The sequence below is a fragment of the Balearica regulorum genome, chromosome 5, assembly GCF_011004875.1.
Source record: "Balearica regulorum gibbericeps isolate bBalReg1 chromosome 5, bBalReg1.pri, whole genome shotgun sequence".
NCBI lineage: Eukaryota > Metazoa > Chordata > Aves > Gruiformes > Gruidae > Balearica > Balearica regulorum.
Window position 1 is genome coordinate 7,418,660 of NC_046188.1, and position 287,660 is coordinate 7,706,319.

Sequence of the window (287,660 nt, forward strand, 5' to 3'; positions counted from 1 at the left end):
AAAGCCTAAATGCAGCAAGCTTATTAGTGCTCAGCTGGGCTGGAAGATGCACATGAGGTCACTCAGGGAGTTTGCCTTAGTCCTCCACCCACTTGTGTCCTCAGGCTGGGGCCATAGTGAGCAGTTCCTAGGGGAGTGGAGCCTGCCTGATGTGCAGGACCTTGCAGCTAGGCATGGTGACCGCAGGAAAAGGCACCCTGTACAGCTGGTTGCTGGAATCAGGAAACTTCTTTTAGACAATATCTAAATGAGCATCCTCTCTGAGAATCGGCATTTGAAGCCTAAGCTGTTGTTTGTGCCAAGACCTTCCCTTGTTCCTTGTGCCCAGCCTTTCCCACTGGGCACTGCTGCCCACAAGCTGGTTGTTTACAGGGCAATGACCACAGGCAGCAAGAGCCCCGAGCTGATTTAGGGTCATCAGGCAAAGGTCACACAGGCAACACCTACGTTTCCAAGTCTTGGTGTCCACATTGAAGCAGGATTCTGCAGCTTATTTTTGTTACCATCATGAAATGAATCCGGCAGCTCTCTGAGATAGGGTGCGAGATAAGCCTACAACAAACTCGAGTAGACAAGTAATTTTCTTTTAATTGCTGTTGTAGGGCAGTAGAAATTAAAAACCATGTGTCCAAGGGTATACACGCCCTCATCCCCTGATTAGATACATATAATGAGATGGAAAGCTAATCTATCATATTTAGAATCAGTCAATTAGAGGGTTAGGGCTATAGATGCATTTAGCTTTAGCATTAGGGAGATATTTAAACCACATGCTGTACTTAGTCATTACCATGCTAAGTGATAGTAGATGCAGGTCATCCTATATATGGGCCATAGTAATCAGCTTGAAGTATTACTAATTAAGCCTTTTCACCTCTGGGCTCCCTTCCATGCCACCACACATAAAATGGGCCATCAAGGTCATGGTGAGATGCTCTTTAAAACCCAACACCCACTGCTTATTGTGGAATGGAGAGTGATTTGGCTTTCTAGTTCAGCCTCTGCTGTGTGGAGAGAGTTGTAAACAGCTCGCTCTATTTATTAGATATTTTACGTCTTAGTCGCCAGAAAAAATAAATGGTGGCAGATGCCAGCTGGCCACTGCTAGCCCTTTGCTGGGCCAGCTGCCTGCCTAATGTTATTTGAAGCCCCAACACTTGGGGGTGTTGGTTGACAAGAAGCTCAACATGAGCTGGCCATGTGCACTTGCAGCCCAGAAAGCCAACCGTATCCTGGGCTGCATCAAAAGAAGTGTGACCAACAGGTCCAGGGAGGTGATTCTGCCCCTCTGCTTTGCACTGGTGAGACCTCACCTGGAGTACTGCATCCAGCTCTGGAGTCCCCAGCACCTGAAGGACATGGACCTGTTGGAGCGAGTCCAGAGGAGGCCACAAAGATGATCCGAGGGCTGGAGCACCTCTCCTATGAAGACAGGCTGAGAGAGTTGGGCTTGATCAGCCTGGAGAAGAGAAGGCTCTAGGGAGACCTTAGAGCACCTTCCAGTACCTGAAGGGGCCTACAGGAAAGCTGGAGAGGGACTGTTTACACGGGCATGGAGTGATAGGACAAGGAGTAATGGGTTTAAAATAAAAGAGGGTAGATTTAGATTAGATAGAAGGAAGAAATTCTTTACTGTGAGGATGGTGAGGCACTGGAACAGGTTGCCCAGAGAGGTTGTGGAGGCCCCATCCCTGGAAGTGTTCAAGGCCAGGTTGGATGAGCCTTTGGGCAACCTGGTCTAGTGGAGGGTGTCCCTGCCCATGGCAGGGGGGCTGGAACTAGATAGGCTTTAAGGTCCCTTCCATCCCCAACCATTCTATGAGTCTATGACCATCCAGATGAATAAACCATGTTAAAGCGAGTGCGGCTCAGGCATCTCCCTCCTGGCAATCCTCGCTCTCATTTTTGGAGGAAGTCAATGAAAGCTGCAAATGCTGTAGTCTGGAAAGCAGCTTATGCGATTAGGCAGAAGGTCAAAAATAGAAAAGCCCACAAAGAAGGCCTAAAAGATTGTGGGTGTGATACAGTGATGCCCAGCGATAGCTTCGCTACCTCCCTACGCACCCCCTGAGATGCAGCTGGGCACCCCAAGGTCCTCAGCTGGCTCTGGTACCAGCCCATTCACCACAGGAGTTCATGGACTCCCTCAGGCCAAAAGCTCTTGATGGCTTTATTTTTATATGAATGGGGTTTGCATCTGCTTTTAAAGCTCTGCTGTGTCAGGCTGGTGGCAGAGCCACAGGCCACCCCGCTGCAGGTGGCCAGGAGAACGGAGAGCTTTGCAATGCCTCCCAGCCAGGAGAAAGGCAGCACGTGGCCATGGAGAAGGAGGTGCAGCATCTCTTGGTGCTCTCCAGCCCAAGGGGAGCTACTTTTTTGGACCAGTTTCACTCTCACAGTATTACTGAGGCATTCCCAGCATCACCCGGGCCTCACTTTGCTGAGAGACAACCGCCTTACCTCCACCTCTCCATCCTTTCCTCAGAGGTTAATTGCTCGATTTCTACCTTCATTTCTGGTCTCTCAGGAATCTGAGTAAAATCATCTCACTTGCAATGGGTAAAGCTGAATACATGCCCATAAAAACCCTTTCCAGGCACTTGAAAACCCATCAACCCCGTCCCTCTGTGGCAAGTCTTTGCAAGCAGGCAGGAGCTGGCATGGAGGTCTTGGAGGTGGGTGCTCCCTCTCTGTCTCAGGAGAACTCCAGGAACTGGTGCTGCTCACCAGGAACTGGGAAAGGTATCAGCTTTGGCATGGACTGAGACCAGGAAACGATTCAGAATGTCGGGTATTTTCCAGGACACAGGGCAAGCAAGCTCCTCGGCCGGCTGTGGCCAGCTGGCGAAGATCCCTCAGGGGAAGCTGCCAGGTTTGGGGCTGATGGAGACCTGCCCCAGGGAGGTGGAGCAAGGATGATGCAATGGGCCATGGTTCTTGCACCGCCAAGGAGCCCGGGCAGCCGATTGGGGCCGGGGTACGAGCAGGGAAAGTGGCCGTGGTGGCCGGAGCAGGTGCTGGGCAGTCTCAGGGCAGTGCAGCATGGCAGCAGCTCTTCACTGGGCTCCGGGGGGGGCTGCCAGAGCTATTGGCTTTCTTGGCAGATCCCCGGTGCTTTGCTATCTGTTTTATCTTTGCTATCTGTTTTTATCCCATGGGCAAGGGACTCTAGATGGAGCACAAAATCTCGATGTAGAGTCAATTTAGCAGCAAGCGCCTGTGGCAAGAAGCCTGTCACAAACATTTTGTGTTTTCCCCACATGCAGACCACTGCATTGGTAACACGTTCCCGTGCTCACACCATGTCCCACTTACTGCTCTCCCTCTTCCCTGGCAAAGCCCCTGAAGGCGGCTGGGGAGGTACGGTGGGGTGGGAAGCATGGGGTTGGAGCAGCAGTGATGAAACCAGCCACAAAGCAGCACTGTGCATTGCCAGCTGCAGGATCTGCAGTCGATGGTGGCTACCATAACCCCAATGATATTTGACTTATGCTGACAGGGAAACTCAAGCAGTCAGGCAACAGCAGGGCTGTGCATTCTTGTCCCATGAAATGTGCTCTCCAGGGGGGTAAAATTGTCTTCTTGATTTTTTTCCCTACTTCTTAGCCAATGACCACAGGTCTTGGAGGGACTTTCCATCTCTCACCAGTCTGGTTAGCAGGTCATGTTCAGCTGCACCTCGGGACTTGCAGGTTGGTCAATCACTGGACAAGTCTTTGCAAATCCACGTTAAGTCATGCCAGCCTACAGACATGCCTCGCTCAGTACCTACATGATCTTTGTATTGTCTCATTTACCCTCCTCCCTCTCCTTTTGTGTTTTTGCCCATCTGTGATCCTCCAGTGGCATTTCAGTTCCCCGTTTGGGGAGGAGCGGCATTGTACCAAGGAGAAACTATAAATGTGATCTCTGAAAAGTTGATTTTATCACTATTTGTGACTGTGTTTTGTTTTGAGGGAGTTGTTTGTTGTTCATTTACCCAGCTTGCCAAGCTGCTCCTGTGCTCAGTCAGCGCTGGAAGCCGGCATAAATAAGCACAGCTCTGCCCGGGTGGGTAGGGATGTGTCTGCTGTGGGTCTGCGTCGTGTGAGCAGAGCGTTGCCATGGTCTTGACGTGCCAGCTTTGGTGATGGCACAGCCGGGAGCTCCCTACGCTGCACCATGGTGAGGCTGGAACCGCTCACCTTTTCCCATGAAGGGAGACGGGTCCCCTCAGCACAGGGAGTTAGTTATTCCCGCTCATCGCCATGTTGCTCCGGCAGAGCAGCTTTCAGCCCCGCTGCACCACAGCCCAGCAGTGCCGCAGCACCTCTCCGCTGGGCCGTCCCAGCCGCCCGCGCTGGCACAGCGGGTGGGAAGGGCGCAGGGAGCATGGAAAGACCTGTGCAATCAAGGAACCTCCTCGATCTCCACCATATTGTGGTGTGAGGGATCCATATGATCCACCACCGTTTCTTTGTTGCCGTTTTGGCTGTTTTGCCCTCTGAACTTTGCTGGTTTTCCGTAGGCACCAGAAGTGTCCCACCAGCCTTCCTCTGAGCCCCATGGCCCATCTGCGAAAGCCAAGAGCAAAGGGCTGAAGGTGTGGGGGTCCTGCACATCGGGGACCCTCAGCTGGTGTCTCTGCTAGGAAAGATGAAGATTTCTTTGCCAGCTGGGTACTGTAAAAGGACGGCCATGCTGTGAACGAGAGGGTGGAGCCAACAGGAAGCGCATGTGTGTTTTATATGTGGGGTGAGAGCCTGGATTTGCAGAAGTGAACTTTGGGTTATGGTTTTGGGACATGCTGGGGTTGGGTGGGATTTTTTTCCTGTTTGCTAGCTCTAGGTCTCATTCAAGAGGTCTGAATTTCTGAAGGGAGCTGCTTAGCCTGGGCTCCAAGCCTGTATTCTTGGTGATGGCGATGGAAAGCCCACCCGTGACCTGAGGCACCGTCGGCTTTTCAAAGCCTGAGCCCAGCAAAGCCCTCTGTGAAGCATTACGTGACACCTCCTGGTGCTTCCCCAGGGAAAAGAGCAAGAGAGCCCTCTCCTATCTACCTGCTGTGGGGATTTTGGGGGAAATAAAAGGCAATACCTGTGCTGGGCACCCAGCTGCTGAGGTGGTGTGAGCATTGTGGGGACCGCACCCCGGCACTGTGAAACGAGGGCTAAAAGCAGACCTGCCCTGTCTGAGCAAATAACGCAGGCTGTCGGGACATTTAGTTGCTGCTTGGCTGTTTGCCCCTGTTACAAGGCTTGGCTAGGAGGGGATTGCATTTCTTGCAACATCCCCTGGTGAAGTAACGTGGGTTGCCAGAAGTATTTGTCTACTGGGACACGCAGCAAACAACCCGGCTGTTTGTCCTGGCCTCCTGCCTGGTGGCTGGTGCCAAATGCTGCTGCCGTCCCTGTGGGATGGAGACCTGTGCTTGCCGCAGGAGGAGGCATCTTTTCAGCTGAAGGAAGCCCAGAGGCCAGTTTTCTGGGGTTCCCGCTACGGGACCTGAGCAGGTGCCACAGTGATATGGGGAAGCCAACTCCTTGCTGCATTTGCTGCTTGGCTTCAGCTGAGGTTGATGCATCGTCACAGCCAGCAAGTCAAACATTGCAGGCAGTGTACTTTACTGCTTCCTTGATCACCTCCAGCTGAATCACTCGATATTTGTTCTGATTACAAGGCCTTTCTTATCAGAGCTTTTTACTACTTCGCCCCTCCATTTTCCCCCTTCCTGGCACACCATGGGTCATCTCCTGACCTGCTGTGCTGTATTTGCAAACTGCCGGGGTTTCCATCCCAGCCCAGTTAGCCGGGCAGGCTTGGCATCCCCACCCTGTTCCCAAGGCACGTGTCAGGACTCACTACGGGCTCTGCCTCGCCATCCCAGGGGGATTTAGCTGCAGCACTCGGCATGTTTTTGGCTCCTTCCCACCCACCCTTTGTGCTTGCATTGCTGCTCCCATGGTGCTCTGCTCCTTCTCACCCCTGGTTTGCAGATCCAGGTTATTAGTGCAAAACGCCACCGATCCCAGTGGCATCACCTTGCCAACTGGGAGGCCAGCAGCCGAGCGGCAGCTGCCCACCATGGAGCTGGTACCTTCGGTGTCGTGGCAGGCAGGCGGTGAGGCAGCAAGGGCTCAGGCGAAATCCACCCTTCGGCATGAGTCACGGCCCTCTGCACCCGCTGAGTCAGCCAGCCTGGCAAATCAACACCCTCTCAGCTCGGAGTGGCAAATCAATCCCTGCCGCTTTGGAACAGGAATAGGGCAAATCAGGCAACTAGAGTTGCCCAAGAAGCCAAGGATGGGTGCTGATGGGAGACTGCAGAATGAAATGTCTTCCCCAGTTAAATCTCCTCTGGGACATCTCTGCAGCATCCTGGATTGCCCCAGCGTGCTCTGCTAGCAAGATGTGTCTGGGCTTGAGGTGAGAGTATCCCAAAAGCTCAACCTGCTCTGAAGTGGGCCCAAACACCATGTGTGTGGACATGCCCCGTGTCTCACTCTTCTCCCCTCCGCAGGGTCAGAGGGATGGGGTCCTCAGGAGCACGATTCACGGCTGCCCTCCTCAGAATGGAGAGCCTCAGCTGGTTCATGGCCCATCCCAGCAGGAGTGTGCCCCAATTCCAGATGTGGCCCCAACCCAGGCAAAACCACACGGGAAGTTTCCAGCCGCCCTTGGGGACAGCGGGTGGGTGCCGCCATTGCCGTACGCTGGTGAGGCTGGTGTGCGGAGCAGACATTTCGAGAGCTGTGGTCGCACCCCTGCAGCGTCCAAGAGCTGCCCTCAGGGCCTGGGTCTGACCGGGGGGGGGGTTGCAACTCTTCCCCCCCTGCCCCACACGGTCCCTTTCCCACCCCCCACCATCAGGGATCCTGAGCAAGGTGAGGCTGCCTCCCGGCCGGCATCACTTTACTGCGCCATGTATTTCTGCTGCAGCTGATTAAAGCTCCGAGCGAGGCAATTACGGGGTGCGGGGTGTATAAATAGGAGGTGCTGGGGTATCGCAGGGTGGGGAGAGGAGCTGCTCGACCATGTCAGAGAGTATCTGGGGGTGTATTCGGGGCTTGCTTCTACCTTTCTCACACCACCTCGTACCCAGCCTGAGCCGCTGGGTCACCTTCGTGGGATGGTGGTTTCCAGTAGTGGTTTGTGGTGGCTGGCACTGGACTCGAGGGATTTTTTTTTTTTTTTTGTGTCTTTGACTTAGCGATGTCTTCCCTCCCTGGCAAGAACGCTTGAAGCCGCCGGGGAGCCTGGCCCTCCTCATGTAGGCGTCCAGGCAAAAGCAGACCCTGGAAACCCATGGCCAAGTGGGCTTTGCCCTTAGCGTTTAAGAGTTCGCTCCAACTTTATTTTCAAGGACTTTTTCTCAAATTGCAATAGTGAACTAATAAAAGATAATCTCAAAGAAGGAAAGCTGAACCCAGCCCGGCACCAGGGCATTGAGCATCCCTCTCACATCTCAGGGCTTTTTTTCTTTTGGCTATTGGCTTTATTTGGATTTTTCTTTCTTTTCTCCTCAGAAGTCAGCTGTCTGTGTGCCGTGCTGGCTTCCATCTGGATGAATCCAGCTTTTCTTACTGCTGCTCCACCTTCCTATCTCCTGGAGCTAGAAAGTGGTTGAGACATGGTACTCATGTGCATATACATGTTGTATACGGAGAGATTCGCTATTAATCTTAAACACGCTTTGATCAGAAAAGTAATAACTTGCTGGCATGAATTACTTTACAAATTTTGCTTTTGTGGAGAGAAGGTCCTTGGCTTGAGCTTTTCCTTCCTAACAGAAACAAGTTATATCTGACAAACTAACCTTGCTGCTTTCGCTCACAAAGCAGTAATTTACTCTTCAAGCGGCGGCATCGCAACTTATCATCCCTGCAGCACCATTTACTCAGCAGCGCAGTCAGCATGGGGTGCAAGCGATGGGGTTACTATCTGCTCTGCACCGTCTGGCATGACTTTCCCCTTCTCGGGATATTTTAGGACACATAAACTAGAGAGGAAATGTTTTTCTTCATGCGAGGAAATTCAAGTCACCACAGGACCAAATTTATCCCACAGAGTAGCAGCTACAGCTCCCAGTAGATCCAGTGGAAAATAGCTGTAGCCCAGCAAATTCCACTTTAGCCCATACAGCTGCAGAGCCGTAAAACGCTTGGATGTTTCCCTGCACAAAGCTCCTGTAAATGCTTCCTGCAGCCTTGACTCCTGACCAGCCCAGCCTCCAGGGCCGCCTGAGCTGAGCCAGGACTTTCCAAAGAAAATTCCGTCAAACCCTTCCCAATTTCTCTGGTTTGTGTTTTGTGCAGCACTCTGATGTGAAAATATTGATTCTGGACTTTAAAGGAGCTGCTTTGTATATTTGACCAATTCAATGGTACCAAAGTTTGGCCTGAACTGTCCTTATCTGGCTCCTTTTTTATCTTTTTAATGCAGCCTTAAAAGCGCAGTAGGTATTGACATTAGGAAGAGCCAAATATAACAATGATGCAGCATAAATCCTATAGCTGGCCAATATTGTCCATCTCAACTACATGCAGTTTTCTCTTTTTTTCGTTCTTTTAGCCTCCAGATTGTATTTTAAATGGAAAATTGTAAAGGCCATTTCAGGAGAATTTTAAGCATTTATGCATAAACAGGGAAAAGTCAGGCTGAGCTGTTTGCCGATTGAAAAAAATACAAAAAACCCAAGGAGCGTGTGCAGTACCGTGGTGTTTCTATAGGCCGGCTGGGAGGTGCTGAGCTCTGCTCAAACCAGAGCTGCTTGCTCTCCCAGACGCTGAAGGAGCTTTTCCCCAGGCCAGCACCCTGCTTCACCCTCGGTGCCGATCCACTGCTGCTACGTCTGCCGCCAACACCGAGGGATTTGGTACAGAGGCTTCAAATACATGGGTCCAAATTCCCATTAGTGTGAATTAACACTCTGTGAGCATCATCCCCTCTCCAGCAAGGCGTAACTCATCCCGTGGCAGGGGCTGCAGCTCCAGCGCCAGCTCCAGCCATTGCTTTGTTTTCATCCAGGATCATTGCAAAGGGCACATATTGGTCTCGGTGATCTCGTAGGGCTTGACGCTGCCCAGCGCAGCCAGGCGGTGGTTTTCAGTCTGTCCCCAGAGGTCTTGGAGGCCTGGGGTATAACAGGCCAGCCAGGAGGTTGGGGAACTACAACCTGCTTTGCATCTCTGACAACAACCTTCAGCTGTTTAATTGTAGTGTCTACTCCTCCTTCCCCACCTTGCAATCAGCAAATGAAGGCGAGTGAAAGGCATAATCAGCTGCGTGTGGCTTTATAGTCTTCTGCTCTGCCTTTTGGGCTGGTTGCAGCTTGGCAGCCATATGTGGGGAGACGGGAGCCTGTTCCTGCACCCTCTGCCTTTCTCAGGGTCTGATCCAGCCAGGGCATGGTTTCACTCCCAAATTCCCCCACAGGACTGAGGTATTTTTAATAGTCTCATTATATCTACTAACAACTTGAAGAAATGAGACTCAAAGCACTCTAGTCATGGATGGACCTGCCCGTGAATTTCTGTGTCTTGGCTTTTTCAGCAATTTCTGCGAGAGCAAACCTTTCCATGGGGTTGAAGGTGAAATGGGTTGTTACAAGGAGCTTGCCATTCACTAGGCCCCAGGCAAAACTCTTTTCTTCTTTTGGCTAACATTGGCTTAGCTTGTGCCTGTGCCCTCTCTGACTGCGATTTTCGTGGGAGCAGTGTTTGGAGGTGGTCTGGCCCCATCCTTTGCACCCCAAACTCCCTGGCCTGGTGCTGCCTCCTGCAAAGTAGCCCCAAAAGGGACTCTGATGATGAACTGTTTTGGTAAAGCTGCAAATGAACCCACCTGCAGCTCCAAAGCCCTGCAGCAAAGAGATCTGTGCACCAAAAAGCACTTTGCCCTCACTCAGTGGTGTCTGAGTGAGGTGCCATGCTGAGCCCAGCTGAAAATTTAACCCTTGGATGAAGGTGCATCAAAACCACATTTCCTTTAACTCAGAAGTGGTTTCTCTCAATTGAAACCTTTCCAGAACTTCATCCCACTTGAAACTGGGCACATCATTGTGTAAATTTTCATAGCAACTGGGTGCCCATGCTGAGCAATGGGCATCTCCCACCACTGCCCTGCACTGGTAGGGAAGACACATGGCAGAAGGGCAGATGAAGAGCCAGTGTGTGCTTTCTCCTCCAGCTCCCCATGTGCCATATCAGCACAAGCCAACCCATCATTTTGCAGCCAGTCTTGAGGACAAGGTGTCCGCAGTGCCTGCCATGGGGGCCGGCTGGGGACTGAAGGTCACCTCTCACTGGAGCAGCACTGCCCATGTCCGTGCGGCGTAGGAAGGCAGCCTGACCTGCCCCCCCGGCTCTGCGCCCGCTGATGCGAGAGGAAAAAAGAATTGTCCCTTGCCACCTGCAGCCTGCTCTTATCTCCTCTTGCCAGCATCCTGTCCCCTTACTTGCTCCAAGTGTTTTTAAAAGGCCAAAAGGCAAAGCAGGAGGCTAAAGGGTGGAGGATTTCCTCCCGGGCATGGCTCGGTGACACCGTGGGTTGAGCGCATGAGTGTGGCTATTTCGGACACAAAGCAGACAGACCGAGCGGTAAAGGGATGGCTCCTTTCATGGCATGGCCACGTGTGCCTGGGCCCTCTAAGGGGGACTGGGGAGGTCTCACTGCGATCGATGGGGTTCATGGGGACACGCTGGAGCTGGGGATGCCATGGGGGCTGTCGTCCGTGTGTGTCCCCCCCATCAATTTTAGATTGGTGAAATCCAAAAACTTTCTGGACTGCACCACGGTGCAGGACCGAGGAGGTACTGGAAGTAGGTCACAGGCTTCCTGCTGAGCCCAGCAACAGCTTTGGGGAGAAGCTGGTGGGTCTCATGAGGCTGCACCCCACCATTGCATTTGGGGCAGAGGGAGGATAAACCATCCAGCTTTCTGTTTCCAGCCTCTTTGGCTTCCTCACAGAGCTGGAAAACAATGAAAAGAAAGTGTGGGGAGAGAGAAGGAAAATCTTGTATAAGTGAGACAGAGTGTGGCCTCCAAAGCTGGGACCTGTTGTCGTGGTCTCGTGGGAAGCTGCTGGCTGCCGCGGGACCTGGTCTGATGCACGCCCGGCAGCATTGCAAAAGTGCTCTCAGGAGCGTCACAAGCCATCTTTACTCTCTCCAGCTCACCTTAAAAGGTGAGGAGCTGAAAGGACCCTGCCTAGCACAGCGTGCATCAGACCTGGTCCCATTGCAACCAGCAGCTTCCCACGAAACAGAGAATCTGCCCTGAACGGCAGCCGTGTGCCGTGGGCAGCCTGGCACGGCTGCGGTTCAGGGCGGATATCGCACTACGTTCAGCTCACACAGGGGCAGGGGGGCAGAGCTGAACTTCACATAACCCTGCTAAGACTAAAGCAAGATCAGCTGAGAAAACTAGCCTGGCTTTCCACTGCTGCCAGTCCCGGCAAAAGCCAGGGACGGAGCAGTCCGGGCTCAGACAAAACAGCTCGCTGGGCTTTGTTGCCGGCCTTTGTCTCCCTGTGGGCAGTTTTCCGCAAGACTGGTTCCCCCTCTCCCTGTAAAGCTGTGCAAAACTTGCATATCGTGGCACAACATGAAGGGATGAGCTAAGAACCAGAGCTCACAGGCCACTTGAACTCAGCTTAAAGCAAAGGTGAGGGTTGTTCCTTTCCCCGCAGGTGAATTTACGCTCCTGGGGCTACATGAAATACTCTAAAGTGATGAGGGGGAAAGAATCTTCAAATTGAAGAGTTTCTGGAGAAATCCCAGAGGCTCCAGGCTACTTGCTTGGGACAGAGGAGCAGGAGTATTTGAAGCTATTCGTGCCCTGAGTTAATGCTGTTGATGGATGTCTTCCTTACTGCATTTGGTGAAAGAAAGTCTGAAGCTTGTTTAGGCTGCCAGTCTATCCCGGCAGTTTATTTTTAGCTGAGATGGCTTTGCGAGAACGCAATGGTGTTGCAACACTATAGTTCTTGTTTGTGGTTCCCCTGTACTTTGGTGTTGGAGTAAGTGAAGGCTCCTGACAGGCTCATTGTGCTAGAAAATGCAGAGATGTTGCAAGAGGCCGTTCCCTCCCAAGGAGGCAGCGTCTAAGAGAAAAGACCTGCAAAAGCAGAAGGGAGTTGGCTTTGTGTGCAGCCTGCTGCAAAGTGATGCTGCCATGGATCTAGGTCCTTGTTCCAGCCCCACAGCCCCACTGTGGCATGAGCCATCTACCCTGACCCCACGTGCCCCAGCATCGCTGCCCAAGCGACCCGTGGACCTTCTCCTTCGAGGGGATGGTGATGAGAGGTCCCTGCCGTGGGTTGCACCTCCTTCCAGCTCTCCTTCGAGCCTTGCCATTTCTTGCAACCTCTAAGGGCTTGCACAACTGCTTAGCTTTCCCCTCCATCCTCTCCATGAGCATGAACCACACCTAAAACCAGTTTTTCTAACTCCAGCAGTGTCGTTGTGACTGTTTGAAGTGACAGCGAGGGGAGCCAACACAGGTCCAAGGAGAAGACAAAGTTGATCTCCGAGGGCTGAAAGGAAATCTCAACCCACAACTCAACGCTGTAACTAAACCTGTCTGCGAAAAGCAGACTGCACAGTCCAGCTTCTTACCTGTGTAAGAGATGAAACATCAAAGGAATAAGGATCTGGCCTCCTTGATTACTCTTCCTTCACTTGCACGTGCTTTATGCCCGTGCAAGTCCATTAACTTCTGCCCAGGGTAACACAAAGCGGAATGAGGTACCTGATCTGCCTCTTTTTAGGCAACACAACCTGAGATTATAGCTGTGCTAGCTTGGTACGCTGCGCTGTAAATCCCTACACGTTGGTTCCCTGTCTCCTCCTCAAGTTTTAAAGGATGCCGACAGCTTTCGGCCTGTTTTATGATTTCATGGCAGTTGCTTGACAGATCAATATGAGAATTAATTAATCTTGGCTACAGGGTAGGCAGCAGCTCAGGCAGCCCAAGAGCAAACAAGGTCAGCATTTCAGCAACAGCCCATTTTGAGAACTTGCTGGGGCTCAAGCAGAGCAGCCTCATCTCTGATTTTTATTTGGATCACTGCTCTCTTGCCTTGTTTGCAAGTTCTGTCCTGTTGGAGAGGCTGATGTAAAGCCAAACCCAGAAGACTACGGCAGATGATTCTGAGCCATCCAGGGAGCGAGGATTAGGGCAGGGGCAATGTTTAGCTCACAAACATACAGTCACTAAAAAACAATTATTGACTTAAAATTCCTTTGCTGATGTCCCAACTTTCATTTGATGATGTTAAAAGGTCAGAAGGAAAATTAGAGCTTTTTTGCCCTAATCCCTTTAAGTGCTAAATTCATGGAAAGCAATTGAACCAACAATTTAGATTAAGGCAATAGCTTCAGATGATGGAGAGACTCTGATCCTCAAAGGATGCCTGAATGAAATGCGGCTTTTCAGAATGAGATTGGAGTTGCCCTTGGCCTCCTGTTACAAAGATCCTCCCCGTTGGTTTGGTAAGTGAATAATCCAAGACTACCATGCTTATTGCAGTGCTCAGCTCTGCAACGTGCCCTTAGATCACAGCGAAAGACTCCGAGCGGTAACAATAAATACAGGGGGAAAGAAAGATCTATGTCAGATTGGCTCCAAATTAATCTCTTTCCCAAACAAATCATTGCTGCTACTAGTGAATAGCATTTATCTCGTTGATGCTGCTCCTTACAGTCTTTGGTAGGGCTGAAATATCCTTTTTTTTTCTTTTTCTCCTCCTTGTCTAGCCTTTTTCCAAGCTTTCTCTGGATCTTTAGGGCACAGAGAGAGGATGCCCTGAAGGACAGGAGGGATGCTCTCCTTCCATGGAAAGGAGCCCAGCGAGTACCAAGCACGGCAAGACGGCAGATCCCAGAAGAGGGCTTGAGGGCAGCGTGGCTCCTTTCTCCCCAGACCCCCGGTCCCAGACCCTGCTCCAGCCGAACGCCCTCGGCACAAGCAGGCAATAATCCAACGGGCTGCGAGATGGGAGATAGGATCTTGTACGGTTCAGCTGGGTTGTAGCCAGCTTGTTTCCTTGGTGCCTCTGTTGATAGAAGGGCTTTTACTGCACATACAAGCCTTAGCAGAGACAAAACTCATGTCTCCTCTTTTAATAGGAGAATTGACAGATATGACGCTGTCAGCAAAATATGTTTTCCATGTATGGCTCTGGGTAGGAAAAGAGCCTGTCCCTGCAGCTATGCTTAGCAAGCAAGGGGAGGTCCTGGGGACAGGAGACCAGGTTTGTGTCCCCTGCAGCAGGGAGCCACCAGCCAGCCTGCACAGGGGCTGGATGTCAAGGGAGGTGCCTGGCTGTACCCTGAAAACTAGAGCACCTGTAAGGGCTAAGCTGGTGACATGTCCCGTTAGCTTTCTGGAGAGGTGCCTGTGCCGCTGGCCCGCTGGCAGAGATGCCTTTGCCCACCCAGCTGGAGCAGAAGGCACTGGGATGGAGATGTGGCTTCTCCTCCAAAGCCCTCCTCAGGACTAGAGAGGAGACCACTCAAGGCGAAGACAATCCTGGACTTTCACACCAAGCCTGAGGGGTGATGGATAGTGGTGTGTGGATTTCCATGGCACAGCCCCTATCAACTGAGTTTTACTGTTATTATTCCCATGTGAGATGGCCCTTGGTAATCTAAAGCACAATAGTTAGCTGTCTTGGTGAAGGAGAAAAACCCTCGTATTAGCAGCAGCAACAGGTTAAATTCCCATGTACCACTCTTGCACAGCAGTTCCAGCTCTAGCCTGAGCCCCTTGGTTTCATTTTTTCTTTTCTTTTTTTTTTTTTTTTTTTAAAGTTTTAGATTTTCCTAGGATATTTCTTGTCCTGAGAACAGTTCTGAGAAACATGTTTTCCATGACTGGTTTCTTCAGAAATGTTATTACTGGCCTGGGATAATTCTTATACAATAAGATTAAGTTTCTCTTGCTGGAAAATTCAGACACTACAAATTTTTAATATCAAAACCCAAACAAGTAATAACAAGTAATTTCCTAAGAACTTACACAATCTGGCATTGGTAGTCTTTCATGGGAAAATGCTTCATTCCAGTGTGTGTGTCTATTTTTAAGGAAAATGGAGTGAAAAGAAAAACACAGAGGATAATTACAAACCTCCACTTATCAACCTGCTTCTAACCATTCTTTGGAGTGGTAGGTAAACATGCAAAACACTGAACCGCTCTGTATTTTTATGCTGCTTTGAAGTGTGAGTTCCAAAGAAATTTTAACTCGTATCACTTCAGCATTTCCATAACTGAGTCGTGCCGGTGTCTTTGGATGGCAGCCACCATTTGGCTTTCCAGAAAGAGGTCCAAAGCAGATGGCCTGGTTGGAGATACCATGTCCTTAGCCAAGAGGAGAGATGGGCAAAGGAGGGAGCTGTCAAAGTCCTTCTCGTGCACTACGTCCCACCACACAGCCCCGGTGCTCCAAGGTGGCATCTTCGAAGCACAAACACGTTTGCAGAAGAGGAAGCGAAGTCCTTGAAGTTTTTCAGAGGTGACTTTTTGGGGATGCTTTAGTTGGGGTACACTCCCTGCTTCAGCCAAGCACGTGCGTGTCATGCTCCCCCTTTTCTTCTGGCTGCAGCACATAATCTTGTCTAAATCTCCGGAGTGGTGTGGCAATGAGAGATGCTGGGTGTCGACACGCGGGAGCCTCTGCCATCAGCAGATGCAGGTGTTGGCAAGTGCAGGCGGGCTTCTAAAAATATCCTGCGTGCTTTATTCTTGTTTCAAAGGCCATTAAGTATTTCTATGAGAGTCTTTTTCATCTTCAGCATGGAGAACTGCCTAATACTCCCACACATCCTTTATAATCCCCTGAATCTCAGGTTCTTCCAAATGGGAATATCTGGGCTGCAGATCTGTGCAAGAAAATCTTTACTGCTGTGCTGCAGCACCAAGTAATATGGGCAACGAACCTGAATTTCTTCTCATTTCAGCTGTCCTTACAACATTGTAATTCTACCAACTGCAGGCCGTGGGTTTACTTCCCATATCTGTAAAGTGCACAATCAAATCCAATTACTCTTCACATGAGCATAATCCACGCATGTGACTTTTTAATGCGGAATATTTAGGTCTGATTCATAAATAGCAATGAAGTGTCGTGAGGAAGTGTCGGCTCAGCCATAGGCACCTTACCAAACCCAACTTAGAACCGTGCAAAGGCAGGAGAGACCAAGGACCAGCCTTAAAAACAAAAGCACATCGCTTTTCTCTTGCTCTGGGTCTGCCGTTGTGTTTCCAGCAGTGTGCTCTGTGATTCCTAGCAGACCGGGTGTTTAGTTATCCTAATGTGTTTGCTTAGGCACCAACATTAGTGTCAAAAGCACTTAATGCAAAGGAAACTTCCCAGGAGTGCACCGGTTGCTGCCAGAGCAATCAGTCTTGTTTTGGGCGCGTATACACTGCGCGGCATTTACTACTGCGGGCTGGATAATGAATTACCCACAAATTCTGAGTGTAGCTCAGAGGTTTGCTTCCCACCAGGCCATCTGTGAAAAAGCTGCTGTGCCCCATATCGGGTGCCCGTGAGTCCTCCCACACTTGCATCAGCCGCTGATGACAACAAATCTGAGCCGAGGATGGAAATACTTATTCTTGGCCGATGCTGCTATCTCGTTTTGAGCTGATGATTCAAACCGGTATCACTGAGGCTGTAATATGGTGACACTCCCTCACTTTGGACACTGTTCGTGAAAAATCATGTTTCCCATCAGGCTAATTAGGGCTGGGTAATTGGCCAGGCTTGGTGGCCTGGGAGCCCCTGGTGAGGTCTCTGACCCCTTTCCCAGCCCCTGGCAAACGCTTTGCCCCGCTGCCTTGGGGCTGGCTGGCGGTTCTCCTCTGCCCCCAGCTCTTTTTCTGTGCAAGCAGCTTGGTTTGGAAGCACAGCTTTAAACCAGGCTCACCTGAGCCTAGCTGCGGGTTTTGGGGCGGAGGATTTAGCCAAGAGCCTTCCCGTGTGACCCCATCTTTTAGTCAGCAACTGCAAGGCTCTGTCTTTGGGCTCTCCTTAGGCAAAGGAAGAGAGACCTTGCTCGCTCGCTGCTTTAGGAAGCCCTTTTTCTTTCATGATTTGTTTGCTGCTTTGATTATTTTTTTTTCCAAGTTTCTGTGTCTTTGATGTAAAGGAAACAGTTATGAGGAATTTGAGCTGAGCTGTGGAGGCAAAGAAGTAATTGGAGAATACATTTAAATCTGCTGCTGGAGTTTTGAAGGCAATTCAGAGTAATTTTTGGTTTCTAATCTCTTCTTTCAGAAAATGAGCTTTTTGGGGATTCCTGGCCATCGCATCTTGCCGGAGATGGGCGAATCCTCCCCGTGCCCATCGGGTACCTATCGGAAGGTGCCTCTTTGCTGTCGTTCACCATCTGCAGCTCAGCCCTGCCTCCAGCACCACAGCCTTCCTACCATGCCTGCTCCCTTCCCCGGGGGGCAAATACTCATGAGCTGTAAAAAGGAAAACACAATAATAATATTAATAATTAAAAAAAAAAAAACAACCCAACATTACTGTAGCTCAAGTGGTTTTATTCTACAGGTTCCAGTGCCAAACCCTTGCGCCTGGAAATATCCAGAGCTAATTCATCTCTACAGATGCCAGAGTCACCTTAATAGCAGCTGAATCAAAAATACGCTTCCCCACCCCTGCGTTGTACCTATATGTGGTGCTTATGGGCCCGCCAGAGCCTGGCAGTGACTGGCAGGGCACAGTCCCAGTTTCCTTGAAGGTGGAGGGTGGAGGATCCCACGCCTGCGCAGGAGCTTTCCGGAGGGAGCGGGGAAGCGGCGAGGCTGGTTTGCTCTTCCCACATGCCAATTTACTGCAACGCAAGGCAAGTCACCTCATACGCTATCATCAAAGTGGTGGTGTTTATTCCAGGGGATTTTTGGGGTGGATTTGCCTAAGGCTTGTGCCTGAGCTGGAGAGGCCATTAATTAGAGCAAACAATATTGACTTTCAGCCTCTTTTGAGAAACTGAGGATCGTTTTAAAGAGACAGATGCCTTGAAGGGCCTCGTGCCAATCTCCTCGCCATGCCAGGAGGGTCCAAGCCAGCCTGGCTCATCCCATCCCAGGCTGCAACCCCTCACTACCGAGGATTTAACATCCCCGCTACAAATCCATAGACTTGGGACTAGGGGAACTGTCTGACTTTCCATATATATATATATCTGAGGAAGACGGAGATCATTATGAACAATGCAACTATGCACAATTACTTGCAATGTGAATATTGCAAATACTATTTAAATCCCAAATCCGAGAATTTCTCATCCCGCGGAGAAGGGGTGCGAGCTCCCCCAGCCAGCTGCCGGGGTTGAAGCCAGCAGTTTAGCGCTGCCAGGGAGCAGAATTTGGAGTATTTGGGTGCAGAGAGGATTTCTGCAGCGGCTGCGTCTCTGTCACCACGTGCTTTGGCAGCTGAAACGCGGAGCTCCTCAAAGGGCACGCCATCAGATTTCCTGGCACGGTGCAATTCCCTGGACCCTTGGAATCTGCAGCCCTTAGAAAAGGTTTCTTGCTCGGGGCTTTGTTATTGTTTGATGTTTTAAAAACACTAAGCAGACACTACTCTCCTAATCCTGCCAGACTTGCAATGAAGCAGATATGTAATCCTTCATGGGTATTAAATTTAATAGGAATAAACTATATTTAAGAATTACACTGTCAAATACTTGCCTAAGCAGAGGAAAATATTCTTAATTTAAGCTTCTTCAGAAATCTATTTCCAGTTGTTATTGCCTGTGAAAGCCTCTGCTGCATGTGAGGGAGTAAAGATGAGAAAAATCAGCAACAGGCTCTTTCCTGGACACTTGTGGGAGAAACATTTCCCGGTAATATATGACTATATTCACATGCGTGCACATCCTTCTATACAACTGCTTTTTTATGTGTAACAGCAGACGTAGATGTATATTCAGGGGCACCCCTGCGCATAAGGAGAAGCCCCAAGCTGCATGGTATATATTCATGGCAGCTGAAGGATTTTGGGGGAGCGGGAGGGAGGTGTGCTGGGGGGCTAGGAGAGGGATGTGGTGGGAGCCCTGCTAGGGGCAGGCTCAGCCAGCTTGGGGAGCCATTCCTGCGGAGGTGTGAGCAACAGATGGGGGGGAATTGAATAAGGACTGGGGGGCACAGCCCTGAGGAGGGGAGCAGCGAGGAAAAGGCTCCAAGCCTCTGATTTTGGATCCATTTCTAACTTGGGTACTGTAGCTTCCTTTGCTGGGGGTTTGGCCCAAACATGGGGGCAAGCAGCTAGGTGTCCCAGCTGAAAAACAGGTTTCTCAGCTCAGTAAACATCTGAGTTAACTACCTAATTTAACAATAATTTTAGCAAGTGATTAAAAGCTTTAATTCAGTCTCTACTATTGGCACGAAAGGGATGAAAGGCTCTTTTCCAAGCCTCGGTCCCCCAGCGCTGTGGCTGGGAGCCCCGGTGCAGGCCGGGTGGTGAGGTGGAGCTGCTGCGGTGGTGGTACCCGAGGCACGGCTCATGCTAAGGGGAGGTCCTAAAAAAAAAAAAAAAGACTTTTGTGAGACTTCAGGTAAAAAAAAAAAAAAAAGAAAACCCCAGCTACTCTGGCCGTCAGCTACGTGGCAGGATGTGGTGGGCAAAACACAGAATGGTTGTTTCAGATGTTGAGTGGCTTTTCTCCGAGAAACAATTCCCATCCTCCTCCCACCAGCCGTGGCACAAGGCACCGGGAGTTGAAAGCGCAGAACCGCTTCAGAGGTGAGACCTGCTGAAATCCAGCTCATCCAGAGCCTGTCGCTTCCTATCAGGACATCGCACAAACAAATCCTACCTGACACGACGGCCCCCTCTCACCTCCGCTCGCCGCCCCCCCCCCCCCAGCCCGCCTGGTAGTCAGGCAAACACACGGGTTTAACTGTGGTTCACATGAAAACATTTTTCCATCTGACAAAACGAACCCCGTGGTATCACCCAGATCCATCTAGCAGTCAGCACAGGAACCGCCTGAGACCACAGGCTAATTAAGGAGCTTTTAAATAGTTTCCGCCAGCGATATGATAAAGTGCTGACTCTCGAGATGAGGAAATCTGCAGAAAGGTGACAGGGTTTTTCATGCCACCACCCTCCCCTTTCCTCTCCTATGACCAGCTATCGGCAGCTGCCTTCCCAGGAAAGCCACTTAACGCCGAGGCGGTGCTGGAAGATGCTCCTTCCCTATCAAATGCACTGATCGCCCCCGCCACGGGCTCTGGATGCTGCAAAGGGACCGTTGGCAGCACAGGGCTGACCTGTTTTGGGGGGGGTGGGTGCTTAGTGCTGCAACCCAGCCCCTTCATCTCAACAGGGTTTATTCGCATCTGATCTGTGCCGGGACAGTGTGGGCATCTCCAGGCTGCTCCCCTCCCTCCCGGCTCCAGCCTGCCGGGTCTCAGCAGGCTCAGCCTGCTCCAACGCGAACACGCTCCGCACCGAGAGCTGGAGTTTGCAGATGTCTGCCCTTAAAAACCCAGCAGAGCGGGGCGGGGGGAATGCCCACCAGCACCCCCAGGCTGAAGTAAGGGGGCCAGGCCCAGCACTGAAATGAGTTTGGGTTAGATCCTGATTAGAAGAGGGCAGGAGGAGTCTAAGCCAACGCGGGCCCCCCCTTGCTCTTAACCTCAGATGACCCCACGTGAAAGGCCGAGCACTAAAGCTCTGCCGGCCGCAGGGACCGGAGGCTGCTGGCAGCGTTCCTTCGTACCCACCCGCATCAAACTCCTCCAGAAAAGTCTGGGGTCCCAGCGAGGAGTTTTCGCAAGGATGGGACACTGGACGTATTAAAAGTAATACGTAATAAAATCATTTGCTGTAAAATGAGACTTTATGGGGACAAATCTTTGCAGGATTTGCAGGTCCCTTATCTTTGTTCAGGCATGTGCTGGAAAACCATCACCTAGATAACAACGGTGGGTCCTTTTTAAAGCAACACAGGTATTGTGTTTCATACATAAAGTACATATCCCTCAGAAAGCATTTAGTCTATACAGTTTGATGTTGGCTAAAACTTATGAGATATTAACATCTTTTGGATGGAGAATTTGAGCTGAATTTCACCACGGAATAAATAGACCGTCATCCCCTAAACTTGTTTTTTACAGAGTTTGAAATGTGTGATAAAAGGCACATATTTCTGTGGCTGAGTCACCCCTTGCAAACAGAGTGTCACATTAATGTTTGCCCAGAAACACCTTCCCTCAGAGCAGCCAGCCTTGACCCTTTCAGACAACATGAAAAATAATAATAATATATATATCATTTTAGTGGCTTTTCATACTGTCTGACCAGCTGCCAGAAGCTGCTTAGGAGCTGCCTTCCTCTTGAGGCAAGGACACAAACAGGAACTTGAATTATGTCCTCACTTTCCTCTTAAAAGGTAAAATTGACTTTTTAACAAATTAGAAAGGTCAGCTGATCACAGACTATTCTGTGATGGATGCTGTGCACCCGTCGACTGACGAAGGCTGTAAATCTGTAGTTCACCCGATGGAGCGATAAAGATTTACATGGGATGAGGACTGAGCCTGTCGGATTTATGTTAGACAGCGTGACTTTTGACTCCCGGTTATGTCCCAGGGAGCGAGGGAAAGGAAAAACTCACCTGAGCAAAGACGGCTGCTTGCCTCTACGTCTGTGGCAGCACAATATTGGCCTTTTAATTTCCTACCGATTAAACTGTAGGAAAACAAAATCTGCTTTGCCTAGAGCAATTTGGCTTCTGTTCAAAAGCTTTCTCATCAAAATGAAATATCATTTGCTGCGAAACCGCTAGCAGGAGGATAAATGTAGTTATAAAAGCAGCTATTTGTAAAACCCAAGTGGGGAGCAGCAAAATGCTGTAATTTAGGGTAAAATCTCTGCAAGAGCTCTGGAGGGCGAAACTTCATATAAAGCCCATGTTTCATCAGGATTGTCTAGTTAGTGGGTTTGTTCAGGTGCCCATCATGCAGATACAGAAGCGTTTTCTTTGCTAACAACTCTCCTGGCTTGTCTAAAGGATGAGCTGGTTGGCGTGGGGTTGGCGGGACCCGCCAGTTTGATATCGGTGTCCCCAAGCCCAGAGATGCGGTTGGTGGCATCTCGGTGGGAAGCACAGGGCAAGAAATGGCGGTGTAGCCTCTCGAACACCCACGTGCTGCCATGAGCAGGGCTTCGGGCTGGATGGCGAAGCGCTGGCGAAAGAAGAAACCTATATCATCTCATATAATGCTGAGTAAATAGCAGGTTGGTTTAGTCCTGGGAAGTAGCCACAAGAGGGAGATGTGATTGGATTTACCAAATCTATGTCTTCAATATGCAGAGATATCGAGGAATTGAATATTAATTCAGAGATCGCTGGAAACCCAGGAAGAAATTTCCCCTCATGAACCTGCAGGCTTGGAGTCACCAAGTACCTGAGTTGAGTTTAGGAAGTACTTTTACAATGGCAAAAATATTCATGGTGATTACCCCTCCCCCAAAATCTCCTTAGTCCTAATGAAAAAATGTATTTTCTTGAATATTGTCTGAATTACATTAATCATTTTGAGTGAAAAGAGGGAAAATGTCAACTTCCCCAAAACCCTAACAAAACGAGGAGTGAAATTTTCATTTCCAGTTGATTTAAAATAAATTTTTGATCAGTGAACCAAAAATTCCCTCATTCAGACAGCACAGCCGTAATTATCTCACCCTTAAGGGCAGACTGACCGTGGGATGTTGAAGCATTTTGGAGCGTGTTAGATGACTTGAACCTGCTTCCTGCAGTCTGTGCTTTAGATTTAAACACAATGTTTCCCGAAAGCTATCAGTCTATCACCTTTCCCCTGTCTGAAGGTCATTTCTGCTAAAAATAAACCTCCTTATTTCTCCTCTCCCTCCTTTTTCCCCTGTCCCCTACAAACCCAGACTCTAGATATATCAAGAGCTCTGTGAGGCTGACCATTTAGGAAGAGGCTTGTCAGCATAGCCAGTGCAGTGGATGATCCCTTGAAAATCTTCTCTACACCCTTTAAATCATCTGATTCAGACTGTCATTGTAACAATGGGGGGAAAAAAAAAACGAGCATTTTTTTCTCCTCTTAGTGATGCTTCTCTTACGTAACTGCTAATACAGTATCTGGCTCATCCAGCCAGCCAGTCCTTGGGGCTTTTAGACCTATTTACACACAAACAGACTAACATCCATCTGAAAGTCATCTCGGGCACAGAGAAGTGATCCTTTTGCCTCCCTAAAATAACAATTCTTTTTTTTTTTGCAGGGTACTGAATAACTGTTTGGCAAAGCAAGTGCCAGGTTGGTGCTTAGATTAATCTGCTTAGATCGACTAACACAGTTGTGCAAGAGTAGAAAATACCCAGTCAAGTAAATTACATCATCCAGGGAAAAGCTATTCTAAAGAAAGCACACCTCATAAGCCTGAGCAAAATCCTGCTCAGTTAAACATTTACATATATTTACAAGCAGGAGCAGAAGCTCATTTCTCTCCATGTGGAAAAAAAAAAAAAACAAAAAGGGATCTTTGAAGTTTTGGCTAACAGAAAAACATCTGACTAAATTAATCACTGGCCGAGATCCAGAATTAATTAAAAACCCATTATAATTTTTCTCATGTTAGTAGTACCAAGTAGGTAAAGCCCCGAGTCTAGAAGAAAGGAGGTCAAGGTGTTGCATAGCATTGTGTATAAGAAAGGGCAAGTCCCTGGCAAAAATTGGGGCTGTCTTTGAAATGCTGTAATTCCTTCTACTGTCAGACCCCCCGTCACTTGCTTCATTAAAATCTGTTGTTCTCTCTGCAGTCTTCAATATGAGAGGAAAAGAATTGAACTTTGAGGGGATGAGGGCATTTAGAAGGCATAACCACATCTGGATTTAAACACTTAACTTCTGCTGACTCGGTTTTTATTGTTCTGCTTAGGAATATTCTTAGCGGAAGATCTGCTGTCGATGGTGAGACCTGAAAAGGGCTGATGGTGCAGCGCCTGGCTGCGAGCAGCTCTTAGGTTCAGTTTTCTAGGTTGGTCACCTAAAAGCGTTCACCAGAGGAAGCGTTCAGGTTTTAGCAAAATGAAAGATGGGATGAGAACGTAAGGTCTTGTCTTGTAATGGGGCCTGGGCTGTTGCAGTCATCGCAGGTTGCAGCACAGAGGTGCAAGCATCCCAGCATCCCACTCAGGCGTGCCCTTGAGAATTACAACCCAGCGGGCAAGCAGCACAACGGTCCCAAAAAAGAGGAGAAACTGCCACCATGAATGTGTAGAAGGGTAGCGGAGGGCACTGGAGACAGATCAGATCTTGTCGTCTCCGTTGCGTTCCCTGGACCAGAGCCTGTTCCAGCCACCTTACACCCCAGCAGAATAAGGCAGCGCGCTGGAGCAAAGCGGTGGTTGTGCAACAACAAATAAATACAACACACAGCCAGGTCCACGGAGGTAAAGCTCCGTGCACAGACCCCTGAACCCAGTCTTGGCGGTCGCATTGTGCCTCTGTTTTGGTTTTGCTTTTGCAGAAAGTACTGCATCATACCAGGAGCTCTGCTTCGGCTTCCTGAGGTTTTCTTGAAAGCTCTTCTCTAGCAAAGCTCCTTGCCGTGGTTTGAGCCTTAGATTACAGTTTGGACCAAAATATGCAAGTGTGTCACATGGGGAATTCCCACAGAATAGAATAAAAGTAAAGTATTTAATGTGGTTGGACTGGGACCATATTTGAACTTGGTGACTTTTTTTAGCCCTGGTTGTACTTCAGCATGACAGAAAATTGTATTTGGGTTCAAATTATTCTTTCGTTCTCTTCTGCATCCCAAATTCATCTGATCAAGCCCCTTTCAGTTTTAAGACCACCTAGATACTCCAGTTATATTCATTGTCTTTTGGAATAACCTTTACTTGCTACCTTTCCCTCCCATTCCTTTTCATCCTCTTTTTCCTGTGGTCTTGATTCACTTCAGCTTAAACTCACATGAAATAAGAACAGCCACATTAGTAACAAAAAAGGATAAAATCTCTGCAAGTGTAATTGAGCCTTCTAGGATTTTATCCGCCTGATCGTGTTAGCAGACAGACTATTAAGCTTATGTGAATTTTAAAACTAGGTATTGCATATTATATATTGGCTTCTACAGTGTGTGCATGTGATCAGGTGGGAGCTGGATGGATGGCTCATCATTACAAGACTTAATATTGCTCAAGAGTTGCACAGGGCAGCATTAATCAGGTCCTTCACACTGATTGCCCTGCCCTGGCCTGCTTCTCTCCAGCTCTCCTCTAGCTCCTCCTTCCCACTTACTCACCGGTTTGATCTCCCAGGTACTCTCCGATTTAACTTCATAGCAGCGCTGCAGATAACCACATCTATCCAACGTGTAAATACAACCGTATACATGTCTTTGCGAGGTGACGGTCATAATATCATGTACATATTATTATGTGTATCACACAGAGTCCTTCTGTTCATAAGAATGAGGAAAGTCCTTAATAAGTGTTATTACTGTTATTGGTATTTAGTGACAGTCTTGTCACTGGCATAAGTGTTCCTATGTAAGTGTATATTAAATGCATATTTAAAATCCTTAGTCTGTTTTTTTTTTCTGTGCTACAAATGAGCTGATAAATGATTGCAGCCTGTTGGGATTATAATATGAATTGACATTCAAAAAAAAAAAGTTCCAACTCCATCTGTTTGGATTACATAACTCGTGATCTCAAGCAATCTCAGAGGCAGGATTTTCTGCATAAATAGTACAATTTCCAGTAAGGAGATTAAGGCTTCTTTGTTGGGAAAGGAAGAAATTACCAGAAAAGCTGTCATTTCAATGAACACAAATAAATCATGTTCCAAAATACACAGGAAGACAAATTTATGTCATTGAGTCCCTCTACCCCAGATGCTCCCTCCCCACTTGTCACAGAGAACAGTATTTTGCCATAAATACCATTCATCTTTTAAACACTTATGAAACGTGGTCAGCTATATTTTCTACATATGTTAACTCTTTTAAAAATCAGTGCTGCTATTAATACTGTACATTTTTATGGTTTTAATCCAAGTGCCTTTTTTTAATATCCGGTGGCTTTCTATAAGTGCCGGACTTCAGTAAATCCATGCATCGGGAAGCATAAAATACATTCCACGAGTATAAGCAGAGGCACTCAGAGCAGCTACGGCAGTAGATCCCACTGTGTGTGATGGAGAGAAAAGCTCTTCCCCAGCAGCTGATGGCACCATGTCTATGCTTTGCGAAAGCATGCGGGTTTTTAAGTAAAAAAAAAAAAAAAATCTTTTTTTTTTTTTTTGTGTGTGAATGAGGAGAAAACTCTGTTTGGCCTATTTCTGCAGACAGACGGGCAAGTGTTTCTGCAGACAGACTGTTACCACACGTCACATCCTCCAGAGGCAAAAGATCCCATTAAAAGGCTGCTTGCAGAAAGCATTTATTAAAGCAACCTGCACCGCTGGCTTTCCTGATGGCAGCACGGCTCCAAAACCAGCAGTGCATAGCGAGCGGCTCTGGATACCTGCCCCAACGCAAATTCTCTTTTCTAGACAGGAAAACCAAGCAGATCCCACCCAGGAAAGCCCCAGGTCGTGCTTCCTGGGGAGTCGATCCACCAGTCCCACACAGAGCCGAAGCTGGGCAGCTGCACTTCCCCGATGCTGCCCAGCCCTCGGGCAGGCTGCGAGCTTTCCCCCGGCTCTCTCCAGCGCTACCCCCGGTTCTACCCCTGGTTTGGTTTTCACTGCCTGCTGCAGCTCTCATGCGCACCCTGACCCTGCTGGGTTGCAATGGGAATTTCTCATCTGTTACATCTAGAGTAACACTTTGGTACGGACCACGCCGTAGCTCCTTGGCAGATCCCTCCATCCTCTCCCTGTTGTATTCTCCTGGGAAAGCCAAGCGAGTCTGGTGTGTGGTTAGCAGGAAATGTTGTGCTGGTAGCTCCTACTTTATTGCTTGTGCATTACCATCCCTCTGCTGCAACCACTTCACGCCTGAGTCATGAACTTACATCCCTGTGCTCTCCGGCCACCTCCATCCTTTCACCCATCCCCTGCGTGGTTTAGAGGTTGAGGACCTCCAAGGACAGCTCAGCAGGATGCCCCAGGAAAAGCCCCCCTCCTCCCAGGCTTCTTTGCTTTTCCACCAAGCCAGTGTGTAAATAAGCGAGGAGGCCCTCACCCTGCTCCCGCACAAGTCTCCAGGACTTTAAAATAACTCTTTATCTCCTTGTTTCGCTACAGGGGAAATGAAGTTGGTCATGCTGATATGCAGAAGAAATGGAGCAGCAAAGGGGGAACGGCTTGTCTGGAAGCTCGTGCACAAAGCAGCATTGGCGAACTGAGTCAAACTCAGCGCGATTTGGAGAAGTGTCCCATTTTGTACCTGGGGAAGAGCTGCCTGCGACCTGCCACAGCAAAACATCACAGAGGTGACTTGGGAGAGCAGAGATTATTTGGGAGGGATTACAGACTCAGCACCTTCTCGCTGCCCGTCCTCCCCTCTTCCATGCGCAACCCCTCGACTCAGCAGCGAGAGAGTCCCCGCTCTGCAGGGGTTATCACACCTGGATCCCTCCCCAGGCACCGCAGACGATGGTTTCCCATCAAACCTCCTTTGCCTCAGCTTCACAAAAACCCCACTCCAAACTGCTGCGCAGCCAGTCAGGTAAATGGAGACACAGGTTCCCGTGGCTGGTCCCTATATTCCTGGAGATAAACTGAATATTGAAGGGGAAAGCCCTGGGCTTCCCTGCCCCGCCGGGCTCTGCGGGCAGCACATCAAGCGTTTGCACGGATGCCGCAGTGAGCGCTAAACGGAGAGTTGCAATATGTCATCGCACGTATGATGACTATGAATGCTTCCCGTCATCTGAAAGGAGAAAGGACAACTTCTGGCCCAGTCAAGCCGAGAAGGAAGCAGTTGCTGGGGCAGGAGCTGCCTAGGAGCCGGGAACAGGCACGGTCACCTGGACTCGGCCCCGTTTAACACCCCACACCCCACAGAGGATGAAGTCACTTTGTAAAGGTCGAAATTGTGTTATAACGGGACATGAACTCTGACGTTGTTTCAGAGTGACTGATCGATATTCCTGGTCATGGGAAAGCGGCCGGCGATGAGGCAGAGTCCCACTGTCATGGCCAGGCTTGGCAGCACCGTGGGGCTTGTGAGCGAGTTTGTAATACGGAGTTGCTAATGCATTTATGCTTTAATTGCTGTTTAGCAATGAGGCGTTTGGGCGGAGTTGCCCAGGCAGAAGAGATTAGAGAGGGCCAACAAGAGATACTAATCGATGAGATGATTGACTTTCTCTGGTCAGATGTGTTAGCTAACTCCAGGAAATTATATTTTCCTCATACCCCTCCTATGAGCCTGCAAGAGCTTGGCCTGATTTCCCTGACACCCAGCACTTCAAAGCTGGCCACATCCAGTCTCAGGAAGCGTACGTGTGTCTGACACAGGCCATAACCCTGTGACCAGCAGCTACCTCTGCTTAGCAGCATTTTTTGGGTGAGCATGCATACACACCAATTAAATACTTGCACTGAGATGTGCAGTTTTATAATTTATTTAAAAAAATAAACTGTTTGTGCTGTCTCAGACATGATAGATGGAATTTTATTACTCTTTCCATGGGGCTGCAGTAGCAATTTCTTTACCATCATAGGCAGCAGAGGCTGCAGGATGATCACACATGCTACAGAAACTCTGAGGTCATGCGGAAACTTTTCAAATTAATGAGGGCTCCTGGACATGAGATAACTATGTTTTGCAAAATAAACATTGCTCCTGGGTAGTTTTCAGCTCGTTTAAGTAATTTTTTTAGCCCATTTTTTAAGACGAGTTTGCTTTGCAGGGAAAAATAATAAAAGTTGTACGATGCAAGCTACTTGTCTTTTCTTGATAGGGTGAAAACATGTGAGGGACTTTTTGTCTGTAAAAAATCCCTGCCAGGAAGACGAGTGGTTACCACACAGATCTGTGAATTTGGAAACTTGGGATGTATCCCTGAGAAGCTGACCGGCTGCCTACGTGATCTTGAAGAAGTCAATGAACTGGCAGGGAGCTGACCTTTGGGTTGAGCCAAGCCTGTGTGTCTGTGTTTTGAGGGAGGAGGGGGTGTTTTCTGTTGGGTTTTATTATTGTGGCTAGGTTTCTACTTTTCCAATATTCCACTGAGAAGTCGGAGCAGCCGGCCTGTCCCTGCCTTTCCTGCAGCCTGATGCACTGGGGGCACCTCGCACGGCTTCTCCTCTGCCCCCTCCTCTGCACGTACCTGTGGGGAAGCAAGATCACACCAAGGTGCAATGTAAGAGGCATTGCTCAGTCCGGGAGGCTGGCTATAGAGGAGCCTGAGATGTCACTGAGGTGTTTCTTTCCCCCTAACTCTGTCACTTGCAGGCCTTCTTCTGCCTGCCGGAGCCTTAGGGGTGCTTGGCAGATGGGTGAGGGTGCGGTGCTCTGGACATGTCAGACTCAGAGTACCAGGTGAGCCGGGCGTGCGTTCCTGCCCAGTAAATCAGTTATAATGATACCTACGCCTCTAACAGCTACTGAGACTCTTCGGCTTGTGAATTCCTGGCCCAGTTCACCTCAGTGATGTCTCCTATGGATCTTGGTGCCTAAGGGGTTGATATTTCTTTCTTTGTTTTCAAGCTTAAATCAATTTAAAACCCTGCAAAAGTGTTCCTGTTACACCAGAACGGATTTCTCCTTCTCCAGAAACTGTGCTCTATTCCACCAATTAGATTTCTTTTACTGCTGCTTTGGGAGGAGATGGTTTAATGTTCAGCTGCTAGTCCTATCAATAATCCACGAACTGCTGTACTCAGGCCTACGCTTCCTTTTACCTAGGGGAGATTGCGGGCAGTACTGTCTTCTCTCAGTTTTGCATAACAGTTCTAGTAATACAAATGAGTAGAAGAGATTCTATTGCTATAGTCCTCTTGCATTATATTTTTTTTAATAAAGGCAGCACCATGAAATGGTGATGAAATTTAACTGGTTTCTGACCTTGCTGTCCAGTTTTTTGGTGAGGTATTTTGTTAATGATGAACTGAGGGCTTCTCAACTGTCTAAAAGTGAAAATGACATCCATGAAGTAACTTTTTTTTCTCATTTCCAAGACAACAGGAGAAAGAAAACTTGATTAGCTTGTGTGTATCTCTCTCTGTTGGGTGCATGAATGTACTAAAGGCTTGCGCTGAGCAAAAGCTGGCAGCATAAAGAAATTTTCATTTGGTTCTGAAAATGGTGAGGTCTGTGGTCATTCTTATCTAGATCCAGTTCCTACGAGATCTTTGCTTCCCACGCTCATGAGTTGCATCTTATTGATAAACAGTTCCATTATTTAACATGTAATCTCAGATAGCAAAGAGAGGTTTGATGCACCAACTTTGTCATTATGGTTCTCAATTTTGCTTACACAGTTCCTTGGCAAACTCCTTCCATCCTATGTTGACATCTTTTGACATCGAACCCAGGGTTTTCCTGGTCTCTGAAATGCATTGCTTATTAGCTCCTACCATAATCTGCCAGGATTGCCGAACTCTTCATTAACAATACAGAAATGCTCCCAGCCCATTCTATGCATCAACTAGTTGGTTGGTTGGTTGGTTTTTTTTAATTTTGCCACCTGCCAAAGTGCCCTGACAAACCAGCACTGGTGGTCCTTGTTTCACTGCCCTGCACTTCACCCTTCCCACACTCCAGTGTCTCCAGCTAAAGTCCTTGGGAATGAAGAGTTTGAACCAAGAAACAGCTGGAAAGGGGACATTGGTCCATTCCTGCTGGCAGAGGTGGGTAGCACTAAGGAGAAGACACCACGCAGGGTGTTCAGATGCTGCTTTGTGGTCAAATACCCTGGAGCTGTTCAGCCGCTGCCTTTCCTCAGCTCTCACTTGGCCTTCATCTTCCGTGACGGGAGTTGTTGCAGTTCTGCTGGAAAGTACCTATTATCCCATTCATAAGTGGAGAACTCAGTTTCCCTTCCCAAGGACCAGATCTATGTATTGAAGTCCAACTGATTTTTATCTCAGTTCCCTGAATATCTTTGCGTATCCTAAGTGTTTTGTCTGTGGTCATGCAGGAACTCTATGGTAAGCAGAGAAATGAAAACACATCTCAAGCTAAAGCTCTAACTACTGTGCCATTCTTCCCTTCATTGGGAGTTTTTTGGGGCAGGAGGAGATCTCAATTTGCTGTGAATAAGAGCAGTATTTCACCTCTGCATTTCGATATTTGGCTTTAAAATAAAACTCCATATCACTGCTGCAAACGATGCCTATTGATTAGCCTCTCATAAATTGGAGAGCTCATTTCAGCTGGCATTGCCATGGCTGAAAGCCAATACTGCAATTGATCATTTAATTAACTGGAAGAAAATTAAAGGAACTGTAATCTGTGTCTCAGCTCTGTTATCAAGCTGGCGAAGTGCTTATTTCAGCCTAGAGCAACGATCAGTTCCTTGACGCTGCAATTTAGAAACATTGATTTAGGCATCCCCCCTCACCTACCCACCTGGCTTTCTGCAAGGCAGGAAACAATGCGACCTGATCCTTCCTTCATCCGCTTGTGGATCCCAGGCTCTGGAGTACCTGACACCTCTCACAGCTGGCTGGAGCAGCTAAACTCACATCTTCTCACCACAGCTGTGAAGGCTGTGGTTCTAGCTTAATAGGAGGGAAGAATGAGTCTGGAAGAGACATGGAGGTACTATAAAAGTCATTTTTTAGAGGTTGAAATGAGAACATGGGAGCTCTTGAGTTTACTTGAATACCAACATTTCCTTAAAGGGATTGTGATATTGATTTTCATTTTGCTACTTCAAATAAGTAAGAGAGAACGGTGTGTTTGAGAGAAACTACTGGTCCTGAAAATACGGTGATCTCTTAAAGCTTTGACTTAAACAAGCAACTTGAGTGGTCTGTAAACACAGAGAGGAAAAAAAAAGATGTAAGAAGCCATTGTTTTAATGATTGTGTTGCCATATCAAGAGAAGACAGCTGCTTCTAACTTGTCTTTGCATGCCTAAGTAATATATTAATTACCTCATTCCCCCATAAATGCCTACAGTCCTCCAAAAGGCATGTTAAAACAGACATAGTCATTAAAGCTTGCACTGCATTTTCTAATGTGTTGTGGGAAAACAAACAAACAAATAAAACCTCAAGCCCTTTGTGTTTTAGCTGGATCCAAGTTGGGGAAACGTTAAGTAGAAACACTTCAGAAACTGTATCATTGGAAAGAAAGTGTGGTTTAATGCCAAAATAGGAAGAAACCAGATTGTGAAACAGTTTTCAATTTTGGATCAGGTAAAATAGGTTGGTCCCCTTTACATTTTAATTACAAGTGAAGCCCATTCAATTTCATCTTTCGATTTATTTCCGAGTCTTTCTTGCTCCGTGTGAGAAACTTGCAGTCCAGGTTGTAAAATAACAAAGGGCTTGGTAGGACTGACGAAAAGGATCAAAAAAAAGGAAAAAGAAACCTCTTTCCCAACATTCTTGCAGATCATAACTAGATGTAGGAGTCAGAAATCGGCATGAAATTGAAACCACGTCTCCTTCTGAGAAACGCATTTTCCCTCTGCTCTAGGTTATAACTTATGCGAAGACTGTCGCACAGTTCATGCTGCATCTGCTGACTGCTCGTCTGGTTTCCCTTACGTGTCCTGGAAGCATTTCACTTGTGTTTATAGTACCTTCAAAAGGGAAGCTGGGCAAAGAAGAAAGTAAAACGAGCCTGGTAGGTATGAGGTGTTATGGGCTGATTGGCATATTGGGAGTGTCTTGCTGGCTCCAGTGATGTAGGTTAAAACAAGCAAAACCAGCCGGTGCCCTGCTTACTGGTGTGACGACAGACCACGCTGCGCTGGTCACCGTGGCCTCGCGAGAAAGTCGTGTGTGGAGTGTGTGAGCAGAGGCAAGGGGGAGAAAAGGAAGTGTTTGTGTCTCCATCTTACACAGCAAGACTGATGGCCATGAAAACAGCGCTTGGTATGCTCAGGAGTACTCAGGACCAAGCTGAGGAGCACCAAACCCGCTGTTTAAGCACCCCTGCACCCTCCAAATGCCACGTGGGCAAACTTGTGCCCAAACCTCTGTTTTGCCTGATTTGGAGTGAGGATTTAAACCCAGCTCCCCCATGTCCTCAAGTGCCTCTCCTTAAACAGCAGTTTAGGGGCTAAAGTGAAACAGCTCCCAGAGGAGAGGAGGAGGGAGGCTTTGCCCGTGAGGGTACCAAACCGCAGAACAAGCATCTCTGACCTCCAAGAGAGTGCTTTACCCCCAGATTTGGCTCCTCTTTCCAAGCCCCATTGCTCTGCCTAGCTGCAGGGCAGAGTTACCAGCTGAGGATCCTGAGCACAGAGAAATATCTTGGAGACCAAAACCTGGACCTGGCCTTAGCAAGGCTGTGGGTCCAGGCAGCACTCCTTTTTTTCAATGTTCCCATTGTGGTTTTCTCAGTCCCTCCCTCCTCAGCTGTTTTCTGAGGCTCCTGCTCAGGTCCCCAGATCTCCCTCCTGGTGCACTGCATGGGGAGCCAGACTCCACACCCGGCACGCAGTGAACTCCGCCACTCGGCACTGTGGCAAAGGATTGCAGCACTGAAATCCGAAAGCCTTTCTCTAAGTGATTTGTGTAATGTCCCACAGGAAGCCTGGAACCAAACCTCAGCTCCCCGAGTCTTCATTCAGGGCTTCGACCACAAACCCATCTTTTCTGTAAGGACAATTTTAAAATTCCATCCTGCTTTTTGCCCACATCAGGAAAATGACCATACAGTTGGGAATATCCTCTCAGGAGTGGCCTGGGTTTTGGCAGGGTGCAGCTGGCTGGTGACACTATATGGTGTAGCCTGCTGAGCGCCTGCTTGCCTTATGCTTTCATCTGGTAAATTCCTTTCATGGGTAGAAAATCCTTCCCTCAAATCTAATTACACTGAATTGGACATAGTGCTTTTATTATACTGCAGAATTTCTTACCCGCATTGGTGTACGTCTCTGTGCAGAAATCACAGTCAAGAGAGTATGTCCAAATACCTAAATGTGCACTGAGTCAAGCAGGCTTTAAGAGGTGGTCATAGCTTAAAAAATGTGGATTGTGCAAATGCAAAAAGAAAAATAAAGAAGATCTTGGCACAAGAAGGAGAGGAGAAGCGCTAAGGTTAGAAAAGACCAGTGGAAATAACAGTTGCCAAAGAACAATTGTGTCTCGCATCACGTACTCTTGTTTCAGACAATATTTGAGAAACAGCAGCATTAGGCTTTCACTACTAATCATTTGGTTTGAATTTGATTCAAATTCCAATTTACTTTTCTATTGTGAAATGAGTTGACTACCAGAGATCTCAGGTTCTTGTGCCGTTAAGCACAGTAAGTCACAGTAACAAGCGTTAGATCGTTGGCAGCCTGTGTGGCGGAGCCAAGGGTCTGCCCAGCCTTAGAGACCTTGTGGCCCTTCTCTTTCAAGTAAACGTTCCCACAGTGGTGCCGGGGGTAACGCGGGTTTTCTAGTCGCTTATCCACAGACTAGCATGTGCCCTTCCTTATAGCACTGTGCCTTTTCACTGAATCAATGAATATTAATCCCCTAAATGTAAGGGGCTGTACAACGAAGCGAATGCCCAGGAAAGCCAGTGCTGCGGGCAGATTGTTACAGGGACGTCCCATGCGATGGGAGTTGCCAACTCAAGGAAGGAGTCCTTACATCTCTTTAACACCCTCCACCTGGTGAGTCCATGTGCAGAAACGGTTAGTGTTCTTCAGAGGCAAGATGCCTGAGAAAATTAAGCCCTTGATGATCTTCCTACTGAAGTCAGCAGAAGTTTTGCCGATCGTTATTGATGGGGATGCATTTGGGTCTGGAGAGTTAATGCATACAGAGCCCATCATGGTGAGATTTGACCCATCAGCAGACAGATGTGAAGCCACAGACAGGAGCGTATCTCACATCTTCACATTGATTTGTTCTGCTGCTGAATCCCTGCCACTGTCCTCACCAAGCCTTTGCTGACTCATCAGCTTGTGCATTTGTCCTAATTAGTCATATGCAAACACTATTTTATTCAGGAAGTTCTCTTAACATAAGTTGGAGTATGAACTTAGCACAGCAATAAAGGTCAAGAAAAGTGACTAAGGCATTATGTACTGTAATAAGTTTCTGTTATCAGCCACTGGCAAAGCGGGAAAGAAAATGTATCTGCAGAATTTCAGTTGAGTGACGCAAAAGTTTAATAAGGGGGAGGATGGGGGCGGTGGGAGAGCGTTTGCTTAACATCTCTCCAGAGCTGCTGTAGTATGAAATGCTTAATTGCAGAACAAGTGTCCAGTAACATCTTCCTGAAACACAGTCGGTTTTTGATGCAGTATTCTTTATTATGAGTTTGGAGTAAGCATGTTCGGCATGAGAGAAATGTGTCTAGTAAGGAGACCACAACACTTACTCACAGTTCCTCAGCCAGTTCATGCTGGGAAGTCTGACATCTTTGAACAATTAACTTGAGCAGTATTAGTAATTTGTATACTGAGATTTTTCTGTGGTGCCTTTTACTCAGGAATTGCTAACATATCTCAAGCCTTTGTGCCTGAATGATTTAAAATTATTAGAACCTAGCAAGAGAACTCTCAATAAGGATCTGTTTTGATGTATTGCACGGTATGTGACTTTGGATAATGGTAATAAAGGTGAACAAGTGGATCCTAAGATGTCAATGCTTATGGGCACCAAAATTGTCATTCAAAGGAGTGACAGCTGTAGGATTGAAAATAAGAGCCTACTGGGTAGGATAAGTCAGGTTCTGTAGCGTTACAGCTAGGCAGTCCCTGGTCTGAACTGCATTGGTGCGTCTCAGTCTTTAAAGGGAGCATGAGCACCGAGATTGCAGTCCAAATGCAAAAGAGGCTTTCACTTGTGAGTGTGGCCAGTTCACCAGGAACTACTTCATCCTCACGCTCAGATTAGAGAAGCTGCAACAGCTGATCCGAGTTCCACCAGCCTCCTTTAAGGCATAGGAAATACCTCTGGTAGCATTGCTTCACTGCTGAAACTACCTTGATGCTTTCCCCGTGGCAGGGGCTCTGATGGGGAAGGTGGTACTGAGCTGGGCATGTCATTTCTGCACCTGCAGGGAGATTCCCCCCATTTCACCAGGGAAATTCCTTAGGGGCTGTTATGATGGCTCTGTGACTGTACTAAAGTAGTGCATGGTTGCCGTGCACGAGTGAATTTGTCCCTATGTTTAAACTGCCCATACCTCATTTTGAAGGATGAAGTTGTCCATGACCTCATGTGGGGCTTCATGGTTCTTATGCAAGAGATCTGAGTTTGAGTCTTGCTTTGATTATTTCTTTTCTCAAGGCTCCAGTGAGGACAGAACAACAGAAATATCAGTAGTCCACAGCCACACTGCCATACACTAACGTGTTGTCACATCTCATAAGCTAAGTAAAGCTGGGCTTTGTCAGCATTCGGATGAGAAACCTTAAAGGAATAAAAGGAGTCTATAGCACCTATGCCTCTTCTGTATATCAGAGTGCTACGGGCAGAAGCAATTAATTTCATATAGCAACTCCTTGTGATTTCTATTAAATGTCATGGTCACTGCTTTTTCTTCAAAAGAAATTAAAAAAACAAACAACAAACCAACTCATGGCTGTATGCAAAAATGACTGCTCATTACCTGGACATTCAGAACCCACCGCAGAAGTGTTAGGAAGGTGCAGTACTGAAATGACATCACTTTGCCCTGCAGGTGTTTCTTGCACCACCACATGTGCACACAGCAGCGCAAGGATGTTGCTTATGCCTGTCAAAGCTGCTTTTTTAAAAAGTATCATTACCTTTGAGCTGCAAGCCGAGTAGTCTCGTAAGGTTTGGCTCCACATGATCACTTAAAGTGCTTGCTGGAGGAAGCCTAAAGGAACCTCTGCGCTCTGTGGAGTCCCGCCACCTGGAGCTGTGCCTTTCCTGCCTCCCCACAGTGTATGGTGTACATAGCGAGGGCCACTGTGGAGCCTTTAATGTTAAATGTGTGGGCTCTGGCCCCAGCTTTCCTCATTCTGCGCTTCCACGGCTGTGGCCTGGCTCCCGATCCGAGGGGCCACTCCTCAGCATCTCCGGGACCGTGTCAATGCTGGGCTTCCCGGCAAGGCCTTAGGCCGGCAAAGGCCCTCTGCCCTGTACGGCCGCTCGTGAAGAGCCTTCAGGGCCGGCCCAGGTTTATAGGCGACCCCAGAGCCCTCGGGTGAGCAGTGCCCAACGCCGGGCTTGCAGGGGGCGCTCGGGGCTGTCGGACGAGGCCCGACCCGGCCCCGCCGCCCTGGGCCGCGCTGTGAGGGGACGGGGCCCGCCCGCCCCGCGGGGAGGCTGCTCTGTGGCGCCCCCTGGCGGCCACGGGTGGCTGCAGGGGCAACTCGGGGCAACGCCGCAGGGGACCGCGCTGGTCCTAGCGCCCGCCCGCCCGCCCGCCGTCGCCGGGGCACGTCAAGGTACCGGGACGCTCTGCCCCGCGCCCCGGCGGAGACTGCGGTGCTGCGGGAGGAGAACCCGGGAGGCCTGAACCGGTGCGCGGTCGGCGGGGTTCGGGCCTGCCTGGGTGGGAGGGAAGGCAGGGGGCGCGGTGCCTCCGCGCAGCCCCCGTCCAGCCTCCTGGCTCTGTCTTTATGTGTTGGGAGTTTTGAAGTTGTAAAACTTGCTCGAAATGTGCTTAATTATCTATGTGTTATCCTTCTGGCCCGCCCGGGGATGCAGTTGTGTATTCCCTTTAATTAATATCAGGTTTCGAACTCTTTAACTGGAAATGTCCTGGTTTTAGGACTATGAAACCTTTGGGAAACGGAGAGGAGTCGAACACTGAAAAAAGTTCCGTGCAAAAAAATAAAATGAAATAATAAAAATACGCGATATGCCCATAAACGTGCAGCCGTGCCGGCGGGGGCTCTCGGGGGCGGCGGTCTCATTTTTGGCGATTTTTTAACGATCCGCACCGGCGGTGCTCGGCGTGAAACCAAGGAACTCGGGCTCAGGCGAGCCCCCCCCCCCGGTGCTGCCCGCACACCGGGGTGCTGGGGGTGCTCGGCCCGGGTGCCGTGCCGTGCCGGGAGCCCGCCGGGGCCGGGTGGCGGCATCCCGCCCCGCACACAGCGCCACACGTGAGGCGCCGGCCCCCTCCCAGCTGAGCGCTCAGCTGACCCCGCCGGCCGAGGGGCCGGGCCGCGCCGCCGCTGCTCACTGGCGCAGCGCGGGGCCCGGGCCGGCCGCGCCCGCCCCCGCCTCCTCCTCCGCGCCCAGCCCCGTGCCGCCCACCGCCGCCGCTGCGCCCTTCGTCGCCCGCACCTCCCCGCAGCCTGCCCCGATGCTGTGAGCCCGCGCGGCCCCAGACCCGGCCCCTTTCTCGGCCGCGCCGCCATCTCCCCGCGCCCCGTGGCGGCCATTGGAGCCGCCCGCCTCGCATCCAGGGAGCCGGCGGGAGGAGAAGCCAGCCCGCCGCCATGGAGAGCCCCGGCGGCGTCACCGACAAGAAGAGGTACTGCCGGCCGACGCCGCGGCCTCCCGAGCCGCCCGCCCGTGGCGCCGGGGCTCGGCCCGCGCCGGCAACGCGCTGCCCGCCCCTCGCTCGCCGCCCGGCCCGGGGGCCGCCTTCCTTCCCCCCCCCCCCCCCCCCCCCCCCCCCCGCCTCCCGATGCTGCCGGCGCCGTCCCCCGGGCACCCCGCCGCCCCCCGCTTTGTTACTGCCGCCCCCTCCCCGTCCTCCGACCCCCTCCCTTCCTCTCCCCGCGCTCCTCCAGCCCGCGGAGCGCTTCGTTCTTTCATTCCTTCTCCTCCCCGCCGTCCACGTCGCCATTTTGTCGGCGGGGGGAGCGGGCCGGGACTCCGTCGCCGGGGGGGCTTCGTGCGGTGCGACGCCTCTCCCGCGGCGGGAGCTGTCCCGCCGGTCCGGCCTGGCGTGACTCCTGGCTCCGCGGGTGGGAGCGCGCAGCGTGTTTTCTCCCCTTGAGTCGTGCGTGGGCCCCGCACCGCTCCCCGTGCCCTCAGCCGTCGCGCCTGGGCGGCCTGCGCGCCGAAAGCGAGACAGCCGGGTCGGGCGAGGGGTGTCCGCGGAGGTCGTGAGGGGAGCCGGGGTGGGGGGGAAGCCCCTGGCTTCGGCCGAGCTCAGCAGTGCCAGGGAGCGACCCGGGGGCTGCCGCCGGTGGTTTTGAAAATGAGTGGGTAGAAATTGATTGTGGTTTATTGCAGGCGGCCACCGAGCCTGTGGTGGTCAGGTTTTGTGCAGAAAAAGAATCTGGAAATATTAAGGTTAAAAAAACCCCCACAACCCAAAACCCACGCGGGGCGGGGGAGGAGGGGGGGGCGGCTGGACAATGTGAGTTGAGGAGTATGAATAATTCACCAAGGATTGTTAGCTCAAATTAGGCGGGGGAAATAAAAGCCTTAAAAGCCTTTGTTACAGGATGAAGTTAGGGAGTTTGAGTATTTGGGTGACCAAATTTCTGCCTTGGCGCTCCACCGGCGCGCTTTGTGGAGCGATTAATTGCTGTAATCGCCATCTGCAGAAGACGCCGTTTGTTTATATTGATACCGATACCTTTTTTTTTTTCCTTCCTCCTTAAGATGGATTTTCTCTGCTCTTGTATCAAAGAGTCATCTGAGTAGGTTAAATGTAGTAAGTGTTAAACGTGTAAGTTGTGTTGGAAAGGAGACTGGCTGGTTTTTAAAATGGATGGTGAGCTTTGTGCTGAGGTGGGAGCGCAGAGTGCTGGGCTTGTGAACAGGGGGAGCTTCACCTCTAGGACAGTATCATCTCGGTGAAGATTTGGAGTTGTTGGGGCCGTGCAGGGCTTGGGGTGAGGGAGAAGCAGCTTTTAGTCTAATGAAATCCGTACAGTGGGGCACCTAGGGGATGGCATTGATTCTGTAACCTTTGTTTTTTCCACTCAAAGTTAATGGTTATGGAGACGTCTGGGAGAAAATGTTGCTACAGAAATGATTATTCTGTGCTTTGCTCTGCTGCCCTAATTTAGTAGCAGGTCTAGCAAGGAGGGTTGAGACTTAAGTTGTTCTCTGTTGCTGGTTTTTGGGGTTTTTTTGTTTGGTTTTTTTTTCCTCTTGAGCATTTGTTATTTTTTACTTACCATTCTTGGGTACTTTTTTTTTTTTTTTTTTGCAATTTCCTTATCCTGGATGTAATCTGCTTTCTTCAGAATATAAGAATCAGTATGCAAAGCTTATCCTTCCTTCCTAAAGGCAGGGCTTAAGAAAGAGAATTTGTTGTTTTCTGTAGACTAAGTTCAAAGTTGGGAATGTTTCTTATAAACCAGTAAGGAATATTCAGATTACTTCTGTTGTAGGGTTTTAATCAAAAACATAAAGCTGTATCTGTGGGCTGTGAATGTGCAGTTGAGCAAAGATGGCTAAGCAAAAAAGGAAGGATATGAGCTCACCAGAGAACATATTGAAAATCTCAAGCATTTCTCAAGAACTGGGTTCTTTTAGAAGGGTTTAGGTTTGATGGTGCCCATATTCAAATACCTTTAAGGGAAAAGACCTTCCAGACCTGTTCTTCGATGGTAAAACTTTGGGTGATTGTGTATATAACGCACCTCAGTTTTGGCATGTTAAGATCCTTTTATTCCTTGTCTCTCCCTGTGCTTGTATTTGGATAATGTTTAGCTCCTGATAGTTCAAGTGAAGCTTATTTGCTTAATTACGTGCTGTGAGATGCAGAAATTATGGAATTTGACCAAGTGTCTCAGCCTTACATAAGAGAAATTTAGTCATAATAGTAACTAGAAGTGTGGATTCATTTACTGGTTTGTTGAATCCATTCTTTGATGTAGTCCTGAGCGTCTCAGGGGTCAAGACTCAGTAAGAAACCAAGTATCAGCAACATGATTAGGTATTGAGTTATTTGGGTTTTAGCTGTTCTTCAGTAGTTGTATCATTTTCACGTGCTCCTGGGTTTTCCTCCATCTGCTACAAGGAGTGAATTTCTCAGTGCATGGAGTGGATAAAACAGCATTGTTGGGAGCTTTGTTGGCTGATTGACTTTGATTTGATTCAAATTTAAGGCTTTTGTTGAGAAGTACGCTGATTTTTCTTAATATTCTTTTAACAAGCTCTAGTGCGCAGAGAGCTGATGCTATGAAAAGTTTTTATCCCCAGGTCTGTGGTGTGACACTTTATACTATTAGCAGAGTAATTCTCGCACCATTTTAAGCAAATGAGCTTTCTAGAGTTGCTGGTTACTATGGTATTGCTGCTGATAGATACACTAGAAAAATGAATCTTGGATTGTTTTAAGTCATTGTAGCATAAAATAAATATTTTTTTAATGGTATGGATGCTAAATTAAATCCTTCCGCTTCTCATTTTTAAGTGATTTCTTGAGTGCTCAGTCTGAGTCTTAAGATGATATAAACCATTGGAATTTACCATCCTGACTTGATCCTGCAGAAAAACTTCAGCTTCTCAGTTTCTCAGAGTTGGGACTTGAAACTTAACTTCTAGCGTCTAAGGGGAGGATTTGAAAGACCAGGGTTTTGCTGCTGGATCTCTGCCACTGAGGTCCAGCTCAAAAATCTGTTCCAGAAGCCCGGGTCCTGTGCTACTGGCTGCGAGGGGCTGTAGCTGCTGCTGGTTTTTCTTAAACCTGTGTGAGGTCTTTAGGATTGTATGTGCCATTGCTTTTTGTCTGTTAATTTCTTTCAATGCTGGTGGAACTGAGCCACCATTACTAGAGTCAAAAGTGAATACAAAAACCTTTTGTATATACTCTAACTGTACTTCTCTACGTATTGTAAGAAGAGGAGAAATCTTTCAGTAAATCTCCTGTAGAGTTTCCCTGCAGGTACAGGGAGGGCAGAGTGATTTCTGGCTTACAGAACAGTGGTTTTACTGCTTTTTGGACTTTTCTGGATTGTTTGCCGTGCCATAGGGCTTACCTGGTGGTAGTGCCTGTGTTGTCTGTTCTTTGCCATTTCCTCAAACATTTAACAATTTTGAATTCCTTCAATAAAAGTGATCAGAAATTAGTTTCCAGTGCCTGTTAAAGATGAAAGCAACAGCACAGTGCTACCACCTTTCGTCCTTGTTATCAAGGTCTGAAAATCAGGGAAGAATACCTGTGGAGGATTGCCTACTGCAGATATTTTCCATAATTTTGCTGTGTTGGTGCTTTGGTTTCCTTTCATCAGTGAAAGTCTGAGTATATGGCAATATGTTGATGGAAGCAGCAGGAGGGTTTTCTGGGTTTTGTTTACAGAGATACTTGCTTTGCCCTTTTAAACCATAGTGTCTCCAGTCCGCAGTCAGGATCTCTGGGTTGGCATGCTTGAAATGCCAATAGTGGAGACATCTAGGGTGGATGTGATTAGATGGTCCACGTTGTCAGGTGGTCTATAGCAGGGTGATGGCATGGTAAGAGGTTTTTATTGCAAGTACTTTCAAGCTTTTTTAGCAACTCTGCCTTCTGTATAAATGCTTTTCCTTTCTGGTGTCTCTGGAGGCACAAGCTGGACCGTTTTTGGGAGGGGAGAACCGATGTAGCTGCATACAGCAGCTTAAGCCTGGCAATTAAGTCAACTACTGGTTTAAAGGTGGAGGTGTGAAGTGGATATTCTTATTGTCTTTTAAGTGCCATTCCCATTTTCTGGTTGGTTTCTCTCTTCTCAGAAACATCCATCAAAGGCTTATTTAGATTAGGCTAAAATCATGCTAAAGTATGTCCTTTGTAAGCCTGGAGAAGCTGAGAAAGCATAATTGTGTGCTGTGTTTTTACTGTCATCAGGAGAGAGGCCAGAGAAGACCATCTTGCTATCACGTGTAAGACTTCAGTCAGCAAGGTAGCAGCATGCACTATAGGTGCTTGCTTCCTCCTCTGTACACTGTGAAAGCAACTGTAGACCTTTGTTCCTCCCTATCCTTGAACTATAATGCATGAAGTTTATAAGGCTGTTTCCAGGACTCTGATTGCTGATGGTGAAGTGGAGAAAAAAAAAAAGACAAGACAATAAATATTAGTAACACTAGCAAATGTCAGCAGTGTTGCGGTGTAAGCCAAAACCCTTCTGAGGTTCTTACTGAAGTGAACGTGTGCACTTCAATGTGCTTCTGACCTGAAAGCCTTGCGGACTCAGAGCCTACGTTACAATGAATTAAATTCTTGAGTGCGTTCATGTAGTTCAGTAGTAATATTGCATGAATTTATGTTAGAAGGCAGGATTTCAGTTAGGCTCCCGTGAGACTTTTGATATTAAAGTGGACATTGAATGACAGAAACTACTGATTTTTGAGTATTCATTTGTTTTGTACTGCAGAAGAGAATTTGGCAGTATTATCTCAATTTATTCTTGAAGACCTTGGTGTTATGATATGCCAACAAAATAATTCTTACATGATTGTAGAATATGCATTGTTAAGTAAACCTGGGGGGGAAGTACTGCATGGTTCAGCGGTGGTATACGAGAGCATCTAGATTTTCCTGATGATACTGCTCTTTCAAGGAGATGCAAATACTGATCTGATTACAATATGTGTTCTTTAAAAAAAACAAAGAGCTTCAAAACAAAAACAAATCTTGCAAGAACCTTGGCAAGAAGCTGCAGTAACCCATTTCTAGCAAGCTGATGTCCAAAAGGAAGGAATGTTCCAGATTACAAGTCATCAGCTCAAATGCTCCTTTTATCTTCACATGCACAGTTACCAAGGCAGGTGTTTACATGCCTCAAAAAAAACCACCTAGGTAATGCATGGAAAGAACTTGGACCTTAATCATCTTTTCATGTTATAACAGCCCCTTTACTTTTGAATTCAAGAAATTTTGAGCGTCTCTTGAGAAACCTCCTTTGTATTAGAGCAGGCAGAAGAGCATGCAGGAGAATCAGTTTTCCACTGAGTACTGCTCTGAAACAGGACATGCTTGGGGGTTTTACGACATTGGGAACTACAAAATTAGCCCAGGAGAGGAGGTGAGGCTTGTTTACTTTAATGACTGAAAATCCAGGAAAGATACAGGGTTCCAGATTACTGTTGGATATGAAGGCTATTAAGGTTTTTCTCTACTGAGATCTCTATCTAGCTTAGAATAAAAGTCCCTGGGAATATTAAGTTCTGAAATTATTAGAAGCATGAAATCAAGCAAATACATGCCAGCATATATATTTTTTTAAATACAGTTTATGTAGGTGACGAACACTTTAGGGTTCTTTGATGTGGAGCCGTAGCCTCAGTTGACGTAAATTAGCACAGGTTCATTGAAGCTACTCCTGTTCATACCAGCTTGGGGGTTTGGTCCAAGATCTCAGAATAAGTGCATTGATAAAGAGGAGTTTCATTGTATGCATAATCTGTCATTTCTTTCTATTAAAGCCTGATAATACTGGGACTTGTACAAAAATGTAGTCCTTTAAAAAGTTGAGATATTTTAGTACCAAGACATTTGAAATGGCTCTGCTGGCACTGAAGAACCGGTGCTTCAGGAAGATCCATCAGTAGTTCCCTAAAGATATCTAGTACATAATGACCTTTGTGTGTGTCAGGAGGGACACTGTGCAGCTTCTGCTCAATTTGGCATGGTGTGAATCGATGCTTGTTAAGCGTTTTGAGGAAAAATGTTACAACCGATCTTGTAACTCATTACATTAAAATAGACCCTGAAGTTCAAGTGAAGAATTGAGGAGACTGCATCAGCAGCACTGAACTGTACTATTACATTTACAACAGTGGAAGGTTTTACCAAGTAACTTATTAAATAACCTTTTCAACTCAATTTGTAATAATCCTGGAAGTGTTACTTGAAAAAGATGACCCATTTAGTTTACCAGAATGAGTCATTTCACTGTCAATACTAAACCAAAACCAGATTGGTGTTACTTTATGAACATTCTTGCATTTCAAGAAGCAAAAGAACTTGAGGCCAGGACTCCTGTTTTTGTGAAGTTATTTTCATGCTGCTCCAAATGAGAATAGCAAATGGACTGTTACGCTAGAAAGAGTTACTAGAGGCTTCCCTCCTTAAGTTTGCCCCCTGCTCACACACATTGGAAGAGATGGGAATATGCTCCAAGAAGCAGAGGACTTGAAGTAATACACATCAAAGATAAAAGCTGCAGCTTCTACTAGCTAACCTGAGGAAATGAGAAGCTCTATGTGATTTAGCTGGTTATGGGAGTCTTCAGTGCTCAGACCTTCAAAGGGCTTTTTCCTTGCACCCTGTTGAATCTACTGGATGTTGAGCTGACATTGCTGCAGGCTTTTTGTCCTAGCTATTGTTGTAAGTGTTTTTCTTGACTGCTTAGTGGATCTGTTTGTTCTTAATTAATACAGAAAAATAAAATTTTATATCTTCTATTTTAGTTTTTTTAGTTCTTAAAACCTTTGATCATGAAATACTCTGTTAACTGAAAGCAGTTGCGGAATGTGGGGTGAAGGGATGAGAACTTGGGTGGAAGCAATGAGGGAAAACGTTCAGCCTCCAGTCTGGAAAACCTGAATGCAGTGACATAAAATAAATGATTGATTTTAAAGCCACAGTATAGACTAAAATTAGTTACTTTATCAGAAGTCTACATCTGTCTGAAGATAGAGCAGTTCATAGCTAAAGCATTGTTAACTGAGAGCTTGACAGATATCTTAGGGATATGTTTTGCATCTTTTTTGCTGAGCCTGGTAGAAGCAAAAGCAGCAGGGCTGAAGGGAGAGGAGCACATAGTGGCTAGTTCTATCAAGCCCATGTCCAGATATCTCTTTTGAATAGCTGTGGGGTTTCTGTAATAAGAAACACAATTTAACTACTGTGTACCCTTCATCCTGAAGGGCAGAGCACAGCTAATTAAAAGAAAAAAAAATAATAATGCTCTATTCTAGGAAAAAGCCAAATAACCTAGTTAAAAAAAAGGGGGGGGGTGTTTCTTACAAATAACCACTGTATGCCATGTTGTTATTTTAAAACAGTAAATTACTATGCAAAGGTAAAATATCGGTGGGTTACATTGCGTAGTAAGACACAGCAGAATCACTTCACCACATTCTGAATTAGAAATACTAATTTTGGAAGCTTTTACCTTCTTATACTTTCTAAGTGGAGAGGTAGTTGGGGTTTCAGGTCAGTTCAAGGCCAAATCCAGGTGACGGATAATCTTGGCAGTGTGGTGCTGTGCTGGCCTCAGGAGTTTCAGGCTCTGCTGCTGGCTCTTATGTGCCATAATTTACCTGTCTGTAAAATGGCTGTTTATATAGACATCATGGCCTTGATAGTAAGGCTTGACTTTGTAAGTTAAGGCGTAGCTCAGTGCAGTCTCTTCTCACTGCCTCTCCCCACAATCATTTTGCAAATGGCACTGGGTTTCAGTCTTCGCTCGGAAGATTTCTGCTGCTGTAGCTAATTCGGGCTGAGCTGCCTGCTTGCTCTATTAATTCTTTTTTTTTTTTTTTTTTCAATTAGGGTTTTTGGATGGTGAAGTTATGGTAAATGCCTATAACTACTCTCATGTAAACAACATGGTTTAAATTGCTATATTAGAAGGTAGTATACAAAGGAATGAATTTTAGTAGTTTACATACATAGGTGTTGTCTCTGGATATTATGCTAGTTTCTGCAATTAAATCTTTTAAAAATCTTTCTTACTATATGTAAGGAATTTCTGATTTCCTGAGTTGGATTACTGGGCTGTAATGTTCATTAATTCATAATGAGCAAGACTTTCTTCTAGAAAATCACATGCTTATGATTACACATGAGATTCGTGTGCGGGGTTTTTTGTTTTGTTTAGTATTTTCCTCACAAGAACTCTCTACAAAGACTATAAAATAAGGAGAATTGGTAAATAAAATTGGCAATAATGGTGAAAGCAATAATACTTAAAATCATGTCTAAGCAAGAAGAGGCAAAGCTGTGATCCAGAGTTCATTGTGAGCAGGTAGCTGAGAGATGGCACTAATTCTGTACCGCAGCTATAGAAGGAAGGCGCAGTTGGGAGAAGGTAAAATTTATGGAGAATTTGCAGATATACTGCAGTTCCTGGAAAGCCTGCCTACTGAACTGAAAATTCAGACTTCACAGTGTTTGAGAACGCAGTATGAGGTTCCTTTTCCCCACCATTGGGAGGGCTGTTTGGATACCAGAACGGAGTAGCCTTGTAGCCGGCATGCACGATGAAGCTGGTCCTTGTCCTCTTTCCTCCCCACACTTTTTCAGTGTTTAAACAGCAAAGATTGGGGGCTCCCTCGCAAGACCGACTGTAGTGGATTCAGTTGACCCTACCCTTAGCTCGCATCCTATTTTATTGTTTGCCTGCTGAGTGATGAACAGTCCGCTGCCGCGGCTGGGAGGTGAGAGAGAATGGGGTTTTCGGGGCTCTCTGCAATGTTTTGTCCGGGTCTGTCTCAGGACTTGATAGTGTTAACACTACGCCTCTGTTGCCCTTGTTTGCAGTTGGTCAACTTAAATTAAAAAGTATTTTTAAGGGAACATAGGGGCTAATTGGCATATTCTCTGTCTATGCCAGGTGGAAGATGAGGGACTTTCGGTTTTGGTTGGTTGGTTTGTTTTTTTTTTAAGAATACTCACATTATTAACTCACTATACGTTTAAATAACTGGATTTGAGTGGTGTTCTCTTACTTTATAAGTCTATTTTTCATATGAAGTTGCCTTTAGTGAAGTTGAATTATACTATTTTAGTTTCTTCTGTGATAAACACTGGGCTTGCCTGGGACTTCTTTCCATGGAAGAATAGTATCGCAGCTAGCAGCTCTGGATAAAGTAAAGATCTAAGAAAGAGTGGAGAAAATCGAATAGGCTGCATGTTCAGCACAGTCAAAAGAGTAGAGCTCTGTTGTAATACGCTCTTTGGCACCTGTATCTTTTAAGTGAGCTTGGATCTAGTTGGTGTTTTGTTGTCCAAGGTGTACTATTGTGCTGTAGGCAAGAGCAGTCGGCATGGCTGTGCCCAGGGTTGAGCTCTTCAGGTGGTCCCCATGAACACAGCCAGCGACAGTGCAGTGACGATACCCGTGTGGGGATCTGCTGGGCTGTGGCTGCAAACCGTAGGAAGGAATTGCGTCTGTCCCACGCAGCTGTGCTGGCAGAAGCAGCTGGCTTAGTTTAGGCTAGGCAGGAAAGGATGACCAAGTTTTGTACCAACTGCAGGAATTAATTCAACCTTAAAAGCTAAATGCCAGGCTGCCTAACTTCTAAGTTTCAATGCCATCATGATGATGTATACTATTAATGTATTATTTTGTTGTAATAGCTGCATCTTGTCTTTTTTTTGTGTAATGAAGAAAAACTGAAGCTGTGTTATAGCAGATATGGTCTTTGTGACTCCATTTTTATGCGAGGTGTTTTCGGTATTTACCAGTTTTACAGTCTCAGGAGAGGTTATATCTTACGTGAAAGTACTGTGTATGAAATCTTTTACTGTCAAATGATGGGAATTAATGTCAGAACTGAAAACTATTTAAAGCTCAATAATGAGATGTTACCAGATTTGAGGCACATTATTCATTTGGTTTATATTGCTTCCACATGGTATACTTCTGTGAGACTGTTTAACAGATACCATGATAAATACAAAGCCACTCAATAGTAGGAAACAATTCTAAAGAGAAAAATATGAGTCACTATCAGAAGATGCTTATAATTCTTTAGAATGTGCTCAAAACCCAGATCAAGAAAGATGAGTCTAATTAATACATGCATAATAGCTATTTTATATGGGAACTGAAAACAGCTATAGGGAAAAATCTACCTGATTAGAAAAACAGTAAGTTAGAATGAAAGAAAGGCTAAAAATAGATAACAGCAGTAAAGCAACATACAGGGAAAATATCCACCCTAATTACTTGTGTTAATGTAATATTGTGTACGCAATGTGAAATTTTCCTTGACGCTGATCTAAGAAAATAGGAGACAAAGTTCATGTGCTATATATTTTAAGATCTGTCTGTGGACCATTTTTAATCTAGTTAGTAGGTTTTTTAATTGAAATTTATCAGTTAATGATGGCATTTTCCAGGGTTCTGTTTGGTCTTAGTTACTGGTGGTAAATAAGCAGCAACAAGTCAGGTTTAAATGTGGCCATTGATTAGTTTTACACTTGAGGAGATGAAAGCTGTGGGCTGTATTTGGAAGATTGGGGAATCACTTGTAGAAATACACAGTGGTGGGTGGAGGGGTCTTTGGGATGGTACAAGGAACAATATATTGTTTGATACAGGCTCCGTCCCAAATGGTTCGTATGACCATAACAACAGGAATCGCACATTCTAGCACCGAGGCTGGGGTAACATCTGTAACTGGAGCACGCAGGACTGCTGCTGGTGTGGTTTGTTCTGAAGGCTGCTGGGCCAATTATTCTTGCTTGCTGTAAAACTTTGTTTATATTCACCTTGCCATATTTTAAAGCCTTTTTGATTTGAGACAGTGGAAGCCTGGATAATATCCTTCAGCCAGGCTCTGGGTTCAGCTGCAGTGAATCGTGGTGGTGAAATACCTTTTGCTCTGGGTCTCTAACTCAGATATCTTTTAGAACTCAGATGTTTATTCAGCTATTGCATGTGAACATCTCTTACATATAAAATGTGCCTAGTATTGAGTTTAAAGCTGTTGGTGAAACACTGCTTTCTGTGAGCTGTATAACTTGCTTTGGATTGCTCTCTGCTTCTGTATTCTGGTGGCAGAAATACAAAATGGAAATGAGTGTCTGGCACTGAAATTGTGCAGGAAACATCATACCTGAAAATGCATGCAATTTCCTGTCTAGCATCGGCATTTCTGATATTTTCATTGCACATATAATCCACTCTTCAGCTGACATTTTCTTCTGAATCTTTTGGTGTTTCATGCAAGACTGGTAGCAGAAGGTTGCAATACAGGTCTGAACTTTGGGGTTTCTTTTAAATGGAGCTCGGGTTCCTGTTGTCTCTATGGAATGATATTTCTGACGTGAAGACCGTGAGTTCTGTACGTGGGCACTTCTGAAAATCTCTCATAGATGTTATTATTTATTTAAGCTGATTTAGCAGCAGTTCACACCTCACTGTTTAAAGTCCTGTTCCTTGAGTTCCCCCCTGCCTTTTTTTTTTTTCCTATTTGAGACCAAGCTCGCTTCAGAAATGTATTTTCTTTACAGGAATTCAACATCCTCTAATTGACTATACAGAAATTTGTAGGCAGGTACACGCAGTGATTGTGTGCTTTTTTTATTTACTTTGTGCAACTGGAAGTAACAAAGCTTAGAGTAGTTGCGACAGTAAAGGATTTATTTTTTGGCTTTTTTTATTATTATTTGGTGTCATCCCATGTTGAGGCAACTCTGACTTCACTTGGTAATTAAACTCATTTATGAAAGACCTTTTCCCTATTAATTTGATCCATTAAAGAAACGCTCTATGAAGCTGGTAGTTAATGTTCTTATTTAAATTGCTGGGTTTTAGTCAGATTGGTTACAGCTTAGTTTTAAACAGCAGCTAAAAATAGCAAATTGTTGTGCTGTACAGTTTAAATATCTATCTATAGTAGTAGCCTTTTTAGAAAGGAAACACCTAGTAAGAAGGAGAGGAGACTGTTGCTCGGACAGCAGTGGTTGGTACCAACATTGCACTTTTCCTTGAGTTTAACCCATCACAAAACCAGGCAGCACTCCTGCAGGCACCACTTGATTCTGTTACTCTGGGATTAATTTTTAACCTAAGTGCTACGAGCTTGATTTGAATGGTGTTCCAGTCAGTAATTAATAATTCAATAGTTGTGAGAAGTTTTGACTGTTCATGTTGAAGTCTGCTGCTAAGTGTGCTAAAACCAGGCAAAATCTAGAAACTAGCTGAAATATTTTCATGAACACTAAGCTTTCAGAAAGAAAATACAAGGGAAAGGCTGAAATTGCAACTTGTGAGGTTAGCGTGTATTTTCATCTCTTGCATTGTCCTTTTCTACATGCCCTTTGTGATTCACAGAAGCCTGACAAATTTTGAGACTTCAAGTGCACAGCGTTATGCATGTGCATGGTTTTTTACTTAAAAGTGTCTGTAGTTGAAAAGGAAGCCATGACAAAACTGCAGATGGAAACCAGTTGCTTCCAGTAATTCTCCCTTGAGTTTCTATTGTAGGACAAACTTTGTGCAGGTGAAGGGATCATGAATGAGTAGCTAACAAAGAAAAATGACAGGTATAAAGGTGAATCTGTCGAAGGCAGCATCATTACTTGTTTTACCTTTGTCAGTGAAATCTGTGGTCCAAGAAAGAGGACAAAATCCAAAATGATTTTTATTTCCACCCTTAGTTTTCCACCACAAGAGAAGATATTTGAGGCCTGTCTTCAGTAAGAAATGTTTAATCAATCAGGTTATAGAGCTAAAATATTTTTTCAGTATTGTTAAAGGTCAAGCTTCTCATAATGGCTGTTCCGGATATACCTGTATGTCAGGAGCCTCAAGCTGCTCAGACTGAGATATCCATGACTAGAGCAGGAACATCTCTTGTCACAGGGAAATTGAATGGGAAGAAATCTGCAAGATGGGAAATATTATCAGATATTTTAAGCTACCATTCCAAGGAACACGAGCTTATATTCACAGAAACCAGAATTATTGTATGTCTTTTTTTACTATTAACCTGTAAGTTAATTTTACAAAGACCTCCATTGTTATTATGTTGATATATTAATGTTTCTTACGACATAGAAATACTATTTCTGTGATCTAGTAGCCTGATTTTTGCCACCAAAGGAGAAAACATAATTCTATTCTTGTATCTTATAAAATTCACGATTCTGAAAATCAAGCTCCTAGTGCCGCCTACTGCTGGCGGTGGCTGGGGTAGGAGAAGAGAATGGCGGGGCTGGGGATGGCTGGGGATGCCATACAGTTTTATGAAGTTGAAAAAAAATGAAGGTAATTGTAGAAGAGATTCTGATGGCTTACTTTGTCTTTATCGGAGCTTATTAAATTTCTTACATGTTTCAAGGTATTCATGCTTCCAATGTCAGTCTTAGTAGTATTGTCACTTGCGTGTTTCTGCAGAAACTAAGCAGGTTTTGGGTTGTTGTGGGTAGCACATCAGGTGAAGGAGTGAAAACGTGTTCCTTTGGGTGTGCATTTGGCTGCTTCCATTGAATCTGGTTCATTATTTCCCAGGCGATATCAGCTCAGGAATCACTTTCCTCTATCATTTGTGGTACCACTCACAAGATGTGTACTAATTAAAAAGTGCTTTTGCACAGATCTGCAGACTTAGCAACGTGAATTTGGCAGTGGTAGTACGTGACTCTTTTGTCTAGTGAAATTTGAAAAAAAAGTAATTCCTAAACTGTTAGTAGTAAATATTATGCAGTGGTCAATTTTCTGTCTTCAACTAGTGATACTTAATCTCTTTATGACGATAATGTTAAAAGGTGCGAGATTTTGAATTATAAAAGCAGTGTTATAGACATATGTTTATCTTACAACTTTCATGAAAGTCAATGGAAAAAAGGGGATCCTACAGATTAATGCAACTGCCTTCTGCATCTCAGGTGTATGCAAAATGAAGATAGGGTGCCTTCAGAAGACATAAATGTATAAAAAGAAGAATGGACAATAATACCGTATGCTTTTATATTGTCAATTAAAAACAAAAGCACTTTTAACTGCAGTGGCATAATTTCCTTGGGGACCACAGCCGCATTGAGTTCTTCTTCAAATGTAAGAAAAATTTGGAGCCCCTGTCTCAAAATGCTAGGCTCAAAACTCATGAGAGATGTGTGAGACAAATGTGAACTGGTGTCGGTACTGGGCAAAGGGAGAGTTATCTGTGTTACTGACTGACAGTCTTGGTTGTTGCGGTGCTTGCTCTTTGTCCTTTATTTCATGCATCCTGGGGGAGGCGAGTCTAACAGAGGCAATGGAAGGAGAATGAGGCAACTTCTTTACAGCTGGCGTTTTGCAGTATAGAGGATGCTATGGAACAGGCTATACTAGAGAGAGAGCTGGGAAAGGGACATTCTGGATCACTTGAAATGCAGGATACCTCGTGATAAATCAATATCCTTGTTTATCTAACCCGTTGGGTGGGCTTTGTAAGGGTGGTAAAAAGGGAAGAACTCGGAGAGTGTACACAATACTACTGGAGCATCAAGCTGGAAATAACTTAGGCTGTAGTATTTTGAAGGGACTTAAGGGGTTAAACAGGATTTGGAGGCTAGAGAGGCAGTCAAGGTATGAGATAAGCACTTTAGGAATGGTTCTGAGTACAGAGCTCTCTGAAGAACTGATTTTGTTGGAAGACTGGGTTTGAATTTAGTTCTGGCAGAGCCCAACTGCAGCAGAACTGTATGTGCAGAATTACGTTTAGACTTTAAAACTGAGGTTTTAAATTAATCAATGTCAATAACTGGTTAATTGGCTGTTGGGCAGCTTAGTTTCAAATTTAACTTGCACAGAGAACTGTTTCCTATATTAACCCCAAAATTTGTTTATATAGGATTAGTTCAGAACGCAGAAAAGAGAAGTCAAGAGATGCAGCCCGGTGCCGGAGGAGCAAGGAATCGGAAGTATTCTACGAGCTTGCTCATCAGCTGCCCCTGCCCCACACTGTGAGCGCACACCTGGACAAGGCATCCATTATGAGACTGACCATCAGCTACTTGCGCATGAGAAAGCTGCTAGATGCCGGTAAGCAAATAAGGTAGCAGAATCTGGAAAAGGGACTGGAGGTATATTGAGGAAGAAGCTATTTCTCAAACCTATCAGCAGTTAAATAAATAAACACAGTAATAGTTGCATCCTTTCTATGGAAAGGTGGGAGACCTTAAAGTAGAGATAGGCTGTTGGTGATGACACAGGAACAGTACGGCTACTGTTCCATGATCTCTGTTTTTCCCCTTTCTGTTCCAATGATTCCAGTTGGCTCGCCACAGTAAGGTGAGTTGCAGTGCCATTTTCAGTCTCAGCTATTTGACCCTTCTCGCAAAGTTAATTTCTTTCACTTAACCCTCTTTTTTCCCCTAGAGTTGGTTGCTCCAACAGTGCTTTCCTAAACTGTAGGTGGTTGATGCAAGGCTGACTTAGCTAACTGTAGCTGTTTCTCCTGAATACAAAGTGCAAGGAATTTTTTTGTAATTTGTACTCCACTGAAGGTGAAGTTAGCTGAGGGATATGTCTCTGCATGTGTAGGCTTAACTACAGGAGTATCTGACTTAGGTTATGAACTAGTATCTTTATAGCATGCCATGGATGCTGTACTGCGTATTTGTACTCCTGCATGCCTATCTATGCTGTATGGAGGAGTAAATCTGGTAGCCATACTCTGAAATATCTCCTAGGAAGATCCTGAGAAAAGTTTGTAATGCCTTTTTGAGCAAAATGGTAGTATTTTTGCCATGTAGACTTTTTCCTTAAGGTGGAAGGTTTATTGGTTTACGCGTAAAAGCACAGAGGTTTAACCTCACTCTGATTTTCTGTGATTTGCGATACCATTACTAGAGCTTGAAGAATTTAATTGATTACTTATTGAAGTGATTTATACTGGTTTTGAATGGTCCTGCAAGACTGACTCCTTGCAGGCCGGTGCCAGAAGTCATTCCTGGTGGTGAGTAAAGAATGGCTGATGTTTCCTTAAAAGTGTGTGGCTGCTTGTAGGTGAGCTGGAGACAGAAGCCAAAATGGAGAAGGAACTGAACTGTTTCTACTTGAAAGCTCTTGATGGATTCGTCATGGTTCTGTCCGAAGATGGGGACATGATTTACATGTCTGAAAACGTGAACAAGTGTATGGGACTCACTCAGGTGAAATACTGACATATCCTAAGACTGTTTCAAATCTGTAAAAGCTGCTACGTTATTGTATATGTAAAGTTAGACACCTGTATACTTCTTACTTTCTGCAGTTTGAGTTGACGGGACACAGTGTATTTGATTTCACTCATCCATGTGACCATGAAGAGCTGAGAGAAATGCTTACGCACAGAAATGGTGAGAAGAAAGAAAAAATGGATTTTATTTACTTATGGATAGCTCTTGTTGGCATTAGTACAGTTGGATGTCTTCCAGAAAAAGGTTTTGAGAGAACAAACTAGTTTGTTTTACTGCTTAGATCTCAAAATAAACCTTGTTCAGAGATACTAACAACAGAAATAACCAGAATGCTTTGGCAATATCCTCATTGTGGGAGAGATGAGACTTCATTAGTATTCTTTAATCTAAAACAAAATTGATGACTAAAACACAGTTATTGAGGGTTGAAAGAATTAGCATGCCTACAGGAATAAAATTAGAGGTAGGCTGAATGAGAATGATCTTAAGTAGTTGCTATAGAAGGATATGGAGAAGTTAAATTGGTGCATTTGTCTTGGTCTGGGCTTGCCTTTCCAGGACAACTTAAAAGCATATGATTTCTTCCAGAAATCTGTGATGATATACTTCAGGCACAACAGAGATACTGTGTTTAGGACACCAAAAAACTTAGCGGAGAATACTTGAACAGGCCCAAAAAGGGCTTTGGGATTGATGCTTCTCTGCACCTTTTAATTGGTGCATGAAATTGGTATCTTTCACAGATTTCTGACTCTTCTTTTCTTCCTCCAAGGGAGTAGAACACCATGTTCACACACTCTCTACGCTTCTGAATTTAACAAATGCCCATGAATTAACTGCTTTTAAGTCTTCTAAAGATTTGCTAATGACTGTAGAGACTTGGCAGCCTGCATGCCTCCAAACAAATCTGCTTTACTCAGTTGTTAGAAGTCTAAAATCCGACCTTTATAATTCCTGTTTCATCAAACAAGGGTTATATGGACTCTGAATCTAGATAGTGATAAATGACCAAACCTGACCTCTGCTTTCGTGTACCACTGTAAATCAGAAATCTTTTATGTTGTCATTCTGTTTAATTCGGTGGAGGAGACCTGATAAGATATCCTAGCATTAAGGGCCCCGACTTTGATTTTGTAAGCATTTTCTAAACTTGTCTGCTCTTAGTATTGAAGCATGTTTCTAAGGCTAGATTAGACTTTTTCCCCCTCCCTTTTGAAATACAGTAATGCATTTGGTGAGGGTGGGGAAACAACTTCGCTAAAGCAGAGTAAAAACACTGGTCTTGTTGCAAAAGCTTATTCTTAAAAATGTCATATTACCGAGTTTCATGCAAGCCAACCCTAGCATGTCTAAATTGACCAGACTGGAATAAGATGTCTGGAAACCATTATTACAAAATCTGTTTTGCAAATGAAGGTGGCAGACAAAAGTCTAAATTACAGTAGTAATAGTACAATTTTATATTTATTAGTATTCCCAGGTTGCATTTTACTGCAGCTCTTACATCAGTGGAATTATTTTGGTTTTGAATTGAGTATTAAATACTCCCCTTTGGGATTGTACAAGTGCAAATGAAAATAAATGTGACTGGCAGAAACTGAACTGCATTCTGATTTTACGAAGTTGCTTTTTAAACTTTCAACGCTGGTGACTTTAAAAATAATGTCCAGTGCTGAATCAGACTTGAGCAAGTTGCTCCATCTCTTACAGTTGCTTCTTAAAGCAGAGCCTTAAGCATCAAGACTTGGTAACAATAGCGTGTGATCTTCAACTAGAATTTCCAGATTGATTTAACTCTTTTAAAAACATACTGAATTAAATGAGTTTTGGCTGCTTCTCTGAACTGTTTTTTTCTTTTTTTTTTTTTTTCTTATCCCCCCCCACCTTGTTGAGGATAGTTTGTGGCATAAAGTAGGCTTTCCCCCGTTAGTCTTTGCCTCTGCTAGAAGCAGTAGACAATGTAGCGTAGGGACGTTAATGTTTTTCTAATGAATTATGTCAAACTAGTAGCTGCAGTGCGAGCCACCATGAAGAGCCACCATAGCTGTTATTGTCTGTGGAGGATGAGAGTAAATTATTGTATAAACTTGTATCAGAAGTAAGCTCACATGTTCTAAACTTCTATCCTCTGCCATGGCTTAGTCCTCACTCCTTAGCATGCCTCAGCAAACTCGCTTTGCCACTCTCCTTGTCCTAGGTGCTTCATTTCCTTCCCACACACCGCGAGCTGCTTGCAGCTCTCCTGATAGGATCAGTTTGCATTTTCTTTGCCCAGAATAGCCTAGCTAGTAATTGACTCTGAAAGGTTCTCCCCTGTGAAGGCAAAAATTTTACTTAGTAAGTAAGGCTAAAAAATTAGTGCTGCTAATATTAATTTGTATTAGGAATTCTTGACTTTTTTTTTCTCCCAAGAATGCTAGTGTGTTTAAAAACTTGGTCCCTGTTTACTCTAAGAGTGTAAATCACTGTGGAAATATTCGCATGCATGTAAACAGTAGAGTTGTTAATTCTGAATTGAAAAACTTTAAATACTGCCATCCTGAAGAGCTACAGGCCCAAAACGTATTTGATTTTAACCTCCCTGCAGTGAGTTACCGATGCATTTCAGTGGAATCCAACTCAACAGTACTTCTCATTTTGTATACGCTTTTCCTGTCCCCTGTTGCAATTTTAAAATATATTAAATTTTTAATCAGGCTTTCTCCCCACCCCTTTTTCCTGAAATCTGGGGGTCTGGAGTTGGCTACAAATACAATACTGATCTTAAAACATTGAAATTTCAGGTTTTTGCCTACCTCCCAGTAAAGCTCATTCTGAAAAGTGTTATCAAAAATGCTTTTAGGTTTATCAATCTTTTAATTTATTTTTGGGCTTCAGTTCTAGAACATGTTTGGGTTTTTTTTTTTTTTTAATGCCTCTGGAAGATGATCCAAGAGCTTAAGAATTGGTTTACTATTTGCTTTTGCTAGGTCCCGTGAAAAAGGGCAAAGAGCAGAACACGGAGCGTAGCTTTTTTCTCAGAATGAAGTGTACACTGACTAGCAGGGGAAGAACAGTGAATATAAAGTCTGCTACATGGAAGGTAACTAATGCAAAGGAATATTTACGTACTCTGGCAGTTTCCTCTTCAGATGTCATAACGCTATATTGCAACATTTTTACTTCATACAACAAGCTTGAGTTCCACTAAGTACTTAACTAATTTAATGATTGTGCTTCAATATGTTGAATTTTAATGCTGAATACATCACGGAGGTAACTGAAACAATGTTTTAAAATTAGTTTTTCAAAAGTCTTGTAATGAATTCTCCATTTTAAATTAGAGGTCATTTACTTACTGAAATTACAATTACTAAATATGTTTGCATAAAGCCTTGGTCTCAGAGGAAAAAAATAATACTCGACACCACTTATGCTGATACCTGATTTCTTTTGATTTGACACTGTAAATGTGACAGTTGAGGTCTCTGAAGGACTTCAATATCATTCTTTATGAAGCTGCTGGCTATCCCTTTTGTAACAGTTGGAACAAAAAGAGCCCAGCCTGATAACTTTCTGCAGTGAATGCATTTTCTCCTCTGGACAAAAAAAGTAACCTTTTGCTGTATTGAGTGGTATTATGGCTCACAGTTCTCTTTTGTACCTTAAATTTAGTTATTCTAGATCAAACAACTTCTTTGCTGCTGTCTGTGAACAATTTCTACTTCAGAATGGTTGAAAAAAAACAACCCACAAAATGCAAAACTTGTTGTCTCTTGAGGAATGTATTTGTTCTCTAAGATCACTTCTGCAGGAGATCTAAAATGGCGGTTGCTACTGTTACCTTAACTTTTGAATTTAAGTAGTAAGATACCTTCTGCTGAAGCAATTGCTTCTCAGTGTGGTCACTGATGTAACTTTCAAAGAAGAACAGTTCACAGAAATGCAGAAATGTCCGTGTCGCTTTAGCCAGTGCCTGGGAGGAAAGAGTTGGCAGCCTGTGTGCGCATCGCAGTCTGCGTAGCGTGAGAACTGCTGCTGTCCTTCAGCCATCTGTCTGAAAGCACTGCTGCCTTCCTGTTGTAGCTATCGCATCAAGGGGTGGGGAGGGGAAGGACTTCGCTCCGGGTGTGCTAATGGAAATACAATTGTGTTGTCTGACAACAAGAGACAAGAACCTAGTCTCTCTTAAAATACAACTTTCCCATAGGTACTCCACTGCACTGGACACATCCGTGTATACGACACGTGCGGTAATCAAACTCACTGTGGTGACAGAAAGCCTCCCATGACATGTCTGGTGTTGATCTGTGAACCTATTCCTCATCCATCAAACATTGAGGTCCCCTTGGACAGTAAAACGTTCCTCAGTCGTCACAGTCTTGATATGAAATTTTCCTATTGTGATGAAAGGTAATATATATTTTGTAGTTTAAAAAAGAATTTATTTGAAGGATTTGCAGGGTTGGTATGTGTTGGCTAATGTTGGCCTACAGATTTATATAGTCTTACTTGTTAACTTGATTCATCTTTGCAGTGGAACCATCAGTGGGATACTTTGACTTTTACTAACTGATCAGGAGATCTTACTTGAAAGACAGATTTTAAATCTAAGGAGGGTGCAGGCTTATTACTTTGGAATAAATCCTTTGCCTGCAGTTAACCACCTGGTCAAGCTGGTGTTTAGTGTACTGGCAGCCATTAAATTGAAATGAGAAGTTTCTTCCAGACACCTCAAAAACAGGAAGGATTTTAGGTTTGCTGAAGATGGTGGTGCATTTTGGTGACTGAAAAGTGTACATGTAATGCTTGTCAGATGCATTTTATTGCTACTGTTCCCCCCCTCTCCTTTCTCAGGAGATCAGCGCCTGCCTGCTTTCTCCAGTCCAAAAAAACCCCAAAAGTTGAGCTGTACTTCTAAAGCACAAATGAGATTTTGTGTTCTGGTACAAATCATGGATGTAGTCAAATACATAAGACTGCTCTTGCTATCCTCTGGAAACCTAACTTGACAAATTTGAAAAACATAAGTGAAGGAAAGCATTGACGTGAGATTTGTGTGGGGTTTTGTTGTTTGTTTTTTTGAAATTGGGTATTATTTGTTACTGCCTACTCAGTTTCCTTTTCTTTATAACAAAAACGAATTTCTAATTACTTGCTGCTGTTTAGATGCAAAGAGATGTTACTGCAGAGGACAGAAAATAACCTGTACTAACTTTACCTTTATGTGACTGATAGTGTCACATAAAAGGTACTTACTTGGTCACATTCTGCATGTAGCGTAGGGCAAAATAAGTGTGTTCCCCTAGTTAGCACTGCCCTCTGGGGGCTAAAGAAAATACTGTTTTCTTTAAAACCTGGCAGTGGTTGACAGTGGGAAGAATAAATCTGATTCCTAATTTCTTTTAGTTGCAGGTTTAAAACCACTGAGGCATGTCATTGTTATTTTACTAAATTCTCATATTTGTGTAAGCTGGATATTCTAGTCCATAGTAGCTGGTCTACCTTTAAGCAAAAAAAAAAAAAAAAAAAGTTTAGAAAGCAGGGGTGTACCTCATCCTGTCCACAGGACGTGATTTATAAATATCCAATGAGAAGTAAAGTCCTATGACAGCTGAAATTTTTCACTTAAAGAAGCATAAAAAATACCAATTTATTTCAAAATGAAAACTCCCAGTAAACCAAAATTTCTGCTAATATGTGTGGAAGTGACTCGTAGGATCTCTCTAGATGTCCAAGCATCCAAATACTCTAGTATTTGTGCTATTCCATGTTGGCTTTTACTTAGCAAGTTTTTTTCCCCATTGTTGTAAAGAATTACAGAGTTGATGGGGTATGAGCCAGAGGAACTCCTGGGCCGCTCAATCTATGAGTACTACCACGCGCTGGATTCTGATCATCTGACCAAAACGCACCACGACAGTAAGTGAAAAGCCCTCCCTCCAACTACAAGAGATGAGATACAGCACTGGGGGAAGGAAGCAGCAGAACGAGGGCTTTCTTTTAATTGCAGATATGAATCTGCAGTGAATACTTATCTTAAAGGGTTTTGAAGTTTTTTTTCTGCCTGTAATTAAAGCTGGTGTCCTTTCTGCTTTTAGTGTTCACAAAAGGGCAGGTGACAACAGGACAGTACAGAATGCTTGCTAAACAAGGTGGCTATGTCTGGGTTGAAACTCAAGCAACTGTTATATACAACACTAAGAATTCTCAGCCACAGTGCATAGTATGTGTAAACTATGTGTTGAGGTAAGTTGAGTGGACATTGCTATTCTTTGCCGTCATCTTTGATGTCATATGAAGTCAGATACTGATGGCACTACATCTTTTGTTCAACTTGCTGAGAATGTGGTCCCCCGCGGAATATGTTATGATGTTACTATTTTTCCTACCGGTGAAATTTGCCAGTCCTAGGATTAGGAATTATATTTGAAAACAAAACCCTTTTTTGATCTGGTGACGTCAGTGGGAAGATCTCTGGCAGGTAAATGAGTATAGGGCCAGCCTCTTCTGGACTGTTGTGATGGAAGCACTTTGGAATTTGTGTGCATTCTAGACAACTCTCTAATCTTTCTCTGCAGCCTGGAGCAGTTAATTTCAGTAATAACTTTTAGTCATGGAGTCAGAGCAGCAGTAATGGTGTTTGTCTTAATCTCATTTCTTCCTTAAAATTCCTTTTTTAATTGAAAGCTTCAACTGAAGGCAGACTTGTTGACTGTTTTTCTGCAATTGTATAATAGTCTTAAATTATGTTTCTCTGAAACTTTAGCAGATGTACCAGTATTGCTCTATCAACATATTTCACATCCATTTAAAACAAAGAAAAGTGTTTTTGGAAATACCTAATGTTTTCCCTTTTTTTTTCTTTTTTTTTTTTCCTTACTTTCTCAATACTTTCAGAAAAGCATGTTTATTTTTGTTACTTTTTTTGATGGCACCACAATCAGTGCTTGCTTTGTCTGTGACATTTGAGGAAAGAATGAGTAAGAAAAAAAGAATTCTTAAAGCTCCTATCCTGGTAATTTTGTGGTGTGGTATGTGTGGTGTTTTGGGGTTTTTTTGGTTCGTTTGGCTTGGTTTTATTTTTTCAACTTGCAAAACTGTTCACCTAAAAGGAATAAATTCAGGCTTTTCTTTAACAGTCATCTTCCTCTCTGTCTGACAGTGGAATTGTTCAGAAGGACTTGATTTTTTCCCTTGGACAAACTGAGTGTATGCTGAAACCAGTAGAGTCTCCTGATATGAAAATGACCAAAATATTCAGCAAAGATGACCTGGATGATACCAAGAGCCTATTTGAAAAACTTAAACAGGAACCAGATGCTTTAACTGTGCTGGCCCCAGCTGCTGGAGACACAATTATCTCTTTAGATTTCAGCAGTAATGGTGGGTGTGCGTTTAAATTGGAGAGCATGCTAATTAGTACAGTTAGTATTTTACAGTCAATTTTGAAAAATAACCTCCTTGCCTAGTGGTATTTTAGCCACTGTTTAAATTTAATGAGGTCCGTAGACACGCTCAGTATTGTTACTTAGGTTGATGGTTTCTTTTAATTTTTATAGAGTCTGATGAGCAACAATGTGATGAAGTTCCTTTGTATAACGATGTAATGCTCCCCTCATCCAGTGAGAAATTGCAGAATATAAATATGGCAATGTCCCCACTACCTGCCTCTGAAACTACAAAGCCACTTCGTAGCAATGCTGATCCTGCACTCAATAGAGAAGTTGTATCAAAGCTGGAGCCAAACACAGAGCCGCTCGAACTTTCTTTCACTATGCCTCAGGTGCAAGAGCAACCGACCAGCCCTTCTGATGCAAGTACCAGCCAAAGTTCACCTGAGGTTAGTTACCTAATTTGGATATGCCTTCATTAAAATGTATGTGCCGGTGGGGGGTTGTGGAGCAAATCTAGTTAAAGATGCAGCCAAGACAGGAATTTAAAATTATTTCTGTTTTGATTTCATTAAGTTCATGCCATGATATGAGGAAAAAGATAAATTTTCGTTCTTTTAATTAAAATGAGTCTTGCAGACACATGCAGTACCACCTGATAGATGTAAGAGCTTGGGGTTGGTCTTTCTATTACAGAGTGGTTCAGAAGCAGCTTCTGTAAACAGCAAATTAGTTGCAATAAATTATTGTAGAGGCTACTTCCAGGTTCCAACTAATTGTGTGCTACCCAAGTGGGGTAAATTTCAATGTATAGTGATCAATGTAAGTGTTTTCCCATTTTAATTTTGTGCAACTATAGCTTGGAGTTAGTTTTTTACATTAGAACATTTTTCAGAGAATCTGTAGATACAATGCAAGATGATGTAATGACACAAACTTAAAAGTGCACTCAAAATGTTTTCACAGCCCAGTAGTCCCAACGACTACTGCTTTGATGTGGATAACGATATGGCTAATGAATTCAAACTGGAATTAGTGGAGAAACTCTTTGCGATAGATACAGAAGCAAAAAATCCGTTCTCTACTCAGGTAATGTACACTAACTTAAAATTCTGCATCATCTGAATACTTATTCTCAATGTACTTCTCTTTCTCTTAGAATGTCTTCAGGAACCTCCTTCCTCTTCTATGTAGTATTTTTATTAAAATAAATTGCTAAAAAAAATTGTAAGTATTTGGTAAAAGGAAGACGCTTAATGAAGCCATGAAGTGATAGCTGAGATGTTTTTACATATTTATAATTTCTACCTCTAATCTTTTCCAGGAAACTGATTTAGACTTGGAGATGTTGGCTCCTTACATCCCAATGGACGATGACTTCCAGTTGCGCTCCTTTGATCAGCTATCTCCGCTGGAAAGCAGTTCTTCCGGCTCTCAAAATGCAGCCACCATTACTATGTTTCAGCAGACTCAGACACCATCAAGTACTGCTGATGAAATAAAACCAGTGACAGAACGTGTAGATGACGTGAAGACGCTAATTGTTCCTTCATCTCCTGTCCACATAATCAGCGAAACGAGTAGTGCCCCAGCATCACCTTATGGTGGGAACAGGAGTCGAACTGCATCTCCGATCAGAGCAGGAAAAGGAACATTGGATCAGACAGAAAAATCTTGTCCGGGAACGCCCAGTTTGCTAACAGTCACTCTGAACAAAAGGTATTTTAAAAGCGAAGCTTAAGCCCTAGTATCTTTTCAAGAAAGTATAGAATACATTTTTAAATACTGCGAACTGTTGTATGTTGTCTTCGGCATTCTACTTCAAAGTAGAAATTGATACACTTAAATTTGGACACTTCAAACAAGTTTGGTTCTCTTTGTATAAAAAGCTTCCCTAAAGTTAATTTCACAGAAGCTTTTCCATAAATGTCTTCTGTAATAGACAGCTACTGTGTGCAAACTGCATTCATAATTTTGTTCTGCTCTCGTATCTGACACGCAGCCTTTTTAAGAGTGCAGTAGGCAATGTACAAGCAGTTATACCCACACAATATTTCTGGTGCTTTTCTTGTCCACTTTGTTATGAGGTAAGAGGCGACTGCAGTCTGTGTGCTACACTTATTGCTTTTAACATGAGTCATATTTCATGATGATGGACTGTGGCATTTATAGCAGATATTTATCATGATAGAAAATCCTACAAAGTCAAACATCAGACCTTTGATATGTGGAAGCTTTATGTGTACATAGAAGTATTCAGAATGGACTTTTCCTCACCCTTCCTTCCCTCCTTTCTGTTGAAAGTGAATTGCTGAACTTTGATGCTTTGGGGTTTTTTTTCTGCAAAGACTTTAAAATTTTTGTTATAACTCATTCCGAGCTTCACAGTGATATTAAAAGCTAACATTTGCTATGCTCATAGACAATTATTGTTGAAATGAATCAATTATGGAAAAAAGTAGTACAGTTCATAAATTCAGTTCTGTGATATTGTATATAAATGTCCACAAAAGAAGAATGGCTCGAGGGTAGTAGAAACGTCTTAACAGCCTGAATCAATTTTTCTTAGATCTACTGCAATGGATGAAGAACTAAATCCAAAGATGCTAGCTTTGCATAATGCTCAGAGAAAACGAAAAATGGAACATGATGGTTCACTTTTTCAGGCAGTTGGAATTGTGAGTTTTGTTTTACCATTTTAAAATATTCACTTTTAACCTTGCAATTTCTGAAATGAGGCATCGGTGCAGACTCCTGAGTTTAGCTGTTGGTATGCAGTGGAATCTTGGGATCAGAGATAATTGTTTGATAGTGAAATTCCCACATACGTGCCGATACTCTGATTTTAGTTCTCTTTTACTGTCAGCCATTTCAAAAGCCCTCCATACTCAAGCACATTTCTTGACTAGGGAGAAGATCCTCTTTTGTGAACATATATGGTCTTCAGTAGAATATGCACAAATATAAGACATCACGTTTAAATTTATAATTGCCATATTTATTTCACTTTTGAATTAAATATCAATTTTTGTATTTGTCAGTACTGGAGATAGCATTCTTATGCTGCTTTCTGTGCTTTTTTTTTCCCATCAAGTCTAAGATTCCTTTATTTGATCAGATAACAAAACCATCTGAACCATAAGGGAATAGAATTCATAAAACCTAGCAAACGTGTATTACTGTCACTCATTTTATGCACACGGTCTCTAGTATTAGTGTGTGAGATTGTGAGTGGTTGCTCATCATCTGTCCTAGCTAAGGTATTCTTAGATTTTTGTCACTTAATTGGGGCTATCCAGCTTACTATTTTCTGCAAGGATATTTCGTCTCCATGATCTTGTCTCTTACTGTCACTTCCTAATATTTTGAAATCTTGAGCTTTGCCATTACATACTGTTATTTCTCTTCTTGCCTTCATTGCAAATTCTTCATTGCAAAATTCAAAAAAATTTTTTTTTTTTTTTGCAGTTAATTCTTAGTTCCTCTACTGCAATGTAGCCTTTGAGATTCTTTGTTTCTCAGCGGCCCATCTCCTAGGTGTAGTCATCCATCACATCTTACAGCACAGGATTATTTTTCTTCTGAACTATGAATTATTCCTGTATTAGCATTCTGGTTTGGGCATGAGACAAATGACTGTATACTGTCTTTGTCATTGCTGCTCTCTAGAAGAGCTGAGAGCTTCTATATGTCCATTTTTTTTCCTGAGGCAAGCAGGCTTTATTAAAAAAAAAAAAAATCATGCCATTGTTTTCCTTTGCTAATGCTTTGCACTTTCATGCTTGTTGTATTGCTTCCAGTAGCCCTGTAAGAATTCACAGCTCTGCAAGAAATTTCATTGTCTTTCATTGCCTCTTTCTCATGCAATGGTGCTATGGCTGTCATATAGTGTTGCTGATTAAACATTCAAAACAGTGTAGGATGTCATTAAATACACAGAATGCAGGCAGTTCTGTATTAACTGCTGTAATAGTGTTCAGGCTTCTATGCTTAGTACCTTTTTAATGTTTATAGGCTCAAACTTCATCCTTTGCTAAACCTTTTTCTATTTTCTCTGACAAAAGTGTTGCAAATATTTTGATGGTTTCTGCACAGTCAGAAGCTGAATTTTCCACATTGTTGGGTCTTACTGATATTATTTTAAGCGAGTGCTTTTGTTGTTTGACTTCTTTCTCCACAATGGATGTCTGAGTGGATGAACTAGGCCTTGCACACGCATGGAAGAAAAATGATCTTAAATCTAGGCTTAGAATAAATGGTATTCTGGGATTGTGCGAAAATTTGCCACAACCTCTTAGCTGCAAGGAAGCAGGACTTAGCTTGCAAAGAGTGAAAATAAGTGAAGACGAAACTAAAATACTAGTTTAGTTTTCTAGAAAACAGGAGAATTAGACAAGGGCAAGGTGTGTTATAGTAAGATTATGAAAAGGTATGAGCTATATCCTTCTTAATATGAAGGACTGTATTGCAGTCACAGTAAAAAACCAAACCAGCAACTATGTCGGTGACTGACCTCACTATGAAACGCAGCTTCTAAGTCTGGGATGTTTGACTATAACTTCTATTACCTACCTGTCCTTTGGGCTTGCATGGATGTACTATAACCTGAAAACGTATGTTCTTTACTATTTTAAGTGATCAGGATAATTGTAGTGTTCCAAAATACCTTTCCTTCTTTTTGCAGCAGTCAGTACTACTAACAAGACAAAACTTTGCAGATGCAACTGTTTTTGCAAACTTGATACTAAGATAGCTTTTTTTCCCTTCCATCCCATCTGTTTCAGTGGCAGCTGCTTCTTTCTTACCCCAATTATATGGACCCCTTAAGCTTTCTAATCTCCCGATCTTCTACGCTGCTGCCCAAACAATATGCTAAGGAGCTGTATTTGCAATACAGTAGCTTAGAACTGCACTCCCCACAAAACTCGGGTCAGGAGGCTTGGTGCCAATAACTGGAGTGCAAACAGAATTTACATCTTGAGTTTAGATAGAATCGACCTACTGAGGTTCCTGAATCTCCTGTTTACACTATTAATTCCAGTGCAGAAAACCATTAGAGACTTAAGTGAGAACCTGGTGCTTACTCACACAAGAGCAGTGGTAATTAAATGGGTGTGTATACGCTAATCTTGAGCATGGTAACTGGTGATCACCAGCATTTAGTAATTGTTTTCTGTAAGGGAAGTAAGGTCTTGAACTCCGCTTCAGTTTTCTTTTAAATGCATTTTCAAGGCCAGTGTACTTAGAAATATCTTTCTCCCCAAGTTGTGAATGAAGCCCACTTTAAATTGTAACAATGCCTACATAAGTGATTAGTGACAGGAACTGTTAGTTTGGAAGAGGGACGTGGAGGGCTAGAAAGGTAGAGTATTCAATAAAGAAGATTTATTTTATTTCTTTCTAGGGGTCTTTATTCCAGCAGACAGGTGACCATGGAGGCAATGCATCACTTGCTTGGAAACGTGTAAAGGGATGCAAAACAAACGGTCATAATGGAGTGGAGCAAAAGACAATCATTCTATTATCAACTGGTTAGTATTGGCTTTTCTTACTATGTAGAGGAGGGTGGATGGGGGCTGTGTGAAAGAACCGAGTGACACCACCATCCAAACTTACTTCCTTTGTGGGCAGTTTTGGACGAAAGGTTGAGCATGGCGAATAAAGCGCACTTTTTTTCCTTCCCCTCCCTCTATAGACATAGCAAGTAAACTTCTAGGGCAGTCGATGGATGAAAGTGGACTACCCCAACTCACAAGTTACGATTGCGAAGTAAATGCTCCCATACAAGGCAACAGAAACCTGCTACAGGGTGAAGAACTGCTCAGAGCTCTGGATCAAGTTAACTGAGCTTTCACAATACTTGTTCCTTTTTTGGACACTGGTGAATCATCACCTAAAGCAGTCTATTTATATTTTCTATATCTGATTTTAGAAGCCTGGCTACAGTACTGCACTAATTCAGTTAGTTCAGTTTTGATCCCCTTTCTACTTATTTTGACAGTCTTTTTAATATGTTCTTTATGTAACAATAATTCAAACTATAGTGCATTTTTATAATTCTTTGGTACATACACTTTTAAGTCCATTACATTTAAAACACACTTGCAATAGCAGCTTTGAAATATGCACCTGATTTTAAAAAAAAATATTTATTTTTTGGCTGGGGAGTTGGTCACCAAAACTTACCATTAGTAAAATGTCAACACAGGAAAAACTGGCAATACTTCCATCCTGCTTTTCCTAGGTAGTTGGAAGACTTGTGCTCTCTTACTCTTTATGTTCAAATAAGTTTTTTATTTTAATAGTTTTTATAAGAAACAACAATGCTTTGCAGCAGTGCATTGTAGCCACAATCGCACAATATATTTTCTTAAAAAATACCAGCAGTTCCTCATGCAATATATTCTGCATTTATAAAAACTAGTTTTTAAGAAGAATCTTCTTTTGTTTGCCTATGAAATCATGTTTAAACCTGGATTATGTCATTATTTTAGTCACGTTGTAATATAAATTGTTCTTAAATGCTGTCTTATGCTTTTGACTTAAATGAGTGTGGTTAGTCAAAGGAAAGGCTTTATCTGGAAAGGGCTAGCAGCATTTTATTTGGATATGTTCTCAATTTAGAGAGAGTTTGATGTTCTTAAAGTAGTCACTTTGCCAGCTTAAAAAAAAATAAATCCCTGCCTGTAGTTGTTGAAGTTAATGCTAATATTGTGTATGATCTTAAATCTAAATGTTCAGCTTACCCTGTGTGGTATAGGTGATATTTCAAGCAGATTGTAAAACATCTTGCATTGTTAGCAAAGTTTTATCTAGTACTTCATTGAGTTGCTCAATATTTTGATGTTTTGGTTTTATGCACCTTGTTGCTATTAACATCCATATGTTTTCATGTAGATTTCAATAACTTGAATATATTTAGAAGCCTTTTTATTTAGAAATATATAGTTGTCACAAACATCTTATTTTCCTATATGTACTGTACAAAACCTTCATTCACGCATTCTTTTGCTCTTTGTGGTTGGATCTAACACTAACTGTATTGTTTTCTTACATCAATAAACTATATGTGGACCAGGCCCCCTTGGGGAGTGTGTTATCTGAGACAAATGAGATAATTTATATTTTTGTTAGTGGTTATTGTTCATCCGTGTTCCCTTTTTAACTTAGAGTTAAAATCACTGCTTCCTTATTTTGATTGTAACATCTCCGCGATAATTATTTGAGCCTATTCAGTACTGAAGTCTCCTAGACAGTGTTGTACTACCGCTCGCCAAAGATGTTAAACTTTTAAATCTGTTATCACACCAGTTAGCAAACTTGAAAGTGAGGAGACAGCATATTTGTGTTACTTTAGGGTAGAAAGATTCTTCTTTATGAACAGCTGAAAGGCTTGTCTCTGGAAGCTTTATCAAGGTAACACTGGAAAGCAGGAAAAAGTAAAATTCACAGGAATGATCAATTAAAGATGGATTTTTATCACAAACTGCAGATTAAAAAATTAAGTTGGTACTTGATGATAAAGCTTGTTCTACATTCTTGTGCTGTTGACTCGGTAACTTTGACTAGGTGACTTTTTCTCATTTTGCTGTCATAAAACAATGCTACTGATACAACCTTGTAATGTGTAAATATGGTCAAGGTATTCTGTGCAGTCTTCACACTATTTAAAAATCTCAATGTAAGAAATCAAATGTGGAGTGTCACAAGAATTACTTTCATTTTATTTTGGAAACTTTGATTTCCTTGGACTCATCTGAGTCTTTTGAAATCAATATAATGGTACATAAGCGTAACCTGTTTTTTAAATTTACTGTTACTGTTTCACTGAAATGAGCACTTTTCAAACTGACATAACTGTATTAAACTAAATGGAGACTATTAGCTACCAACTAAAAAAAGAAAAGGCACTGGTAGCAGAAGGTGGTTGCATAAAGTTTGAGTGGAAGTTGCACAAAGAGAGAAGAAGATATGTAGGTGCATTAAGCTAGAGTTTAAGCTTCGTGCAGAAAACACTTTGAATATATACACCTGCTACTGAGTATTAAAGTTTTTTAATGCAGCCTTTAAGTGTACAAAGCTTATAAAGTTCTCTGGATAAAAGCAGTAGAGCTACTGCCATACCTGCAGTGTGAGGTCTCTTGGATGGCATTCTTTCCATGGCATCTCTCTCAGCAGTTACAAGGTTTAATAGTGAAGTTGCTAAAGGCTTAAGTAAAACACCAGCCATCAGGGACATCCCTGATGCTTGGCTCTGCATGGATTGACATCATGCTTCTGTCAGATAGTGAGGAGAGTCTTGCAGCCATGTGAAGAGTACAACTGGGTTCTGCTCTTACTGCCCCGGCAAGCTTTGGGCTGGCCTGGTGGGTTATCCCTTTTCATCTCCCAAGAGAAACTGCATACTATCTTTGCCTGCTGTTGTTCTGCTACTCTCTTGACCTTATTTTGGAGGAGCCTGACCTGTTTAGATCTGTCGGTTCCTCTTCAGTGTACTTTAAGAGAGCAGTAAATTCTCATAGAGAAAAATCCATGTTAAAAAGAGGAGGAAAACTTCAGTGACCCATGTAATTTATGGTTATGAGCCCACTGGAATCATCCCTGGTCTTAATGACAGCAGCCTTGGATTTAAATGAACCATGGTTCATTTAAATTTAAATCTCAAATTTTTTATTATAAGTAATAAGACATAGCATTTTTTTTACTGTCCTGGTAAAAGTGACTGAAACAAGCAATTAATGGAATGAACTGTAGTAGCTGTATTAGTTTACTGTAGGAAAAAAACTAACAAAAAACAACCCCACCAAACCTAGAGATAGTGAAGAACTCATGGAAAAATAACAGTAATTGCTCTGGCCTTGTAAGAGTTTTGCTAAATGCAGATGCAAGTTCGTAAAGTCTAGAAGTACAGTACACCTTTTAACTGCTCTTATGTTTGGTTTGGTTTTGGTTTTGTTTTTTGGTTTGTTTTTTTTTTTTTTTTTTTGCTTAGACTCTAGGAATACACAGCCTGATTCTAAACCTACTTTGGGAGGACAAGCTTCTAGAATATGTTACTTTTTAAATGTTTTCTTAGTGATTTTGAGTAATTTCTTTTTGTCTTGCTACCTTTTAAAATGTTGAGGCACTACCTTAGAGCATTTATTCTTCACCAGTAGTAAAGAAGAAAGTGTAGGTAGATACAGTGTTTTCTTTTGCAGATGAAACATACTAGATTATGTGGAAATGATAAACTGAGGAGAATAACATAGTTAGCTTCTGGAAGGTTATAAGCCATGCCTTCATGGCATAGCATAATGATATTTTTACATGTGGATTCTATTTGATGATTCTATCAACCACAGTGATGGTTTTGTTAAAAGGTAAAGGAATTTTTAAACTAGTATTTGTGACCTCATTTATTTCTTTACCTGAAAGTAGTTATAATTAACTACAGCTGTAGCTCCCAAGAAGTCACTTGTCTCCTGCCCAGTAACTTGATCTCAGGTGTAATATATGGAGTAAATTAAGGTAGCCTGGAGTCCAAAGCACACCTTTCTAACATACCTTCTTCCCATGTAGTCACATGGCTTGGACTATGTTGATCTTTGAAAGCCTTTAGGTGAAACAAACAATTTACTCTTCAGTTTTCTTCCTTGTGGGTCTATGTACACACATTAAACGCTCCCTAAGTAATTATTGAATTAAAGAATCACAGATTAAGACCAGAAAGAACAATTTAAACTGTGTGACAACTTAAAGATTTCAAAGCTTATTTTGGATTAATTAATCAGCTCAGCTTCCACTGAAATACAACTGTAGGATTAAAAAAAAAAAAAGATGATTACAGGTTAAACTACTGTATATTTAATAGTAATTTTTCATTATTTAAAAACTGTTTGTTTAAACAGCTAAACAATGGTAGCTAAAGGCAGAAGTGTGGGCTGTTTCACCAGTATCTGTTGGCAAGCTTTTTCCCCGTTACACTGCTGAACGAATGTTTCCGTTGATGGACAGTGGTGTGGGAGCTGGGAGTCCTGAGTACCTCACCACTGCCATCTGTTCCTGTCCTGCTGATTAGAACACACATCTCACTCAAATGTCCCCTCACTAACACACATGCTTCAAACTGTAATTGTCCAGCATGAAAATAAAGATTTCACAGGCCAGGAGTACTTTGTAGGAAGACCATTTTCATAGGAATTCACATGAGTTGGGGATCCAGCTTTCATGAAAATTACCATTAGCAACTAGGCACTTGACTCCCTGCAAAGCTCTGTGCTGGACAGCTGTGATTTTTGATCCAAATTCTAGAATTGTCATTTTCCTTCTGCTTCCCTGTTTACCTTGAGCAAGGCTTGCCAAGTTACCAAAAAGTTAAACAGTTTGCTACTGGATTTACACAGTATGGTAGATTTTGTGAATAATAGCAGTATTCTCTCATGAAGAAGTGGTATATTTTAATGGAATTCTTTTTTGGAACCAAGTACAACGTATTGCAATTGATATTTCTCTTGAAAAATTTTGACATACTTGTGACTGTATTTCTTTAATTGTGTAACAGTATAAAATTCAATAAAAGAGAAGGTTTGTTTCTAATTTGTGACCTCTGTGATCTTTCTGTTCTTCCATTACCACTGTTCTAAAAGATGGAGATGGCAAAACCACTTTTTAAAGTGAACTAAATAACTGCTATGCAGCATAACTAAAGCTCCTTGCGTGCTTGAGGTCTGAGTTACTACTGAAGTCAGAAACTTTGAGACTAAGTGTACACGTGGTCTGTTTTCCAAAGGCATTTCTAAATTCTGTCTTGCTCTTAGAGCTGAATCCTGCTCACCTTAGACACAATGGTTATCCCGCCTGAATTAAGTAAACTAGGTGCATGAGCAAAATAGGTTAAGCACACACTTTAACAAGTCAGGCATTAGGGACAGTGTGGGTTTTTCTGTGGGAACCTGGAGAGAGAACAGAGGAACAAATAGGGAGCCAGAGGGACAGAGAATGTTTATGGAACCTCTTGGAGTTATCACATCAAGAATGCACTTATAACAAAACAGAAACTAGTTTGAATCCAAGATCCTGTCTCCAGGTGATTTCAGTTGCTTTCAGTACATGCAGATAGCTTGACAAGAACTCATGACCCTTGCTGTCTTGTTAACTCAATACCACTTCCCATTGCACAGATTAAAAACCATTTGCAATGTTTTTGCTTGGTTGGGAAGTCTGAAAGCAGAAGGCATATGCAAGTGCTGTCACGGTAGAGTATAATCCCGTTATTTGGTATTAGCAATATGTTTGTACATACAGAAGTTTGAATATGTTATTTGATAAAATAATATCCATGATTTATTTTCATGAAAATCCATTAAAACATGATTTATTTTTATGTTTTCAATTTGAAAATGTGTTCTAATACAGTCATGCAAGGTGTTTTGTTTTTGGTTTTTTTTTTTTTTTAAAGGGAGTTTTCTTGTGCTATGTGCAACTGTAGAAGCCCCTCTTATTTATATTTATGCAGGCCAAATGAAGTTTTAGTTTGCAACTTAAAAGCTAGGAATTAATAGGGCAAACAGGACTTCATCCTTCTGTTTAGGAGTTAATAAGAATACAAAGAAGATACAGTAACAAGCACACTTCCTTACATCATCTATTTTTAATTTTTTTTTTTTAGTTTGAAAGGCAGTCTATTAAGAATTAAAAAGTACTAATGAAAAATCTCAAGGAACACTAGATGAAAACAGACGATTAGATCATTAATTAGCCCAAAAGTTGGCACTGTATTTCATTGTATACACCTCGGAAGAGGAATTCTATGAAGAGATACTGTTGCTTTTTTTTATTCCTCCGCATTTTCACTCTTTACACTGTAGCCAAACTTTCTGCAAGGAAGGACTTAGCACACGTTAACATCTGGGCACAACAGCCTCATCTTCATTACATCTTACATCATCTTACACAATGAAAGTGTCATGACATGCAACCCCATCTGCCTTAGAAAAAAAAAAAATTCCATCTAGCATTTTTTGAAATACCATCTCTGAGAAATCACAACACTCACTGCACACTTAAGATACAAAAATCAGAAAACACGCTCAAGCTTTATAAATTCAGCATCATTCAAAAGCCAATCTCCTCTGCTGCTTTTAAATTAAGGGATAACTCCTTAAATTAGGCAGGCTTGGCTTGACCTGTAAGCAACGACAAACTCGCTCCATGATGTGTCAATTATTAACTTGCTTGAGCTTTGAATCCTTAAGTCCATTGCGGGGGGAGTACATTATAACTGGTTTCCCCAACAGCGTTAGCATTCAAAATCAGTACAATCTGTTGAAGATGGGGTCACATACTGGATGGACGGGGTCACTGCCTTATGTCTCTAAACACGAGTCCAAATGATAGATGAAAATATCTTGTCTTTTCGGGGGGGGGAAGCGCCAACCCAAAACCCAGCAGGTGTACCTCTCTCCTTGCAGCTGCTAAAACCTGCCCAGTTCACGTGTAACAGCTCTGCTAATGCTTCTATTCCCATACTCATTGACAATCAGTGGTGCTTAAAGACAATAGCTGTTCAGCTGACGGCCGTTCATTTCCTACTCATCTATACAGGCAACTGGAAGCTGGATTCCAGCAACCTTTTGGGAAATATAATACATATAGAAAGATGCTTTTGTGCCTGAAGCATTGTGGAAGCTACTGTCATTGTAGAAGCTGATAGCCTGAAGCGCCTACCTTTAAAAGGGCGAGCTTTGGAACAATTAGTTGATGCTAATGGTGAGTAGGAGAACATCGCGGTACCACAGCCAGCCGAATTTAAAATTCATTTTGCAGTGCATGATTATTTGAAAAAGCGAAATGTGAATTTTTTAACCTGGTCATAGTGCGAAACTCCTCCAGGTTGAAATACCCTAAAGGCAGCACGCAACGCACCATCCCATACATATTCGGTACCTTTTCTACACGCCCTTTTTCACCCGTTAAGGTTCCCCCAGCGCAGGGGCAGTCTCCCACAAGCCGATTTCGCATCTCCCCTCTCCCCCACGGATGCAGAAGTATTCAGGCGCTCTCCAGAGCAGGTGCTGCTGCTGCCGGGCCCCGCTCCCACAAGACCGCAGGCTGCCCGCAGCCCGTCTCCGGCCAAGCCCCGGCTGCAGAAGCGATTCCGCCCGCGGGCGCCGATCACGGCAACGACTCCCAGAGCCCCGTCCCTAAACCCTGTTGGGAATTGCTGAAGGGCTGCGGGGCTTCCCGGGGAAGACAGCACCAAGACCGACTCCCCCAGAAAACACCTTGCGAACCGCCCCGAGCCGGTGCTCGCTGTTCTCCCGCCTCTCCCGGTACCGCAGGTCCGTACTCACTCGGGGCGCGGGGGGCTCTCCGACGCCAGCGCTCCTCTCCCCAGCCGTCTCGGTAGCTGCTCGCCCCTACGTGCGCGGGGGAGTGCGGGGCAGGACAGACCCCGCCGCCCGGCTCCGCGCCGCCGCCGAGGCCGCGCCCACTCACCCTACGTGCGGCTCGGCAGCCGCGGCCCCCTCCCCGCCCGCCCGGCTCGCCCCGGCCGCCTACGTGTGGCCGTGCATGCGGGGAGCGGGCGCTACGCCGCTCCTGAGCTCAAAGGCGGCGGCCGCCCGATGATCCCCTGCCCGCCGCGCTCGCTCAGGCGGAAACGGGGCTTTCCGGCGGGCTGGCCCTGCTCCCCGCCGCCGGCGAGCAGCGCTGGGAGGGAGGTGAAGCCGCCGAACCGGCCCTCGGCAGCGGGGAGCACCGCGCCGGAGCTGCGGGCAGCGCGGGAAGGCCGGCAGAAGCCCCTCGCGGGGCACATCTGGCCGGGAGCGTGGCGGCGCGTCACGTCCACACGGCCGCGAAGCGCGGGCGCAGCTGCGGCACTGCCGAGCCCCCTTTCCCTCAGAAGACCCCGCCGTTCCTGGGTCTGCCGGGCTGCAGGCCGGCGAGCTCGCTGGGGGCGGCTCCTGCGGCGACAGGGGCGGGTTACGCCGCAGTCCCACCGGCATCCCCAGGCTCCCCGGGACTGTCGCACGGCGGCGGCTACCTGGCCGAACCCGCGACCGCTCCTTCGCCCAAACCCCTGCCTCCCCATGGCTGCTCCCCCACTGCGCCCCGAGGCCGACCGAGGTGTGCGCTGGCCTCTGCGCCTGCGGACCAGGCTCGCCCCCCACAATGGAGGGCAGGAGGGGCAGACGGAGCCGGGTCCGGCCACCCCCGCGGGTGACAGCCGCTCGCCCTGACAGAAAAGCCCAGGTTGCACCGCCCGGCAACGGGGAGTGCGCATGCGTGGGGAAGCCGCGCAGGCGCCCCGAGGGTGTTGTGGGGAGGCTGCGCATGCGCACGGGGCAAGGAGCGGAGCGGCGGCGGGATGAGCTCGGTGCCGGGGCTGCAGGCGGACTGCGAGGAGCTGCTCGGCGCCTTCCAGGAGGCCGACACCGTCCGCTTCGAGCGCTTCGCCGAGCTGTGGCGGGAGCGCCGCTTCCACACCATCTTCTAGTGAGTGAGGAGTCCCGGCCGGCCCACCCGCCGCCGGGCCCGCGCTGCCTCCGGGCCGCCTCCTCAGCGGCCTGCTCGCTGCGAGCCGCCCTTACCGGCACCGGCTCGAAAGGCGCCGGGTCCAGCCGCCCTTTCGCGCCCCTTTGCCCGTGTCCCGCCTCAGGGAGCCCGTCTTCACCCTTCAAAGGTCCCCGCTGCCGAGTTTGCTCCGTGCTAGCACGGGGGAACCTTCACGGGGGTGTTGGTGAGCCGTGTGCCCCTCAGAGCTTTTGGGAGAGGTTTGCCTGGCTGGTGTGTAAGTAAATGGCAGTGAAGCACCGATCCCTGTGTAATGCTGGAAAACAGTTATTAGTTCAGTTTATTTTGTGTATTAGTAATGCATGTGATTTGAACACTGACACTTCAGGCAGCTTGATGTAATCCTCACGAGATTAAAAAATATAATGTAGGACATTGTGTTTTTCACTTTAGATCTAATTTAATACAGAGAATTTCATGCAGTACTGTGTGACAGCTTATGGTCTGGCTGTCTTTGAAGGCTTCCCAGAACTTGGGCCCTATGATAATATGTTTTAAAATACCTAAAGCTTGTTTCTATGTTCTGGATTTTCTAAAGCCTGCATTTTTATATTTACTTTCTTTAATGTGCTTCCTTTTTGTTTACTTTAGTGGTAGAATAAGAGCTTTGGAGAGGAATAAGCTCACTAAGAAGACTTTAGAGCTTGCACAGCAGTACTTCTTGCCTCCATACTCTTTCCAGATTCGAGTTGGTGCTCTGTACCTTTTGTATGGGCTCTATAGTACACAGCTTTGTCAGCCAAAACAAAAGGTAATTGTTCTTGAGGTTTTATTCTCAAGCGATATTAGATGTAAGATATATGGTATACTTCTGTCTACTTTGTCATTATAAATGGGTAGGGCATTTCCTCACAGTTTCTTAGAATAAAAATATTTAGAACCAGAGGGTTCCTTTGGAAAAAGTAGCCTAGGTTTGAGAAATTATGTGCCGGTGACTAAAATGCTGCTTATGCCTCCTAAATTGTAGCTGTGGTCTCAGAAATATTGTTTGCCAGATAGAAAGCTCTTCTCTCTTCAAAACTGAAGACTACCTTTAAATAGGAACAGAGAATATGCTGATCAGCTGTGGGGAGATATCCATTACAGCCCCAGTTATTCCTTAGAATTTCAACACAATGAAGATTGGCTGAATTATTTCCAGTTCATGTTAACCAGAAGTGGAAGTGGAATTTGTAAATTGAAAGGGTGAATGCCTGAATTACATGTCTCCTTGCTGCTTCTAGGACAGGATACCAGTGTATAAAGGAGTTGGAAACTCAGTGCAAGAAGTGGTTTACTTGAAAACTGTATGATGTATATTGTGTGCACATGCACAATTGAATCCAAATTCTTTAAATAAGAAACTGAAGTTTAAGTATTCTGCAGTGATACTATTGCATCTCATATCTTAACTTCAAGGAAGTCAATACCTTTTTGGAGATGGATTTAGGGAATTTTAAAACCACTGCTATACAGCAATTGTTAGAGAGTCCAGGAATTTTCAAAGAAGCTAACTTAGGTAGGGAGAAGAGGAAGTGGACAGAGTACATGGGAGAGGAAGGACAGCAAGAAGATACAGATACTTTTACGAGCGTTTCAGTGGCAGCAAATCATGGTACGAGTATTGAGTCTTAATCATCTAGTGAATGCGAGTCTCCTAGGTGTGTTGTTTCAGGCATCTCGGAATGTGAAGAGTTAATTTTTTCAACTGTCAAAGAGGGCTCATGTTCCATGTCGCTGTGAAAGAAAGTAACTGCAGTAAGAATATTTAACACAACAGTATAATAAGCCTATCTGCGTAAAATTTTCATAGTAGTAACAAATGTTATAGTAGGATCCTTTCTGTAGTTCTGTGATTGTGTGACGTGTTACACCCTAGACGTCCAAGTATTGTGAATAGTATAACATGGTCACAGTAGTCAGCTGAATCAATTTTTTATTTGTTGAAATATGCAGGTCGGTATGACCTGCATATATACATAATATACAACTGTTTTTTTGCAGATCAGAATTGCACTCAAGGATTGGCCTGAAATCCAGAAATTTCAACAGGATCTGATAGACTCCCAGCATTATGACGCAGCATACATCTTTAGGACGCTGCGACTTGCCAGAGCATTCCATTTCACAGCAATGCCAAAGCTAGTGAGTTGTTAAATTAATGACTTACCATTTTTAATAAAATATCTTCAGCTTTCAATGGCTAACAGTTCAACAGTTCATGGTTTTAGTTTAGCTTTGAGGCTGTGTTGAAATGTAGTATGTCTTGCCTTATGTAGCTAGGTATGTGACGTAAAGCTTAGAGGCTGTCTGAATGTAGGATGCTTCTCACCTGAAAATATTTTTTTCAGTATCTAATGTTCTTATTAGATTTGAGATGTCGTATCATTTGTGGAAATGAGTCTGCCTGCTGCATTAAATTCTTGACTGGGGACTAATTTTTGAAAAGTGCTGACTGAGCACTTGACAGTAAAGCTGTGTGCTATTGTTGGTGAGATGTTTCTATACCTTTCAGCATCTCTTGATTATTGGATGTGCAGTAAGAATTTTCAAGAGGAGGTGCCAATTTAAGTTTGCTTTTAGGTTACAAAACACTGTCTCTCGCTTTAGCTAAACTACAGAACTAAGAAGAGGATTCAGGAAAATGAATTTAAAGAAGAATTTAAGGACCCAAGTAACAGAGTAAACAGCCTCATCACTAATGATGTATTGGAGGTACAGTAACTTTTAAACTACAGATTAATCACTGGGGTTTGTTTTGTTTTTCTTCTTCTGTTGTCTGAGAGCTATAACTTCTCTACTTGCACGGTCTTGTCCTTTATAAATCTTCTTATGGAATGCAGACTAGGATAATAGCCTGTAGTTTTATCAGACACCCAGAAACGCAGCATTTATTTTGGAAGACTTGCGGTACCTTTTTCAATACTGAAATATGCTCTAATGTTTTGTGGTTTTGCCTCAGTAAGATGTAAAAGGGGGAGGGTATAAATGGTTAATTGTCTCTTGGGCAGAGAAAAATGGACAATGTTGGGTGGGGGGGAAGCATGTTTATTTTGATATGTCTGCAGGTTGCAGCTGGAGGCTTGATACTTGTGGTAACATTAATTTACTTATCTGCGCATTAGAGAGGCTTCTCTAACCTTTTCTTCTTTTAAAACTTGGTTCTGTTTGATATATAACACATTTTATAAAAAATGAAGTACTTCAAGCCAGGTATAGGTTCTTATATTGCTCATTATTTGACACTGTCCCGCACGACATCCTTGTTGTCTCTAAATTGGAGAGACATGGATTCGATGGATGGCCCACACGGTGGATAAGGAATTGTCTGGATGGTTGCACTCAAAGAGTTGTGGTCAACGGCTCAATGTCCAAGTGGCGAACGGTGACGAGTGGTGTTCCTCAGGGGTTGGTACTGGGACCGGCACTGTTCAACATCTTTGTTGGCGACATGGACAGTGGGATCGAGTGCACCTTCAGCAAGTTTGCTGACGACACCAAGCTGTGTGGTGTGGTCGACACGCTGGAGGGAAGGGAAGCCATCCAGAGGGACCTTGAGAAGCTTGAGAGGTGGGCCCGTGTGAACTGCATGAAGTTCAACAAGGCCAAGTGCAAGGTCCTGCACATGGGTCGGTGCAATCCGAAGCACGACTATAGGCTGGGCGAGGAATGGATTGAAAGCAGCCCTGAGGAGAAGGACTTGGGGGTATTGATCGACGAGAACAATGAGCTCAACATGAGCTGGCAGTGTGCGCTTGCAGCTCAGAAAGCCAACCGTGTCCTGGGCTGCATCAAGACCAGTGTGACCAGCAGGTTGAGGGAGGTGATCCTGCCCCTCTACTCCGCTCTTGTGAGACCCCACCTGGAGTAGTGCGTCCAGCTCTGGGGGCCCCAGTACAGGAGAGACATGGAGCTGTTGGAGAGAGTCCAGAGGAGGGCCACGAAGCTGATGAGAGGGCTGGAGCACCTCTCCTATGAGGACAGGCTGAGAGAGTTGGGGTTGTTCAGCCTGGAGAAGAGAAGGCTCCAGGGAGATCTAATTGTGGCTTACCAGTATCTGAAGGGGGCCTACAGGAAAGATGGGGAGGGACTGTTTATCAGGGAGTGTAGTGACAGGACAAGGGATAATGGGTTTAAGCTGAAGGAGGGTTGATTTAGATTCGATAGAAGGAAGACATTCTTTACTGGAAGTGTGGTGAGGCACTGGAACAGGTTGCCCAGAGGGGTTGTGGAGGCCCCATCCCTGGAAGTGTTTAAGACCAGGTTGGATGAGGCTTTGGGCAACGTGGTCTAGTGGAGGGTGTCCCTGCCCATGGCAGGGTGGTTGGAACTAGATGATCTTTGAGGTCCCTTCCAACCCAAGCCATTCTGTGATTATGACTCAGTAATAGATCTTTGTTTACAGGTTTTCCAGTTGCTGCTAGCAAATATGTATCATCGGTAAGGCTGACTATGGTGGTACAAAAATCAGTAATCTACGAAATGTCAGGGTGAGAAGACTTGCTTCCTCAAAAGGAGGAAGTAAAATGCTTCCTCCAAAGAGATTAAAATGGACCGCGATATCAGAATGAGACCTCTGTGAACACTGATCCTGAGTACCACTGAGACTTCCGTCTTAGTTTAAATAGTGCAAGATACTCTTTCTCTTTTGCTTATTTGTTGGACTGATAGGACAGTGCTAGGAAACAGTATTGCTATGCTCCCTTAAACTGAACTGGTTTAAACAGACTCTGTTTCTAACACTCCTGCTAATTCAGTGGTCTCCTTAGAATGGTTTGTATAACCCTGGTTTTGTTCATTGAGGACTGATATTGCTTTACTCTGGAATTATTTTTTTTTCTTTCTCTGAAAAGAGCCTCTTTTTTATTTTAGGAACTGATGAATATTCATGACCACTATCAGAAAATGAAGTGTGTCATTTCAGCTGACAAATCCCAGCCAGACAAGGCCCTGAGCTTGATAAAAGATGAATTTGTAGTTACTCTTAAAGACATAACCTTGGAGCATCAGGAATGGCAGCAGAACAGAATGGTAGGTAATATCAACCATTATGCTGTGGCAACTTAACAGATTATGTGAACATGTAAGAACTGTCTGTCTTAGTGTAATTACCTCTGAGCATACTTTGTAAATCTCAGACTTAAGTAAAAGGAACTGTAACACTGAAGACATGTAATGAGTAAAAGCTTAGGCAAAGTTATGGTACGGGGAGAAGGACATTGACTTGTATCTGGTACTGCCTCTGTGATAACATAAATGATTGCTGAGAGGTAAGCCCTGGAAGATGTGATTTATGGGCAGTATTAGAATGACCATAGCAAATACCTCTCTAACACTTATTCTTGGATCAAAGAAAGGCTGTAGTGTAAGATCGATGAAGAAAATGGGCATATGTGTAAATATTTGTTTTGTTTTTCACAATTCTTGGATTTTAGCTGCCTTGTGTATGACAGACATTGAAATTAATTTTTTTTCCCAGAAATTATTCCTAAATGCTAAAGAAACTGATGAAATATCAAACAAAAAGGAAGAAGGAACTTTGCTAGAGTTGGAGGTAAGAAAAATGAACTAGTTTGCTACATTGCGCAGGCCAAATCTGTTAGGTTTTTTTACTTTAGATCACAGGCTAAGCAGTGTATGTCAGGGCTTGATAGTGTCAAAGTAAGTTCCAGGAATAGCTAGTGGGGCTGGTTGGTTTTTGTTTGTTTGTTTTTGTTAAGCTGTGAGCATTCACTGCTGTGACAATTCTTGGATGCTCTTAATAAAAAGTCCCTTTCAAGCAAGGAGGGGAAAGAGCTGTATTTTCTTGGCCAGACTCCCTTTATGATTCCTCCTGGAATTTCAACTAAATGCAATATCCGTTTTTTATGGTACGAAATTATCTCATGTTGTACTTACCTGCTTATTTCAACTTTGAATTTGAGTAAGGTGTGAAATTTCTAATTTGATTTTTTTTCTTCCTGGGCTTTGTAACAGTGAAGGCAACCAAAATTACGGTCTGCCTTTTTAATGAAATTTGAACTTTTTTTTCTGTAAGTAACAGTTCAGCAGCATTCTAATTATGTAAAACTAATTCCAATTACAGAATTACAGCTGTAGTGAGATATCACTCCAGTGATTGTCTGATGTGATATTTCATTTCAATACTGCTGTAATAGAATATGAAAACTTTTCTGACTGATCTCTTTGTTTCTTTGCAGGGTTCTGAAAGAGCAAATGCATTGGCTCGAATCAAGTACAGGTCTTACTCTGCAGTTGTTGAAGTAGGTATAAAATTTGAGGATAGGGAGGTATTTATTCTTAAAGAACAGTTTTAAGTGCCAGTTTAATGTAAGTGCTAGGTCAGAAAGGAATGAGTTAAAATTGCACTCTGTAATTCAAACTTTGAATGTTCTAGTTTTCCTAACATGTTGGGGAAACCTGAAGCTTTTATTGTTCCTGTTAGATTTACGGAGACAGTGCAGATATGGTCTACGCTTGGGGGATTTTAATTTACAAGGTATCTTAATTTCTGAGCTTTGTTTAAGTAGATGGAATTTTAAGGAGATGGAATAAAAATACTTGCAAGTTTAATTGCTCAAATTCCTTGAAGCTTAGGTGTTGGAAACTCCGAAGATGATTGTGAAATGGAACTTGAGGGTTTAAAGTCAGTTGGAAGTTCTTGGAAACATTGTTTCAATAACTGCTACTTTAAAAATATTGTTGATTTGTCTTTTTTATAGAAGGCCTATGAGAGACATTACAACTTTCTTTGTTTATTGAAAAATGCATTATTAAATTAAACAAAGCTCTGGAATGTACAACAGTCCAGACCTGTGAATATGCATTGATACTGTTTTCTAGGCAACTAAGCAAAATATGACAGTAAGGAGGATTTATGGTGCTGTGGTTATTGAAGTGTTCCTTTTGCTTGCTCACAGCATTGTGCAGCATGATGTAGGCTGATACCAACAGAGAATGGTTTGAAAATAAATGAATGTTTCATTACCTGAATTTTAACTGATACACTCATTAAATCATAGAAGAGTGTTGGCCTGTTAAAACTGAAGATCAGTAACTAGTGGGAATCCTTACTCTCTCTCTCCCTTCCCTTCCATCCCTTTTCCACCCTGACATGAAAGTAGATGCTGACTTGTAAAGTATTGAGTGACATACAGTAATACCTCGCTGTAGAAGTTTAGCTTTTTTGTATCATTCATATGTATACTTGGGTTCTAGGCTTCCAAATCCAGAAGACATCGTCAAGTAAGATTAGAATCTTCTGAATCAGGATCAAATTATGGGAAATCTCCGAGTCGAAGTAAAAAAAACAGTAGGAGACCACAGCCAGCAAGGATAAGAGATTCTTTGGAAATCAAAGGTATGTCTCCATTGCATTTGTGATCCTGGAGAGACTGCAAAAGTTTATCCATTGCTTTGCTAGCTGAGGCAGCTGGGTTAAATTTTACTGTTGATCAATGGACATAGAGGATTAAAGAAATGTTTTGTGATACCCCCATTGTAATTGAACCTTTCTGTCTGTTTTCTGCAGTCTGGTCAGGTAGAAAGACAACTTGAGCGCACGCAGTTTATAGTTAATCTGAAGGTCTCATACATAGTCCTGCTAATTTTTCTCTCGAAAGGCATGACCTTGGAAAAAAAAGCATGTCCTGTGTGGCAGTGTCTTAATTTTTCCTGTTGCTATATAACAAACATACTGGAGATTAAAATATTTGTCTAACTTTCTTTTTCTGACAGATAGCTTCTCCTTTTGAAGCTATCTTTTTTGACAAAAATCAGCCTGTCTGATAATTTTGATAGTTCATACTATCTTCATGAAATCCAAAGAAAACCTTGCCTGTTTCTAATCTGTCCCTGAGCTCTTGAAGGAATATCCTCTTAATATTTCTGAGGAGAAAATGATATTGACGTCTTAATGGCAGTGATTGCTTTGTAAGTACCTACACTATCACATCAGTCATTCTCCTTCCGTTTGATACTTGTTATTTATTTTGTTCTTTTGTTACCGAAAGTTTTAGTACTTCCATATGAATACAAATCTTCTGTCAACAACTGATGTAATTTCAAAACTCTTTTCAAATTGTTTTCTTAATCTCAGTATTGGAATTATTACATTATAACAGTTATAGATTTGTTTAGTTTATAGCTAGACTTAACTTTTTTTCTTCTTGATAGGAGGCTTTTTTTATACACCTGTGACTTTTTTGTGGTTTTGTAATTCTATTTTATTTCTCCTGAGCATTATAATTTTAGCTAGGAATCAAAACAATTTTAAGGAACAAACTTTTTTAAAACAGATACAGACTACTTATGTCCAGTCTTTGGGACCTTTTTTCGTACTTTGAAAACACCCTGGAAATAAATACTTTTGACTGCTTGTACTTGATGTAGTTCTAGTTTATCTACACTGGTATAAGAAGCATTGCCATGTCCCTGTATGTGCTCAGTGAAGGCTCTTGCTTAATGTAGTCAGAAAAAGACTTCCAAATTTTTGACGAGAAATACTATGGAATATTAAATGCAGATGCCTGTAATCTCCCCTTGAATGCTGTGGAGAGGACAGAATTTTGTGGGTGACAAGAATGGCTTCCTAGAGAGTGAAAATCTCTGTAGAGAGAATAAGTACAAACAGAATGTAACGGAGTAAGCAAGGATATAGTGAATGTTTTTAAAAATAAGAAAATTGGACTGGGAACTCCTTTCTGCCTCAGATCAGAAGTTTTTTCAAAAAAATTGACTTACATGATCCAAAGCTGCGGAGTGAATATCTTTTTAATTTCTTTTATTTGTGAAGTTTGCTGGAAGTATGATGCTGAGACCAACAACTTCAAGGATTAGCCATTTATATGGATTTTTGTTGTATGGTGTCATCATTTATGTTAATATATTCTAAAAGAGATCAAGTTTCAGAACATGAGGACTGACTCATTTCGACGTGAGATAAGTATAAGACCTGGTGTGAGGGTACCTGGCTAGATCAAAAGAGGAGGTGAGGAAGGAGAGGGAGATCAGCTGTCTATTTCAGGTCTCTGTTGGAGATCCTCTCCGGTGGTGCTGATCTTTGGTATGTCTGAACTGACCAGTGATTGATTTAGTTTGTTATTTTACTATCATAGCATTTATGTTATCTGTGTGCAGATAACATATCTCTGTAAAGTGCAGCTTTACTTTCTAGGTATTTGCACATCCCTGTTTATGCAATTTTTTCTTTTTTTTTTTTTTTTTTTTGTCTTCCAAGACTTTCTTTAGATCTCTTTATCTTCTAGTTCTGAAAACATGGGAAATTACTTTTCTTAAGGAAATTGTCTTTCTGATATCCAACTTTTAAACTGATAAAAGTTGCTGTGTCCTTTAAGTTTTTCATTTACTTATTATTTATTAAAGATTAAATGAAAATGAACAGCAAAACCGTTTTGAATTAACTTTATTTTGAGGAAATGGCTTTCATTTCAAAGTTCCAAACTCTGTTTTCTGACTTGCTTAGCTTCTGCTAGTAAAAAAGTTACTGAGAAAATTCATCCCTCTTCAGAGGTGAGCATTAGGCAATGTTGCCTTTTCATCTACTGTTTTAAAGTGAAGCAGTGTTGAAGAGGAATAAGGGCATTTTGAATTATCTCTGGACTGACTTGGTGATTAATATGTTTTAAACTTGTAGTGGTAATTACTTGTTATTGAAGGTTTCTTTAGGGATTCATATGAAAGTAGGTACTGTGAAACGTAGGTGTTTCTCTACAGCCTTTGACTGGAAAGTCAAGAGAACAGCAAGTCAACAATCATTTAACTGCTGGACCTGAGATGTAGAAGTAAAAAAAAAAAAGCTGATGGTTTTTTCCTAAAACTTGAACTGCAGGTGAAATGCAAGTGGCAAAAGAAACTGTTACTCGGCATATTGGGATGCCTATAATCACAGAAGAAGAGAACTCGGATGAAGAAGGTACAATGATTGAAATTCTGACAAACCGGTGACTTGTTTTTTAATAGCTCTCTACTATGCTGTATTTTTCTGAAGCTGTTATTTTGGACTGTGTGTTGCTGCCTCGCAAAAGCTAGATTATTTTTTAGCCTGTAAGTTGCATGAAATTTGAAGCTTTGATTTGCGACTTTGTTATGAGCACTCACATAGTGGCAAAATCCTGAGTCATGTTTTTTCTACATAGATTTCATTATAGTGTGTTCAGAGTTAAAACTGGTCCAGTTAAAAGGAGACTTACTCTTCTATAATACAAATCTGACTTGAAGAGTTCCAATGTGTAGGGAAAAGTGATTTTTCTTTCGGTCATTCTCCCACTTACAGAAGATACCTCTTCTAGTATCTCTGGGATCTCATGTGACCTGCGCTTGAGGTCAGAATTGCCCTTGCTGACTTCACATATGTGGAAGAGAGGGACCTTAGAAATTTCCCCTTTAGCCTTTGTTTCAGCTAGGCAACAGTCAAGGATTAAGTTCCAGCATACGTGTACAGTAACAGCATCCTCTGCTATATTAGAAGTTGTCTGACATAGTTGGGGTAGATTTCTGGGAACCCCGGCAGAAGAGTGGCTGACTTTGTTATCATTCACATTACTGGAAATAATGTAATTTTTATTTGGAAGCAATGGTAAAGCAGGTTTCTCAAAGCTGATGTTGAAGTTGCTTGACAGAAGCATCAAATGCATGTAGTATGAATTGAGATGTTAGATGATCTCGACCTGCTCAGCAACTCAGAAGCTTCAGGGTCCCTCCTCGGTATTGCTCGAGGAGAATGTAAGCCGTGGAACAGACACTGTACAAAGAAAATTGCATCCTCTTTATCTTGAGGTACCTTATTTAGCTGTGCTCTGGGAAGAGCCCAGGGCTTTGGTGCCGTGTCTCAAACATGGGTGGTGTTCTTGGGAGACGAACTGGCCAGCTAAAGGCATGATTTCCACTGGCAGTTCTAGCTAGTCTAAGACTGATGGGTCTTGCTTACGTAGTGGAAGGCTGACTTGATAGACCAGAGGTACTGGTTCTTCACCTGAAAGAGCAGGATTTAATTTGATTGCTTAAAGGGGAAGCAAAGGGTTAAGTACAGCTTTTGGAAAGCTTTAATAACATAAATGAGTGTGAGGAGTATATCTTTGGAGTTAATTTACTATCCAAAATTGTATGTAATGGAAGGATATTTCATACAAGGGAGCATAATAACTACCAAAATACATTTGTAGTGAGGTAGCACATTTATATTTTCTCTTTTTATAAGCAAAGGAGCATCTTGTAGTGCTGAAATGAGATTACATTCTCTGATCACCTTAGTTGTAGACAATGTGAATTCATTCAATTTTAAATGGTCAGATTGAAGGTACAATGATGCATTTAATATTGTATTTTATTTACTTACTTTTTCCTTCAAGTTGTTGTGGACAAAAAGTTTCTTTCTAAATCAGGAACATTTCTCAGAATTTGCCAGCAAATGCTGAAGCATTAAAATGCTTATAAGCAATCTCTGCAGGTATTTTGGGCTTAATTTTGTGAGTATTCTGTTTGTCAAATTGAAGGTCAAATGAAATCTTAAAGGTTTTCATGAGGAGCCTAAAGCTCTCAAGATTGAATAAGTTTTGAAGTACAGTATTTTGTTCATCAATGGAACTTTAATTGATATTTTGAATGATAATGTGCTGTAGAATCTAGAAGGATTTTTTTCATATTTAAAACCATGGGGAGAAGGATTGGGAGGGGATCTCAAGAGCTCATCTTATTCATTTCCTTTGCTGGGCAGAATTAATTCTACTTTAATCATTCCCATGAGGGAAGATAGATTGAAAAGCTTGTCAGAAAAATCTCTTTATTTCCTTTCAGAAGTATCTCTACCCAAGAGGAAAAGAAGATAGAGGATCCAGTTGGAGAAGCGCTAATGTTAATTTTAATGACAAAATGTAAATGTCGGAGGTAACACAAAGTGCTTGTTTTGGATACCTTTGAATGTTGGAGTGTCTGGGACCAGAACTACAGGTGATGCTGGAATAGTGGTTGTGACTGGTATACCTTAGCTGTCTCAGGGTACAGCATCTGGTGCCTTTAATTCACCTGGTGAATGCTTCTTGTGGGAGACAAAGTTGTTGTGCCCTGAGATGGAAAGAGAAGGTGGTTCCTTGTTGTATTTAGCTTGTACGATGTGAGTTATCACTTGGAACTTAATGTTGATCTGCAATGATGGTTTTAGCTGAGACTGTTAAAAGAACAGCTCACAAAATATTTGCCCATATGAGACATGTTTGCATTCTTTTATCTGAACAGAAAACTAAGGTTACTGACTGTTGAAAATTAGTACAATAAATTATTTTTCACAGCTTGCTTGCTCCATTTTATAGTGTGTACCTTCAGTAATGTTTATTGTGGTTTGATCCCACAGATGTGGAAGATGAACTTGGTGATAAGCCTTTTATTGTAGTTTGTCTCCAGCAGATCTGGAATCAATGTATATTCAAATAAAGAAATGTAAAGTATGTTTATTAATTCTGCAGATGACCCTAAGCTGTACAAGTGCAGGACTGGAATTCCAAGTTATCTTTATAAATTGGAGAGGAGTGGAAGAAGTGGGTATGGAAATAAGCATGAAGCTCAGGACTGAAAACAGGTACAGGATGGGGAAATGATTGCTAGGCAACAGGACTGCAGAAAAAGCAGACAGACTGAGAATCATAAGCTGGAGTATTTTCTATAAACAGTAACAAGCACTAGAATTTGTGTCATTCGGCCCTGAAAGGCTATAGCCTTACATACCCCTCTCTGACCACAGCAACTCAAGAAGAACGTGCATAGTTATTCTCCTTGGTATTTTCTCCAGTTGATCATAGCTGAACTATCAAGAAAGGCCAAAGGAGTTGAGGTGTCTTCTCCTACGAGAAGAAATATAAAATAGAAATTTGAATGGTTTTGAATATAAATGGGACCTAAACTGAGTGAATTAGTTTGGTTGTATGACTCTCAAAGGCCAAAGGAATTGAAATGCCCTTATCAAGAAGAAAAAATACTAAGTGGAAGTATATTAAATGCATTGGTTGGTAAGGAGAAGTGGACTTAAAGGACAAAGAGGTGGACACCAGAAAAACTAGTTAAGCACTTGGTTGCACTCAACCTTGTTAATGGGGAAAGAGGAAACACTTTATAATAAAGCCAAAACCCTGCTGTATAGTAAACTGAACAATCGAATATTCAGTTGAATAACCAAAATCTTTACAGTCTAATCCAAAAGTCATTATTAGTCCAGATCTAATTATTACAGAAAAAGAATACTTGCATACAGAAAAAAAAATGCAGTGGTGGTAATACAGTTAAATGTATCATACACTTAGTTTCTACTGCTTTTTCCTGGTTTAATGTTCGCTCTTCCACTGCACTTCTGGTCGTAAGGTTGTTGGGTGCTTAGTCTGTGGATAGAACGTGCCATATGGTCAATATTTTCTGCTCATCTTAATGCAGTTAGGATCCTGTTGGTAATACTGTGTTTGTCAGTTTTGTCAACTCCAGCTGCTGCTTTGGGTGTGACAGAGAAGCTTTCTGGTATCCTCACATTGCAGGGGATGGATAGTAGTATGGGTGTAACGGGAGCAATTTGGAGATAAGGTGCAGTGGAGTACTTGAATCTCTTCTTGGGACCCCCCTGGATGGCTGAGAAAGATACAGATGAAGAGGGAGAGTTCTTTCTAGCAGATATTAGGACTACAGCTTCAAATTCATCATTTCTTAGGAGTTTCTTCATTTAGGAAGTTGCTTAAGGATGAACTTTACAGCGCCAATCCTCTTCTGCTGCTTCTAGGCACCGAGGTTAAGCTAGGTCTTCCAGCTATGTGGTATTGGGTTCTTCCCTTGAAGGGAAACTTGAAAGCGACTTAACTTTTTCTGTTTCCCTCCAAGTTGCAGGTATCTTTCTCAGGGAAGCTAAAGATTAAAGACAGCTACAAAAGCTTAGTTTTCACTTTCCTGACAGGCTATTTTCAGCTAATTATTATTACTCCATATATATGGCATAAATTTATTTTAACATGTGTAAGGAATATGTTTAATGCTATTCCCTGCAGTGGCACTTTTTCATAACATGACCATGTTGTTTGCCTCTCCTTGTACCTATGAACCATCCCAAGAGCTGAGTAGGAGAATTTTTCAGAATTTTCAATATTCAGTGACCTGAGTCTTCCTGCACACACCTCTGAAAATTATTTGTAAATCAACATCAGAAGCATGCAAAACCTTGACTAGGCACAAAATGGGTGCATTCAACTAGCAGTTATTTTAATACTGTAATTATGAAAACAAGTGTTCTTTAACATGGTTGGCTGAGAGAGTTGGGATTGTTCAGCCTGGAGAAAAGAAGGCTCTAAGGAGATCTAATTGTGGCTTACCAGTATCTGTAGGGGGCCTACAGGAAAGATGGGGAGGGACTGTTTATCAGGGAACGTAGTTATAGGACAAGGGGTAATGGGTTTAAGCTGAAGGAGGGTCGATTTAGATTAGATGTTAGAAATAAATTCTTTACTGTTAGAGTGGTGAGGCACTGGAACAGGTTGCCCAGAGAGGTTGTGGATGCCCCATCCCTGGAAGTGTTCAAGGCCAGGTTGGATGAGGCTTTGGGCAACGTGGTCTAGTGGAGGGTGTCCCTGCCCACAGCAGGGTGGTTGGAACTAGGTGATCTTTGAGGTCCCTTCCAACCCAAACCATTCTATGATTCTATGTTTATAAAATTATGTAGATGTAAGATGGAAGTTATGCTTAAGGATAGACTTAGAACTGCTGACTATGTTTGCAGTGGTAATATTTCAAAACTGTAATCCTGAGAATTTAGAGACAGTTGTAAGCAAAGTTTCATAATGCTGGTGTAATCTTTATAAAAAAAAAAAAAATCCCTTGCTGCAGTCTGATGGGCAATTACAGGCTTTTAAAAACAGGAGAGGGACTTCCTAAAATGCTTCATTGAAGCAAGCAGCTGTCATTAAATAAAAACTAACCTACTCCTCCCTCTGCCCGCCAACAACAGTAAATCTAGACTTCCAAGAATATTGTTTTGTGGTACCTAACTTCTCTCCTGTTTATAGCCTCAGGTAATACAGTAGGCAAAGGCTGCAAGGAAACTTCATCTCTGTAACACCAGTCTAACTTCCAGCTGACCTGGTGGATAGGAGTGAGGCAACATGACTATGTATCTGGATGATGTTATAGTTTTCGTAAATAAATTCAAGAAATATGGTTTGGCTGAAACTTCTCTAAGATGAATATACTACTGACTGAAAAACTACATTCATACATGTCCTGGTTTTTGCTGGGATACAGGTAATTTTCTTCCTAGTAGTTGGTATAGTGGTGTGGTTTGGATTTAGTATGAAAACGTTGGTAACACACTGATGCTTAGTTGTTGCTAAGCAGTGTTTACAATTAAGTCAAGGACTTTTCAGCTTCCCAGGCCCTGCCAGCGGGGTGGCACGAGCCTTCCACAGGAGGTGCACGAGGAGCTGGGAGGGGGCACAGCCAGGACAGCTGACCCAAACTGGCCAAAGGGATATTCCATGCCGTATGACATCATGCTCCTTATGTAACTGGGGGGAGTTGGCTGGGGAGGGCTGTGGCTTGGGATCTAGCTGGGCATCAGTCAGCGCATGGTGAGCAATTGTACTGTGCATCACTTGGTTTGTATATTCTTTTATCATTATTATTACTGTTTATTCTCTTCCTTTTCTGTCCTATTAAACTGTTTTTATCTTGACCCACAAGTTTTACTTTTTGCTGATTCTCTCCCTCGTCCCACTGCAGAGGGGAGTGAGCGAGCGGCTGCCAGCCGGGTTAAACTACAGCAATACAATATTAATCACTATTTCTTTGGCAAAGCTAAAGGATCCTTTAAGTGGAGGTTTAAGCTAGTGCTATGCAAGGTTTTCAAGTATAATGTGGGTGATGGAAAGCAGAATAAACTTAAAATGCTTATAGATTACATCAGTTTACAAACTGTTGAAGTGGAAGACATTTTCCAATATAATTTTTATTCTTATAATGGGAGAGATATACAAGGTCTAATTAAGTAGAGGTACAATGGGCTGCACTTAGAAGGACAGACTAAATGCAAATACCCGCTTGCGAATGCTGGTGTAAGCAGCTGTTCTCTATCTGGAGGTTTTTGCAGCCCTCGAACCGAAGGTGGATCTGCAGTGCAGGGGTGATGTGAAAAAGTCCAAATGCCATGGGTGGCAGTGGTGATCCGTGTTGTGTATGGTTTGGGGAGGATGTAGAATAATTAAATGATCCTAAAAAAAGGCAAAAAACCCCCCAAAAACCAACCCCAGATTGCAAGAGAGTTTAGTCTGGAAAAGAAAGGGTTTAAGAGTGAATATAACAGTCTTCCCAGTAACAGTCTTTACAGCTCTGTATTAAGTGTTTATGCAAATGGTGATTAATTGTTCTCCATGTTCACTGAGGTAGAGCTATACAATTTGCAGTGACATGAATTTACTTAATAAGAGATTTTTGCAGTTAAGTAAACAGTTTGGCCTTATAACTAACAGCACAATCACTTTTACTGCAGGAGTTCAAAACAATGGTGGAAAAACATTAGTCACGGTTGTCTGAGGTAGACCTAATCCTGCTTTGGAGACAGGAGTGGACTAGAGGATACCTTGAGGTTTATTCTAGTGTTATGGTTACATATATATGTATACTTAACAGGACCCTATGCACATACTTTATATTCTCTCATAACACATGCATAACAAGTTCTTCAACTGACACAGATACTTTATCCCTTCTTTTCTGAAATGTTTAATTTTGAAGTTCATTCTACTTCTGGAGTTGCCCCTTCACATTTTGCAAAGCTTGCTGTGTGGACCTGACTTCCTCACCCCATTTTCATCTTTGTCCTCAAATCAGATTAAGCCTGGTAACAGAATACTTCCCTCCTCCATCTGTATGCACCCCAACACTTGGAAATGGGACTGCAAGAACTTCATGAGCTACCATGGGGTTGAGAAATGTGCTAAAACTCTGGTTTATGCAGAGCACTCCAGGTTTTGGGTCAGTCTTCTCCATGCTATGCTGTAGTTTGGCTACAATGGAGACATAAGCAAAGCGAAACTGTATTGCAACAGCTCGAGTGTTCTGTAACAGATGCCAAACTGCTCCCTCTTTAGTCATGTAAACCTGGATATGGAAAACAAAGATGGACATAAGGGCCAGCCATCAGCTATTAAAGGTTAATATTAAAGGTTAAAAAGGAGTAACTTGTTGCTTTAGAAGAGAGTTTTGTACGTGTGGTGAAAAGTGAGGTAGCATTTAAATTTTAGTGACGGGCTCAGTGCAAGCTGCTGTCCCTGCAGGTAAGTTTTTGACACAGGGCTGCGTGTTGACAAAGTCCATCTGAGTGAGGGTGGAGTTGGCTGTCGTATTTTTCCCACGCTCCTAACGGGTTAATGGACTCCTGAGGACTCGCGGACAGAGATGGCACACAATTTTGGAAGACGGGGTGAAGCTGCGTCCCCTCCCAAGTCGGATTTTTCTGCGAAATTCCTGAGTGCACAAACCCGGCTGACGCGGCTGGGGCCGCGGGGCGATGCGGCTGCAGCCGGGCTGTGCCGCCTTTCGCTTTCCCCACGGCCGCAGCCCCCGCGCCCAGCCCGCCCCGGGCAGCGCTCCCTGCACCCGGTGCTGCCCCGGGGGCGGCACCGCCGCGGGAAGACGGCAGCGCTGCTCCTTCCCGCAGCCCCGGGGGACACCCCCCACCCGCGGCCGCCGCGCCTGGTTTTCCCCCCCACACCGCGCCCAGGCGGGGAGGCGCCGTACGGGTCAGCGCGCCCCCTCCCCGCTGGCGGCGGCGGCGGCCCGGGCCGCCTCCCCTCCCCTCCCCGCCTCGCCGCGGCCGCAGGGCTCTGCCGCCGCCATCGGGCAGCAAGCGCGGGAGGCCGGGCCGCGGCCATGGCGACGGACGGTGAGTGCGGGCTGCGCCCGGGGCGGGGGCGGCCTCTCCGGGGAGGGGGCTCAGGCACCTGCCGCCGGCCGCGCCCTTCCCTGGCGGGCGCTGAGGGCGGGGGGGCTTCCCCTCTGCCGGCCCGGGCTGAGGGCAGCGGGGCGCTGAGTGCGAGGGGGAAGCTGCGGGGGACGGGCCACGGCGGGGTGAAACCGGGCCCCGCTCCGGCGGCCCTGCCCCCGGGACCGGCGGGGACCCTCCGCAGCCTGGGCCGGGGCCGCGGGGCCCGGCTTGGCGGAAAAGAGGGTGTGTGGGGTGCCTGTCCCGGGAGGCATGGCTGCGCTGCCCGGGCCGGGCCCCCTCCTCCCGCCGCCGGGGTCTCACAGGGTGCGGTGGTGTGGCGGTGTGCGCTGCCCGTGTGCTCCTCACGGGAAGAGACGAGCAGGTGGGCATATGCAGACACCAGTTTTAGGGAGAATGAAGGAATAGGAAAGCCTGCTTTTAAGCTAACAATGAACAGGTGTTCTTGTAATGATGGGAGACTTGTCATTATCTGCACGCCGCTTCACTCACAGAGACTTGGACCACACTATAATACAAAGATGATCTTCAAGATCCCTTCCAATGCAAACCATTCTATGATTGTAGGGATGATCACCTTCTGTTTTTGATTGATTAGGTTGTTGCCCGATGACACGTACCACCCTGGCTTAGGACTTGGCTGCGGTAGTGGTGCTGCTGGGTGGAGGGCAGGTATCAGTATTTCAGATCACAGCACCGATGAGTTAAAACCGGAATTGGTACTGTGAGCCATAGTGCCGCCGGTGTCCTCCTGATTTACTATAGAAACTCCAACATCAACACTTACTGAAGATTGCTGGGTTAATTTTGCTGTATCTTTTGCCAGGTTGGGGGAAAATAATCACATGAGCCTTTAAAAGATGCTAGGATGGCACATGGCAGTTTATAAGCTCTCAGGAACAAAATCCTAAACTTGAGCTTTTCAAAAAGATTTAGCTTAATGGAGAATCTAATTTCTCTCTTCCTTTTGTCATTTGACGATGTTCATTTGTGTTTGCAGTTCCTCGCTTTCTCTCGAGTCTCTGTCCCTAAGGAAGGATCATAGGCTCACAGAATGGTTTGAGTTGGAAGGGACCTTAAAGCCCATCTAGTCCCAACCCCCCTGCCATGGGCAGGGACACCCTCCACTAGACCAGGTTGCCCAAAGCCCCATCCAGCCTGGCCTTGAACACTTCCAGGGATGGGGCATCCACAACTGCTCAGGACAACCTGTTCCAGTGCCTCAGCACCCTCACAGTAAAGAATTTCTTCCTAACATCTAATCTAAATCTCCCCTCCTTTAGCTTAAGTCCATTCCCCCTTGTCCCGTCACTCCATGCCCTTGTCACCAGTCCCTCTCCAGCTTTCCTGTAGCCCCTTTAAGGACTGGAAGGTGCTCTAAGGTCTCCCCGGAGCCTTCTCTTCTCCAGGCTGAACAACCCCAACTCTCTCAGCCTGTCTTCATAGCAGAGGTGCTCCAGCCCTCCGATCATCTTCATGGCCTCCTCTGGACTCGCTCCTCTAGTGCTTTAAGATGGCCTTAGGAGAGCTAGGAACTGCCCTAGTTTGTGCAGAGTAATGGTACACCTTTACCTACCGGAATCTGTCCTTTTATTCATTAGAGCCTCAAAGCAGAGATCCAAAGGCACCAGTAGTGCTCAGCACATAATTGCATTATCATTAGTTTATATTTTTCAGCACTTTACAGATTAATAAAAATATTGTGCATTGGCTTCTCACCTCTGTTTCTGCTGCACAATATGAAATGGATAGTTCTACTATATTTAGTTAATTAGACATCATTCAGACCCAAAAGTCAGCAGAGCTACTGCTTTGTTCCTTAAACAAGGACAACTCTGCCTCCTCCCAATACTTACAAGAGGTATCTTTTCTTCAGTGTACCTCTTCTTCTGGTAGTAGGCTCAGTCTTTGGGCTGAGGTGGTAAGGACTTGGACTGATAAGGGCGTGGGGACAGCTGAGCTCCCACCACCCTGACCCCATGCTATTGGTTTTGGGGTGTACAGGGCGCTTGGATCAGCCACATGGATAGGTTCTCCCAGCCTGGGATTGTAGCAGGGGTGAGAAGAGCAGTGAATGAGATTTCATTTCGTAGGTTGTAGCTCTGAGATCAGACTTGGGCACCCAGAAGGTCGATGTTCATTCTAGTTAAGGGGAATTTGAAGATTTTTTTTCCTAACATTTTAACTTAGTTGCATTATGCTTTTGTTCCTCTTACTGTGTCAGGAGATTGAACTAAGAGAGCAGCAAACAGAACATTAAGCAGCTACTTATGATACTAAGTTACCTCTTCATAAGTCTAACAAATACAAGGGATGGGATCCACCATGAAGTATGATCAGTGTGTTGATCACTGCAATGGTGAAGTGTTGATACAGTGATTTCAAGTGCAAGAAGGCAGCCTGGAGACGTATGCATTGTCTTACGGTTCACCTGCTGAAGCTTTGCTGTGGGTCATCATTTCCCAACCTGCTTTTAGTTGAGCTTTGCTTGAGAAAGTTGGAAACATTTGTGCTTCGTTGGTTGCTGTTCCTTGTGGTTCCTTCCATGTCCTGGGGCTGCCACCACCTCTCACTGGTGCCACAGTGAGACCCAAGCTAACAAACCCTGCTAAACTCATCTGACTTGGTCCAGAGCCATTGGAATGTCTTGTGCTGTCCGTTGTTTTGTGTACCAGACCAGATCTGGCAAATTTCTTTTTTTTTTTCACCCCTTCTGTATCTCAGCTGATATGGTCTTGTAGAGCTGATACTTGCTCTGGGGTGTCCTGCTTTCAAGGCTACCTGTGTGCTTTGTGTTCATTAAGTTACTTGTTGGCTTGCGATATCTAATCTTTATAAGCACATCTAACAGTTAATTCCTCATCTGTTTGAAAATTACTATATGTTTTGATTGAGAAATAATAACCTGAAGTAAAAAAGACCTGAGGGAAGCCTAATATTAAAATGAATAAGCTGGCATTCCTTGGACTTGGTGTACTTGTATTGAATTCCTCTCAGATATTAACTCAGTTGATCTGTTGAGCTTTGTATCCAACAGACACCTCAGGAGATGCCAACCCTGCCTTTACTTGCGTGGAGCAGTGCTACCATCAGCAGAACTGGGTTTCTTGTTGATCGGGGAGATTCGGGAGGAGCAGGGGCATCCTGACAGCTCAGGTAGTGCTGACTTCTGTCCTTGTATCAGAGCTGTTTCTCAGAGAAGGGAATGATAGCCAGAAGTTCTCTTTTCCTCTGCGATTCTGGGCTGCCAGAAGAGGTGGTGGTGATGACTTGAGGTGATCAGAGATATGTGCTACAGCAGTCCGCTCTGATTTTTATTGTTAAATAATTCATTGTTCCTGCTGGCTGAAGGATCAGAAGTGAGGGAAGTTTGATCTCCAGTAACTTTGGCTTCAACCCAATTTGAAATGAGTACAGCTTGGACACGTTTCAGGCCAGTGCTAAAGAGAAGAAAATACTGTGGATCATTTGAATATACTTCTAATGGTATCAGATATGGTATCCTCACAGTACTGAGTAAGTTCTGTACATTTTTAAATTAAAAACCTCCCAAGACTATATTTAAAAGAGGAGATATACATGTGACTGTTCAGAGCAGTTTTTAAATACTGGAAATATATTTGCTTTCATTTGAAAGTTCATGTCATTGTATCTGGGTTTTGTTTTTCCTGGCTTAGGATGTGTAGAGAAACCGGCAGTGTTACGGGGATGCTCAAATTCTCTTCCACAGGCCTGTGGCATCGGGTCTTAACCACATTTCACATCAGCAGCCTGTTTGTTACATGGATGAGTGTGCTGGACATATTCCACCCAAAGGCAACTTTACTCTGCTAAAGGTCTGTTGGTTGTATGAACAAGCTCTTAATTAAATAATCTATACCTATGTATTTGCATCACTTCGTGTACATGGGTATCACGGTGATGTAATGTGCACTAATACTGATTAGTACAGTAATAAGATCCCAGGCACAGAAACTGAATCCTGAGTGAATTATTTCCCTAAAGAAAATGCTAGGAAAGGGATGTGGGTCTGGTAGCAATCCAGAGGAGGATACTCTCATTCTCTTGGCTCTTAAGATCCTTGTTAATATGAAAATACAGGCAAGACTGGTAGATGCTTCTTTAAAAAAAATAAGTGAATAAACTGTCAACAACAATCCAGAATGTTGTCGATTAAATGCCTGTGTCTTTCTGGATGGCATGAAGATGTGGGTCTTGAGTTTTTATGGTGGTGGTAGGAGTTAGCATGCCTGACGTGCATTCTGGAAAGATAGGTACCTATTGCAGCTCCAGTGTTTCTCAGGTGCAGGTGAAACTCCATTTTGAGGCAAGGGTGATCCCTCAGTACTGTGTTTTCTCAGGACATCGTAGCAGAGTGAGCTCTGTCTCCTGTAACGTGTGGTCCTGGGTTGCTCAGGGAGGAAGGAAGGAACCTGGAAGAGTTGTTCTGACAATAAGCCATGGTGGTCGGGGTTTCTCGCCTCAGGCCATGGCTCAGCTGCACTTGTGAGCCAGTTGCCCTGGGAAGTTACCTCCTGCACCTGTATGCTTGACACCTGACTGCAAATTTGGGTATAACTGTGGAAGGGTTTCTTGAGTACTGCCACACTGGTGCATATGAAAAACTTGCTATTGGAAAATAATCAGAGCTGTTAGATTCTTTTTTATTGTTATTTTTTTTGTGTGTGTTACCTCTCATTTAATTTTGATGTAGTGTTGCTTAAATTCTTGCTGATGATTGACCTGCATAACATCTGGCTGTGTTGAAAGCAAATCTTGAGAAATACCTCCTTTGTGGAAAATATTGATTGCAGTTGTATCTTCTTTTCTAAATACGTGAAACACAGTTACTTTTATAAAGAGCTTGTATTTGTACTTATGCACCTGTCCCCATGAGAAAACATTCAAATAACATAGACTTCAAAATAGCTTAAAAAAATAATTTGGAGAACATTTTAAATCTACTTCCTTCCTGGTTTGATTCAAGTGGGGGGTGTTCTCCAGGGATGCTGCCTCTGAGGAGAGTTTGTTTTGGGCATTATTATTTGCAAAGATAGGCAACTTTATGTGTCTACGAGGAGAGGATGGGGAGTGCTTCAGCTGAAGAACTGGGATGCAGTTGAGGGGTGTAGGCAGCGCTCCTTCTTTGACAAGATAAAAACTAAAGGGCCACTGTGCTTGTGGACCCTAGAGCCAAGCTTTTAAAAAATATTTTGAGAGGTTTGAAGACACAAGTGAGGTACCAAACCAAATATTTTCAAGCATGTAGGACACCTTAAATCAAATCTGGCCCCGGAGCCTTGCTGATAATGGCTGTAGCACTGATTTAGTATGCTTAGGTCACCGTGAAATGGGTCCCGTTCAGTGCAGACGGGCAATTAAGGAGGAAGCCTTGTAAGTGAGGTGGTGCATCTGTGGACGCACTGGGGCCCCGTGCTGGAAGTGCTGCAGCAGCGAGAGCGCTGTGAGTTGTGTCAGGGTTTGTAAAATGAAGCGCTGCGGCTTGCCTTTGCTCTAAGTAATGATGCCAGCACTTCCCGAGGGACCCATCTGCAGTAGTCTGTAACGTCTATTGCGTGTTACTTTCTTGAAGTGTTCTTTTGGTTCCCGTGCACGTGGGAAACAAGTGTGTACCATCTGGCCTGGTTAAGTCCTTCCATGGTGCTGCTCAGCGGTAGAGATGACTCTTATGTAAATAGGAGTAGTCATAATTATCAGGGGAGGTTATCTGAAAACATCAGGCAGCTTTATTTTGAAAAGCAGCCTCTTAGGTGCCTTAGATAAGTTGACGTCAGTATCGGTGGGGTTAAGTAGTCATTAAGGAGACCTTGTGTTCACTTTCCATTTGTATGATCTATTGCTGATTGCTCTGATTGTGCATTGAGAAAGTTTGATCAATTATTCAGCAAGGGCTTGAGTCTAATCTGTCTCAGGGCTGGGAAGACACTAACTCTACAAACTGGTGTGGTTAGTTGCTATTTAGGCACTCAGACTTTGCACTGACTGTTCTTCATGTAGTTTTGGGAGATGAATTCCCACTCAGAGGAGGATACAGTTATCAACCATTTATCTGATATGTATATACTCAACCTATTACAGTGGCTGTAAACAAATTCAATTAGACATTTAATCAGTCATGGATACATGTTAGCTGTGCTATCTGGAATGGACTTCTTGGATATCTTCCTTTTCATGTGTAGGATAGACTGGATTCATGTTGGAGGGTTAAATGAGTGGGTAAACAGTCGGTTAAAATTGCCAACAGCAATGCTATCTATCAGCAGTGTGACCAGCTGCAGGACTTGGTTAAAGCAATGAAGACTGACCTTTGTGGCAGCCTTCTCAGTGGGTAGGGGAAGACAAGATGCCATTTGCGAAGTCCTGAAAAGAGCAGCTCACAGGAATCAAAATGGAAAAAACTAGGAAAGAAGTTGAAAGAGTATGGGTAGATTGCAAAGTGCATAACCACACAGACATTGTACAAAAACTAGGATGCTTCCTCTCTGTGAAACCCCAGAGCAAGTTCTGAGATAAGAAAATGTCCTCATTTAGGCCAAACAAAATTAGGACCTGTGCTTTTAGCCATGTTGAAGTTTCATCTGATTTGCAAGATGTACAGCAAGAGCTCTGGAAAGACATGCCAAGATCTAGTGTGGATGGAAAGGTAAGCCTGGAGCAGAGGCAGAGCTGTGGGTCATGAACAAAAAATAGAGGCTGAGGCTGGAAGTAAGGTGGAAAGAAGAAAAAGAAAGAATAGGTTTCCTGGGAAGCTCAGGGAGATGGGGAGGGTATAGAGGAGGATGGGAAGATCAAGCAAAGGACCAGTTGAAGGTGTGAAAGGAGGGCTGCATAAGCCAAGAGAGGATATGATTTCAAGAATAAAGTGTGTGATTGCATCAGAAGCAACTGATGGGTTGAGGAGGACATAGACAGAGTGTTGGCTGAGGAAAGGGTATTAGAAAGGTGTCATGGAGCCCACTCTCCATATACAAACACAAACTCACACTTACTCCTTCCTCAGCTTGTGGGATCACAGCTCCATCGCGTGCATGTGTAGAACAGCTGGATGGCATCTTTTCATTGACACAGTTCTGATTTCTGGCTTGGAATGAATTGTACGATCCTCCCTGTTGAAAGCTCCTAGTGAGAGGAGCGCAGGGGGTCCGAATAGCACCAGGGAAGCGCAAAGATGGAACGGGGCTGGTTTCTTTTCTTTCATAGGGTACCTCTCACCATTCTGACCCCTCCGTTTCACAAGTACCTTTCATGTGTCTCTTGGGCCCGTGCAGGAGGCACAACTGGGACTTGTGTTGGGCATCAGTCCTTGCTCTGCTGCTGAGTTCTTCAGAGACCGTGGCATTTTGCTTCCCCTCCCTGCACCTGTTTCCCATTTCTGTTTCTGTAGTGCTCAGTAATGAAATGTGTTATATATAAGCTAGGTGTTATTATTGCCTTTATTATTACTATTATTGAGCTTTTGTGACTCAAATGTACAAGATACGGGGTGCCTCCAAGGAGTGTGGGGGGGGTGGGGTCAGCCTTAATTAGCCTTTATTGGCTTTGATAGGGTTTGAAAGCATCTGGGAACTCACAGGTAGTGCTTATTCCTACACCTGGCAGTCATGTTTTCAGATGGGTGTTATTTTATAAAATACAGTTTTGCAGATACAAAACCTACTTATTTTGGTTAAAAAAAAGAGTTTTGAAACACTTAAGCACTTCTTATGAAAAATGTGGAAAATCAGAACGTGGTTTACATCTCAGAAGTGTCTAGAGAGCATATTCAGATAACATATAGAAATAAAAAAAATCCCCCAGATGTCTCCCATCATGTCGTCCTGAGAACCAAGTGCTTGTGCAGTTGAAACAAAAATATTTGGTGACTGAACCAAAACTCAGTAGTTTCACACAGATCTACTCAGCCCGTTGTGGTATCTCACTGTGATTGAAAGAAAACAGCTTTCTAAAAGAATTATTGCTCTTTGGTGTGGTACTTTTTCTTTTCCTAAGCATGAGCTCATCAGTTGTGTGTGTATTCTGCAGATAGAGGGCATCTGCACACTGCTGATTCCTGCTGGTATTGTGAATTTGGTCAGAAGATAAGCATTTGAGCCACTTTTTTAAAAGGTAATGATTGGGATCTTGCAGTTGTTGTCTGCAGCGACCAATTTGTAATAGATTTTTCTCTTTTTCAGTATTTAATTTTGCTCCGAGACAAGGAAAGTGTAAATCTCAGGAGGAGCTAGTGGAGGCCACAAGCCCTGCCAACAAACCCAGACCTGGGAGGAGGTGGCAGCACCTTGGCCTGATACAGAAAGGTCCGTGGCTGCCTTGTGGGCACTCCCTTTCTGCCGTGTTTACCCAGTTTGCTCATTTCAGGCTGTTCCAATAGTCTGTGCTGTTTAAGCTGCTAAAGGAAATTATTAATTAACTAATTAACACACAGCCCTGGTTCATAGACAGATGCACGTGTGCCTCAGGTATTTGTGTGCTGGCCAGATGTGCATGGCTCACCTGGGAAGCAGAGAAGGGGCCAGTGTCCTGCTGTGCTCTGCACACATGGCTGGCTGAAAGAGGGATTTTGTGGTGTTTGCTCTTCACCTCTGTGTTTTGTGATTTCAGCTGGGATTGCGATTCCTGATGCAAAGATCTCTGGAGCTTTGCAGGGCCTGTGTTTTGCTAAGATAGGGTGACCCTTCCTTTATTAATGAAGAATCCAAAGCATGACTGAGATACCTCTTTGCCTGCAGTGTCTGTGTGTTAGCTACAGACACAATATACCTGTTTCCTTAAACCTGTGTCTCAAAGATTTTAGTGTTGCTTTAGTGGTTTTAGACCAGGTGCTTTAGTGGTTTTGCAGTGAATTGTCACTGAGGCTGCTTGGTCAGTGTTGTGTTTGCCCTCTCTGGAGAGCTAACAGTGAACTACACGCAGCCTCTCTTAGCTGTGGATATAAATTGGTGCCTGTGCATGGGATGTTTAGCTGAGGTGTGCTTTGGAGTGCAGAAGGAAGTTAGATATTGATGTTGTTGGCCTGATGGGTGGAGGGGAAAGTTTTTTCCCAACTATTTAACTGTTGAACATCTTTGTCGGTGAGATGGACAATGGGATCGAGTGCACCCTCAGCAAGTTTGACGACAACACCAAGCCGTGTGGTGTGGTCGACACGCTGGAGGGAAGGAATGCCATCCAGAGGGACCTTGACAGGCGGGAGAGGTGGGCCCGTGCGAACCGCATGAAGTTCAACAAGGCCAAGTGCAAGGTCCTGCACATGGGTCGGCGCAATCCGAAGCACGACTATAGGCTGGGCGAGGAATGGATTGAAAGCAGCCCTGAGGAGAAGGACTTGGGGGTATTGATTGATGGGAAGCTCAACATGAGCTGGCAGTGTGCGCTTGCAGCCCAGAAAGCCAACCGTGTCCTGGGCTGCATCAAGAGCAGGGTGACCAGCAGGTCAAGGGAGGTGATTCTGCCCCTCTACTCCGCTCTTGTGAGACCCCACCTGGAGTACTGCGTCCAGCTCTGGGGGCCCCAGTACAGGAGAGACATGGAGCTGTTGGAGAGAGTCCAGAGGAGGGCCATGAAGATGATCAAAGGGCTGGAGCACCTCTCCTATGAGGACAGGCTGAGAGAGTTGGGGTTGTTCAGCCTGGAGAAGAGAAGGCTCTAGGGAGATCTAATTGTGGCTTACCAGTATCTGAAGGGGGCCTACAGGAAAGATGGGGAGGGACTGTTTATCAGGGAGTGTAGTGACAGGACAAGGGGTAATGGGTTTAAGCTGAAGGAGGGTTGATTTAGATTCGATAGAAGGAAGACATTCTTTACTGGAAGTGTGGTGAGGCACTGGAACAGGTTGCCCAGAGAGGTTGTGGAGGCCCCATCCCTGGAAGTGTTTAAGACCAGGTTGGATGAGGCTTTGGGCAACGTGGTCTAGTGGAGGGTGTCCCTGCCCATGGCAGGGGGGTTGGGACTAGTTTTTTTATAAAACTAAGTGCAGGTAGAGAGTTCCTCTTTGGGAAAAGTATTATAATGTGGTTTCTGAAGTTCTGAGGTTATAAATTGGAGAAAAGCATGGGAAGAAGGGTAGGGGAGAGAGGACAGACACTGAGGTGAAGAGAGGCCTTTGGAAGCTGGAGTCAAATATGTCTGGTTATAAATGTGGTTTTCCATTGTATCTTCACATGTGTCTCCCAACCAAGTAGCTGTGTTGTTTAATATTTGAGTTCTAGTAAATTAATGGCACAACTCACTTGACCCAGTTTCTGAGAATTATTTCAAAGGACTCAGTCATGAAACTTTCCATCCCCAAGGACAGGGCAAGGCTTAAAATTGGAGAGTGGGATTTTCTGGCATCATGAACCATCCCGGGAAAGTTAAAAAATGCCCACACAGTAGCAAAGCCACTGCTCGAGTTGATTTGGGAGGTGCTAGTGCAGGACTTCTGTTTGATGAAGGCTTGTCTTTTCATGACAAGCGCGAGTTGGAATGTTTTTGGCACTTATCAGAACTGTGGGTAGAGTATCTCTATCTCAGGACTTTCCAGGAATTTCTGAGAAGATGTAGTGGTTTTCCTGTATTGAGGCTGGGTGTTTTTTTTGCTTTGTTTTTGTTTTGTTTTGATTGTTGTTTTTTTGGTTTGGTAGTCTTTTGTACTGGGCAAAATGAATCTAAAACTTTTTATCAGACAGTATCAGAGGGGGATGAAACACTGCCAGTTCTAGAGTGGGTATTTCTTCTCTTTTGTTTCCTAGTGACTCTTTGAAACCAACATTTTCTGCCAGTAACTTTTACTGAAAATACTGAAGAAGCTTTGCTGTTTGAAGCTCGTTTTGCATAACATGCTATGGTTATGCTTTGTGCTTAAAAACTTTGAGTCAACCCTGAAGAACCATGCAATCACCATAAAAATCAAACACAAAATGTTTGATGTGTGGGAGGTTTTTGTCCTCTTTCTTGTTTTGCAGCGGTTGAAATCCTTTGAGTTTCTTTCCAGAGAAGCAGATGAAAGGAAAGAAAGCATTTTTTTCATTGCCACAAGGACTAGAAAGTTATTTGTTATAGCAGCTGAGATTCTCACCCCATCATTTGCCTCAGGATCCCCACATTTAGGTAAAATACCTATTGTTGTTTGAGAAGGCTTAGATTTTAGTTGGTGAAGTTGTGATAGTTGTGTTTAAACAGTCCTTAAAAAAAACCGTGCATGGTCTATGAAGCATGGCTACAGTTACAAATTATTTTATTTTCCAGTTGCAAAAATGACTTTAGAAGTTCTGTACCTTTGACCCTGCAATTATATTCATCGGTTCTCATGTGGGCGATAGAGCTGTGCGGGGAGCCCTGCTGAGAAATGAGTCCAGGCAGTTCTGTTGCTGTACTTCAAAGTAAATGATTGTTAAGGTTTTACTGAAGCTGTAATAGATGAGATGTAGAAATGCTGACAACGTTTTGCAGCAGTGCTTTGGTTTTTGTGCTGCAGTTTGAATTACTTGATTTGCTACCTGCATTTCAGTCCAAAATTAATAAGTGTTCCCCCCTTAACTTGGATTTTATATGGTTGTATATGATGTATCATAGGCTTTTCAATGGAAGCAGAGTGCATTTCATGATGCTGAAGTCAGAAGACAGCCTGTGAACAAATTAAGGTGTATTCCTATTGCCATAATTTATGTTGGGAAGTTGTGCCATGTTTTTTAAGGCAGTCCACGATGAGGGGTCTGACAGCCTGCAGGCTTTTCTCTTTATGCTGTTCATGATGCTGTGTATCAAGGGTGGTCAACCTGCTTGGCTCCAAGAGCTGAGCCACATGCCAATGCTTTCATGCAACTGAGAACCATATGATGTGCACTTAATGTCATGGAGAGCCATCGTGAGGGACACTTCATGGGTGGGAAAGTGTAGTGATCCCACCACTCAGTTACAGAGTCTTGACGGTATCTGATGATCCTCTCATTTTAGCCCAAATACTGGCAACCTCCCACCTTTTTGATTACCCAGGAACCCTATGGCTGGCCACGTGATCCAAAATGACAAAATGCTCCAAAATGAACAAAGAATTGTAATTTAGTAAAGACAAGTGGAAAGTGCTACCCTGAAGGAGGAGTCCTCAAACTGATGGTTGTACTGTCTACACTGATACAACTCAAAGTGTCCTGTTCTGGTGCTGCTCATGGATTTCCTCTTCTTGGGGCATGCTGTAGTGTGTGCTGCGATGTTCACGAGGGGCAGAAGAGGCAAGACGTGCTGTTCCCTGCCACTCTGAAAATTGGTGTAGGTGTGTCTGAATGACATCTTTCAGGCCCTGTGAGGAGGTCAACGTGACAGTGTTGCCATGTGCTCCAAAACCATGACCCAGACCTCCCAAGCCTTTAAGCTGATATTGAAAAATCAGTAGTTGCAAGTCTCAAAAAGAACACGTCCTGACTGGCTGACTGGCCTTTTGTCTGCCTACCTCTGGTTTTCAGATACTCTGCAAACATGTGAGCTAGAAGCAAAAAACATAAAGCTGAGTTTCTCTTTTGTGATGATATGGTTCCAAGGATACAGAGTGAAGGAAAAACACCAAATAACTTAAATCTGATAGCAACTCTGGCAACAACAGGTCCCCCTTTTAGGGGAAAAGGAGTGGATTAAAGGTTTCGCAATAGGCAATATCAGGGGGGAAGGAGTGATTCTTGCGAGCACATTTGTTTTCATTGCTTCCTCTGCAAGAACTGTGCAGGACAGGTAGTTGCATATTTGCCCTGCTGAATGCACAAAGACAGACCTCCAGAGCTCTTCTTCTTCTCCCCATTTGCTTTCCCATTGCTTTCTTGCCTCTTCCTGGTTCAGTTCTTTACTCTCCTGAACTTTCTGTCTCCTGCCTGGCAGAGGGATGCCATCAGAGCTTCTGCTGTTGCCTTGGTTTGTGTTTTGTTCTCCCTTGAGACCACGTGAACGAGAGCCGTGTAGAGCTGGCCCCTTGGGAAGGAGAAGGAGCACTTGCTCATCTGGTGTTGCTCAGCAGCCCTTGCCTGCTGGGAGTCACCAAGCACCATTCATGAGTGTCCCTTGCTGAAACCAGTAGTAGATGAGTCATAGGCAGTCTGGGACTCCTTGAGTTCATTTGGAGCATTAAATCCATGACTAGATGGTTCCAGAGTTGGGGCTATGGAAAATTAGGAGTTGTGCTTGGCTTACTCGCTCATGAGTTGGAGACGCTGCAGGAATGTTTCCATCCTAGACAGTGCAGCAAGATTCATGGTGAGCTCTTGTCAGACCGTAAATGGAATAGTCACATAGATGCAATGCTCAGCCAAGCGTCTCCATGGGAATACCTACAGCCAGCAGCTGGAGCATGAATTGCTTTAAGTCAGTTGATATGAAATGCGGAGCAGCGTAGTGTGGAGACGTGCCCCTTTCTGAGACTGCAAAAAGGAGCCTTAAGGCTCCTGAACTGTTGCTGATGTTCTCAGCGGTTAACATCAGCAACCACTGGAGCATGAGCAAGAAGTCAGGATTGCCTTGTGCCAGGTAACTCTCTCACTAGTGCACGATGGAGTCATGCTCCTTTGGCATTTCTCTCTTTGGTCCATTGAGCATTTAAATGGAGCAGGTTCAGCAGGGTATACTGAGAGTTACCGTGCTCCAGGAGGACTCCACAAGCTAGGGCAGTGTGGATGCTTCTAGACAGACCCAGGACTTCCCCTCAGGGCTGTCCTGTCTTGTAGCTGTAGCCACGCAACTGCTAGAGGGGAGATGCTGCCACTTGATCTTACACAGTGCTTCGTCTCTTTGGTAATAGATAAGCTCATCGGGAAACGTAGGCAGAAGTTTCTGTGTTACGGGTTACGGGAAGGATGAGGTATGAGTGAGTTCTGCTGATTTAATTAATGCTGTCATGGTTTTTATGAGCAGGTGGGTGCTTGGGGAATTGTAATGCAAAAAATGTCAGATCCCCTAGGATTAGGTGTCAACCGACTGATGATTTTGAGAACTGCAGGTTTGAATTTGGCACCTAAAAATAGCAATTGTGTGGGACTTTGTCACTGATTTCCTTTGCGAATCAACCCTTTTCTGAGAACTTTAACTTTGGGATTCTGTTGGCATTCAGTTCTAGTATGTAAATACTCATTCACCAAAACTCACCTTTCTGCGCTCTAACCCCTATGCCTCCCTGTAGCGTATACTATGTAGCTTCAGCTAATGGGATGACAATAGGTTACATGATGCATAGCAGGGTGAGGAGTGTAAGGCCTAAACTGCACATGGTTAGCAACATGTTTATACTGTGATAATCACAAGGCAGCAACTGTCTTGCCCTCTCTTTTTATTTTTCTTTTTGAAACCCATTCCACTTATTTTATAATTACTTGGGCTCATCATGAAGGTAAAAATAGCTTCTCTATTTAAAGAGAACAGATGGTTTTTCTAATGTTTTTTCTCTTAACATTGAATGAATTGTGGTTGAGTCAGAAACTGCCAGCCCAGAAACGTATGTTTTCATTAGAGAAATACTTGATTAGGTTAATTGAGTGTGATTCAATGTGATGTACATTTGGCCAACTTAAAAGCTTTCCAACTTTGTCTTGGACAGAGATAACAGTATCTCAGTGTTTGCAGTTTGCTCAGTAGTTTCCAAAAGCATTGCCTAAGGAATAACAAAACATTGCGGGAACACTACTGAATTAGCAGAGTGAATATAATCTTTTGTAAAAAAAACCCCAAACCCAAAAAACCCCCAACAAACCAAAACACCCCTCCCCCATTATTTTAGAATGACGCAAACAGGGAATGTATGCTTAAGTCATGTCCAGACATAAAACTTGCACTGGTTTAATTATTCTAATGTTGCATACACAACATAGAATCATAGAATAGATTGGGTTGGAAGGGACCTTTAAAGGTCATTTACACGCCTGTACGTCATTGCGATGGGCCTGAGAACAGAGGTGAGATTCAGTGTGAGATTAAAGCACTGTGAAGGTGCATGGTAGGCACCTAAGCACCCATTAGAGTTAATGGAGATCTAGTCGGGACAGTCCATGAAGCCTGGAGAGTGATTCAGCTCACTTTGAAGCGGACTCATAGTGAGTGCTCAGCTGAGCGGCTCTCTGAGCTCCCCAGGCCGTACTGAGTGGCGATGCACTGGCTGCCATGGGAGCTGGTGTGCCCGGTGCACACCTACCTGCAGGAAACCGGGTTTTGGCATCTTTGTTTTGAACAGAGGCTCACCATCGCTGTAACATGCACGTGGCAGCTACTTGCCTGTAGCTCCAAGGAGCTGCTGCTGGAAAGGCAAAATTCAGTGTGTCCAGATATCCCTGAGGACAGAGGGGTGGGAAAGAGGATGCATGTGAAGTTGGATAAGCCAAAAGAACGTAACACTTTTGGAAGGATTGGGAAGCGTTTAAAACAGCAGGACATGTTTGTCCATTCACATCTTGTTCCTGGCAGTGAGGTTTTGCCATCATTACTAAGCAGCAAAATCCTTCCCATTGCCATCTGAGAGACTTCAGAAGAACAAGCCGAGTTCAAACCCAAGCCAAGAGACTGCTAAACGCAGTCACAGGGACACAGCCTGGATGAGAGAGGCAGAGTGAGTAAACTGTAGGGTAAGTTTGCCTTTGGGAAGTCCCTGTGTCGTGAGATGGAGCAGGAATTTGGTTACACTGAGCCTTGCTAAGCTAAAGACTTCAAGGTTGTGTTTGTGATATCCAGGATAGTGTGCCTTGTAGCGGACGAGTCATCTTTTCTGACTTTAATAGAAAAGGTGATAGAAGATCCCTCAGGCAGCCCCAGTTGTCACGCAAGGTGCTTTAGTTAGGTTATGGAGTGAGTTTAATGTAATTTCCATGTAAGCTCAAGCCTCACAGGACAGGGTACAGCAGAGATAATGCAGAGCTTGGGAAACAGGCAAACTTCAGGGAACAACCCTAAACCCCCAACCCCTTGAGTCTTTTATGGTGGTTGCTGGAGACTAAGAGATCATGATGTCTACTGGAGACCTCAGTCCTCTTCTAGACTCTGGCATGTAGCCAGAGAAACTCTAAGATCGTGTTCTCTGTCCCTATCCTCTTTGCCTAGAAATGGCATGCACAAAATGCAGTCCTTGATGTTCCCACTGCCACCCAGCAGTCGGTCTGGGCAGCGTCCAGGACCATCTTCATTTCCCATGGCTGCGTAAGGCTTAATATAGACTGTAAGCTCTTTGAGAGGGGTCCTGACAGTCCTGGTTTTGTAATTTTTTCTTTTTCCCCAGAGCTCCCTACTCCTGCTCCCTTTCTCCCATCTGATTCATGAGGCTGAGACCTTCTTCTCCAGAGCTATTACAGCTGTGGTGCTGAGAACGTCATCTGATACTGGACAGCTGGAGGCTGGCTCAGCCATGTCACCGTATTCTTTCAAGGGTACTTTGTGTGTGTGTGTACCTTCAGGCATATATCTATTACATATTTGAAAAGAATCATCTCCCTCAGCATTTGTGCAATTTGATATGGACAGTGAGAAATAAAACAAAATGTGTTCTGTCCTTATTTCATCCCCTTTTTGTTCCTTCTTTAAGCTTTGAGTGATTTTTAGGATGTAAGCCATCTCTTACTGGGAGCTTATCCTGAAATCAGCTACAGCCTTTGAGCGCTGTTCAAGTACGAAGAATATATTTGTGTATTTCAAACCAGAAAGGCAGGCGTCGCCTGTTGGGACAGTATATGGGCTGCTCAGGTGCATAACTAGCCGGAGTGAAGCAAGAGGTCTGAAATGATGTGTAGAAAATGCTCTACTAATCCCAGTGCAGAAGGATAAAACGTATCCTGACCACCTCCTGCTACGAGGGCAATGGAAATTTGTGCAAATTGTGGAATTTGTTAGGATGTGGTATCAGTGGAAGATACTCGGTGTAATTTTGATATGCTAAGTCTAAGGTATGTTTTGTCCTCTCTTTGGCAGCTTATGAATGGAAAAAAAAAATGGATGGTGGTTAGCTGCATGCAAATGGGTATGTATAGTAGTGAGCTGTGTTGGGGAATCTTTCACTATGAATTTGAGAGAAAGCAACTGAAACTAATTTAAAATCAAAACAAAGGGCTCATAGGAGCAATATCCATCTTTCTGTAGCACTGCACAGAGATGGAACGCAGCAGGTCTGAGTGCAGCAGTTTTCCATCTTGGAAGGAGCCAGGTAGATTTTTCATCCTGTGGTCTGAGTTACAGGAATAGTTGTGGCTTTTGGGAAGGGAGCAAGTAAGAGAAAATATGATATTTGCTTTTACCTTTGTTAGCATCTTTATTTTTGCAGGATTTAGAGATACTGATATTGAAAGTCCTTTGGAAAATACTATGTCTTAATTTAAAGATATACCTGTATATTCTATATATATCTATATATTCTATATAGAGGGGTGTCTGTGGGGGGAGATATTGTCCAAAATAACACTGAGAACCACTTGATGAGTCTGAATCTGACCTCTTTATCTTAAATTATTTGCAGCGCTTCATATCTGGTAGACAGCACTCCCCTCTGTGATTTCTTTAGAGTCAATTTTATAAGAATCTGTGTCTAGATGCTGGAACGACAGAGTGACAGAGACTGTAGAGGGCAGTGCAGCATCCCTGTGATACGAGTACCTCCAGGGCTTTTTTTCTTAACAGTCCTACTTCGCAGGATGATTGCTTAAAAGAGTTAAAAGTAATATAGAATTAAGTAAAAGGTTTTGTTATTATTTCACAGAAAGTTTTGATTCATGAAAATTTTTGTACCAAGAAGACTTGACTCTCTTTTTAGAGGAACTTTGAGCATTAGATTGGCTGTACTCGTGTTGAAAAGGTTTTAATCTCTTGAAAACATATTGTAGGATATTTGTGTATGATTTAAGTAAACAAAGCAAAATTCACCCTTCCTGTGCATCTAGCAGAGTTCACAAAAGAACTACTTGTTTTCACATTGCTTTCCCCCTCCTCCAGCACAGTCTCGTAATGTAACATATCCTTTGACTGGAGGTGCTCTCTGTTTTCCTTGTAGAGAAATAAATCAATAAATCATCGTGTCAGCAGAGCACAGCTTGAAGCGAAATTTCCCTGTGCTGGAAGGTTTCAAATGAATTTTAGATGGGAGCTCAGATGTGCCATACACGCACGACTACAGATAATATTACAAGGCTGCATTCAAAATGACAGGGTGTTGATTCAGTATGTCAAGCTGCTCTTGAGGATGTTGAGCCACAGCCTAGAAGCTGCGTATGCTGTCAGAAGGAGTCGGTAGCTCCTTGCTACCCAATAAACGTTTTATGTGCAGCTGGCTGATTATCTAATGAGCATTTGGCATGGATTTTTGCTTTATGAGAGAGTTCACATCTCCAGCCTGTGACCTTATATGTCTCTGCAAAGTGAACCAAAACCCAGATCTTGCAGCACACGAGACCTGCGGAGCCTGTCGTCCTCTGAGTACTTGCTTGCTGTGAGTTACATTGGGGAATCACACTCAGATGCCTCCACTTCTCTTCGGAAAAGTGCACATGCATGTGTTCACACGTGCACACACTTATCTCAAAGGATGTTTTGGAGGGCATGCTTGGCTTACATGACCCTCTTCCCCGGTAGCTCTGAAGCAAATAATAGGCCCATACAGTAACATCTGCTGTTTTATAGCCATCAGCAAGGGTTGTTGCTTTGTCTTCACTGTCCTTCCGGAGGTGGCATAGGCTGCCTTGCACTACAGGCGTGTGCAGCACCTGCCCGCTGCTCACACAGGTGCACGACGTGTGCAGAGTCAGGGCGTCGTTGCAGGTACCTTCAGTCATGGGCATTGAGGAGTCGGTGCTGAAATCCAACAGACAGGTGCTTGAGCAAGGATCATGCTACCAACATCGCTCTGTAAGTCAGTGGATGATAGATTTCTGTTAACTTTCACAGCAGCGATGCTTCTTCCAAATTAAAATTGACTGCTTTTCACAGCAGGAAAGAGAAGATTACCCCAAATAGTTGCTCTGTGTGCATGCAAAAACCTGTCTCTGCACTCAGCATTAAACAACTGACTCTCCTTTGCTGTACATTGTTTCAGCTTAGGGACTCCTTCTTCCAATAATGTAATGAAATACAGCTGCCACCTTATATATGTTGTGGAAATTACATAGTGCATTTCCCAGTGCAAAATGTTTTTAACTCTCTATGATACTTTTGAAATACATATCTGTTTGTTTGTTTTCTAAGTAGAGTGCACGTTGTTCATCTGTGCAAATTGGAGATGACGACAGGAAAAGGAGAGCTGTGGATATCAGAGACAGGACTTTACATGACCGGACTGAAAAATAAGATGCAACATGCTCTCATTTCAACCTGAGTAAAGGAAAATTGCTTATACATACTTCCGGAATAATAATTTTTAAAAAGCAGTGTTTTCCCTCTCATTTCTATCCACTTTATTTTCATCAGTTCTGCCTTTAAAGAAAAGGTACATGAGGTATACAAATGCCACACTTCTGCCATGCCTTATTTCTTTGTTGCAGCAGTACCTATCTGCCCTCTCTCCAGTCTTTGGAAGCTACTAGTGGCTTAAGGCTGGAGACAACATCTTGTTGCAAAAGGGGGCTGTTACAGTGCAGGATCAGACTATTTAAGGGGACATGCCTGCTCCTCTGCCCTCCACAGGGCCATGCAGTGTCAATAGTGAGCGAGCCAGAGCAGAAGACACGTCTCCAGCCAATGTATGATGTGGGTCAGGCCCTCAGCTCCCAGCTGTGAAGTGCAGGAGTGTCCTGCCCTACCTCTTGCAGGGAAGATGCTGTAGTTGGGAAGGATGACTGCAGACTGATGACTGAGCATACCAAGGATGTGTTGTGCTGCAGAGAGCACGATGAAGGTACCTCTTCTCTATTCCTACTTCTGCCGTCAGCATCTGCTTGGCATTCTCACACTGTTCTTTTGTTCCAGGTGTTCAGAAGCTGATGACTAAAAGAGGAGGAAACCCCCCATTTTTTCCTAAAATTTGAGTGTCAAAGTGCAGTTGTCAGTTTATAAACACAGTGGGGCTTTTTATTGCTGTTTTTTCCCAGGTGATTTGGTCTCCCATTTATAGGGGCCAATCTGCAGTGAACTTGGCCGAGTTCTGCCTGTTTCGACAACAAAAGATAAAAATCCAAACTCCCTCTAATGAAAAACTTAACATAAATTCAGTATAAGCAGTTTGTCTATGGATTCATAAATCTCCCATGCAGTGCCTGAGACTTGTATCTACTGGATACAAAAAGTTAATTGTCTTACTAATGAGAGATACTTCTGCCTCACTCAGCTGGGTCGGTTGGGATCTTGCAGAATTAAGCAGGATGAGTCCAGGCCCTAAAGCTGATGCTGGTGTCACTGCTTTTGCAATTCTTGCTCTTGCAACCAGTGGAGAGAATGATGACCATTGGGTATTTAATATTCTCTCTCTTTATATACTTTTATTAAAGGTGTGCTCATGGCTTACAGCCTGGATCTGATGTAATTGTCACAGCTTCCTGACTTCACTGGAATTAGCCTTCTACACTGGAAGATCTTACCAAGGTTTTAAAATGAAATGCGGTTCTCTTGAGCTAGTCATGAAGGCTGTTCCTCACCTTCTGGGGCTACAGGCACGTGCCAGCTTCAGATAAAATCTGGACAAACACCTGAAATGAAAAATCTAAGCAGACACCATTGCTGGGGAGGGTACAGCACTCTTCTTGCATGTTCTTGTTCAACACACTTGTTCTGCAAGTGCTGCTGGGTGAGACACTTTCCTGTCTAATATGTGAGAAAGCAAGCATCAAGTGATGGTGGTGCACATCCATGTGTCAGTCATAGCGTGGCAGGAAACCTCCTTTTCATTGCTGAGCTGGTGACATGGGAGAGAGAGAGTGTGATGCTGAGCCCGGGGAGACTGCACCTCCTGGGGGGTCCTTTGACGGTGGGTCCTTTTCAGGGAGCACAGACTTGTTGGTGCTTTGCTAGGAAGGTGTGAATTGCTGCTGCTAGAAGAAGAAAGTGCAAGACAGGGGCTGGTGGGCGAGTCATGAGCATAAACTACTCAGAGACTTGACAAGTCTGTTGCAGTTTTGCCAAGATGAAAGGGCTGGTTCCTGGCTCATCCCGTGAACCTGTCTTGCCAGTAGCATGGAGTGCGGGAGCCATCCAAGCCCAGTGCCCAGTGCCCTGATTGCATCCAGGAAGGATGCAGCATTATTTGAGAGAAGGAAACGAGGGTGGCCAAGCGAGAAAGGTTCATGGTGTGCTCTAGACAATTACTATAACAGGAACTTGCAGGTGCTTCAGTGTGTGTCTGCCCTGGAGTTTAAATATAGTCATTGCTAGCCCAGTGTGTAGGAGTGGGAAGAGACAGAAGGACCGATCTGGCGCACTGGCAGAGGGTGGGTGCAGGTCCCATCCTTGAAGCACTGGCAAACACAGAGCGATAATGAAGTTTTCCAGTCTGCCCCTGGGGCTGTGGAGGGAAGCTTGACTGCAGTGGTTGGAAGAAAGATCTGTCTAGCCAGCATCCTGTCTCTGACAGCAAGCGATGTCTGCTTGGAGCACAGGAGCAGGACTGACATGAGAGCTGCTTCTGCTTTCATGATTTCTCCCAGCTTTCATAATTTGCAGTTCCGGTACTCCGTGAGCTAGGGATGGCGATCTCCGCTGCAAGCTCCCGCCGCGTTGCTTCACTGGGTTGCAGAGATGCAAACTTCAGGCAGGCAAGGTCATACTGCTTTCCTGTAAATGGCAGGCATGTGCAAAGTGTAATGGATAATTTCATGATGTCAACGACAAAAAGCAAACATCTTGGAGGGTATAATTGGTTTTTCTATAGTGTCAAGAGCTTTTATGTGTTCAGCATAAATATCTTTGCATTGATTGGGAGAAGGAGATAAAAATCGATGATTTACAGTGCAGAAGTGCTTAGAACATGACATTAAAATGACTCTGGAAGACTTAGCTCATAGGGGACATAGTAAATACTCAAGAGGTACAGGAAATGAAGACTCTTCCCAAGTCCTGAAACCAAGCAATAAATTTAATAGAGTCTGTTTTTCTCTGCCTAATGGATTTTAATACTGACTCTCCTTTTGTAGAATTACTCACTTTTTCTTTGTTTAGTTGTGGTTATTTTTTATTCTTTTTAATTTTTTGGATGTTTAGGAGCCAAGGCTAAACGGAGACGTTCCTGTTTTGTGAGTAAAGTCCCTAGCGTGAACAAAATGGGAACCAAATCCTGTTTTGACTGGCTTTGTACACTAATCAGCAGAAGGGTGTCTTGACCCATGAGTTCTGAGGAGCACAGATAATCATAGAAAATAAAGCCGGAAAGGACCACAGGTCCATTCCCTTGCCCCACATCCAGGTGAACTGTATGTAACTCACTCCTGACAGGATTTCCTACTGCAATTTAAGTATTGTATCTAATAGATAGATACAGAGATCAGATAATCCCCCTTCTATTCATAGTGATTTTTTTATGTTTCTCCCCTCCTCTACACTTCCTTTATTCAGCCTAAATGGTCCCCCTTTCTATCTCCTTGTGTGTCAAGTTTCCCACAACTTTTCTTTTTTTGTGGTTTTTTTTTTTTTTTTAAGGGGCATTTAAATTGTCCCTTTCTTTGTCCCCAGTATGCTACCGAACACTACATGCAGTATGTTGCAGTAGTACTGAGAAAAGAGGAAGGACTACTTCTTGTGCCTTGTGCAGGGGTGGTGACAGCTCCATACTGCCGAAGACAAAGGCAACCAACTGTGTAGGATGCCCCCATGTAAAATTTCACCTCGGTGGAAGAGCAAGAATGTGCAGCCCAGTGCCCAGTGGTGTCAGCTGGACACGGCACTGGTGTCTCTTGGCTGTAAGCACACCATAGTTGTAGGGGACACTTTACAGATGAAAGGGCTAGATCCCAGAGAAGCATACAGGCTTTTCTGTGTCTATCCTGCAAACTAATCCTTGGCAAGATTAATTAGCTGTGCGTTTCTGCCGGGGCTAGGCTGTCTCCACTACTTCTGCAAACTAGCTTGAAGCCAGCTGAAGTCTCTGCTGCATCATCTAGTGCAATCCCATGCACGAAGCAGACAGACAGCAAGCCAATCTCTTGATCCTCTTTTGCAGAGATCGTTCCATGTCAGGCCAGGGGTGCCTCGCCAGAGCTCTGCCACAGCTGAAGGCTTTTGCTGAGAAGAACGTTCAATTCCCAGTACTGCCCCAAGACTAATGTGTTCATTTTACACAAGAGTTTCCCAGACTTTTTGCAAGTATGATCATCTTGGGGCTGATCTGGATTTTTTTTGATGATCGTTTTACTTCCACCTTCTTTTCATATGAGAGAATTTGGCTCCTCTAGGACTGGAGAATGAGACAAAATTGTAATGGTTTTTGCTGCAAGTATTTATATACTATTTTTATATTAATCAGGAGAATCCTAACTGCCTTTCATTGCTGGCAGCAACTTGCGTGATTAGCTGTTCCCTGGAGAGAATAAATTCTCTGAGCTTCCTGAGGGCTCACAACCCCTTGTATGAGAATCTCAACTTGAGTTTGTGTTTTAAAGTAGAAGGAAAAATGACAACTAAGGGATGAAGGATCCTAGATTTGACTGATGCAGGAGGCCATGTGATGCAAGTATGCAAGTGGATTGCTGGTCTGTTTAGTTAAAGGTCAGATGTTGTGGGCTTATGTTTATGTAAGTACAAAGCAGGAGGCCCTAAAGTACACTGTTGGCATTGTGCATCAATATTAGCAAAAGGCAGCAGAAAGCTTTACTCTGTTTTTGAAACCTTGAAATTGTGCAATCCCAAGCACAGCTACAGGCTGGGTGTAGAATGGATTGAGAGCAGCCCTGAGGAGAAGGCCTTCAGGTTTTTGGTGGATGAGAAGCTCAACATGACCTGGCAGTGTGCGCTTGCAGCCCAGAAAGCCAACTGTGTCCTGGGCTGCATCAGAAGAGGTGTGACCAACAGGTAGAGGGAGGGGATCCTGCCCCTCTACTCCGCTCTTGTGGGACCCCACCTGCGTCCAGCTCTGAGGTCTCCAGTACAGGAGAGACATGGAGGTGTTGGAGAGAGTCCAGAGGAGGGCCATGAAGCTGATCAGAGGGCTGGAGCACCTCTCCTATGAGGACAGGCTGAGAGAGTTGGGATTGTTCAGCCTGGAGAAGAGAAGGCTCCGGGGAGACCTTAGAGCACCTTCCAGTCCCTAAAGGGGCCTACAGGAAAGCTGGAGAGGGACTGGTTACAAGGGCATGGAGTGACGGGACAAGGGGGAATGGGTTTAAACTGAAGGAAGGGAGATTTAGATCAGATGTTAGGAAGTAATACTTCACTGTGAGGGTGCTGAGGCACTGGAACAGGTTGTCCTGAGCAGTTGTGGATGCCTCCATCCTTGGAAGTGTTCAAGACCAGGTTGGTTGGGGCTTTGGGCAACGTGGTCTAGTGGAGGGTGTCCCTGCCCATGGCAGAGGGGTTGGGACTAGATGGGCTTTAAGGTCCCTTCCAACTCAAACCATTCTGTGATTCTATGATTCTATGAAATATCAATAAGTAATAGGGCAGAAAATCATCTGAAGGGAATTGTCAAAGCTATTTTCAAGAATTTGCACTATGATTGCATGCATATGCTGCATTTTCCAGCAGACACAAGGTAAAACATCACCTAGATATAGTGTCTCTTTCGGTCTTCCTCAAACCTATACTGGGGAAGGAGAACTGTTTGCTCAGGACTTTCTGCCTCTTCAGCACACAGGTCTAGTTTGACTTTGGCTGCCTGTTTTAATTGCTGTTTAATGAAAAAGCTGTAAAAGCCTGTGGAACAACCAATAAATCAGTAATATATACGGAAAAATAAAAAAGTGTGTGTGTTCCCAAAGTGACATGAGAACAACAGGGGATGTGATCTTCTGACATCTTCTTACCTTTTTTTCCCCCAAAAGCTCTGAGGGAGCTCCTGTTTTTCCACCTGGCTGTTGTCAGAATTGATGATTTGTGTCTCACCATCTCCCCAGCCCTGAGCTGTCTTTGAATCCAGTCCAGCCCAGCTCCTCTGCCAGGCAGACTGGTGTGGGTGGTGCTGACTGTACACTTTATCTAGCACTGCCAGTAAACTGATGCCCTAGGGTGAGGCCAGGAATACTTTCATTGTTAAGTTTTTAAGGAACAAGTCAAAGCTACTGCTGAACTGAGGGTGGAAAACACGCTGTGAACTGAAATAATTAACACCTCTTTGATCACAGAAATATGGATTGCTTTGTGTATGGCTATATAAGTATTACAGAGTTTACAGGAAAGACTGAAAGGTGTTAATGATACCTTATCCTCCCCACTGGCATTTTGGGTGTTACATCCTGGTTTCTGTCCCTGCCACCAGCGTTGATGTGTGGTCTGTTTTACCCCATCGCCGTAGTGCCTGCAAGCTCTCCTGCAGGCAGGCAGAGGACGGTGCTATACGGGCACTTCATGTAGCACCCTGAGCTGCAGTGTCCCAGTCTTGGTGGACATCTTGAAAGTGCTAATGCAGTGCAAATTATCACTTTATCAAAATTTGGTTTATTACAGTATTTACATTCGTCACAGAACTGCAGATAAATGAAGCGAGTCTGTCCGTGAGAAGTCAGGCTGTCTGCTCTCTGCCTGCAAGGGACCCTGGCTTTTTGGCTACCAAGGGCTGCCTGTACTGATGTGGGAGCTCTGGTTTCTGGATTACTTCAGGATGACTGGATTAGCTGTGTTGACCTGTTTATACCTGCAAAACCATGAGAGATGCAAGGTTGCCTTCTATTTGGTTCTTTGTCAAAAACAATTCTGAACAAAGAGTTGATGATGCCTTTTGTTAAGTGATTAAATCTGTTTTTCTCTCTCCTTAGTGCTGCTCCTCTTCCTGTGCCTTTCCATTGCTCTCCCTACCTTGTGGTTTGATGAAGAATGATGCTGGATCACTGAGTGAAATAAATTTATGACAGTTTGAAGCTCAGTTTAGGTGGTCCAGCCATGTGGTTGCCACTGGTGAAGTAAAATCAGGCAATAGTTACCTTGTGCTGGGTGAGGTTTTGGCATGCCATGTGTTATCCCAGCCTGCTCTGTCTAGCCATTGCTTGTTTTCCACTTGGATTGCCAAATGCCAGCCCAGCAGAATATCTCTGCTGAGTCCACATGTTAATTATCATACAAGACCATGAAGGAGATAGCGTTGCAGGTATTATCTGAAAGCAGCCATACCCCACGCTCTCTCTACTCCCATCCCAGCCAGTTCAACACTGGGAAGGTGATGGCTGTGCACACAGCTGGAGGGTCGTACTGACTGTTAGGAAAGCTGTAGGTATGTGATGCTGCTGAGGGATGAGCGGACCTTCTGCCTAATGTCCAGGCACAGATCCTCAGCAGGAGGAGCAGCATGGGCTCTGCAGTGCTCCAGGCTGTAGCAGGCTGCTCTGGGAAGGTGCAGGGCTGCTGACTCTTGTGTAGGGCCTGCAGGCATTAGTGGAGTTGCTGTGTGTGCCATCGTTTCCCCTTGGCAAGCCTGCCCGTGTTGTGCCGCCCTGGCTTGGGGAGCAACTCATGCCTGATCTGACCAGTAATCTGGGCTGTCGCTGCTGCAGCAGCTCCTGGGTGCCACTGGGGAGATGTGCTTTTGGCCCTCTGGAAGGGAGCAAGAGGGGATGTACTGGTTCCCTCTCCTCTGTCCCCCATGGGAGCTGGAAGACTCGTTCCTGGTGGATGTTGTGGCTGTTTTTTGGAGCAGTGCATTGTGTGTGTTGGGCTGGCTTATGCATATTTCATTTCCTCTGAAGGAAGAAGAAATCCTTCTTTATCCTGTACTCCATTTTTATTCTTGCCTGGCCATCATCACCTGTTGCTCACTCTTTCTGTCTTTTGCAAGCTGTGGGTGGCCAGGCTGGGACAAACCACAAGCCCTGTAGTGTGCTTTCCCTTCTCCTTCTCCTGCGTGCCCTTGTAAGAGCCCTAGAGAGGGCAGATTGCTGTGAGAGCACACAGCAGTGACTGGAAGCATCAGTTCAAGCCACAGAATAAGCATAAGTAGTAATTTTTGCAATGCTGCTGAGGGTTGGGGAGTGACAGATGAGGACCTTGCTGTGCAGGTCCCCACGGTGGACTGTGTGTGGCGGCATGCATTGGGGTGTCTTGCTGCTGCAGCCCCAGCAGCAGCAGGCAGGGTAGACAGCGATCCCTGTTGGGGCAGCTCTCCTGGCTCTTCTTGCAGACCCATCGGTGGGGAATGGGTCTGCCCTGGTTGCCTGCCAGCACCTGCCGAGGGCAGAGGCAGCACAGATGCTGCTGGTTGAGGCCATCTGCCTTGGAAGGCCGCAGAGATCCTGTGCAGGGAGTCAGCATCCACTGAGCCTGTCTGGAAGGCTTGGCTGATTGAGGTTAGCAGAAGCAGAAGTTTCTACAGCATGCCTACCAAGTGGCGGCTCAAGTTGGCCCAGGATGCTGGAAAACAGTTTTTAGCCTGGGCGTCTCTCCATCCCTATCCAATCTGTGCAGCAACCAGTCGTGCTAAAGAGCAGGGATGTGACTCTCCCTGGGCTTGTCTTGTAGAAGGTGAAGCCCCATATGGAAGCTGATGGCTCAACCTGACTGTGTAAGGTATCTAAAAAGGGAGAGGAAACACAGGACCCACTCCGTTAAAGATAAAGGAGGGCATGTGGGTGCCATTTCCTCAGCAACTGAAGCTGTTGCAGTGTCTGATCTATCTGTGGTTTAAGTTTCTCTTCAATAGCACTTCTGCTAAGGGAACAGTTGGGAAGAACTTTTGCTCCATGATAAACTTTCATGGGAGATCAGATTTGAGATCAGCATGTGACTTTTCTTGTTTAGTTCATATTCTCTCTGCAAATTCTCAGTTTTTCAGGTCTGATACTTTTGTTTATGTCCATGAGATTTCTGCTTTGAACTCTGATGAACAGTATATTTCTGATATATCCTTGTTTTTTTTAATTTTTAGTTTTCATCACTCACTCGTCTTTCCTGCCTATTGTTTTTTCATAATCCCCCCTCCTATTTTGTGTCCCCTCCTTATTTTCTCAGAAGTTAAGCACTGGAATTTTTCACTGCTAAACCCAAGCACTGTTTCTGCTACAGTGCCTTTTTTTGATACCCTGGTAGTTGCTTAGTCCCAGATTTCTAGACATCTGTCTCATTTGCAGTACCTAATTTTGATGCTCTTTAGACTCAGATGTTTTGCAGGCAGAAACCCATGGAAAGTGTGGGCACTTAGCACTTAGGAAAATTGAGTCCCTTGTGTCTCAAGGTGGACAGGCAGAAATTGAAGTGCATGTAAGTCTGGAGAACTTCCAGAAAATGTTTCCTCCCTCCCTAACTATCTCCTTAGGATTTGCAAGATTGGGGTGATTCTGCTGTGGAAGGTAGCTGTGAACATAGTGAATTAGTTTGCCTGCTCATAGATGGTCATTTTTTGTACTCTTGCAATTCAGAACGACAACCCACATCATTAAAACTCAGTGCATGTGTACTTGATATTAAGCAAATTGGATAGCTCTGAGATTGCTTATTTCTTCCAGAGATACAAGGATGAATTGAACCAAAGCAGTTTGCAGCCTGGCGTGTTTCAGCTCAAGGCTGCTAATGACGCATCCTAGAAACACAGAGCATCAGCAAGTCCTTTGTACTTTGCTAATATTTTTCCTGCAGTAACATGAGAGCAATTACAGCTTGGAAGGATGGGAGCTGGAAGACTGGAGGAGATGAAAAAATTTGAAGAGGAAAACAGGATTTCATGAAGTGAAGGCGGGGGGTGTATGTGGGTGGGTGAGGGAGCAAGCATCTGTAAATAGTTGGCACTGACAGCTGCTTTTGAAATATATAGGAATTTGGAAAGAGAGAGGTAGAACAGCTGCACATGTGTGTATGTTTTATGGAAAAAGGAGGAGAGCAATGTGCTTGTGAGGGAAGGAGCAAAAGAGCAGAGCTAGGCAGGAATCCACGGAAGGGGTGAGAGAAAGTGGAGTACGGAGTAAAGTTGGGGAAGAAAGAGATTAATTCAAAGAGATTTTCAGGAATGAGTGTAAAGTATAGTGCAGCTGATGTAAAATTCACTGTCTTGCTAGTGACCTCCAGGGAGGGGAAAATTGGTGTTGCCGCCTGCCTGCTGTTCCAGCCTGTCCTCCCTCCCCCTGTTTTATCTTTTGATTTATAGTAATAAGAAATTGGCCTTCCTAAGAGCAGGTCAGGGCACTCGGCTGAGGGATTAAAGCCGAGTCTGAGACCTCTGAGCGTATTGTAATGCTTGTGAGTCATTGCCTCATCCTCTGTATTGGCAGGCTGATGGATTCCTAACTAGGTTGTTAGTGGCATCTCGGTGTTGCTCCCCGAGATGTGCCTTTTGTGTTTAAACTCTGACTTGGAGAAACAAGTTCATTTCAGGCTCTTTGTGTTTCTCTCCTCCTCCTTTTCTCAGCTTTTACTTCTTTAAATGTAGACTTCTTTTGACAGATCATCTCCATGGTAACTAACAGGACCGGGCTGCCTACAGAAATTGTAGTAATAAAGTGGTTGGTTTTTACACATGATGAAAAGATGATGAAGCACAATGATAGGTGATAAAGACACAGGTAATTGCTCTAGAATAATATTGCTGCCAAGAAGATGACTGAACTCCCACACAGAAGATGAACAGATGGTGTATTTATTGAAATTCATAGGCTGTGAGAAGAAAAATGTAATTGATGGCTGTGTAGGTTTTGTTTCAGTTTACTATATACTGAGCAGAGCCAGGAGAGCGGTGTGCCGGCAGATGGAGCCCGTATGCAGAGCCACCGCGTATTCACTGGAGAACTGGCTTTTCGCTTGAGATCAGAATTCCAATCAGAGCCATAAAAGCAGCAGAACTGCTAATTGCTCTGATGCATTTCGCTATTTTAGATCTGTCACATAGCCCTGTTTTATTTTAGCAAGGGTGTAACACTTTTGTAAGAACAGTGGTGGTAAATTATACTAGCATACTGGGAACATTGAAGTAGAAAGTGGAAAAGCAAATACTTGCAAAACTTGTGCTGGGTACAGGTTTTCCAAGACCAGGTGTGCATTTGTGTTAGTAAATGGCAGCTGTAGCTTGTTTGCTGACCTGGTTGCTGGAGAGACTCTTCTGGTAGGGCAGTTTGTTGTGCAGAATCCACAGGAAGGCAAAGGCAGGGTGTTTTCCACTGGTTGCTCTCTCTGCGTTTTCAAGTATAAGATAAAACTGGTCAATTTGATGTTGAGGCTCATGTCAAAATGTTGTCTGCCTGTGTGTGGCAGTGCTGTGGATCTGGTTTGAGTGGCTACAGTGCTGCTTTGTGGTGTCGTGCGGGGGTCCTGAGCGTGGAGCGATGTGGCATCCCCTGCCACAGGGGCTCGGTGCCTTCAGCTTCCCAAAAAGATTACTTCAGTGCTGCCAGAATGCAGCACATAAATGTCCATGGGAATCAGCGTCTGAAAGGTCTGAGAGGGGCAAATAACCCTACTTATGACAAGGAGTGCCAGCGCTGGAGCGTAAAGATTTTTCTCTTCTGTAACAAAAGCTAACTGTTGGGAGAAATGCTGTTGGGAGAAATGCTGTTGGGAGGAACTGATTGGGCTGAAGTGCTGGCGGCAGGCTGCTGCCTTCCCTGCGGCTCCTCTGTTCTCAGCAGCTTTAGCACCCCTGTTGCGCCTCAGCTAACTCCCATAGTACCATGATTTATTGGTGATAATGTCTGGGTGCTGTTTACTATATGATTCTGTCTTCTTCTACAGTCTACTGCTACTTTATTGATTGTATAACTCATTTTCTCATCAAGTTCGGTAAGGAAACCACTTCCCGCCTCGGTTTACATCCAGCTGCACCTACTCCTATTGACTACATTTGTAGGACTTGCGTGCAGGGGGCTTTGAGAGGGTGTATAAATAAAAGAAGAAACAGGTTCTTTGTCTTACAATGGTAGTGTCAATGAGAATGAAAATAACTGTGTAGGTAGTACAGAAGAGAGTCTCTCTCCAGGGCACTTTACCCTAGGGAAGAAACTAAAAGTTGTGGGTTCATCACTTGACAGTGTTTATGTCATATTCACCCTTCTTTTCATTTCTTCTCTCCAGATTGGCAGGGCCCCCACATCTTCTGTGGCACCTGATTTCCATGCAAATTGCTCCCGTTTAGGTTAAAACATTGCTGTCATTCTTTTTTCAAACTTCTTTCCTTTTTTCCTGCAGAAAAGGAGGGGGAGAAAAAGTTACTTAAGTGATACACCTTCTCCATACAAGATTAAACAGAATTGCTCTGGCAGTGGAAAGACATGCTTTTTTGAGACCTGTCAGCCAGCCAACAAGTGGAGTGTTAAGTTAGAGATGCCAGAGAGATGTACTATATTAATAAAGGAAAGGAAGGGAAAGGAAAGGAAAGGGAAAGGGAAAAGGTGTGAATCTGAGCACTGAAAGGAGACTGGCCTACCAGCTATATTTGAGCAGTTACTCGAGTGCATGAAGTGTGGTTGGAGTCATATTAACCCAGCTTGGTGACTGTCATTGTGGTGATCAGTTCCTTGATGAGCCTCCTGATTTATTTTCAGTGTCAGCCATTCCCATTGCTAGATGCAGGCACCTGAGAGGCCCTGCCGACCTTGCTGACAGGTTCCAAGGGACATAGGCAACCTGGTGGGGTTCTCTGGAGAAGATGGTACAGGGTTCTCTTCAAAGGATGAGGTTTTCTTGAGATAAAGGGCTGAATGTGCTTGCTTGAACACAGATTCATCGGGGGCTTGGTCGCCTGGGTGCTGCCAGCTTCTTTCCATCAGGCTGGCTTTGTTTGCTGCCCAGCTGCTGGCCTCTTTTCTTTCTTTTCCTCCCATTCCTGTGCTGCCCTTCACCACTAATTGAGTGTTTCAGGCAAAGCTGGTCAAAACATTTTTATTCAAAACTTATTTTTCTGGCAGCCAAGCTTGGCAGCATCAAAGAAAAAGGTAAATGAAAAGATACTGTCATTTTTCTGGGAGAAATTCTCATATTCAAAGTTGGAAGCTGAACTGTTGTCACATAGTTGGGGGGGGGCCTTTCCTATTGCTTTTTCCTTTTCTACTTTACCTTCTCTCCCTTCTTCCTTCCATCTCCGTTCCCACTCCCAATCTCTTTTTTCCCTACTTGGCTGTGTAAAAGCTGCCAGAATGGTCAAGGAAATCTAAGATGATGTGAAGATTTCCTCTCCAAGTTGAGTGTTTCTCATTCAAAAAAAAATAATTGGATGTTTTTCAGTCTCCCTTCCCCCAAAAAGTAATGGTATTCTTGAACTGGTTTCTGCCTCAGATGGTTTAATAAGGTTTCTCTGGTTTCCTTGCTCATCAGTACAGAGCTGGGCTGATGCTCTGCGCAATGTGTCCCAGACCTCTCCATCAGGCAGCAAAGCCCGTGAAACTATCTGTCTCTCTTGAGTATGCCACTGATTACATGTACGTGGCTGAGGCTGAAAGAAGGATGCGGTTTTGCCATTGCTGGAATGATGTCACCCGGCCCAGAGAACTACCGCTGGTAAGTGTTTGTCCTTCAGGCTGGAGGAGATCACGGCCTGGTAGAGGATTCACTACCAGAGCGGTGACCTTTCCCTGTGCTGCTTGGCATGAATTGAGAGCACCTTAATAAAACAAGCATGAATAAAGATAAGGCTCCAGATGAATGCCTTGCCCTAGTTTGGGGAGAGCTTGGATTACGCAGTATCCACGATACTTTTGTACAGTTGAGTTGCAGGACCAGGGGACTGGTATTGACTGGTGTGTACATAGCACACCAGTTGGGCTGGCATGGTGTGCTGTTAGTTGCCGGGTGATTAGCAGTGTGAACTAGCTTTTAGATATCATTTCTTCTGGGACTGCTGCCCCTGAGCTTAAAACAAATGATCGGAAAGGTTTATTTGACAGGTAAAACTACTGGAGCAGGTTATTTGTTTGATCTACTCAGTGAAAGCTGCAAACCAAGCAGTTAATTTTTTATCTTTTGTTAATAGCTAGCAATCTTATGGGTTCAGATTATTTTTAAATTTAAAAATAATTTCAGAAGTTAAACAAAAAAAGCAATCTGTTGTGCACTGCCAGAAGAATGGTTGTGCTGTGTCAAAGCAAAAATCCCTGATGCTGGCTGGTAGCAAGTACCTGGGGAGAATATTTAGGACCAGAGTTTGGCTATGTGTTCCCAGCTTCTGACAGTCAGCAGTCTGGGGACATTCTAACCCAGAGGTTTCAGTATGGCTTTTATGTTTGATAGCCCGTGATGAACCTATACTCCATTTATCTGTTTGCTTTTAGAACCCATTTATGCTTCCAGCCCCCGCAACGCCTTGCAGCAGTGAGTTTCATAGTCTTGTGTTGCATTAAACGTTATTTCTGTGCATTGTGTTTTGTACCTGATACCTGCTCATTTTGGTGTGTGCCCTCTAGTTGTTTTCTAGAAAGGAGCAGTTACAATTCATTCCTTATTCGCCACCTCCATACCACTTACTATTTTATTACCCCTCCATCCCTGCCCTGATCGCATAATTACCTCTTTCTCTATCTGAAAAAGTCAAGTTTTTTCCTTGAGTAGAAGCTATCTCAGACCCCTTATTATCCAAGTTGCCTGTCTCAGTGTGGTTCTATTACAACCTTTTCAAGACTTCTGCACTGTAGTGAAGAAAGGGGGTGCAGCATGGATTTGTAGTGGCAGTACTGGTTTTGTGGTTTTATTCAGTAGTTTTCATAATATTTCTTTATTTGCCTTGTTACTGAACAGTGAACTATTTTCAAAGAACTATTTGGACAGTCACCGAGATCCCTTTTCTGAGTGAAAATAGCTGAATTACGTCCCTCAGCTTCTCTGCAGGTATCACTGGTGCAAAATTTGGCTTTCCTACTTTAGGCCTATCATCATGAGTGTTCCTTGTACACCTTCGTCATCTGACCCCACCAGCTCTCAGGAAGGCGTCTTATTTCTGCAACACTTGAAAAAGAGTTGTAATTAAATTTTTATGCTGTTAGGAAGTTGCTTACCACAGTTGTTTTTTGGTCTGCCTTCCTATGATTCTGCATTTCACTTGCCAGAAGTTCATGATTTTGTCTTTTCCTCCTCTTAATATCCACAGTCTGAAGGATATTCTTTTTCCCCTTTTTGTCTTTATTGCCAGTAATTGCCTTAATCTGCTGTTCAACCCAAAACAACAAATTGATTTTTTTGGTCCTTTTAAAGAATTATGAATTGGTGATATAAGTATCATGATGCTTTCCTATAGTATCTGTACATGGTCTCCCGGAAGTATTTCCATGTTTCCAGCTATTTCTTTTTACTACTACACTGATTTTTATGTAGTTCTCCTTTTTCAAATCCAAGCTTATTGCTTAGATTTCTGTGGGATTTTTTTCTTCTATAGGGTGTTGAAGAGTGAAGAGTAGCTGTTCTCGTGTGTCGCTGGGGACTAGCTGCTTTTCTATTAAAGATTTTTAACTAGTTATTTACAATGTCTAAAAATACAGTGTTTTCATTGCCCTGTCAAGATAGTTTCCCAGTCTGTGTGGGGAAACTTTAGTTTCAAATCATTCCTGTTTTCTGTCTACCTACCCAGTCTCCTGTAGCCCTGTGGACAGTGTCACAATCTGGTTGGTTTTAAACTAATGTTAATCCGTGCTTTTTTAACGTGTTGCACCATTTCCCCACTGGCCTTGCTTGCTCTGACATTCTCCTGCTTCTCGTATTTGGGGAGTTACAGCTTCCCACTGGGTTTTGTCTTCCCTTGAGCTTTATCTTGCTTTGTCCTCCATGGGACTCCCTCCTTTCCCGCAGCAGCACGGGGCTGGTCCGCTGGGAGGTGTGACAACCTGGGGACCATGGTGGATGCATCTCATGACTCTTGGCACAGTGCTTTTCGGCTCTGAAGATGGGGAATTGCCCAATCTTGTAAGCAAGCTGTCCTTTATTGTGGGAAATGCCACTATGCTGTTGTGTAAACCTAGAGTTTACCTTGAGGACTACATGGAGTTTTGGCCCCCTTATTTCCAAGAGGATATAGCAGAACTGGAAGAGGTCCCGCATAGGCGGCTAGGTCAACAGTGTGGACATTTCTGGGCATGATCGATTGACAAAGACTCATAAACTGGGAAAAGAGATGAACTTTGGGGGATCATGAGATATACAGACTTACACCAGTAGTGGAGAGGTGGGCAGGGAGTGCTTGTTCACTGCCTCACGAGGCCTGAGGGGTATCAAAGGGAGCCGGCTTCAGGAGGCACAGAAGGAGCTAGACCTTCATGCAGTGGGTGGTAGATCTGCAAAGATCTCTTCTGAAGGGTGCATTGAATGCAAAAAGTTCACCTGGGTTCAATGTGAGGCTGGTTAAATACCTGGAGGAAAACAAGCCATGTCAGGCTCAAAAAATCCTTAGAAATGAGCATGGTTGGAGGTGGGAAGATTGACTGTTCAGGAGAAGGCACATGTGGATGTCCCGCTCTTGCTCTTTCCTCAGCATCCACTTAGGGCTGAGGTTGGAGAGCAGGCTGCCCCAGGGGAGAGGAGTCCTTACAGGGAAGAGACGCTGCTGGTACGTTCTCATCTTCTGCTGAAGCTTTTCCTGTAGGTTTTGATTTACATCTGTGATCTCCACCAGACCTTCACCTAATTGAGTAGATTGACCCTGGCTCTTACACAGTGGGCAATTAATCAAAGACTGACTAATCAGCTCTCTCAATGGCTGGCACCTTGCAGAAAGGCTGGGAATCACTTACATGCTACCTCCACAAACCAGTTTTCTGCCCTGAGATTTATAGCCAGTTAATTCTATTGAATTCTGTGGATTTACTGTAACCTTTAATTATTATAAGCTCTGAAATGTACTAAAAGTTACTTTACTTAGCTACCTTAAGTGGGAATTTAAAAAGTAAATTCTATATATGCGTTAACTAATTACACTCAGTAGTTTTACCACACTACTAAAACTTAGCTGAAATCTGTCATCTCTCCCTGAAATTAAATATCTTGAAAACGGGCTGGCTGAGCAATAGAATCTAAACTTATTCTTTAGGGTTTAAAAGTAGTTTTATTTAAAGGCTTTAATTTTTATCTAGATAACTTCCTAAGTTAACGTTTGACACTGCTGAAATAGAGAACTTGACTTTTAAGCTAAGGTTCTGATTTACCAAGCTGCAGTAGTTAATAATCATTCAGTGGTGTTAACTGCCAACTATTAGGAGTTTTAAATTGAAGATGCACTGTGAAATAAGATAAAATTAAATAAAGCAGAATAAACGTGTGCAAACACTTAGTCTTCCTGCATAGCCACACTCATTTATGTTAGTGCGTTGTGTGCCAGGGCTGAAGCAAAGGGCAGCGAAGGGATCTTGGAGGCTGTGGCACTGTCCCCAGGGGAGCAAGCCACTCCTGACGTCCTCATCAAGAATGACATAAGGGGTGATCTTTTTTTTTTTTCCCCAGCCAGGTACGAGGTGCCAGGTGGTCCTCTGAGCCCCCTTCTGACTTCATTTTTCTGCAGGAAGGGGTAAGCAGATTGTACTTTGTTTTGATGCTGAGTTTCCCTTTCTGGTAACAAATGTTCAAATCTCTGATTTACCAGCATTAGTACACTTAATTAAATAAACTAAATTGCCATGGGCAATTATGTAGGCTGTCTCTTAATGTACCACAACTTTCTTTTGGTTCATCTTCTAACCACCCCGAAGGTCCTCCACTGACTTTTTCAGTTGCTTCCCACAACAGATTGACAAATGAAGCCCAGACACGCTCATCTCTGCTATGTTGTTTGTGGTCCTTGGTGCCTCTGTTGTTGAAGCTGCTTGCTTTGTTTGGCTTTCTCTTAATGACTTTTGTGTCCTTTTTGTCACTTCTATGACCTAAAGCCTGTTGCTTATCACTGTAAACACAATCTTTTGCCTTCCAGTCAAATTCCGGGCTGAACTACCCTTGCAACTATGTCTTTACTGATGGTGAATCCCCCTTTTACATTTTTCCTGCACTGTTAGTCTTGTGGCTATCTTTTCACTGTTCGATTTTCCTTTCATTGCTGCTAGATAACTATATTGCATTCAAGTGGAATTGGACAGACTCTGGAGCCATAGTTGATCTGTGGATTCCCTGTGTGTTCTGGGGCATGGGCATTTCTCAGTGCATTTGCGTTTCTCTTCAGAGTCATGAAAGTTTTTGAGGACCATTGTTTTGCTATCTGTTGTTAAAATATTCATTTTTCCCCCTTTCTATCTGCATTCAGACAAATCTTTGTTTCAGAGCACAGCTGGAGCTGGGCCGGGTTGGCAGTGCAGCCCTGGCGTCCTCCTTCCCCTGCTTGCACTGGTGCATTCCAGGCAGATCCCTGGCTGTCATTCACGTGTACTGAGTATGGACAGATGACAACGCTTGTGCGTGTTAAGTACTGTGAAGGCTTTGTGATAACATTCCTGGTGTTTTGGGCTCCTTTTTGGCCGCCTGCATTTGCTCAGGCATCTCCAAATGATTTTACTGTGTATCATGAGCAGCTGGTCCATTTCCTTCAGTCTGATACTGCTGCTTATCAGTGGCGCTGGGATTAGATTGTAGTGTTTGTATACGGCAAGTGTTTGAATTAGCTAAAGCTCCTCTGCAAGCATCTTCCTCTTCTTTGGCAGTGTTCTCAATCAGTGCACGTGTTGCTGTTTGCTGGGGTTTTTTCTTTCTGGGGTATTTCATTCTGTCTCCCTCATCCCTGACAAGATAGCTGTTTGGGTGGGTATTTTCCCCTCTGTCTCTCATATTGCTTTCAATGGTAGAGTGGTTGCTATTGCTCATATTCCAGGTCTGTTTGTCTCGTCTGTCCAGCTACAATTTAGCCTCTATGCTGACTTGGTATTTGTGTTCTTGTTTTGGTTCCTTCCCTGGGCAGGACGTTGTCTGCAGCTCTCTGCTCACGTTTATTGAGATTTAGATCTGCTCTTCTCCATACTCTTGCTTGCAAGCTGGACTCCTGTAAGCCACAAGCTCTCTATTTAGCTTGCTGTTTCCAAAGTACTAAGTGGACTCAGTTGCAAGGTGAAGAATACTGACCATCTGTTCCTTGATTTCTGATCAAAACCTGCTGTTTTTCTGGGGAATTCCAGCCTCCCTTCATCTCATCTGCAGTTGTAATGTTTTTGGTTGTTTTTCTGGCAGCACTCTTTCGCAATGCTGGAATGTTATTTAAAAAAAACCAAACAACACCCACCTTTAATTAGAAAAAGAAAATCCTTGCCATTGATTTTCAAGTCTGTGAATAGACTTGAAGGATCCTTGTGTACTTTCTTTGGAAATCCACCTCTTGAGGTATTTGAGTTGGCCTGTCTGCTTGCTTTGTTTCTAGGGGTTGATTTGCCTGCCAGCTTGTCTGTGCTGGGCATCCCACTAGACTGAGTGCTGCTCCAGGCTTTCCTTCCTCCCACCTTCACTGTCACAGTAGAATAAATGTGGGTTGCAACAAACACCAGAGACCCTGGGGTTTCCCAGAAACTTCTGCAAATTTCTGTGAACTGGACTGTTCAGATCCACTTCAGATACTATTAAATTAGCGGGAAGCTTTTTCACTGGAATATGTGAGCCCTGGAGTCCAAGCTTAGGGTAGAAGTCAGGATTGGATCCGAAAACCCATCTATGAAGTGTGCAGGTACACAGCATTGTAGCGAGCCCAGCCATCAAGCAGCACATGCTGGAATAGCCACAGGGAAACTGTTTGATCAAATTACTGCTGATTTAATAATCTAACCAGACACAATTTCTCTCTTTGCATACTTCAGCAAACCAGGTCAGATTTCTCTACTGTGGGCTTAGTGGGCACGTGGATTTTGTTCATATTTTCGACTGTAGGTGAAGCTAACCTTTTTGTTTGTGAGTAATGGCTTACAGTCCCATTTCAGTTGGTTTTCAAGTGTGGTTTCGGGTAAACAAGGCTGTGCATTTGGTCCGTGCAACTTCACAGAAATTTTTGTAAGGAAATACCGCAGAGTCCAGACACGTGTTTAATGGAAACACTGGTTCTGCTAAGACAGTTTCCTCCTCTTGAGTTTGGGACCTTGTCATCTATACCTGTTAGCAAACAGCAGGTGAACATGACTTAGGCAGAAATGTGTTGTGTAAATATTTCTGACTTCACGCTTATCTAGCACAGGCATCTTCCTCCCAGTATATTCTGCTAGTCCAGAGGAGTGGTGTACTGGGCAGACCCTGGGCGAGTTCAGCGAGACACGCTGGAGATGTTTCACTCGTGCAGTCATACCTTGGTAAGAGGAGTGAGACCTTCACTGACCTGAAGTCCATTTCGTAAGGTTTTCTAGTTTGGGGACTTTTCACTCAGAGGCATAACTCTGTTGCACACAGTTCTCTGTTTTGTCTTCTATTTCTTTTGAATAAGGTTTAGGGCAGAGGGGAAGAGTAATTTTACTTTGATCCCAAGAAACGGGAGATGTATTTGTTTTTGCGAGTCTAAGGAATGTTGAAGAAGGCTTAATGTAGTGAACAAAGTGAAAGCATGAGTCATTGCTGCTTGTGGGCAGGTTCATTGCTATCCTGCTTTTCCTGCACATTAATGGCTTTGTTCCAGTTGTGCACGTTGCTGCTGTGTTAAATACCGGGAGACTGTTGTGGCAGGGATCCCACGGCTGGTGCTCTGTGAAGGAAGGAAATCAGCCATGCCAGTGTAAAGCCTCTCTTCCTTGGTGTTGGGTTGTGCTGGGGTTGATCTCTCGCACAGGCCTGGGGTGCTTACGCTCTGCGGGTCCCTCTGAATCCTCCGCTCCCCAGCCAGGCGTGAGGGGACGTGGGAGCCCAGGGATGGATGAGAGGCCGTGGTGTGGTGGGGGCAGCTGGCGGCAGGAGCAGGGCTCTTGGGGGAGCCCTGGGGTACCCCCTGGCTCCCTCCTCTCTCCCCTCCTCCCACTGCTTGGTAACGGGTCTGGTCAGTGCAGGTGTAGCCCTGTGGGGTGGCTTTGTCCGTAGTGAGCCTAATTAATTAATGAATTAAAGGGAGAGAAGACATTCCCTGGCTTGGAGGTGACTACAGGGAATGTGCTGGCCTAATTTTGCTCCAGGTTTGTTACGGGGTGACATGCCTTATTATCCACATCAGGGCGGGGGGGTGCGAATGACACTCGTCTCGGTTCGGCTCAGCACGGTGAGCCGCTGCCTGTGGGGAGAAAGAGCACGGGCGTGCGAAGGCACCGAGGACTTTGCATGGCTTTAAACTAAAAAGGCAAATTCAGATCAATGAAGAAACTCAGATGAAATACCCTTTCCCCCCGCCTCTCTGGTGCACCTTGAAAAAGTAGAATTAGAAGTCAGTTTACGTGGGCTTTGCTCAGAGACACCTTGGCAAAGGGCTTTCGGTGGAGCTTTGAAGGAGACCGTGGCCGGCTGGGCGCTGGTTCGGCAGCGGACATCTGAAAGGGATCTTGCTGCTCGGCTGAGCTGGAAGCACATCGCGTTGCTGGGGGAACCGGCTGTGCCATGGCTCCCAGGTGAAAGGATGTTTGATCTTTAAAATAATGGTGTAAAGGTTTATGTGAAATACATTGTCCGGGTTTTAAAAATATCGGCTTGACATTTAGTGGGACATAAAGAGAATATTTCTACATTTTAGCTGGTGGTTGACAAATAATAATAAAAACTGGCTACATCTCAAAACTGTATTTGAATTTCTGCCAGTTGTGCTCTAGCTCTTTTAGCACAACAGTTCTGAAAAAAAAAACCCCAGAAAAAAGGCAGTGTCGAGTTGACAAGGACAAGAGTTTATTCTCCTAATATTATTGTGGCATTATTTAGAAATGATGGATTCGAGAGTAAAGTTTAGAGTAAGAACTTAATGTGAAAGAACAAGGAAAGCAGTTGAGTGCATGGGAGTTGGAGTTGATGACTTAAATGGTCTTCCATTTTTCTTCATAAATATGACAGTCCTGATGAATTCTGGATAAATTTGAATAAAAGTGAATAAACATCATATTACAGAAAAAATGTTAGGGGCTGCAGTGAAAGTTCGAAGTGAAGAGCTCAAAAGTAAGGGAATGGCAGAAAAACTGATGGAAAGAAGTTTGGAATAAGCAACTTCTCTGGTGCAGCTTTAACTCCGTGCCAGTGGCACGGATGGAGCATGCTTTTCCTGGGCGCTGGGTAAGCTGCGTTGAACCCAAGGCCTTCCTCCCTCTTTGGCAACTCATTTCACTGCCTCCCATCTGGAGCTGCTACTTAAACATTTGTTTTCAATTGTGCAGTGTTGGGGCTAAGTGTATGTACAGGGAATGGAGCAACCACAGCCCTCCACGCTGAACTGCCCCGGCCCCTTCCTGGTAGCCCATCTCTTTAAATCTTCAAGGGATTCGTGCTCGCTTCTAAATTAGCAGGGAAATTTCCCACTGGCTTAGCAGATGAGGCAAACCTGGGCAATGGATGGAACTTGTTCAATCAGTTGGCTTCAGCGACTAGTCTGGCATAACTAGATTTTGTGTTTCCCTTGTTGCTCTGCTGCGCCCTTGCATATTTTTAGCACAGTGCCACGGCCTCCGCCTCCTGCTGTGGGACCTGGTATGGCTGATCAGCATGATCACTCAGCCATGCCTGATGTTGGCATTATGGAGACAGGGCTGTGAGACTGGAAAGAGCCGTGCTGAAAGGCACAGTGTCCCCAACAGTGGCCTTTCACTGGGGCTCTGCCCATCCTGAGCCTTTTGCCTGCAGCCAGCACGCAGCCCAGGGAACAAGACGCACTCTCCAGTTGCCTGGTCCATGGAGAGTCTGGTGTGGCAAGACTCACATAAGTCAAGGGTCTTGGTACCTGCTCAGCAAGGACTTCCCCCCCCCCGCCTCTTTTGAGCTCTTTCTAAGTAGCTTTTATTTAGAAGATCCCAGTCTGGACTGCTCTTCAGGGATCTGCCAGGCAGCAGCTTTTATAAACAGGATCATCAAAATACGTTTTTGGGGAGGAAAAAAGGGTTGCATTAGGAACACCTGCAGAAAATTGCCTCAGGGAGCAGTTTACCTTAGAGAGGCAAGATACTGCTGATAACTGATTAGAGCCAACTTACAAATTGCCGCAGGCAATGGGGCCAGAAGCTGTTTTGGTTGTGAGCAGCCAGGTCTGTGAGCCCCTGCTGAGTGGGGAGAATACTCCCATCCTTCCCCCTGTTTTCTGTCTACCTTCCTTGTCTTGAGCATTGTGAGTAGCTTGGTTCAGATTTCTGATTTTATTTTACAGCTTTTCCCTGCTGTTTTTGAGGAGCACCAGATATTCTAGAAGCCAGAAACAGAATTTTGCACTAATTAATAAATTGTTGGGAAGAGCTCCGATTTCACTGCAGAGACCTCTTGCAGACAGAGACAGTGGGAATGGATTTGTCCTGAATGCTGGGGAAAAATAGCTCTTCTTCTACTGGGCATCAAATCTACATCCAAAATGCACATTCAAAGCAGCAGTTGTGTGGATAGTGAAAGCAGGATGTGATCTCACAGTAAGTATCACAGAGCCTTCCTTAAAATATACATTAAGGTTAAAAAAAAAAAAGAAAAAAAAGGAAAAAATAATCAGGAGTTGAAATCCATTCTCTACTCTTCTATTTTATTTTATTTTTTTGCATTGAAGTGTGCCTTCATAAGAGACAATCTTCAAGATGGAACCTCCAACTATTCATGAGTGCTGCGCTTACAATTTTTGTTCCAAGAACAGTTTTTACCTCTGCGTGTACAAACCCCATCGGCGAGTGCAGAGCTGCTGGTGCAGCTTTGCTCTTCCAGCCTGGGAGCCCACAGCGATGGAGCAGAGCTGGGCGGAGGGTGGGCAGAGCCCTTTGGGGAGGTAATGACTGGCTGAGGGCTGGTAAATGCAAGGGGTAGGTTATTCCCTGGAGAGGAAACACTTTGTTTTATACTGAATGCCTGCTGTGATTCTTACTTCACTTTTTCACTACAAGCCTGTGGGATTCCAGGGTGGAAAAGGTACATTTCTAAAGTGCATCCAAAATATTTTTGACCAGAGAGTGAATTTAAGCAGAGTAATTACTTACAATTTCATGATAAATGAATGGCAATTTGCTCTTTTTTTTTTTTTTTTTGTTAGGCAAATTTGTCAGCAAGATGTTCAAATAAAGACCTAGCACTCATAAAGTGAGAGCAGTAGGAAAGCTACAGGTGAGGCAGTAGTTCTTAAACCCTGTCAGAAGTGGCAGAGACTATTTTATTCCTTGTTTCTCTGGCTAGCATTCCTTTGGTGGCTGTCACATGTTTACCAACCAGCTGCCTTCCTTCTTACTTGGGACATTAAATCAACAAGCCCATGCAGAGAAAGAGCACGAGCACCACTGCTGGTTTTGAAACTGGACTGTGCTTCTCCTCAGCTTTGCCCAGCTTGTGTGAACACCGCAGGTCTTGAGGATTTAGCAACCTGTCCCAGAAAGCTTTGAAATGTGTTATTTGTGAGAAAAGTGTTCCTGGGAAATTTCATTGCTGGTTTGACTTGTTTTGCTGCTTTATGTATGGGCGATTAGGTAAGTCTATGTTTTGAATGATTTGGGGCTATTTCTTGGTGAGAAGATAGCTTTCCTACTTTGTTACTTTTTGGTGACAATCACAGTGTGAAAAGCTAATCCTATATTACCAACACTTACTACTTTGGATTTGCATGTTGCTTTGGTTGTCTTGAAATACAAAGGTCTTGGAAACTGCAGGTAATGAAATGGGAGTTAGCCTTTTCTTCTGTTTTCTGTTTTGACATTGTGCTGTTTCCTGTTATCATTTCAGATTTTACTGTAAAGCAGTAGTAAGACCGTAATTCCAGATCCATAATGAGTAGCACAAGTGCAGAGTATTTGCAGTCCTGTTAAGCAGAGGGCACATCTGATCACTGTGCAAGGGAAGGCATGGATACCAGCAGTATTTCTGACTGAGACAGGTTAAAAAAAAAAGACCTAAATGTAGTATGATGGCTGTAGGAAAAAATAGCAGAAGAGATCCAAATAAAATAGTAAGTAGACTCCATAGCTTGGCTCGGTGTGTCTGAAGGAACATGATGCACTTTATTCTTGTGGTCCTTTGTGTCAAGTGTTTTGCAGAATGTGTGTGGGGATGTTTGCTCACGTGGGCTGGACTGGAGCATCAGAACTGCAGAAGCCCTTGAAATATATGGATTCTATTTTAGACTGTCTCCATTGCATCTGTTTTGGCTAACAGTCGCCTCTATCTGCCTCCCCACTTCTCACTCTTCTTCTGGCTCTGAAGTGGCAGGGCTTTTCATTTATCCCTGAGAATGATCTGACGTCACAACTTCTGCTTGAAAGAAACTCGGGCCAGATGCTTTGAAACTTGTTAACGCAAATGAATCCTCTGAGGCAGCGTTGCGGTCGCTTTCATCTGGAGGGGGCCCTTCTCTCAGGTTTTGTAGTGCTGGGATGCTGCCCTGCCCATTGCTTTTTCAAAGGAATTATGAAGGGTGTCTTGCATCATCAACATTTATTTTCTCTGAGATCATTCCTGCTCCCCTTTAGATCGCTGACAACTCAGCTTTTGATTTCCATGCTTTTGATTTTCCATGCCCTGTAGAGACAGATATTTTGGGCATAAGTCCCAGAGTCCATCTTTGATTTGGTTTGGCTCAACTGAGATTAAGGAAGGCTGAGGAGTGCCTGGAATAGAAAGAAGGCATGAGATAGGAAGGAATAATGTGGGAAAGCACATGCAGCTGTTCTCTTGGCCATTAAACCACCACTGGTTCCCTCTTCCTTATGCCTGTGGGACTTCACTGCCTTTCACTTATCACAGAGCCCTTGGTTAGCTGAGTGATGACTTCAGTTCACACCCTTCTCTGTACAGCCCTAGTAACAAGTGAAGTTGTTTGTTATGCTAACATGGATAGAGAAATGTTCATGGTGACATGGTAGAAGGTGGCAGTACTTGCTAAGCTTTTCACTCTATTAAATACATGACTGGCAACCACCGGCATTTTTTCTCCCCAGGCATTTGTTTTAATGGCTTTTGTTAATGTTAGAACATATTTTCCCAGGGCGTAGGTTACTTGGTCGATACCAGAGGCCTAGAAATCTTCCACAATATGCTCTTTCTTTGAAACCACACCCTGCTTTATGAGCAGCCTTCTTCCGCTTCAGGGCTCCCTTTTAAATACCAACAATTCCTCCATCCTGTTCCTCAAGATCTGGAGCCTGAGCTTGGTAGCTAGCCCAGGTTCCAGGGAATCTGTGCAGGTGCCCTCCATACCAGGACAAAAAACATCTAAGGGTCGCCCCGCACCAATTGTGTCAATACCATGAGTTAATCTGGCAGCAAACGTGTGTGGAATGAAAGTCAGCATAGGGCCTTTGGCTTTTAGGTTCAGAGAGTGGTGGATTAGTGTCTTCTGAGATGCAGTAAAGAGTGACCCAGGAGGGGAAGGAGAGCCTGAATGCCAGGCTTGACTCCACTGTTCGAACGCCCCGATTCCCTTTGGCAATTGCGTGGAAAGGTCATAGTCAGGGACATCTGAGGTGATGTAGTGCTGACAGTTCTTAGATGGTAATTGCTGGCTTTTCATGGACATGAATCTCGTCACCACCAAACAGAATTTCTTGCCTCGGCAGCAGCACGACTGTAGGAAATTCCTCTCCCGTCTGCTGTTCATGCCTCTCTTTGTGGCCCCTTGGTTTTGCTAAATGCCAGACTGATTGTCTGTCTTTGTGGCTGGGCTTGAATGCAGGGGATGGAAAACTTTAGTGGAGCTGTAGAAAGGTTGGTCTTGTTTCTACTTCAAAAAAAAAAAAACATCAATTACTGGTTGTCCTTTCAAGACAAAATTAGCCACCAAAGCTGCCCTTTTAGCATTGCCAATTAGAAGTTTTAGAATAAAGCAGGTGTTCTGTGCTGCAGTTTGACAGCAGTCTCCAGTCTAGGAAGGTCGAGAGATACGCGGTTGTCCCACTTTTTCTTTTTGGTCAGCAGTTTGCCACTGCTGGTACCTGGATGTGTTTAATGGGAGCTGGAAAAGGGACAGAGTGGATTGAGAAGACTCAAAACGTTTAGCACCAGGCCTGTAGGGAGTGTATGTTACCAATATTGGAAAATTTATTTTTCTTTCAAAGGTCGGGGTTGAGGCACAGAGACCCTGTGAGGGTCCTGCTGCCCGCAGGCAGCTCTTAGCAGGCAGCAGGTCTCCTCGCTGCCTGTCCTCTCTGCAGCCCACCAGGCATGTGCTCAGCCCCAGCGTGGAGCTGCCGTGCAGATAGCAAGCACGTTGTGGCCTCCTGCCGCCCCCTCATCTCCTTCGGTAGCTGTCAGGAGATGTCCATGGCCTACAAGGAGCTAACAAGTGATGGGTCAAGGAGGAGCCAGGGCTATGTTCAGAGGGTGCCCTGCTTTCCGCGGGCACATGGCCTGCTCTCTGCAGATGGGAAATAGTCTAAGTATTAAGAGATTTGGTTTGATTAGCTGAAATCTCCTGTTGGCAGCACATTTCCAGTCCCTGGAGCAATGGAGATCAGACAGGTTGCCAAGGCAACACACAGCCTTCAGCGAGAGGTTTACTGCTGCATCGTCCTTGGTCAATTGATGGAGTAGGGTTTATTTAGGTCTTGGGGGGGGGGGAAAGCTGCTGTCCGGCCTTTTGCTGTGGTGAGTCATTCTGCCTTAGGTCAAATCGGTGGAACTAGGAACAAGGTTTTGTGGATGAGAAAAATAAGTACATGAGGGCATAAAGATCCCAATTAGATTCCTCTTTGAGGAGGTGAGAGCACTTCAGTTCTGAGTGGAGACAACTTATTCTTTGTTATCCCCCCAAATAAAAGAAGCAGCAATTGAGATCCTTCTTTCTTCTCCCTCTCCTCCCCTTTCTTCTCTCTCCCAAATGTAAAATACTTATTTTTGTTTGCTAGAGGACTCTGTGCTTGCTGTTGAATTCTTGACCTATACCAGGGATCCTTCCAGTTTGACCTTCTGTCACTGCTTTGCTTGTTGCTCTCTGCTCCCTCCTCTGTTGCAGAAGCCTTGATAAACGCAGCTTATGCAAGTTTTCATTTCATTACATTATCCCTCCTTTTGCACCACCAGGGAGGTGAAAATGTCACCACTGTGAACACCACTGTGGCAGTGGTGGTGTGCTGAAAGTCATCATGTCTGTGGTTGCCTGTTCAATGATCTGGACTCAGATCAGGGAGTGTGCTGGGACATGGCCATCTCTCACTGTGACTGTTCCTTGGTTTTACTGAGATCACAGGGTTGCACCAGCGGTGTGCAGAGCTTTCTCTGAAATTTCGGAAGAGACTTGATGCAGTGTTCACATATGCATGGCCAAGGAGGGAAATGCCACTGTGCTGAATGCAAGGCCTTGATTTGCTACGTTAGCGATGGTCTCTTTAAAGTTATTCTGGTATGGATAGGAAAGACATGCTACAAGGCTAACAAGACCACATCTGGTGAGGTTAAGATGGTATATGGGAGACACCATCAGAGTGCCCTTTTTGGTTTCTCCGACTGTTGAGGTAAATGTGGGTTGTGCTCAGCAGTAGATACCTTGTTAGCTCAGGAAGATACCATTGCACAAGCAAGAATTACGAAGCAGGCACCCCATGGTTTAACATGGGGAGCCAGGCTGGCATTTTCTGAACATGCAGGTGCTCTGGTTTTCTTGTAAGTGTGTGCCTCAGGTGGTGTCATGTAGCATGGGGAGAAGAGAAGAAATTAAAAAAACAAATCTACACACTGCTTGCTGAGAGACAAACTCTGACCTTCTCTGTCATAAAATGAAGGCATGGCCTTTGTAGACAGCAATTTGTATGTGAGAGGGAGAAATTAAAAAGGGTGGAGGAGCCTTTAAAAGTCTACATTGGCATCTTTACTTATTTACCCTTTTTGAGAGGATGTCAGTTGATAGATGTGTCACTGTGATGATGCACAGTTATCTTCTTTCCCTGTCTCAAAATACTGCATTAGTGATACCATGGCAACAAAGAAGTTGTCTTTAAGGAAAAGGAAAGAAAAAATAAAAAAAAGCGTGACTTCAGCGTTCAAGAAAGGTGGCAGACTGATAGCTCTACTCTTTCCTTTCTACCAGTAAGGCAGTGGTGGTGTCAGCTATGACAAAATGTATCCGGTTATGAACTCTGTTGTACTGTAACTGAAAACAAGCCTGGGACATGATCGAAGACAAACCTACTACAGTAAGAGCGGGCTGAGAATCTTCTGAGAAAATGTGCTCTTGTCAGGTAGTTAAATTCTGTTTAAATTATAACTTTTTCTAAGAAATAAATCATCTTGAAAAAACTTTCCTAGACCCAAGTTGTGTCCTTATTCAGGATGGAATTCCTCTCTGAGGAAAGCGTGGTGACGGTGAGAGAAACCAGCTGTCCCTTGCTACTGCAGTAGGTTTTCTGGAGGTCAAACAGTGAAAGGACATGTAGAAGGGGCAAGCTCAAGTCTCTGTCCTGCTTGATTCAGACTTGCATTGAGTACAGGTCTCATCTCTAACATGACAGCCCTAAGCAGCAGGAGTTTGGCTTTTAAGAACTAGCTTCTTTCTCTTGATTGTATAAAAAGTTATTGCAGCCTTTTTCTTGCTTTCCTACATCTTAGGTGAAAGCTTTGACCACCAAGTTAGTCCCCTCACTGCTTTGTGTTGGCTGTTTCTGCAATGGAAAATAGTTTCAGCATGCAAAACTGAGAATTTGAGCATGGCTTGGAGATCAGGGTGAGTGTTAAGATAGATAAGAAATGACACAGCAAAGACTTGAGTGTAAGAATTTCTCACAGACTGTGGACTAGGAAGGTAATTTTCTTCCTGGTTCTAATTTTTTTTTTTTTCCCCCACTTGTTTGGAGAAGGACTGAGACAAACAGTTGTGAAGGCTGTGGTTTTCACTTTGGTTTTCTCAGCTGTTGGCCCAACTCTGAGAACAAACCTGCCAGGAAGTGGTGGTGGTACGGGAGGGCTAAGCCCTGAATGGGTACCACGAGGTTCTTTGCGCTGTCCCCATTAAACCTCTTCAGCCCTGACATGGAGAGGACCAGCTTTCAGTTTGTGAATGGCAATTCAAGCACTGTGCTGCTCAAATTCTCAGTCTCCCTGGCCCTGTTAACGTCAATTAATTTTAAATACCATGCTGAATCGGAGCCTTTTTTAAGATTGTTACTAAGATTGACAATTAGTCTCTGAATCACCCTTTAGAAGCCTAGGCTGTTACTTGAGTCACCTTCGTTAGCGTGAATGCTCCCCTGTCCATTAGGACACACTTCTGTTCCCTTGTTTCATCCATATTTGTGATGTGTGTGCTTACAGATGGAGGAATGGGGTGAGAGCCAGGACTCTTCTGGATGCAGAACATCAGGCATCGTCGTTTGCAAACACCGTGTACTTGGTGTTGATTTGAACTAGCGCTCCACAGTCGTTTGAAACACATCCAGCAAAACTAATACTTCATCTTTTCTAATTGGAAAATGCCTTTTGTTGAGGGCAGAATATTTCACAGAACTGTGTCTGCTTGGTTGCAAATGTCAGGAGCATTGCTCAAGGCCAGGGTGGGATTTCTGCTGCTGGGAAAACAGTGCTGCCACAAGGTCGTATATAGCAAGATATATAGCAGCCTTTGTAAGGTGGAAAATCTGGCCTCAGGGAAAGACTTCTTGAACCTGGGCTGCCTTGTTGCTGGCTTATGGCTCTCTCAGGTGAGCTGCTGGATGCTCTGAGGTTTGCCCTCCCAGTGTTTATGTCTTTGTCATTTATCTGCAGCAGGTTATCAGTGAAGTCCAGACTGTGTCCTGAGAACTGAAGTCTGGATCTGCTCTTTTTGAACCTCAGTGAGCAGGTTGAAAAAAATAAGGTGTACCAGCGCTGACCCTACTGCTGGCCCCAAAATGGGCTGCACAGTGAGCCAAGCTCAGCCCAAAGGGTAGAGGGTGCCCCACTCTAGTCTTGCACCTGGGCCATGGTACTGGGAAAAGGAAAATGTGAGTTTAGAGAAGAATTTATCTCAGACTTTCAATTTCTTAAGTGAGTGCCCTTGCTTAATGCCACCACCTTGGTGTCCTCTGTTGTACCTGATGTGCCTTCCCTTGAACTCAGTGTTGCCAGGAGGTGTCGGGCGTCTCTACTGGACTACATCCCTAAGAAGAACCAGGCTTTGGGGGAAGAAACACCAGTCCTGTGGCTTTCAGGTGACCCGAGGTGACTGAGGAGATGCCTGGAGGCCCATGGCTGTCACCATGGTGTCATCTCTAGGAAGGTGCTGTAGATGTTCTATTTGGGAGCCTCAGCCTTGGAACGAAAAGGTATTCCTAGACACTGCAGAGCATGTGTAGAGAGATAGGACTTTTCTTGATTGTTCTTTTGGGTCTGACTTCCTCCATTTTGGTGTGTGTCTGTGCTGTGGCTCCCTTTCTGTGGAGCAGTTGTGTTAGTGTTTCCCTGCTTCACAGAGTTGCTGGGGGTATAAATGCATTGAAGCCTGCAAGGTGTTTGGGTACTGTGGTTATGTGGATCATAGAAGAAAGGGAGATGAAGTTGCTGTATTGTCTCTGAGACCTTTGAAATTGCATGCCTATATCATAGGCCTTAAGGACAGTTTAAATCTTTAAAGGTGATCTCCAAACAGATCAGCAGCAGCTATGAATGGGCTCATTCTTCCACCCTTTGATCAAATTTTGCAGTGAAAGTTATTACAAGTATAGTCAGGCCAAAAGTGCCTTTCAGTCCTTCATATTCCTTATATAAAAGAACTGGAGAACTTTCTCATTCTTGCTATCTGTAAATCAGCACATTAAAAAAAAAAAAGTGTGTGAAACTGAGCCTCAATGCAGGGCAAGTCCTCCTGCCTTGGGTGGGAATTTCACTCTTCTGCTACAGCTCTGTATGTGGTCTGATTGCATTTCTGATAATGTATTTGTGGATCACCTTGAGGAGAAGAGGAGGAGTTATACAACTGTTCCCTCACAGTACTGTTAGGAAGGGTCGGGCTTTGTCTCCTTTGAAATAGATATCAGGAGAGAGCTGCAATCCTGTGAAAACACACATTTATTTCTGAAGTGTTTGTATATTGTGTGTGTGTGGTGCACATGAATAGAATTGCCACCTGTCCGAGGCTTATAAAGATGATCTGGGGAGCGGCGGTCATGTACTCCTTATTCTAGCAGTTTGCTGTATGAAGAATTGGTGTCCTACAGTTTCCCTTGGTCTGCATTTATGAAATGCTGCATGCAATGAGTTGCTTTACCCTTTGTGGCACTTTCTGAGCTTGCATAGATATGGATTCGTTAGAGGTTTTGCTATAATGGAAACAGTGTTAGCTGTGGCTCAGGAAAACCCTTTACCTTTTTTCTGTCTTGCGCTCTCAGAAAGATCCCATTAGTTATCCTGTCCCTTTAGGAATCCACATACGGCACTATTTTCCTGTATAACCTTGGCCTCAGCTTGTGAGCGGGCGAAGTGACAAGATCTCGATACCCATGTGCTTTGGGCACCGAGTAGAGGAAGCAACTGAGAAACCTTCTTGGCGTTTCCATTGCACCCAACAGAGAACTTGTTCTTGCAGGGGGGCTGCTGTTACCGTTTCACCCCACATAACTTTTCCTTCAGTAGCTGCTGATTATCACTAAGTGTGAGGCTTGTTACAGACGGACTCCTGTGCTTCGCTGTGCTGTGACACTGCTGATAGGGATGAGGATATGTAGGTATGCAAGTAGGTGGAAACTTTCTAATACATCATAATAGTAATAATAATAACGTGCACTTCTACTGCCTTGCAGCTTTTGCTAGAACTTCTGCCCACGCATCAGCCTACTTGGTTCACAATGCAGTGTGCATGCTAGACAATTAGTGGCTGATAATGAAAAATGTCATGGGAACCAGCAGGAAAATCATAGCTTACTCCAGATATATAATGAAATGTAATTAGCACAGACAGTAAAACAGACAATTTATGGTTTTTTTCGTAATTAAAAAGTACCAGTAAACATTTCTTTTGCAGGAAGCTTGGTATCAAATGGAATTAAAGAGCTATTGTCTGGAATAGGATTTTATGCAAAATTTAACCCTTGTAAAGCTGAATGGATTAAGGTTTTGTTAATTGCAGATTCTCCAAGTGAATCTATTGTAGCACTTCATCCATTCATTCTCCGGGTCTGTCTGGAGGGGCCAAGTCTGCTAGTGGAATTAGCGTGAAACCTGCTACGAGCCAAATAACCAGTGGGATTCAGTGCATGTATCAGTGCAGCCAGTACTTCCCTCCTGCTCTCCCAGACAGACTCTCCCCTGAAGTCGTCTTGTAGTGTTGAGGTAGCTTCGAGGGAGAGGTTGGAGCAGGAGCGGCATTGTCTTGTGCTCCCTGTGTCCTCCATCAGATGCCTTCTGTTGATCTCCCTTCCATCTCTGATCTCCTGTTTCCTGGATTGGGGCCCCTTGTTTGTTCTTAAGCACTGTACGCAAAGGAGTGTGTGCAGTTGTGCATGCCCTCAACCTCCCAGGAGTGTAAATACCATTTCTTGGCTTGTGCTTTCACCTGGGTAACAGAGTATGTGGATCCACTGTGGTGTTGCACAAAAGCATGTATGGTGTTCATTTCTTAGCTTAAAAATGGGTGAGTGGGAGAAAGTCCTAGCTGAATGGACTGTTCATATCCCAAAGCATATGGTGGCCAGCTCCTTCCCTGGACTTTGCCGCCCAGGGTTTGAACCAACAGTTGAATGCCTCACTACATCTCTTCTTTCCCCCAGGTATAGCCTGTCATCTATTGCCGTAAGGCTGGACATTTTACTTGTCTGAGACACTGACACACAACAGCAATGCTGTAACACATGTGATGTGTGTGCATTTCTGCTCCTCCTCCTCAACACTCTCCCAGTCCCAGACGTCCCACCACAAACCAGAACAGAGCTCTATTCCAAATCAGTTTTACAATAATTTCCCAGGCATAGTCTTAGCCTAGAGTTTCAAGTCTGCAGCAAAAGCCTGTGGGTTCAGCTGAGGGTTGAAAGGAGACCTGGGCCATGTTGTCAGGACCTGATGCAGGTGCAGAACATTTTCCTCTTGATGGTGGAGGAGCAGAGAAGCCAGCGTGCCTCCCATCGCAGAGGGATATGAGCTTCCAGCTGGAGCCAGGTGCACAGGCTGTAAGGTTTCTACCCACGTATGTGAGACAGTGCTCAGGTGCAAAATCACAGCCCTCCCTCAGAGACGCTGTGGCACAAACCTTTAGTAGCTGGCAAGGATAATGTGGGGGAGAGAAGAGGAAACTTCTGCTTAAAACCGTGGGACAGGATGCACGAGCTCGTATGCCTTGTGCTGCAGAAGCCTCAGCCACCTCCCTGCAGTGGGGCAGACCCTCCTTAGGAGCGGGGTCTGTGGTTTGCTGCAGGAGCCATCTGTGCAGGAGGTGTCAGTTCTGTAGTGGTCCTTCTAGGGCACCTTTCCTCTTTGCTTGGTACCTACAGTGAAGGGAGGGGTGGTGCAGGGATCTCAGCCCTCGTTGGTAGCTGGCTGATAGTCTTTGTTGCTCAGGATGTCTGTGCAGTCCCTTCTTACCCATGCTCCCAAAACATCTGCCTCTGTGTGGACACAGTCATTAATGTTTGGCTTTGAAAGCTTCGTCCTAGAAGCTGCTGCTGGACTTTTCATGAGCTTTGACAGAAGGTGCCTTTCACATCTCTGTTCCCAAGGAGCAGGGGAAGCCTGAAGGGTTGTCCCAAGTCCTATGCCACTGTGCTTCTACTTTCTCATTCCTCTGTAGCTGACCAGGAAACAAGAACAGACGGGCAGTAATGCTGTTCTGCTAGTCTGAGATCCTCTAGAGCAAGTGGATAGCAGGTGATAATTTGTCTCCAAACTTTCTTTCAGGATGCCTGGTCTAGTCAAGGGTCTGCTTTTTGCTCTGGGATTTTGCATGGTACCGTGCAGATCTATTGGAGAAAGGGGCACTTTGAGGATTTCTGCAGCTGGGGATTGTTTAGTGTTATCAGAGCATGTGTTGGACAATTGGTGTTTAAAAAATATCAGTGGCTTGCTTGTGCCCTGTCTGAGAAGGAGGACCTCTGGCATCTCCTTGGGCTCAGAGCTGAGATTTTATAAAAGGGCTTGATAAATACTAACAACAGTGTCCTTGCAACACCCCCACACGCTCTGCAAAGCAGTCACTCACAATAGAGCCTTCAAAACCACGGCTGTCAGTTTGCTACGTACCTGCTCCAACTTCACACATACACATATGCGTGTGAGCTTGTGCAGATGCACACACAGACACATGCACTTGTGTGCTGAGATGTGGTGATCCCAGGTGTTTTATAAGTAAAGCAGAGATCACAGTCCTTCTTCCTGCCTATGGTATGCTCAAGAAAAGGAGTTGGTGATGGGACCCAGTCATGTATATTCTGGGGTTATGGATACTTTGATTTATACACAGCTCCTTTGATTTATACTTGGCTCCAGCAGCCGCTTAATGGTGACTTCAGCAGCTGAAAATAGCTAGAGTAGATGTATCACTCAGCCACTCTCACGTCCCCAGCCCTGCCCCCTGGGTTGAGATGCGAGCGGAAGATAGAGCCAGTATGCACCTGCCAAATTATCCAGGGAAGCTGTGGCACCAAATTTCAGTCCTGGCAGGGACATCCGCTGTCTTCGTAGACCCTGCTTAGTGCTGGTGTAGCACAAGGGGGACATAAGTAATTGCCAGAGAAGTGACTGTGCCCATGCAGAAGAGAGCAATGAAAATGTAGGCTTGATCTTGTTGTCATTTAAGCTGCTGTAATTCAGTGCATATTTCTGTTCCTTCCTTAGGCTGGAGTGAGCAAGGTCAGAGCCACCTCTGGAGTCTGTGTGATCCATATTCCTCTGGGTTCAATCCCAAACACTCGTCTGTTTTGCATGTAGGATACTGCTCTGCATTGGTGAATTTTGTTTCCAGCTGAGGCATATTGGCTTGTATTAATTTAGGTTTTTTAAATCCTCTGGATCATAGTCCTTGTGTGCACTGCCAAGGCTGTAACTGGAGACAGCCTAGCTCTTCTAGCCTATGTCTTCTGCTGAGTCAAGTCTTGTAAACTCCCAGTGGGCTGTTTCACAGGCAGGGCTGGCTCTGTTTACGTCCTTTCCTCCTGCTCATCTCATCTGTGAGCTGTAGCTTTGCAATCACAGGCATCCCTGGTGTGTCGCTGCTGCTGCTGTTTCATTTTTATGGGGTCTTTGACTTGAATTGAACAACTGAATTTCACCCCTTCCTGGTGAAGTAATTACCAGAATAACAAGCCAATTTTTTTAAATTTTTTTTTTTCAGATGGCACTTACAGTTTTTGACGCATGTGCCCTTGCCATCCACATCGGATGATGTATGTAGTGTTTGTCCCTTGTTTTGGCATTTTGATATGTGTTAGAGAGGTGAAATGGCTTTAAAAGCTTTTTGCTGGCGCCTGCGGTTTGTTGCAGACCCAGTGGCACAGGCAGAATGTGATAAATTGCAATAAGACTGTTTCTCTACAGTTTCACGTAGGGATGTTGACGTATAGGACTAGGTTGTCAGCTGGTGCAGATCCACTGTGCTTACTACATGTGGCCAAACCTGACACCAAGGGAGCTAAACTGAATTACCTGAGCTGGAGGCTGATCCTCTGCAGCAAAGAACGGCAATTATGTAGTACAGTAATGTCCTTCTTATTTAAGGGTAAAGTAACAGTTTAGCGAGGATCATAGGCTAGACATTAACCTGGTTCTTAGTAAATGTAATGAAGTCAGTGAGTACCATTACAGTGTCATCTGATGGTTTTAGAGAAAATACACAAATTGTAAAGGAGTTTTTGGGGCCTTTCGCCCCCGGAGCTAATCCTCCTTGCAGCCCCCTCTGAGAATTTACCGCAGGCTGTGCAGAAATGGTTTGTGACCAAGTGCCCTTTCTCAGCTGGATCCTTGTTGCAGTATAGATTGAGGGTGTCTCTCTTGAAGCTGGTGGGATTCTGCATCGATATGAAAGTTTATTAAAATCAGTTAGTCTCTCCTGTGATGGAGTTCATCATGTGACAGAAATGAAGACCTTAATCAGAACCAGGTTTGGTGTGCCATGTACCCTGTTGCTGATGTGCTCAGTAGACTGGCCCAACACGGATGTTGTATTCATTTAACGCACGTCCAAGTTCTGCTGAATTTCATTGCTATTTCTTCTGGGGAGAGGATGGGGAAGCTGAGCCGTGGTTACAGATGTGGATAAACCACGTCTTTTTCACTGGGCTGTTTTTCCCAGTTGCACTGATGTTTTCTTTCTGACTTTCTGTTCCTAGTTACTCCTGAGGTCACTGGGGGTTTTTTTTGCAGTTGGAGTCTTCATTATCCTCCCAGCAGTCCTCTTCCACTTCATCAACCAGAAGCTCTGCTTTGAAAAGAGAAGTTGGATCCCATGTCTGGAACATCAAGGGGGAAGAAAACACTACAAAGAGAAGTCCAGAGTTCGTGAGGGCCTCGGTAACTATCACAGTATTATACCACCTTTGATGTACAGAATGTTCCTGAGGCTTTAATTGCTGTGAAGACAGAGGTAGACCCATTTGCTGTGTCTCGGGTTATTTGTGTGGAGAACAGCAGGGTTTTGGATAGACTATAGTAACCTCCAAAACTTGATCAAATGGATATGCAATTGCTACCAGACTCCCATTATCTTTGTTGTCTGGAGCAATCTCTTGAAAAATGGACAGCAACACTGGGGAAAAAACACACTCCCCATTCTGTCTGTTGTGGGAGTGTTTTGTTAATCCAGCAAAGAGCAAAATGTGAGCAATTCTGAGTAATGACGCTGCCTTTCTGCTCACAAAGGATATGCCTGTCCTGGTTTTCTTGTAGTAGCTATTACACGCTCTTTCATGTGTTTGTTCTTGTCTGGAAACATTATGTCTTGGGTAAATCCATGAGTCCTGGCATCAAAATAACTGGGAATTTTACTGTGTTACAAAAATAACATTTTAATGTTTCTTAGCCATCAAAAGTCCTTCCATTCTGGTAACGGTGGTAACTGAGAATCGGGTAATTTCATCATACATTTGTTTGTAAATTTGCATGTCATAAGTGTATAATCATTGAAATAATCAGCCAAGAAGAGGCCTCAGAAGCCTTGCAGTGAAAGGATCTGCTTCTCAGTGGTTCAGTCTTAAGGCTAGTTGTAGAAAGGCACAATTGCAAAGGAGTTTTTGGAGCCTTTTGCCCCTGGAGCTAATCCTCCCTGCTGTCTCCTCTGAGAATTTACTGCAGGCTGTCCCAAAAGTGGGATCGTTTACCCAGTGTGCAGTACGTCAATACACACACAGAGCAGAAGTATTTTATTTATTTCATGTCTGCGCAGAGATGGGTACTAGGTGGTAATTCCACAAAGCTAGCATGCTACATACAGAATCCACCACATATTTGTCTTGTTACAGGATTAGAAAAACCCACCTAAATTTACGCTACTTGGTTATTAATTACCACATCACATACTGTATGCTCCTTGAGGGTGTGTGGGGGGGTGTAATTTGCATAGTCCTTTAATTGGGTAGGTGGTGGCGAACCACCCCCCCAGCCACCTTTCCCTTCCCCTGGTTACTGCCGATTCTTGTTGACTTCAGGCCTCTGGCATTCGCCCAGCTCTCCGCTCCTTCTGGTGCGGGATGTTTCCTTTTTATCAGTTCTTCAGCTCTCCTTCAAGGGTACTCTTTAGCAAAGCATGCTTTTTATCAGTCCTTCAGCTCTTCTTCAAAGGCATAGTCATCAGCAAGGCAAGTAGTGCATTTAACCCTAAATTAAACAGTCTCTAAGCACTAACCCAAACACATTTCTGTCCCTGTAAAGTGGAAAATTCTACTTTATGGATATCGCAGTCACAAAGTGTGGAGCCCCTGTAGGGTTTCTGGGTGTACATCTTGCCTTGTACACAGAGTTCAGCATGGCTGTTGCAAAGGGCATGATATGGTCATATTTTAGCAGTCCAGGATTTATGGGCAGTCGAAGGCTTGGATGCCGCATGTGAAAGAAAGTCAGCGGGACTGACTGCTTCTTGCTAAATGCTTTAGTCAGCCAGGGACAAGCTGATGGCTCCAACAAGTTAAAAGTACAAATGATCCTTGAGATTATTCCCACCTGCCCCCATCTCCATTGAAAGTCCTAACTTTAATGTTTCTAAACAAAGGCTATGGTGGGGTTTTTTTAATAAGTTTCCTTCATCGATATTATTTTTAAGTCTTTCTTCCCTTTTCTTCGCCTCCCATCAAGTGGTGTAAAAATGTGGCTTTTATTTCGGTTTTTAAGATGACACATCTCCCAGGGGTGTGTGGGCGTTGACATTCTATGGAGCTGTCACAGGCTATCATGTAAACATGTATTTGCAATGCTTTTAAAAATGTGAATTATTAATAAACAAGGTGGCTTGCTTTTTTTGTGTTTTGTTCCTTCCAAATTCTGAAGGACAAAAAATTGTTTCCCAGCTGACACACTCGATGGCAATTTTCATTTCAGACTAAATCTTATGTGTCTGAGTAATAAACCTTTGAAAACATGGGTTTATAATGGAAACACTAATTCAACTTTAACTACAGCTGTGCCGTACAAGCAAAATACCACACACATTAATGAGGTGCTAAATCTGATACAGCAGAGGAATGTGTTGTAATCATTAATTACAATGGAAGTTTAAAGTTGGAGCCTGCTTTTTCCGTTCAAACAAAATCAGCTTGGCAAGTTGGAGCTAAGAGCTATTTAAAAATACCGTCTCTATATTTAGTTTAAATTTCACCATAGCATTTTGATACTTGTAAGGCCAATATGGAATACGCGTGTAGGAAATGCTAATGCTGCTTTAAAGGACAGCAGCATGAGAGAATAGATTAAACCCAGGGCTAACGTAACGTGTCATATGGCGAATGTAAGAAACCTGGAGCCTGAGCTTGGGCTGGGAAGCCAGGAGAGGCTGTTTCTAGCACTGCAGTTGCCTGGTGAGGGAGCTGTCCCAGGAGGAGTGTTGACAAGCAAGAGTTTGTTTCAAATTCATAATCCAACCTTGCTGGGTAGAAAGGAGCAGGATTGTAATATGTAATTTACTGGTTAGCATTCACTTTTCCTCTTCTCAACTTCTTCTGGTGAGCTGTGTTTGTTACAAGGAGATCCTGATTCTACAGACTCTGCTGTTCTTTAACATGTAACCCACTAATGATTGCTCTTTGCAGTTAAAAACTCTCAAATTGAGGAAATCATTTTGCTTCTTCACATCTGGAATTAAGAGTGGTTAGAACATATCTGTCTGTTATGACTAGCAGCTTTATAATTGTCTAAATATCAGAGGAGGCCTTTTGCATTTTGATTCAGTGCATGAGAGGTTTCTCTTGTCCTTGGATCTAGTTGAGTTTTGAGTTATCTACTGATGAAAAAGAGAGTTGGTATAGAAACATAAGCAAATCTGTCTCCTTTGCAGGTGCACAGGCTGACATTCAGAAAATGTACTGTAAAGTGTCAAAGTCTTTGGTGGTGGTGGTGGTTTTGCTTTTCTGTATAGAGCCTGACCTCAGAACGAGGCAAGTGACAGAATAAAATAGGTTTCCATCTTTGTGACTCTAGGATACATCTGGCCGGTTTGTTCCTAATTTAATTTTAATTGCACAGTTTGTGTCCTTATGAAAGGAAAAAGATAAGGCAAAGATCTTTGTGAAAATGAAGAATTAATTGAAAACCTTTCAGGAGACCCCAGGACAAAGCCTCTTAATTACTGGGACACAATGGATAGTGTTTTTGATACTTGAGGCTTTTGTGGATCCTATTCTTGACTGCTTCATTGACCTTAGTGATGAGCCCGTCTCTTGAGCAAGGATGTGCTGCCTTGATTGCCTCTCACTCAGCTGCAGGAGCCCATTCACTGCAGGGGCTGGAGCTCATCTGGACACAGCCAGCCTGTATTTAGGACAGACTTGGCACTGCAAGGGAGAGCTCAGAGCAGGCTGCAAAGCTTGGTAGAGAAGCTGGTAAACACGTAACTGATAGGAGGGTAGCACAGAGTCAACTTCACACATTTTAAGCTTGCTTGGCTGTGCCCATTGTTCCAGAGGAAGTGGTGGCAGTGAGAAACAGGCCTGAGCTGACCGAAGCGATGTAGAGCCTTGATGTAGGTCATGTGCAGAATTCCTTAGTGAAGGAAAGATTAAACACCACACCTTTGGCCTTAATGGAGTCAGCTGGAGTGGTTCCTCACAGCATTGGTGATCTTTCAGGTGGTGGGGGAGCAGGTGTGTGGGTGAAATTTCCACTTGGAGCATCCCCCCACACAAAGAGGAAGGACCTTCCCTCTATCAGAGGCCTGGCAGATGTCAGTGGGGTCTCATGTGAGACCTTTTGATGCTGTGATGGTTTGGTGTCCCTTCCTGTAGCGTGAATTTCAGGACCACGAGGTGGTGATGGTGTTCTTACATACGGTGTTTATAGTGTTGCTGAGCTCTTTGCTTCAAAAGTTCATGGGTGAAATGAACTTCACAGGAACATGTGACAGTACTGGGCAAACCCTTGTGTGAAGAGCTGTGTCTAACCGTGTGCTTCAGTGCTGTGACTCAAAAAAAGAAACGGGCCCTCTTTGTTCTATACCGTAATCTTTTTATAATGATGTGACCTGAGACCAAGAAAGAAATTATGTTTTTCTGACAGTGCTTTATAAAAAAATATTCCAGTTGTGCCTTGCCTTGAACACTTGTTGTGATGTTAAGCATGTACTTCTGATATGTGAAAACAGCTCAAACATCATGAGGTTTGGAGAAACTTTTTTTTTTTTTCATTTTTCCCTTCTGCCTTACTAGCCTTGAGAGTGCTTTCAGTTCATGTTCTCCATCTGTTCTGCACAGCCACTGCTCTAGGCTCTGGGGCTAACAGCACACTTAAAATAAATAAATGGAGATGCAGTTCTTATATAAACCACTCCTCTTCTGTAGCTGAAGCTTTAAGGAAAGCATCAACACCTGTAGCACTCAATCAAGGCAGGAATGGTGGCAGTGCTGCCTGAATGTCGACCTTACTCTGTAAGTGCAGCCCTGGGCCCAGCCAGGCCCTGGCGACCCGGCATATGCAGCGTGTGGGACCATCATCTCCTAGCAGAGGCTTAGCTTCACGTTCAGAAACAAGTAGCATGAGTGCAGCGTGACAGTACCAGTCTGGCGTGAGCAGTAGACTGGCTTTCTCCAACAGTGTGGTAAGTCGTGGAAAGCCTGTGAATATCCTTCTCCAAAGAAATACAATTGCGGTTGGTCTTTGTAACCCTAATGCTGAGTACCCAGTAGCTCCGTTGTCCTTGGCAAGGTGCAGACTGGAAATGAATCTGGGGTTATTTATGTCACCTAGTTGAGGTAGGTAGCTCAGTCAAGGTGTTAGGTTCCTTGACCAGCCGGTGGCAGAAGGGAGAGGAGCTCTTGAAAGGGGTGTTTCTCAGTGCCCGAATGAAGCCGCTCTTTTAAGTTGCTTTTTCTCTCAATTGCTTTTATAGAGGCTCATAGGAAGAGTGGCTGGATATCAGACGGTGTAACTATTGCCACTGATTCCTGCCCTAGACATCAGAGAGCCTGGTTTGTAACAAGGCTGAATTAAATGAATTATAAGTGTAGCTGAGGGAGCAGTTCCGAAGTTGGTAAGGACAACTGCCTGCTCTGAATTCTTTTAAATCATTTGAAACTAGGTCTGGTTTTCCCAGTGACCCCCCAGCCTCCCAGCCTGTCCGGCTGGACTGGTGGTTGACTTAGCAGAAGTGAAAGGAGATGGCAAGTATGGACTTAGCCATGTGTGCACACAAAGATGGGTAACCAGGAACAGATAATCATTTGCTGTGTTTGCCACTGAGGGCTGTGGTTCCCAAACAGCACTGTCTGCACTGCTCGATGGTGGTCCATGCAGAGCACTTTGTGTAGGCTGCGACGATGGAGTGTGTGTGGGGGAAGAAGGAGTAACAGTAACTGGGTGACTCCTCAAAATGTTTCTAAAATATCTTCATTGTGTTAAACAGCTAGACGTGCTCTCCCACTGCTAATTTCCATGCAAGTAATTGCTCTGATTGACCCTGGCTTGTTCAGTTGCTGCAGACTGGGTAGCATGATTGCAGGCGGGGTAGGGATTTGGTCTATTGGGTCTGCTCTACGACAACAGCTTGACAGCATAGGTGGGTGGGTTTGAGTGGTGGTGTAAATTAGTGTTTCTCCAGGCTTTTGAACTTGTGATTTCCTTTTGACTCTTCTGTCTTCATGCAAGCCGACGAATGACAGCAGCTCAATTACAGAATGCACTGTAATTTCTGACTGCAGGTTTCTTCTTTCAGTCCCCTAATCCAGTAATTACAGATGTTTCTCACTCCTTTGCCTTGAAAGAGCACAATTGCCGCTACTAACACCACTTTTCTAATACTCCGATGATCTGTGGCTTCATGCCCTTTTTGTAACCCTCAGTTTGAGAAGTATAAATAATTAAAGTTATTCATTGTTGCTTTTGGAACTACCGCTTGGCACAGAACTGTTAGTTTTCTGTGCCTATGGTGACAAGTGGATGTTTAAATGCAAAGGACCTTATTTTGATTTGGAGGATGTGACTGCCTTCAGTGGAGTGACTCTGGGCTTACCACCAGTGCCGAGGCAGAATCTGGCTTTCTGGTATATCCAGGCCAAATATTATGGTCAAGGAAGGTGTTTCCATTTTCTCCCTCCTGAAAATTTCCTCAAGTTCTGTATTAATTTTTTGGTGGCATTGTATCTGCATGTGCAGTCACAGATTCCCTGTTTTGTGAGTGCACTGGACTTAGATGAAATGAACACCCTTCTGAGTTCAGGACATCTTACAGTCTAAGCAAAACCAAAGTTGTGCAGTGGTCCGCACAGGAAATCACCATCAGCTCTTCAGCCCTGTTGCTGGTGGGGCATAGTACTTGGATGCTGGTCTTTCAGGAGTGGTTTTTTTTTTTTGCCTGAATTGATCACCATATACTCTATATGGTGGAGACACCTGCTTTTTTGTTTGGTTTTTTTTAAAGGCTCCACAGTCTTGAACAATTAATGTCACATTTGCATAATTCCTTTTTTCTTCTATCCCTTTCCTCTTCTCCCCATCCCACTAAAACTGTGAGGATCAGTAATTGTTGCCATTATTTTTCACAAAATGAGAGCACGCGACAAAGGAATGGGAAGAAAGGAGGGTACACCATGGGGCTAAATATCCTGATCAAAACCACTTCTGTCATTTAGGTATCAATTTTTACAACTAATTTGGCACAGCTTCACTAGTAGCAAGCTGCCTGCAAAGACATGAGATGATTTGGGAGTGAGGAATAAGTCTGCAGGCTTTCTCTGCGTAGGCTAAACCCCGTGCAGCAGAGTGCATTGCTGTCTGTCTGATCTCATCTTTGTTTTCACTTCCCCCTTTTGGGGCTTGCAGGACCAATGTGTTGCAGCAGTGTGTTTATTGCCTTGTTGATTTGTAACCCATGAATGTTTCCAATGAGATGTGTGTAATTTATTGGCATAAACCATTAGATCTTCCTTGAATGCCCTGGAGTTTCTGAATCACCAGCTGAAAACTATTATTACAGAGCACATAGTCACTTGGAAAGTGCCTCTGTCTTCTCTTTTGTTGCCTTAAATTCAGCTACATAAATAGCATTTTTATAGCATCTAGGCCAAAAAGGTACCAAGATGTTCTATATTTCTGTTTTGTTTTACCTTAGGGAAACTTGGTCAGCAGCGATGCTCAGAGTTGATGTGAACCTTGGGCACCGTCTGTGAACTTTCCTCAGAATGCTTCTGTAAGAGGCTGAACAGCTTCAAGGCTGGTTTTGGAACTGACAATTTTAACTGGAAATACAGTTTAATTGTAGCAATGTTTGGTTATCCTTCACTGTCAGGATGGAAGGGCTTTGCTAGCATCTTGTTAAACATGATTCTTGCTTCCTACTACAGAAGGAATGAAGAGTCCAGATAGTTCCCAGAACTAGGACAGAGGATTTCTTGGCCCCGAGCAGCTGCTGCCTGCCTTCAGCAGAGCCTCCCCTCCCCTATTTTACATGTGCGCTAGTTGGGCTCCAATCTGAAGGGAGGACCAGGCTCATTATAGTTTTCGGTAGCTTAAATTAGTTATTAAATCGTCTTACCCCTCCCAGCCTTCCTCACTTCCTCCTCTCATGAACAGCAAAATGGCCTTACCTTTTGTGCAGGCCCTTTATTGTTCTGGCCATCAGCTTAGATTCACACCTTGGTTTAGGTTGTTCCTCCTAAGTTTGGAGCAAGGCTTCATGGTAGGTCTGTAACACTGCTTTTCCTAGCTGTCCACACAAATAAAGCTCCATGGATATAGGCGGGGGGGGGGGGGGGGGGGGGCTGATGCTCTCTGCATGAGATCAGGGAATAAAGGTAAATCGTTACCAGTGGCTTAATTAAAAGTTCTGAGAAGTGGGGAAGGCAGGAATCATTCCTGTAGGCACATGTGGTCTAAACCAGTGACCCAGCACAGTGCTCAGAGTTTCAGTTGTGGACAGATGGATTCAGCGACTTGCCTGAACTTCTAAAAAAAGCTTTTTGGTACAATTTTCTTGGCAGTGGCAAAAGTAGTGCATCTTTCTAAAACAGTGATGTGACAAAGATGTCTTCTGATCTTTCAAAGGTGGGAGCCGATTTCCTCTTCTTGTGTCTCTACATGGGACAGTACATTCCCAGGCCGTAGAGGTGAGGCTGTGGGTTTCTTCCTCATCTAGTGTTTCAGAAATAAGCACTCACTTGAAAATTGTTCAGTTGTTATATGCTGGGACACTGTTTTCAACCTGTGGCCTACAAGTCTCCCTACAAGGGAGGAGTTTGGTAGAAAACTTCTGCAGGGGCCTTCACAAAAAGTGACTGAAGAAAAGGGTTTGTGCCTACGCTCCACAACAGCTTGAATAAGGGAAATCATTGTAAGAAATGCTTATCTGATGGCAATTTTTTAGGAGCCTGCATATCAAGAAGATTGAAAGACACTTTGCTAATATTACAAACCTCTGCATTGTGGTAGTGTTTGAAATTCTGCTCATAGTCTTCTTTTTTTAGCCATACAGTAATTGCACCTCTCAATGGGAACGCTACTCAGGAATAATGATCCTATCAAGACGAGGGAATATAGATTGTAGTAAAGGTTATGATGGTTTCTGTGAGAGGCTTAACATTGATCCTTTTAGCTATCTGATTTTCCAAGAGATAAAAAAAACCCCAACTTTGAGTTAAGCAGGCGATTCAGTGTGAAAATTCTTGTGGTTAGTTTTAGAAGATGGAACTTGAAGTGAATTTGCTGGTTCTTTTCCTCTCTCTTTTTTGATGAATGCTTTTAAAAAGAAATGGATTTTTCTTTCCCACACATTTTAAATGCTTTTCTCAGTTTTTTTTTTTTTCTCTAATGCAAGTCAAAATTGTTAGAGAATTCAAAAGTAAAAATCCGTTATGTTGAAAAGGCCATGTTGTGAAAGATATCATAAACACCCTGTTAGAGCAGTGTGGGCTAATTAAGGGAGAGAGCTCCTGGGAAACAGCAAGCCTATAACAGAGCTCAGCCCCCTTTGATCCTCTGTTGAGTTTGTAAAAACGTTGCCTGCCTAAACTTGTCTGCAGCTTGTTATACATTTTATCCATCTGCTGCAAGACCAAAAATAAGCGATTTATAATTCAGTTGAACTCCAGTTGTTCAGCATATCGCTGACTGCGGAGCCTTCGGTAAGAGAGAGAAGACGGGAGGAAAAGGCAAGCAAAGGCTCAACAGAGTCAGACACCCTGGAAATTGCGTTGCTTTTGCCTGTCGGGATTTACATAGGCACTGGATTGCGAGGTGTACAGGTGCGTTGCAGGTCTTACTGCAAAACGGTTCGGATTATTTGGGTGAAATATACTTCAATGTCTATCTCTTGTGTATAAACTGAAATCAAACCATTTGTTGGGGTTCTCCGGCTTTAATCCAGACAAATTTCCAGATCTTGGGTAGAATTGTGCATGTGTTTATACATATGTGTGTGTGTCGTGATTCCCCCCAGCCTACTTACAGCAAGATGATCGAGGCAACTACTTGGTGTATGAAAGATGTACATTCAAGTCTCATCTGCCTCTTTGGATGACAGGGTGACCACATCAAAGCCGTGCAGGTGACTGTAGATCACTGCTTTAATTCCATGACTGAAATAAAATCTCACCTTGAAAAACTCCCTCTGTCTTTCTGGTTGTGATGCCAACTTCCCTCATGCGGAGTCTCTTGTGCAGGACCGTGACGTTTGCCTGAGCTGTGGTGCAGTCAGCCATCATCTGGGAGTAGTGGGATGGCTCTGTTGGACCAATTGAGTGTTAGCTCTGAAATCTAATAACTAGAGGAGCTAATTATTCCCTATGCAAATATCACAAGTCTATGTTCTGTTGGTTTTTAGAACAGATCAGCGCTTCATTTTAGCACCCATATGTTTTATCTGCATTGGTTAGCTATTACTCCTGGATGCCTGCATCCCTCCTGTATCTTGCTGCTGAGAGGGAGACAGAGAGTTATGAAGCTGTTCTTTCATCAGAAATCAGAGATTTGTTTGCTGTTGCCTGTAAATAAATGACAGGCTAAAAGTGTATCCAGTACTTAGCCACCCAAATTTATCTCCTTCCATGCATGGAAGCATCTCACTGTTACAAGTACCATCTCCTCGCAGTGACTTCTCTGGTGCTGTGACTTACCAGTAGCAAATCTGCATTATGCTGAAAATGTTTGGACTGTGTAATCACTTTAGGTCTATGAGAAAATAAGTTGCACAAAGCAGAGAGGCTTCACCAAGGGCAGGCTTGGGAAGAGGAGAGCCAATGAAGGGAAGACTGCACATGGGAGGTTACGCCATGATGTGGTCTGTTCTTTGCCAAAGACTTAATGCGTGGCTGGGAGCGTTACCCGGGTCCCAGCGGCTGAGCCAGAGGCCAGCAGTTGACAGGTGGATACTGGAACAGTGCGTGCCCCGAGCCCAAAGAGTTCGTAACAGCCGTCAGCTTTTAAAATGGCTCTAGTAACCTACGTTCATTTACTGCCCTTGTCAGGACTGTAATTCTTAGTACGTACTGAAGCTGATTGTAAACTTGTTGGAAGTGTCTGCACTGTAAGTCAACACTACTGAACAAAAATATTCAGGGCAGGTGTTTCAGAAGGTGAAGACCTCTTAAGATCTCATATGTACAGAAGCTGCTCCCTAAGCAAGGTGGGATCTCCTTGTCCATGCTCCATTTAAAAACCCAAAACACTGAGATTTCCACTACATTACTGTGGAGACCATTTCACAGGGTAACACACATTGCTGCTGAGCTTATTTTCTTGCTGCTTATATTGTATTTATCCTTTTATAGTTTGATGGCTCCTAGACCTCTAAATTCAGCAAGATGCTGGTATTAATTTTGAAGCTTCTTTTTCCTTCATTTTAGTTGTCTTTTGGCCTAAAATCTGCAAGTATTTGATTCTTTCTTCCTAACCCCATCATCCTATCTATAGATTTTTCCTTCTTCTCAGAGTTCCTAAAAGAATATCTGTCTTGTGATAACGTGGGAAGATGTATATTGGGCAAAAAAAGCACCTTAACTTTCTGCAACTTATGTTTTTACTTAGGGTTTAGATGAGTTTTGAGAAAACATATCATATAGATGTGATACCAATGCTTTTGTTAACTCCTGTTCCCAGTAATTTCATACCTATAATATTCCACCTCCTGTGTTGTTGGGTGGGGGTTTTTTGTGGTTTTTTAATTATTTTATTTTTTATTTCTTTGAAGGGCAAAACCACTCTGGGTTGTGTTACTCTGTGGGCAGAGGGGGCTTCTTCAGAGCCTTTCTGGAGCAAAGCATTTGAGATGGTTGTCTGCCATGGGCTGGTTCTTCGTGCTTTAGGCCTGTCATTTTAATAAATCAAAACATAATTCTCCCCAAATTCTCCACCAGATTTCTCCATCTGGACATGCTAATGCTAAGGGTGTGGTGGGAGTCAGGGCCAGGAGATTATTTGAGATTTTTGATTGCAGGTTGTTTTGTACTTTTTTTACCAGGTCTATTGACAGCTGTAACCAGAATGTGTGCGCTTCAGAAAAGGTACGTCTACTCTAATGTTCTATGTTTTTATTTTTATATAAGGTTTAGTAATTGAATGAAAGCTTTCCAGATCTCTGCAGGAAGATGTGTAATTTGTCCATCATTTATGGCTTTCTGGTGGTATTCTCAATGGGTAGAAGTCCTTTTTCCATTTCTCCTCTCAGTTCTAGACATCTTATGTAGATAGTGTGTCGACAGGTGTTGATGGACAAGCAATTTACAGTAATCTCTTATGATGCTTATTCTGTAGCTCCCTGAATTATAAGTGACATGCTGGCAAAGCTGAACAACTGATCACCAGATACTGGCATAGTATTAAACATGGCTTCTGAGGCTGCTCAGAATTTCCTTCAGCCACTGTCTTCTTGGATGTCTCAAATATACGAAGCTATCCAACAAGCAGGAGACTCTATATCAAATTCACTGCTGAATTTGAGTGGAGTGGGTCGTAAGTCAGAAGAAGAGAGGAACCGGGACTTGGAGAATAATGGAGGAGTTCATGAGGATTATTCTGAGGAATCAGATGATGAACGACACCTGGACCTCTGGGATGAGGAATACCTGTATCCTAGAGAAGATGGTTACATTGGGGGTCCTGATCTTACTTCACAAGACCTCCCTCATGGCTCTGACATGGGTTTGCAGAGGCAAAAACGGGTTAAAAATACCAGCAGCTTACCCGAGCAGTGTGTTGAAAGCACCAGGTCTTTGACAGCCAATGGATCCTACTGGATGAGTGAAGACCTCCAGCCACTTGATCGGCTTCCTCCCATCGCTGAGGAAGAAGGTGAGCCCTCTGTGAGGATGGGAGGTCATGAGGACAACCTCAGCTTGGGTGGCTCCTTAAAAAGAAATAACAGCAAGGGAAGTTTTGCAGGTAAGCAGCTAGCACATACCCTGACAGTATTATCCAGACCTCTTTTTTCTGGTATTGATTTGATTTAGTTGCTAATCTGCCTATTATGGTCTATGTTTTCTTTGTTTCCCACAGCTAAAATAAAACTCCTCAAATCCCAAAGAAAAAACTAAACCTTCCTCTTCTGTTTCCAATTCTTCTACCATTTGTGAGACTAATCTTGTTGAAATAAGGGGAAATCTCCAGGGTGAAATGCTGTGTATTAGAAGGCAATCGGGCCCTGTTTCTGTAGCCAGTAATATTTTGCTCCCCCCATGTTTTGTTTCTGGAAGCAGGACCCTTCAAAGGGAGTGTTTAGCCTTAAGCCTTTGCTTTGAGAACCATCTGCCTTTGCGTCATTGCTATTAAAGATATATATAATCTCAAACCTTGTTTCTTTGTGCCAGAAATCTCAAGATGTTACTGTGCCATGTGCTGTGAAATGCTGTACTAAAAAGCCAGCCATATCTCATGATTTTATGGATGAAAGGCTCCCAAATCGCTTCCCTCCCTTCCCACCACCCCCACAGGCTTTTCAAATAAGACTGAAGAGGACAGCAGGCAGGAGATTATGAGAAGGAGAACTGAAATTGATATTTTCAGTTTTAAATAGGCCTAACTATGACTTCTGATCATTAAGTGGCATGAATAGCTTTTCAGGTGATTGTGTTCAGGACTGAATTTCAGCCATGTGACTTGTACTCACTCAATACTGCTGTAAATGTGGCTGGAAGTTACCTGGGTCACAGAGGACCGATGGAGACACATGTCCCAACCACAAGCAGGAAAGCTGCAGTCCTGCCAACACCATCCTTGGGTCTTCCGGGGTTAAAGCTGCTCTTTACAGACATCCTAGGAAGGGACATAAGGGAGGAAAGGAGGGTGGGAGTGGGTCTACGATATGGAGCTGACGAAGAACTTGAGACACACTGAGCGTCTCCAGAATTTGGCTTCAAATATCTAAATTCTTTTTTTTTGAAGCAGGCAGTAAATGCTCTTGAAAATGTTTGTTTTATAATGACCAAAAGCTTTTCATCACTCTTGGCTTCCAGGGAAGTCTTACATATTTAGCCTTTTCTGTGCAGACTGCGGAAGATCAGCCTGTTTGTTTTCGTATTTAATAGGAATATCAGACTGAGAGGGTATAAACCTTGACGGTGTTCTTTAATGAATGTTAAAATTAGCTCTTTTCTTTATTACTATTCCTCACACTGTTATGGCCAGGGAGTAAATAATTAAAAAGAGGTTTTGGTCTAGCTGTTCTTTCTCCCAAACTGGGACCGCTTATTTCATATTCCAAATGAACAAATGCCAGTTCTCAGGTTAAGCACCCCAGAGCTGTATCTCTTGGAGCCCACCCTCCAACCTGTACAGATTCTCTGCCTTCTGGTACCCCTACGCATTGCCTGTGCAATAGCCTGCCCGCAGGGTTTGTTCATAGGCACCAAGTCAATGCTGCAGGGCTGGATTTACTCTGTGTGCGTGGATTATGTGCCCAGTGTGTGCACAGACGCCATGGAGCAGGGCATGTAGTGTCCTTCCAGGGAGTGCTGGTGCCATGGATCCTCCTGGACAAGTGCTATCCAGGGCACAGCCTTATCTCCTGCAGAGCCTGTACCCTCAAGAGGGGCTGTTAGAGTGATTCATGGCAAATCCTGTGGCTCCTCAGAGTAGGCTGGGGAGCAGCCACGTGCCAAATGCATTATTCTGATGGTGGCCTCCAGGTCTTTGTCCTGTCTCTGGACTACACGCTTTCTCACAGTGGGTGGGTGAAAATATGGTGAGCTCTCAGGGAAATGGGGGCCAGGAATGGACTGCTGTCACTGTCAGAGCAGTTTCTCACCTGCAGTCTTGTCTGCAGGGACATCTGAGAAAGAGGGTCCTTAGGAGCATGTGATGGCCCAGAGGAATTTTCCTGGTGAGACACACATGGAGTGACAGCTGGATGCCAGAGTAACCCATTGCTGCAGCTAAAGGAGAGGGTCACTCTGAACCTCTCTCCCAGCTGAGAGCAGGTATTGACCAAGTTGCTGTTGGACTCTTAATATTTATTGGCTTGCTTTCTCAGTAAGCCATCTGGAGCCATTGTGGACTGGAAGGCTGGCCTTACAGAGCTCCCCAGCACCTACATTACTGCTGCCTAGAGCTCTCTACTTCCACACGAAGCACTTTAGAGGGCATTGCATAGCCTTTTACACCAGAGGGGATGTCGCTCCAAATGCTCTCAAATAGTCTTTTATCTTTTTATCTCTGCAATGCACTGCACAAAGGGCCATCCAATGGTCTCAAGACTTTATAGTCATGAAGTTGGCTGTTTGAGAGTTGAAGGGCTGGGAGCTGATGCCTTTTTTCTCAGAACTAAGTTGTATAATAGGACAGAAAGTGCTGAACTGTGATTTGAAAATGTCTTCCAGAAGATCTTTGATGTGGGAGAAATCGTTTTGCTCTTCTAAGTGACCCTTCACTTCCAAAACACACACATGCTCTTTGTATTTCATTTTTCAACTCTTTATTTCCTCTTTTTCCTTTAGATTCATTCTCTAACATCAAGAGTATGAACTCTTCTGATGGTAACCTAGACATGCAGAGAGGCTTTAATAGTCTAGCAACTTAAAATTTCCGTCATGGATTAAAATGATCAAGAGAAGATGTTTGAGGTATCCTTATTTCTGTTAGCTTTGTTACCTAACCCTAAGTGACAATGTAAGCGAGCATATGGACTTGCTGACATTCAGCAAAGCGTTCAGTAGCATCAATATTAGCTTTGAACATTTTTCCTTCCATTTGGCATTTTTTTCCCCCATTTCTGCAAAATACATGTTTCCTGTTTATCCTTATATTCTTTTCAGAACATTGCATCTTGACTTTATTTCACTTAATGTACCATATTTCTCTCCACAATAGAATATTTTAAAGCTAAATTGGCACAAAACAGTAGCAATGCTGAATGCTTTTTGTTGCCATGGAAATATTTCTGGGCACTTACTGAAGACCTGGTTGCCAATAGTAATGTAACAGAGAAAATAGATATGCTTCATTTAGCAGCCACTGGTGATTAAAGAGCTACAGAAACCCGTTACAAGGTCATTCCAATATATAGTTTATTGAGTTTAGGGGGGAAAAAACCCTACCAACCCTAGATGAGAATAATTTTGTTTTAAAAAAAGATGCAAAACAAAATCCAATAGTTGTTCCCCTCTCTTAAACTTACAGCACATTTCTGAGGTGAAATAAAATAAAATTGCAGTTAAAACCCATCATTACCCCTTCTTCTTTTTATCCAATATGTTTTTGATCACATTTTTACCTCCCAGGATATGTTTCCTAGCTCCCAGAGTAGCTTTTCTGAGACTCCAAAGCAGCACACACATTATTGAAAACCATTTTTAGGCTTAGGGATCTAATAAAGTGTTTGAGCAGTGAAATTCTTGGGTTCTTAAGTCAAACGTCTGTTAGATACTGTGAGGCATGCTAATCAGCAAGGTGCAGGTTTGGCTGCCACTGAGTCCTGATCTGTACTTAAATGATGCTAGTAACATTGTGCCAAGGTTTCAAACAAATGCAGGGAAAAGTTTTTCACTTTGGATACTTTTGATTGACAGTTTAAAAATGAGGAGGTAGTTCAGCAGGAAATAGTGCAATGCCCGGTGTTTGGTTTAAGAGGTTAATGATGGGAAGGCAGACCCTTCCGTGCGTGCAGATCCCTGCCACCATTTGCACAGCGTGTCGTTGTAAATTTTGCAAATACAGATGAATTTGCTCTTGCAGCATCGCTGAGACCCTCCTTCCTTGTCTAACCTCAGTGCTTGTGATAGAGAAACTGTCCCTCATTGCAGAACGGGGAGAGAGCAGCCTTCGCATCCCCCCCGCGGCTAAGATACTGCTGATCAGCTGACTGGGGGTGGTGGCGAGAGTGTGGCTGCCAAATCCATCATTGCACATTTGGCTTAAGAATTGGGGGAAAAAAAAAAAAAAAAAGCAGTGGAGAAATAAGCCACTTCTAAAAGTAGTGTACTGCAAGCAGAGGGTTAGAGAGCTGACCAGTCCATCTGCTTCCCAGCCTGAATTTATAGAGAGAAAAAAAAAAAAGTAATAACAAAAAAGGTGAAAAGCAGCAATAATTGTGCCGTGAAAGCAATGGCTTTAGCCCACTTCTTCCTCAGGGCCCACGTCATTTGCAAACATAAAGTCAAAGTGACCGTTAAGTTAGCAGTTTCAGCAGATACTGCTCTGAAAAGGCATGGGGACAGACACACCAGCAGAGCTGAGTCTTCTGAATCAGAGCTTGAACTATTTTTGCACCACGAGTTCTGTGATTGAAGAGTGTCCCGAGCTGTCTGACACTGTGTTCATAACACTAGTGTAATTTATAGGTAAGCACTACACTTAAACGGCATGAAGTCTTTGGAGATTTTTTTTCCATCAATTAGACAATCTCAGTGCTAGCTAAAGATTGCATTTCAGTTGTACTAAAATAAAGTTTTTGACCTTGGAATACTAGGAGGTTTGACATCCTAATAGGAATCTTGTCTAGATGGCTAGATAGTTATCCTCAATACATGTGTAAGGGGAGGCATGCCTCTGAGGCTCTGGGAGTTTTTAAAACTAGAAAGCACTATTGCATTTACTTACCTTGGCCTCCAGCTTAACAGGGTTCATTGATTTTTGCCAGTAATTGCTGTAGTAAAGGAAATTATTGTTTCTGCTGTATGTGAGCACTCCTGACCTCAGTAAATGACCCTTCATATGGCCAGGAATCCCAAGGCAAGAAGCGAGTTTTCATTAGGTCCTATAAACCCATATACCAAAATATACCCGTAACAAAAAGGTGTTGCTTGTGTGGTAAATAAAACTTCTGCTTGAACCTGAGACTAAAATAGATAGATGGCCAGTTTCCATGTAAAGATTCTAAGCGTTGGTGAGTTTTATCACCTGTCTGGCTATGGAGCCAGCGAGTGCTCTAGCCCGAATGTAGCCCTATAAAAATCAGTGCCTGTACTCAAAGCAGGATGTTTAAAGAGGCTACACTGGATCAATAGCACCACGAGGACTGAGTGAAGGAAAGCAAAGACAGACAGTGGACCAGAGCACTTCACAGAAAACGCTCCTGGCTGTTCGAGTGGGAGGAAGCACTAACGTGACTGGGGACGCATCTGGTCTCTGAAGCATGTGGTACGAATCTGCAGCTTTCTGAAATGAAGTGCATTGAATGCTTTCTCTCTGGGAAATTCAGAACCACTCAGTGTTTGTGCACAGACTTTTGTCCTTGTGAAGGTGGTACCGTGTTCCTTTTATATTTAAAATACTCCTTTGCAGTTCTGTCTTTTCAAAGTTTCAAATTATAAGGGATCTTCATCCGTGATGCAAAAAGTAAGTGGTGATGAGAGTACACAACAGTCCTGAAAGGAGGGTGGATTGCGGTATGTTAGCTTTACAGCTGGGGGAATGAAGCCGAAGAGTGCTTCAAAACACAAATTTTCAAAGGTGCTACCGTTGTGGGCTCTGTCTTGGGCCTGTCAACATTGCTGTTCATCCTCAGTTGGTGATTTTAGACACAGTGTCTTTATAAGCCCACAGTAGATGAGTAGTTGGGGTTTTCACCAAGTTCCTTGTCTGGTGGGCAGAGCTTCCTTGTGTCTAGCTCCATAGGGGGCACGAGGAAGGCTGCTCTGTTCAGGATGCTCTTGCCATCTAGAAGGTTGCATAAGCTGTATGGAGAAGGATGTATTTGAGAGGAAGAAATGGATTTTGCCATTCAGTGTAGTTACAGAACAAATTGTGTGTGTGAGCGTGTGTGTTTGTGCATGTATTTTCTGATCCACTTTTGCTAAGTGGCATCCTCTTCCCACTCCCCATATGGCAGTTATGTCTCTACCTTCCTCTGGGAAGGTTGTTTAGGACTCAAGAGGCTTCATTTACCAATAAACAGCATCTTGGCAGCATCTGGGAAGTGCTGCCTCTATCCTAGAAACCCTGCCTCCTCACCTTCCATCTCCTACTACAGGCGAGGCAGGTGTGAATGATCTCATTGTGTTGTGGTGGAGGTTACGTGCAGGCATACTAGCAGCACTCTGTGCAGAGCTGGAACATAGTATTTCTGTGTGCTGATACAAACGGTAGTACTTTTTTCACTTATGCAAACCCATAATGGCAGGCAAATGCTTGCAGAAGGGAATGACCATTAGGGCTTTTGGAAGCACGGGTAATCCACCTCTGTTTCTTCCTAGCCTCTTTGGGTTGCTTAACAGCACAAAAACCACTAGTGTAAGCTTAAATGAGATGGGATCACTGTGCCAAAAGGTGAACTGGTGTTGGTCCTCACCCATTGCCAGATAGGGGTGGGGATAAGACGTCCTTCTGCCCAGTTCATTTTTGGCTGTTGTGATGACCTGTTGGTGGCAGCAGCCATCATTCTGAGTGGCCTCATGGACTCCTGAAACAGTTTTAGGAGATACCAAGGAAATAGACTGCAATGAAAGAAAAGAGGGAGATTGCAGTCATGGAGGAAAAAATGTGCAGTTTTATAGACAGTGAATGGCATGGTTGGGCTGTGTGGGTCTTCCAGGTAACGAGGAAGGTGTGGTTGGGCTGTACCTCTGCAGATGCTGTTTGCGTGATTCTCATGCAGTCTCCTCCTGAAGGAAGGCTTCATCAGTACCTATTTGTAGACCAACAAGATTGAATCTTAAACCAGTCCATAGCAATATCTGTAGAAAATCCTTTCTAATGACCATGAAAATAGCTGCTGCTCTCATGGCTTCATCACCCTACTTAAAAGTTCCCTGATGTTCAGATGGGTGGTCCCCTGTCTAGAGAGCTCAGTATCCACGTGAGATGAAGCATCCCTGAAGGGATTCATTGCACTCGGTGTGAGTGCTTGCCCATGCAAGCTGGTCACTTGGAGACATTTCTCTCGTCAGGCTGTGAGAGATTCAAGCCCATATGGTCTATACGTAGCACCATAATCTGTGTAGGAGTATTTTCCAGCAAATAACATGAGTGGTGGTGCTGGAGACAAAGCCCTGAATTTGGATTAATGAGAGCACTGAGGTTTGCTGAAGCTCTGTGTTACAGGGTCAATTTGGGGGTCTAGACTTATTGCCATAAATAACGTAGCTATTAAACAATTGGGCCTGAGGGTGCAGTTTTGTAATTGTCCCTAGCTGATGTAAAACTGCAGCTGAGATGTATTGTCCTTCCCTGATCACACAGTTGTGCTACCTTCCATGTCTGGCCTTGCGAGCATGCCACTTTGTGGTGAGCCAGACCGGCTCATTGCTTCAGCTGAGAGTCACCAACCCCTTTCCGTAGTACTTCTGAATCAGGTGAGTTGGCCACGTGATTGCTAAAACTGAAAAAAAAAAAAGGAAGAGGGGCAGGGAAAGAGGACAGGATTGTCCCTTTTGGGTGACAGATTTGGTCCTGAATGCGTGAGAGTCTTGTTGCACCACATCCTCACCCACTGCTGCTGTGAAGTCTGTGATTTTCCCAGGAGTGCCATGGAAACTGTGGTGGTACAGCGGTGGTAAAGGGGGGCTGTGGTGAATCAACCCTCTGAGAGCAAACAGAAAGTTTCAATTAGAAAAATCAGTGGGAAAATAAATATCTGCCTTGTTGCAATGCAGTTGTTATCCGTAGCAACCCCAAACAAATATCTTTGCGAGGGAGTTGATTTCCACCCTGTTAATCAGCAAACAAAGACTTGTGGGCATGAAGCTAATGGTTACAGCGTTGGGTGCTATGAATGGTACGTAATTGATGTGCGTACGCTGGGTCTAGCAGGCTGCAAGTGTGGCGTAGCAAAACGGTGCTTTAAAGAGGAGCAAGAGTCAATGGCCTGGGTTTCCTGGGCATTTCCTTGGCCAGTTCTATTTCGGAAGGCCATTTTCTGAAAGAAGCTAGTCCAAATTCAGAGAAACTTCCTGAAATGTAGTGGAGAGAGCTTACAAAGTTACTCCCTTGCACCAGGAGAAGTGAGTATCCAACCCAAGCGAACAAGTAGAAGAGGCGGTTGGTGGGGAACATGAAAGCTACCAGGAAAACTGTCATAAAAATAATACTTATAAAGTGAAAGTTATTATTTATTGGAAGCAAAGGACAGTGTTTTGTAACTCGCTGACCACAGGGATCCAGCAGTTTGTTTAGTTTCCGAGTCCACGAGCATTTGGAGCCGCACACCCCAAAGCACACAGCTACACCTGTGCCCGACGGCGTCCCCAGCACAGACGCAGCATCTGCTGACAGAAGGTGCTTTTCTGCCTCTACAGCTGCATGTTTTCTTCAAGCAACCTAACCTGGGCTGGCAAAGGGGTGTAGGCTGACTCATGGATGTAACTGCATCCACAACAGGGGTTTTCCTGGCTTAGCAGCGTCTCCTACAGTGTATAATCTCTTTTTGTTCCACTTCTCCACAAATCCTGGGCCTGTGCTAATAAAACCCAGTAGCATAAATGAAGCCTGACTCATGCTTACTCCACATGTGAAATGTAAAGTAGGTGATTGGGAAAATCAGGGACGATTGTGCTTCTGCTTCTTGGCTGCCATTTCCTTTAGCTACGGGAGAACTTTAGGCAGCAAAGTGAGAGTCAGTTTGAAGCTGAGTCCCATGTTCCTATTTTTAAAATCCAAATTTGGGAGTAGGAGAAAAGCAACAGGAAAAGATGTTAATTTTCATGCTGTTTGCTGTGGGCAGTTCTCTATTTCTTTGCACAGCAGTGTGCAGAATTGGAGTTTATTACTCTGACTGCTGTATTGTTCAGCTATGGAGATGCTCGATGGTCAGAGCCAAATAATGACTTGTTTCTGATTACTCTCTGACTTTTTTTGTTTGCTTTTTTTTTTTTTTTTCCCCTCTTTGTTGGAAACGTCCCCTGGTATGAAAGCTGTCAAGTTGTGATTCTGTCTGCCTGCATTGCATGCAAACCCCCCCAGTGGGTTCATCTTGGAGAGCTCCCAGTTGGTTTGGTCGTGGGGCGAGGACAGATGAAGAGACTGAAGAGGTGTTGCAAAAGCAGGACGCTGTCACTGTGCCGCAGCAAAGAGGGGTGGACCTTATGTTTGCCACTGGGTAATGGCCCCCTGGTTGGTATACCTACCAGAAAAGGACAAAACCACACAGGCCTGGGTGCAAGGAGATAACCCAGGCAAAAGCTGCCTTCTGTTCGTTAGTAAATGAGCAGTCGGTGTTGGTCAGTGGCGCACAGTCTCTGTGTCGTAACGGCATGTGTAGAAACATGGGTTTACTGTATCACAGCGCATTCTCCATCAATTTTAAGTACATTTGAGGTCCAGGTGGATGGTTTTGATTTTGTTTCTGTTTTATGAAGAGAAGGGTTTTTGACGATCGGATCACATCTCCAAACAGTTTTGAGCATAAATGAGGGCATGGGGTACTCTCCTCCCTAGTCAAACTCATAAATCAGATAATTGTGTTACTTTGTACTTTTGTCTGAACTCCCAGTTCAAACGGTTGACAGCAAGAGCGAGAAGATGATTGCAGATTGAAGACACTGCAAATCAGAGCTGTAGTTGCATAGGAATTGGTAGTAGCAACTCAATGTGTGTTGCTAAATGTTCCCTTTACAAAATGTTTCTCCTTTTTTTCTGAGAAGCTTTACCATATCTATCCATTGTTTGCAGCAGACCTTGCCAGTTTTTGCAAAAGAAAAGCCCTTCTCTTTCTCTGTGCAGTTCTGGGTTTTGCTGAGTTAGGAGCCGTTGCAGATCACCGTTTCTCTATGTCATCCCAATCATGAAAATTTTAAGGCCAGGCCTATGTGACTGCTTCCATAATAGCAAAGAACACGGCACAGAGCACTCCTCGGATCCTCCGAGTATATGCATTATGCATAGATGTACTGATATTGTCTTTGGTTATATGATCAAATAAATTTTTTTGTATAGTATTTCTGCTTCCTTCAGGGCTTGGTGATGCACCCACTGAAACTCTCACTGACTTCCATAAAGCAGAATCAAAATCTTTAAGGAGAAAGTGGACACACAGGGGCAGCATTAAACATATAGGAAAGCAGAAATTTGGCATTTGTGAACTTTTCATTTTTCAGCCAAAGTGACTGTTGTTTGTTGTGGGGTTTTTTTAACATGCAGGCAGACCGGATGCATGCAGTACATCTATACTTTACACCTACACTATGTATTTTATTTGGTAATTTTTTTTCTTGGATAAGCTTTGAGCAAATGATAAGTTATTCTTTATACTTGGTAACACTGCAGAGAATTCTTGAATTATTTATTTCATGCATTTTAGCTTAGTGTATTTGGATGCCTGTAAGCTAACTTTGTAACTGATTGGGTGTTTGAAATTTCAGAATAAATAGAGGTAGTTTGAAATACCTTGCCAGAAAAAGAGGTCACCCTCATTCCTACCCCACTGTCTCCTCTGGGAAAAAAAAAAAAAATCCCACATGCTTCCTTATGAGTGGTGGGAAGTTGATTTGTAAAACAGATGCTGCATAGAAGTAATTGAGTTGAAGTTGCTTGAAATATGTATATGCTACACAACATCTGCAGATCTCAAGATGTATTCATTATCTTTCCAGAATTTAGATTGTAATTATGGGTCCTTTATTTAAGTTTCCATGGTGATATAGAAAATGTTTCCCCCTTGTCCTTTCCTAATCAGGACACTTGTATATTTGAATGGTGAATGTTTTTCTCTCCCCTGGGTAAAGTTAGTTTTATTAATATACAGATATTAAGTTGACACAGAGCTGTCTGCTGCTCAGGCAGAGATTCAGCCGCAGACATATCAAGCATTTGCTACTGATTCCCCAGTCCCACCTTTTAATTAACCTGTATGCTTCCAAAGGCTAGTAAGAAATAGCATCCAGTGTCCTAACAAGTGGTGCGGTCATGCTATGGCGATTTATAAAGTTGAAATCAAAGTCAAGCGGCCAATAATACATCAAACCGGGCCAAACTCCTCCCCTCCACCCCTTCACCCTTCCCTTCTGTCCTAGAAAAAGGGTGCTCTGCTCTGTTTTGCAGGTCACCCCAGGAAGTGCCCTTACAGGAGTGGTCCAGGAGTGCTGCATCCACGTGGCCTATGCGAAATTTCTTGTACACTACGTTACTGCATGTTTATTTAAGTATGCAGCCCTCGTGCCCGCAGACCCAGCATTGTAATGTTACAGTTGTTTTAGAAAATGGTGAAAGACGTGGCTTAATTTCTAAAGAATATATTTTACTTGGGATTTTTTGGCAAGTTTTTTGAGTTTTTTATTTATACTGGAATTTTTTTTATTTTTTATCTTAAATACCCCAAAGATATACACATATAAATAGAACTTACCAGCATTTGTCGTGCATTTAAATTAATTTTGTAGAGGTTGCATGAGCTGCAGGTAGTGAATTGACAACATAGTTGGCTGAAAAGGAATGTTAGGTTTATGTGGTTTGATTATTATTGGAATAAATCATAGCACATTTAGGCCGTAGGGTTGTTAGAGATTGAAATAATTTTTATTTAAAAAAATTCTAAAAGAAACTTATTTTTAACAGCCTACATAAAAATAATCAATTTTTATGATAGGTGATCACTGACCATTTACAAACTAATGTCTAAAACCTTTTTTCATTTGTATCAGAATAGGCACACTTAGCTTTTTCCTCCAATTGAGAGCAATTTTCCAGAAGGAACAGCAGGCTTATTGTCAAACTGTGGCAAATCAGACCAGAGGGTCAAATCTACCAGCATGGCGGCACGGAAGAAGCCATCTCCTGCTGGGCTGGTGGTGGGAGCAGTTTGCTTCGGTGCTGCCAGCTTCCTTGCTCTGTCCTCTCTGCCCGAGGAGTTGAGTGCCATCTCCTGTGCAGCAGCAGGTAAATCGATGGAGCAGTGATAGCAGTGGTCATTAAGTTTATACTGCACATTTTTAATAGATCTAACACGGTATGTAAAAGCAGGATCTGGTTTCTCCAACTGTGGCCGTGTGGTTTATGTGAGATTGGAGGTGAAAAAAGGTGCTTTCCCTCCCAAACCAGGCAGTGTCACTGGGAAAGCTGCCTTCTACCCGTTTGTCTGCAACGCTCGTTTGTTCGTCTGCTTGGGTTTGCCATAGTGATTATCAAAGCGGGTCTTGGCAACCGTATCGCATACTGCGTGCTCAAGAGCAAGCAGTGGACGGACCGGGCTTGACAGCTGGCTCGTTCACACGTGTGTACGCAAACATGCACGTACACATTGACTGCCCGTCATCCCCACCGCTCCTTTCTCTGTGCGTGCCGGTGGGTTAAAATGTCCTGCTGTTGTGCTTCCTTGATGCTGATGGCAGGGAGATCAGCAAAATGCCTCTGCGTTTTCATCCTGACAAAGCAAGGCCAAGTATATATAGCATGTATTGAACCCTCCTTCCCCCATCTGGTGGATATTCACGCACTAATGAGGGTGCAGCATCTCATATTCAAAGCACGTGTTGGTAGCAGGAGGGGAAGGGCACTCACAGGGACATGCTCAAAGGCGTATCTTCTCTGTTAAAGGTTACAATTTACATTGGTCTCCTGAGTTCCTCTGCTGCTGGCAGATGGAGTCAGCAGTGCCTGTTAAGCCATGTGCCGTATTTATGTGTTCATGGTATTACCCAGAGCAGGTTATATCTGAGTTGCCTTTTCTGCACAAAAGAAGTTCTCTCTCCACCTTAGCAGGAGTTGAAGGGGAGTGGAAGCATGACCAAGTTTTCAGTTCCTTTGCTTACTACTTTGTCTTTGCACATGCTAATGATTTTATGAGTGGCTCTCTGTCTGTTGTCTTACTTTGTGTTCAGCTCTGTTAAATATCTCCTCTTTTTTTTTTTTTTTAAAGTAGGGTAACATGCAGAATTGGACAAAGTCTAATAATAGGTAAATGTTATTTTACAATGTGATCCAATATGACATTCACAGGCTTTCCAGAGGTTGAAGGAGCGGGTGATTTTCAAGTTCATTACCTAGTCCTCCCTAAACCCTTGGTCCCCTTTTTCTCCCCAGAAGGCCCATCCGAGAGCTAGAAGTGTGCCATCTCATCTGGCTGCTTGGCCAAGGACAGCAGACTGTCTAAAGCCCAAGTTGTGTTTTTCTCCCAATAAACAGTTATGGGGAGGATGAAGACCAGACAGCATCTTCAGGCAGCAATAATGAGGTGATTAAGCAGTTTGAGATCTCTGTGTCATACTCAAAAAATTTTCGATCAGAAGTATCTGAAAAAGCAACACCAGCAGGCTCGGAGTGTAGACCCCAATTCAGCCGTTTTCTCTCCAGCCATGAGGAGTACAGTACAGAGGTATCTGAATGCAAAGGTACTGTTTGCATGAAATAAGATTAAAGAAGTTGGAGTCTTCAAGATCTGTAGTCTCAACATGGAGAGGTTCTTTTGTTGTGGAGAACAAGTCCTGAATCTTGCTTTTTCTCTTACTAAACTTAGTTTCCTTTTTGGTTACCTGCAGCTCATTTCTAAAATACATGCAGCGAAGAGTCTGGATCCAAGCCCTGCTGAAGTCCATGAAGATCTTTCCATTAGCTGTATATGGCTTTTGAATTCTGGCTCCTAATCCGCAGGGATTTTCATGTATTTTACTGCCAATTTTGCAAGAGTAAAGACTCCAGGACTTCGTTCTAATTATTTTTGGTCTGTGTCACTTAAGTCATTTCTTCAGCAAGCCTTTTAGCAGAAGTTGAATGTCTCCTTTTGTAACAGCTTTGCAAACACAAGGTGAACAGTGTATGAATTATGCTGTATCATTTGCCAGCACATATGCCAAATGTCAGGCAATGACAGAAACTAAAAATTTATGGCACAGAAGGGAAGAATTTTATGATCTTCTATGGACTAATGTAATGACTCCTTTATACAAACAGAGATGAAATGCATTTAAAAATGTAGCTACTTAGAAAATTGGCCTGGCCTAAACACATTCTAAAATCTGGAGAAGTTCATTAGAGGGAAGAGCCGTGAAAGTGCCCTTTAATTTTGACATATAATTGCTTGATTTTGATGCACCCTTTGATAGACCAATGATTTCAAGATACGGCTCTCCATCAAACTCTTCTTGTGGCACAACATGGTGCAGAGTTACTCCTACTTTTCAGAGGTAATACTAATATTGTTTAAATAGCTCTTCAGAAACTAGATGAAACCAGATGTTGAAGCCTGCTTTCACTAAGACATTTGGTTCTCTGTCCCATTCCTCAATAAGCTCAAGATTAGACCCTTTGTTACAAACAAATGCCTGTGAATTAATCCTTGGGTATGCCAAGTCTCAAATCCAGAGAGGTTTCTGAGGCATGTAGAGCTGCTGTTACTGGGTGTACAGCGATAGCTATACACACCTGCAGCTCCCAGTATGAGACATTTGGGAGAAAAGCTGAGTGGTTGGGGTAAATCCTAGATAACCCCACACCCTGCTACCCCCCAGTTGCTGGTCCAAGAGCTCCATGTGTGTGAGAGTCCATTTTGGGGCCTAGCTGGTGCCATGATCACAAAGTATGGAAAGGTTTGTGTGGGTAAAGCCATCACTGTGCCCTAACTGTATATCAAACACTGTTTCAGCTGAGCAGATCCTCTGGACCTTTCTGGGTGGGAGGGATGAAGGATCTTTCGAAAGTACTGAGTCCAGATTGGGATCATGGCACTTTCAGACCTTCTTTACACTCTGCCTGAGGCTTCTCTTCTCCTTGTGTTCTCTTAACAGAACTTTTACTCATATAGCTGGTAGTTTTCTTACAGAATCAGAAATCTGTAACAAACTTAGGCATACAGTGAAGTTGAGCATCTCAGAGAGCCCTGAATAGCTTCTCTCCCACTCAGCCTTGAAAAAAGGCAAAGTCTTCTCACATCATGTTCTTACATGAGATTTTCCTCGACCCTCTGTTTCTGTTATCAATGTCATTTGGACTCATTTAGCTTTAACTTTTCAACTGTTAAAAATCTTTGTAGTAACCTGAATAGAGCTTGGAAAGAGGAGAGCACACCTCGGGAAGGAAGTGTTTGGAGGATGCTCTGGGGACCTGAATGGCTTGAATGCCAGATCTGCCCACAGCCTCTCTGCAGATCACCCTGTTAATAAAGAGCCTATTTTAGTTCTGGAAACATGGAGTCTTCTCAGGCTATTACCCAGCATGTGGTAAATTAAACAATCTCGGCCTGATTGCATAATGTCACTTGAAATTTAAGATCCTTTTTCTCTTTAACCCCTAAAATTTACAAACCATTTTTGTTTAGATTTATTGTAATTGGATAATGATTCTGCTCCTTTGAGGCTCTTCTAGGAAGTTTTTTAGCACTTTTTGATGGCTAATCTCAAAATAACCAGGGGCAGGAGCACTGCTTGGTCTCCCTGCATCTGGTTTGGTTCAGTGAGAGGACCACCTGGTGCTGGGGTGCTGCAGAGTGATTTGGAACTGGGGCTGTAGATTTTGGAAAATTGCAAAGACAGGACATGCTTTTTCTTGTAAAAGCACAGCGATTCACTGCAGTCCACAGAGCAAACATCGCCTCAGCGCAGGTAACAAGCATACATTAAACTCTTCATTCTTGCTGGTCAATGAACTATGTGGTGTTAATTTAGCAAGATCTACTGGTGTCCATCTTTTAACTCTGGCAGTGTGTTTTAGGAAGTGATGAGGCCTCTCGGGACTGCTCTTTAGCACACTGTAATGCTTCATACAACTGAGAGGTTATATATCATTGAAAAAGAATAGAGATACTGTAGGTTAACCAGGCCAGTTACCTGCCAATGTGAGGGGGGACTTCACAGCATTTTCCAGCTTGATTTTCAGTGTTTGATGTGCTGAGCTTTCCCTGTATCTTTGGAGAGGTGCTTCCATATCCCAGTATCTGTTAAGAGTTCTTTTTGGAGGTGATGCTTATCCTTTTGTCTGACAAAAGTCACCGTTTCTTCATAGCCAGATCTCCAGCCTTGAATACAGACTTTCCTGATTCATTGGTGATTTCTGTTCCCCAGTATTCCCCTTGCCTGCTTCCTGGCTTGTGGACACACGTGGCACCACAGGGAAAGGTTGGGGGGCAGGGCTGAAAAAAAAAATTCACATCCTTTTAGTGTACAGTACTATCTGCCCTTAATTTTAGAATTGGCAGCTGTTGCTGTGCAGGGACTCTTGGCTAATTAAAGTTCAGATAGTTAGATGATGCTGTCTCAACGTATATCCCTGATGCTGTGCTGTTTATTCATGTCAGGTATTCATAAGACAGTTGACATTTTCTTCCTTAAAGATCTCTCAGGTAAATTACAGGCATTTTACTGCTCTGACCTTTTCCTTTACATGAAGAACTTCTGTTTTCACCATTTTTTTGGTGAATATTATGTTGCAACGGATGTAATTGGAGAGGTATAGTTGTTCTAGTCTGTACAGTTGGGCTATTACCTGTAATGATCCTCTAATACGGGTATTTATAAGTGATTATGTCTTACCAAACTACTTTAAATTTGGGTTGGAAGAAAAAAACGGTCTGTTTCACTAAATGGTTTTGGTGAATCACCTTTTCCCTTCCCTTGCTTTCCTAACACATTCATTTTGTGCCTGAGTCTTAGGGAGCTGGCTTGCTCTATTAATATATTTCTGGAGTTCTCCTGTTATGAATAGCCTTTTATGGCTTTAATGTAGTTTTTGAAAATTCCTCTATTATTGATCTAGATATTATCCCAGCAGGAGTCAAAACCACAAGACAATTGTATGAGGATAATTTCTTACTACAGTAGCATTTTATTCTGAAAGCCTGCTGTGTGGTGTGTGCTTTGATGGATGACCCACTGTTTAAAATGTGTATTAGACATTGGCTTGCTAATTAAATGCCTTAAGGAGCGCCGGTACCCATTCAGTCTCAGTAAATTTGTGAAATTTCTGTTATTTTATTTCTTGCTTACGTTCTTATGTTTACTTCTTTCTGTTTTCTGACTTTGTAGAGAAGAATGGGAGTAATGGCAAAAAAGTCAAATTACTTTCTACCTTGACTCAAGAGTTTCAGCTCAGGGCAGAGGCGAGACAATGAGGGCTCTTGGTTTCAGGACTAGGTCTGCCAGATGGGAAGATGAGGAGGAGAAGAGGTGGGTTTTGCATTTCAGAAGGGAGTGAGAAGAGCACTCACCTGGAATTTGAGAGATCTGAATTTGGATCCCTCTTTCCTCCTGAAGGACCATCTCACGTGTCTCAGAAGAGGACCATAATTACAAAGCTATGAGGCACTCTCAGGCTTCTCTGTTGAAGTGCCCATGCTTGAAGCCTTTTACTGGGAGGGAGAATGTGAGACCATTCACAGCTGAAGAAAGGGGATAAAGTTATTCTCCTAATCTCTGAGCTGTTAAATTGAAAGAGCAGCCACAGAGAGAGGCAAGGACTTCTGCGTATCTCCAGGAAACATTTCCTGAGTATAATCCCCATTCCCCTTGGGGTTTTTTGGGAAGGTTTGTTTGGGGTTTTTTTTGTGGAGCAGGTATGAATCAGAAACAGCGTGTTTGCTGCTAAGGTCAAACGGAATTTCTTCTACTCAGAAAGATTTGGGCTTTTTGTTCTAGACAGAGGGATATGTAGAGAATCATAGAACGCTTTGGGTTGGAAGAGACCTTTAAAGATCATCTAGTCCAACCTCCCTGCCATGATCAGGCTGCTCAAAGCCCCATCCAACCTGGCCTTGAACACTTCCAGGGATGGGGCATCCACAACTTCTCTGGGCAACCTCTTCCAGTGTCTCACCACCCTCACAGTAAAGAATTTCTTCCTTGTATCCAGTCTAAATCTACCCTCTTTTAGTTTAAACCCATTACCCCTTGTCCTATCACTACATGCTCTTGTGAACAGTCCCTGTCCAGCTTTCTCGTAGACCCTATTCAGGTACTGGAAGGCTGCTATAAGGTCTCCCTGGAGCCTTCTCTTCTCCAGGCTGAACAACCCCAACTCAGCCTATCTTCATAGGAGAGGTGCTCCAGCCCTCGGATCATGTTCATGGCCTACTTCTGGACTCACTCCAGCTGGTCCGTGTCCTTATGTTGGGGACTCCAGAGCTGGATGCAGTACTCCAGGTAGGGTCTCATGAGAGTGGAGTAGAGGAGGAGAAACACCTCCCTTGACCTGCTGGTCACACTTCTTTTGATGCAGCCCAAGATATGGTTGGCTTTCTGGACTGCAAGTGCACATTGCTGGCTCGTAGCCAATTTTTCATCCACTAGAATCCCCAAGTCCTTCTACGCAGGGCTGCTCTCAAACAATTCATCCCCCAGTCCATGCTGATACTGGGTGTTGCCCTGACCCATGTGCAGGACCTTGCACTTGGTCTTGTTGAACTTCATGAGGGTCACATTGGCCCACTTCTCAATCCTGTCTAGATCCCTCTGGATGGCATATCTTCCTTCGAGTATATCAGCTGTGCCACTCAGCTTGATGTCGTCTGCAGACTTGCTGAGGATGCAGTCAATCCCACTGTCTATGTCATTAATAAAGATATTGACCAGTACTGGTCCCAATATGACATCACTTGTTAGTGATTGAGCCATTGTCTGCAACTCTTTGATGAGTTGATCGGTTGATGAGTAACTCCCTCATCCATCAGATAGTCCATCCATCAAATCCACATCTCTATAGTTTAGAGACAAGGATGTTGTGTGGGGCCATGTCAAAGGCCTTACAGAAGTCAAGTTACATGACATCTGTTGCTCTTCCCTTATCCACCAATGCAGTCACTCCATCGTAGGTGGCCACCAGATTAGTCAGATAGGGTTTGCCCTTTATGAAGCCATACTGACTGTGTCTAATCACCTTCCTGTCATCCATATGCCTTGACATATCTTCCAGGAAGATCTGTTCCATGATCTTACTGGGCACAGAGGTGAGGCTGACTGACTGGTAGTTCCAGGGTCCTCCTTTTTACCCTTTTAAAGAATGGATGTGAAGTTCCCCTTTTTCCAGTCACTGGGGGCTTTGCCTGACTGCCATGACTTCTCAAGTATGATGGAGAGCAGCTTAGCAACTACATCAGCCAGTTCCATCAGGATCTTGGCAGGCATCTCATGAAGTCCCATGGGCTTGTGTATGTTCAGGTTCCTTAGATTGTCTCAAACCTGATCTTCTTCTACAATGGTAGGACTTCATTCCTCCAGTCCCTGCCTTGAGATTCAGGGACTCAAGAGATGTGGGACAAGCAATTGCCAGTGAAAACTGAGGCAAAAAAGTTGTTTGGTATCTCAGCCTTCTCCATGTCAGTTGTCACCAGGTTCCCTGTTTCATTTATCAGGTGGGGTTGAAAACTGATTCATTTAAACCAAAGCAAACTAATAGTTTTCTATTAAACACAGTAATTAATACTATTATTTAAAGATTTGAGTTGGAGACCAAATTTGAAAAAAAAAAGATTATTCTATAGTATAGACCTTCTTGAGAACAAACCTGCAGGTTTGAGAACAAACAAGCAGGGAGCTCTGCTTGGACAAGGGGTGGGCGGGGTGTGTGGTGTGTGAACAAGATGACTTCCAGTCAATGGTTCCTTCCAATCTCAACCATTCTGTGAAACCTCTAAACCCCAAATAGCTGTGTTTGCAAAGGAAGTCATTCTGTTTCCACTACTGTCATCAACTGTCTGGAAGCACAACTTTTTTTCTTTCACGGTAACTGCTCCTTGCTTGTTTGAAAAAGATGGAGGCAGAATCTAGCTCTTTGTGTTCCTAAAGCAAGGCCTGGCATCAGATGCATTAGGAGGAGCAAGGTCCCTGATTTTCTTCTGAAAGTGCTTGAAGAACACTGTCAAGGCCAAATCATGATGTTATTTTCATCTGCATCCCTGCACATGTAATTATCTGTGTTGATCCACCCAGAGAGCTCTCGTTGATGCCTGCAAGTAGAAGAAAGTACCCTGTGTTCAAAATAGAGACTTTGATGGTTCAGAGAAGCAATCTGTGGTCTGAATCAGAGAAAATTATTTTATTCTCATTAATGAACCTTACTTTAGTGTGTAGGATGAGATGAATTAAAACTAATAAAAGCAGGCAGGAAATTAGGGAACACATCTCTCCTCAGTTGCCCTTGGGACAATTTAGGCCAAACATGGCATTTGGAGATTCCTAGTTGGCTTGTGGGGCTGGTCATGCGCACCCAAGCTCTCAGGAACGGGTCTTAGGTCGTGGTGGAACTCTGTTATGTCTGCAAAACTCCTTGGCTCACCACCACCATCCCCTTAAGGGCAATGCTAACTCCTGCCCTTTCCTCCTCCTCCTGCATAGAAGGAAATGGCTGATATCTGTTCATCAGGCCTGTGCTGTGCTTTTCTGTAATTTGTCTGACCTGTGCTTCCATGGAAGCAACTACTTTGGGACCATAAAGCAGCCCCAAGGCACTTGAATATCCCAAACACTCCATTGATAATTGCATTTGGTGCTTAACTTCTTCAAGTAAAGGCAACTGGTTTCTCAATTCAGAATGGGTTGAGAAACAGCCATGTCCACTCCACCAAATGATGATTTATAAAGGATTTGTTATTTTTTAAGTTCAGTGCTGCAGTTCTCAGAACTAGAAACTGGAGATGGGGGGGGGGGGGGGGAAGAAAAGAGAGAAAGGCACATTTTGGGAGGGAGAGGGATGCATTATAATCCCTCTGAAATTATTTTCTTGCTGATAATTGTTAGATCTGGATGGACTAAGCCAACTGAGTTACCAAGACAACCTGTCATATCGTGAAGATGACCATGCATCCATTGATTCAAGAATAACAACCGAGAGTAGGGGCACTGGACAGCGTACAGGGACAAGGATGGTGTCCAGCATTGCCGATGGCATTAGCCAGCAAGTGATGGAAGGACGTTTGGAAATGGAGACAGCATTTACCAACCAGGGATTTGAAGTAAATGATGCTACTGACAGCTCATTGGCCTGGAGCCCTGAGGTATGGTAAACTGTCATTTATTACACATAGTGTAAGCTTTTGAAGGATATTGGGGGCCAAGAAATGTTAGGGGAGAAATGAAGTGAAAAATTGATCAGCACAGCACAAGATAATGGTACTTGTGTGCATGAGCATACACTCCTTTCTATGTCTTTCCCCTTTTTCTTGTATTTTATCTCTTGCTACTAACACTCATTCAGAGAAGCTGTTTTATTGCTTGATTTCTGACTGCAGTCTTTGAACTGAAATTGGAGCCATTCAAATGCTGCCTGACAGCTTTTACTATCATTTAGCAGAGAGCACTCTGTGGTGGCCCAGGGCTGTGTTACTGGCTGTATGTGCAGGGTGTGTGTCTAGGGATATGGCGTGTGGGCACCGGGTCAGATTTTTCCAGGTGCTTTCCATGGCTTAGACAATGGGAAGCATCTGGAAAGCTGGAGGCAACTGGTGGGGGTGGCCTGTGATTTGGCCAAGTGACCATCACTTTGGTCCCCGTTGATACCAGGCATCCTTCCAGGGAAGAAGAGAGCCTGAGAGCTCCTCTGCTTTCCCTTAGCTCTGTACCTTTATTTTGAAGCCTCAAGAAAACATTACAGATTTTGAGCCATTGTAAACACCTGATGACTTAGCATCCCCCTTTTCTCTCTTAATCTTTCTGCATGATGTGTTGGTTTTCATTATTATTTTACCACAAGATTAAATTTCTGAAAAAATATCAGCCTGCATCAGATGTATTAAAAGAACAGCACAAAGGTCACATCTTCTGCCTGAGTTAAGACTGTTCTTCAGCTGTGGAAATTAATACCTCCATCACAGTCTGAGCAACAAGGCTTTGAGGGAAAGGTTTCTTTCCTCAGAGCATGCTGCCTGCAGCCAGTTAAAGAGATGGAAAGCAGCTCCTTGGTGCAATGCTCCAGTCCTAAGGGGTGTTTTGAACAGCATTTTCATTTGCTGCACAAACCAGTCCCACAAAATACTACACAACACATGGGAACTCCGTGCAGCAGCAGCCCTGCCCTCTCTGCTGATACGTGCTGTCCATCTGCCCATCTGAAGCTCATTTCTCCTTTGCCACATTTGATGTACATTGCCATGGTTCACTTGTGCTGCAATGTCTCCAGCATCCTTTTATATTTCTTTGGAATACATCTCTCGTTTTTCTCCTGGTATCTACATTTTAAAAATGTGAAGAATGGTTATAGCATTAGGGGGCAGATATGCCCAAGTCCCAGTTTATCTACTACAAGCAGCTTCTCATCCAAAGGCATTATGTGGATTAATGAAAGACTGTATTGCAGGAACTAAATGTTCTGACATGTCAGAAACGTCCAGGTGCTGTTATGCTCCACTCAAAGGACCTCCATTTAGAGACAAAAATGGTAATTTTTATGCCCTTGCAGTGGGCATAAACCACAAGTACCATTTCAAGCCTTGTCCATAATTAGCTGCTCTCTCAGGTTGCTGTGGCAGAAACAGACTTATTTTACCTAGTGAAGTGCATATTGGCTGCCCTGAACGTCCCAGTTAGACATACAGTATCAGTCAGTATACTTGTCTTGACATCTCAACAACAGTGCTAGGAAGGGGGAAAGAAAGAAATTCGGACGAAGTACCTAAAGCTCACACTTTCCTTGGATTCCTGTTTAAGTGTCTGTTTAACCAATGCATTCACAAAGTGCTCACAGCCCCAGCTGAGCTCCAAAAGCCAAGGGGAATTCTGTCAGACTTCCCCAGAAAGACAACTGGGCATCCATAAGCTTCATGGCTGACACCCTGTACAGGTGATAGCACAGTGCTCTCTGAAATGGCCAGCCCGACACGTCTCTAAAGCCTGGTTGCCCATGGAAAGGTCACTGCCATCCAGTTTGGTGTTTCTCTTTCCCTCTCTGCCTCCAGTTCATGCAGTTTTCTCTGCAGTGGATGTGTCCACAGCTATATTAGCACAATTTGAGATGCACGTAGATGAAAGCGAAGTTATGCTGCAATCGCAGGTGTCTCCACACTTTAGCAGCAGTTCTGAAATGTGCCTTGATTCCATCTCCTCAATAGCAAATGCACAGATGAAAGTGGGGAGGGATAAACATGTGGAGGGAAACATGAATCGAGCGCAGTCCCGTTACGTTTCCTTCTTAAATCTTATTTCATCAACCAGATAGAAGTAACTTGACAGCTACACAACAGCACTTCCGTTTGCATAACATCCTGTTCTCTCCAGGCAAGCTGACCTGCCTTGCATTTTTGTCTTTGCAGCTTGCTGTTCATACAGAAAGGCATTTTTATGGGCAACCAAGTCATTTTGTGTGTTGGCCAAGTGGTGATTTTTCTCTCTTTAACATTACTTCCACAAGACGTATGACAGCAGGTCTCCATCACTAATGTGCACACGTGGACTTTTGTATTCACGTGCATGAATCCTTTATACACCTAAGAAAATACGAAAAGCCAGAGCTTTGCACGTTGTGGCAGATGAATCTGAGTACTTGAAAAGTACTTGAAAAGATGGGAAGTAGGTATACATTTTGAGGTTTGTCCGAGGTCTTGTTTGAGGCATATACCACCCTAGACACATCTGAAGGTAATTACACCAGAAGTACTATGGTCCATCATCTGTACTCCCAACAATAAGAGTCCTATGTTGAAAAGAAGTGTTACTTGAAATGCGAAAGAAGATAAATGTTTGAGGAGGAGGGTGACTCAGACTGTTAGTGACAGGCCTTAATTCACCTTCTGGCTATTAACTGGAAATCTTTCCCTAGTACAGTGTATACTCATGTTTAAATACAAATCATTGATCACTATAGCAACCCCTTTATCGCATGGAGCACATTCTAGCTCTAAGATAAAAAAGCACTTTTGAACAGAAACACACACACCCACTCATCAAAAGGTAAGGTGAGCATCCATGCTTTTTATCTTGTTTTATCAAGATGATTTTTGTTTTAAAAGTAGGTAAAAGATTGTGTGTGAATTGGTCTGCCCATGTTTTGATTGTTTATTTTGAATTTTTATTCTGAATGTATTAGTATCCAAACTGAACAGAAGGAACAGATGCTTCTCTTGGGAGATTTAAAAAGGGAATAAAGAATCAATATGTATTTAATCAGACTTTTTTTCTCCATTATCATTGCTTTAGCTGTAGGAAAAGTATTGAATTATAGGGTAGCATCTTCTAGAAATGGAATTTCCATTTTGCAAGAAATTCTGACATGATCATTTCCCCTCCCATCAAATTGAACGCAATGCTTAATTTTTTTAATTTTCAACAGAACAAAATATCCAAAAAGTTAGTAGGTTTGACTGAATTGTTTGATTTTGGTAATGAAAAAAAAATCCATTTTGTAAAAATTCCAATGCATGTTCAAAGTAATATTTTGTTTAGGGTTTTTTTTAACCAAATGAAACCAGAAAGTTTTATTAATGCCTCAGATTTGAAATGAATGAAATTTAAAAAACCCCTTTGTTTAGTTTTTTTCTCTATGTAGAATTTTTGCCAAATTAACAGTCTCCTGCAGAACATTTAAATATTGATGAAACTCTTTGTTGGAAACGTTTCTACAAGTATTATTGCTTACTAGATTATATGGGGAATATTACACAAAATCAGGCAATTAACTAGCACTGGCCTTTCAAGAAACAGTGGCATCCTTATTTTGCAGAGCAACTGCCTACACTTGCAAGCACAAGTGAGGAGAACAATTTTTTTAAATAGAGTTGGGATCACAAGAGGCAGTTGAACTCCAATGGCGGTTTTATTTCTTCCTTCTCTTTGCAGGAACATGATGAAGTGAACAGTGTACCAGCTCATCGTGCTGCTCATGAGCCCATCTGTAAATGTGGTGATCTAGATGTCATCTTCAACTATAAAGCCTCAAGTCAAAAGCTAGTAGTTACTATCTTGGAGGCCAGGGATATCCCAGACAAAGACCGCAGTGGTGTGAACACCTGGCAAGTGCACACAGTCCTGATGCCTAGCAAGAAACAGAGGGGTAAGACAAGTGTTCAGAGAGGACCCATCCCCATCTTCAAGGATAAAATTACCTTTAGTAAACTGGAGCCAGAGGAGTTAAGCAGCCATGCCATTCGTTTCCGCCTCTATGCGGTGCACAAGATGATTGGAGAGAAGATGATGGGAGAGCAGTTGTTCTACCTGAGCAACATCAGCCAGAAAGGGGAAGCAAAGGTGACACTGATCTTGGAGCCAAGGAGTAATTTGAGTGTAAGTTTGATGATAGAAATATGGAGTCTGTGAAGTTGTTTGTCTGGTAAATGGGGACCAGCTGTACCTGATATCTTTCATTCAGGGCTGTTAGGATGCAGCTGGTGGTTCTGTCCTACTGTCACTTAAAAAGTTATCAGTAAGGGGAAGCACAGGGCACGTTCTCCCTATGCAAAGCTGTGCCTTACTAACGACGGCTCAGCTAGCAAGCTTACACAAAATCATCAAATGCTGTGCCATGCAGAAGTAGTAGATTGGTCCCAGAACCACCAAGGCTAATTGCATCTTAATTTCCACAAGGACAGTAGTTCTTCTGCATGGTTATGTTGGTGAACCTCTACTAATGCCAGTGCAAGAGCTACCTCATTTGGCACTAACTGCTAGCTTTGCATCTCTGCGTTGTGCAGTTTCCGTGTTACCCAAAATGCTTAGTAACATTCCTTTTCATGACAGATGGAAGTGGAGAGGTGGATCATGTGAGGAGGAACTGGCTGTGCTGCTTCATAGTCTTCCATGCACATCACAGTTTTTATCCAGCTCTGGCTATGCCAATCGATTTGTGTAGATGAGCTCTGTCATGATTCATTGTCTACAAAAAGCTCAGTGAGCACACAAAATGAATAAAACATCATACTCTGGGTGAAGAGGGGGTAGAAAGAGCATCATGGTAGCAAGGAAAGAAAGTAAGAAAATACGCAGTACAGGACCAAAAAAATCCAAACTGCAAAATGCATTCCATCCAAAAGTCATTGTCAAAGAGATTTACCGTGCATTTGATGTACTAGGATGTATGCTTATCTCAGAGGCTTTGATTTACACTAGTGATAACACATTACACAGAGTTCCTCATCTTTAAAGAGAAAGTTCAGAGACATTTTTTTGTAAAAGTGATGCTCTGATTCTTCTGGTGCCCCATAATAACTCATTTTTAGTTTTTGTCATTTCTTAAGAGAGATCTTACTAAACAAGGCTACAAGATATAAATTAAGGGAGGGTGGTGGTGAATGTCCTGATGAGACTTTCAGTGCTCTTTCCCTGCAGAGTGCAGACTCTCAGCTTAGTCTGTCAGGAATCTCTCACAGTGATAGCGCTTCTTCAACACAGTCCCTGTCGCATGGAGGGGTGCCAGAGCTGCTCGTGGGATTGTCGTACAATGCCACTACGGGGCGGCTGTCAGTGGAGATGATCAAAGGCAGTCATTTCCGAAACCTCGCAATTAATAGGCCACCTGGTAAGTACTTTCACCGCTATTAAATAACACCATTGAGTTAAAATTCGCTTTTTATTTTCTTCCTCAAGATATTCAATTATGTCATTTCTGAGCTGGGTTTCCTTGCAGAGTATCTGATTGAAAATTAAAAGCGTTATTTCAAATACGTGTGCTGGTAAATTTTACAGTGTAATTGGAGGCAATTCATATGAAGACACAGCTGATGGGACAGTAATACCTGAATGTCTCTTTTATTGCATATACCTTTACAACATCTGATTATGGCAAAAGTGCCATTATACCCAAAGCACAGAGTAATTCTCAGTAGATCCATAAAAAGAAAGAAGTGCTTTTCAAGTGATTATATGTTACCATGTGACCTACAGAGGCCCTGCCTAGTGCCATTAAGAGTTTCCCAGGGCTATGCTTTGTTCAGTCCCCTTGCTGCGCTGCTGAGCGCTAGGTGACCTGGTGCTTTGGGCCCTTTGGGGATCCTGCTGCTGTGAATTCTCCGCTGCCATACAAGAAAATCTTCTGCAGAAAGATTTGAAAGTTCTGGATCGCAACAGTTGAGTTCGCTTCCTCCAGTACCTAAAGGAAAAATGGAAATTGCCTTACAGTAGGTTTAGTTAGTGCTTGAGCTGTAGTTAGTCCTTGAGAAGGATTGTGGATGGACGGTGCTGAAGTCCATGATATAGATGGGGTCATGCAGCCATAGCGTATGGCGTTACCTGCTTTGCTGCTGCTGTGCCTCATTCGGGGGCTGAACGGCAGTGCTGTATTCATCCCGTATTGTCCTTTTGCCTCCCGTCTGAAACCAGCAGCTAATGGCAATGCGAAATAACATTTTTTTGTGTGTTGGTGTGTTTGCTTTTTGTGATGTGATTGCCTGCCTGTCGTAGGTAATAACCTTTGACAGTTCCTTGCATTCACTGGATTTGACATAGTATGTCCAGCTTGCAAAATGCTAAGATTGCTTTTGCAAGATGCTGTGCTCTTTGGCCCAGAGCTAGCAAAATATTTATGGAATATTTCAGTATGTGGAGGTGAAAACTTAAGTTTGCACTAAACTGTACTTCAGTTTATTACAGAAATAATCTGTGTTGTCAGTTAGTCCCTCAAGAATTAAGGGCATGTCTATACAACAGTTAAACACATGACCCCAGTCTGTGTAGCCCTAGGTAGTCTTATATTAGCTGTGGCAACACAGGTCTCCATGCGAGTTACTTAAAGACATGTTCTTATTTGCATGTACATGTTTTATTGAAAGGTTTCAAGTTAGGACCTTTTTAGTAATTTAAAGCAAAGGTAGACTAAGACAAGAGTCTGACCACATGCTCCAGCAAGCAAGCTTGCCTGTGTTTATGTATGCTGCCGTGTAGATACATCTTGAAGTTTTATTCTCAGAAATGAAATTAAAGTAGTCCCAATATCGGGACTACTTAAAAGTTAATTTGCTGCATTTTTTTCTGGCATGTTTTCATGTATCTACCTGCGGTATTGGAGTTTTGTCTCCTAGCTGCCTGAAGATGTGGATTATGCAGCACTTCTGTTCTTAAATCAGGCCCTGCACAAATTGTCTTGTATCTGGCTGGGTCAGGCATCTGTAATGCCCCCCTCTTCTCCCATGAATGAAATGTCTTCACTGGAGGGAACTCAAATAATTGCCTTCCAGCTTACTATCTGCAATACTATGAACCAATTACTGACATTTTTTGGTATTCTCCTAACAAATGTCTGTCTGGGTGGATGTTGTGTAGCTCCGTGTGTTGCAGTAAGCTGAGCAACCCTGTAAGTGATTGTCTGTGAGTGCTGGGGAGTTGTGTCTGTCCTGGGCCTCTGGTGGGAGGGGGTTTGGCAGGTTAGCCGTGTGTGCACAGGTTAGCTTTCAGCATGGGAACGTTTAGGTGCCTTGATTAGACGTCCCATTCAGCTTTTTAGCTGGTGGGCGCACAGGAGTGCAGTAGCTTCGTTGGCAGCATCTTTAAACCTGATAAGCGTTTTGTGTTTGTTGATGAGATGAAAACAGGAGCAGGATATGGGAAAAGGAGGTGTTCCTTGAGGGACCTTTCATTTCAAATTCTGCCTGAATTTTCCATTTCTGTTTTTGTACAGTTTCAGATAAACCTAGTTTAATCGGTTTGATAAGCTGGCCAAAGTCTTCTGTCAGCCACCCAAACTAATAGTCCTGACGTTGTTTCACAGCAGTTCTTCCATCTTTATTGTTAAGGCTATCTTGAATTGTTCGTTTGCATCCTTTCTGTATCCAGATCAACTTCAGCATTGTCAGACCAGTATCTGTCAGTGTTAGATCAGTTTTTAGGTGAAACACGGAAATTCATAAATGATTACAGGCAAATTCTGAACCTATCACAATCTGCTGCTTTCATTCCAAGTCCCATTTTGCTTCTGCATTCTGCATTGTTCTTCTGCGCCTATAAAGTTCCCAGTAGTGTAGTGAGAAAAGGAAAACCCAGTGAAGCAGAAATTGAAATAAGTTTAAAAAAGGGAAGAAAACCAGCACTTGTCTCAGATGCTGGAGTAGCATTTCACTGATAACTCCTGCAGGCACTGCAGAGGAGTGCTGTGAGGTTTGATCGTTACTGCCTGAAACATGCTGGTGGCTGAATGAGATGCTCGATAAATCCTTCACTAGGTGAAAACTAAAACTGCTATCTCCCTTTCTGGAGGGTGAGCAAATAGGCCTTGTGTTTTCTCAAATACGTCCTATCTGCAGTTCTATTGTTCGAGGCTCAGAGGGAGTGATTTATTTCTTTAAAGTATCATGGGGATTTCAGATATAATAGCGCTTTGGGACACTTAAATACCAAACCCGAACTGCTATTCAAGGCAGCCATTTATGGTAAGACTGAGAGAAGTCAATGGGCAGAATCCATCTCCATTCCCAGCCCTGCACGCACAGAGCCTGTAAGTCCCCATATGTGGTCCTGCCGCAGCCCAGTGGCTTCAGTACTGTCTGCTGCTGACAGCTGCAGCTGTGGGGAATGACAGGAGAGTCTTGCACGACAGCAAATTCTCCAGCTGTGCTTTTTGCCCACTTCGACCCTCTTCTCTGCCACCTGCGGTCCTGCACAGGTCAGCTCAGCATCTCCTGCAGCGTGCGTGTCCCCTCCTTGGCATCCTTGCGTAACAGGGATTTCACTGTGTGCAGAAGAAGGAACTGGACTGGGGCATTGGTGATTTTAGGTGTTAAAGACTGCAGAGGCTAAACCGGATGGTTTTCTGGAGAAGGAAGGGAAGATTGTGCACGTCTCAGTTTCTCCTGGGCACATCATCTCCTTCACTTAAACCTTTAAACTGAGTCAGGTAAATATCAAAGTCAAGGGTGCTTACATGGGTAATAACTGGGTTAGAAAACAACTGGACAGCTTAGAGAGACTTAAATCTTGCAGGCAGTGTCTTCTCTTCAGGTCACACAAATGGGGGATTTAAGGATAGTTTGGTCAAGGATAAGTGTCCAGGTATTGTTCTGGGGAACATGCTGAGTTATAGGCCTGAGTCTACAATCCCTGATCATGCAAATAGATCCATTATCACTCAGGGCACTTAAGAGCACTCAAGAGTATGGCTGCAGCATTGGACCGTAAATTATCAGTGTGTGCCAAAAAGCCTCACGCAGAAAAGCATCTACAGTTTTGTCAGATGTGGACACCCTCGGTATTTTAGTGCTAATGGCTTGTGTGCTGTGCACTTCATTCTCTTTGGTTCTTGTAAAAATCATTAACCTGTGCTAGCATTTTGTAGGGGTTCATATTTTGGTCCGTGGTATTGTGTCTTCTTAGAACAAAACCCAGTGTGTTTGTTTAAAGGATGGTTATTATAAAAAAAGTAACAAGAGAAGCCTAAACCACTGACAGACGTGTCTTTAAAAATTTATAACCAGTTACATACTATGTGCATGGTAGTAGTACCTTGGGATTGCAGTGATGGGCCAGGAATCATTTGTGCTAGTCGGTGCATAAACACACAACAGAGAGCTGGTCTCTGCCCACATGATGGTTGACCTTCATCAGCTGCTCTGCTGGGTGCAGCTCGCTCTCCTCTAATCCAGCCTTCGTTCTTTCCCCTTCTGCGTTTCTTTCGGGGCTTATGTCTGTGTGTAATGCAATTTGAGAAGGACTATTGTAAAGATATTCCCTCGCCTAAGAAAAGTCCTCCAAGCTTTTCAGCAGCTGTGGAATTAATCATACATAATAATTACATCCGTACATGATCATTATTATACTAGCAGCATATTAACCCCATTAAACAAATACAATAGCATTAATGCTGGAAAAGACAGGAGGGAGAGAGCAAGCTATCAGGATTTCTATTTGGAACAGGAGAAATTCTTGGAGTAACGACTTGTCTGAAAACAAACATCTACCTGAGCCACAGATAACAGTGCCAAGAAGCACAGAAGATGCTCCCACAGAAAAATTAAGATTCTTACATGGTATTTGTTGCTCTGGTGTCACAGTGCTTGAAAGCCATTAGTGGATTTTATTTGGGAGTGAAATATTAGGCTTATAGTAAATAGCTCCATGAAAATGTCCACTTAAGGGTCAGCAGTAGTCGTGAAGAAAACAAATTAAATGTTAGAAATATACAGAGGAAGAAGTGAAAAGTTACTTGCCTGTAAATATACAGTCACTGGCGTAATGAATACCGTGTCCAGTTCTTGCTCCCTCTATTCAAATATGATATGGCAGAACTGGAAAGATGTGGTGAGGAGTGTCGGAGACAATCAGGGGTATGGGAACAGCTTCCCTTCAGTGCAGCTGAATAGACTGCACCTCCTACGATGCTACGACAAAGGGAGACGGGGGAAGATTTCACAGAGGTCTATGAAATCCTAAGCGTCGTTGAGGAAGTGAATTGGCAACAGTTATTCGTTGTCTCTCCTAATACAAAACCAAAGGATTGTAAAATGAAATGAGGAGGTACGAGTCCTGAGGAGGAGACAGTTCTTCACTTACGCTGTCAAGTTCCTCACTACAGAACTTTGTGGATACTAGAAGTCTACTTGAGTTCAGCAGCACAGGACTAGTTCACGAAGAAAGATCCACCGAGGACCATTAAATACAAAGACACTGCCTCTGACTGAGGAAGTTCTTGAGTCACAAATCACTGGAGACTGGGAAAGTATTAGGGAGAGAATCAGCATATGCCATATTTGCCATATTTTTATAGACTTACTTAGGCATGTCGTATTGCCTACTGTTGGATGGATGGACAGGCTTGGCACAGCTCTTCCCACCAAATGTGAGACCTGGAGCTGATTGGGGTAAGAAAAGCAAGTCACAGAATAATGGACTTTCAAGGAGCAATTGTGAGATTTTTGTGGAGGATGTTCCATGATAATCAGACATCCAGTTATAGCGTGTGGTTATCCAGTAATGATTTCAATAGTTTTATATTTCTAAAAGGTCTATGAAAAGTATAATCCATGTTACACTTGCTGGGTATAAAACCGAAGATGTTTCTGGATCAAAGGAGTGCATTTGAAGTGGAATGTATGGTGATGTCTCTCCCACTCTCATAGCTGTGAACAAGAAAAAAAATTTTTTTTTTTTCCGCCTCCCAAAACAAGCAGAAGACTAAACCATTGCTTCCAGGGTAGAACTCTCCTAATTCCAAATTTCAGTTGGGGCTGAAAGTTTAATGCAAATCTGCATTGACTTTACAGAGCAGTGTTTGCAGAAGATCTCGTGACAGGCTGCATAATACAGCCATGCCTGTGGGCACCACTGCTGGAGGTGAGAAAAGCCAGGCTTAAGCATCCTTACATCATGCTGCTACCGTTGCTGTTACTGTGACGCTGTGCATTGATGCTTTCTGATACGCTCTCAGTTAAAGTTCCCACCCCCTCTCCATGGCAGCAGCAATGTATAAAGCCCAATGTATGTCATGGGAAGTATTGAAATGCCCTTATCAGAGGATAGTCACCTTGTGCATCTGGAGAGGTGCCTGTTACGCTTTAGCTGTGTAAACCCAGGCTGAAGCTGCACCTCCTCAGGGCTGGGAAAGTGCAAGGAGGCGGTAAGCTGGCTCCGCAGCCCGACACATGTCCCAGGTGAGGGCTGGCACAGTAAAATGAAGTGGACATGGGGCGTTGTGGCAGCAGAGGAAGATCACCAAGGAACTGAGCTAGGAGGCTGTCTGGAAGCCGCCTTCCTTCCAGAGAGACCAGGGCATTGCTTCCAGGGAGCCCTCGTCTCCTGCCCCTCTGCAGCCCGTCTCCTTGCACAAAACAAGTCATCGATGCTGGCAATTCCCTCCCCTGAGGTCTAACAGTGCTTCCAGGGAGCAGTGCGCTCCTTTCTGCTGCATTTTAAATTAAAGGTGCTTCTGGTCTGTTCTCTGATGACTCACATGTGGTGAAGGCTGCCAGATCCCAACCTCTCCCTTGCGTGATCACTGCCAGCCACGGGAGAGGGGACCTGAGCAACAGAGGCTCAGTGGAATAGGGGAAGGAAAGTTGGCTCCTCAGCAACGTAGTAGGCAGCTCTCAGCTCTTGTTTGATTTACAGAGCAGGGCACAAGCTGCCTCTGGCCTAATCCAGACTTTCCCAATGTGTTTGGGAACAAAAGCTTGGGTCTAATTCTCCTCCCTGCTCTTTTCCCAGTCCAGCTGCAGTGAGCCAGGTTCAGAGCATTCCTGCCCCACTGGCGGAGTAATGGGGAGGTAAAGCCATGACTAATGGAGCAGTGGTCTTCTGGCTCTCAAACTGAGACCTTGTGTTGAGCTGCGCTGCGCAGAGTTGAGCTCTGGGGCTGCTTTGCCACACAATGCTGCCGTTTATTATGTAGGCTAGGAGTGTGGGCATGCCAGCTGGGTGAAATTAAGCTCTAGGCCCAAGGCTTTATTTTACTGCGAGTGTTATTAGTCTGAATTGCAGCATGCTGACATGGTTATACTGCTTTTGGAAATGAGCTGGCTTGCCTGGAGCACGGGTGGGAAAGTCCGTACAGCGTTGTGTTGTACCCTGCAGTCCACAGACCTGAGTCAGGAGTCTTTGGTTGTTTATTTCCTTTCTAAATATAAATTCAAGCAGGAGGTTGGACGCTTTTGTATTGCAGTGTTTTTGTTCACAGGTCAGCTTTATTAATAATGGTGGAGCTTAGGGTAAATGAAAGCAGAATACACGTTATGGTCCCTGCTCCAAAAACGAGAACGTATAAATTATCGTTGATTATTCCCCTGAGTTGTTATTATCAGTTAGTTCCCTTAGGAGGATGATGACAGAAATGGGTCATTAGAAGAATTGCAGATAAACTGATTGCCTTTGCAGATGAGCTCTCAAGAGATGTTTTATGGTTGGGGCAGTGTTGATGGAGACAGAGCAGTCTGCACGAGGAGAGGTTTGGCCAAACCTCTGGAGTGGGCTTATACGGCACCAGCCCAAAATGTGTCTGGCTTCTCGCAGCATTCCTTGATTGAGTGCTTTTCACTCTGGTATTAAATGCAGAGGTGTCGATATTTTATGTATACGTGAACATTGTTCAATTCACTCATACCACAGATGAAAGATGAGTTTAGAGTAAAAATGATCTGTAGCCAGAACTTCTGTTCCAAAGTCTATATGGAAAGGAGATGCGGTGCTAAAATTGGTCTCAGCAAAGTTAGACTTTGTTCCTGCTTCTTCACAGACTTTTGTGTAACCGTGGGCAAGCTGCAGTTTCAGACACTGCCAGATATTAAGAAGTCTCGCTCTTCTTCATGTCAGTGAGATAGGTGCCTGAATAGAAGGTGAGCACTTAGGCATTTTCAAGAATGTAAGCCTTAATCTCTCTTCTCCTTTTGTGCTTGACAGAGGTGGCATGAAAGTAAATACACTGAAGAGCATAAAGTGCTGAGATACCACAGTAATGAGGCCATTACTGAATCGGAGCATGTAATTAGATGGAAAATGTTTGCCTTCATAATGAATAGATGCTCTCACACATACATTCCTCAGTAAATTTTCAAGTTCATCCTTGCTGTAGTTCCACTAATTTCACCGTGTATCCAAGGATGGATTTTCCTTGGCAAAGCCAACCGAAAGGGAGAGATTTCCATCTCAGAGGACCAGACTGGACCGCAAGGAGAGCTAGGAAGTGTTTCCTGATGATACACCTAAAAAAGATGCTGCAAGGAGCACAATGCAGTAAGGGCAAATCACAATCTTAAAATGTAGTTAGTGAAGCAGAATAACAGCTCAGCCTCATACGTACCAGCTCTGCAAAGCAAATTTCAGATGCTAAATATATTATCCACACCTACTCTTTTATTTCTGTTCAGGCAAGCTTGATTCTTTTGGCTGGTAAAATACACCCAGTGGAATAAATTTGAGAAGAATGTGCAGCCTGATTTAGTTGTCACTTGCACTGGTTTTGTGCCTGTGTTTACATGGGCATGAACAGGGCTCCTAGTATTAGCTCTGCCCTGAGCATAGTCTCCCTCCAGCCCGCACGTTCTTGCCTGATTCAGATGATACCTGCAGAATCCCCACCGACCTTGGTACTGTATAGACAGGGCCTTGGTGCAGAATTATGTAGCAGATCTGATGTGTATTAAAGAAAAAGCCTAATTTTCTGACGTTGATCTCTGGAGGAAAATGAAGTATTAGACCAGGAGCAAATACAGAAGGTCTCATCTCCATGAATTCCTTGGTCTCAGCAGTCATTTCTCTTGTGTGTCAGCAGAAACAAGCCCCTTCAGCTTTCTGCCTCTAAATGGGATTGGTTTGGAAAATGCACTGAAATTATGTAGAAAATGTAAGCTTTCAATCTGAAAGAAAGAAAAATTTGAAAATTTGAACAGAGAATTGTACAAATTAGCTGCTTTTTTGTATTTAAAAATCAGCCTAGCAGAGATTTTTCACTATTTTGAAATCCCCTCCTCACAAAAAAAAAGGTGAATACATTAAAAAAAAATAAAAATCCATAAAACACCTACTCCCCACTTACTTTTTATTTCCAGGGAGTTTCCTGCAGCCTTAGACCAGCAACCAGGCCTTCCATGTGAGGAATGCTTCAGTGCACGTTATGGTTTGTCAGTGCAAAGCAAAATGACATCTCTACAAGTACTGCAAGAGATTGTGTCTGGTAGTTATCTTGCGAGGTTTCACATGGAATCATAGAATCAGAGAATTGTTTTGGTTGGAAAAGTGCTTTAAGATCACAGAGTCCAACCGCTAACCTCGCACTGCCAAGTCCACCACTAATCCATGTCCCTAAGCACCACATCTACGTGCGTTTTAAATACCTCCAGGGCTGGTGACTCAACCACTTTCCTGGGCAGCCTGTTTCAGTGACTGATAACCCTTTCAGTGAAGAAATGTTTCCTAATATCCAATCTAAACCTCCCCTGGCACAACTTGAGGCCGTTTCCTCTTGTCCTATCGCTTGTTACTTGGGAGTAGAGACTGACCCCCACCTGGCTACAACCTCCTTTTAAGTAGTTGTATATCGAGCTAGAAGAGAGAGTCCTCTCTTGGGCTTTGTGTTTCTGATGGGTCTGAAGTTGTTACAGAATTCAGTCCCTCAGCACCAGCAACACTTGAGTATTACTGTGGGAATTAGTGCACCTCTTGAGAATGCAGATCTTTCCTTCCCAGATACAATCAGGAAACTTTCATGTCAGAGCTCTGCTTTTCTGTCTAATGAGTAGGTCTTTGTTGGCAACACCTACTTCATCTCCAGTGTTCCGTTGGAGCTAATGATCGGACTGAACTTTCCCTGCAGTAACTCGATAGCCGTACAGCTGTGCAGGCTCACAATTTGCTCCTCGATTGTCAATCTCCTGACAGCTTTTTCAGTGGAACAGTTTGAGAGGAGCGAGGAGCCTTGCTTTGGAGACACAGAAGTGTTTTCACACCTGAAGTGTAATTTCACACCTTGTGTTGCTCAGTAGATAAGTGCGTAAAATAGCACATCAAATGGGAACAGAAGAGGATAGACATGCTGTAGACAAGAGATGGAGGCTTGTTATTTATTTCCTATCTATCTTCAGCACACTCTGAAATAATACTCACTTGCAGAAACCCAGGCACAGATTATGAAGGGGTTAGGAGGGGACTTTTCTAGCCAAGTGATCTGTTACCGTCACATGCAGAGTGAGTGAAAACATACTCTGAGCTGGGTCTGTGGAGCATTGTGACCACAGAGCTCCCACGGTATTAGTGACCACATAGCAGAGGTGAACTGATTAATACAGGTGGCAGCAAGAGTTCTAAGGGTGGTTTTATGGGAACACTGACTTGGACCATCCCTTCCCTGTATCTATTAGGCATTTTTACTCCTTATATTGACTTAAATAGTGAATAAAATTGACCTTGAGTCCACCAAAAAAGTAAGATGAGAATTTGGAAAAACATGATTTTTCGCATGAAACAATCATGTGAGATGAAATCATTTCACTGTGTATGCAGGTTTCCCTTTTCCTTTCCCTCTTTTCCAAGACCCTTTTAATTTGCTATCTCAAATAATAGGTCGTAGAGGTATTCTTCCAAAGGAAAGTGGTGGAGAGGCAGGTGCAGCCAAGAGAAGACAGCTCCAATGAAGCTTTGTTGTGAGTGAGAGGAAGGGAGGGTGCACACACACCATTTGATATGGAGAATCCATAGAGATGCTCAGTTTCTGTTAGGCTTGCTAGGGTTGAGAACCAGATTTCCTGCTCTTTCCAAGTGAGTAGGGCTGAAACATGCATCAGTTTCCTTCCTTTCTTCTCCCCAGCTGAATGTAAGGAAATCCAAGAGGTACTTTTACCTGCTGCTTCTCATCCCATGGATTTTACTAAGGAGAGCAGTCCAGCCCTCCTCTGTTATTCACTGCAGATGAAGCTGCTCTGCTTGGGGTTTTTTAGGTGTTTTTTGAGCATTTGGGACTTTCATTTAATCTTTCACCATGCCGAACATTGTTTCCTCTTCTTTGTCCTAGACACCTATGGAAAACTCTGCCTGCTCAACTCTGTGGGCCAGGAGATGTCTCGCTGCAAGACCTCCATCCGTCGAGGACAGCCCAACCCTGTCTACAAGGAAACTTTCGTCTTCCAGGTTGCCCTCTTCCAGCTCTCTGATGTCACGTTAATGATCTCCATATACAACAGACGCAGCATGAAGCGCAAAGAGATGATTGGCTGGATTTCTATGGGTCAGAACAGCAGCGGAGAGGAAGAGCAAAGTCATTGGCAGGAAATGAAGGAGTCGAAGGGGACGCAGGTCTGCCGGTGGCACACGCTACTGGAGTCCTAGTGGTTACCAGGGCAGCCTGCAGGTCCTGGGACCGTGGGCTGTCTTCCCTTGTTCTCAGTCAGCAGAAAACAGCCATCCCATGGCAGGCACCGTGCTCTGACAGGTTACGTACACTTTAACCTGACTTTTCAGTGTCAGCGGCATGGGTATTAAAGGTGGCAAGGCCTGGGAAGCAATTTATTTCTTATCTTTCCAGGTTGTCCTGCATTTTCTACATTCAAATAATTAACCCTAGGGAAAAGCAGTGGAAAAACCTACAAAATCCTCTCCTTGGTCATTGTCTCACTCATTTTGTCATAGGCTTAATCATCACGGACTGATTTTGATGCTGTTTTCTTCTGGGGTAAACTCTCTTTTCCCTCCCTCCCCTTATTTATATTAATGAAGGTTGCAAATATTCTTGACACGCAGATAGCTCACAGATAGGCTAACCTGCATGCAGATCACATTCTCTCTCTTTTATTATCGTGTTTCTCAGTCCTAGAAATAAGCACTTGATACCACTGTAGACTGGATGATACTTTTTTCAGGCAGCATGGGAAAGCATCTTGAATTCTCTGACAACTTTTAAGTGCCTAGACAGTACTACTGTTCTCCTGTACTAACAATTGGTATTAGGACTAAACACTATTGGTAATTTTAATTAGGCATCCTGTGCACTTGTTAGTCTGCATTGCCATAGGTTTGCACGAGAGATAACTAGCATCAGTTTTATATTGCAATTATACAATGCATGTTTAGAAGCTTACTTGAAGTTCATGGCTTCTTTCATCATGAATACCAAAAAAGACCAGAACAAGCTGCACATCCACCTTTGTGCCTGAATCACTCTTTTCTGCATTATTGTTTTGCCCGTGTGTTACTTTGTTTTTTAAAAGTGAGGTTTATTCAGAAAAGCATTTCTGTGAGCATTCCACAGGAAGGCTTTAGATCTGTGACTTCTCTGCAATTCAGTTAAGCACAAATCAGTTTGCTGAGGGCTCTTCTTCAAATATTCTATCCTGTAATATCTTCTTGGGATCTGAAAGGCGACTTTTTTTGGCACACTAGCAGTAGAGGATGCCAGACCATGTCACCTCATCTTCGGGGCGAGCTCTCCGGCAGGCAAGGAATAGGATCCAGGGGCCCCCCCAGCGGGGCTGCTGGCTCTGCTGAACTAACACCAAAGAAAAGTATTGCGCTTCCTGCCTCTGACTGAAAACGATGCAAGGAGCAGGCTTGCTGGATGAGGTGATGACACTTTTATGTAGTTACTTTTCAGACTATATTGTCATTTTGCATTTTAATCTTTTTTCCGATCTCTACGAGTTGAAGTTGTGGAGGCGATGGATAGGGGACATGTCTTAATCTGCTACTTGACTATTGAAAGTTTAGCAGTTGTTAGCTGTTGCGATGCTGTGTGTAACACAGCAGAGGATGTTAATTGTCTAGTGTAGTGATGATACGTAGGCAGCAGGGTGCTGAGATCTTCAAATACTATCAGCTGCCCTGTCTCCTGTTCCCCACGTTGTCCAAGAGAGGACTGGCATTTCCCCATTCCTGCTGATGATAGCAAGACATGGGAAATATTTCACTGAAAAGGTTTGTCTGTACTGAATCACTTTTTGTTTTGTTTTTGTCATTTACTGAGACCTGGCACCAAATTCTGCCTCCTACTGCACCACAGCCGTCTCCTTCCCTTCAACGGTGCTGTGCAAATCTAACTAGTGCAAATTTTGGCACTGGCTGTTTGACCAAAATTGAGCCTCGGTGCTGGTTTGCATCACATCCAGGCTAGCCAGGCCCCGCGGGGCAGCGGTGTGATACACATGGGTTATTGCTTCGTGTGATACACACAGGCTTTGTCTGTCCTCACGAGGCAGACAGAATAATCTGCCTGTAGAGGGACTTGGGGTATAGGTGATACAAATTACCTCCCGGCCATGGTTTTATATATTCTTATCACTTACCTGTCTGAGCATCATTTTTCCGGTGAGACCGGTGGGTATCCTATGCAGGAGGGTTGTCCTCCACTGCCTAGATAAGCTGGCATAATACCTGCTTTGCACTGCCGGGGCTGTGTATCGCAAAGCAGGATCTAACCCAAATACAGCTCAGCAAACAAATACATTTTTGACTGCACTGTTAATGCTGCTGTATTACCAATGCGAGAGAAAGTGAGCCTTTGAGTGGTAACCAGCAGAATAGAAATGGTTTTTTATTGTGTACTTTTCTTCTAGAAAAAAAGTAAAGGAAACAGCCCAATTCAAAAGGTGCATTTGCTGATTTCAGTTGTTTTCCAATCTCTGCATCTTTTTTCCTGAACTGTGTAAAATGTATATACAAGTGTTTATAAGTAATTTTATTATCTGGGATGTGTATGTATAATAAAATGAATGAGATTCTCTTCATAACTTCTTGAACCTGCAAAGTGTTGCTTATGCTTAATGATTAGCTAAGGGAAAAGTATAAGTTGATAATATGTTTCAGCAGTGAACTGGAGATAACCCAGATTTATAACAGTGTGATTGAAAAAAAATTCTTGGAAAAGATAATTTTAAAAAACCAATGAAGTAAACTGGTTTTGGACTTCCATGCCGTTTTCACGTCAAGATCTTTTCTGAAGATACAGCATTAACGGAATTGAATTTTAATATATAATTTCAGTGTACTGGGAGTCACAGGAAAGCAAGTGAAAATAGCTTAAATAGAGTAAGTTAATATCTGAGCACACGTTAAAACTTTGCTCTCAGATGGAAGCAGGTTGCTGCATCCTTGTGACAACATTTTGGCCTGATATTTTACCAGAAAACATTTGGAGGGAAGGGAAAAGGGATGAGGCAAGAGGAGCACTGGGGGGTTGGAGCTGCTGCTAAACCTGTTGGCACATCCGCGCCTTAAGCAGTGTATTTGTGGGGTTCATTAAGTTCCTACTGAAGCAATGGGAGGAATTTAGGGATCTTGGGATGAACACAGTGCTGGGGGTGCTCATGCTTGCTAGCTGTACTTCGGGATTTTTGTTGCTTTTGTGGTTTATTTTTCTTCTCAGTATTGACTGCCTGTGAAATGAAGGCTTTGCAGCAGCTCCCCCGTATTCCAGAGCTCCCATAATTCTTCCAACTGACAGATTGAATTAGTCATTGCTAATATTGATACAGGCTCCGCTCGTGCTCATGGTCTTTCTTATGTAAACACCACTGCCCTTTCAGTCACTGCTTTAACCCCTTGTTTTCTTTGGAAGTGGCTGAATTTCTGGAACGATTTCCATTCCTTGGGAATCTTGACTTGCGCTTGGCTCTCCATTGGTGCTGGTCAGTAGACTTGGGGCCCTGTGCTCTGCTGGCCTCCATCGACATGGATGCTGATGCTGATGCCCAATCGCTGTTTCTGTGGGGCTCCAGGAGGGGAGAAGAGTTGTGGGAGGGCCATGAGGAGTTCAGCGAGTGGGAAAGCAATGGCTGACCTGGTTCTGGGAATGCTTGCAAGTCCTAATGCTTGGAGGTTTTCTAATGCACTCAGGTTTTCTAAGACAATTCATCCCCTTTTGACACCACTGTCTGGTATTCCCTTGTAGCTTATTTGAATTTTCTTCTCTTGGGGGGGAAAAAAAAAAAGCCTGAAAACCCACAAAATCATTGTGTGGGAAGGAACTAACTGCGCTGGCATAAGCCCAGAATATTGTGGGCAAGTGGTCTGGATACATCTCTGTATCTCGAACAGCGTCGTTCAGCTAGTTGCAGTCTGTTCCTTCCTTGGTCTCTCTCCAGCCAGCACGCCCTTGTCCTGCTAGGCTCTGTGCTGTTATTTTATTTTTTGTTTTTAATGTGTATCAACAACAGAACAGAATGATCTCACCACGTTTATATTCCCTGTAATAATGCTGACTTTCAACTGATGCCCACAGAAATGAGTACCTCTTTTAGCCCACTGAGCTACAGCTATAGCTTACTGAAGTGCCCATTTGTAAAGGCTTTATCTGGATCATCTGCTATGTTGTTGGATTTGTTCGGGTTTCCTTTTTACCGATGTCTTTAATTACCTGGACCCTGCTGTTGCCTGCTCGCTCCCGTCGCTCTGGCTTGTCTGCATTTCCCTTGCAGGGTAATGTGGGGTGTGTAGCTCCTGGCGCACACGGACAATACTTGGATATATTTTTAGCGGCTGCAGAGCCCAAGAAGTTATTTGGTGCTTTACATAGTCAACTGATCTTCAGTCATGAATGCAGCCATGAATGTCTTTAGATGTTCTTGGACGCACAGAACCAAAGGCTGCCAGCTGCTATTGATCATTTCTCCAGCATAAAGCCTAAGGTGGCAGCTTGGCAGAGGAGCAGGCGATTCCTCTGGTGGCAGTTCATTTTCTCCTTCAATTGAAGCTGGCAATGACCTTGGAGCTAGCGTGCCTGCAGAGCTTGCTTTCCACTCCCATATTTATCATCGTCTTTAATCTGTGTGATCACTGCACTTCATCTCTCTGCCTCTCAGCTGCCTTCTGCCCTTCAGCACAAAAGGTGGACAGAAAGGCTGAGCAAAGAATACGGCCTTCCCTATCGCATTGTCCCCGGGCGCAAGGGGACCTGACTCCTGGAGGGGTCATCTTAAAGTTATGATGCTCATTATCAAGACCTTGACTCCCTGATCTCTAGTCTGTTTGTGGAGTTTGAAGCTTGTTGTTTGGGCTGTGATACTTTAATAATTACCGTTCACCTCAACATGGACTGAGTTAATGGCAGAGGAAACAACCTGTTCTGTATTTGCTTGCTGCTTTTTTTTTTTTTTTTAAGCATTGTGTTCTGTAGAAGGGCAACAGAGCCTGAAGGAATTAGTATGCAGGAGAATCCACTTTCCATTTAAAATACACTAAGTGTGATGTTTGTAACTATGGTTTGAGGGAAAAAAAAAAAAAAAAGCAGCCAGGGTTTGTAGAAGAGCTCACGCTTTGAATGAGGCAGGTTTTTTCCCTTCAGCATGCGCTACCCCAGCAAATACATTCTCATACCCCAGGCAGTGATGCTGGCTCGCAGCTGATCTGCTTCTGTGATAAAAGCAGCCAGAAGCTGACAGATCCTAAAGCTTGGAAAGACATACAGGATAATTCAACATAGCTGGTTTGGGTGTTTATTTGGAATCTGGTGCAGATTTAACAAGCTGTCATGCAAGAAATGAAAACCCCAAGCAGTGGCCAGGAAGGTGCTGGGGAGGGAAGGCTCTCGGAGTGCTTGTGCCGCTGTAGGGCTGGGAGTTTGCTCACCCTGTACTCCAGAAAGCAGCACAGCCGGGCTGCAGCAGCATCAAGCCTGAGCTGAAACCCAGTTTCTCTGCATGATTCCCTAGCTCCAGATCTGCTGAAGGCATACAGCTTTTTTTTTTTTTTTTTTTTCAGTGCAGAGCGAGCTTATGTCTTCCTGCAGCCTACGCTGTAGGCCTTAAGAAATGAATGTGTAAATATTTTGTCTCTCACAGCAGCCCAAGGTCATCTTTCTGGAACAGCAAACAGGCACAGAATCCAAAGAAGATCAGTCTGTCATGTGAGTAAGGTTAGCATCTGCACTTACAAATGACAAAGGCTATTAATCCTCATGCTGTAATCCCCAAGCTGTTTGCCAGCTGGCAGCAGGAAGATGTTCCCGCTCAACCCACACAGCTATCCATGTTTTTTCACCTTTATGAAGCAGATATAGGTCAATACTGTAGCCTGGATAAAGAACTTGGTAGATGCCATTCATCTCTTCTAGGCGTTACAATCCTTCTCTTCTCTACAGGAGCCATCTGTACAAACGAGGGTGTAAGAGGAGAGCTGCGGGCTGGGCTGTCCCTGGGCTGCTCCCCCAAAACAGAAGGCTGAAGGTGAGATTTTCTGCCCCCTCTCTGCTCCTGAGTTTCTTATGGGAGGATACATTTTGAGATCTTGCTGCAGAGCTGAACAGCCCGAGCAAAGCGCTGTCACTAGACAGGTCTTTACACACAGAGCAGGAAAAGCCAATGCTTCTACAAGGCAGATGTAAGTCCAGTGTTGAAACATTTTCAGTCCTAACTTGGGAACCTGTGTGGGATTTGGGTATTACCTATCACAGGGACATAAGACCTGAATCCTATGAGATAGCACTGATGAAGGAAGTCTGTGCTGCTTGACAGCAATGCAGGTGGGCTGTGGTGGGCTGTAAGATCTTGTGCAACAAAAAACTACAGCACCGTGTCGCATCCTGTGAGCATTAGGCAGCTGAGGCTGGAAAAAGTTGAAGAAGAAACCCAAAAGCCAGATGGGAGCTATGAAGATCCGTTCAGACCTGTTAGTTGCTCATCTCTTCAGAAAACTGGAAAGCAGATTGTTGGGGTTTACTTAATAGAAGTGGTTTAACAGATACCGCAGCTCCTGGGGCAACTGCAGGTGCGAGGAAGTGAGGACATCACCTCCTGGTGTTTGAGTTTCCTCCTGGCTGGAATGGGTGACCACCAAATAGATACCAAATACCCTCTAATGTCATATCCAGCATGGGCTCATCTCATTGAGTAATGAGAGATGAAAAGCTGAGCTTGGCTATTGGCAAAGAACGATAAAGATTCAGGATTCAGACAAAAGCTGAATTCTTTCCAGAGTCACACAAACAGTAATTAGCCTTGACCTCCAGGCATTTTATTGTGCCAAATGCTTTCGTCTCCCTTAATTTCTCAGACTTAGGAGAACATTGCTAATTTCTCTCTTTGTTAACAGCTGGGAAAATCTCATAATTTTGCCAGCTTTCCTCATCCCAGTTGTGTCTTGTTAACGCTTTCCAGGTGCTTTTCCTTCACACTGTCTCCATCATAGCATCTCCCATCCTCTCATTAATGTCTGTAGAAATCTGCTCCAAGTCAGGTCCATGCCTCGTAGCAATATTTTATGTTGATGGTGCTCAGGATAAAACTTGTCCTCCAATCTCTTGCTGTCACTATGTGGCACCTCAAGCACAAGTTTTCCAATTAAGCTGGTACCACATCTCTCCCGTAGTCCTCTACTGGCACTGCTGCAGTTTTTGTCTTGCAGGGCTGTATTCTCAGCTGTAACTTCATTGACTTTTTCCCAGCAGAGAGTTTTGTTTGTCAAGAAGAGTAAGTGAAGTAATCATTTGGTAGACTTAGCATTTAAATACTGCGTGGCATTTATATGTGTATGTATAAAAATGTTTTCTGTGGTAGAGTGCCCCCAGGCATCTGCATGAAGCACATCTCAATGGATATTTGACTGTTGATTTAAATATACTGTATATAATAAGTTATTTTTAGTGTGTATTGGCTTCTTTCTATGTTGGAGCGATACACCATTTCTGGCAGGTACAGGGTTTTGTTGTCCTACAGCTGGATGCTGGAGAGGCAGTGGCTGAGGTGTGTGTGCATCTCCTTCCTCCATAATCCTTCCCCTTCGCCAGCTTTGCGGCTGGACGTCCATCACTGCCGGGCTGCGTTGCCGCAGGACAGCGTTGTAAGCCCATTTACTGCATCTCCCTCCGGGCGTTTAGTAGAATAATCCGCCTTTAAGGTTCTTCCTTTTGTCGCTGTCATAGCCTCAGCACAGACCATGGGCAGGTAGCGAGCTGGTTGGTATTTGGAGTAATTGAGCCCTGTGGCTGAGGGTGCATCAAGAGTCATAGAGATCTCAGGTCTCCTTTCCCAGCCTGAGATACACAAGCACAAAATTTATCTATAAATTGATCACTTTAAATAATAAGAAAAATGCCAGGTCCCTCACTTCTGTTCGTGCAAAAGCAAGTCTTCTAGAGCTTGAATTATTGATGAATTTTTTTTTTATGATAAATACATCTATAAAAACAGAATTGTTCATGTTGTGAAGGTTATAAGAAACAAATTCAAATACCCTTTTCACTTTTGTAAAATTCAAAGATTTGCACTGAAAATTGTACCTTCAATCTAGTTAATAAATAGCTCGTATTGACTGGTGAAGCCACTGGAATGGTATGAGCATCATTTCACTTGCTGTGTGTGTGATTGAAAGAGATATCTGAAGTGCAAAACTGTGATAAAAAAAGATGGAAAAATACGATGAAAAGATGTTTGGATATTCAACAGGAAGAGTGGTACGGGTTTATTCTTAGCTTTTCATGTACTTGACAATGAAACATTTTTATTCTACTTAAGTGCTAACGTGCATGATCATACAATATATTGCCTCTTGCTAATTACATGCTGCGTTAGGAATACTAATGTCTAGATGATATCTGACTGGGAAAAAAGCATTAAACACGGCTTCTGCAGAATTCTGGACTGAAATTACCCACACACACATACAACCATCCACACCTTAGAAACAGTCTTATTTTGTTACAGTGAATGGTGTTGTTACAGGTTTTTATCAATAAAATAGAAGCAGATGGCTCATGTAGACATGCAAGACCAGCATTATCTTTCTTTTTGTTCATACTGTGGCAGAACCGAGTGAATATGCATCTAGGAGAGGTGGACGTGTTTTGTTCAGAACAACGATGCAGGTGTCTGGTGCATAATACATGACAGGGAGGAATGGGAAATATTCCCCCCCCACCTTGGTCCCCCTGTCCATCCGCATGGACAGAGCGGCCCTGCGACTGCAGGCGGAGGCTGCTGGGGGGCTTTGGGGAACTGAAGATGTTCCCATGCCCCACTGCGTCTCTTCTTCCTCCCTTAGTATACTGCCTTTCAGCCAGCTCTACGTGGGGAAGGAAAAGTGCTGGCTATGCATTCGATGTCTGCTCTTCCCCTGGCTCTCATCCATCCCCTGGCAGGAGTTGGGGGAGCAACCCCTCGCACCTTCTCTGTGGTGGACCCTCAGCCACCCTTTCTCCTATACGCCAGCGGATGTGTTGGTACCTGCACCACAGCATGTGTGGGTCAGTGTCACCAGTGTGTCTCCTGTGTGTAGATAACAGCTTTGTTGACATCCTGGCCATGTGTATGGGACACAGAGGGATGCCCCCATAGTGGTTGGCGTGGCCGTAGGTTGGATGTGTCTTGGTTTGGAAACAGGTAAGAGCACAACCGTTGGGCTGGAGAGCTGAAATTGGGCTGATAGGACACCAGCATCACTGCAGCGGTGAGGGATATGTCTTTATCACTTACACTTGCATGTACCTTTGGTCATGGTGTATTTGTGTGTGTGGTATCTTCTGCCAAGTGGCAGTTTAATCTGTGCCTACATTAAGACAGAGAAAGACAGAAGCTAAAAAAATTTCCCAATTGGTGATTTTGATCTGGGGGTAGTTTGTTCCTCTCAGAATAACAGTGCTGTCTTTGAGGGAGACATGAGAAACCACGATTCCTGAATCCCTGCTGGCATCCGCAGGGCTGGCTTTCCAGGACCAGCCCAGAAATAGAGTTTCTTTTTCTGGTGACAGTCAGTAGCTTCAGTCTCTGGAAGCCTCAGCAACGGTGGCCAATATGAGCTGTGTCTGAATACGCGGAAAACCCAGCTCAGAGCTCCTCATCTGAGTGATGGCAAGGAAATGGGATACGCTGGGAGGCTCAGAGAGACATGAGGGAGTTCAGAAAAACTCACCCTACTTGGTACAAATTGGTGATGAAATACGTGTTTTGCTAAGGACTAACATTGGTGGCTGCAGAGGGGAGCCTGGGGGGTTTGCTCTGGGTTGCAGTCATCTCCCCAGCAGCTCCTCTGGGCACAGAGGGGGATCTGCAGAACCAGACGCTGTTTGCAAGTTGCTCTGGGTTTTGGGAGCTTGGCTGGGTGCTGCCGAGGTGGGGGCATGGCCCAAGTCAGTACTGGGGCAGCGCTTTCCTGGCCTGATTATTCGTAACGCCATTTCACGGCATGCATTTTTCTGAAAACCACTTAAAATTCACCCTGCCCATCTCCCGGCCTCAATTCCCCTACCCACTCCACACTATTTCTCCCACGTAAATAAAATTCTGAGGAATACTGGCAATTACTCTAAAAACTTGGGCACTGCTGGGGACACCACACTTGCTTCTCTGTTCCCACAGCCTCACGATGTCCTTGCAGGGATGTCCTCAGCCACCGCCTGGTGACGAAGGAGCTGTCGGTATTGTCGCAGTGGGTGGGTTTTCTCACACTGATCGCCAGCACGGGGCAAACCACACTGGGGTTTGGTTTATTCCTGCAGGCAGACTGCCCGTGTCCCCGCGCAAGCTCGGCACACGCTACGGTGAAGCTGCTGGCATTGAACTCAGGGAATGGTCTGTTTATCTTGGGGCCAAGGTTTGGACAGCTTGGCTTAAATGACTGATCTGAGGCCACTCATAAAGTAAGTAGTAAAATACTCGGGCTTTCTGTGTGCGTGGTGTACAACACCGCCGTGCAAATACGACTTTGGGCTTAGCAATCTACTTGTTGCTCTTGCTGGGACGCCTGTGATTCAGCACACGCATGTGCGGATCTTGCCGGGCTCCCCAGCGGCTCTCAGCTGTGTTTTGTTTTATTGTTCTGATTATCCTGTTCTTCCTCTAGCTGCATTTCAATTACTTGCTCAGAGCAGCTTCATTCCTTGGCGAAGCACCAAGTATTGTTTTGCCAAGACATCCCTGATGTCATCCTAATTTTGACCAGTTGGAAAAGTCACATTTAGTCGGGAAACTAAGTTTTGAATTTCAACGAAAGAGTGATATCATTTTTCATGAGAGGGTGAAAGCATTCCCACTTCTCAATCAGCTCGGTTGAGGCTAAAGAAGCTGAGCTGTCTGCCATCTGTCTCCTCGCCAGTCTCTCCCCCACCATCAACATTTTTGAACAGGTTGGCCAATTTCAATCACATTTGAAAGAAGGGTAACTGTCTCAAAGACAATTATGTTTCTATAAATTTTGTCACCTGACAGGGGATCATTTACAGAGAAGCAGAAAGAAGTAGGTTTGATGGCCAAGGGTCAGTCAGCTGGTCCATCACGATGGCATGCAGCTCCAGACCAGCTACAGCGGGTGGTGTCTGTTGTGCTGTCTCTGAGCTGGTGGTGTCCAAGGGAACATGGTGGAATTTCATTGTTGGTGGGGAGGATGTAGGGGATAAAGAGGACAAACGTGTAGGAAAATGGACTTCATTAGTTCTGCTCTTCCCCAGCTTGTTTCTGAAGTTTTTTGAGGTTTTTTTTTAAATGTAAAAACATAAAAAAAAAAATTTAAACTACTGACAAATTTTCTTATACAATGAATTGGAAGGTAGAGCAGAAAAAGAGTTCTAGTACAGGAAAAACAGAAGGAGAAAGAACTGGTCTTTTAGGATGAAATGCGAAGGCTGCATTTGAGATGCAGGCAGGATTAGCCTCCCAAGTCATCCGGTCCTTCCAAGGTTGTCCAACCATTGGGAAGCATGAAGAGCATCCAGAGACTGGAGCCACTTGTCTCCACTGGCCGCGACAAGCCAACGGCTGGGAAAGCCTTTGAGGGTCTTTGTCTGTCGGAGGTAGCTGAGTGGGCCAGGCCAGGGATAAAAATTGATCCAGGATGTAACTCCTCACATCTGAAACTGCTCAGCATTTCAGGTAGAAATCCTAAACATTTCAGTTACATTTTGTCTTTTGAAAATACCTTCTGCATGCTGTGTTTAGAAATACAGCACGTGTGTAGGTATATGCTGCCTCGGAGGGATGGTGCTCTTATACACACATCTTTTGAATGTTTGGTGCTTAAATTCAAAAGGGCACATTAATTTAATTCATTTTTCTTTAACAGTTGGCTTGAGGAGATGTAGCTGCTTTGAAATGAAAGAACTGATTTTTTTCTAATTCTGTGAGGCAGTTAAGGTAAAGTAAATGCTAATGTTCTGGGGTTTTATATTCCCAATTGCTCTAAACCATTTAAAAATATATATTTATTATAGCACTGACTATGCTAGACAATCTTGCTTTCAAAAGACTAAAAAAAAAGGCTAAAAAAAAAAAAGCTAATCTTCTATTGTCTGCCTGTCCAGGTTTTATCTTGTGCAGTACACATTTAAAGTCTTATCTTTTCAAATAATATCACTGTCAACAGAGACTTTGGTCCCAGTTCACGATTCTGTTTAATTTCCATTGCATTAAAACATCGTACGCTTCAACTGGGCAGTGATTCCCGACCAGGCGTCCCTGGCAGAAGGGAAAGCTCCTCTTCAGACGGGGAGGGGAGGTGATCTCTTGTGCTCCCAGGGTAAGAGAAAGGGGGTGGGATGGGGTGGGGTGGGATGGGGCATCTGCTGTTCATCTCAATGGAGGTCCCTTTCAGCCAGCTGGTTTATACCGGCAGGGGATTTGTTTCCCTGTGCTCTCAGCCCTCTCAGAAAGGGGACGAAGAAAAACAGCTAGACTTGGATTGCAGAAGAATTTCCTCCGGGCTGATCAAGGGATGGCAATGCGTCTTGGAGTCAGCCGGAGAAAGATCAGCTGACCTTTTGGCTGTAAATTATTGCCAGCTAATAAGTCCTGCTTGTGTGCTAACAGGAGACGGGAAGATGTGTCTTTGCAGCAGAAATTGTGTTGAATGTTAAAAAAAATACAATCAATTTCAGGAAGACTGGAGTAACTAAGCCTGTCGTTCATTCAGCTCTTAGACATAGAGTAGGTGCTTGTGTCTTCCTTTTCTATCTCTGCTTACAGAAGTGATATTACTGAATTAATTATGACATCTTTGCGAAGAGCTGAAGAATCACTCAAGTCCTCTATTCAGCAGCAGAGAAATGTCAGATTCATCTCACAGTAAATTTAAAATTACACCAACCTGAGCTATCGCTACTGGCAGCATAATAATAAGGCAGGTAATCAAAATCAATTAAATTCCAGTGCCTTCTCATTGTCCTAGAAAATTCAAATTTGAAGTCAGTTTGAGTTCATTTGACTTCTCAACAAAAGAAGCAGAGCTTCACAGATAATTTGAAGTAAGTATATGGCCGTGACTGATGTTTTCTCAAACTGCAAAGACGAGAAGGAGCTCTGTGTGTGCACGTGCATGTCAGTGCATGCCGAGTACCAAATACAACTCAAAAGCCAACGGAGTGACTGGTTTGAGGCTGCTGTGCTGACGTACATTAGCTAGGACTTGGGCCTGCCAAGACTCAGTTTGTTAAAATTTGGATGAGATATTGATCAGGTGAATGCCAAATGAAGTGTGCCTCCATTCACACTGTGTAAGAGGGAGGAGGACTGAGCCTGGTGCGTGCTGCTCTGCAGGACCTTCACGGAGACCCTGGAGCAACCAGAGGGAGGGGAGCTCCGTGTGTCCTTCCAGCAGTGACATGCTCAGATATGTGTGGGACACCCATCTTCCAGATCACAAGGGGATTGCCCAGGAACTCCAGATGCTGCCAAAATGAATTGTGTTCTCATAGCACCGTGCCTTGTTTTTGGCACTGGCTGAGCCTTTGAGTCACCTTCAGTAGTAGGATGGGACATGGGCTAGAGTGAATGACCACTCGGACAGGGGTGGCAATGGCACGAGCATGAGGCTCTCAGGAGCCGTGATGGCATCCATGGTAGTTGTGTTGTGTGGACGTAAGCACAGCTGGGAGACACAGAAGAAAATTTATTGTCTAAGGAGGTTTTTTCTCTTGGGGAAATGTGCTGAGCAAAGCCCAGGCTGTGTGCTGCTGGGGCTGATCTAAGGCGGTGTTGTGCTGGTAACTTCAGTGCAGCCATTGGCACCAATCTGGCTTTCCAGAGAAGCTCATCTGGTACAACCCCTTTTCCCAAATCTGGGAGTGGCACACTTCTTCCAGGGAAGACCCCTACACATATCTGGCTGGAGAAACTGGTTTTGTAAATTTTATTTTTATTTTTTAATACTTTTATACTCTCCTATCTGCCAGTATCTACCTATAGAGTTAAGATCTTCGGGAAAGAGACTTTCCCTCTTTGTGCACACTGCCTTTCACAGGTAAGATTTTACTTACTCCTTTTCAACTTTTTCTGAGCCTTGCTGGCTGGCCCCTTGCTTATGAGGGTAGGCTGAGTCTGATATCCCACCTATTGCCACAAGGAGGGTGTTCAGTAGTAAAATCCCCCTGTCTGGCTGAGATGGAGGAGTTGTTCCACCCCACAGTGACCTGCTGTTTTGTTTGGGAGAAGAAGAGGTTTTTGGGTTGTTACGCTGTGTGGTTTCTATTCCTGCAGCAATCCCAATTTCTGCCCATGGGATTTCAGAGTGCTGTGGTGCCTCTTTGGGGTCATGGGTGTATGTGCCAGGGTGAGGCCCAGGGCACTGTGGTGGAGCATCCCAAAGACTCGGGGAAAAAACAGTGCACCAAGATCTAGTGGTGGGCATGGAGGAAGGAGGGAGCAACATAAGTCGGGGGGGAGAGGAGAGTGACCCAGAGAGAGAGCAGAAGATCTTGGCTCTCAGCTCTTACTGCCAGCTGTCCCAAATTGGACTCACCGCTCCCTCCAGCCTTTCCAGGCACCGGGTTATGTTTCTCCCAGTCCTGCCCTGAAGCGAGCACAGCTCTCGCCCCCTCCCCGTGCTGCAGCGGGCACCCGGCACCCCTGCGGCTGCCCCTCCGCTCCCTACAGCAGTCAGCCTGCCCTGACGGGAGGTTTTCTAACCCCCTCTCCCCGAGGCTCGGAACAGTCCTCCCCTCTCCTAGCTCTGGCTTTTCACATCCCCATCCCCTGCCGCGACGCCCCGGGCAGCTCCTCACCGCCTTCCCAGCTCTGAGCCGCGGCACCTGCTCCATCCCGGGCTCACCCCGCACCCGGCGTCCCGCCCTCCCCGTCCCGTCCCGTCCCGTCCCGCCGCGGAGCATCCCGGTGGTGGGACCTCCCCCTCCTTCCTTCCTTCCCCTCCCTCCTCCCCTCCCTCCCCGCGGCCTCGAGTCGCGCCAGTGATGGAGAGAGCGTCACCGTCTCCTAGCAACTCTCCTAGCAACGCTCCTAGCAACCGGGCAACATCTGCTCCCGCTGGACCAATCCGCGCCGGGAACATCTGGGCACCCACCTCCGCGGGCTGCGGCCGGGAGGTGATGCGCTCCTCAGTGGCTGCAGGGACCCGCAGGAGCTGCCACCACCACCACCACCTCCACCACCACCACCTCCTCCAGGAGCAGCAAACGGCTCCGAACAGCGAGGGAAGGACGGGGAACAGCCCTCCCTCCGGAGCCGGGCCTCGCTGGGTGAGTGTCGTCGAGCTGGCGGTGGCTGGGGACAACGAGCCGTGGAGTTGCCCGTGGCAGCGAGCTGGCGTGGGGCTTTGCTGGTGGGATCTGCCTGAACGGCTTTAGCAGGTGGCTGTTGGCGTGGAGTAAGTTTTGTATTTGTTTGTGAGCTCTCGGCTTTGCTGCATGGTGGAAGAGGGCAAAGAGCTGAGAGGGAGGCTCGCCGCTCGCCCTGCAGTGCTACGGGCTGTGGGTAGAGGTGCCTGCTGCTCTGCCGGACTCTAGCACGCTCTATGAAAGGTCATTTTAACCAAAGTCATCTTTTTACGGTCAAAGCTGAACTCTGAAAAGTAACCACAGCTAGTCTTTCATTGCCTGTTAGCGAAGTATCATCCTCTGGGATGAGACAACTATCTAAATATAGATGTCTTACAGCTGCGAGACATGAATACACACACATACACACTCTCTGTTTCTTTCTCTCGTGCTGGATTTAGACCTGTTTATTTTCATTCATGTACATAAAAAGTGTGTCTCTGCACACATATGTGAAAGTGCATAGTTTGGGTATGCACATGCATATCTGTGATCATTTTTCCCCCAGGGTGGGACATGCTCTTACTACAGCGTGCTAAATACTCCCCGCAGAAGGCAAGGCATCAGCCGGATGCTGCTGCATCTGCTTGCAGCCTAGAAACTGTACCGTACGCAAGGCAAACACTGAAACATGTGTGCTGCAATAATTCTGTTAAATAAAAATGGTAATCTGACTTTCCCCAGACCTGTATTACTCTGCAGGCAGTGTGGGTGTGTATGTGCGTGTGTGATGGGAAATTAATGCTACTACTCAAAATAATGGTGTGTGGTTTTAATAGTACCCCTTTAGCTTCCCTCTGAGGCTGACAAGAATTAATGGAGAAAATAATGTGCCATTTTAAGAGGTGGTGTTCGGGCTGGTAATCATGTTCTAGCTCAGGAAACTTCCGGATATTTAGAGGAGCAAGCTGTATTTTTACAGCATTTGCTCCGAGAGGATTACATATACTGCTGAGAGTCTGAAATGATTTTTCTTAATGTTTTATTTTACTTTTCTGATGTTTGAAAGGGAGTCCAGGAAGCAAGGTCAAAATTAGAGTATTGGATGTGACACCAGAACTCTTATTGTTCCTGTTATCAAGCCCCAAGTGGCTGCTGAAATAGCACTTTCCTCTCTCGTGGTCCAGCTACTTGCCGTGTCTGTCCTGACTTTGCCACCTGAACCATGTGTGTTTCTCCTTGATCCACCACGGCAGGTAACCCTTCAGCAGTGCTGTGCTGCCAGAAATGCTCGCTGAGCCCGTGCGAGGAGGAATTCTTACCAGAACTGCTGAGATTATCCCAGAAAGACCCTTTGCAGATTGACTCCGCATCCTCAGGTAACTAACAAGTTTGCAGACTTCAGCTGGTCGGGTTTGCCTGCGGAGTGAGGGAAATTACTTGGATTAGTGTTGAAAGGAGGTGAAGCTGGAAATGTGATTTTATTCTATTGATAAAAGCAGTGGAACTGCAAGGAGCGAGACAGGAGCAGTTACTCAGTTGTTGAGTCTCGTGTCTTTATGCACTCGTGAGAGCTATTTAGGTGCTTATGCCTTGCACACACGCGTGCCCAGGGAGAATTTGCAATTAGGGAGATCAAAGCACTCAGCAAACTAAAAGAAAGGCAGTTTTAAAGTGCAAAGCCAGGAGCTCCAGCCAGCAGACAACAGCGTGGCTGTGGGTCCTCACCTTTCCGTGGGTCAATTAAAGGGGGCTCTCTGCCTGAGAGAGGAGTGAGACCCTGTGCTCTGGAAGGACTGCAATCGATCGGGAGTCCGTGTGAAATCCTGGGACTCGCATGTGTTTTCGATCCACATGTTCATCTGCCTGTGGTCTGGTAGCTTTGCATGATCAATTGGGAATCCTACAGTGGGACCAGCTGCTTTTCCTGCCCCTGGAAGAGGGGAAATGCAGCAGCAGAGCATGGGAAATCAGAGGACGGTTTCAGCTGAGCACTCCCTAATTGCAAGCGCTGCTAAGGTTAGAGACGGGGAAATTTATCGCTGCAGTTTGACAGCAGTCGCAAGGACACGATGATATTTCCTGCCATGTCAAAGTCACGTCTCCTGCTGATAATAAATGCCAATTTCTGTGTGCTCAGAAGCCTCAGGTTTTCTATTTGTGCATGCAAGAGATGCTCAGAAATGGTTTCCATCTCAGCCAGCTTTAGCTTGCATATTGATTATCCTCCCTTACACTGCGAGAGGAAACCCTGCAGGGCACCGGCACGTTTGACTCACCGCTTTCCACGCGCAGCGACGGCAGGTCTGGCTTGGCCAGCGAGCCTCTGTGCTTCCCCCCTGCAGATGTCTGCATCAACAAGCCGAGAGTACCTGCTCATACAACCCCTTTCACTGCAGCACCGAGCAGGCAGGGATTAATTTTCTTCCTGAGGAGAGGTAGGAGAGGTGGAGGCACAGGCAGGTGTGGGAAAGCTCCCAAGGTCTCACGTACGAGCTCTGGGGCAGAGCTGCTGTGCAGACCCAGGGCTTGCAGATCCCTCTCTGTTGCCTGAGATGGAAAAGCACAAGCTTTGGGGTTTTTTTAACTGGCTGTTCAACCGTTTGTTAAACCCCATCTCGCCTGCTGTCTGGGCTAGCTTGCAGCCCTGTGGAAATCACCCGGCATTAACTCGTGCCCAAGAGGGGCTCCTGTCGCTGGGGTGATGCGGGAGCGCAGGGGCCAGATGAGGAGAATTTCTTGCCATTTGCAGTTCAACTGTGAAGTTGCCGTGTTATAAATCTATTTCCAATCCAATTTAGATAAGATAACGTTCTGTCCAAACATGCCTAATAACTCTGTGGGTACCACACCATAGAGCACTGTAATTATTCCTGGAGAAATAAATAGGAACAGGCACATTTTGATCTTTTGAAAGTACAATTAAAGACCTCGCAAAGCTGCATTTGAGAGATCCGGGCTTGAGACAGAGGCGTCTATTCCCTCACTGCCGCGTGTGGGATTTATGCTTCAAACTTCCATTAGCGTTAATGGCAGCTACAGCTGCCGTGCTCCGATGTGCCATGCATTCAGAGCAGGCACGCACCGGCGGGGTGTAAACACTGGCCAGCGTGAGCAGACAGCCCCTGCCCTGTGGCTCCCGAGCCCTGGCACCGCTGCCCGCTGTTGCAAATTTTACCGAGTCCTTGGTGACTAGCAGAGGGCTTGCAGCTCAACGCTGGCGGGATGCTGAATGTGCTTTTCTGTGGTTCATCCAGGCTGGAAGGACAAACCTCACGCTCAGGACTCAGCGCTATACTGTTTAGTCCCCATGGGGGAATTTGGCCCCGTGCCTTGCCTTGTGGTGTAGCGCTGAAAAAATGTAATGTGATTAAGATGTATCTGTCTCTGAGCCTGACTGAGGCAGAGGCAGTGACTCATACCACCTTGCTGTAACTGTCAAAACACTTGGCTCGAGAGAATAGCCTTCTACACAAAAAGCACTGATTCAATATGTTTGTATTTAAACAAAACACTAAGGGTCTGATTCACTGCGGCTTTACTACAGCCTTGTATGCCCGTAACCCCGGCCAAGCAGCCCTTGGGCATGCACAGAGCCAGTCCGCTCTGAATGTCAAGGTAAGTATTAGAGAAAGGCTTGGTCCTTGCAAGCCTCCTGCAGGGAGAGGTGCCCCTCGTAGGTTTTAGCATCGGTGCTGGTGTTGAGGGTGCAGTGCAAGGGCACAGGTCATGCTCTCGTTCCGCTGCACCTGCAGACAGATGTGTGGACATCACCAGCAGCCACAAACAGTGACAACGAAGCAGGTGGTGGTGGGATGGCAGCTACACTGAGCACGAGAGCAGACCTTCAGCTTCTGCGGAGCAGCCCTCTGATGGGACTCGCTTGCCTTCAGTTCACTTTCTCATCCTGTTGCTTCAGGCTTGCAGGCAGCACCCCTTCCCTCCCAGAGTGAGGAGGTCACAGTTCTGCCTCCCATGACAACCCATGGGAGCTGCTGGGCTGGGGAGATGGGTGCCCCGGGCCCTGCAGATTTGGAATTGCTGGAATTTGCTAACAGCTAGCATGGGCTTGAGCAGCTTCTGGCTACTTTGATCTTAGAGTGCAGGTTTCCACTTACAAATGGGAACACATTTAAACCCAACCTTACAGCCCAGAGGTGCCGTTGGGGTTCATTTGCTGGTTGATTCCCTTCCTTGCTACTAAAGTGAGTTCTGGAGGTTGTTATAACTCTACCACTTTGATGTTGTGAGGTCTTTAGGAATTCAAATACAGCCAACCACTTTGCACCCAACAGGTATGTCCCAGGCTGGTGCTGAACCCCAGAAAGGGGGTGCCAGTTGGATGCTTGATGAACGCACTGCCAGAATGGTCATATGTGTTCCTCTGCAAAATACTATTTTTTCTGTCTACTTCTGCCAACTAGCACCAGCCCCCAGCCTGCGGCGTGTGCTAAACTGCATCCCTACCCCCGTCCCAGGGCCAGGGTGCCAGCGCTCCCGTGGCTCTTTGCCTTGTCCTGGCTCCCTGCCGTTTGCTGGTGTCTCCAGGGCCACCTGTGCTCAAGGGACACTGAATGTCCCACTGTCCTCCGTCTCCAGGGCAGGGAGAGGGATTCCTGGGGCCAGGAGCAGCAAAGGAAGGGTTTCCACGGAGCTGGCGGAGCTGAAGGAACGAGCTGCGCTGCCCTGCACGCTGTGGCTGTCTGTCTTGCCCCTGCGCTCGGGCTGATTTTCTGCTTGCTCTGCACACAGACAGTGCTAGGTCTGTGCTTCCAGTCTGTGTGCTGACAACCACTAGAGAGTGAGTTTTAGCATTTAGAGGCTTGGCTTGAAGGGGAAGGATGGGCCCAGGGTTGGCTCATCAACCTGTACGCTGGGTTTGGCTCCTTTCCCATCCCTGACAGCCTGGGTGGCTGTGGGAATGTCACTTCATCTTTCTGTACCTTTGTCTTCCTCAGAGTAGCGTCAGGAAAACTGTCATGTTATCCCATCCCACGGCCCTGGGAGAATAAATGCATTTGTGATTGTGCTCAGATAACACAGCAGTGTTGGTGTTTTGGGTTTTTTTATTAGGCGAATCTAATATCAGAGTAATTAAACGTCCAGGTTGTCCAGGATCTGGTGTAATTCAAATACTAGGATAAAACCTGCTAGCAATGAAGATCGCTACATACGAATGTAAATGAGTATTTGCAGCTACTCAGTGCTAACGGAGCTGTGAAGAGCGCAGCTGTACCCTTGGCCTCAAGAGCTGGGGCTGGGCCAGGGAGCATCTCCAGTGCGTGCAGCCACCCAGGTTGACTAAAACATAGCATTGTCCCACTGCCAGAGCCATGGTCCCTCTCTGAGCCCTCCTGGGGAAATGGTGCTGGTTTGTGCAGTCCTTGTTGGGCCAGGTCCCAGAGCAGAGCTGGGGTTCTTGGCTCCAAATGAGGTGTTAATCCACCAGTCAAGAGTGTTCTGCTCAGATTTGTAACATTCTGTATGGGAAACCTCCATCCTCACAGACTTGAAGTTCAGGGAGAAAGCACAGGAAGACTCTCTTATGAGGGGATTTCTTCTTCAGCCCCTTCTTGTGGGTTTTTGATGTGGAGGCAGGAAGGGAAAGCACATTACTCCTTCCTCCCACCAGTCCCCACAATAGCTGGGTGGGTATCTTTTCAACCACCTGCAGCTGAGGCTCAAGGAGCCCCCATGCCCCATGGCAAGATCCTTCCAATGATGACCTGAAATTTGTGTTTTAGCTGTGCAATACCTTTTGGCTTTTCTACTATGGCAGAGAAGCAGTCCAGAACCAAGTAATTTATTTACTCAGAAAACCCAAGTTTTAAATGCCCCCATAAGGAAATCTCAGTTTGGGGAAGAAAATGTATCCCATAGGACCTGAATTTGAGTTATTCTAAACAGTGGCTCCGGATATTTTCTTTCCCTGGACTGCCTTTAAATTTCAGCATAGTAAGATTTTTGAAAATAATGCATTTAAAAGCAAACAACAGGAATTTATTACAATAGAGAGGGTTTTGGAGGTGATGATGCCACCTGCAAATATACATACCTCCTAGTATTGTCTAGTGAAAAGAAAATCAAAACCCAGTCATGGCTCTCACAGGGACTCGGTGCTCACCAGATTGGATACCATCAAAGTTATGGATCTCATTAAGATGTTGAATTAGCACCATGTCACCTTTCCAAAGAGATGAGTGAGGTCAGAGCAGCCAGCCAGGCCTAGCTATGGGTGTGCAGAGAGCCCTGGTCCTCTGCAGGGCTCTGCTTTGGGGGGACAGACCTCCACTGGGCTCTTGTCACAGGACAAAAGCCCAACAGTCCCTTCTCTTAGCCCAAAGGCTGATCCTCTGTCCTGTGTGCCCTTAAAAAGTGAAGCAACCCAGAGACCAAACCAACGTCATACCACGGAGCTGAGGCTCTTCTGCTTCTCTGGGACTACACTACCATCTAGTGAATATGTTCTGTATTTTTTTTCCAGGGAAGGCACGGAGCTCTGTGTATGGTGTGTGGAAATTACAACCCATCCCTTGTCCCACACGCATCCCAGCATGGTGCAGGGACCTCTGTTCTGCAGATGGGTGGCCCCATCACGGTCCCTCCTGCACTGCATGGAGACCTTCCTGGCTCGGGCATTGTTCTTGCCCAGCTCTACAAGGCTGTGGCTGGCCAGGGGTACCCCACTTGGTCTCTAGGACCTGGAGACCCTGCTCAGCAGTGGCAGCCTGTGTCCCGTGCTGTGGTTGCCGCTCTGGAGCAGGGCTTGCTGTGCTGGCAAGCCTCAGGGTAGTGGCTCAGAAGTGTCTTCACATTTGCCAGCCTCTCAATTATTTTTCCAGTGGGTTGAGGGCTGCAGGTCAAGGCTGGGTGTCATCCTGGCTGCATCCCGGCTCTGGACCCCTCCTTCCCATACAGACCCCAGACCATGACGTTACAGCCAGCACGGTAACAAGCATTACCGAGCCTCTTTTTCTTCTTGTTTTGTGCAGAGCTGATCTGATCGGGGCCTACCAAAGACATTAACGACGTCGAAAGTAGCCTACTTTAAGAGAAAATATGCAGAAGAAGAACATTTACATCAAGATTACCATGAGTATTGTCCAAAAGTGAGTAGCTCGCTCATTCCAGACCCCATCCTCCCCCCACCTGTCCCAGTTTTGTTCCTCAATGCTAAAGACCCATTTACTTGCTCTTTACTCCACAGCACCTGATACTACCCGAGGACCGGACTTGTATTCTAAAACTTTCTCTCCAGAAACTCCGATTCCTGGATGACCCTGAAGCCTATCTCCGTAGGTCTGTATTAATTAACAATCTGTTGAGGAAGATTCACCTAGAGACAGAGAGGGAGAGCTATGAATACTTTAAGGAGGCTCCGTGTTATAGGACTGCTTACTCTGACGCACGAAAACGGCTGAAGTTTATGGTACAGGAGTGCTGTTCCCAGTCTCTCTATTATGAAGAGCTGCATTCGTATCGCATTGTGCCTTACTCTGCAGAGAACGCCGTTTACGGAATGGGCTACACAAGCAGCCACTTGGAGCAAAATTCTCAATTGCTTATTTATAAAATGAATTAAAGTAGCTGTTAGACCCACTGATGTTTGTTTCTGAATGCTTGAACTGCTTATTGGGAAGTTAGGATGAGGCACTAGTTGCAGATATACTTGTGATCAAAGGCGGATGCGTTCAGAGCTGAGTGGGAGATACTTTGAATAATGCTCTGCAGTCCCCGCTGTTAACCCCCTGGTTACGGAGTACCTTGACATACACACAGAGCTGGTGCGATACGGAGGGCTTTATCCGCAGAGACTGCGCGCAATGTGTTTTGTAGAAACAAAGCTGCATTTAAGTTATCTGTGTGTAGATACAGACATTCAAAATCACTTTGCAGTTAAATTATGCCATCCCCGGTGGAAGGGGAGCCCCCAAAGCGGTGGAGTAGTCCAACAGTGAGGAGTAAAATGCAAGTTATTTACTGTAAAGGTAAATAGATAGAAAGTTTCTTTGAGAAATGCTTTGACCATGAAGGAGTCAGTACCAAAGGAAACAGCCTTTTGCTTAGGATTTTCAGAGACTTAACTCACTTGCTACTTACAAGACACTCTGTACTGAGATTTGCGAGTTATTATTTTTTTTTTAAATAATTGCATTCACCTTTTACTTATATTATCTCTTAGCTGGTATCTACTTTGCTATTTTAATACAAACCAGAATGACTCACAGGAAAGACTGTTTCTTCAGCCCGCCATCAGTGTTTCCTTAACTTCATTTGATCCTTTCCCTAGCTGTTTCCCTGATACTTTTCTGCATGCTAGTTTGCTGTTTGGCCAGAGGTTCACACTGGTGCTAGGGAATAGACAGTAACTTTTTGTTTAATGCGGAATATAAAAGGCAGAAAAACAATGATAACTGTCATAGATAGAGAATGAATGTAACTGACAGATGCTAATAAAACCTCAGAGGTTCTCCTGATTAAACTACTCAGCATTAGTAATAGTGTTTCAGGTTAAGTGAAATGTCTAATTTCAATCTGGGAAGTAACCTTAGAATATGTAAATATATATTTCACAAGTTATGACATGAGAGGCGTTCAGCAAATTGATGACAAATGGAAAGTTTTATAGCTGCCAAAGCTATATCATGAAAATACCAAAGAGTAATACAAGGGAAAAGATGATGCTCCAAGCAATGGGGTCAAAAGCAAAGATTGCACTATAACCTGGGGAAATGTGATTAACGAGCCTGTAAACTATCCGTTATTGATACACCTGCAGTTCACCTGCGGGTGACTTGCATCCCAGAATTGCTGAACAAATATACGAGATGATCCAAAGCCTGTCAAAGTCCTGCAGGTCTGTTGGCTTACAGTGAAGAAACCGGCTTTGCCTCGCTGGCTGTCACCACTTTAAAGCTTTAAAGCAAAGTAAATAATAGCGCACACTCAGCTGGAGGCGGATACGTATCTAAGAATCTAATTTTTTATTTTGAAAGACTTTGCTCATGCAGATGTGGCTGATGCTATTTCCGAAGCCTAATACAGTACGAACAAATACCATTGCTTGCCAGGGACGTGCTTCATGTAGGATTCCTCTTGTAACCCTGTTCAGAGCATCCTAGTCGTGTGTGTTGCACGTATCATCGCAGCTCTCAGGCACGTGTTAATAGTTCTGGAGAAAAGACAGAAAGGCAAGAGCTGGAGGTGTGAAGAGCAAAGTTAACTCTGATATCAGTAGTTAGAAGCCAGTACAAGTTTAGGAGACAGAAGAAAACAGTGAAATCCAGATTTTATTTTTTTTTTAATGAAAAAAAAAAAAGGCAACAGTCTAATTCAAAACAAGGATAACCTGCGAACTGGAGAACATAAACAGTACAGATATTGTGGGAAGGCTGGAAAAACAGGGCAGTGCTGTTTGGGAGGTGCTATTAGTCATGATGAATGTTCAGGTTTTTGTTTTTATTTTGAGACAAGGGATATTTGCTTGTCTGTTACAAAAGGGTGTCTTTAAGCCCTCGGTCAGTGTAATTCAGTGTCAGAGCTGCTTGGCGATGTGCGATCATATTCCTGCTGCCCCTGGGCTTGCACCAGCCTAAAATGATGTGAATTAAGCCCTCATTTGGCGTAGTTTGAGAAATATCCAGCTAAAAGTGGCCGTGCCCATCTCGACAGGGGCCGGCTGAGAAAGGCCAGGCTAATTGTCAGGCGTGTGGAACAGCCCTAATAACGCCAGTAAAAGCTGGCAGCGAAACCCGTCCGCTGCGTGGGATGCGGGCTGATGCTGTGACGGCTGTTGTGAGAGGTGCCGTTATCCTCCAAAGCGCTCTCTGGCCTCTGCTGCCACCTCGCACGCCTCCTGCGAACCCAGCGGCTGGGGCAGGGGCATTAGAAGGCTGCTAGGTGGTAAAGGAAAATTACTTCTGTCTTCTGATTTTTCAAACTGTGTAATTTTCCGCTCTGAAGTGATCTGATTTACGCATTTTTTTTCTTCGTGTCTGTTTTCTCCTGAATTCATAATATTCTAGCAGCTATGCGAAATGCTAAAATGCTTTTTTTTCTCTCACTGACCTACTTTTTTATATTCAGAGGATGGTTTTGGCCTGAAAAAACAAAACTTTTTATGTAAAATTAATAATGTTTCAGTGGAATGAAAAAGCTCAGTAGGATTAAAGCCTTTAACCTCACCTGAAAAGACCCATCGCCCCTGTTGGATTCATCTTTGATGAGTAACTTGCTTGCTGGCTGGAAGGGGCAGATGTTTTCTTGCTCATTTAAAGCTTCTCTGAAAAGGTGTTAATGATAACTGAACAGATAGGCAAAAATCTGGATCAGATAACAAAACTCCTTGGGCTACCTGTGAAAGAGGATGATATTTTACTCATGTTTTTCTCATGTGTTGTTTTCTTGAACAAAAATCATTGTCTGATTTTTTATTTCTACTTGCTCTAGGAGCTGTTAAAATGGATTATTTCTTTCTAGAAAACAAATCGGTTTTTTATGCTTGACTTTTTGATGTGAAATTGAATCAAAAGTCCACAATTCTAAATATTTTAAGTCTGCTCAAGTTTTTACTGCCTTCCGCTTTGCACAGTGATTTGTGCAGTTGAAAAGTGGGTCTGAAATATTCCACTGTAGTGCTTGAAAAACATAGTTTATGGAGTGATAAAGAAGTACAAATGTGCAATAACGTTGCAAGTTACTCCCGAAACATTTAATTTGACACTTTTTAAATTATATACTGATTTTAACATTAAGTTACTGGGTACCAGCATTTTAGTACAGCTACATACAGTGATTTTTCTTTTTTAGGTTTGTAGCTACAATTCAGTTCTTCTGGCTTCTGATGTGTGAATTTGTCTGTAGGTGGTCAACTTTCAGTGATATATATATATTCTATTATGACTGCAGTAGGAACTCCCACATATGGGCTATGTTTGCACTGGATGTAAAGAAAGTCCTTCCTTCCCTTTGACTCAGTTGCCTTGGAGATAGTATATTCATCAGAGAGAATATAGACGAGCTGGGTGACACGGACAGACTTGGTAATGGTAGCCGATCATTTGGAAAATGACTGGCTTAGGACAATTCATTTTTGTCTTGGAATGGCAGCACACTTGACTGTAATTAGTGTTTAAATGAGTTAAGTTTTCTTTGTGCCGCTTTTCCCTAACTGTCTGTAAATGCCGGGCCTGATCCTGGATGCAGAAGGGGTGGTGGTGGCTCGGCGGGAGGCACGGCGTGGGGGTGTGCGTGGGGGTCAGCTTCTGGAGCTGCAGGACCTGCGGCTGACGGCGAGGGGGGTCACACGCCGGGACGCAGCTGGGCTCAGCGGGGCAGCACCTCTGCCTGCACGACCTGGTGCAGACACCCCAAAATATTAGGGCCCTGATCCTGTAAATGCTTCGGGTATCATGGAAGTTTCTTTGCACAGATCCTCTCGCCGAAGCCGGAGAGGCTCCTTGTGTACTTGCCGCTCAGCACGGGGATGAGCGTGTGCAGGGCCGGGGCTGCTGTGTGCTGCAGAAGTACTCCATTGCCTAATTATCAGTGAAAGTGATTATCGAGCTGCCGCTTGAGTTCTTGAATACATTTATATTGCACTGTAAATTGAACTTTTGTTTTCAATGAATGTGTTGAGTATATGGACTATCGTGCCTTAAAGTCCCATCCTCATATGAGCCTTTGTATATGTTCTGTAAATCTGCAGACCGTGTATAGCTGATAACTCTGTGCACTCTATACAGATCCAGTTTGGTACTCGGCAGGGCCTTGGGAAACACGACCCTGACCTCAGTTTGCAATGAAAACAGAGGGGATACAGCAATTCACTCTTCTCTTCTTTTTTAGATTGCTTTCCTCTTCGCCGTTCATGAAATTCTGTTTTTCTAGTTTCTGTCGTAACTGGGTTCTGGGTTACCTGCAACGCCAGACGCCCCTCACGGGAACTCAGAAAGTTGTAAAAAAAGTTGTCTCCAGCTTTTAAATGCCATCTGTACAGCGCGCTCTCAGCAGGGAATCACAATTGCATATAATAACTGTGGCAGGTGTTGTCAAGTATATCATCATATATTTGACATGATTAACAAAGCAGAAAAGGGAACACCTATTTCTATTGAAATGCATGAGCCTGCATTATGTTAAATACATGGTGATTATACACCACTTAATTGGAATAATACCTACTGGTTCTATAACAAAAAATGGCTTTTTAATGTTTAAAATTACTTGGGTCCTGATTAAAGGTTTTTATGAAATTGTTTTCTAAAGTGAATAGTAGAAAAATGTATATGTATTTTAAATATACATATGATGTGCATGTTACTAATAAAGATCTATTTCTATTGAACCAGCCGGACTCTCATTGAATATATGCTGTTTGGTTAACAAGTTAACACGTAGTTACTAAAGAAAGGTTTCGAACACCATCAATCCCCTGACAAATTTTAAACCCACAGATTCTTTGAGGGACCTGGATCACTGGGATGAACCTGGATTCGTCTGATATATCTGATGTGGAGAGCTGGGGCAACTCCTCTGGATGCTGTGGAAGCCCTGGGGCATTCACTCGTCCTGCCTGGATCCCATCATTTGAATCCCAACTTGCCTATGGGTTTGCAAGACCCTTCTCCTTTTCTTTGTTTATTTACTTTATTTAAAAATGTGCAAGGAGCCATTTTCCTAATGATGTTCTGCAGGGTGCCTTCCAGATGCTGCAGAACAGTGAAAGATAGAATAGGTAGTTACTGGAGTGGCTCAGAAAAATGGGAATTTTTACAAATAATACTGGTTATTACGGAAATATCTCCCTCATCCTCAGGGCTTTTCTTTGGCATTCTTTTTCCTGAAAAAAATGAAACAAAACCCTGAAAACATTTTAGGGTTATTGAAAAAAGAGAACTATTTACAAAAGGATGAACTTTCCCCGCTGCACAGGAGCCTCTCGAAGCAGCCACAGGGAAACACCTCCCAGGACGGGGTACTTCAGTGCCCACCTCCAGCCAGGGCTCAGGTACCGTCCGGGGGCTGCAGGCTCAGCTTTTTTAAGGACCTGAGCGTTGCCACCAGCTGCTGTAGGCACAGCAGTAAATCCGTCACCTCCTCTGATGGTGCTGCATTAGGAGAGCAGCTGCATGTTGTCAACCTGAGGACAACTCTGAAACCACCGATCCTGGATCTCCTACATACCTTGTTTGAATGTGATTTACCAGGATTAAGCAGCCACCACCCGAACCCTGAGATGTTCTTCATCAGACACAGCCATTGCCCCATCTCTGAACCTCTCCTCTTTTTAACCAAAAAGGATTACCTAAACCTTGGCATGGGTACATGCATGAATTACAGTCATGGGCTGCTTAAAAGAGATAGGCTGCATATCTGCAGGTCCTGTTTGCTCCGCATATTATGTGTGAGCGGCCAAGGGCCTCTGGGGCGGCATATCCCTGGCACAGAGAGATGTATTCAGATGGCCAAAATTCCTCCTAGATCCTGGGTGGGAGCTGCTGCCTCTGAGGATACACCACGCTGGTAGGAGATGCTGAGCCTTGGACTTCATCCAATCTCAGAGAAAACTTCTCTAGTGTGGAAATAAAAGGCAGTGTAGCAGCTTCCCACCTCCTAGCATAGCCACACTATGTTGCCCAACTCACACAAATACTTTCCCACCACGGATATTTTCAAAGCCGTGGGAATCATCCTGCCACAAGGCAAATTCTGCTGCAGACTGAAGGTGGGGTGATTCCTCTGCTGCTAAAGGTGGTGGTGAAAGCATCGTGGCCAGACCAGTGTGGGCTTGCTTTGCTCTCAGCTGTATCTTCTTTTTTGCTCTTTATGGCCTTTTGCAGCCAGTTTGAATCAAAGCAGCTGCTGGGCTATCCTACCTCGGCACTGCCAGCCCAGGCTCGTGGAGCAGCTGGCACAGGACCCAGGGAATCCAGCTGAAAGCTGTAATTCACCATTTCATCCCACACTCCATGCATTTCAGGGCTTAATTAATTCAGGCCCTAAGCTAAGCAGCACTGTTCACCAAACTAGGCGATGCTTCGAGCTCCTGGCTGAAGTGTGCTGTAGAGCATTGCAACCTCCTGGCTTTTTTAGCACAGCGGGACAGTCTACGCTGCCTTTCTGCCTGCAGGCTGATGTGCCACTGATGGTAAATTATCCCCAGCTGGGCTGAATGGTGCCAAATTGTAGCTCTTACCGGTGGAAGGCGGCTTTTCCTGAAACAAACTGCTTAGTGGAAATTGTTGTCAATTTGCAGCAAGGAAAATTGTGCGCAACATCTGCTGTCAGGGAAGAAGAAGGATGGCTGGGAAGGTAAAGGTCTTTTTCCCTGTAAGGTGCTAGAAGCTCCTGTTCATAGTGGGGACCTGATATTGCTATCCCATGTCATCCTTTGAGGCTCGGGATCATGCAGATATTTCAGCTGTGCCGAGACCATCCCCTATGGTGCCCTCCAGTGTGAATGCCCAGTGCTTGCAGCATGGTCTGGGCATTTGGCAAGCTCACGGCTCTTGCTGGGATGCCGGGGGGAGCCATGGGAGTTTTGCAGCACGTCCCCATCACAGCCAGGATCATCGGTCCCATAGCCAGAGAGCGTTCCCAAAGGCTGTTTGCACCGTGCCCCAGGCAGGCAGGGGCTCTCCCAAAGCTCTGCAGTGCAGGCAGGGTTTGCAGCTCAAGGTAGTGTCGTCCAGGGAAACCTCAGGATTTGGTAGGTGCATGGAGCCATGGGGTGGGACTGTGTGAATGCACCCACCGTGACAGTGCTGTAAGGACTTAAATATCCCACGTTGCGGTAGCATGTATTAATCGAAGTCCTGCATGGCCAGGTCTAGAGGGTGATATCCCCCGCATCTGCAGCCTTTGCATCATGGAATCAGAGCACTATTACTGCTGATGCCAATGAGATGGGCCCCTTGCTTACTGCATTAGTGTAAATAATAGCTATTTATCTGCAAAATTTTGGGTCTAAGGCCAATAGGCATCTCGGTACACTGTGGGGGCACAGGTCCATATGGAGATAGCTAAGGTCTATGAGACATGTCTGCTCTGGAGGAGAGCCAGAGCCCATCTCTGGTTGCTGCTCAGAAGACATGTGGGCTGCAGAATGGAAAGACTTTTGTGGGAGTACCTGAATTAGGACAAAAATCTGGGCTGGAAGAGGTGGAAGGGCTCAACTCACAGGAGCCTTCCACTTGCTACCAAGTACTTACTCTTCACATGTGATTGTTTTACCTGGTAGCTTGTGCCTTGGGACATGGGGCTGAGAGATGAACCACCTCGGCAGCATCTGCTCTGGTTCCACTTCAGATAGATAGAAAATAAATGCTGTGAGCGTTGGGAGGGAAACTTCTCATGAGGCCAAAAAAGCTCAAATGGATCTGGCATTTGCAGTTCTCAAGGCTGGAGGGGTCACCTGGAAAGTGAGAGCAAGCTGTGGCTATCATGGGAAATAGCGAGTTAAATGCTGATACCTTTGGGGACTTGCGTCTGCCCTGCAGCGCACCTTGTCCTCGGTCCCTAGCAGGTCCCTACCCCAGCAGAGGAGTGCAGGGTAGGCTTTTTGCCTGAAGATGGCACTGCTATATTGAAGGATTGCTGGAAAATTGCTGTACTAGAGCTGTGTGTAAAACTAGGCTGGGAGAGCTGTTGAGGTGAGCTCAGGTATGGGTGCGGTGATGGGTGCTGTCTGGGCTCTAAGGACCGTGTTTCCAACGGACAGGAAGCCCCAAACCAAGACTCCCTCCGTACCTGTTTTGCAACATCATTTTGAGCATTTTGTTAGCGTTTGGACCCAGACAGTGTCCAAATCTTGCTAGTTCGGTGTAAACTCTTTCTCCTCTGCTCTCTTAAGAAGCAGTACGGTGTGTGCTGGTTGCTGAGGTCTGCAGAGGTCTGACGTGAGGGTAGCAAAATGCGAGGAGCTGCTCAGACTTATTCATAAGAGACCCCCCTCTTGTCCTGGTGGGAAGAGGGTGGATGGGAGTGTGATCCAGGCTCTGCCCACGTGCTCACGTCAAGTAAAACAGTGGTGGCCAGAGCCACGAGGTGTGAATGAAGTTGTCTTTTCTGGACTTGTGTCCTGCTCCCACCTCACCTTTCTCTTCTTGAAGGACCTGAAGTAGCAGCAAATAATCCCAACATTGCAGATAAGAATTAGTCCATACAATGGGGGAAATGCCCCTGGATGACCAAGATCTCCCAGGTTTGTTGTCTGAGCATCAATATTAGCTGTTTCAAGGCAAAGGTGATGGGAGACCGACTGCAATTACGGTGAAACAGCAGAGATATCTTCTAGGGATCGGGACTGAGCATGAAAAGGCTCAAAGGCATTGTCCAACCTGAGCTTGGTGGTTTGGGCATTACCTGTATGCCAAGAGACTGAGCAGGCAGAATTGGGCCCGAATTAGGATGGGAGGGTGCCCTGATTGCCAGGCTATGGCACACCCCACATCTGGTTTGAAGGGCTCCTTGGCAGAAGGACATGGTGTCAGACATGGCTGCAAACGGAGAAGCCTTGCTCCTCTGAAAGCTTCGTGTGGCTCAGCTTTGTGTTTACTGCTGTCTGTCCTCAGCCCCTGAGCCGTGGTCCTCGTGGGATGGAGCCCGTGTGCCCACTCGGAGCCGGGGCTGGATTTAATGCCTTCTGTGCATTGGCAGCCCCAAATGCCATTGAGAGAGAGAAGAAGAGGCAATTGTTGCCCATGACGATAATTCTGTCTCCTATGCACACACAGAAAAAAAGCATAGCTGTGTGTCTTTATTTTCACCGCTGGAGGGCTACATCCACCTGCAGACTTTATTTAGGTTACACAGAACCCAGAGCACCTGTCACCTTGAGAAATGTGTTGTACCAACGTAACTGGGGAAGGCTGAAAAGCAGAAACTGTTTTCTTTGGGGAAAAGCCTGGCTGTAAACTTCATCTGTTTGCAGTGAAAGAGCTTTTTTTTCCCTGTTGGAAGCCTCGTGGTTAATTTTAATAAAGGCGGTGAGTTGGGAAGGGGGAACATTGCTTCAGGATAGCGGGGCTATGAGAATAGGAGCTTTAGTTTGTTTTGAGCTGTGTTCCCTCCTTCATGAATAATCTAAGTACTGGGGCCACATGCCATCGGAGGCAAAGCGGTCCTTGATCTCCTGAACATATTGCCAGCCACTTATTTACATGTCATGCCTGCGCTGGCTGGTGGGACCCTGTGGCTCAGCCTCTGGTCTCCAAACCTCAGGTCTCCTCGGCCCCCCGTGGGCTCGGCAGGTTCCCACAGAGCCCAGCCGATGGGCTGAGCTCCCTTTTTCTGGTTAACCCACTGGAGAGAAATGCGGCAGGCGAGCAGCTCGAGCTTGACAAAAGAAATGTCATGTCTGCAGATGTGTTAAAGTATGCTAAAGAGTTGTGCCTCTCTGGGGGTCTCTGCTCTGGATGTTGTGGGTTTTTTTTCAGCTTCACACAGACTTTGCAGATTTCTATTCCATCTTTGAATTCCTACAGCCTACAGACACAGCAGAGCGCTAGAAACATGAGCAGCAAGCCAGGCTTAGGGGTATTGCCCCAAGCCATGTTTTTCCCCTTTTTAACTGCAGGGTGGTTCCTGTGAAATTTGATGATTGACTCTCGAGGAGTGCTTCCTTGGCGGTGGGAAACCCTGGGGATGACTCCCCCAGTGACACACTCGGCAGGGTGACTTTGTTGCTTGCCCAGTTGGACCTGTCATCACTGCCTTTTTCTTGTGCCGTCTTGGGCCCACACTTTTACGGGTCAGTGGAAGGACTCAGCTAAAAGCAGTAATGTTCCTGCCATGGATTGAATAAAGCTCTGCTTGGACTACAGAGGGCAGCAAGTCATTCAGAATACAGTAGACTTCATCCCGTGCTAATTTTAGCAGTTGTAGTAGTTATGTTGAAGAAGTTCACGGCAGCTGAGAAGAGGAATGGGGCTCCAGTGCAAGGACCAAGCGCCAGCCAGCGTGGGCAGAGCAGGCAGGGCCGCCCTGCTCGCTGCCGGTGGCTGGTGTAGCATGTTGCTCTTCTCCACAAACTCCTGTGGAAATGCGTCTGCCAGCTCATGTGCCAGCTGGAAACTAACTGCAATGGAAAATTGTGCTTTGTCTTTTCCAGGCTACGGTGTGATATTTAAAGCATTTTTTCCCCCCAACATAGGTATGTGCTCTCTCCTGAAAAGACAGAGGAACAAGCAAAGAAGGGCTGCCAGGTAAAAACCACAGGCAAGCCCTCCACAGATAAAGTCTTCTGCATTGCTCACAGAAGGCTGCATGTACGCACAAACCCCTCTGCCCCTGTGTGTTTGGTGCTCCTGGCTAGACGTTAGGTAGGGAAGTGTGTAACTATTTCAATAAAAACTTTTTGGGACTTCTTTAAGAAATCTTTCATGGAACTTCAGCCTTTTGAAAAGGCCATTCTAGATGAGAGCGTTCTGTGCTGTACCTCTCTGTCTCTCTCCCCCTCCCCTCCCAGATGACCATGTTTTCCTTAAACTCCTTTGAAAATAGCAGCTTTGATAAATAAATCAAACAGCATTGTACTTCAGAATCACTAATGGGATCTGATGCTGGTCAGTGAGCAAACTGTTTTCCTTTGAAACCCTTGCAGAGAGGGAACCAGTTATATATCTTCTGTCCTCATGGCATTTATATTTTTGGAGCAAGACATTTCATTTTTCCAGGAACTCATGGTATTATTTTCTTTTCAGTATGCAGAAGCTGGGTACAAATGTGCCAGGACAAACAGCCGTGCAGCCTTGTTGGTTCCTGTTGCACCACTTGTGGATCACCTAGAGCTTTTATAGCCCTCTAACTGGTGGTAGCATCTCTCTCTATACTGAGTAATGATGGACACTGGTACGGGGAAGGCCAGTCGCGCTTGCTATTTAACACAGTAGGAATGAATGTGCATAAATGGTGGGAAATATAGATCTGTCCATTGTGTGCCCTTCCAGTCAACCCACTTTTGCTTTTCATGCCTATGGGATGGTGGATGCAGGAGAGTATTATGGAAGGCGGTACTATAGATGCCTGTAAATGTGTTGCTTTCCTATGCAAGGCAGCTTCTGTTCTGGTTCAAACATACACGTAAAAGAATGGCAGCAGACAAGACCCAGCTGGGATAAGGTATTAACTCAGTGAAACAGGCCTTGGACTGGCTGTTTAGGGTGGTCTCTTCATTTCAAGAATAGTTTTGATGGGGTGGTTCAAGGCATAAACTCTGCTAAAGCCCAGGTAGATTTGGACCAAAATAGCACTGGACTGTCACAGGAAGGGATAGTTCATCTTTTTAATGGAACTATTTTGTGGGCTTAGCTAAGCTCAGAAGGACCTGCTGGGTCAGATTTTGGTAAATTCCAGCTGGGTTTCGCTCTTGGGCTCTGCAAGGGGTGACTGCAGGACACCTCCCAGAAAGCATCCAGTCTTGGTGTGGAGAATCTGACCTTTCCAAGTAGACTGTCCCAGTGGTCACAACCAGTTAAATAGGTGGATTTTTTTTTTTTTTTTTTTTCCCAAATTCCTTTTTTTAAGTGTCTTGTTTCTAACTGGAACTGCTCTGGACTCAGCTTCTAGCCATGAGCGTTTTGTTAAGCCTCTCTCCTAGTTTAAGAATCCCTTTTAAGTGTCCGTTATCTTCCCCCTGTGAAGACAGTGTAATCAAGTTGCCTCCCACTCTCTCCCTTTTGAGACTAAACAGATTGATCTCCCTGTCTGTGGCTAAAAGGCCTTTTCTAAACCTTCCATCAGGGCTTCGCTTGGATATCTGGGGCTGAAATGGGACTGTAATCACTAAGTGAGTCTTAGGCTAAAGTGATTTTCTAAAGCATGACATGAAGCATTAAGGATTTCTTGGACAATACAGAGTGAAGTCTTTTTTATCCAGTTTCTTGACTCTTGCCTTTTTATGTTTGTTTCAGTGCTTTGGACACTAAGATGCAAAATTGATTCTGGATGTATCACTGTACAATACCAGGAGACAGATGTGTTGGCTGGGGGTGCAGATCCCTTCGTCAAGACCAGAATATTAACCGTTCTCATTAATTTCAGGTCACACTGGAGAAACAAGATGAAGACAGACACGGCTGCTGGCAGGGGCCAGGGAGACTGTGAGTTCAGCTTTGAACTCGGAAAGTCTAATGCTCAGCCTGTCTGCTGCAAGTGCCAGCATGATAGCTATAGGGCAGAAGGTATTAGACAGAAGGTTATATTGGTTCCCTACTGGGGATAGTAACGGTTTCTCATTGCCTTACCTGTGCTAGGAAACAGTAACCTGAACCCTGACATGAAATTCTCGACAGGTAAGATATCTGTTTTTACCCCCATCCCAAGGGTATAAAAATACTGCATATTAAAAGAGAAAGGGGGGAAAAAAAAAAAAAAAGAAAAGAAAAAAAGGTGGACAACTCAGGAAGGAAAACAGGCAGGAGAAATAGCCCGCATTTTCCCTTTGAGTGTCCATCAAGCTATTGTCTGAAATCTGCTCCCCTGCATCTTGAGAGTGCTGGAGCTCAGCAGATCATGCAAGTCCCGAATGCCTCGGTTCTCGCAGCCAGTCCCGGCCTTGCCGAGACAGCTGAGGTGTTAGGGATCAGTGCTAATCAGGAAATCCCAAGCCTGGAAAATCTTACCCTGTGCCTGTAATATGAACTTCAGGAACTCGAGTGTTTCTGTCGTCAATGCTGGAAGCTGCTACTGCAGAGCAAGAACAGGAGAAATAGCTGTTAAATCAACATTAGATTAATATTTATAGTGCTATGACTGATGAGGAGACAATCTGCCTTCACGCTGATACTTAAGATCTATCCTGATCCCCACTGCAGGAGCTGGATCTGTTCCCCCTGCAATGCCTTGTGTTACACTAACGCTGTCCAGACCATGCCCGCATTAGAAAATCCCCATGTTGTAAACCTCTTGTGTGTAAAACTCAGATGACTCCAAGCAGCCATTAAGGCAAGTTGGCTCCTTCTTTTGAAGTAAACTTCTACTGATGCAATGCAGACTTAAAAGTGCATGTGGTGGGATGGGGATTGGGAGTGGTGGTGGGGAATGCAGGAGCAAGTGCAGACCAGAAACCAGCTTAATGGTGACTTGTCACATGGGTGAGTTTGTGCAGACAGCTTTGCTACTGGCTGACTCATTCCTGGGGATGAAGGAGAAATGCAGGGAGGAGGCAAAACCAAAATATTGCCCTGTGCAGTAAGAATTATGGTGGTACATAACGTACATACACATATGATGTATGTCTAGTTATGCTCTTGACAGTATCTAAGAATGCAAGGAAGCATATCACGTGCCCTCTTATTACCAGTAGTTTCCTTTTCATCCCAGTTAGTTACTGGTTTGTATTCCTGTTTATCTTTTATCAAACGTAGTAAGAATAAAGCTCCAAGATTTTTAATAATTATATCCAGAACATAATGGGCAACCCCCTTTTTTTTCCTAGTAGCTCCCCTGCCTTCCACTGAAGAAAAGAAGATAAACTCTCAAACTTCATTGTGTGGGAGAGAAAAGCCATCAAACAATCTGCAGCTGCCAACTTATTTTTCAAGGTCCAAATTCAGGAGAGGTCAAGGACTGAATAACAAACTCCAGAAATATGAAGACTACAAATGAAGCCAAGGGTAGAGCTGTGGGTCTGGGCACTGGGATTGTTTTTTGAGGGGAAAGGAAGCATGTACATTTGCAGATTTAGTAGTAGGAAGTCAGGCATGCTTCAGCTCTCTGAAAGGATCAATGAAATAGAGCGTTTTCTTTCTGGAGACCATGGAAATAACATAAATCAAGAGATGAGGGAGAACACGTCAGAAATAAATGTATAAATATACTGTACACTACAACTCATTGTATGTTTTGGTGAGTTATATTAATGAGTGACAATCTTCTAATGAGGGTACCTTGCGTCTTCTTGGTGACCAACTGAAGTCAAACGTTCATAACAAGCAAAGGTGTTGGCTGTGACACCTCACGGTTAGCATCTGGCCATGAATGTTTTGCAAAACAATATGTCCCCTAACAACTCATTAAGTATTCTTTTTTTTTTTCCTGTCTCATACATTCTCATTAATTTGCCAGCTCAAGGATTTCTTTTTCTTTTAATTTTATATTCTTGCTCTCTGAGAGTCTTTTAACTCCCTGTCCAATGTCAGCCTGCAGAAAAAAAGCTTTGTCACAAAGTTGTGCCATGAAATCTTCCTGCAACAGCGAAAGGATGACTGGATGACCTGGTTGCTCATATCCCGGCTGAAATCATCACTGGAGGTAAATTTTCAGGTGTGAAAGTTTGTTTTATCCTGATGATGCTCTTGGTACTTTCTGCTCTGATCTCACACAGACATGACTGTGGCAGTGCCCATGCTGTGGAGCTGCTAAGTGGGACTGTCCAGGAGCCAACAATGTCCAGGACACAAAGTAAAAACTACTTGTCTGAATAGTGAAACCTTCATCCTCTTTGGAGAAGGCAGGAGAAAACACAGATGGACTACATTTGGGAAAGAATGGCTCCTGTCATTCATGGGAGTAAATTCTTCTCCAAGGTGACTTGTGTTTGGCAATGAACAGAGTGACCGTCATCTTCATAGGCAATATTAAAGTTTGAATTTTTTTTTTTAATTGCTTTAATACTTGCCTATTTTTTAAATACTTTATGGCTGTACACTTCTGTTTCTCAGTGCTGCCGTCAGACCCGAGGAACCACTGTGGTAATAAATTCCACAGATAACTTTGGCTTGGGGCCAAGTAAACTTTTTGGGAAAAAATGAAACAAAACAGAGAATTAAGTGGTAGAAACCTACAGGGTCTGTTTATTATATTTTTGGCAAAGGAATTAAGTGCATAAAAGTGCTCCTTCCTTTGGGATGTGTGTCTAGTGCTGTGTTATACACAGGAGCCCTAGACCTGCAATTTGTCATTTACTCCTGGTTTGTGCATGGTCCAGTTTTAATCTTCCTTGTCCTGCAGCCTGTAATGAATTCCAGTTGGGACCAGTTCCAGATACCAACAACCCTACAGTCTCCCAGTAAGCTGGTTGTGCAAATGAACTAGATGAACAAACTACATTTGGGTAGGAGAAATCACCCCTGTGGACTACACTGAAGGTTATTGATAAGGTTTGATTGTGGAATAAAGAGATTATATAGCAGTCTGTGTGCTTAAATGAGGGTCTCAGAAGCAAAATTCATTACCTCTCTTCTTCATTCCTCCTTTTGCTCCCCTCTCCCTCCCCAGGCAGCAATGTGCAGGTTGGTTTGTATTTTCAAGCCATGGTCTGGTTTGTGTGGTCTGGGTTCAGGGTGCTGTGCTGCCTCGCATCCCCGCACCAGCCTGGGTCAGTCCTGTCCCTCTGATGGACTCTTGGTCCTTCTGTATGATGGGGACCGACCCGTCCCCTGCCCTGTGGCAGGGCGTGGATGGTGGAAGGGACGGGATGGTCCTGCAAGCGGTGGCAGTGCAAGCCATCAATCTGAAACAACAGCCCACAGGCGCGCATGCAAAACGTGATGCTTTCTGCCACGGGAGAGAAACGACTTCCACAAAATGACTGTGGAACAGCATTAAACTCGAGTAAAGAGCTGAATTAATCACAGGCACTGGGGAGGGTGGCACAGATGAAGGAGAACGAACCACCGCTGAGAGCTGAGCCAGCACCCGGCTGATGAGGTGCTCTCCTCTCTTCTAAGAGACTTGCAAAAGGATTTTTCTCCCCCTTGGAAGCAAGGTGGCTTTTCAAATGTGGGGAGGAAGATGACAGTAAACATATGTTCTGCTTCCTGTTAGCTGCTGTCTGAGATTTTGCTCCTCCTGTGTACAACTGATTCTTGATTTGTTTCCACGCTTCTCTTGCTGTGCCCAAAAGCAGGAACAAAAGGGCAGAAGAACAGCAGAAATGTGAAGACCAAGAACAGCATTCACCAACCGCAGGGCTTACTTTTATTTTGCTGGTAATATTTTTCTGCTGGGCAAGGCTGCATGTGATGAGAGGATTTATTGATCTAATTCCTTGTTCCTACTCAGTCACCATATCCTTTGGTCTCCTGCTTCTCTGAAACATGCCTAACAAGCTCATTTCAGCCATCAGCTGGAACTTTTCAGTTCCCATGTTTGAAGTATTACTGCCCGTGCTCCCTGATAACTCCCATGTCTCTAACAGCATTTGTTTGAGAAAAGAGATGTTTCTGGACCAGGCGCTGCATTGCTTTCAGAGCTTTGGTGCAACACAGCTTGTTGGACCCTTTTCTTCCCCTGGGTACAAGTGACCCACAAAGGAGTTAGGTAGAAGTTTAGCAGTTTAGCTAATTCCTGTGCAATCCGAGAGGTGTTTAACCCTCCTGCAATACACCCTAGTGAAGAATAACCTCTTGAATGGCAAACGAGGTGCAGTGTAGTCCGCAGATAGGCTGATGCCCTACTGGTCTATTATAAAATGGTACCAACTCTAATAAAACCTTAGAGGTTTCCAAAGCCTCAGAAGTCATGAATTCTTCATGGCCAGACTTGGACTTAGGGCTCTGGTTTTAAATAGTGCCTCTGGGACACACAAGGGAAGAGAAAGCAGAGATCTTGTTTTATAGTCCTCTCTTTACAGGTCTTGGTCACAGTTTTCTTGAGGCCTTAGTACAGCTTAGAGCTAGGAGCAGTCCCAGTGGGATGTAAAAGCACTTATGCAGGATAGTAGACACTGCTGAAATGTGGCTCTGGGTTGTTGTGAAATACAGCTCTTGAAAGGGCTGTTTGGGACTCTACATATCTAATGTAATCCCTTATCTTGGGTTTGACACTATTTGACTCCTTGCTTATGGTGTTCTGCAGAAGATGGAGGCTCCACTGCCTTCTCCAGGTAGTGTATTCCAGTGTTTCATTCTACCTAGCATTTGAAAGGTGTCCCTAAGGGAGATCTGAAGTAGACTTTACTGCATTTTAAGCCTATTGGTCCATCACCTGTAGACAGACGAGTTTTACAACCTTTATTTGTGTATTATCTTATACATGTTGGCAGCATCTTCCCTCCCCATTTCTTCTTATCCTCTCTAGACTGCAGAAACTGCAGCTGTAAAAATCTGTTTCTCAGCAGGCTGGCCGCAGATCTTGGAAAGGCGTCCTTTGCTCTCTCTGGCTCATGTAGAGCCCCCGCTCTGGGGGAAACTCAGACTAACTGGCATTTACCTACTTTTAATTGCATTGAATTACCACTTGCACTGGAGAAGCTCCAGCAGTACTTTTCTGGCTTCTCAGCAGGGTGGTAAAGCCCTAACCATCTCTGCTCTGGTGGCACTGCCACTTGTAGGGACACTGGCAGAGCTTACAGGTGCTTGGACAGATTAGACTGGGCACATTGCCCACTTGTCTAGGGTCCAATGTTTTACCTCCTGGCTCTCTGACACCTGGAGAGGTTGATGCAGCCCAGAGCAGTCTCTTGTTGCCTACAGGTAGAGACCCAATTCCTTGAGCTTTCTCCTTGCAGCTTCTGTCATGATCTCCCATGGCTCCCTGCGGAGCCACGGTGCAGCTGTCCTGCAAAAAAATGTCAGAACACATTTTGATTTGTCTTTCTTCCTCCTTGATGTTAACAAACCATAAAGAAAACAAAAAATCCTGAACCTTGGGGCACCTAAAGTCTTCACCATACTTCAACTCAAGGTTGCGATACCAGCTGTGGAGGTCCCTCTCCTCAAGGAAAAGGAGAGGCAGACTCAGGTGGCGTTTGCTCATACTCTGACGACTCCTCCATCACATGTGCAGTCCAGAATCTCTTCCTCGGTGGATACCAGGGCTGTGCGTACCCCAACGTGCACCCACGCTACATGCTACGTAGCTCTTGTCTTCAGCTTTGTCCTGGCATAGGCAGTGTTGGATCAATGCTGACGTTGCTTCATGTGTCTCTTGGGTGTCTCTCTCCTGCAGACCCCTCCTGTAGCTTCTCCTTTCTGAGTCAAACACTGTCACCGTGTGTCAATTCTGCAAGCAGCTGCAGGACCCAAGTCCTCTTTGGCAGAAATGTCACCTACTTTCTCCTAGCTTATTCTTGCAAAACCATCTAGTTTGCCTCCTTGTCTAAAGCTTTAACTTTTTTGGACTGCTTCTCCAACTTGTCATGTGCTCCTCTGTGGTGTCTGTGTGTACCAGAGCTCCAGGGCTGCCATATATAGAAGTATTGGTGCGGTGGAGCAAGGCTAAACATGAGAGCAGTCAGTCAGATTTATTTATTTTCTCTGACTGTAACATTTGCCTTCTGGGCAAGCACTGGGGACCTGCCGTGTAAGCAGTTACCATTTGAGCTCAAGAGCCAAAGTTCTGCAGTTGGAGTTATAAACAGCTTCTTATCTCTGTGCTGGACACAGAGTGTGACCTGTTTAACACATTTACCACCCTGTTTTAGAATAGTTTTAAAAATTGCAAGTGCATGAAGAAAAAAGATGTACATAAACAGTTCAAACAAATTGTGCTTCTACGGCTTCTGCTAAAATCAGTGTCTCGTCCCTGCCCCCCCCCCCCCCCCCCAAAAAAAAAAATGTTGTCTTGGCTTGTTACTTGCCTGCAGGGTTAGTGCCAGATGGAGTTTAATAGCAGGTACATAATATCCTGCTGTTTAAGGGTTTTAAAAAATTTTTTTAAACCACCTCTTCTTCCTTTTCTTACTTTTTAGAAGGGTCACATCTATGAATAGGCAAAAGCCTGAGTTTTGCTATAGTCTGCTAATTTGTGGTGTTTAAAAATGGCCTTACCCTTTTCTGGGATGCTGTATTTTTGGGGGGGGGTTTCATTTTTCTTTGAAATAAAAGAAGTGAAAGTCCCAAATCTCCCTGAGAATTTTAGGTTTTTTCCTACCATTGCAGCTAAGTGAGCGGAGTTGTAAGCATAGACGATGACCAAAAATCATCCCAGTACTGAAGGACAAGAGCTACATTCACCCTGCCCAGCAGGAATACAACTGCAGTGTAGACTAGAAGTTAATTTGAGAGAAAAACACGAGTCATTGAAATCCTGACTCCCAACATAAATTGTCTAATTCTAACCATCTTTTCCATATGTAACTTTATGCTAATTCAGCATTTACAGAGTGTGTATGTTGAGGGGATTAGTGACAAGGAGGGATGGAAGAGGTTTTAGGATACAGAGGAAGAATGGCCTGATCTCCTGTCCCTGATGAAGTTAAAAGTTAGTCAGGGGCTGAGGCAGGCTGTAGGTCTTTGCATTATTTTTTCCTTAACTAAGGCTTCAGGAAAGCTTGTTTCTTCTACCTGTAGGACCACCTTATGGAAAAACAGAGCATGACTCTTTCCCTTAGGTGAGGAACTGCTCTTAGATGTGATAGGAGTGCACAAAACCTCAGCACCTTGCAGCTAAAGCCTGTTTGTGCTGAGGTTCCCCCCTGCTGCCACTCCAAATCAAGGGATAATCGTGTTGAGGACAGCTGAACCACCAACAGGCTTCATCTAAATGCCTTTGCCTGTAAAGCTTTCTTTGCAGAGACACGCAGGCCAGTTTATTTCAGAGATGCAATGATCAAAGAGGCACGATACAAAGATTCAGCGTTGCTGTGTGCTGCAGAGGAAGGCTGGAAGTGATTTGGGTCAACTAAAGTTAGAAACTGTCCCCCACCTCATGAGACAGATGTGAGCTTTGAAGTCAGGGAGATTATCAGCAAGACAATCCAGTAGAGAGAGTTCTTCCCCGATCCAATTTCTAATTTGCTGACTCGATGCCTGCGCAGGATCCTGTTGCTGGATGAGGAGGACAGTCTGCCCGGTGCTGTGACCTGCCCTTGACAGAGGTCAAAAACTGATGTCAGAAAATGTAAAACATTTGAGTGATACTGCAGCTTGTTTTTGGAAAACAATCTTTCCTGACCAAAGCAGTTTGTGATTAATTTAGGCTAAAGATCAAAGGAATTTGCCTGCTGTATCTGATGTGGACTGCAGGATTAACCACACTCTAACATCTTCTATTTATTCATTTCAGTGCTTTCACTTGTGCCTTCTGTGGCTGGTGGCAGAATGTAGACTCAATACAACCATCCTGGACAGCTGAAGGAATCTTGTTCACAGACTAAATGGCCTTCTATAGGAAGACCTTTGTCTCTGCTTGTCACTGTAGATGGATGATGACTTGTTTGGGAATAAGACACTGGTCTGTCTCCTGGATGTCCTTCTCCCACCTCCCTTAGCTCTTCAGAGGTGGCAGCTGTGATTAAAGAGCGCAGCAGAGGCACGATGAAGTCCAGATCCCCCAGAAACTGGGAAGAGCAGCTTTGATGAAGCCACAGTTTTGCACCTATGCATGCTCACTACCTCTTTGTCATTTTTTCTTTTTTCCTGCCTGAGAGAAGATAATCAGCTCAGTTCCTTTGTGCTGTTTTGATGAGTAACCCTATTATTGGGGAAATCCCTGACGTATATGTCTGGCTTTTCAGACTGCGCCCTACTGCAGACTCATAACTTCTAAGTGATAGATGACTGCAACACAGTCTGTAATCCACGTTATCAGTGAAACAGGCTCTGTTCTAGAGATGCTATCTTACCTTTCCAAATAGTCTGATGGCAACACTTGCTTACAAGTTTCAGCCTAATGGATCACTGTAACAGCTTGGACTCTTCCCCCTCTGCAAGTATTTTATTCACCAACTTGTGGACCTAAGCCAAGCGCAGACTGAAACAGAAACCACTGGACCATGGACCCATTCTGCCATGCTCAGATATCTGTTACAAACCAGCAAAAGCCTTGATCCTGCTCCTGGTGTATTGACCCAATTAAGGCTAGTTAAACTCCCTCAAAAAGTCTCTAATGAAGGCTCTTACAGTGTTTTATGCACCCAGATGCTAACTCGTGTAGACGAGGTTTATTGCTCCAGCTCATCTCTTTACGTTCATTCCTTCCATGTTTGTGTGACACCAGGTGGTATTGACCTGATGGGTTATCCTGGCCTTCATAGGCAACTTTGCTTCCTTTCCTGCTGCACCATGTGGGCAGGACAGTACTTACACGGGGCATGGATACAAGCATGAACCATCTGCTTGTCTGTCTTCTGTTGTCACTATTGTTCTGCAGGTGGAAGAGGACAGCAGCTGACAGAATAAGACTTTCTCTGAATAGAGAGATTAGAAGAAGGGTCTACAAGGCAAATATTGAAGCTAACTCTTTTTGCACATTCATATATAATAACAAACAGCAAAATGGTGGGAGATATTTGGATTTCTGGGTTCTTGCTTTAAAGATGCCAAGTATGAGTCCCCTCACATCCTCACCTGATGTCCCACCCCTCTCTCCAGTTCATTCCTCATCTTCTTTGCCTCCTGGCTTCAGTCCTCCTGCTTCCTAACCAGTTTATATCCCTGTCTGTAACTTGTCCCTTTGCATGTTAATCCCCTGCCTTTTCCCACCCACCTCTTGCTCCTTCTGCATTTGAAAGGGGACGAGTTTCTTCCTCTTCCTCCAGCATGCCCAGGCCCAGGAGGACATGCTACCAATGAGAGGTCCATTGCTCCCATCCAGACCTGGAACTGCCCACAGTGATGCCCAGTTGAAACAGCAGGGAAAGTCTCATCTTCCATGGGAGCTGAGAACAGAGTCCTTGAGTATTTTAGAAGTTGAAATGCCAAAAATCACAAACGTGGATCTTCATGCGGTGAAGGAAAGAACAGGCTGTTGGTGAATGCTAGCCCCTTTCTGCTTGCTGACATCCCACAACATAGGTGTGATAGAGATTTTCAAATAAAAGCTTAAAAATCCCTTCCTCTCTCCCAGATCTGGCAGCAAGGACCAAGACAATATCTTCCTGTTATTTTCTTTCTTTTTTTTCCCTCTGCCCCCACCTTGGAAGCCACTAACCTGTTTGGTTTTAAATGCTCTCCAAAAATGCTCCTTGAAGCAGCTATATGAGCACTTCAGCACAAACACTTAACGTTAAACTGAACAATGGAAGGAGTTGGGCAAGCTTAATACCAAACGGTGTTGTAAATCAGGCCTATAATCTGAGCAGGTCTGGCACATAATTAATCTTTGGGGAGTCTCTGGGTAGCAAGTTGCAGGTCGTTAGTCAGTAAACTCCCACAGGTCTCCATGGGTTTGGGATTAAGCTCTGTGTGTGAATAATCATCTAATTAATCACCTCAGGCAGGGTTTTTAGAGACCTTCAGTCCCTGCTCTTGGAACAGGTGTAAGGTTTAAACAAGCTATGCTGAAGTTTCATTGTATAGTTCACTGCCAGCTCCAGATTTGTCTGCTCAGACCACGTCTCACCTGCACCGAGAAATGCAAAACTGGTCACCACAAGCCAGGAGCGGAGCATTTCCCCTATGCTTTGTGTTGCTGTCCTGTGCAGAGAGGGTGGCAGTGCCTGGAGGGACAAATCCCAGTTTCCCATCGTCTGTGCGCAGTGCTGCCACAGTAAGATAACAGGAGTCATGGGAAGTTCAGAGAGAAGGTGGTTTTCATGTCAGGTGATGCAGGAGGGTCTGATGTTCTCATTTATTACGATGCAAACTCTTCTCAACCATGAAATGAACCCAGGCACGTTTGCCTTGAGATGGGTCTTGAAAATAATAAAACAGTAAAGCCTTTTTCTAGGTTAACTTGCACAAAACTTTATGACAAAGGCTATGGCAGGCCATGTGTGGTCTTACAGATATCTGTAACTCTTTCTGATTCAAATTACCCCTATTTGAGAACTCTTTTGCCAGTTTTAATGTTGCCTTCTCAGGAGCAAGTACAGCTGAACATGTGCTTCAGCCCCATTTTTGAGCACCTTTGCATTTAGCTAAGGAGCCGTAGCCTGCAGCTTAAGGGTGGTAAGACCATGAGTGATTTCTCCTCTGGGTTGTCAGCTGGACGTAGGCTGTGAAGTGTCACCCAGAGTTGTGACTCCAGCTCATCTTCTCAATGGATGTGCCTCCCTAACTGACCTGAACACAGAACTGTCCTGCTCATCCCACCCTGATGAGGACAATGCTCAGGAACTGCTGTCCACAGCAAGGCTAACATTTAATGTCATTGGAGAAAGTCAGTGTCTCCTCCTTCATTGCAGAAAGCTCTCCAATAGCAAAGTTCATCTAGAATATAGTTTAGACTCTAGATGTGGCTGCATGCTGCAAAGCACTCAGGGAAGCCCCTGTTTTCTTGGTAAACAACAAAGAGAGCTGAAGTTAGAGCTGTGGAGATGTATTCTGTCCTTTGTAATTTTGACTACTGTCTTAAGAAACTGGAAAAAAATTATGATGCAATTCTGTAAATACAAGTTTTCCAGGCAAGGGATTTAAAATATGTCTTTGAAACTCTTCAGTAGATAAACTTTAGAAAAAAAGTCTTCTAAAATTGTTCCCTGGAAGGAAACCATTGGCCAGTTTCTGCTCTTTCACTCTGCTGCAGCTTGCTAAAGGCATTTTTAATGCCCTTACAATGATTTAAGTAAGAAGAAGACTAGCATTAATATTCATAATAGAAGTAAAATCTGTTTTAAAGATACCATTCCCCACAACAAGGCCATGGATTTAACAGGCTTTTACTGTATTATCAATAGCACAATGCTGCAGCATTGATCCACAGCTATAGGGAACAATCCAACTACTGTTCAACTGAGTCAAAGCAATTAGTCAGCTTAGGCCAGGGGGTAATGCAACCAGCTAAAAATGTTCAACAATCTTATTTGCAGAGAGCTGAAACTCACATTTTCTTTCTTTCTTTCTTAGCTGACTCAGAGATCTCATCCTAACTAAGAACACAGGCAAAGCAACAATTCAAAATACAGCGGAAACACCAAAAGTCCCTTTGAAGTTGGTGGCCAAGGTAACGATGGCTTGTAAGCAGGCAGGTTATTTTTGAGATGCACAAACTCATTGGCCTCTCTGTACTTGATCCTCCTTTAGCATGTGCTTAACTGCTGAAATACATTCAGAGCAGTCTTCAGACTCCAATGTTTATTTTCTCTATTCAATTTCTTAAAAAAGGAAAAGCAATTATGAAAATGTATTGTTAGATCTGAGGTATAAGGACCTAAGTGGTTGTTTAGGTGGTGATGGATGTGGATGTAAACTTGGGATCTTTTGGGACTGGCTAAGCAAAAAACTCTTTAATCAAAGCTTTTCCTATAAAATGTTGTGTTGGTTTTGCGTGGCAAGGTTTTGGTAGCAGAGGGGCTACAGGGGTGGCTTCTGTGAGAAGATGCTAGAAGCTTCCCCTGTGTCTGATAGAGCCAATGCCAGCCGGCTCCAAGACAGACCCGCCGCTGGCCAAGGCCAAGCCAATCAGCGCCTCTGTGATAACATATTTAAGAAAGAGAAAAAACAGTTAGAGAGCGCTTTTGCAGCCAGAGAGAGGAGTGAGAAGATGTAAGAACATCTGCAGACACCAAGGTCAGTGAAGAAGGAGGGGGAGGAGGTGCTCCAGGCGCCGGAGCAAGATTCCCCTGCAGCCCGTGGTGAAGACCATGGTGAAGCAGGCTGTCCCCCCCGCAGCCCATGGAAGGAGGATGAGGAGGTGTAGAGATTCCACCTGCAGCCCGTGGAGGACCCCACGCCGGAGCAGGGGAAGACACCTGAAGGAGGCTGTGGCCCATGGGAAGCCCGCGCTGGAGCAAGCTCCTGGCAGGACCTGTGGATCCGTGGAGAGAGGAGCCCACGCCAGAGCAGGTTTGCTGTGACAGGACTTGTGACCCCGTGGGGGACCCACACTGGAGCAGTTTGCTCCTGAAGGTCTGCACCCCATGGAGGAGACTCACGTTGGAGAAGGTCGTGAAGGACTGTCTCCCGTGAGAGGGACCCCACGCTGGAGTGGGGGAACGATGAGTCCTCCCCCTGAGGATGAAGAAGCGGCAGAAACACCATGTGATGAACTGACCATAACCCCCACTCCCCATCCCCCTGTGCCGCTGGGGGGGGCGGAGGTTGAAGCCGGGAGTGAAGTTGAGCCCGGGAAGATGGGAGGGGTGCGGGGAGGTGCTTTAAGATTTGGTTTTATTTCTCATTCCTCTACTCTGTTTTGCTTAGTAATAAATAAGATGAATTCCCTCTCTAAGTTCGGTCTGTTTTGCTCGTGATGATAATTAGAGAATGATCTCTCCCTGTCCTTATCTTGACCCATAAGTTTTTTTTTTTTTTTTCATTGTACCTTTTCTCCCCTGTCTAATGAAAGAGGGGAGTGATAGAGCGGCTCTGGTGGGCACCTGGCCCTCAGCCAAGGTCAACCCACCACAAATGTATATGTTTGTGCTGGGGTAACAGTTTCTGGAAAGGTTTTTCTGTAAACGGTTGAGGGATTTTGTATGTGGGGTTTTTTTTTTGTTTTGTTTGTTTGTTTTCTTTTGACATGGCACTGCATTTTGGTGATTATGTTGCCTGTGTTAAGAGATGAAAAGATTCCCGCTACAACATTATGCCTGGGTATCCTGCGTTCTTCCTTGCATCTTAAGGATCTTTTGAAGGCAGGATTAATATAACCAAAGCATTAAAGACCCAAAAACTTTAGTCTCATGCTGAATGAGTAGTTGATACATTATAGGTCTGACTCTGTTTCACAAGGATTATATTCCCTTTCACTTCTTTTGGGATTGTTGCTACTCAGATTAATGGCATACAGCATCCAAATGATCTTGTTTCTAATTGAAAGAATTGAAAGGGGGTGCTTCATGACTCTACAGAGTTGCTTTTGCCAACAAAAACTGAACACAGTGCAACTGTTCCTATCTGAGGACAATCTGCTTACATATACTTTCTGTTAACCTCCTTTAGTATCCTGAAATAATTGAACTGTGCTTTTGTGTTTTGTGATGGAGAAGAGCTGACATGTTGCTACTATGTAAGAACTGACACAACTCGATTTGAATAGTTTAACTCTGGAGATCCTAATCCGACACAGGTGTTCTTCAGGCATGGTCTGATGAAAATCTCTGGGGTTTCATTCCATTACGTTGAGAAAAGTTAGAAGATAACTTGATTTTTCCTAAAGGCTGAATGTAATCTGGGTTTGAGCAGAACAGGCCCAGGAGAGTTTGTAATATAGACATGATTCCTTCTGCACTCAGCCAAAGGAAAGACTGCCCTAAAGCCAATGTCTTTTGAACTCAGTTCATCTCTTGATAGGGAGGTTATATCATAGTCCCTTCTGGGGTGAGGCTGTAACCTAAAAGTGCCCTGGCCTCTAAGCTTGGGTTCGAAAGGAAGTGTTGGATTTCTCCAAATTAAGTCAAAATGTAGAAATAATGCACACATTGGGATGTCCTGAAGGCTGAAGTAAAACTGGGTCATGGCAGCTTCTTTGGGATTCAGCTTTGTGCCCACATCTTTGTCCAAGACGTTGTCTGGAGCACGTACTGGGGACTGCTCTTCAGATAGGTAGGAAGCCTCACTTGGAACAGTCTTTTGTGCAGCTCTTTAAAGTTAGCTTAGGAATCTATCAAAGTGAGAGCTTGTCTCAGTAAAAGAGAATAGTTAGGGTTTTTCCTGTCTGATTAACAGATTGAAGGTACTGATGTGGAATGGAAGAGCTTGAGCTGACTTTCAAGCTAATATATTGCTGTATGTGAAAATGCTTCTGAATTAATAACGAAGCGATGGGATTTACAGACTCCCTCTTGCCTCTAGTGTTGGTAAAATAGCTTAATAAGCCCTTATCTTGCGTCTTCACACCAGAATGGATTTATGGGATAGGCAGGGATGAGTGGAAAAGAGACCTCGAGGTGTCTCCCCCAGAACACCCCACTGCAACATCAGCTGTTCTGGTTTATATCATCTCTGCAGCTGGATCTGGCCTTTGTGTTCTACTGAAGGGGAAAAAAATCATTATCCTTGGAAATTCTGAGTGAATACAAAGTCTTTAAGTGTGAAAAAGGCTTGTTCTTGCTTTTTAGGTTATCTTGAGGCTGTTTCTGATTTCTGCACATTTGCATTCATGCATTCCAAAGAATTTGGCTCTGCAGTTTTAAGAAACTGTTGCAATGCTAAGTTAGAAATATTTGGGGAAGACATTAAAATAGTATTCTAGAGGGTTTATGACATGCTGTGCCATTATGTACTGCTGTATAAAAGTTGAATAAGAAATCAACTGAATGAGCTGCACTATTCATGTAAGGCTTGCTAACCTATGAATAATGTGATCACCCCAGACACAGCATTGTAAAGGTTTTATAAGCATCATTAGAGTATTTTTATCTGTATTTGCATGTCTTATAAGGAAGAAAAAAGCTACTAAGGTTGTAGAGTCAAACTTTCAGTGCTAAAGAGCTTGGCTCTGTGTTCTGTATTTTTTATTTTTTTTTAATTTGGATGTTGCTTGCCTGTGGTACTAAACACTGAGTTTTCCTTTAAGAACAGAGGAAAGAGATTGGGTAATGTTACACTGACTCCATATCTCTTCTGTGCTTGAGTCTTCCTATGTTGCATGGAGCCAACAAACACTTGTAATTTATGAGCACCACGAAAGGAACTTGAATCTATTCAAGGCGGTTCCCACCTGCTCAGACACCTCTCTCCTTTGCAGATATTCCTTAAAGTCTGTCTCTTCACAAAGAGACAAAGAGGATGATTTCATGGCTTAACACAGCTGGAGGGTGCCTTGGTGGCACGGACTTCCCATCTGCCTGGTGAATTCCTATCTGATGCTGAGCAAACACAGCTCTTCCCAAGTAGCCACCAGCTGTCCTCAGCTTTCAGGACCGCTGAGAAAAGTGCAGTGTGGGAGGGTGTATGACAGCTTTCTCTTTTTAAGTGAGAAATCTCTACTACCTTCCCTGCTCACCCTGATTATGCTGTTCTGAAGTTCATGCTGCTGCTCAGCTCTTCAGTTACAGTAAGCGGTAGCAGGGGCATGTTGTCACTCACTGTGGGCAAAGGCTGGAGGGAGATGAGCCATATCTTCTCAGATGTCCCCTCATACTTTCTAATGCCTGTGGATGGGAGAGATGGGGGCCTCAGGACTATGCTCCAAGGGAAGGAAGAAGAAGCCCCAAGCCTTCCTGGGCATGCCCTGTAAGGCTGTCTCCTTTTGACATCCTCCCTGTAAGGTGTAGCCACCCTATTTCACCCATGCTTGCCCTCTCAGTAGATTTCCTGGCTCATATTCTCCCGCTATTGGATCCAAGCATCCCATTTGCTTTACCCTCTGTGCAAATCTGTTGTCTGCCATTTGCAATGAAAGCAAGGGAAAGGTCCTTGACCCTTGCTCGGACTCTGTGGGCAGGTATTAGGAGAGGCAGGCTGACTTATTGTGTCCATGTATGCACTACCGCAGGGCAAGTTCATCAGGCTGTTACATGTTAGAACCAACTTTACTGTAAAAAATTGCAGGACTTTTTCTGCACCTGAAAGAAGTTTCTGCCATCTTCAGGACTTGTCTCTGGGAGGTTGACTGGGTGCTGTGGGAGAGCAGACTGGTTCCTGAAGGACACGTGCGTGGGAGGGGAACACAGGACTGATGATGAAACAAACCTACTCTTGTGTCCTGCCTCTGCCTGCTGCTACTTGCCGGTGGGGATTGGGAGGGCTGGTGGGAGGCTGTCCGCAGAGTAGGTACCAGGGCAGCCAGGAGCATGGCTTGTGGGGATCCAAACAATGATTTCCTTTGCAGGGTGTTGACTTCTTGACTATGCTTCACTTGCTGTGCTTGCAAATGGCCACGATCATTAGATTTTGTAATTTCAATTATGACTGCATCTTTCCCATGGACTTTGAAACAGGTGAAAACAGAGTCCTTTCCCAGCAGAGAACATTAATTTTCTATGGCAGCAAAATTGACTTGGCTCTGCTGTCCGTCACATAGTTACCCTGCTCGCACAGCTGGGATGGGGATGGAAGGAAGCTGGGCTATAACTGGATCCCTCAACTGAAAAAGTCTGCACAGTGAACATTTCAACCACATTTCAGCACAACTGAGGGAATGATAAACTTCGGGATAGGGATAGGATTGAGCATCCAGGGGTAGGAGAAAGGACAGGCTTTATCTCTAGAAAAAATGGTATAAACTACTACCTTGGATTAAAATTAAATTTTGTTGGCTTTCCCAGTAGATCCAAGTCTCTGGGTAGAATTTGTACAATTCCTTTCCTGTGGTCTTCTGCAGAGTTTTCTGGAGTCAGACAACTGTTGGAATGGGGGTTTGGCAATAGTAAAGTTAGGTGGAGTGTCTGAAAACCTCTCCCTCTGATGCTCTTTGATCTTCACCCTTTAGATAAGACACCACATGATACCATTGGCTTAGGCTCGGTAGTGCTCATTTAACTAAGTGGAAAGAAGCAGGAGCAAGGATCATATGGATGTGTAGTTGCATATGTTACTCAGCCTCTGGACAAAACTGCTACTGCTTATTCACCTTTGTGATTGATCGCTACTGTATTATGTTCTTTCATGTTGTGAGTCACTTACCAGATAGGACAGCCCTTCTCTGTCTACTAAACATTGCACAAAGGTTGCTAATTGAGTGACTCACTGCAGTGTATAATTTTTAATGTCAACACTTTTTTTGCTCATTTAACCAGGTCTCACTTTGGATGGGGTTATTGATGCTGTGGGACGCTTAAGCATTTGATTACAGTGAAAGCCTCCTTAAAGGCATGACTCACCAAGCTGGTCTGGTAACCAAATCACAAGCATTTCTAACATGAGAAAGGACTCCTCTTCATCCTGAGAGCTGTATTGTTTTCTATCAGATTGCCTCCTGCTTTGTCACATCTAAGTACATTATGCCATAACCTGATGTGTGTTTGTGCTGTGCAGATTGCAAGATGGGTAGAGCTGTGGAGTCCTTGAAGACACTGGAGCCAGCCTGACTCTGCTGTCCAGCAGGTGACTTGCATATCTCATGTCCTGGGCCTTTTTGTGCATGGAGGTATGAGAAGGTGGCTTTGAGAAAAGGGGCAGCAAACATGTATTAAATGTACCTAGGTTGTTTGATGTAGTCCACCTGTTGTTTCCTGGGCCCAGAAAACTTTTTTCTTCCATGGCTGTGCTCCTGCTCTATGATCTTGTACTTCAAATTTACTTTATGACCGTTACTTGAGGTGTCTCAGCCTGTGGTGCAGCACAGTGTGCAGAGCCCAGGGGAATTCAGAGAGAGCTGGTATATCTATGTTGCAGAGCTTAGAGCTGGGCAAGGAAACAATTGAGGCCTGGAGGTAGCAAAAGTCTGCTAGGGCATTTATTTGCTGCTGCTAATAAAACTGTACTGGTGCATCTAAATGCCTATTTGGAGCTAGCTCTGTTCTTCTCACATCCCACACGTTAGGGATAGGCCTTTGGTGTCTCTGATCTCTCTGCAAAATTAGGAAATGCTCGTTATTCCTCTCTTCCTCATTCCTGTCTCAGAGAAGTGTGATTCATTAAAGATGCTCAAGTCCCGAACACTGTGGGGAGAATAGTCTAGAGCTATATGGAAATGGATTGTGAGGACACAGAAATAATATCTGCTTTGCAATACCTCTGCTGTCACTGCATCTCTTGGGGATTCCCTTTCCCATCCATGGTTCACTAAGTTTATGCCATCTGCTAGGCGATGTTCTTGGGAAGCTTTCAGTGCCCAAGGCTGTGCTGTGCTCCCACAACATGGTAGGAGTTGCTATCTTTAGTTGCATTGCTTGGTTGAGAAATTGCCAATGGGAAGAATCTGCACCAATTAGAAGTAATACATGCTGAAGATTGGGGATGATGTCAGAATGTTTAAATCTAGTCCAATACAGTTTTGTTGGACATGCATTTCTTGAGGTCTCTGGATTCCTGGTCAGCATCTCTGAGGTTATTGTCTGGCCTTTGCTACACCAGCTTTAGCGTGACATCAGGCAGTGAAATAGAGCTCTTCTAGGCCCTTCTCTATTGCCTGGCATTTTGACTCCAAGAGGAGTTCCGTGCTCAGAGACTGAGTCTGAGCAAAGAGACCACTCTGATCTCTCTCTGATGAAGAGACCTCTTACACATGCTTGAAGTGGGAAGCACGTAAAGCTCATGCGAGTGCCAGAATTGCTTTCAAAGGATTTTAATGTGTGTGTGATTAGGGACTTTTAGACCTGAACTATAAGGCATGAGGTCTTGACATGAGAAGGAAATACTTTCTTACTCTTCTTCCCAGGTAGGTTCAATTTGTGGTCATCTGTTATGATGAGTTTGGCAAAACAAGAGTCTGCTCCTGTTACTGCTGGTTCAGTTCCCACAAGAACTCCCACACAGACAAAGTTGTGAGAGTTTCTGGCAAACTTGGTCTAAGCAGTCAAAGCCCATAGCTCTGCAGATGATTTACGTGTACCATGGACAGGGGATATAGCTCTATGTATCCACAGCAATTTGTAGATGCTGCTTGTATCTTCTGGGTTTTTTTCATTATTAGCCAATAGCACTGCCTGATTTATTTAAAGTCTTCCTGATACATGATTAGAAGTTAGCAAAGTCAAGAGGTCCTCAACAAAGTTAAGATCCTCTAGAACACCGTCAGTAGCTGTCTGGAGGAATGAACAAATAAGCTGAAAACCAAAATATAATTTAGCCACAATGCAGGTGCCTCTATATCAGCCAGGATTTTTTCATTTTGTTCTATTATGTTTTGTTATGAGCTTTATTCATATTTGAGTCACATGCAGGAAAAGTTTTGGATCTTTCATGTCAGACTATAAAGAAATGTAAAAGCAATAACTTCTTCCAAATATTGTGTTCTAACCTTCATGTGAATTGCCTGCTATTATGCTGCTGATGAGAAAGAGTAATTCTCCCCAATGTATTTACATGATGCATCCTTTGAACTCACAGTGACCTGCAAGCATTTTAACTTCTCATAGAAAGAGTCGTCAATTTGCTGCCTTCTAAACAAATTGAAGAATTAATTGTAAAGTGAGAGAAAAGGGATGATTTTTTTTTTTCTTTTACAACCAATATTGTGTAAAAATTTTGGGTGGAGGACAGGATAAGACACTAAACAGAAATGTCTCCCCACCTCAATACTTGGCTCAGGGGTATGTCTCCATTTTTAATTAACCATGAGTGTTTTCAAGTCCAGATTTGCCAGTCTTCTATATTGCAAAACTTGTGTGAGTGCCAGAATTTGGCTCTGTGTGTGTGTTTTCAAGCACAGTGGCACTGGCCAAAACCCTTCTTTATGTGGTTTCTGACTATCAGGTTGGCTGGAGCCAACTGAGCTCCAGGCCAGCTCCAGCTGCATAAAGCCTGATTTTTCCTGAGCACAGGAAATCCAAAGATGGAACCAGACCTTCACACGGAAGTCCCCCAGCACACACAGGAATGAAGGGAGAAAGCTGTCTTCTAGCACAGTCCAGACACATTGCAAGTCTCAAAATAGTCCCATCTTCTGAAATTTCCAGCCTGATTTGGAGTCTGATGCTTCCCTGATGTAATGGTAGTGACAGTCACAAGCAGCTGTGTGCTTGGATGTCCACTCACATCAAATGCAACAACTAGATTGCATTCTGGCAGAAAGTCTTTAGGAACACTGAGATAGGCAACGATGACAACACAACCAGGCTTTCAGAACTGCTGCCTTTTTCACAATTGCCAGATATTCTTAGAGTAAGTCAAGAATTTCCTCTTTTGAGATATTGTTTTGCTAGTCCTATTATGGGAATCTCTGCAGACCTATGACCTGTGTACACCATGTTGCAGGACTGATTTTTATTTGAGGGGAGGAGGAGGTTTCAGCCAGCGATGTTCCATACCACAGGGCCTTCAAGGCATCTTCTTGATAAACGAGGTAATATTTTTGTAAAGCTGTAGCCACAGGACAGTACTTGGCATCTGTTGAGGTGTACATACCAAGGACATGTAGGGTTACACCTACACCAAGGGTATTTCATATCCTGTGCAGGCAGTATGTCTGCACTGTTCTCTACAGACTCAAGATGATGCAAGACAGTTGTGTCCATCTCAGATGGTTTCCAGAAGGCTAACTGTGCTTACCTGGATTTCTGATGTCAGAAAAGGAGAGAACAGAGTTAAGCCTTTAGACAGGAATAAAGTAAATTTATGATTCTTCTGAAAACCTGTAAGGAGGAGGAGATGAGGAACAGTGATTAAAGTAAATTTGCAGTCTCATTTAATAAGTTACGGCTAGGCTGGGAAAAAGCTGGCAGAAGAACATTTCTGAAGTCTTTAAAACCAAAACAATCCCAGCTTGATGGGAAAGTCTTTGAACCTTCCAGGAATAACTCATATGCTAACAAGGTTGCTATATTTTGTTTCCTTCCAGTAACATCTATGGGTGTAGTTATGGGCTGCTATAACAGCCTTACAGTACCTAAAAGGGGTCTACAGGAAAGCTGGACAGGGACTTATTACAAAGGCATGAAGTGATAGGACAAGGGGTAATGGCTTTAAGCTGAAGGAGCGTAGGTTTACATTAGATATTAGGAAGAAATTCTTCACTGTTAGGGTGGTGAGACACTGAAAGAGGTTGCCCAGAGAAGCTGTGGATGCCCCATCCCTGGAAGTGTTCAAGGCCAGGGTGGATGGGCTTATGGGCAACCTGATCTAGTGGAGGGTGTCCCTGCTCATGGCAGGGGGGTTGGAACTAGATGATCTTTAAGGTCCCTTCCAACCCAAACCATTCTGTGATTCTGTGATTCTATGATTCTGATTCTATGATTCAAGAACAAAGCTCACTGTGCCATATGCTGTATAGACATGTTAGGCTCTCAAGATGGTTCTAAAGAGCTCTCTGGGCAGGAGATGTGGGGTGGGAGGTGACAGGGCAAGAAAGGATGTAGGGGGCAAGGAGGAAAAAAGAGTAACATTGGTAACTTTAAAAATAAAGCTAAAGTCAATTGAAGTTAAGGGTGTTTCCTGCATTTCCACTGTCTACCTTGTCTATATATATCTCGCATTTAAAAATATTCTTGTTAAAAATGACCCATTTCAAATTATATAAATCCCTTTGTTTTCTGTAATTTGAAAGCTTTTAATGTTTCTCAGCTTCATTTTGTTGAAGATACTCAGACAAAGAGGATTCTAATCTTAGAATAATAATATGCTATTGATAAATACACATTTATCTAGCTTCTCATGCAGCTCTCTTCATCAGCATCCTCTTCTCAAAGAGTACTTACTCCTATCTAAGAGCAAACTGACACCCAGAGGAGTAAGGCAATTTGCAGAAAGGCAGTTTGCCTGTGGGATGAGTCAGGTTCTCTCCACTGCCTGATTCCTAAAGGGTACATATTTAGAGAAAAGATGATGGTGGGAAGGGTTGTGATTGCTACCAAGGAAATCCTTAGTAGCAATCCCTTTCCATTTGGTGGTAGAGAATGTATCCCAGTTTAGTACTGGTATTTCTTGCCAAAGGAACCTGTAACACAAAGCTAACTGTGAATATAAGAAATGGGAATACTCTCGTAATGTGGCCCTTCTGTTTCTAGGAACATTGCTGCAAATACGTAGAAAGGGTTTGCATGGCACAGAATTTAAACAGCTTTGTAAAAACCCACCTCAAGTTAAAGCTACAAGATAATCCAGTATTGAGTAGGCTTGAAAAAATTGGACAGATATGAATTTAGCATGGTGGTTCCCTTGCCAGGCTGTACTCTCTCTGGGAACCGGCCAGTAGGAAATATGCAGTAAAGAAGGGACTGTCATTCAGAAGATGATGGTGCAGGGGCAGATTCCTTTGCAGGGCCAGCTCCTGGCTCTACACCTTCCACTTGGCAGAGGTTTGCATAGCACAGCCTGGGTGGGACCTCTGCAGTAGAGTTAGTTGTTAGGTTTCTTCACTGGCGCTCTCTAGCCTGAAATGTTCCAGTGTCTGCATTTCGTACAAAAATGTGGGAGCACATATTGTTTTGGGGGAGATACTGGGTATAGTACACTTATGTGGCTCTCACCTGTCTTAAAATATGAATTGTTGTATGATTAATGAATTCTCTTAAATTCCTGTAAATAAAAGATGGGAACAGATTTACTTGTGGAAAGCATCCCAGCTCAGCAGCTTTTCTCAGCCCTAGACAACTGCCATTTCGTTGCATTACTTTCATTGATTTGTAAATATTTCAAAACATGATGAGTTTAAATTTTCATGCTTTAATGTGAAGCTGTGGCTGCACTGCAGGGGAGGATTAGGCTGGGAGCTTGAACATCAACCTTGGTAACTGATAAAAACATACAGGAGGGATAAGGGAGGTGGCTTCCTAGGGTGTAATTTGAGTTCATCAGCTGCATGGCTGGAAATGTCGTTTCCAGGTAAGAAGGTAGAAAGAGAAACTTCTTGGCTAAAACATGGGAGCGAAACTTTTCCTTTTTGAGCAGAGCAGTGAGAGACGGTGGTAATGATTTGAGCCCCTTTTCTTGCTCCATCCAAAAAAAGAGCTAATGGGTCATATTTGTTTTCCTTCCCCCTTTTATGTGATACCTTATTGATAGGAAACACTTTGGTTACAAATCTCAGACACAGCAGAGAAATAGCCTTTGTTTGTTCTGGCTAAGCCTGTGTCAGGAATGGAGTCCTAAGCGCCCAGATAATGCAGGTGGCCTCTTGCTGTATTAAATGCGTCTAAAGCTGCCAATTGCTAGTTGTGCTGGGCTGGCCAGCCCTAAGCCCATTCACGTTCATTCATTTAAGCAACTTAGACAAATTCCTTGACTTGTAGAGAATCCCTACATAGTCCATAGCTTTGCTGGGGTGGTGTAAACCCTTACAATTTGAAGTAAGGATGCTTGCTTGATGCAGAACATTTGTTCTGGTCAGATTATGTTAGTAGTTGTGAGTGCCTGGCTCTTTCAGTGTATGGTGTTTGATCATATGATTAGCCTTTTCTGAGCCAAGGAATAATTTCCACATTGATTGTCTTTTCGTGTAGTTTTTCTTTCCTAAATTGCTTGTATATTGTGTATAAATCACACAACCTAAACTGCAAATAAAGCAGACTTGCTTTATGGTTTGTGAATATATGAAATATGTAGCCTGTACTTTGCATTCATAGCCATCCAAAATAAGGAGTGTACGCTTTTGGAAAGCATCCTGAAGGTATTTTCAGCATCTTCATTTTTAGGTGTCTGGCTTGAGAGCTCTTTAAAGACTTTCTGCTTCGAAAAATTTATTTGAGTAAGCAACAGGATATGGGAAAATTCAGGCAACCACAGTCATTAGTGACTTCAGTAATTCTGAGGCCAGAGGCAAGGAGAGCTACAAGACCCAGCATATGGAGAATGATTGACACATTGCAAGCAGTAATAGGTGGACCTTGCTACATCAATTCCTCCACAATCATTTGTGATCTGAGAGGTGCAAGACCATCCTACTCTTTTTAAGATGGGTTTATCACCCTTAAGCCAGTCATCAGGATTTTTCTTACTCTATTTAACAATCATGGCTGTGTCAGATGTAGGCCTCCCTTGGTTGTAGGGGTTGCTTACTATCCTCAGGAGTGACTAGGCAGGGCACTTATATCTCCTGCATGGTCAAAAATAATGTTTTTCCCCCATGTATTCAGCAGTAGAAGGTGAACAGCATTTTATTTGCTTCAGTGATGACAGGCAGGACTCTTACACAGAAGAGGTGTCAGCTGAGAGCAAACCTACATCAAGGTACCCATCAGTGTAGGTACCACTCTTCCAGGCCTTTTAAAGAGATGTGCACAAGGGGATACAACTTCGTTTGTTGCAGTTGCACTCAATGATGTGTCAAAAACCTGTGGGATCAGTGCTGGCTCTCTGCGTCCATCTGTGAATATTTTGGCATGGCACTTGCGCAGGGAGTTCTCCAGGATTTGGCCTGTTATTAGCAGTTCTAAAACGATGATTGCTCACAAATCCTTTTAAATAGATACAGAGACTTATGTGTGTTTAATCTAAAGTCTGATTACTTGGGTTTTAGGCAGCAGGGATGAATTTCACCCAGAATGGTTTGGGATGCAAAAAAACCAGTGTTCTCTGATTGGTTCCTATTACTATTGCATTGGAAATACATGGAGTTTGGCTGGCTAAGAGGTGTGTGTAATACGTACTGGTGCAATGATCACAGCTCTTAGGGGCTAAGATTGCTTTGCTCTGACCATTATACCTCACTGCATACCTAAGTATGCAAAAAATCCCCTGGAAGAGTACTGCCTGTCATGTCTTATTGCTTAATGATGTAGCCAGAGGCAGACCTGACATTAAGGCCATTCTTTCCTCCCAGTTGGGAGTGAGTCTTTAATCCCCATCAGAGCAGATGCATTTAGAAACGGCAAGGGGAGCTTGCTCAAAGCTGTCACTTTGTTACTTTAATGAGCCCATTCTTCAATCAAGGTGGTTTATTCTCTAGAAGCTCAACGGTAGTGTTTGAATACTGGATCCTTATAGTGTTAGTCCCAGGTTCTTAACAGCATAATGGCTGAAGGCAGCATCTCTGCTTTCTTAAGCTGGGTCAGCTGGGCAAGGGCAGAGGTGGGTAGGACGGAGGGCATCGGCTAAGCTTTGCAATTTAGACTGCCTCAAAAAAGGACCCCTGAAAAACTGAAACCTCATTAATTCTCCTTCCTTCTGGGCAGGACACTACTTAACAAATCATGCCAGGTGAGGAGGGGGAAGGAAAATAAAGAGTGTAAAAATTAGTGCAAGCTTAGCGCTTGCTTGTGAAGCAAGGACTGCAGCACAGTATTGCGCTGACACTGCTGGGATTCACCTGCCTCTGTCAGCAGCGCTGCCAGCTCCATTTGCTTTGCTTAGCTTGGCTTTTCTTGTCTTGTTTTGCCTGGACTACTCCTTTAAAGTAATGGGACTTGGCTGTGGCAGAAGTACCAGACTGGTGGCACGTAGTGTTTGAGGAAAAAATCTGTACTTCTATAACAGTATCTTATTTTTTCCCCACTCTCCTTTTTACCTAAACTCCTCAATTTTCAGGAATTATTCAAGACTAGACAAGCTTCTGAGAGTGCGTGTGCTTATCCTGCATATTGAGCCCAAACTGGAGCCATTGTGTCAAGCCTTCATGCGTTTTCTATCAAGACTCTTAGGTTCTGAAACTGTATGATAGATCCCCAAATTCAGGCCCTACTAATTACAGATTGCTCTCAGGTCAACATGGAGAGCCAAGAGTTTTCTTTGCTTTACTGTTCCATAAGCCATGAAAATGCACTTGACCTGGCCATAGGGTTTCCATAGCCTGAGGTTGCTGAGGTTGTCACCACTTGCTAGGGAAGTAGAGGGCACTGACAGCCATCTCTCTGCAACACTTGGCACTCAGCCCATCTTGCACGCTCATCTGCTGTTTTGCAAGCTGTCAAATGCCTGCTTGCATGCTAAGAAAAGGTTGCTGTACAGCTTTTAGATAAAATATTAATGAGTGGTTGAAAATTATCAATAAAAACATTCAACCATGGCTATGCACAGAGAAGAGTTAGGGCTTTACCAACACCCAACCTTTCTCACCAAGGACAAGTTCTGCCTGTTGTCCTTCCTGCCACCACCAGCACTTTGAAATCAGAGAGCGTCTGTTAACACGTCCGTACGTTGGAGAGGAGGCAGCAAGGCTGGCAAAATACCAGCAGTGCTTATTAGTTGATCTTGTGGATATTACTAATCTCTTGTAGTCGTGGAGCAGACCTGTGTTTTTCTCCTTTGGGATGCCAACTGTGAATACAATGCTGGATACAAAATGCTTCGTGCTCAAACTTGTTTGTCACTTGACCTGGCTAAAGTTACTTTGTGTTATACTAAAAGGTAAAATTCTCCATCTTGGGCTTTACTGTTCGGAGAATAAGGGCAAACAATGATGTCCCAGGCATGTAGGCAGTGTTTCCTGCTACTTGTTTTGGAGAAAGGCTCAGTGCTCAGAAGTTTATTCCTCCTCCCCCCAGCTATGCCAGCTGATGATCTGCACAATGGGGTTTGAGTGTTCAGCCTTGCAGAACAGGTAGTTCTGAGACTGCCCTCATCATTACACTGTCAGAATGCAAATAACTTTGGGTGTTTTTGAAGGAAGGTCACTGGATCAATAACTGTTTCCCCCTAGAAGCTCTGACATCCTCATGAGTGCATGAGAGAGATGTCTGTGCATGTTTTATCTTTGTGCACTTATTCCTTCTGTCATGAAAGTGCTTGGATATTCTTTTTAAAAAATACATTTCCTTAGGCTTTGTTTTCTTAAAAAAAAGGGTAACGCTCCATAATTGTGTTCAACAAAGCATCACATCAAAATTGTCTCCAGTCCACAGCCTTGCGCTTTAGTTGTTCTCCTCTTCCTAAGAAAGCTTTGCTGTTGCTCATGCCCCAAATACATGACTCACAGGATAAAAACCATAAAACCAAATCAAAGCAATATTTTTTCATAAATGAAACAAGGCTGTGCGGAAACTTGGCATCACCATTGATATTGCAAACAAATCGTGTTTATAATAATCAAATAACCTGTTGATGTTTCTATGCCAATAAAGGAGGCACTCAGGAGGAGGGTGCACAGCAAGCACACCTGTGTCTGCCTCTACCTGAGATGGGCTATTTTGGAGTCTAAAACAGTGTCTTGCACACTGTGGCTGGAGCTCTGAATTTTGTTCCTCAAAGGGTTTATGCAAAGGTGTACTGCGTGTGATGTTCTTCATACTGTGGAGATCTGGATAGGGTTTGGCCTGGGGTTGTTCAGATCAGGCTCGTATGTTATTTATTTCAGGGCTGCCGTCCTCCTTTCAAGGAGGGATTCAAGCTGATGCTACCAAGGAAGGACTGGACAAGGCTGAGAACTCATTCCTCAGTGCATGTCCCTGTTGCTGCAACTCTGTATAGGAGAAAATGGCAATGACCCTCACTTCTGCCTGCCAGGGTTTTCTTTCTGGCTGATTCATGCTGAACCGTGCTCAGAGTTGGTGACACTGGAGCACTAGTGAGCACAAAACATGTCCCTTATGTGCTTGTGCTAGTTTACTGCTCTGCAGCACAAGAATGAAAGCAAGCTCTGCTGAGGCTTTATCCTCTCCAGCCATTGGGTTTATGCACAATACACAGCAATTTTGCTTCCCAGGAGAGGTGTGGGAGGAGGAAGGTGTGAACAAAAGCAAACATCTTGCTTCCTTCATCATCTTATTCCCAAAGAAAAGTTCCAGGACCTATATAGAAATATACTTTCTCTTCTTGAATATTTGGGCCAAAGCCATGACTTGGAATGCAGACAGCAAGAAACTAAGATCAGTGCTTTTGAGTCAGGTAAATAGGCATCTTCCCCCATACCTTTCTGACAGGGGTGAAAAAAGTGTGTAAGTGCTGGAGGAATTAAAATGAGGTTTTCTTTGCCAGAGACCTGAGCTGACTTTGCTTTCTGTATGACTGTGGTGGTTCTTGATAAATGCAACACAGAGTAGTACCTTCTCTCTGTCCCACAGGCAGACCACGCAGCTTACACCCTACACATGCACCATGTTTCCACCAGAGGCTCCAGGTAGGAGGTAACACACTGTCTCCAAGAGACTGAACTTTGTTTTTTCCATGAACTTGTGCAAGTGGCTGCCCAGAGATCTTTCATTTAGTTCCCACTATGGTATTAGAAAAGATGGGAAACAATTACTCACTGGTTGGCACAGGGGAGATAGTCCTGAAATTTCTGTACATCTAATATAAATTTTCCTTCCTCTTCCACTTCTCTCTCTGCCAGTTTTAAATCCGCTGGTCTTTTTATTTGCTCATCCCCCTGACTGGCCTTGTCATCCTTCCATGGACTTAGTCTCATCCTATGCTTTTTTTAGCCAGAATGATCTTAATCAATGTTGTGGCTTTGTATGCAGGTTGTTGATGGAGTTTGTGTTGTTTTAAATGAAGCCCAGGAACTGTGGACTGGTTTCATGAGTGGTCTGACCACAGTTCTCACTTAGCTGAACAAACCTGAAATGCCTTGAATTCATGCCCTTGCTTATGTCCCTCATGGTCCCTAAGCACTGGTGCTCCCCACTGCCTCTGTGTTTTGGGGTTTCTAGTGCTTGATGCACTAAGCAGAATGTCAGATGGGGTGACCAACCTAGTCCCTAATGCTTTATAGATCAGTGAGTATCAAGGCAGGCAAAAAGCTGAGCCCCCGAAACTTTAATGGTTGTGTCATGTAAAAGACCACATATTTCAAGGCCTGACATGTGAGTTGCCTCTTGCTAATTAGAGTCAAGGGAGGAAAAGACATTGCATCAAAAGTTTAAGGCCAAGTCTTTATGCATTTGTTTACTATTGTTTCGCTGGCTTTTAAACTATTTGCTAGTACTCATCCCAAATTCATGAAGTACTATAAATACTCACAGAGAAAAACTTCATTATTTTTTCATAAAGGACAAGAAATATAGTTTGGAAATTCAGTTTAGTAATCATGCTTCCAAAGAACTGAGGGCTTGCTGGGTTCCCATTAAAAGCTTGTCAGATGGTGCCTATGCTCTGAGCCCTGGGTGGGCTATTCTGACTGAAAGATGGAAAAGTTAAATGTTTCTAATTAGACATATTCCCATATGTGACAGAGACAATCACCCTCTGACAGTGTACTTCATAAATTCTCTAAAGACTGGGAAATGCTTTCTACCTATGACCACCTGCTGAGCTGCATGTTTGATTTTTATTCCCAGGTCCTCTTTTAGGTCCCTTCATGCTGCCAAATGACATGATTTTGGTATAAGTAGGAACTGAATTCTGCCCATATGCTAATCATAGGAAATGGCTGCTCAAGGTCCTTACCTCCCATGATTAGCAAATAGCTATCTAGGGCATCCTTCTCCCCCAGGACATAATCAATTCTACTTTTGCCATTCCTGACGTACCAATTCCTTGATATCAAGCTTAAACTCCTTCTGCCAGGGGACCCCAAAACCTCCTCCCCATCCCATCAGCTGCTTTTCTGAGTGTTAGAAATTTTAAAGCTATGCCAGCCTAAAATTTCATCTGCATTACTTTCAACTTACTGCTCCTTGTCCTCCTCAACCTGGATGTGGAGAAAAGTTTACTTCCACTGTCTTTTTAGCTGCCTTTATATATATATGAACATGACTCTGTGTCCTCTTAGGTTTCTCTTTTCTAGGCTAAACTTTCTCTGTGTTTCTTCAGAGGTCATATTTTCTAGATATCTGCAACTCGTGGTCTCCTCCATCCTCTCTTCAGCTAACCGACATCCTGACTGTATTGCAGTGCTGCACGTGGGAAAATCCCCGCTTGGCCTCATCACTGGTGAAGGGAGTGGAAGAAATATTTTGCATCCTACGGGCAGCGCTCCTATTTGTGCATCCCAGTACAGCGTTTGCTGCAGTGAGACACCACTGAGCCAAATTTCTTTTACAGTTGGAAGTGAAGGCTTCTAGCCTAAGAAATCATTTTTATTGACTCAAGCTCTCAAACTCCCTGCTTATCTGTCCTCAAGTTTTTTGCATTCTGGCAATCTCCCATTCAGATCATAACAAATTTGTGCTGATGGAAAACAGGTGCTTTTGTTTCTTGCTTGTAGTGAGTTGGTACAAGGCCTGTTGTGATGATGAGGGGCACTGCTTTTACCCTTAGTAGACAGGGTAAAACAGACATAATCTGGCTCAATTTTTCATAAACAGCCTTTTTAAAAATTATTATTACTGTACTCATTTTACCCCCTTAAATGATATTTTAAACTTTGGTCTGAGTCATCAAGTACGTTTTCTCCCCTCCTACCCATTTGTAATATTTTCTAGATATTCACTCAGGTTAACGCTCATTAATTTAGGTTCCAAAATTAATAATCCCCTGATAAAATACTCCAGTTTAAATTACTCCTTAGGCTTAAGGCAGATGTCATGTGTGAGTCATAATGTGTTCCCACCACTTTGAGAGGAATATTGTTCATAATGTCATATCCAGAAACATCAAATTATCTGCTGAATGTTTAGACATGAGTGTATATTTGGTAACTAGAAAGAATAGATATAAATTAATGTTCCAAAATGCTATTATTGTAGTGATACTTGTTAAGTGTTTTTACCTGTTGGCTGGAGTGTAGTAGTTTGAAAGTATCAGAATTACTTTCAAAAGTCAAATGGATAAGGCACTCTTAAAGGAATGCTTGTAAACATTTTCTGAACTAATTTTCTTGCAGGCTGAAAGAACATTGGTATATCCCTAGGTTTAATGCCTAGCCTGTGCAGTGCTGGATATCAGGTTTGTGTTATGGAGCAGACTCCTTATTTCACACATGTGGTTTTCACTCATTCCTGGTTTTAGCACTGAAGAGACCCTTACACCATTGTCTGATTGCTCCCAGTAAAGCACGAGCTGTGCACAGCACCTGATGTGGTCACTCATGATTTGAGCAGAGTAAAGCATTTGGTAAAGGCGGCATTAAGGCCAAATTTGTATGAAGTTAATTAAAAAAATACCCAAATACCCACAACCCCACTGAACTTGTTTTTATTAGCTAGTGTGTTGAAGCAACAGGCTGGAATGAGTCCATGAGTCTGGGACTAGGGTGTACTCTTGATATTGCCTACGGTACCAATAAATGTGTGCCAGTGAACACCCCTATGCTCTGAGCTTTCCTGAAGAGAGTCTGCTACGTTTCCTCTCTTGGAGAAGAGGGAACAAGGGATTGCTGGGGTGTGCCCAAACCCTCAAAAGAGGTATCTTTAGCTGCCTGTTCTCTCAACCCACCTCCCACAGGCACAGAGAGGGAGAGACTGTGCTGCTGGAGCCTGGCCAGCGGATCCTACAGTCAAGCTTCTGACATGTCAGCTTCTGCTTGTGGAAAACTCCATCTGCAGGTTTACGGGCTGTGATGTCTAAAGACAGATTGGCACGGAAAGCCAAGCGGTGGCCCTGCCAAAGCGCTGACAGTTGGAGAGCGTTAGCAGCATCCCCCAAGCGTGCCAATGTTTTGAAATTAAAACCAGTTTTACCTAAAGCAGCAACCCAGAGTCTGAGATGTTCACGTCTCCTTCTCTGGGGATGTCACCCATCCAAGTTGGCACTGGAATGGAAGGGGTCATGTAACTTCACTTGTCACTGGATTAATGTGGAATGGAGTCACAGCAGCACTGGGGGTGCCCGGGTGTGGGTCATTAAAGAAGACAACGAATCTGTCAGGACTAGCGAGGTGTGTTGGCATGGTGGGAAATGCAGGCGTTAAGAACATGGCGCCGATGCCCTGTGGGGTGCATCAGCGGAGCGGGCGCAGCGGGCTCCAAGTTAAAGGCTCAGATCAGGACCCTTCGGCTACATGAACGCAAGGGAGGGAAAGCAGGTAGAAAGCAGGGAAACCCTGCAAACCCGGGGGGCACTGCCATTCAAGAGGGATGTGATCAGCGAGGCATGGTCTAGGTGGGAATTCTGGTGCTGCTGATGGACCTAGAAAGTGGGCTTGTTACATGGGAAGGTGGAAATAATGGGGTCTCAGGAGAACAGAGAAAACCAAAGGAGAGGGAAAACAGTCCTCAATTGTGTTAAGTGTGTAAGTGGCTTCAGAGAGCGGGGGAATAATCTGTTCAAGTACATGGTGGGTAGAATCAGTAATAATGAATTTAAATTAAAACAAGGGAGGTTTAAATTAGCATAAGAATTTTGGTTCTAAGAATAGCAAAAAAACTGGAATAGGAGGTGGAGCCTCTGTTATTCAACCTGACCTTAAATTCTTCAAACAAAACCAGTCGAGGATGGCTCAAGCAGAGTTAGATTTTAAATTTTTTTTTTACCCCAGCCTTATTTTTTGCTGGGGGCTGGTAGGGGAGAAACAAGGTATTTATATCTGCTTTTCTTTTCTTTAAGCGTGGAATTCAGCTTTGCTACCTTGTATTTCCTCAAATAATCTCTGTTTAGGTGGGGTCATGCTCTGAAATAAGAACCGTCAACAAAGGAAAGGGCTTGTTTATTTATTTAGGATGAAACTGTCAATTAGGGAGTTTTCCTTTGATTTTTGGCAACAGTGTCTAAAACTTCCCTTATAAGAAATGAAGAAAACCCACAACCTTATATTTAATGGAGACTTGAATCTTGTTCTTTATTCTGCTGCAGGCTTCCTGTGTTAACCTTGGGTAACTCTCTAATGCGCATTAGTACATCATGGTGAGGACAGTAATCTTTATCCTCCAGAGAAAAGGGCAGAAGGGAGCTCATGAGATTGTACTTTCTTAGTGCAAGGACTATTTCTTCCCCGTACCACCCCTGATGTGTGGAGACACAGTCACACTTGAAACCTTTGTGCAGCTGCAGTAGGCAGTAATCTTCCGTGTCAAGATCTGGGATCACTGATGTCATACAAATACAGAAAGCTCACAGACAAAACTTCCTAGACAAAATCTGGTAACCATGTGTTTAAAGAGTTCAGAAAAAATAGAAGAGGGCTCACTCTGGAACTAATGCAGACGGATGCGCTCATGTGAGCCCAAGGCGTTGTGTCTGCAAGGCAGGTGTTTGCTGGTGAGACCTTGTCGGGCATTTCGTACCGCACTGTGCAGCCTGCTGCTCTTGCAGTGCAGCGGTTTTGAGTCATTAGGAGCTGTGCGGCTTCATTTTGGGAAGCAGTGTCCCCAGAGTGGGACACGACACCACTGCTGTAGCAGGTCTGCGCTTCTGCAAAAGAGGGGTTTTATAAAGCTTGGAGTTGTTGCAGGGGAGAAAGTAGTTCTTCAGGCTTGGAAAATGAGACTATCTTTCTCTTCATTGCTGTCCTAAAATTTTTGACTTCTCTCCCCTTGAGAAATTGTATCAATTTACCTGTCAGGATCTTGTAGTCCCTCCTGACTCATGTTTCCTTATCAGCATTGCTCCTGGGGACTCCAGAACTGTCACTGGTCATGTCCGTGCTGTGACATGGCACTGTTTACTCTTCAGGCAGGATACCCACGGCATGCTGGAGAGGTGTGCAGGCACCTGATGAGTCTCTGCTGGCCAGGCAATCTGACAGTCAGGTGGGGATGAACTTTTTTTGGAACAGCAGACCTGATCTTGCTCAGTTTCCATCTTCTGGTGAGGTCCATAGGGTTTTATACCTTCTCATGTAATTATTTTTTTTGTGTGTTTGAGTTACCGTTATCTCAGCAACCTCACTTCTGTGTCCCCCTCCTCTCTTTTCCGTGCATCGTATTAGCACACAGACTATTGCAGCTCCAGTTTTCCAGGAAAGCTGAGTCTTGGGCTGGAGCTACAGGGCTGTTATCTGATGTAGTATACGCATTGGCCAACACAGTCAGTCTTGTTAATCTGTGTTGAAGATGCTCGTGGTAATTTTTACTAGTGAAGTGCTGAATTGCATTTGAATTTCTGACATTACCTTCCTTTCCATCTGATAGTCAGTAGATTCCTTTGTCAGTGACTGGAAGCTCTAAAAGGGATGATTTTTTTTTTTTTTTTTTTTTTTTAAAGAAAAGTACTATTGCTGAGCAAAAACAATCCCAGGGACACACTGTGCCAGGGGCTTTCAGATACTGAAGTAGAAGGTGCCTTTTAAAACACACACTCATTAGCCTTGATTCAAAAGTCTCTGTGTCTTGGAAAGTAGCAATGGAAACAGCTTTTTAGCCTGGAGAAGTGTTGGTCTGATCCTGACTTTGTAGTGTCAGTCTGTGCGTGGCGTTAGCATCTGTTTTCCCTGGCACTGAAGCTTGAGCAATGATGAAGCTGAGGCGAGGAGAATGCAGAAAGTGGGATGAGCTGAGCCCCTACAGACAAGCGCTGAAGTATTTCTGTTCTTATTTAGCCTGTCGTTGTGCAAATCCATTAATTCCTGTGACATTTCTGTAAGCTTATGAACAACTTTTTTTCCTTTCAGAATTTGAAACCCTTTGACTCTTTTGTTCCAATCTCTTCCTCATCACCAAGCAAATCCCAGGACTTTTCTCTGGGCACTTTAGAAGGCGGCACTTCTGTCTTTACCTGTTTAAAGCAGAAAACTAGAAAGAAAACTCTCCTGCTGCAGGGAAATAAAAAAAACCCTGGCACTGACAGTAACAGAGAATCGAGATTGCGCATGGCGGGCGGGCACATTCAAGATGAGACCTCTTTGGGGAATGATCCCATTTCAGTGGGACTGTGCTGAGACAAGGATGTTTTCTGAGGCAGGATTCAAAGAGGAGCAGGAGAGCAAGGGGTGGAAGCACTCCTGGATTTGCCTGTGGAACCAGCTTCAAGACGAGAGCAGCCGAGGCAGTGATATAATAACCATGAGAGATGCTGCAAAACCTTTGATTTAAAGCCGTTCTGCTTGAATGCTACTGCTATCAAGCACCCTTTTTAGGCACTGAAAGCTTTGCCAGGGATAAAGGAAAAAGAGACAAGGGACCCGTACAAATCATACAGCAGTTTGACAGTCTAATTCTTAGTACATGGAAAACTTTTGGATGCCGTGGTTGTGGCAGCAGCAAGAAACATGAGGTTGGGTAACTCAGCGTCGTCTCCCTCTGATCCCTGTTTTTGTGTACTGAGCAAGAGTCTCAGAGCACTTGTTGTTTCCTGTGGTACCTGAAGATTTCACTCAACATCTGCCCTTGATCTGGCAGTCCCCTCTGGGGAGAGTTCATTTCATGTCCTGCTCTGCACGTGACAGAGGTGTCTGTCTGTCTGAAGGGAGAACATCCCATCTTGTAACACTTGCAAAAATGCTTATCAAGCTGTGGGACAAAGCACAAGGAACTGAACTGAGAAGTGACAATCTGCTTTATGCAGCAGGGAAGCACTTGGCAAGATGCAATTTATAAATTAAAGAGTTGCCAAGCTTTTTTTTATAATTTGTTCTGCTGACTTTTGCAGAAATGAAAACTGGGAGATTGTAGGGTGGCTCCTCTGTAAGAGATTTCTGTAGAAAATGTGGCGTGAAAGAACAAGATGCAAATTCCCAGCTTCTCAAAGGTCGCTTTACGTTTGTTGTCAAAGTAAAGAAGGTCTGAAGTGAACATAAGTGCAAATTATCGAGCTTCACTAATTAACAAATCATTTTAAATTTGTGATGTGGCAGAGGGAGCTTGGGGCAGGTCTGTATACAGTTACTCTTGTAAATGGGGCTTTAGAAATCCCAGATCAATATAAAAGATTATGTGGAAACTTTCAATTTAGCCCTCATTTATGTGAGCTCAGCTGGATTATAAGAAAGTTGGTCAGAAGATTTTCTCCAAGCTTTTTGTTCTTCAAAGGAAAACGAATTTGCCATCAAAAAGCACAAAAGTGCCTGTGAGGCTACAGGTTTGTTTCTGTTTCTTTTGGTGGGGAATAGAAACAAACCGCTCAGCTTCAGCTCAGGTTTGACCTCGACCAAAACACTTCAGGTTGTTTAAACTGACTTGCAGCTTAATGTCAAAATCATCAGGGCACATCGAGGGCTGGGGCATCCCCAGGACGGCAGGACCGGGCTTTGTGGCCAGGACCCATCCCACCACCCCAGCCGGGGCGTCGGGCACCTCAGTGGGACGGGAATACCGGGCCAAGGCTGGGACATCAGCCCATGGGGGGTGCAGGGTCAGCGGGGCCATGGCCAGGCACAGGCATGGTCGTGTGGGGTTGGAGCTCTGCTTTTCTAATGTATTAAGATCTGATTTTTCCATGTTCACTTGAATACCAGAGAAATCGTCTTGTACCACTGTATGCATTTCATTAACTCTGGGATGGGGTAATCACACAACAAGGGAAATGAAGGTTTTGCAGGTGGACTCGACTATGAGAAGTTCTCGCACCATCAGACAGTGTGAACACCATGAGGAAACAATTTTTCTAACAAACAGACATAAAAAAGAAAGTTCCTCATTTTGCACAGGGAACAACATTCAAATATACTTTTATTTTTATTTTAAATGTATATTTCAATTCACTTAAGAGTTTATCTCTTCAGTTAGTCTTTCTGTTCATGCTCATCTTCCTTCCAGGTTTATGGAATATTTGGGATTCCAGTCTGTTTCAAAAAAGGTTCCTAGTTGTTCCTGGATAGGCAGTTGTCTTTTTTGCAGGCTGGTTGAACTGTTTGATAATTAGTCCCATGCCAGATATATAAATGAAATAATCTTCTGACCCATTGGAAGTCCCTTGCAGTGGCAAAGTAGCTAATTAGAAAACATTCATTTTCCAGTGCTCTGTTCGATCTGCATACTTACTTAGTACACATTGCTTGGCTTTGCTGATTTGCTGTCTGACTGCAAATCTCATTAGGGCCAATGGTGCAGCAAATATCAGGTCACTTCTTTCTTAATTTCAGGCCTCAAGTTTAGGCAAGTCACTATTAACTGCAACCCTGAACTTTCGTGAAAGTCTGGATCCTTAGAGCCTGTGGCAGAGACACATGAATCTGCTCATTGTAAATAAGGGAGGAATGCAGGATTTGGGTATTAAGAGGGGTACAAAACAATGTTTGATACGTGTTTCTGCATTTAGAAAAAGAAAGAAAAATCCTTAAGGTACCTAATTTTCTGTGGGGCAGCATGCTTCTAGTAAAAGTCTCAAGCAGATTGTATACTGACAGATGCAAAGGAATAACAGCAAATGAGTTTCAGAGCAGAACTTGTTAAAGGAAAATAACAGGAGAAGCCCAATCCTTGATGAACAAATCCTTGGGAGTTGTTCTGAGTCAAGCATGCAATACTTGCTTTTAACTAGCTTTGCCAGTCAAACCTGGGAATCATCTGGGGCTCTGTCCAAAGCCACCACCATTCAGAACATCAGATGATGTGAAAAAAATACACATTTTAGCATTTAGCATTTCTTCTGGTGCTCACCTTAGCCGGAAAAATTGGCTGTGCTTAAGAAGGTGCTTAAGCATGAAAACAAGTTATCTGCACATCTATCTTCAAAAGGCAGTTTGGAGAGAAACAAATTCTATTCAAATCCATTGAAACTGCAAGTTGTCAGCTGGCTGGAAGGTGGGGCTATTTGCTGGTTTGTATTGATTGATTGGGGGATAAGCTGAGTGAAATGTCAGACCCCTTTCCCGTTCCCTTCTCTGAGGGATCCTAATGTGAGAGTGAAAAATAAATGCCACCGTGACTGTCAGGAACTCAGCAGCGATTGATACTTTTGTTTTTTTCATTTCCATTCCTAGAGTTCTGTTCAACAAACAGTGCGTGGAATTAATTCCTCCCAGCAGTTTCTTTTTTTAATGAAAGATAATTTTATATACTAGAGCATTAGCTGTCACTGCATCATTCTGAGCACACAGGCTGTGAAATTCCTACGGTGCTTGTCACAGGCTGTGCACTCGGAGTTGTCATACTCTGTTCTTAATGGTTCACAATTTTATGAAACAATCTCTTACTAAACTTGACCCATGTTGCTTTCTCCCCTTCTTATCTCTACTTCTTTATGCAGGGCAGATGTTCTGACAAAGGCATATTCTTTGTCATGTTTATCTACTTTACACGGCAGATTTAGGTGGTGTAGAAGTGTTAAAGGACTTTCTGTTCGGTTAGCGGCTCCTAAGGTAGGGCTCACTCTGGGTTACCTGAGAGTTGTCTTCACCCTTTTCCCATCCATGCCACAGATTCATCAAATCAGCTGAAGTGCTCCATGATGGCAGTGATCCATATCCTTATTTAAAATAAGACATAGGCATAATACTAAGAATGTGAAATCTGCTGATTTACACATAGAAATTATTTACCATGTCAAACACAGTACCAACAATGCCAGTGATATTAAATTATTATAGTTTTTCTTCATCTTACAATTACTCACTCTTCTTCCTCATTCATAATTGCCCCATCTCTGGAGACATTCAAGGTCAGGTTGGATGGGGCTCTGAGCAACCTGATGTAGTTGAAGACGTCCCTGCTCACTGCAGGGGGCTTGGACTTGATGACCTTTAAAGGTCCCTTCCAAGTGAAGTCATTCTGTGATTCAGTGGTTAATAAGACAAAGCACGTCAGGTGCCCAGGGTGCACTTTGCATTGTCAGAGAAGAACTGGTCTAGAGATGTCCCAGCCTTGACCACGTGTCTAGGCACAAGTCTTCAAGCTGGCTATGGACTCAAAACTCTTTATTTCTGCAAGGCCAGATCAAAATTGGATAAACAGGACTGCTTGTTTCTTATCATAGCTGAGAAATGGTAAGTAGCAAACACCAAAAACGTAGTCAAGTGACAGCAAGTTTGTACCCTTCATATTATTAACAAACAATGATAAATGAGTAAGCAAAGCACAAAAGTTTTCATCTGAACATACGTATTTATCACAGGTCAAATTTCTGTCTGTTAAGAGAAACCACTTGCTGATGTAAAGTTAGATAATTCATGCCAGTTAGTTAGTACGTGGCGAGAGGAAACCTCTTCTGGTGAGAAGAGCTTCTCTCTGCCTCAGAACGATCTATGTTTAGCCTGCATCTTTATCAAAAAGTAAGTGCAGTGTAACCATTGCTGCTCTTGTTAATTTAAACCGATCTACATCAGAATCCCAGGGAAAACAAGACAACAGCAGCATTTTAGTTCTCTCCCATGAAAATGAAACAAAATGAAATAAACCAAAACAAAGCCACTTTTTAGCAGGAAAGATAATGCTTAAGAAGTTTATGGAAAGAAAAGTTATATGCTTACAAATAAGAGCAGCCTACCTCAATTCCCTATCTTCATATGCATCTTCAGTACTGAATACTAAAAGGCAAAAAGCCCAAACATAAGAAGTGCAGGGAAAAGAATATAATTTCTGAGTGAGACAGGATGAATGAGACAAAAACCATCCTTTTTTAAACAACATCTCTAGTATACTCATTTGCTGTTTTATTCTTAATTTGATTTTTAAGTATACAGATTATGGCAAATTTGTTTGCCAATGTCTCAATTAAAGCCTGGTTTCCATTCAGTTTATATGATACATTAAAGCAAATGTGACTTGAGTTAGATGTCACTGTCATACTTTACACTGATATATGATGTCTCAGAAATGCTTTTGGAGACTGTTACTCACCAAATATGAATGCTAGAACAATTACCTGGTTTTATGTTTTTGCAGTTGTATCAAAACCAGACTAGATGGGTCGCTAAATTGAAGATGAAATAATAATAAAAAAATTGCATTTAAAAAAGCAAATATAATCTTCAGTCATATGATAGAGAAATTCTCTGTCCTGAATAACTCCTGCTGTCTACTTTCAAAAAAAAATCCTTTGCTCTGAAGTCAGCCCAGCAGCTATTACAAGTAGTCACTGACACAAACTCCATCTTGTTCATGCAAATGTTTTGAACAAAGCATTGATTGTCTGGTGTTTATAAAAAAAAAGATAATACCTGTAAAATGTTGTCATCAGTACTATTTGGAGCATGAAAATGACATACTTATAATTCATAGTTTATTGGCACAGTCTTTCATGCAGTGCAAGAAGACTTTGCTGAAAACTGACTTAATCAATATGTATTTCCTCTCTCTCACAGATTTGTTTTAATGTAATCTGAACTGGAACAAAATCCGAAGCAAATCTTAGGCCTAGGCTACAAGGGGAATCAAGGGACACAATGAGATGAGGTTAACTACTGTAAAGGGGATAATTAATATACATGTAGACAGAGTTTGGGGAAATCAGGATGGATGCAAGGGGCTGAGTGCAAAGCTTTCCATGCAATCTCCACCGCATCTGTATTAGTCATGGAGACAGAAGTCTGTCACTCCATGTTGTAGGAAAGAGTCCTATGGGCTTTCACAGAAGGACTCTTTCCCTCACTACCCACTGTGAGGTGGATGAAGAGGCCTTTTACGCTGACAGATTTGCCCCTCAACAGTGCAGAATGTATCTGGGAACATTTTGGCAAACCTCTATCCACAGCTCCTCTAACAAGTACAAGGAGAGCAATTGCCTGTCAGCTGTTGGCCAAACATCTGAAGACACCCTGGTGCTTCGTACACCACTGCTTTGCTTGATCGATGACTGGTGGAAAACTGGAAACTTCTCCCCTGATCCTAGCCCAGATAAGATGTCATCAGTCCTGGGTCTACCTATGTGCATCCATGCTGAAGAAGACTTGTCGGTGTCATTCGCTGTTTTGAAAGATCATGTCAATGGGAAGTAAGTCTCCAGGTCTCACTATGTGAAGTGGTGGAGTGACACCAGAGAAACTGGAGAAACAGCAGTGAACCCACCCAAGAATCCTCCTAGCTAATTCTTTCCTTTTTCTTTTCCAGTTGCAAAATTAGTGCCAGCCACCAGGGATCAGTGCTGTAATTAGCCTTGAAGTACTGCACTGAAAAGTAAATGCTTTAGAAATCCAAGCAGTGTTCTGAAACTTCAACAAAAGACTTGAAAGAAATTAAAAATGGCATTCCAATCCATGCAAAAAAGCACCCTGAAGTTGAAATAGGCATTAAAAAACAAAGACGAGGAATCAACATCAAAGTTTACTGCTCCAGAAGTGCCAGCTGTTACAACACAGATATCAAAGCCCAGTTTAGAAACACCTGATCTGAAAGAGAGCCCGGCTAAACAAACACCACAGGACTCATCAAATTCCTAAAAAAAGAAATAAAAATGAACAATAGACACAAAAGGAGGAGGTGGAAGTCACATAGATGTAATGGATCACACAGCACGAGGATTCATACAGGTAAAAGATCTGGAAAAAGGCACTGCTAAAGAATTGCACACAACACCTGACACACTGGAAATGAGAAAAACAAGCAGCAGATAACACACAAATGCTAATAATTCAGAAAACAAAATCTGGGATATTTGAGGCCAGGTGGGGACAATGTCTGTGGAACTGTGAAAACTTAGGAAGGCATCACTAAGGGAAGTTTCAGAAGATATGAAACCTGCTTACATATCACATGGTGCTTCTACTAAGAAAACTGAAAACACGGGACATTTCAGATTGCCCAAACATCATTTTTCATCTGAAGATTTTCAGACAGAATATCTTATGCAAAACCCGAGGAAACTCCTGCTACTCTTTCAAGGAGCGTTGGATCTAAAATTTTTTCTGTCTGCAAGGGAGATAGAACCCCTACAAATAATATATTTAGAATTTTTGGTTTGAGTTTGTCCAAAGTTGATATTGGTTCTTCTAAAATTGTACAACATTCTGCATTACCTAAAGGGGATGCAACTCCTATTAAATATCAAACGAACATTCCAGAATCTGAGTCAAAAATGTCATGTATTGCTAATATGAATCTTTCTGCAACAGATTTTGAAACTTTAAATGAAGACGGTTCTTCAGAGCCAAAATCTCTGAAGCCAGGAGGGAAAACACCAGCTCCTGAAATATCTGTCGGTGACACAGAACGTACAGTTAAAATACATAAAACCTGAAACCCAAAATTTAGAATTTCTAGCCATAAGGGAAAACTGTCAGAAAGTTACATTAGTTCTAAAGTGGATTCTGAAACTTCCTAGGGGAAAAAAAATCATATTCTGCTGATGAAGATGTCATTCAAAAAACCGGATATTAAATTCCCCAAAGGAAAAGTTTCAGCTGAACTGAGGAGCCCTGAAATAAGAACCAAAGGATCATCATTTGTGGATGAAAGAAAGATGAAATTGGAAGGTCTTCAAAGGAAAATTAAAATGCCCAAATTCCAGGAGCCAAAGTTTGGAATCTGCCTAAGACAAGGGAAAAGGCCAGAGCCTGAGATCAGCTCTCGAGAAACAGAAGCTGAGCTCCCCCAGCTAAAAATGGCCGCAGAAATTGCTGACATTTCTGTGCAAGTTCCAGCATCATAACTTAAATTTGATTTGTCAGATCCTGGAGGAGAGGGAGCTGTTGAGAGCCCTGATGAGAAGGGAATCAAACTAAAAGAAGAACATGAGATAAAAGCTGAAGAAGTTGAGACCAACAAACATCAGGGATGTTTTTAAATGCAAAAATACAGAATACTTGCATTGGGCTTGACATCTTTGAAAGGGAATGGAGGGGAACGGGCAGGAAGGTGAGGCTGATGTTGAAAGAAGTCCAGAAAAGCCTCAGGTAGGCATTCCCTCTACCAAAATAAAAATTGAAACAAATATTCCTGAAAATACCTTCCCTATTGCCCTATGCAGCCACTGAAATTACGACTGGAAAAAGAGAGATTCCAAAATTAGGAGACTGTGTGAAGAGTTCTGGTTTTAACCTGCCAGAGATGGGAGGAGATACTTCATTACCTGCAAAGAGAACAGGGATTAGAGTGACTATTCCAAAATCTGAAATTTGTGCAGATATAGTCAAGCACAGTGCTGGAGGACAAAAATGCAAACTTCAGAATTCACCGTGTCTTCAGCAGAATTGTCTAAAACAGAAATAAGCACTTCAAAAATTGACAACGCCAGCAGCTTACCAAAAGAGTTCCCTACATGTGCTCTGACTCTCCAAGAGCACAAAGCCAGATCACAAGATACAGAGGTCCTCAAAGTAGAAAGCTTTACTGGGTTAGATGCTTCAGGAGTAGAATTTAAACAATCATCAGCTGAAATTACTGTGGGAGGTAAACAGGAAAAAAACAGATGTTAGTCTTCCAAAGGAAGAGGTGGACACTTAAGGTCAAGAGGCAGCAATTAAAAGAGGAAAGATTATGGGTGAGAAGGAAATTATAGAAGAGAGGCAATGAAGTTGATTAAAAAGGCCTAGGTCTGAATGGTCTACAAAAGGGATCAGAAGATGCTGCTTATGTTGCACCTAAGCTGGAAGATATAATGGTAGAAATTTCAGGAGTGAAAATGAATGTGAAAAGTGCTAGAATAAATCCTGCAATGGAATTTCAAGTGGAAAGTGTTGAAAAGGATGTGTCTGCAGGAGTGGAAGAGCATGTAGCAGAGAGAGCGCACAAGAAAACTCATCACCTAAAAGACAACAGGCAGTGAAAAATTTGAAGTTGATGGGACCCCATTTAATGTTCCAGTTTCTCAAACTGTCATTACATCTTCAGCAACAACTGAACTGATCTTGTTGGAGGAAGAAAAGGGTTGTCAATCAAATATTCCTGGAGATATGACCAAATGAAGATTGTCTTTTATCAATCTCTGATGAAAATAAAACAATAATCTAGCCATTCAGAAAAAAACCTGTGTTCTTAATTTTCTAGGAAATGAAAATGAAGCAGAACCTAAACCTGACATTTATAAACACTTTGTTGTTACAGCATTTGCTACATATAAGTTCTCAAGTATCTGATTGTGCTATAATATGCACTAATAACTATATTATATTGACCTGTTCATACCTGTGCAAAAGGAAACAAATCACCACTATTATCTGCTGAAATGTCCACATAATGGCAGCACAGTTTCTGGATGCGCTGGGAATGGTTACAAACAGATTTGAGACTTTTCAGCCATTACGATCCTGAGTTTCACGGATGTACATGTGCAGACGTGCCTCTTTTCACATCCTCTATTGTCTTTCCCCATATTCTTCTACTTAATACAGGGAAAGCAGACACAGCAAAATGTTTAGAAATTGGCTTGTAAAGGAAGTGTATTTGGTTGTCAGACCATCTCTAACTTGATGAATTCTTCATTCCTATGTCTTTGAGGCAGGGACAAATATTTTAATGAGAATTGCTGGCAGTGTCTGTTTCTCATATTCTCTATGAAGAGGCTGTTTGCCTAAGTGTTAGGTGTGCGTCATTTTTTTGGGATCATGTAACATTTCTCTGAAGTTTTTCTCTCTTTACATGTCATTGTTCAATAGACCCAAAATGACCACGTCAGACAGCAATGGCATACACCAGAGCTGAGGAAAAGAATCACGATCCAACCTGCAAAATGGAGGCCAAGCAAATGAAAGGTGTGTCACAAGGGACATCCCATTCTAGCAGCAGTTCATGCCTGCTCACAGGACAGCCTCCACGTGAAGCTGGCCCAGAAACTCTGCCCCACCAAGCATCTTATTCAGCACTTGCAAATTTGAGAAGTTTTCTTCTTATCCTTATTCCTGCAAAATTTACCCCCTAATTTTTTGCTGATTGCAATGAAAATGTAGCTTCGAGTGCCATCTAGAGGAGCACAAACAAGGAAAATATTTCTGTTGGTTAAACACTTTTAGGGGTGGAGAAGGAAGAAGCAGGTGTTGCTTTGGCTTGCGAATTAATACTGTGGCTTAAATGCTGCATCCCCAGCCAGTTTCTGGCATTGTCAACCCTGGTGGGGACCGGAAAGGTTCGCAAAGCCTGCCCTGCTCCCCCAGGTCTCCTGCTTGCTAGGAAAGATATATCACATTGAAAGAAAAGAATGATTTCTATCCCTGGCTGCCTCGCATAGCTATGCAGCTTCTGCCATTATCTGCCTCTCTTTTAAAGTTCAGTTTTAAGAGATTAGTATTAGAATACTGAATGTCAACATGAGTAGGGACCTGTCTAGGTGGTGTTCTAATTTCCACTCCCCATTGCCCACAGCATAACTGAAAAAATGATGAAATGAAAATGATGGCAAGATCTGTGTTGGTCTTATCTCTGTGTGGGGAAGAAAAGCCCCAAGGCCCATGAACGTCAGTGGAAATTCTTAGAGGTCACAGTAGTCACTATCGCTGTAGTAAACATGAGTGTTGCTACTGCTCTTGCAGCAATAAATATTAATATTTGTAATGCCACAGGTTGTGTGGTTTGTGAATTTTAATGTGCCCAGCAGAGCTCCCTAAAGGTGAATTACTCTGCAGAATCCATAACAATCTAAAGCCTTTTCTTTCTGGTAATTTAGAAAAACAATCTTGCTCTGCTGCTGTAGCTGTTGGTTTTCAAGGCTTTCATTACCTACAGAGAAATCATGTTTGACACAATACTGTAGTTATTGAGAACACTGGTTATATTACACAGTGCACCTAATATATCAAACTCCACATATCCCTGGATGCAGACAAGATAATTTCTTAATCTTTTTCTGAGTCATGCTGGACAGCTACATCATTGCTAGAGACCACCAGAATTACAGTGGACAGGGCAAAAATATAATAGAATAGAACTTGTTTATATATCAAACTAATTTTTTATTTTTTTTTCTGTAGGTAGGTTATTCTATGACTTTAGCACCATAGTATCATCTGTTGAAACAGCTGGTACCTCCTGTTGGTAGTGACAGGATGCTGGAAAAAATTATCCTCTAGTTTTGATCCAATTTTCTCTCATTCCTAAAAGCACTCTCTATTTGGAAATAACAACGTGCTCCATTCTGGCCATTATTTTCACATGCGAACCTTCTGTACAGCAGCTCCGTTCTTTAGGGGAGAAGCACACTTCAAGTTACATAAAAATGTGTAAGAAGACAAACAAGGCAAGTGTTATTAATGGTGACTTAATTCATGCCAACATCTCCATACTTTTAATTGCTCTGACTCTCCTTCTCTGTCTCTTAGGAGTTAGAGGAAGGCTATGTAACATAGCAAAGTATCCTCATCCATGAGGAAATTGCTTTCATGGAAGTGGTAGTTTTTACTAAATAAGGCTGCTGCTGGAGTAGTGGAAATTCTGTTACCTGTGCCCCAGGCTATAATTCACATGTGAATTAGTTGGGATGAGGGTGGGCATGGGTAGGAGTGGTTCACAATCTGAATGAGGCTTAAAGGAGAGTAGGACCATTGCTTTTTCCTTGAGTGAGTGAGTTCCTCATCAAGAAGTGCGGTGTGTGTCAAATTACAGATTTATTAAGAATCCCCCTAAGAATGTTCAGAATGAGATGAAAATTAATTCATTATTCATTAGTGAAATTCATTAGATTTGGAAAGTGTTTGTGGTTTGGATTAATGTGCAAAGTTATCAAAATAGCACTCTCAGTTAAGCAATCTGCTAAACTGCTGCAGTAAGGAGATCGTCACCTGTCTGCGTGCAGTTTCCTGCAGTTATCTGGAGGTAATTGCATCCCAGCTGCTTTGAGTTCTTTGCTGATATCTTGTGTTTTAAATGGTCTGTAAGGTAGTTTTCTTCCAAGAACAAAGTCTCCTTTCTGCTTTACCAGTCATGTGCTCACGCAAAGCAAATGCATCTGACACTGGTTAATATTTAAGAGCTCAGGGCTTTGTTTTGTGCGGAGTTCGTAAGTGAGCAAGGCAACACCTTGCTGAGACTTTTATGCTGCTTAAGGCACCTCCCGTGGTGCTAGAAGCATCTGTTGTCTGGTTTAAATGATATTCTTTGTAACACCCCTGTATGCGTCCATATGCCTAGAGCCCTCCTCTCTCCCCGGTCCCCACTTTCACTGTGCCCTACCTCTTGCTAAAGTGGTGGTGCCTGGTTGTCAAAGCTACGCTGGCCTAAAGGTGCTGAGATGGGCTTTGCGGTTTTGAAGTCCCCTTACAGGAGCTTAGATGATCACCACTGGGCGATTTTTTTGCCCACTATAGGTTCAGGGTCTTCTTCCTTTCCTTTTTTGAGTGAAAAGTTTCTGATGTTTCACCATCTGTGTCAGTTTTCTTACTTTGCCACTGCTGGAGGTTTGCCATTTCTATAGCAAAGTCCCATTTTCCCCATCTAGCAAACCAGCTTATCTTTTTTTTTTTTTTTTTTTTTTTCAAAATAAAAGGAGAAAAATGTTTCAATTTTCAGGAAACCTTGGAAATTCTCCCCTTGCCCCTTGTTATTTGCCAGCGGAGAGAGATTATTAAATTATTTTAGCCCAACACTAGCTTTTTTGGATTTCCAGCCCCTGAGTTTCTAGGAATTTGTCATTGCATCTGTGCTGTTGTTCTGGTCTTTTCTGGTGCCTTGACTTTCCCTCAGGGTTTAATAAAACTTACAGCTTAATATTTTCTCAACTTCTTACATGCCCTTAACAATCACTTTTAAGGCATAAGGATATAACAATAATTTTCAATTCTATTTTGTTCCTTTTATGTCTTTCCAGCAGTAAATGGATATGGTCTTGTAAGAATGTTTATATGGAATCTGTAAGTTTGTTGAAACCTATTTTGACTCAAAAGTAGGATATCCTTTGCTGGATACGCTTCTCCCGGGCTATGTGAGCGCTTGCTGTCTCTTAGGCCTAAATACTGCAAGCATTTATGCATGTTTAATTTTACAAATTAATTTCACTGGGACTGTCCCTGCATAAGCTTTTGAGGAATCAAAGCCCTAACCAGCTTTCTGATGCTGTGTCCTTCCTTTCATGCAAATCCTCCCTACTACGAGGTGATCTAGTAATGTCATTAACGACAGACCCTGTTAAAGTGTGCTACAGGACAGACATCTGAAGAGATTCTGTCTTGTGTTCCCTGAGGAGCAGAGGTGGGCCTGTTTGCTCTCCAGGTGATCACCTAGGAACATGGGGCTTCATGTTGTGCTCCTACAGTCCAGAGTTACTGGTCAATAAATTGCAAGAGTAGGAGAAATGTCTGAGGAGTGTGCTGCAGGAAACTCCTGCTCAATGCATGATACTTGACAGACGTGGTGTGCAACAGAGACGCCCCCATTGCCTGAGAGAGCATGAGGTTGATCCTTGGCATGAAGATAGGAATTTGGACCTGCAGGAAGTGAAGTCTTCCTGGGGCAGAAGAAATCGTGCATGAGTAAGGCTAGGGCTCTCTGTCAAGACGTAGAAGAGCATCTTGCACAAGACTGGGAGGATTCCTGAGATAGAGAGGTGTCAGTTGCAAGGGATGAATCAGGAGAGGTGAAGGGGTTGTGATGAGGAAGGGCTTGTAACACCTGGACTTGAAAGTTGGCATAGGGTGACCCATAGAGCATGCACAAGGATTCATCTCCTTCCACTGAAACTCTGAATTAAAGAGGAGAGAGACCAGGGCAGGCCGTGAACAGATGGCCCCCTGTTATTTTTATCCCAAAGACAAACTGCGATGCAGTGGTCTTATTGGGAGAGCTGAAAGGTAATTATTCCCCTACTTTACACATGCGAGGAGATCCTAGTTGTTTTGTGGTTTACTATAGCAGTGACAACCAAGTTTCTTGATCACTTGGAGGGAGTTAGTTAAACCCTCCATCCTTCAGAGATGGAGCAATGAGTGATGAATCTGGCCTGTGTGTCTTTGTCATCTTCTGGCATTGGGATAACTAAATGTAGGTCTGCTTTTGCTTTCTTCTTTTTTTTTTTTTTTGTTTTTGTCTTTTTTTTCCTTTTATCCTTTTTTTCTTTTTGTCTTTTTTTTTGTCTTTTTTTTTTTTTTTTTTTTTTTTTTAAGAGAGGAGTGCATGATAAAGCAGAAGAGAAAGAAAATGTTAATGCTTCCCAAAAGCAGACCTCCAAACATGGGTTTGGAACAAGTCAAGTGCTGTCTTTACAGTAAGAGTAGTGTTTGGATTTCTCCCTCTCGTTCCTTTGCAAGCTGTGGCTGTGTACACATGTACAGCTGTTGCAACCTCAGTGTCACAGTGGATACTTTAAAGATGAAAATATTATTTTCCAAATTAAATCAATCATGAAAATCTGGCATCTTCTGGGGATGCTTTCAGCCATCCCTCAGTATTAAAATCCTGAATTCAGCAAGTTTTTTCAAGTGTGCAAGTAATTCCGTTTCTTCTTTGGACGCTGTTTAAAGTGGGTGCTTAACTTCTGCAGCTTGGGAGTAGTCTTGTCTCGTTAATTTTTAGCCCACTTCTACTTCACACGCACAGAAAAAAAGAGCCATAGAAAAGTGACGAATAGCTTGCTTTCTCAGAATACATCCCTCGAGCTTCTGAAGCTGTTCATTTCTGTATCAGTGATAGATCTTGAGCTCTTGCTTTCCATGTAAGAAGCAGGATTATTATTATGGGAAAATGACAGTAACTGATGAATAGGTAACTTTATCAAGATTGTTTTCATCATGCTGCTATGATGAAGAATAATCATTAATTAGAAAGCTGTGTTGAAGTTTTTAGTCTGGAATCATTCCACATCTTCTCTGACAGGCAGGCTTATTAATGTTTTCATTTCAGTTTTGTGATTGCCCCTTGCTTAATCCACGCCATGCTGTGCAGAAGTTAGTCTGATCATTTATTTTTTGTTCTTGTCAATTAGGAGATGACCAAAGATAAGAATATGAATTCAGCAAACTTTTGAACCCTGGCAAGGTTAAAATCCTTTCTCTCCATTTAGATATATTTTGGAACCCCTTTGGAACTTAACTAATAAGAGATTTAATTTTTTTTTTTTTAAATTTAGGAATTCCTGAAGATCCGATGAGTATTGTAAAAAAGTTGGCTAAAATTTATTGGCTATTGCAGGTTTCATGTCAGCAGCAGCAGTGAAAGATCTAGAAGTATTTTAATATCTGAACCATCACCATCAGTTATGCCCCTTAGAGACTTCAAATTTCCTTAGGTAAGTATTTGAGGCTGTTTGCAAGATTAGGAAAGCAATGCTTTTGCTTGGCTTACATGCAAGTTTGTTCTCTAAAATCATCCTTTTTTAAATGATGGCATCTAGAAACTTGTTTTTCCGATAGATACTGGAGTAGAGCTCTGGTGAAGGCCACAGCAGTGCTGGGAAGCAAAGTTTCTCTGTAAGTCGCACTTGCTCCTCCACCCTTTTGACACGGGCTCCTGGCAATGCTGCTGGGTGCCAGATTCCTCTCCTGCAGCTTGCTTCCTTGTGGGGGACGTGCTGCTCCCTTTCCGCTCTCCAACAGTAGATGGGGATGCTCTATTGGCAGAACAGATGCTCTCTACTACCTCAAAATGTGATGAAGAATTAATTGCACAGTTATTTAGACTTCAGACAAAAATGTAACCTCTCATCCCAAAGACTCACATATCATCCCAGCTCATCTGAGCTCTGCTGTGTGCATACTTTGAGGCAGAAACATGACAATTTAGAAAATAAAGCCTGGAGGAACCCTTGCATTTTCTTCTTTTTCTTTCTTTCTTCTTTTTTTTTTTTTTTTTTTTTTTTTGACTTCCATTATTCTGATTGAAGTAATTGTGAGATAGACAGTGGCTGCTGCAGCTGGCTAGAGGAGTCAGGAAGCTGCACTTCTCCCAGGGATTGTCACCATATATTTTTCAACCCCACCCTTCACATTTGTTGCAGTGATTGCTGCCTGTTGCTGGATATCCCGGAGGATGCAGTGACTGGTGTCACAGTCCTTTTCCCTCATTAGACATAATGAATTCATATTGGGAGTGACAGGCAGCGCTAGGATCGTGATTACAGGAAGGGACAGAGTTTAAATGGTCAAAAATGGTAGGGAATGAGGACATGCATGTGACTAGGGAAGGTAGTGACCTGCATAACTGGTATCTGCAGACTAAGCTAAAAGGCTTCTTGGAGATGTTCCTAGGGAAGTTGGTGCTGATGCTGACAGGAACATCTATGGTTCGAGACCATCTATGGCTCTGAGGAACAGATTAGGTTTGCAATAGCCAACCCGCTCATCAAGCAGGACTGGGATTTGATAGACCCAAGATTGTCTTCTGTGTTGGGCTCTGCCCCAGCCCCCCCAGCCCTGTGCTGCTCACTTGCTTTTCACGTCCACTGAAGCCTGAGCCTCGGCACCAGAACAGCCGGGTGTTTGGCCTTTGCTGATACAGAAAGTCACTTATCTTCTTGTGACTTGCTGTGCAGAGCAATAAGGGTTTCAAGCAGACAGGGCTTCTGGTTTCTGGAAAATAAGCTGACAAACTCCACTTTGTAAGATTACCATTTCCTCTTACTATTTTTGGAAGTGTTTGTTTTAGAACCCTGAAATTAATCTCAGGAATGCCAAGCAACACTTTAAAGAAGGAGGGGTGATGGGGCCTGGGAAGGAGGGAACTAGAGGAGAGCTTATGTCACTGAGTTTTCTTCATGTAATTGGGTTTATTCTTTAATCACAAAAAAACAGTCATCTGTTTCTGAAATAGCTGTCATTACAGTACACACT

General features: G+C 44.2%; 3 protein-coding genes and 1 long non-coding RNA gene across 9 annotated transcripts; all 4 read left to right on the forward strand.

Annotated features, from left to right (window-relative positions):
- The first annotated feature begins 38,175 nt into the window (after nucleotides 1-38,175).
- HIF1A (hypoxia inducible factor 1 subunit alpha) lies at nucleotides 38,176-72,032 on the forward strand. 5 transcript variants are annotated; one of them, XM_075753344.1, is made up of 15 exons: nucleotides 38,176-38,519; nucleotides 53,450-53,640; nucleotides 54,607-54,752; nucleotides 54,854-54,938; nucleotides 57,749-57,861; nucleotides 58,969-59,171; nucleotides 60,574-60,680; nucleotides 60,860-61,007; nucleotides 61,924-62,144; nucleotides 62,321-62,601; nucleotides 63,119-63,241; nucleotides 63,477-63,871; nucleotides 64,722-64,830; nucleotides 67,557-67,683; nucleotides 67,848-72,032. In XM_075753344.1, the coding sequence occupies exons 1-15, from the start codon at nucleotides 38,485-38,487 to the stop codon at nucleotides 67,997-67,999; spliced, it is 2,436 nt and encodes an 811-aa protein (XP_075609459.1). In that variant the 5' UTR covers nucleotides 38,176-38,484; the 3' UTR covers nucleotides 68,000-72,032. The 5 variants fall into 5 exon arrangements, with proteins under 5 accessions (XP_075609459.1, XP_075609462.1, XP_075609461.1 ...); XM_075753347.1 differs by lacking the exon at nucleotides 38,176-38,519 and adding an exon at nucleotides 38,827-38,958; XM_075753346.1 differs by lacking the exon at nucleotides 38,176-38,519 and adding an exon at nucleotides 38,957-39,072.
- Nucleotides 72,033-76,291: 4,259 nt separating this feature from the next.
- SNAPC1 (small nuclear RNA activating complex polypeptide 1) lies at nucleotides 76,292-88,998 on the forward strand. 2 transcript variants are annotated; one of them, XM_075753350.1, is made up of 10 exons: nucleotides 76,457-76,630; nucleotides 77,300-77,459; nucleotides 78,692-78,832; nucleotides 79,298-79,402; nucleotides 81,560-81,718; nucleotides 82,167-82,241; nucleotides 82,888-82,950; nucleotides 83,906-84,047; nucleotides 86,538-86,621; nucleotides 88,502-88,998. In XM_075753350.1, exons 1-10 carry the CDS (start codon nucleotides 76,503-76,505, stop codon nucleotides 88,531-88,533), a joined length of 1,089 nt encoding a protein of 362 aa, XP_075609465.1. In that variant the 5' UTR covers nucleotides 76,457-76,502; the 3' UTR covers nucleotides 88,534-88,998. The 2 variants fall into 2 exon arrangements, with proteins under 2 accessions (XP_075609464.1, XP_075609465.1); XM_075753349.1 differs by lacking the exon at nucleotides 77,300-77,459 and having other exon boundaries at nucleotides 76,292-76,630; nucleotides 88,505-88,998.
- A 5,497-nt stretch (nucleotides 88,999-94,495) lies between these two features.
- Nucleotides 94,496-203,882, forward strand: SYT16 (synaptotagmin 16). The gene is made up of 10 exons (XM_075753348.1): nucleotides 94,496-94,607; nucleotides 131,064-131,127; nucleotides 136,852-137,083; nucleotides 150,857-151,037; nucleotides 162,613-162,655; nucleotides 162,906-163,532; nucleotides 184,172-184,428; nucleotides 188,201-188,644; nucleotides 189,686-189,875; nucleotides 200,778-203,882. Exons 6-10 carry the CDS (start codon nucleotides 162,977-162,979, stop codon nucleotides 201,089-201,091), a joined length of 1,761 nt encoding a protein of 586 aa, XP_075609463.1. The 5' UTR covers nucleotides 94,496-94,607; nucleotides 131,064-131,127; nucleotides 136,852-137,083; nucleotides 150,857-151,037; nucleotides 162,613-162,655; nucleotides 162,906-162,976; the 3' UTR covers nucleotides 201,092-203,882.
- A 10,959-nt stretch (nucleotides 203,883-214,841) lies between these two features.
- On the forward strand, nucleotides 214,842-228,503 carry LOC142601972 (uncharacterized). Its single transcript, XR_012835532.1, has 5 exons — nucleotides 214,842-214,912; nucleotides 215,885-216,143; nucleotides 217,418-217,540; nucleotides 223,154-223,270; nucleotides 223,369-228,503. It is a non-coding gene; the product is annotated as an uncharacterized LOC142601972 (long non-coding RNA).
- The last annotated feature ends 59,157 nt before the right edge of the window (nucleotides 228,504-287,660 follow it).

Coding starts and splice junctions, on each gene's coding strand:
- HIF1A (XM_075753343.1), top strand. CDS start 39,605: ATGGATTTTCTCTGCTCTTGTATCAAAGAGTCATCTGA. Junction 60,681..60,859: donor GACCAAAACGCACCACGACA/GTAAGTGAAAAG, acceptor TTCTGCTTTTAG/TGTTCACAAAAGGGCAGGTG. Junction 61,008..61,923: donor TGTGTAAACTATGTGTTGAG/GTAAGTTGAGTG, acceptor TCTGTCTGACAG/TGGAATTGTTCAGAAGGACT.
- SNAPC1 (XM_075753349.1), top strand. CDS start 76,307: ATGGAGGGCAGGAGGGGCAGACGGAGCCGGGTCCGGCCACCCCCGCGG. Junction 79,403..81,559: donor TCACTAATGATGTATTGGAG/GTACAGTAACTT, acceptor TTTTTATTTTAG/GAACTGATGAATATTCATGA. Junction 86,622..88,504: donor AGAGAACTCGGATGAAGAAG/GTACAATGATTG, acceptor TCCTTTCAGAAG/TATCTCTACCCAAGAGGAAA.
- SYT16 (XM_075753348.1), top strand. CDS start 162,977: ATGGCTTCTGAGGCTGCTCAGAATTTCCTTCAGCCACTGTCTTCTTGG. Junction 188,645..189,685: donor AGCCAAGGAGTAATTTGAGT/GTAAGTTTGATG, acceptor CTTTCCCTGCAG/AGTGCAGACTCTCAGCTTAG. Junction 189,876..200,777: donor CGCAATTAATAGGCCACCTG/GTAAGTACTTTC, acceptor TCTTTGTCCTAG/ACACCTATGGAAAACTCTGC.